Source organism: Rattus rattus, chromosome 16 (genome assembly GCF_011064425.1).
Source record: "Rattus rattus isolate New Zealand chromosome 16, Rrattus_CSIRO_v1, whole genome shotgun sequence".
Classification (NCBI taxonomy): domain Eukaryota; kingdom Metazoa; phylum Chordata; class Mammalia; order Rodentia; family Muridae; genus Rattus; species Rattus rattus.
This window is the reverse complement of record NC_046169.1, coordinates 18,136,956-18,382,542: the sequence shown is the minus strand read 5'-3', so window position 1 is coordinate 18,382,542 and position 245,587 is coordinate 18,136,956. Positions and strand designations below refer to the sequence as shown.

Genomic DNA, 245,587 nt, shown 5'->3' with positions numbered 1-245,587 from the left:
CACACAGGATGGAGACAGAGCTAAAGGTCGGGGTTTTCTTGTTCGGAGGCCAGGCCTCCTTCCTGTCTTAGGGTACCTACTGCACACTCAGATGGGCGGGATTGTCAGCCTAGCCAAAGTGGAGCAGCCCCAGAGTATCCTCAGAATCATGAGAGATTTCCAATTACAAAAAAAAAAAAAAAAAAGCCCTCATCCTAGACCACAAAAAAAGAATTGATTGAGCCAGTCTGGAGAGGAGTTGGAGATAATAAAAGAGCTGTCATTATGGGGACAGGATCCCATGAGGCCGACCGGCCTAGCCTGGAACTCGATATGTACACCAGGCTGGCCTCGAACTCAGAGATTCACCTGTCTCTGCTTCTTCAGTGCTAGGACTGATGGAATGCATTACCACACCCAACAAAAGATTTTAAAATAAAACATTTATATGTATGTGGGCTGTGGGTATGTGCAAATGCATTCGAGTGTCCAGAGAAGCCGGAGGGGGAGGTGGGGATGTTGAATTTCCTGAAATTGCAGCTACAGGCAACTGTGATTGACCAGTACTCAGGAACTCTGGATGTCTGCACCAACAACACTCAACTGCTGACTTATCTCTCTAGCCCCAAAGCCTTTCCTTCTCCCTACCCCCAACCCCCATTTTTCGAGACAGGTTGTCTCTCTAGGTAGCCCTGGCTGTCCTGGAACTTGCTCTGTAGACGAGGCTGGCCTTCAGGCCAACCCAGAGATCTCCCTGCCTTTGCCTCCTGAGTGCTGGGAATAGACATGCCCCATCACTGCCCAGCTCCCAAAGCCCTTTTATTAAACAGAGCAAACATAGATTTATTACAGAAAACTTAAAAAGCATTCCCCAGAGTAGGAGCACTCTGAGAAAGGAATAGACAGCTTTGTTGTTTCTTTGTTTATGGAGACATGTTCTCACTAGTTAGCTCACTGTGTAAACCAGGCTGTACTCAAACTCTTAGAGATCTGCCTGCCTCTGCCTCTCAACTGCTAGAATTAAAGGCATTGACCACCATGCCCAGCCCTGGCATTTTTAATCTCTTTTCCTTTTTTTCTTTTCTTTCCCTCCCTCCCTCCCTCTTTCTTTCTTCCTTCCTTCCTTCCTTCCTTCCTTCCTTTCTTCTTTCTTTTTTTAAAGGCAGGGTCTCTTGTATCCCAGGCTGGTCTTGAACTCACTGAGAATGACTTTGAACTTCTGATCCTCCTGTTTCTACCTTTTGAGTCCTGGTATCACTGGCTTATACCACTATGCCCAGTTGATACAGGTTGGGGATGGAAGCTAAGGCTTTGTGCATACTAGGTAAAGGCTACCCACTGAGCTGCAGACACCGCCCTTCCTATATAGATCTTAAGCACTGGGTTAATAGGAAGAATAGATGCTGAGGAAAGTATAAGGTACTCTGGATCAGTTGAGTATAGGCCTCTCAAAGGACAGTCACCCATAAATGTCCTTTTCCAGAGTTGAGATTATAGACTAGTTCCAGGGGAACCTTGGCTGAGAATACAATCTGATTAAGATAGAAATCAGCCATTATGTTGTATGCCCTTAATCCCAGCACTTGGGAGGCAAAGGCAGGCAGATCTCTATAAATTGGAGGCCAGCCTGGTCTACATAGTGAGATCCAGGCCTGCCAGAGCCACACAGTAAGACTTTATCTCAAAAAATACAGACATACAAAAACAGGCAGACAGGAAGGAGGGAAGGTAGGAAAGGAAAAGGCGAACCCGGGAGTGGGCTAGGAAATGCCCCTTTTGTGTGTTTTCTGTTTTTCAAGATGGGGTTTCTCTGTGTAGCCCTGGCTGTCCTGGAACTCACTCTGTAGATCAGGCTGGCCTCAAACTCATAGATCTGCCTGCTTCTGTCTCTCAAGTGCTGGGATTAAAGGCATGCGCAACAAACCCTGGCACACGTGTGACCAATTTTGACCTTACAAAATGCACAGAGAGGGCTAGAGATGTGGCTCAGTTTAGTAGAGTGCTAACCAGCATGCAGGAAGCCCTGAAGTCCTACATAATTTTAAAATGAAAAGTTTTTTTTAAATAAGCCATTCTAGGCTAAGGTGGCACACGTCCTTATTCCCAGCACTTGGGAGGCAGAAGTAGGTGGATCTCTGAGTTCAAGGCTAGCCTGGTCTACAGAGAGTTCCAGGACAGGCAGTGCTATGCAGAGAAACCCTGTCTAAGAAAACAAACTAACGAACAAGCCAGATGGGATGGTAAACACCTTTAATCTAAATAAACACATGCATACATAGATAAAATAAAAATATAAGGAAGGAACTCAATGTAGATTATTGAAAAAGTGTAAGCAGTATAGGGCAGCAAGTGTAAGTTAAGGTAGTCAAAGAAGGCCTTCCTGAAGCGGTGATCCTAGCTGCTGAGATCTGGAGGAATCCAAGGACCAGCTATGAAAGAGGCAGGACGTGGAGAAGAGGCTTGCAGGGGACAGAGTGACCCAGTCTGCAAGCCAGGTGGGGACAGGCTGGGCATGATCAACAAACTTATGAAGTGACCAGGAGACTGGCAGGGGAGGTACACAGCAGGTGCACAATAAGGGCTCGTTGTCCTGGTGACTTATTAGGACAGTCTGAGTTTGGGAAATCATGCACTTGCTTAGGGCTAGGTTCAGCCCCTAGGGGCTCTCCATTCTGCCCATGAGGGATGCAAAGTCAAGTAGCACAGTTCTCAGAAGCCTGAGGCCTGTCCAGATGACACTTGGTCTTTTAAACTCAACCGCCCCCCACCATTCATTCTTTCCCATACACTTGACACTCATTCAACCCTCACCATCTCATCGATTCATCCCCCACCTTTGAGATACTCAAACACCCCACATTGCACTCACCTTTGCCCTCATCATGCATCCTCTCTTTGATTCTCTCATCTGGTAAATACAGACACATACAGACACACACACACACACACACACACACACACACACACACACACACACACACACACACACCCTGTCACAGCCTGAACCCCCAGCTGACCAAGGTCTGGTTCCAATAAAGCTTGGCAAACCTCACTCTGGAAGAAGTCTCTTCCCAAGCCCTGTGGAGCACAGCAGAGGGAGCCGCCAGCTAGACCACCAAGGGTGGTGCTCCCTGGCTTCCAGCTTGGGCTCCCTCTAGGCCTCTCCTGAATGGACCTTGGAGAAGACAGAATGGAGGACGCATGCTAGAGCAGATACCCTCAGCCAGGCTTGACCTGAGATGGCTCCAGGAAGACGACACAGGGCCAGCATAGAGTGCTGGATAGGAAGAGCCCAGGATGGGAGCTAACCCAAGGGTTTATGTTGGATCCCTTGGGTGTCAGAGATCCTTGAGAGATTTTTTTTCATTTGTCCTGGGGAGCACCCTATGGGAGCACCCTATGGGCTCCAGGGAGTCTAATCCCAGCCTCCCCACAGCTGTCTAACCTTTGGGCCGCATGCTGCAGGCAGACCTAGGTTTTCACACACAGAAATATCTGCAAAGGGCTGAACCAGGTCTCCTGAGGTGAGCTGCCCTGTGACAAGCCACTCCTCTGCCTTGGTGAATGACCAGAGGCATTCCTGCGGCGGGCAAGGCTCTTGGGCCTCCAGTTTGTTCTTCCCTGTCCTCACCCGACCCCCACGGGTGTCCCATTAGCTTCCTCCCAAAGCTCCAGGTGCATATAAAAGGTAGCCCCTGGAAAGGCCTGAAAGGTGGACTTCAGGTGATGCACACCCCCGAACCCCATCAAGAAACAAAATCTGTCTCTACTCCCAGCTTCCTCCACTTCCCAACATTCCTGCTAAGAAAGACAGTGCTCGGGCTGGAGAGATGGCTCAGCGGTTTAGAGCACTGACTGCTCTTCCACAGGTCCTGAGTTCAAATCCCAGCAACCACATGGTGGCTCACAACCATCTGTAAAGAGATCCAATGCCCTCTTCTGGTGTGTCTGAAGACAGATACAGTGTACTTATATATAATAAATGAATAAATCTTTTAAAAAATTAAAAAAAAAGAAAGACAGTGCTCTTGTGACAGGGACATCTGAGCCTATGCTCTGTCCTTCCTGAGGGGAAGGCAGTCAGTCTCCTACCGCAGGGATGCATGTGCCACCCGTCCGTGTGTACCCATCTCCTTCCTGGTAGCAGAGATGGAAGGAGGGAGAAGAGAAGGCTCTGGACCTTTCCAGGGGAGACTTGAGGAGAGGGAGCAAAACAAAGGCTTAGGAAGAGGCCCCAGTCAACCTTTCTGGAGACCCCAGGAATGCAAAGAAAAGAGTGTGGGTATAAACTATGCCATGCCAAGTGTGTTCAATGAGGGAACCAGCGGGACCGTCAGCCGTACAGTATGCATGACAAACACTCCTGTCCTGGGGTTGGAACCCAGGCCTCACATGTTTGTTGATCCACGGCCTGGCCTCACTGGCCATAAACTTGGGACTCTTGGGGCCAGAGACGTGGCTCGGCAGTTAAGACCTCTTCTTGAGGGGGCTGGAGAGATGGCTCAGCGGTTAAGAGCACCCAACTGCTCTTCCAGAGGTCCTGAGTTCAATTCCCAGCAACCACATGGTGGCTCACAACCATCTGTAAGGAGATCCAATGCCCTCTTCTGATGTGTCTGAAGACAGCTACAGTGTACTTATATATAATAAATGAATAAATATTTAAAAAAAAAAAAAAAAAAAAAGACCTCTTCTTGAGGTCCTGAATTCAATTCCCAGCAACCACATGGTGGTTCACAACCATCTGTAATGGGATCCGATGCCCTCTTCTGGCAGCCGGGTGTACATGCAGATAGAGCACTCATACACATTAATATTTTTTAAAGATTTATTTATTTATTTATTTATTTATTTATTTAATGTATGTGAGCACACTGTCACTCTCTTCAGACGTACCAGAAGAGGGCATCAGATCCCGTTACAGTTGGTTATAAGCCCACCATGTCGTTGCTGGGAATTAAACTCAGGACCTCTGGAAGAGCAGTGAGTGCTCTAACCACTGAGCCATCCCTCCAGCCTCGTCTGTTTTGTTTTGTTTTTTTAAAGAAACTTGTGATCCTCTTGACTTAGCCTCCCAAGTAGCTGGGATGACAAGCATGAGTGCATGTACACAAACACACACACATATCCATTCTCTCTTTCTCTCTCTCCTTCCCTCCCTCCCTCCCTCCCTCGCACGCACTGTTATTCAGCTCTGCAATAGGGTGCCTTCCAAGGCAGGTTTAGCCAGGGACACACATGCTGTGTAAAGGCCACAGGAGCCTCTGGTGGGGTCCCAAGGGAGGAGAGTGTGTTGTCCGTCCTCCTCCAACAGTGAAAACTAGCACAGCTTTAACCCTGGTCCTGCCCGGACCTCTGCCCAGTATGGCCCACCCTATTGGGTCCTGGTTGTTAGGGACAACCCGTCTCCCAGCAGTTCAGGTCATAATAAAAGCCCAGGTTCTTGGCCCTGCCCTCCCCAAGAGGTCTGCACCTGGGACAGGCTCAGGTTTCCTGAGAACCAGGGACTTGAGAGTCAGGTTGCAATGTCCCCATGGGAGAATGTGGCCTGGAGCTCAAGTGGCACCTCACCCTGGGAAGCTCTGGATTTGAGCTTGAAAAACAAACAGCTCAGCCTTTCCAGAACCAGACATTGTCTATTCCCCCAGCTCCCAGCCCCAGAAAAGGGAGTCCAAGGCTGGGCTGCAGCTCAAGGGGAGTCTGACTGACTAGCACCCCTGAGAATGCACATTCAATATCCAGTCCTGGCAAAAGGAAAGGGGAGGGCTTTGTTTGTTTTGAATTTTTCAACTCCATTAATTTATGGAGTGCATGCTACAGGTTGCAGTGTGGAGGGCAGAGGACTACTCCTGAGAGTTGGGTCTCTCCTGTGGTGTGGGCCGTAGGAATCAAACGCCACATTGCCAGGGTTGGCAGCAAGCACCTTTACCCACTAAGCCATCTCACCAGCCCTTGAGGAAACAAGGTTAGACGAGGTCTGAAAAATCTGGCTTCATTTTACTCAAGGAGGGGTCCCTGGGCCAGTGTTCCAGACCTGAAAGGCAGAGGCATTGTCTGTATACGTGGCCCTAATGAGGTTCAGAGATGGAAGGAACTTGGTCCATCAAGGCAGGGTCAGTGTATTTTTGATACATGGTTTCTATAGGTGGCCCAAGCTGGCTAGGAACTTTCAGTAGGAACACACACAGACACACAGACACACAGACACATAGACACATAGACACACAGGCACGTGCGCGCACACACACACACACACACACAGACACACACACAGACACACAGACACACACACACACACACACACACAAATTATAATCCCTGGAAGCTCACCTTGGCTCTCTCTGTTTTACCTCTGTCCTTGCCACCCTAGTCTAGGTGAACTAAAAATTCCAGAAAAAGAAAGAAGCAGATGAGGGTGAGGAAGAAGGAAGAAAGAAAGAGAGGGACGAAGATAAGGGGAGAAGGGATTGCTAAAGATTCTACAAGGTAAAGTGACTCCAAGACTATATGCATAGTCAAAATGTTACAGACCAGGGCCTGAGAGTCAGCACAGTGATTAAGAGCAGTCTTTTGGGGTTGGGATTTAGCTCAGTGGTAGAGCGCTTGCCTAGCAAGTGCAAGGCCCTGGGTTCGGTCCCCAGCTCCAAAAAAAAAAAAAAACAAAAAAAAAAAAAAAAAAAAAAAAAAACAAAGCAGTCTTTGCTCTTGCAGAGAATCAGAGTTCGGTTCCCAGCACCCATGTAAAAACAAAAAAGGGTGACTCACAGCTGCCTGTAACTCTAGGCCCAAGGGATCCGATGCCTTCTTTTGGCCTCTTTGGACACTAGGCTCAAAAAAAAAAAAATACAAAAAAAGTTAAAAAAAAAAAAAAAAAAAAAAAAAAAAAAAAGGAAATCTAAAACGATGTTGCAAACCAAAGCCAAATAAATCCTGGGCTGTTTTCAGTTTGAAGGCCATTCATATTCACATTTGTGTCTGATCTAATGTCCTTGTGACTACATAGTCTTTGGTGTCCTTAGCAGACCGCTGGGTTTCACCAATCTAAAAGCTAAGGATGCCATCAGATTGTATCTGAAGCCTACAGCAGTTGCCCTCATCTACTGCAAGCAGCCTGTGATCCCCCACCTGTGTATTTGGTTGCTACAATGACTTATTTCTTCGTTGTGTAACTAATAGCAATCACATGTAACTATAGTGACCAATTTTGGAGTTTTGGTGTCTTTGAAAAAAACACAGAAATATTATAAGAATACGTTTTTGTTTTAATCACAGGCTGGGAGATGGCGCTGCTTTAGATTGTCCACAGCAGCTGACTATGATTTGCCTCGTGCTCCAGCAGGGGCGTGATTTTGCCAGCTGCAGCTGCAGATTGTTTCTGAAATGGTGTGACATTTGGAATTCTGGGGACTTTTCAGAGGGCATATGTGATGGTTTTTATATGCTCCGCCCAGGGAGTGGCACTGTTAGAAGGTGTGGCCCTGGTGGAGGAGGTGTGTCACTGTGGGTGTGAGCTTTAAGACCCTCATCCTAGCTACCTGGAAGTCAGTATTCTGCTAGCAGCCTTCAGATGAAGATGTAGAACACTCTGTTCCTCCTTCACCATGCCTGCCTGGATGCTGCCATGCTCCTGCCTTGATGATAATGGACTGAACCTCTGAACCTGTAAGCCAGCCCCAATTAAATGTTGTCCTTTTAAGAGTTGCTTTGGTCATGGTGTCTGTTCACAGCAGTAAAATCCTAAGACAGTATATAAATGCTAGCTGCCCCCCTCCAGGGGTATGCTATTGGTGGATTGTTGATCATGGCTTCTTAAATATGTGTGCAAACAAGAAATCAGATATCCTGATGGTAAAGATCAAGCTCATCCCAAGGAACTCCATACCCTTAATTAGCAGGAAGTAGTCTAATGATAGTTCACGACCCCCAGACTTTATTCAGGGATCTCTTTCCTCTCCCCTCTATCCTTTTTTCTCTTATCTAGTGTTAGGAGGCTGAAAGGGTGAAAGGAAAGTGGTGGAGAAGGGTAGAAGAAAGAAGAACCCACAAAGTACCAAAAAGACTGGCTACATGTGACCCTTCTATTGGAGCATGGAATTTGAGTAATCAAAATCTCTTCCTAGGATAATCACATTTGCCTCTGAAATACATGATCTTGATGGAACATTGAGTCTGGCCTTCCAGTCCCTCACTGAGTGCCAGACATCTGGAGACAGCTAGCCAAAGTCATTCACAAGGACACAAGGGGAAGGTGAGCTGTCACATCCAGACAAATGAAATGAGGTACCTTCTCCCATATGTCATGTGATCTTTGCTTAGATGATGAGGAAACAGTGACAGGGACCAGACTCTTAGCTGCAGAGAGACCTGGATCCTCCCTGGTATCCAGATCTCAGGGCTCAGGTGAAGCCCAAGTGGCTTCTATCCCCAGGGCCTCTTCCCAGAGACTCCCCCAGTGTCTACAGGGCTCACACATTGGGCTCACTCTGCTCTTAGCTTCACTGCACCTTCAACAGAGATAGCATCTATGATCATCTTGGCTGTCAATCTATGGGCTTTAGATTCGCCATGAAAACAAACCTCTGGGCACCGCCAGATTCAACTAGACTGATTGAGGTGGGAAGACCCATCCTAACTGGCTGGTACCATTCCATCCATCTAAGCGTGGGTGGTGCCACCTTGTGGGTGGGGTCTCTGACAGAATTCAAAGGCAAAAGCTAGATGAATATTGACCTCCAGCTCTCTGTATCCGGACTGTAAACGTGAGTGCGTGCATATGTGCGTGCGTGTGTGCTTGTGACAAAGACAGAGACTGAGAGAGACAGACTGAGAGACTGAGACACAGAGATAGAGAGAGACACCAAGAGACAGATGGGTGGACAGATGGACAGAGGGAGGGAGGGAAGACAGTTGCAGGTATTGACTCTCCTCCTTCCACCCTGTGGATTCCTGGAACTGCCTTTCACCTGCTCAGCCACCCCGGCGCTCCTCTGTTGCCTCAGACTTGCGATCCTCCTGCCTCAGCCTTCCAAGTGCTGGGATTACAGGTGTGTCACCACCCCCAGCATTCTTTTATTTCCCACAGGACCTGCTTCCACCTAACAGCTTCACTAATTCCTCCTAACTCCTTCACTAATTCCTCCTAACACCTTCACTAATTCCTCCTAACACCTTCACTAATTCCTCCTAACTCCTTCACTAATTCCTCCTAACTCCTTCACTAATTCCTCCTAACACCTTCACTAATTCCTCCTAACACCTTCACTAATTCCTCCTAACACCTTCACTAATTCCTCCTAACACCTTCTTCCTCCTAACAGCTAATTCCTCCTAACACTTCACTAATTCCTCCTAACACCTTCACTAATTCCTCCTAACACCTTCACTAATTCCTCCTAACACCTTCACTAATTCCTCCTAACACCTTCACTAATTCCTCCTAACACCTTCACTAATTCCTCCTAACACCTTCACTAATTCCTCCTAACACCTTCACTAATTCCTCCTAACACCTTCACTAATTCCTCCTAACACCTTCACTAATTCCTCCTAACACCTTCACTAATTCCTCCTAACACCTTCACTAATTCCTCCTAACACCTTCACTAATTCCTCCTAACACCTTCACTAATTCCTCCTAACACCATCAATTCTTCCCACACAGGAAGGGGCCACATTTGTAACCACCAGAGCCTTTGATTCATCTGTCAGTGAATTCCCAGCGTCTAACCTGCTCTGGTTCTTTCTCATCTGACAGACTGGCTGGATAAGTGAAGTAACTGAGCACCTGCCCTGTCAGATGGTGTTGCTCTTGACCCCAGAGAGGAAGACTGTTGAGGTGTGGGCTGTCTTGTAAATGCTAAGTTCTAGACCTGGAGGTCTAGGCCTATGAGCGACTTCTCCTGTTTACAAGCTTTTGTTGTACAAACCTTTCTTCTCGAATTCAATACCATTTTATTGGTCGAATAAAATGGGCGACAGCCAATTTTACTGGAGGGATTGGAGGAAGGTGGGTTTGGAGTGACCTGGTTGGAGTGAGGAGAGATTGGGGTTGGGGGGAGATGGGGACATGGCCAAGAGAAACAGCAAGTATCTGAGGTTCACCGCTGGGGAGGTAGCCAGGCCAGCAGTTAGAAAAATAGATTAGGAGTTACCCTCCAATAATTGTCTCATTGACTTGTAAACTAGTCAGGAATAAGCTTAAATTGCTTGTCCTACATTTTGGCAGACCTTACATGGGGCAGAAAACCAAACTATCTGAGACAAGTCACCAGGCAGAGAGACACAGCCCCAACCCTCACTGAAAACATGCCTTTCAAGCCACTGCTGCTTGGGACCGTGACTAGAGTGCCCTCCAAGACTTTGCACTTGCTGGGCCACTGATTAAAACACAGGCTGTGCTTTCCCCAAGAGCGCACGCGTCACCGAAAAGCCAGCACTCTGCTCTGCAGAATGGCAGCTTATGCTGAGGCTCATGGAAAAGAATGGTAGCCTGGTCTGGGTCCACTGAGTCCCCAGCTCACTGTCCAGTGAGAGGTGCAGGCACAGCCAAGCATGGCAGGGCACATGGGTCAGAGGCTACTGTCGGATGCTCCAGGCAAAGGCTTGAAGCTGCACAGAAGCAGGGCAAGTTGGAGAGGCCTAGCCAGAGCTGGCAAAAGGTTGAACAAGGAGTCCTGAGCACTAGGTACTCAAGGTCCCAAGAGTCTAACCTGCTAAGTATTGAATTTAAAGAACAATAAGAGGGGATGGGCTGGAGAGATGGCTCAACAGTTAAGAGCACCAACTGCTCTTCCAGAGGACCTGAGTTCAAATCCCAGCAACCACATGGTGGCTCACAGCCATCTATAATGAGATCTGATGCCCTCTTCTGGTGCACTCACATACATAAAATAAATAAATAAATATTTAAAAAAAAAAAAAAAAGAGGGGTTGGGGATTTAGTACAGTGGTAGTGGTAGAGCGCTTGCCTAAAAGCGCAAGGCCCTGAGTTCGGTCCCCAGCTCCGGGGGGAAAAAAAAAAAAAAAGAACAACAAGAAGCTAAATATATATATATATATATATATATATATATGTGTGTGTGTGTGTGTGTGTGTGTGTAAAAAGGGTGTGTGTGTGTGTATTTAAAACATAGGGAAAAGATTTAATTTAAATTTAGGAAAATAAAGTCCTAAAGTCCTCCGGGAAAAATTTTAAAATAAAAAGGAAAAATGTTTTTCTATTTGGAATGGAAGAGAAGCCACCATGGATGAGGTGAGTCCATGAAAATGTGGTCCCCAAGGATTGGCCAATCAGAATAGAGAATGGCCCAGACAAAACCTAGTAATCACTCAGAGTTGTCGATAGGAAAGTAGATTCTAATAGCACAGAGGGTAGATATCTGCCAAGCTCTTATGCTGATTAAAGCTTATTATGAATATAAAAAATTATGTCTTTTATCCATCCACTTGAACTGAATGATCAAGGCCAGGTAAAAACCCCTGATTGGGACTAAATTTTTCTCCAACATAAGCAAATCCTCTAAGATCCCATAATTAGAAACTCAGGATGAGGGACTAGAGAGATTGCTTGGTGGGTGGGAGCTCCTGCTGTGCAGGCATGGGGACCTGAGTTCAAATCCCTAGCACCTGCAGAAAATGCTAGGTACAGTTGTGCGTGCGTATATGAACCCAGAATTAGAACTGAGGGGTGGAGACAGGCAGGGCTCTGGGGCTCATGGCTATCAACGTAGCCTGAGGCTCAGAGAGAGACCCTGTCTCACGGGAACGTGGTGGAGAGCGGTGGAGTAGAACAAGTGATATCCTCCTTTGGCCCCCACGCATGTGCATAGGTAAGCCCTTGCATGGACACACGCACATACATCAGGAAAACATGCAAAACACACATACGCACGTGAAGTGAAGATTAAAGTGGGCATAGTGGCTCACCCTTGTCATCTCAGCACTAAGGAGACTGAGGCAGGGAGGATCAGAAGTTTAAAGCAGGCTTGAAAAACATAGTGAGGCTCTTTCTCAAAATATAAAGTGGAAAAAAAATGTGTGTGATATGCTCGGCTATAGAGCCCCTGCCTAGAATCCCCCAGTGAGGGGCTGGGGGCGTGGCTCAGTGGTAGAGCACCTGCCTAGAATCCCCAGTGAGGGGCTGGGGTCGTGGCTCAGTGGTAGAGCACCTGCCTAGAATCCCCCAGTGAGGGGCTGGGGGCGTGGCTCAGTGGTAGAGCCCCTGCCCAGAATCCCCCAGTGAGGGGCTGGGGCGTGGCTCAGTGGTAGAGCCCCTGCCCAGAATCCCCCAGTGAGGGGCTGGGGGCGTGGCTCAGTGGTAGAGCCCCTGCCCAGAATCCCCCAGTGAGGGGCTGGGGGCGTGTGGCTCAGTGGTAGAGCCCCTGCTTAGAATCCCCCAGTGAGGGGCTGGGGGCATGGCTCAGTGGTAGAGCCCCTGCCTAGAATCCCCCAGTGAGGGGCTGGGGGCGTGGCTCAGTGGTAGAAGGGACCAACCTAGCACGCTTAAGGTCCTAGATAAAATGTTCAATATTTGGGCGTCTGTGGGGGTATGATAAAGTGGGATGTTGTGACCCAAGCCTGTATCTCAGCATTTGAGGGCCCGAGGTAACGGGATCACATATTGAAGTCCAGTACATAGTGAGAAAAGCTGTCTCATCTCACACTAGCAAAACAAGAGGAAACACAAGCCTGCTATAAGGATGGAATCCAGAAGGCAGAGTGCTAGCTCCAGAGCTCTGGCGGGCTGCTGGGGTCCAAGAGGATGTCATCATCAATACAAGCAGTTCCCAGGGCCCAGGCAGGGCCAGACTACCTAAACCTGAGCTTCCCAAGTCGCCTGATCATCCATCCGCTGTAGTGACCAGCAGTACTGACTCTTCAGTGGACAGTGGCTGGATCCAGGGAGTCGAATGTGCAGAGCCAGTTCGTCCGTCAGAATAATCTGTTTATAAGGCAGCGCCTGAGAGAGAGAGAGAGAGAGAGAGAGAGAGAGAGAGAGAGAGGAGAGGAGGGAGAGGGAGGAGGTGGGAGGGAGGTGGGGGAGAGAGAGAGAGAGGAAGGTGGGGGAGAGAGAATTGTGGGAGAATTCTAGGCAAGTAACAGTTACTGAGCCTTCCTCCCTCCGGTCTCTTTGGGGATTCTAGGCAAGTGTACATGTCTGGGGCTTTGTGTAACCAATCCCAGGACGTAAACAAAGAGTTCCTTGCTGTGATCCCAGGTCCTCTCAGAGCCAAGGGAAGTTCATGTCCAAAACCTAATTTCTCCCCGTCTAGACCACACACTGGCCACCTCAGTCCAAAAGACTCTCAGGACGGCTGCGGACTGTGACCTTGTTCCTGAGAATGGATTGTGCCAAGGTGTCTGCTGAAGGGCAGCTAATGTCAGAATGGGAACACAGGGTGTTAATATGGAACCGGGACAAGAACACAAGCGCGTCAGGGGCCATCGAGGTGAAGGCTGGACAGAGTTTGGAATGAGAAGTGAGCCAGTGGCCCGTGGGGTTGGACAGTGGGAATTGGCAAGAGCACGCTCCAGCCTGGAATTCTGGGAACTCTGAATGGGAAGTCGGCCATCCGATTTGTAAAGAAGGCATAGTCATCAGTAATGTGTTAAAATGTGTTGACCTGGCCTGACCTCCCCCTGCACCAACACCCCCGTGTGTGTGTGTGTGTGTGTGTGTGTGTGTGTGTGTGTGTGTGTGTGTGTGTCTCGCTGTGTCCATGTCGGTCTCTGTCTCTGTCTCTGTCTCTGTCTCTGTCTCTGTCTCTGTCTCTTCTCCAGCTCTAGCTCTCTGGTGCTCTCTGGCTCCCTCTGGCTCTCATGTAGCCCAGGCTCCCCCTCCCCTCATCCTCCCTTTATAGCTGAGGATAACCTCCAAACATCTGATCCCCCTGCCTCCCCAGAGTGGAGTACTTGAATACCGGGGTCACAGGAGACACCACCATGGGAATTTGTTTTTAACTTTGGGAGACAGTCTCACTATGCAACTCAGGCTGTCCTAACTCGCTGTGGAATCCAGCCTCGCCTTGAAGTCAAGATCCTCCTGGCTTCTGCCTATTGAGCATTTGCACCTTTTAAATGTTTAGTTTTAAACTCCTTTAAAAATAGTTTCTCTTTAATTAGGTGTACAAGGGCTAGTGTCTGAGAGTGCAGGGGGCTTGAGGGGCCAGAAGTATTGGAGCCCCTAGAGCTGGAGTTACAGGTAGTTGTGAGCCACCCTAAGTGGGTGCTGGGAACTGAACTCGGGATCCTTTGGAAGGGTAGCAAGTGCTCAAAACTGCTGAGTCATCTATTGTTTTTGTTTTTTTTTGTTTGTTTTTGTTTTTTTCTTTTTTTTTTTTTTCAGAGCTGGGGACCGAACCCAGGGCCTTGCGCTTGCTAGGCAAGCGCTCTACCACTGAGCTAAATCCCCAACCCCCTTTTTTTTGTTGTTGTTGGCTTTTTTTTTTTTTTTTTTTTTTTGGCTTGGAGACAGAATCTCACATAGCCCAGGCGAGCATGGAATTTGCTTTGCAGCCAAGGATGACCCAGAACTTCTGACTCCTCTCTTCTCTGAGTGGTAGCATTACAGACGTGCATCACTGCATTCTGCCCCTGTTAGAACCCTTGCCTAGCTATGCAGGACTCAAATAGTGTGCAAAAGCCAAGAGTGTTTTATTCTGTAGAAGTCTAGCTTGCTGGAGTCTCCAATAACCAAGATGGAGAAGCCCAAATGAGCCCACAGGCCCGATTTCAAGCACATTAGGGGAATTTGGAGTAGGGGAGTGACCTCTATCTTAGTCTGTTGTCTTTATCTCTAGGGACATTCCAGAACCATTCCTGGACATGGAGGTTTGGAAACTGCTGCTGGGGAAGTCTGGAAACCGTTGCAAGGCACCTTCTGATGGGAGGGTAGTTTCTGACTAGCTGCCTGAACCTGGGGTTTTTTCAGTAACTGACTTGGGGCTGCCCTGGACTTGCCCCGTTCTTGGAAACCGAGATTTAGGCCTAATCTCCTGAACTGCCAATTTAATAGAAAGAGAGGTGCTCTGGGAAGGGAGCGCACCCAAGAACGTGGATGTAACACCTCAAGAAAGGGTGCCCACTCAGCAGTAGCCATAAACACCACTTTCCTGTTATAATTCAAAGGATAGCTTATGAACTTTTTATTTCCTTTTTGATAAATGAGGTTACAGGATGACTCCAGGGGTACCATGGGTAGTTAAGGGGAAACCAACTGCTTTTTTTCCTCTTCTTTCCTTTTTTTTCTTTCTTTCTTCCTTTCTTTTTTTTTTTGTTTTTGTTTTTTTGTTTTGTTTTTTTTGTTTTGTTTTGGTTTGGTTTGGTTTTGATTCTTTGAGACAAGCTTTTTCTGGGTAGCCCTGGCTGTCCTAGAACTTGCTCTGTAGACTGGGCTGGCCTCGAACTCAGAGATCTACCTGCCTCTGCCTTCCAAGTGCCAAGATTAAAGGTGCCTGCCACCACTGCCTGGTTTCAATATTTTATTTTATTATTTATATATATATGTGTGTGTGTTTTGTCTGCATGTGTTTTTGTGTACTGTGTACATGCAGTCCCCATGGGGGCCAGAAGAGGGGATCCGACACCTTGGAACTAGAGTTATAGACAATGTGAGCCACCATGTGGATGCTGAGAACCGAATTCAGGGCCTTTGGAAGAACAGCCAGTCCTCTTAACCACTGAGCAGTTTTCCAGCCCCCCAACTACTTTCTTTTTCTTTTTGTTTTAAAAAGATTTATTTGTTTGTTTGTTTTATGTAAGCATGCCGTCATTGTCTTCAGACACACCAGAAGAGGGCATCGGGTCCCATTACAGATGGTTGTGAGCCACCATTTGGGTGCTGGGATTTGAACTCAGGACTCTGGAAGAGCAGTCAGTGCTATTAACCGCTGAGCCATCTCTCCAGCCCCTCCAACTACTTTCTGATTGAACTTGAGGCCTGCTCCACAGAAGGGACCTTGTGCCTAGTACAGATAAACCTGGTCAAAAGCCAGGGCTGGAGAGGTCATAGGTCCCGGCAGGGAATCTACTATGGTTGCATTGCCAAATGGACATGCTGTCGCACTGCCTTCCAAATGTTTATGCAACCCACCTCCACCCCCACCCCCAGGGTTTCTCTGTGTAGCCTTAGCTGTCCTAGAACCCCCTTTGTAGACCAGGCTTGCCTCTCCTCCGGAGTGCTGGGGTTAAAGGCGAGGGCCACCACCTGGCTCTGGCTCTAAATGCACCTGAGCTTGGCCAGCAAAGCCCTTTCTGCAGTGGGCAGTGGTCAAGGCAGAGAATTGTCACTGATAAAAGTGCTAAGTACAGCTGACTGTTGAGTGCGCAGCCCTTGGTAGGACTGCGTCTCTATCAGCGGCCCCTCCCTCAAGCTTAAGGAACATCTCAGGAGAGAAAGTGGGAAGGATTTTAGAGCCAGAGACTAAGGAAGTGAGTACTGTCGTCAAAGGCTGACTTTTGGATAAGACCCAGCCATTGCTCTCACGGACTCAACCCAGTTCCCATTCCAGCATGGACAGGGGAGGGGCTGACAAGGCTCTGCCCCTAGTCAGGGAGCTCCTGGCAACTGACAGTTGCTGGGGAAGGGCACGTCAATCTTCTCTGGAGTTGGGGACGCTGGTAGTTCACTCATGTTTCAGTGAATTAGGTTGGCCATGCTTCGGTAGATGGCTCCGCATAAATGCCAAGTGGGCAACCCTTAGTAGAATCAGTGAATTATCCTTAAAATAATAAAAGGACTTGAACTTGGGAGGGAACACATTGGGAGGAGTCTGTAGGAAAGGAGGTTGAGGAGGCGGGAGATGGATATCATCCAGTTGTGTCGAATACGTGAAGAGGTGGTCTGGACTGGAGAGATGGGTCAGTAGTTAGAGAAGCCTCTGCTCTTGCGGAGGACTGGAGTTTAGTTCCCAGCGCCCATGCTGGGTGACCTACTGCCTATAACTTCAGTTTCAGAGGATCTGACACCCTGTTCTGGCCTCCAAGGGCCTGTGCACACATTTGTATGCCTGTGCAAGCACATTCACGATTTAAAAATTAAAAATACATTTTTAGTAAAAAAAAAAAAGCGACCAAATGAAAACAGAAGCCACTGAGGTTGTGCAATGGGGTTAGGACATCTCTTGTATTATAAAGTGTATTTCTAGCAAAATTTAGAGACAGTTACAGTTTGGGGGACAAGGCACCTGCAAACAAGCCTGACCACCTGAGGTTGATCCCCAGAAACCATATGGTAGAACGAAAGAATCCAGGCAAACAAACGAACACCTTTTTATGGGCTGCACAAACATGCATACATGTGGCATACATGTACACAGACACATACATAAACGTTGTAAATTTTTTTTGTTTTGTCCTCTGGCCTCCATTCATGCACCTAGGCATCAGATTCCCTGATACTGGAGTTACATGTGAGCCATTGCTATGTGGGTTCTGAGAACCAAGCCCCAGTCCTCTGGAATAAAGGGCTCTTAACCACTGAGTCATCCCCCCCCCCCGCCCCCATCCGCTCGCCAAGCTTGGAGAGAGCTTTCAGAGCAAGGACTGTCTGGGAGTGGTGAAAGAAATTACTAAGCCGAATCATGGGTACAAACTGATGGCCTGTATTCTGTTCAAGACAGCCATCTAGATAGCTCTCTCTTGCAATTTTAAAAACTCAGGAAAGTTCATTTCTTACAGACCAAAAGTCCAGTCTTTTATTTACATATCAATTCAGTCCTTACCACAGGTTCCCTTTTGATTAGCCCATGAATAAGCATCCCATGACCCCAACACCTTGATTCTTAGAAAGAGACAGCAAACACTTTTTAAAAAAAAAAAACATTATAAGTGAATTCAGAGACCTGCCTATCTTTGTAAGCACAGACAATAAGCTAGCTGGGTGGGATCTTGCCCTGTGATCACCACTCCCTAAATCTCTCTATTGCATTCCTTAGTATCTTTCTGACAAGCTGGCTCATAGTGCAGCTGCCTCTGTTCTTTTAGGTCAGTGAAGCCCCTCATATAATAATTCATGTTGCATTCTTATTTTTTTCATAGTTGAGAAATGATATATTTTTGAACTCATGTTTTCAGAGTTCTTTCTCTGAAGGTCTTAAGGGCTGTCCTGTAGGTATTCCTGGATTTGTGCTAATCTAATTATCATGGACTCATTAATCTTCTCAGGGAGAACATTCCCTGATAATCTTGGCAAGGAGAATATTTCCTGAAGAGCAGGAAATAAATTATAATTTTTTTAAACCAGCAAGGCTCATACCTGTCAACTGTCTACAGCTTGTAGAGACCCGCTTCCTGCTGGCTCTGCTATAAGGTTGGGAAATCACGCCACACTGTCTCTTCCAAGGCCATGCCAGATTCAGCATTCCCTCCCCTCCTCAATATTTTAACATCCTTGTTTGAAAAAATCTCTCTGTAGAAGAAATGTTGTAAGTCAGCAAGTACAGCTGATTGAGAATTCTTGATTCTCAGAGGCTTCAACCAGAACCCAACATGAGGGGTCCTTTCCTTCCCGTGTCCCCAGAGTCTTCTGTTGGTCTATCCCACCTTTGGGATCAAGTCATTCCCACTTGTCTGAGTGTTTGTGTGTGTTTGTGTGCTTGGTGTGTGTTGTGTGTGTGTGTGTGTGTGTGAGAGAGAGAGAGAGAGAGAGAGAGAGAGAGAGAGAGAGGTGGGGGATCATAGGCATGCATCACTATGGTCAGGTAGCATTTTTATTTAGAATATGAAAGAACTAAGGCTTAGAGATAACATGAGCCCTTTGGAACCCCCCCCCCCAATAAGCAGGCACTGGGAGCAGGGGATCCAGTTGGCTCCAGAAGTCTTGGCTTCTCAGTCAGGTGAGGTAGCTCACATCTCTGATTACAGTGCCTCAGAGGCAGGAGCAGGGGTTCAAGGATCAGCCTGGGCTACAGAACAAGACACTGGCGGTGGGGGGGGGGAGTGTTCCTGTCTTGCTTAAGGCTACAATTATGAGTGCTGACTCTCCCATTTTCATCGTGTAGACACCTCTACTGCAAAGACGGTCAGTGTGCCTAATACCCAAAGAAACTTTGGTATGAAGTATGGCAAATGTCAGGCTCACAGAGAAAGCCAGCATAGTAAGAGCTGTGATGAGGGACTGGAGAGATGGCTCAGTGGTTAGGAACATGTGCTGCTCTTGTAGATGACCCAAGGCTGGCTCTCAGGACCCTTGTTGGGAGATTCACAACCACTTGTAACTTCGGTTCCAGGGAAACCAACACCTTCTTCCAGGCTCCACAAATATGCACACATATGGCATACATGCACACACACACACACACACACACACACACACACACACACGCATGCACGCACATATATAAAAATAGTAAAAGTAAATACTTTTTAAAAAGCGAGGGGGGGATGTGGGGAGGGGAGTGGCTGTGATAGGATGCAAGGTGCAGGTGATGGGCAGGCAAAACCAATCTCATGAAAGAAGCCCCCAACCGAATGAAACCTGTGCTCAGACTTGAGTGTGTTGAGCCGGAAGCAGAGCCAACAGGACGCTGGCCGTTAAGAGGTGCAAGCATTTTGAGCTGGGAGGAGAGAAAGAAAAAAAGGGCCATGCGATCCAGTTCTTTTTTTTATTATTATTTATTTATTATATAAATACTCTTGTAGCTGTTTTCAGACACACCAGAGCCATCTCTCCAGCCCTTTTTTAAAATCTTTTTTTAAAGATTTATTTATTTATTATATATAAGTACACTGTAGCTGTCCTCAGACACACCAGAAGAGGGCATCAGATCTCATTACAGATGGTTGTGAGCCACCATGTGGTTGCTGGGATTTGAACTCAGGAACTCTGGAAGAGCAGTCAGTGCTCTTAACCGCTGAGCCATCTCTCCAGCCCTGGGATCCAGTTCTTAAACATCTGTATTATATGAGAAGAAAATACCAAGGCAGCAGAAATAAAATTACCAGTAGGAGAGAGAGAGAGAGAGAGAGAGAGAGAGAGAGAGAGAGAGAGAGAGAGAGAGAACAAACCAGGTATGCCTTTAATCTCAGTATTAGGAAGGCAGAGGCAGGAGGATCCCTGTGAAGTTCGAGGCCAGCCTGGTCTACATAATGAATTCCAAGCCAGCCAGGTCTACATAGTGATGAAAGACTCCTCAGGAGGGAGATCTTCAAGCCCAATGACCAGTCTGAGTCCACAGGCTGTAATCTGTAAGAGGGTTTATTGATCAGGATACACAGGTATCTGTGGGCGTCTCAGTCAATTCGGAAGACTGGCGCGCCTAGCATAGCTAGGGACAGGTTTTTATAGGATTCTGAAGAGCAGAAGCAAGCTTACAGAAGCAAATGTATGGTTACAGATACTTGATTGGTGGATTAAATGAGGCATAAGTGTATGTTACCTAATTTGGCTATAATCATAACAATGAGTTGGCAAAAGAGTTCATGTTGGTCAGGGTGTCCAGGAAGTCAGGGGCTTATCTTCTCTTGTCAGGTGGCCCATGAAGCAATACCAATAATTTAAACTGGTTTCTGCATTTTGTTTTCTTTTTATGGTCTGTTTTGTCTGAATGATGGGTCAGCTTGTCCCACAAAGCTTGGACACATCTGGACTTTCCCAGGCTTGTTTTAGTTCTGAGTCTGTGTATCTAAAAGCTTACTTTTTACTTCTCTAGTTGTGGGCCTTAGGCTTGTACAATTCCCTCTCTGGAAGGGGGTCTTTCATTCCCCCATTTTCTTTTATCATTGAGTGGAATCTTTCACTCAACCTGGTTAAGGTACCTCTGTTTCTTGTTGTCTCACCATCTGATATTGCTGTGTCAGCACAAAGGTTTGAATGACTGAGAGTCTGTCCTTTATAAACTGTACCAATCTATTTAAGATGCAGGGGCCAAGAAGGAGGATTAAGAGAAGAATAATTAGGGGTCCCATTAAGGTGACTGCAGAGTAGCAAACCAAGGGAATCGATTAAACCACCCTTCGAACCACCCCTGTTGGGACTCAAACAGCTTTTGTCTCTGGGCTAAGCGTTCTTGAAGCTTAGCCATGTTGTCTTTTACTATTCCTGTATGATCTGTATAGAAACAACATTTTTCCTTTAAGGCGGCACACTGTCCTCCTTCACGGAGAAACATCATATCTAGCCCCCTTTTGTTTTGGAGGACCACCTCTGACAGAGATGTCAAGGACTTTTCTAATATACTTATAGATTCTTTAATGGCTTTTAAATCTGTATTCATAGCTGCCTGCAGCTGGCGGAAATGGTCTGTCTCTATAAGGGCGGTAGTTCCTGTCCCTATACCTGTAGCCATCCCTCCCAAGGTGATTCCTCCAATTAGTAAAGCCAGAGTCAGAGTTAGGGGTTCCCGTCTAAATCGAGTCTGTCCCTCAAAATAGGAGTATACATACCCAGGCTCCTGGTAGATAACTTTGGGCCAGATCTCTGTCAATATACAATAATCAGAAGTCTGATTGAGGACGATGGCCGAAATACACGAGGTTAAACCAGTATTACAGGTCCAATAAGTACCAGGCGGGGCGGCCAAGTAATATTTTTTAGTGGGGGCTCTCTTAGTGACATTGTAGAGTGTCCGGTGAGTGAGGGGCACATTTCCTATGTAGAGTCCCTGTCCTGTAACCTCGGGGAGAGTCAATTTATGGCCAAGGCTGGCAGAACAGCTGTCTGGGGCCGTAGTCTGATTGGTGTAATTTCCCAAAACCGCCACTCCTTCATAATAAGGCGGGCTAGAAACAAGGGACAACCAGCATTCTTGGGTTCTAAATGGATCTGAATAATTGAGAGTTAGATATGCGCCAGTCACCAAATTGAGTAGCCGGTCTCCTGTGCCTGGTGGTTGAGGGGTCGGAGCGGCGGAACCCCGACTTGTGAAGGAAGGGGTCCTAGAGACATCGTCAGGGGCTTGGGTGAGGCTAGGCAATCGGGCTGGTGTAAGGACCAAGTTGGGTCCCACTGCTGGGGCAATCCGCTCTCGAACTAACTGGAGAGAAAAGAACAGGCCGGGATGGGTTTGCCCAGGGGTATAGAGGCGAAGACGCTACCGCACCCCAGATTTCCAATCATGTCTCTTTCTTGTTTTAGTGAATCTTATTTGGATGTTAGATTCCCCAGTTGGGCCGGTAAAGGTCACGAGATCTCCCCCCTTGGCTTTTTAATGCCCATTAGTATAGGTCTCGCATCCCCACTTAGCACAGTAAAAGGTTTCTGGCCCCCGACACTGGGCAGTCCTATTCCCTCCAGGGCAGATATACCAGCTGGAATGTCGGCAGGGGGAGGGGTAGAAATTGCGGGGAGACCTTTCGGTGCGCCCCCACGAATCTTTAGCCAGCTGACATAAATCAAAAGTTAGAGTAGGCCACCAAGTGCCGGGAGAGCGAACGCCGTTGGCCAGCACCTGCGTCCACCCGGTCTCTAGGTTGCCTATGACCCAAGAGAGGTTGACAACCTGATGAGGACTTGGTTGTCCGTCAGCCCCCTCCCAACACAGGCCCACAGTGATCAGCATCAGGAGCGTGTAAATCGTAGCTTTAAAGGGTTTTGGGTGCGTTGAACCTTCCATGTCTGGGGTGCGATGCCTTGGTCAGCTTTTTCCTCTGGTCGGGCTGCCTTGACGTGAGACGCGTGGATCCAAGCAGCGATCCCGTCTACCTTTAGGGCTGTTGGCGTGGTCAGGAGGACGGTGTAGGGTCCTTTCCACCGTGGCTTGAGATTCTTGGTCTGGTGTCTGTGTACCCACACGAGGTCCCCAATCTGGAACGGGTGAGGTACTGCCGGTTGATCAAGTCTGTCCTGATAGGCAGCAGCTAGGGGTCTCCAGATGTCTCTGTACGATTTGCCAAGCTTGCAGATGAGCTTCTAGGGAAGGGCTATTAGCAAAATCAACAATGTTTGAATCAAAGAAGTCAATAAATGGGGGTGGTGTCCCATATATTATTTCAAAAGGAGCCAAACCATGGGGGCCCGGTGTGTTCCGGGCCGATATAGAACCAGGGGAAGGAGGGAAACCTAATCCTTTGAGCCAGTTGTAAGCGTAAGTTTGGATAAAGTCTCCTTAATTGTTCTATTCATACGTTCTACCTGTCCTGAACTCTGGGGTCTATATGCACAATGTAATTTCCAATCAATCCCCAGTAACTTGGCCACCAACTGACTTACCCAGGAGACGAAAGCGGGCCCGTTGTCCGACCCCAGTACTTGGGGCATGTCATACCTGGGAAAGATTTTTTCAAGAAGTTGTTGTTGTTGTTGTTGTTGTTGTTGTTGTTGTTTTCTGAGACAGGGTTTCTTTGTGTGACCCCGGCTGTCCTGGCACTCACTCTCTAGACCAGGTTGGTTTGCACTCACAGAGATCCACCTGCCTCTACCTCCTGAGTGCTGGGATTAAAGGCGTGTGCCACCACTACCTGGCCTCTGGTTTTCAGGAAAGGCCTTGGTCGTTTTAGAGGCAGCTCCAGTAACAAGTCCAGTCTCATCAGGGTGCCAGGCAGGGCTGGGAAGGGGCGTGCCTCAGGTGCAGAAGTCTTAAGCCACACCCCAAGCTCCTCCCTCACACCTCTCTGGTTCATAAAGGGCCACGGAGAAGCTTAAGTCCTGGTAAGCTGAGAAAACCCTAAGTAACGGACCTGTCTGTGCTGCTTGGCCCTGCCCGCTGTACTCACACCCCTAGATACACAGGTGAGTACCACCTCAGCTCGGGAACAGGGGTATGGATGGGTGGTGAATCCGAGCCCCCAGGAGCTCCTGCGGTTACGCCCTTCTAATGAAAGAAAGCCTGCTTCAGGGGACCAAAGCTAAGCTGGGATGACAGTAGTTGTGTGCCAACCCCCCAAATCCTGCCATATTGGAATAAGGCAAAAACTGATGAGGGTTCAGGTCTGGGTTTGGAGGGGACAAACCTTAGCTGGAGATGGTGTATGATCTGGGGAAGATGCTGCCACTTCTCATTGGCAAAACAGGAAGTTAGGGGATAATCTCTTTCTTCCTGATAATCTCCACGGTAAGTTTATGGTGGGTCTGGATGGGGGTTCCCCAGCCTCTTCTACTTTTTGTCCCCCTTACCCTATCTATATTCAACCCTCCATGCACTTGCTCCGATTTCCAGCCACAACCGCCCCCAAAACTGGAGGGCTCACAGCTTTCAGTCAGGACTTTGTGGGTCACAGAACCTTTACAGGATATTGACTCTTTTCTGGGGGGGCAGCCAGGTGGGCACGAACATTGAAGGAACAGGCTTAGGCAGTGGCTCTCAGCCTGTGGGTCCCAACCCTCACAGGGTTTCATATCAGATATTTACATTGTTAATTCATAACAGTAGCAAAATTACAGTTACAAAGTAGCAGTGAAATAATTTTATGGTTTTGGGTTACTACAACGTGAGGAACTGGGGTTGGGGATTTAGCTCAGTGGTAGAGCGCTTGCCTAGCAAGCGCAAGGCCCTGGGTTCGGTCCCCAGCTCCGAAAAAAAGAAAAAAGAAAAAAGAAAAAAAAAAAAAAAACAAAACAAAAAAAAAAAAACAAAAAACGTGAGGAACTGTGTTAAAGGATCACAGCATTAGGAAGGTCGGGAGCTACTGTCTTGAAACACACAACTGGCCTGTATAGGCCTGTACTTACTATTCAATCCCCACCAGCCTGGTGGACAGAGAGAGCCTAAATATTATTTGGCTTCAGGGAGAAATTTAGGCGTGGGAGAGTCACTTTTATTTCTTTAGCTCTATACTCCAGGACCATATATATTTATGGTAAATGTATATAAAATCCATGTAGAGACCATAGCTCAGTGGTAAAGCCCCTGCCTAGAATCCCCCAGTGATAGGCTGGGGGCATGGCTCAGTGGTAGAGCCCCTGCCTAGAATCCCCCAGTGAGGGGTTGGAGGTGTGGCTCAGTGATAGAGCCCCTGCCTAGAATCCCCCAGTGAGGGGCTGGGGGCGTGGCTCAGTGGTAGAGCCCCTGCCTAGAATCCCCCAGGGAGGGGCTGGGGGCGTGGCTCAGTGGTAGAGCCCCTGCCTAGAATCCCCCAGTGAGGGGCTGGGAGTGTTGTTGCTCAGTGGTAGAGCCCCTGCCTAGAATCCCCCAGTGAGGGGCTGGGAGTGTTGTTGCTCAGTGGTAGAGCATCTGTCTGGCATCCCCCAGTGAAGGACTGGGGACTTAACCACAGAACACTTGCCTAACAGGAAGTAGGGCCTAGGTTCCATTCTCCCAGTACAGGGAGCAGGAGCTCAGTAAAATGACACCCTGTCTTCAAACCTAGGATGTGCTCAGCACGTGTACACTGGGGGGTTCAACTGTGAAGAAGGAATTTACAGAAGTCTCTATACTAATCCTTTAGAAAAACATGATCCGAGGAGATAAGGCCAGACCTGCTTTTTTTCCTTAAGCTTCAATCTCATCTTCTCTCTCTCTCCCCGTTTGGTTGAGTCCGCCCTGTCAAAACAACTAAAATAATCCTGTAATTGTCCCCGGATTGGATGGGAGGGACCGGCCGGTCAGGTTTCTTTCCTTATTGAACAATGACCCTATCGCCACCCTTAACTTTAGAAGCAGAACTTTGGAGGCCCTGAGATCTGCCTCAGGGATGAGAAGTCTCCCTAAGACCAAATGTGCGTACTGATCCCCAACACTGAACTGCAGGGATGTCTTAGGGGAAATCTCAAAACAGCTGAGCACAACACACGAGGCTGAGGCAGGAGGATCAGGAATTCAGGGCCATCCCATGATACAGAACAAGATCTTGTTTCCAAAAGACAAGGTGACAAGGTGACAAGGTGACCCACCATGTAATGGCACTTGCATTCAAGCCTCAGTTGATCCCTGGGACCCACACGGTGGTGAGAAGTGGCTCCCGTGGGTGGGTCCCTGACACCCCTATGTATGCCACATCACGCATGTGCACACCTGCACACACAACAAGTAAATGAACAATAATTTTTTTTAAAGGGCTGGAGCTGTAGGCTGATGGTATGCAGCAGGAGGCCCTGGTAGAAACTCTTAGCACACACACAAAGAATTCTGAAAGTCGAAAGCAGTGACTGGTGACAAGGGGTATTTTTCTCTCTATTCTGTCAATTATCAATGAGCCAATTATCTATCATAATGTCAGTTATGTCATCTATCATTTATGTATGTTATCTATCTGTTCTCTGTCATCTCTTCTATCTATATATTTATTTATCCACTTATCTGTCCATCTGTCCGTCCGTCTGTCCATCCATCCCTCTAAGCTAGGGTCCCATATAGTCCAGGCTGGCCACAAACTTAAGCAGTCAAGGGTAATCTTGAACTCGGTAGTGGCATGTACCACTGTACCTGGTTTTATGATGCTGCTACCAGTGCTTCATGCATGCCAGGCAAACGCTCACAATGGTATCGTGAGATAGGAAGACTGCTAGAAGTTAAAGGCTAGCCTGGGCTACATGTGAGTTCTGGGCCAGGCTGGATAACACCCTGAGACTACGATCAGCAGAGTGAGACCTTATTTTTAAAGGAGTCAGGAAAGAGGAGCGAGAGAAAAAAGAAAAAGGAACCTCAATGTTATTATATGTGCTTTGGTGTGTGTGTTACTGAAGATTGACCCTCGGGCATGCGGGTGCTCTACCACTGAGCCACACCCCCAAACCCTCACTAGGAGGATTCTAGGCAGGGGCTCTCCCACTGAGCCATGCCCCCAGCCTCTCCCTGGGGGATTCTAGGCAGGGGCTCTACCACTGAGCTACACCCACAGCTCCTCACTAGGAGGATTCTAGGCAGGTGCTCTACACTGAGCCACACCCCAGCCCCTCACTGGGGGATTCTAGGCAGGGGCTCTACCACTGAGCCACGCCCCCAGCCCCTCACTGGGGGATTCTAGGCAGGGGCTCTACCACTGAGCTATAGTCCCAGACTCTCATTAACAGACATTGCTCAGCCTTGTTCTTATTGTCTGTCTTGAGACAGGGTCTCACTAAGTCACCCATACTGGCCTTGATTTTTTCTTTTTTTCTTTTTTTTTTTTTTTTTTTTCGACTGGGGACCGAACCAGGGCCTTGGCGCTTGTTAGGCAAGCTCTACCACTGAGCTAAATCCCCAACCCCCATACTGGCCTTGAAATCACTCTGTAGCCCATGCATACCCTGAATGTGTCCATCCAGGTGTATGGGATGACAGGCTTGCGCCACCAGGCCCAACTCCCTGAAGGAAGGGTGTTGAATGCTTGGCCTATAGTTTTATAGGCAGGGAGAAGTAGAGTTTTGTGACTGTCACACCCCAGTGCACACCCCAGTGGGGGCTGCTCCTTCACTCTGCTTCTGCATTGAACCCCAGAGATTAGCTTCCTGGACACCAGAGTGACCCGCCCACCTGGAGTGAGCTGGTGATGTGCCATCTGTAGATAGTGCTGGGGTTCCTAGGGAACAGCTAAGAGAAGAAGGGAAGGCATGGAGAAAACAGACCCCGGATATCTCCAAGGGCCAACAACAGGTCACCTACACCTCAATTATCATGTCTCTTTAAAAATGCCACTGTCTCAGCAGAGTGTTGGTGGCGCATGCCTCTAAATCCCAGTGCTAGGGAGGCAGAGGCAGATGGATCTCTTGAGTTCGAGGCCAGCCTGGTCTACAGAGTGAGTTCTAATACAACCAGGGCTAAACAGATAAAAACCTATCTAAAAAAAAAAAGCCGGGGTTGGGGATTTAGCTCAGTGGTAGAGCGCTTGCCTAGCAAGCACAAGGCCCTGGGTTCGGTCACCAGCTCCGAAAAAAAAAGAAGCCACTGTTAAACTAGAGAGATAGTTCAGTGAGCAAAGTGCTTGCCTGCCTTGGAAGGTAGACAGCCTGAGTTTGATTCCCAGAGCCAAGGTAATAAAGCCAGATGTGGGCAATGTTGGGGCTGAGGTAGTCCATGTTTTGCTGGCCAGCCAGCCTCGCCTAGCCTAATCTAATCATTGAGTACCAGGTCCCAGTCAGAGATACTGTATCAACAAGGTTGCCAGCTCCTGAGGAATGACACCCAAGAATGACCTCTGGTCTGCACACGCATATGAACAAGAAGGCCCACCCACCAATTTGAGTCTGTCTGCCTGGGCTGTGTTTGTGAGTTCAAGGCTGGTCTAGATGAAAAGCAAGAAGACTGGGGAAATAGCTCAGCAGTAGAGTACTTGCCCAACAAGTGTGAGACCTCAGGCTCAATCACCAGTATGAACAAAGGAAACACCTGCCAGTCTTTAGGGTGTGCCACCAGCCACTAAATTAAGTCTCCGGATGCCAAGTAGAAACGGAAATGATGATGGTGTATGTATACATTGTATGTGTGGATATGTGTGTATGTATTATATGTGTGGATATGTGTATGTATTATATGTGTGGATATGGGTGTATATATTGAATGTGTGGACATGTGTGAATGCATTGTATGTATGGATATGTGTATATGTATTATATGTGTGGATATGTGTGTATGTATTATATGTGTGGATATGCGTGTATGTATTGTATGTGTGGATATATATGAATGTATTATATGTGTGGATATGCGTGTATGTATTGTATGTGTGGATATATATGAATGCATTGTACGTGTGGATATGTGGATGTATTGTATGTGTGGATGTGGGTGTATATATTGAATGTGTGGCTATGTGTGAATGCATTGTATGTGTGGATATGTGTGTATGTATGGTATGTGTGAATATGTGTGTACGTATTGTATTGTGATATGTGTGTGCATGTGTTCTATGTGTATATATGTGCATATATTGTATGTGTGAATGTGTGTATGTATTGTATATGTGGATATATGTGAATGCATTGTACGTGTGGATATGTGGATGTATTGTATGTGTGGATGTGGGTGTATATATTGAATGTGTGGGTATGTGTGAATGCATTGTATGTGTGGATATGTGTGTATGTATGGTATGTGTGGATATGTGTGTATGTATAGTATGTGTGGATATGTGTGTACGTATTGTATTGTGATATGCGTGTGCATGTGTTCTATGTGTATATATGTGCATATATTGTATGTGTGGATGTGTATATGCATTGTATGTGTGGATATGTGTTATGCATTGTCTGTGTGGACATTTGTGCATGCACTGTGTGTGTGGATGTGTGTGCATGCATTGTATGTGGATGTGTATATGCATTGTATGTGTGGATATGTGTTATGCATTGTCTGTGTGGACATTTGTGCATGCACTGTATGTGTGGATGTGTGTGCATGCATTGTATGTGGATGTGTGTGTGTGTACACATTGTATGTGTGGATGTAGACACAGATCTGGACAACCTTGGCCATCAGGCATTGGTGACAGTCCCAAACCTGAGCACAGTTGAAGAGGAGGCAGCTGTGACTGTCCAGTACAAAGCTCAATGCTTGAACCTAGCCAACCTCCCTAAAGTGTTGAAATTCCCCTTCCCATCCCCATCAGAGCTTCAGTCCCTGCCTTCCTCCCTCCACCACAAGCCTAATTCCTCAGAACCGTGTCTAAAGTTCAACAATCAAAAGAGGCAGGACTCAGAGGAGAGAACAAACAGCCTTTTGCTACGGTTGATCCTATTTCCAAGACCAGCCTGACTGGGTGAGATTGGATAGATCCAGATGTGGGGTCTGGGCTGGGTAGGTGGGGTTTCGGAACAGAGCCCCAGGAGGGTGAGAGAACGAATGGATAGTTTTTAATGAGCGTCAGATGACCTCCTGTTTAGTGGTTCTCTGAGCATAGAATTCTTTCCCCACCCCCACCTCCACTTTGTTTCTGGATCCGTTATGCAACCCAATTGGGAGGGTGTCCTGGGCCTTGAGGGGAGAGGGACTTTGATAGCCACGCCTTTCCTCCAGCCTCACCCTTCACGTTTGTGGTCCACGTGCGGTTAGGCCAAGAAACGCCACTGCCCTCTCTCCTCAGTGTAGCAAACAAACCCGTGATTGATTCTCTGTCCCGCGATCTCCCGGGCTACAGCTGAATGTTGCTATGACAACGGTAACCTGCTGTGAAAGGGCTTCTAAGGAAGCTGGGCTTCTGCAGTGAGCTTCTCCTGTGGTTCTTAGCCTCAGCTCTAAGCCTCTGAGCAGGCACTCTGGCCGAAATGAGAGTATATGGGGGAGTTGGTTGGGGGCCCGCAGGAGCTGGGGTCTCCGATAGACTCAAATCTCAGAACTTACAGATGTAGTTAAACAAAGTGTGGTCTGTAAGCCACGAGTATCCTCCAACCAGGAAAAGGTTCGGAGGCATTAACCCCAGCATTCTGGAGGCAGAGGCAAGAAAACTGAAGGCCAGCAAAACAGCCCAGTGGGTAAAGGTCCTTGCTGCTAAGGCTGAAGACTTAAGTTTGATCCATGGATCCCACAAGATGGAAGGAAAGAACAGACCCCTACATGTCTTCCGACCTCCGCATGCGCATCATAGCCTGCTCGGAAGTGCGCGCGCACACTCAGAAAGCTGAGGCTAGGAGTCGCAGAGAAGGCTCAGTGGGAAAAGTGCTTGCTGCACAAACACGCGGACCTGAGTTTTCATCTCGGGATCCAGAGCTGGGGAGGCTGACACAGGCGGATCCTTGGGGCTCACCGACCAAATCTAGCCAAATCAATGAACAGTAGGCAGTGAGAGACCCTATCTCAAGGTGGAGAGGAAACTTTTAAGTTTGCCCTATGTCCTCTACAGGCATGTCACACAGACACAGGAAAGTTGAAGATCAGCAGAGGCGACAGAATGAGTTCATAACTCCGTCCAAAATTATCCCCAGGTTTCCAAGCCCCTAACTCCAATGCTGAGACTTTCTTGTCCCAGGATGTGCGTACAAAGTGGGGTGCTCACTCCCTTTCAGATGGGCCGTCCACCTGGGAAACCTTTGGCTTGGTTTACGCTTACTTTGGAGGGTGCTGAATTACATGCGGGTAAATAGCCACCTTTAGACATAAGCACCTGATCCTGCCCCCACCCTCAACAGAGATTAGGGGATCATTTTTAAAGTGCGATACCAAGTACACCTACCCATGCTATCCATTTCTTGTGAACCTACCACCTAATGATGCAGGTTAGAGAAGATAAACAAAGCAGGTGGGCGAGCTGACCGATTACCTCTAGTTCAGTAGGAACGGCCGCCAGAGGGCGGAAGGGGAGGGACCGGGGCGTGGACTCATTTCCCAGGGGACCCTGGGAGGACCACAGCAGGCTTTGCGTATTGGATGTTTTAAGGAAAAGAATATGGATGGTGGGGAGGTCACTCAGTTGGTTAGGGGTTTATTGTTCTTGTTTTTCTTTTCTGTTGCTCTGATAATAATACCATGACCAAGCAGGGCAGTGGTGGCACACACCTTTAATCCCAGCGTTTGAGAGGCAGAGGCAGGTGGACCTCTGTGAGTTCAAGGCCAGCCTGGTCTGCAGAATGAGTTCCAGGACCGCCAGGATTCCACAGGGAAGCTCTGTCTCAAAGAGCCAAACCAACCAACAAACAAATCATAACTTAAGGCAACTTGGGGAGGGAAAGATTTATTTCATTTTATAATTCAAGGACAAAATTCATCACTGAGGAATATCCGGGAAGAAGCTGGTGGTGGCAGCTTGAAGCAGAAACCATTAAGGAATTCCACGTATTGGCTCGCTCTCTAGCTTCTGCTTAGCTTTCTTTCTTTAATTCTTAAAGTATATGTATGGGTATTTTTGCATGCATATATGTCTGCGTATACTAAGCATGCCTGGTCCCCACATAGGCCAGAAGAGGGTGCCAGTTCCCTGAGACTGGGTTATAGTAATTAAATCTGGGTCCTCTGGAAGAGCAACCAGTGCTCTTTTTTTTTTTTTCCGGAGCTGGGGACCGAACCCAGGGCCTTGCACTTGCTAGGCAAGTGCTCTACCGCTGAGCTAAATCCCCAACCCCGCAACCAGTGCTCTTAACCACCAAGCCATCTCTCCAGCTTCCCTGAGAGCTTTCTTATACATCCCTGGACCAGGTTCCTTTGCCTAGGGATGGTACCGCCCACAGTGGTCTGGACCCTCCCTCACCAACTGAGGGGGGGGGTTCACACCTCTACTCCCAGTATTCAGGAAGTAAAGGTAGGCAGATCTCCGTGAGTTTGAGGTGAAATCCTGCCTAAGGAAATGGTTCCATACACATAACCACAGGGCTGTCTGATCCCCAGCCCGGACTTCCTCAAATAACTTTGTGCTATGTCAAGTTGACAGCTGAAATCAACTAGAAACTACCTAGGAGGCATTACTTGGCTCCTAAGAACAGAAGTAACAATTGAGAGTGATTAAACACATCAGTAGGGGCTGGAGAGATGGCTCAGTGGTTAAGAAGACTGCCTGCTCTTTCAGAGGTCCTGAGTTTGATTCCCAGCAACCACATGGTGGCTCATAACCATCTGTAATGGGATCCGATGCCCTCTTCTGTTATGTCTCAAGACAGTGACAGTGTGTGTGTGTGTATGATAATATATTTTAATATATTAATATATATGATAAATCTTTAAAAATGTCTGTAACCCCGGAGCTGGGAAAGGAGACAGGTGGGACAGGTGGTAGATCACAGGGGCTCACAGCACACAGTTTAGCAGTAATGGGGATCTCTGGTTTCAGTGCCTTAAAAACTAAGGTAGTGACATCAACCTTTGGCCTCCAGCTACACCCAGCTGTGGACAGAGCACATGAGGCAGATGGGTAGGTGGCTTGAACTTAGGAAGAGAGAGAGGGTTGGAGAGAGAACTCCATCAGAAAGGTGCTTGCTATACCCATATAAAAAAAGCAGAACGTGGACTGGAGAGATGGCTCAGTGGTTAAGAGCACTGACTGCTCTTCCAGAGGTCTTGAGTTCAAATCCCAGCAACCACATGGTGGCTTACAACCATCTGTAATGGAATCCGATGCCTTCTGGAGTGTCTGAAAACAGCTACAGTGTACTCATATAAATTAAATAAAATAAATCTTAAAAAAAAAAAAAGCAGAACGTGCTGTTTGCTTGTAATCTTAGCACTAGGGAGATCGGGTAGGGTGGGGGCCCCCTGAGCTCAGTAGCCAGTCAGCCTAGCCAAACATGAGCACCCCAGGTCCCAGTGAACTTCCCCATCTCAAAAAACAAAAACAAAACGAACAAACAAAAAAACAAGGTCCAGGGTGATCTCTGACTCCACGTATGTGCAAACCTGTACACTTGAGTGTAGCCTCTCAGACCTAGAACAAAGCCAGAAATTATTCATGGATTTTCTGAGGTCAAATTAGAGCAAGAGTGAGGCCTTTCTGTTACTGTCGGTCAGGAAAGGGAGTTCTCTCCCCACCCCTCCCACTTCTTTCAGCTGCCTTCCACCTCAGAACTCTGAGCCCGCGTTGAAGCTAGACCCCAACACTGCAGAAGTAGGCAAGGGGGACAGAAAAGATGACTCAGCGGTTAAGAGCACTTCCTACTCTTCCAGAGGACCTGAGTTCAATTCTAGCACCCACATGGCAGCTCACATCTCTGTGTAAGTCTAGTTACAATCTGTCGCCCTCTTCTGGCCTCCCTCGGTACCAGGAGTTCACATGGTGCACAGACATACACAGGCTAAACCCTATACATACAACCATAATTTGTTTTTTAAGAAAAGAAAGGATCAGAAAACTGTTGAAAAAAACAGCAGAGCTTGGCCAAGGCCAGACCTGTGATTAGGCTTGTGAGTCGATTTTGGCCCTGGATCTCTGAGCTTTGTTGACTCTGGCTGCCTGGCCATCAAGTGTCCTCCCAGCCTCATGGGGCTAGCGACTCTACAGGTTCATTTACCTTGAATTCTGGGTAATCAGAGGTAACATTTGGAACTGTACTTATTTATCTAGTGCTTTTATTTCCTAGGGGGCTCCTGTGTGCTCTGCACATAAAACTCAGTTCTTTCCTCTCATTGTGTGGGTTCTGTGATAAAACACAGGGCACCGGGCTTGGCGGCAAACACCCTTGTTTGCAGAGCCATCTTGCTGGACCCACCAGTAAAAGTGGTGTTAGAGGGCTGATGGCCATGTGTCTGCCATTTGGGCTTTTATGTCCTTGGAGGGGATTGAGCTTGGATCTCATACATGCTAAAAGCTCTACCAGTCTGTCCATAAATGCGTGGTGTGTGTGTGTGTGTGTGTGTGTGTGTGTGTGTGTGTGTTTTGTGTGATCCTACAGCTCAGGCTACCCTGGGACTCATGCAGACTAAGCTACTCTCAAATGTGCAGCTATCCCACTGATTCAGCCTCACAACTGCTGGGATTAGAGGCTTTAACTACCATTGCCTAGCTTGTACAGTGTGTGTGTGTGTGTGTGTGTGTGTGTGTGTATGCTCACACACATGTGTATGTGTAGAGGCCAGAGATAAATATCAGGTATCATTTCTCAGGAACCTTTCACCTTTTAAAATGCTTATTCTTATGTTGCATGTTGAGTGTTTTGCCTAAAGGTGTATTAAATATACCCCATGCACACAGTACCCACGGAGAGCCCAGAAGATAGCATTGAATCCTTTAGAAGTAGAGTTATAATGTTGTGAGCGGTCACGCGAGCGCTGGGGACCAAACGGTGGTCCTCTGGGAGAGTTGTCAGTGTTCATAACCACTGAGCCACCTCTCCCGCTCCTCTAACTTGTTTTCGGAGGCAGGGTGTCATCAAACTTCCTTCGGGGGGGGGGACACATATACAATATCTACCCTGTCCCTGAAAAGTCCTAACAAGGAACTAAGGCACGACTCTACCAAAGGTCAGTCTGGGGAGCCAACTTCTTATGCTTCCTTATAGAGCATAAATGAGGGGTTACTTACAGGAGTGTGGGTGCCCCTCCTCCACAGGCCACACTGGAATGGCTTTATCCAGCAGGGATGGGGGCTTCTTCATAGCCACCCAGATGGTGCTGCCTTCCTCAGTCTTCCTCAGTCTATACACAGTAGTCTCCATCAGGTCATGCTATGAAGGCAGAGTTGTATCCATCAGGTGTACGGCGTGGGAAGATACTCCGGGGAGGGTCTCGTGATTCCCCACCCCCTCCATGAAGTGATATAAACAGACAATAAGCCCAACAGGGAATGGTCTTTTTGTAAAGAGGAGCAGCTGGATTCCCAAGATGGCGGTAGCCTGGCTCAAAGGACACTCATGCCCAACAACAGACCTGGAGTTTGACAAGAGGCTAGGTTTGTGAGCCAACAAGCTCAGCCTAGAGGCAGAGGCAGAGGCAGTCAGATCTCTGAGTTTGAGGCCAGCCTGGTCTACAGAGTTTCTGGACAGCCAGGGCTACACAGAGAAATCCTATCTTTAAAAAAAAAAAAAAAAAAAAAAAAAAAAAAAAAAAGTTCATGGAGCCCTTTGAACTCAGAGATCTTCCTGCCATTAAAGGTATACCACTCTACCTCCTGATTTATACTTTTGGAAACCCTTTGGCATCTGTGAGGGACATTAATACAATCATGCTCACCTAGAGCACTCGTTTTCTTCTTCTTCTTCTTCTTCTTCTTTTTTTTTTTTCTTGGTTCTTTTTTTCGGAGCTGGGGACCGAACTCAGGGCCTTGCGCTTCCTAGGCAAGCGCTCTACCACTGAGCTAAATCCCCAACCCCACTCGTTTTCTTCTTGTACAAGGACCAGTCACTCCCTCTCAGCCAAATATAGGGCCATTTCCTTGCTTGGGGAAGAGGTCTGTGTAACATAACCTTAGAGATGTATCGTGACCTTGGAACACCTGAAGCGTCTATGTGCCTGTGAAGGAAAAAGAGGCCAGAATGTGAAAGATACAGAGAAGTCTGGGGCCAGACACAGGGCTCCTATGAATCAGAGCTGGAGAGGGTTTCCTGGTTGGGAGCATAGACGCTGTTCCAGTGTGAGAAATAGTGTCACTCTAAAGCAAGAGTGGAACGGACACTTGCAGGAGGCTGAGGTGGGCACCATAGAGAGCAGACCCTAGATGGGACGCTGGGGAAAGGCAGGTTCTGTAGGGAGAGCTAAGCCGGAACTGATAGGATACACTGCGTCAGACTATGGTGAGTAATCACACCGGGTCACAGTATGTCTAGCTGGGGATCTTGAAACACCTATGCCCCAGTTTCTTTTTTTCCTGTTGCTGTAATAAAAATACTCTGATAAGAGTATTTTTAAGAGAGAAAAGGGCTGTCCTGGTTCACAGTTCTAGGGCACAGTCCATTGCACCCACAGTCAGATGAATGTATGCTGCTACTCAGTTCCTTCCCCCAACTTATACACCCCAGGATTCCTGCCACTACCCGCAATGCTCAGACTTCTTCCCACCTCAATTAACCAGATCAAGACAATCCTGCACAAGCGTACCCAGGGGGCCATCTTGCAGTTCGTTCTTGATTCTGCCAAGTTGACAAGTGACACAAACCGTGACAACCTATTAGAGGCCTTGAAATATCTACTAGATGAGATGCTGTCACCTGGGGGAACTTAAGACACTTCCTAGCTGGGAAGTTTGAGATAACTATCAGACTAGAGACCTTAAAACACTTACTAGGCTGGAAACCTTAGGGTAAAATCTTTCTCTCCTACTCTTCTGTCAAGTGTATATTTCAGGGAGATTCGCTATAATATGTAGAACACATTATATCTCAACAATATAGCACCTGCCTAGAATCCCCCAGTGAGGAGCTGGGGGCGTGGCTCAGTGGTAGAGCCCCTGCCTAGAATCCCCCAGTGAGGGCTGGGGGCGTGGCTCAGTGGTAGAGCCCCTGCCTAGAATCCCCCAGTGAGGGGCTGGGGCGTGGCTCAGTGGTAGAGCCCCTGCCTAGAATCCCCCAATGAGGGGCTGGGGGCGTGGTTCAGTGGTAGAGCACCTGCCTAGAATCCCCCAGGGAGGGACTGGGGGCGTGGCTAGTGGTAGAGCCCCTGCCTAGAATCCCCCAATGAGGGCCTGGGGGCGTGGCTCAGTGGTAGAGCCCCTGCCTAGAATCCCCAGCGAGGGGTGGGGGCGTGGCTCAGTGGCATGGCCTTTGTAGGTATGAGGCCCTGGGTTCACTCCCTAGCACTGAAAACTAAGTTAAGTTATAAAAGAAAGACAGACTTTCCTTGAAGTTACTGCTGTGAAACTTTCCAAGGACGGACTTCCTGCTTCCATTGCTGACAGTTCTGTGTCCAACCTTGATTGGCTAATGCTATCGTTATCACACATTCATGGTCTTTTTCGGTTAATGAATGTGTCTGTCAAGCCTGGGTTACAAACGCATTGGAAACCTGGCCTCGATCTCTCTTTCCATGTGGATCTCTATAACTTTCCTCTGGGAGGCATTATGAGGCCAGAAGGGAAGCCAGACCTGATGGCAAGTGTGTATAAAGTTGAGGAAGGAGGATCAGCCTGGGCTACATAGTGCGTTCCAAATCAGCACATACAGAGACCTTGTCTAAAAAGGGGGCGGGGATAGAGGTGGAAAAAGAACAAGTACTGAAAGAGCCAAGAGCAAGAAGTAAAAGTTGTCCAAAGGGTTGTGACTCCCTACCCCTGCCAACATAGCTAGAGGTACAGAGCCCAGGCTTGGTGACAACCTAGCTAAGGGACTGGACTGTTGGCATGCTGGAACAGTTTACCGCTCTAGGATAAGAACATTGGATCCCACCCAAGACTCTCACGATTCTTGTGTCTTCTAGACCTTCACCATCAAGCACAAGGGGAGAAGGGGTTTGTCTTCGTGTAGGTGTGGCGGTCAGAAAGGCTGCTCCAGAAGTGGCATGGGGAACCATAAGTAGAACAACTGTTCCTGCTACAGTTGGTCCAGTTCCATACTGCACCAACCCCAGTTTACAGTGGGGCTGTACCTCTTGCAGCTCAGGTTAATTTCCTCAGATCTCTTTTTTTTTTTTTTTCTCCCCGGAGCTGGGGACCGAACCCAGGACCTTGCGCTTGCTAGGCAAGCGCTCTACCACTGAGCTAAATCCCCAACCCCTCCTCGGATCTTCTTTAGACAGTGCCAGTGAGCCTTCGGGCAGAGAAGGGAGGTACAGAAAGCACTCCGTGACTCTCCTTTCTCGGATGATTGGAAATGTGTACACAGGTCCAATGTCAACATTGTTTGTTGACTCGACCCCCAGGTTCCAGCTACAGACCGTGAATAGAAAATCTGTTTAGAACACAGATGCCATGAAGCCTAAGAACCCAGACAGAGGTCCTGAGAGTAGAAGCTGGAGGCAGAGATGGGGACAGAGGTGGGGTCGAGGGCTGCATTGCATAATGTTAAGAGATAGTGTCCCTCTGATTAACTGCTCATGGCTCAGAAACGAAAGGTCCAAGGCTGCTCCCCAATCAGTCATCATGACTCAGAAGGACTAAGATACTTGGATGATTATGTTGGGAAGATATGGAAGCGAGGGCGAGCTATGCTTTCAAGGACCTTAATCATGACCAAGGCAGTTCTGGTCTACATAGTGAGCTCTAGGCCAGCTGGGCTTATATAGCAAGACCTTGGCTCAAACAAATAAACGAACAAAAGCCCCAAAGATTTGACAGCTTAAGAGACAACATCTAAGAGATGGCTTAGCAAAAAAAAAAAAAAAAAAAGGAGATGGCTTAGCAGTTAAGAGCAATGACTGCTCTCCCAGAGGTCCTGAGTTCAAATCCCAGCAACCACAGAGTGGCTCATAACCCTCTATCATGAGATCTGATGCCCTCTTCTGGTGTGTCTGAAGACAGCGATAGTGTATTCATATACATAAAATAAATAAATTAATTTTAAAATTAAAAAAAAAAAAGCAGTCGTAGAAGGAGGTGAGGTGGTTCAGTGGATTAGGGTGCTGGCCACCAAGCCTGACAACCTGAGTTCCCTGGGATCCATGGAAGCGATTGTCTTCTCATCTTCACACTCACGCTGTAGTACCAATTCTCATACACACACACACACACACACACACACACACACACACGTATAAATAGTAAACACACAACAACAATAACAACAACAACATAAAGGTATTGAGCTAGCCCTGGTGACACAAACCTGTCATTCCAGCTACTCAGGAGACTGAGGTAGGAGGGACAGAGATCTGTCTGGGTTACTGTGGGTTCAAGTCCAGCCTGAGTAACTTAAGGAGAACCTATCGCAGAAGAAAAGTTTCCAAAAAGAGAGCTGGAGATACAGCTCAGGGTCACCTGGTAAGAGTCAGTTTGTTCTCTTTCCCTTGTAGGTGCTGGGGATCAAACCTGCCTAGCAACTGGAAGGTTTTAGGTTCAATGCTAACCAAAATGAACTGGATAGGGCAAAGCCAGTCACAAAAACCCCAATCCTAATCCTAATTTAAAGTTGTTTCTGTAGATGTCCACACACACACACACACACACACACACACACACACACACACACACAAACTGATTGATTAACTTGGAAATGAAAACCAGAGGAAAGCAGGAAAGCAGGGTAGAACTGTCCCATCCAGACGATAAAGTAAGGAAATTCGGGAGTGGACCACCTCCAAAGGCGTATTTTTTTTATTGAGAAATATGAAATACGATCTAATTTTAAACTGTTTAGTTATGTCTTTGTATAGGGAGACACGTGCTAGGACACGTATGTCACGGCGTATGCTGTGGAAGTCAGAAAACCTCCTGTTAAGAGTCAGTTTGTTCTCTTTCCCTTGTAGGTGCTGGGGATCAAACTCAGGTAGGTCATCTGGCTTGGCTGCAAGTGCCTTCCCTGGGGACCCATCTCACCAGCCTCCCTAATAAAGAAGGCCAATTATGCCATGCCGGTAATGAGTTCCCTTCCCTACCCTATCCTTTTGTTTTTCAAATAACTAGATGGTTTTTTTTTTTTTTTTTTTTTTTTTTTTTTCCGGAGCTGGGGACCGAACAGGGCCTTGCGCTTGCATAGGCAAGCGCTCTACCACTGAGCTAAATCCCAACCCCATAACTAGATGGTTTTACAGAGTCAGCAATAATAAACCCGGAAGACCTCTACCGACCATGTCTCCTTAAACATCTGCATTTGGTTACAGGGCAGCGGAAACCAACAGCTTAGCCAACTTGTAGTGGCAATGTGGGGAAACTTCACACAGTGCTAGGTTTCAAACCTGGGACAAAGGGCTGAGGAGGCATCTGCTTAACGTATCGAAGCGGACCTGGCCACCAGGTTTTTCCAGCTTTCCTCAGTCCCTACCTGTCACAGGATCCTCCTGATTGGCATGCTCCACCCACAACCCGGAACTCTCCCTTTTTGTATCTTTCGGCCTCCTGGTTCCTGGACCTGGTTCCTCTCTCCCTACATGGCCCAGTTCATGGTCATGTCTACTCTGGACTCACCCAGATGTGCCTGCCTCTGGTTATGTTCTCCAGAAGTATGCTAGCTCACTTTTCACACACATCAATTCTTTTTTTTTTTTTTTAAGATTTATTTATTTATTTAATGTACATAAGTCTCTGTCTTCAGACACACCAGAAGAGGTCATCAGATCCCACTACAGATGGTTGTGAGCCACCATGTGGTTGCTGGGATTTGAACTCGGGACCCCTGGAAGAGCAGTCAGTGCCCTTAACCACTGAGCCATCTCTCCAGCCCCATATCAAGCCTTTATTTGTTGGTTCCTTTTGCATCCGTTTTATTTGTTTTGGGTATTGGGGGAGGGTGGACAGTGCCATGGGAAGCACGTGGAGGTCAGAGGGCAACCTCTGGCATTTGGTTCTTTCTTTCTACTGCGTGAGTCCTGGGGATCAAACCCAGGTTGTTAGGCTTAGCAAAAAGTGCCTTTACCTGCCAAGCCATGTTTATGAGTCATATTTATTTTTCTTCTAGATTAGATTAGATCTCATTATGTAATTTAGACTGGCCCAAACCACCATGCCCAGCTTCCTTTTTTTTTTTTTTTTTTTTTTTTTTTTTTTGAGAAATAACCCAGAGTGGCCTCCAATTCCTCTTGTAGCTCAGGACATACTTGAACCCCTGACATTCCTGCCTCTAACTCTCAAGTACTGAGATTACAGGTCTGAACCGTCGCACTCAGTTCTTGTTTGATTTTTATGGGCTTTCTTTTCTCCTTCTCCTCTCCCTCCTCTTCCTCCTCTTCCTTCCCCTCCTCCTCTGTCCTCAGACAAGGTTTTTCTATATAGTCCTGGCTAGCTTGGAACTTAGCGCATCAACCAGGCTGGACTTGAACTGCTAATCCTCCTGCCTCTGTCTCAGGAGGGGGCTGGAATTATAACTATTCACCACCATGCCTGGCTTTTATGTCATCTTAAAAAATGTCATTTTGTCCATATAGTATCTGAGTGTGGATTAGGGTGAGGTATGTATCCCATCCACGGGTTGTCCCCCCTCACCCCCAGCCTATAGATAGCATATTTTTGGAAGGCAAGGCAGTGATCAGGACAGTAAATGACGAAAAGAAATGTCATTGGTTGGGAAGCACAGGAAACATGGGAGGCAGCATACAGTCGGGAAGCTTCTGGAGTTACTCGGGTGAAATGTGAACGGAGGTGTCCTGGAAGCAGATGAAAGTCAGTCAAGGGCCTGACTCAGAGGTAGATCACTTGCCTAGAATTCCCCAGTGAGAGGCTGGAGATGTTACTGGGAGACAATACTTATCAAGCATTCAGAGGCCCTGGGTTCAGTGGCCAGCCTGATAGAAAGAAAGAAAGAAAGAAAGAAAGAAAGAAAGAAAGAAAGAAAGAAAGAAAGAAAGAAAGAAAGGAAGGAAGGAAGGAAGAAAACACACATGCACACAGAGAGAGAGAGAGAGAGAGAGAGAGAGAGAGAGAGAGAGAGAGAGAGAGAGAGATGTATTTCTACTCTAAAAGCAGAAGCAGGAAGTAGGAAGTCTGAGACCTAGTGGAACATATGGGGAAATGTCCAATGGGTGTTGAAATGTTGACACAGAGCATCAGATATGGATTTCTTCTGAAGCAACCCCCCTGAGCTGCTATAAGACTCCTCTATTGCTCATTCTGCTGGTTGGGCTGGGCCAGCCCTACCCTGTGGTCTGTAGAATTTTCCAAACCTGTTTCTGGGATAGATTTAACTTCTGTGTCAGACTGGTTCTTTCCCAGCCATAGGAAGTGTAACACGATATCACAATAGTCTCTTTATGAAGGGCTTTACTATTACACCATTTTGTTGTTGGTTGCCTATGTTAAATTTTTCTTGCTGGACATGGTGGAGCAAGCTTTTCATCCCTGCACTAGGGAGGCAGAGGCAGGTGGATTTCTGAGTTGGAGGCCAGCCTGGACTCCAGGACAGAGAAACCCTGTCTTGAAAAACCAAGACAAGGGGTTAGGGATTTAGCTCAGTGGTAGAGCACTTGCCTAGAAAGCACAAGGCCCTGGGTTCAGACCCCAGCTCTGAAAAAAAAAAAAAAAAAAAAGAATAAAAAAAAAAAAAAAAAAGAAAAGAAAAACCAAGACAAAAAGAATTGTGTGTGTGTGTGTGTGTGTGTGTGTGTGTGTGTGTGTGTGCAGAGCAAGTTCCAGGACAGAGAAACCCTGTCTTGAAAAACCAAGACAAAAAGAATTGTATGTGAATGTGTATGTGAATGTGTATGTGAGTGTGTGTGAGTGTGTATGTATGAGTGTATGTGTGGTGTGTGTGTGTGTGTGTGGTGTATGTGTGTGTGTGTGTGTGTGGTGTGTATGTATGGGGTATGTTTGTGTGTGTATGTATGTGTGTGTGAGTGTGTATGTATGAGTGTGTGTGTGGTGTGTGTGTGTGGTGTGTGTGTGTGTGTGTGTGTGTGTGTGAGTGTGTGTGTGTGTGTGTGTGTGTGGTGTGTGTGTGTGTGGTGTGTGTGTGAGTGTGTGTGTGTGTGAGTGTGTGTGTGTGTGTGTGGTGTGTGTGTGGTGTGTGTGTATGAGTGTGTGTGTGGTGTGTGTGTGTATGTATGAGTGTATGTGTGTATGTATGAGTGTATATGAGTGTGTGTGTGGTGTGAGTGGTGTGTGTGTGTGTATACGAAAGTTGTGCATGTATTCGTTTGTAGGGGTATGTGTGTGTGTGTGAGGGGTGTGTGTGAGGGGTATGTGTGAGGGGTGTATGTGAGTGTGTGTGTGTGAGTGGGGGGGGTGGGTGTGGGGGGTGTATGTGTGTGTGTGTGGTGTGAGGGGTGGGTGTGTGTGTGTGTGTGTATGTGTGTGTGTGAGTGTGTGTGTGTGTGTGTATGTGTGTGTGTATGGGTGTGTGTGTGTGTGAGTGTGGTGTGTGTGTGTGTGTGTGTGTGTGAGTGTATGTGTAGTGTGTGAGAGTGTGTGTGTGTGTGAGTGTGTATGTATGAGTGTATGTGTGTGTGTATGTATGAGTGTATGTGAGTGTGTGTGTGTATGTATGAGTGTGTGTGTGTGTGAGAGTGTGTGTGTGTGTGTGTGAGTGTGTGTGTGTGTGTGTGTGTATGTCAAATCACAACTTAGCAAGAGCCTTTACTTGCTGAGGCACCTCACAGGCTAGTCCCTGCTTTTAAACATGGGGAAAAGGCCAGATATGGTAGAGCATGTTTCTAAGGAGTTCAAGGCCTGTCTTTTGTGCTACAAAAGGCTTGGTCTTGAATAGGAAAATAAAGCTATAATATATGAATGAATGATTATGTATTAATTAATAAATATAGAGAATGGTTTCTGAGAGAACTTGCTCACTGGTCCAAGAGGAATCTGTAGCAGAATTGCCTTCTTTTCTTCCTCCTCTCCCTCCTCCTCTTCTTCCTCCTACCCTTCCTTTTTCTCTTCTTCCTTTTTCTCCTCTTCCTCATTCTCTTCCTCCTCCTCCTCTTCCTCCTCCTCTTTCTTCTCCTGCTCTTCTTCAGAGACAGAGTCTCACTATGTATGCAGCCTTGATTGGCCAAGAGTGCTCTATGTAGACCAGGCTGGCCCTGAACACATAGAGATCTACCTGGTTCTGCCTCCCCAAGGCTGGGCCATGGCAGAATGTTAACAACTTATTTTAAATGCATTTATTTATTTGTGCATGTGCAAGGGGCACGCATGTGGCAGAAGACATCAGAGGGAATCAGTTCTCTTCTTCCTTGTTTGTCCTGGGCATAGACCGAGTCAGGCTGAACGGCAAGCCCCTTTACTCAGAGAGCCATCTTGATGACTCAAGAACGTTTACTAATAATAGTAATAGCCATAAAGATAAAGCTGTTTAGAACAAAGGTTCTGCCCCCCAGACCTTATGCTCCTGTTACCCCAAACCTCCCGGGGGTTAGAGGTGGGATTATAACTCCAATACAGCCGACTCTTTTGTTCTTTTGATTTTTTTTTTTTTTTTGAGAGTTACACGTAAGTAGCTAAGGCTGGCCTCAGACTCAGTACTTGAGGCTTATTCTCCTGTTTCAATCTTCCGAGCGTTGGGATGGAGAGGCATCAAGCATGACTGCTGGTAGCCAGATTTCCAAATACTATTGCCTTCGCCTTTCCCCTAGCCACTTCTCTCCCTTAAACAGGTTAGTTTTCAAATCTCAGTGGGTACCCCCGGGACCAGCGGTGCCTCTATGGGCCTCACCATTTTCAGCTGACAAAAGACATGAGATCACAGGTGAGCTGAGGCCAGCAGCAGGTCGAAACACGAGGTGGCGCACAGCCACGACCCAGCATTGACCCAAGAGACCAAGCTCGGCTGCCAAGGGGCAAAGGCAGGGTCACGCAAGCACAAAGGGCGGTCAGAGCTGTGCAGGCGGGTAGCCAAACCTAGGATCCAAGCCCAGGAATGGGCGGAGCTTCTTTGAGAGGAGAGGGGGGCGTGGCCCAGAATCGGTGCTAGGCTTGGGGGCGGGGCTTCTCTGAGGAGAGAAGAGGGGCGTGGCCTAGAAACTGAGCATCTGAACTGGGCGCCGCCGGGCTGCGAGGCGTGCCTTTTCCGAGGAGCGGATGAGGGGCGTGACCTAGGAACTGAGAGCTGGGCTTAGGGGCGGGGCCCACCAGGGCTGTACCAACAGCAGGAATTTAGAAGGGGAGCAAAAGAAAGAGGGCCTGCCTCAAGAGCGCGCGCGCGGCTTTTGTGGGCGGGGCCTCGGCGGTGTTAGCCACGTCTCACCCCCGCAGCCTTCCGATCGGTGGTAGCGCCTCAGTGGTGCGGGCTTGCGTCCGGCCCCACTGCCTCAGAGACCTACAGGACCGCGCGCCGTGGGTGATTTAGTCGGTACCGGAGAGCGCAGGGTAAGTGAGGAATGGGGGACCTTATGGGAGCTCCGCGATACCGGGTCACCTCTTGTCGCTAAGACTGTCCGGTTTGTGACTCCCGGGAGGGTTTTTGGGCCGATCTCCGCGCGACTCACCCTTGCGGAAGGCGAGACTTCCCACCTCGGCCCTTCTCCCGGGGTGGCGTTTTCCACCACGACCTAACCTGTCGTGGGACGTATTGAGGGTCGTTCTCCCCATAACTGCCTTCACCTGAGGGTCGGATCTTTGCATCTGCGGCTGGAGATTCGGTCCTCAGGACTCCTCTCAGGCAAAGCAACATTCCCTCTTCAAGCCTCAGTTTCCCCACCTGTGCGACGGGACTTTTGGGCAGCAGATTACGAAGACCACTCACTTTAGAATGAGCTCCATGAGGGCGAATAGGACCCGGAACAATCAGGTGGGCTCAGTGGAGGTGTCACCCTGCGTGCATCCCTGAGGCAGTCCCCCTCCTGGGACAGTGCCTGCGACACACCTTTGTCCGGTTCGCTTGAGCAGCAGTGACAAGCTGAGCTCTTGGGAGCAACTGGGTGAGAGGTTGTGGTCTGCTGAGCAGCAGGAGCAGGGCATCTTCCAGGGAACTTAACCTGGATTGGCTTTTCCCTTCTATCTCATTTTCTTTTCTCAAGACGATTCAGCATTGTGTAAGCTAGTGACCGGACCGGGACAGAGGATTTCAGGGACATTTCAGTGAAAGTGATGTGTGTTTGCTATAGACCCATCCAACTTAAGTGGTTCGCTCTGAACCTGACCATGCTGCCGGAATAATGAAAACACAAAGGGAGACTCAACTGGTGGGGGTGGCCCTGAGTTCGAGTTTTACCACCTTGGCAGAACACATAAGTTCTTTGAGCCTCTGGTCTGTCAGCTTCCCGACCCTTAGGTAGGGGTGTGTGTGTGTGTGTGTGTGTGTGTGTGTGTGTGTGTGTGTGTGACAAGGTTTTGTTATGGAGCCTAGGCTGGCCTGCACTTTTTTTTTTTTTTTTTTTTTTTTTTTGTAGCCCTTGAACAGATTGATTCTGTCTCAGCCTCCTGAGTAACGAAATTATAAGTGTGTGCCACCTGGCCTGACTAGGGTTGTGACATTTTGAGGACAAGAGATAATCCTGGAGCTGTCCCAATACTTAGGAGGTTGAAGCAGGAGGATTGCTTGAGTTCAAGGTCAGCAAGTGCCAAGTCAGTATTGAGACTACTGTATCAGTAAAACTGAGGAGAGGAAAGAGGCTGCGATCCTGGCTAGTGGTATTGAGAACTGGGCTGGTCTTTGTAAGCCAAGTGGTTATCTAACCCTGGAGATTTGTTCTTATTACACAGGGCAGTAATTCCTGAAGCTGTCTGGAACTTTGGTTCATTAACCACACATAAACTCTTCCCTCACAGATCCCCCCTGAATGTTGATCTCTGACTTGGCTGCTAGTGGAAAAAACAGCTCAGAAAAGCCAAATACTAAAACCAGTGAACACAGAATGGTCCACCTTGCTTTTGTTGTTATTCCAGTGGCTCCTTTAAGAAGTTCACATTTTCTTTGGAAAGTGAGTGGCTCTTAACTTTCATACCTTCTGATACTGGAATTGGTTTCATTGAACACATTGCTCAATCATTATCAAAAAGTGGCCAGAAAACAGGCCCACACTGGAGAGGATGGAATATTATCTTATTGCCCTCACATCTGGCATTTGAGAAAGGAAGAGGTAGGTGTAGACTATAGAAGATTCCAGAGATGGACTTTGGTACCTGGAAGTCACAGGCTTGTGGTAGCCAGGTCGCCTCAAGTGAAGACATCCTGATAGTAGGAGTTTATAAATGAACATCCCCGGGAGATGTCTGTGGTCTGATAAACCTGAAATTGTAGGCCTGTTCATTCTGGGTGGTTAACTCCTTGAAAGTCAGGATCTTCATTCATTAGGAAAGTCTCTGTGTACTTAGCAGAGAGTCTGTTTGAGAAGAACTTCCTCCCTGCCAGGAGCCAAACATTTACTTACTAAGTCCATGAGGCATTTCAACACTGCAATATTAACTCTGGTTGTTCTGAAACGAGGGTCTCAGGTGTCGCCAGCTGACCTTGAATTCCCAATCCTCCTGCCTCTGCCTCCGAAGTGCTAGGACTAGAGCCACCTGCATACAGAATCTAGTTCTTAGGGATGCCCCCTCTTTGTGAGAGCTAACCCAGTTGTCATCCTCTTTGTCATTGGAGAGGCCTGCTGTGTAAGCACTTGCCACACCAGGCCAGGCCTGTGGGCCTCATCTCAGTGAGATGTAACTTTCCTTAGTTTATTTCTTCATTGATTTTCATACGGGTACCTATTGTCTGTTGAGTACTTTCCCTCATAGGCACACCCTCGGGGCTCTGTTCTTTCTTTTCCCCTTTACCTTATAAACTTTGCTAGACATGTTTAACAACCCACTCAAGAGCTCTCTCAAAAGAAGAAAACCAAAAAGATACAATCTCACAAAGCACCACAGAGTACACATACCATCTTGTATGTCTTACTACATATTTAATAATGTTTGTTTCTTTGTAAAAGAAACAGATAATTTGTATCTTAGAGACAGAAAATATCTTTTCATTGGGTTTTTTTGTTTGTTTGTTTTGTTTTTAATTTGTTTTTGTGACAAGGTCTTGCCAAGTAGACCCTGGCTGGCCCAGAACTGCTTGTAGAACCTAGGCTGGCCTCAAACTTGTAGCAATCCTCCTGCCTCAGCCATGTGTTGGGTGTACAGGGGTAGGCACCAGCTTGCCAGATCCTCACTCTCCTTTCTTAGACGTGCGCTATAGCATAGAACTTGTCTTTCCGTACACTTCTGTTATTTGGCACCTGATAGACATCTGGATTTGAGGCAGCTGGTTTAGAAGCATTGGGTCAAAGGTGGCTTATCTGCTAAGACAAACCATAGGTACAGGGCCAGGCTCTGATTTCTTCATCAGTAAGGTTGGAGAAAGAAACCCTGTTCCATCGATCTTCTAGATTAGCTCGGAAGCTTACTTACTTTTTATTTTAATTAAGAATTTTTTATTTTTGTTCATTTTTGTTTTTGTTTTGTTTTGTTTTATTTTATTTTATTTATTTTTTGTCATTTGTCTCATGCAGCTCAAAGTGACAGTGAACTCAGTATGTAGCTGCAGATGGCCTTGAACTCCTGGACTTTCTGCTTTCATCTCCCATAAGTTAGGGCCGGCCTGCCTGCCTGCCTGCCTGCCTGCCTTCCTTCCTTCCTTCCTTCCTTCCTTCCTTCCTTCCTTCCTTCCTTCCTTCCTTCCTGTCTTCCTTTCTCTCTCTCTCCCTTTTAACTAAGGTCTTGCCTCTAAGTAGCAGTCCTCCTGCCCCAGTTACCTCAAGAGTGATGGGCTCCCAGATGCACACCACCGAGCCCAGGTAGAAGGTTGCTGTTGATTCTTGCTGTTCTTGGCAGGCTTAGGTCCCTGTGGAATGACACTTCAGAGGCCCTCAGGGTGGGTCTGTGTGGGGTTTGGTTCAGCCCCTTGAGAGAACCTTGCTGGGGAGGAAAGCAAACAGAAAACTAAATATATATGTGGCGGAGTAAGCCACGTTTCTCTCCCTGAGGTGTGAGCTACCGTGTGGTGCTGGGTATTCAGTGGCCCTGGAACCGAGCGTGAGCAATGGAGCATGCAAGAGGAGGTGTCTTGGGAGGAGGGCACTGTGCCAGGCTCTTGGTAGCCTTTGAGTCTGGGTGAGTCGGGAGGAATCCCAAGCCCGTCAAAGAATCCTGGTGTACACCACCTCTGGGATGCCTAAGATATGGGTGGTGGGATGCCAGGGTTGCGTGGTGGGCTTACCTGTACAGATTTTGTGAGTGAGTGTGTGTGCGTGCGTGTGTGTGAATGTGCGTGCGCGTGTGTGAATGTCAGCCTTGGGTGACATCACTCTTTTTTTTCCAAGACAGAGTTTCTCATTGACCTGGAGCTGTCTGATTTGGCAGGGATGGCTGGTCTGCAAGCCTCAGGGATCCACCCGTCTCTGCCTCCCTGGCACTGGGATGTTTTAAGTGCATGCTAACAGGCTGGAATTCTTTCTTTTTTCTCTCTTTCTTTTGTTCTTTCTTCCTTCCTTCTTTTTAATGCTCGGTTTTAGACATTGAAACATTTTCTCAACCAAACTCTCTCCCTACCCCTTGTTTCTTTGATTACATTTTTTTAAAAATTACACCTATTTATGGGGTGGGTACCTTTGACATGGTACATCCGTGGAAGTCAGGGGACAACTTGGAGAGTCTCCTGCTACCGCGTGGGACCCAGGGATCCAACTCAGGCCATCAGTTATGGCGGCAAGTGCCTTTACCCACTGAGCCTTCTCACTTCTCTCTTTGGTGTTTTTGTTACAGAGTCTTATGTGGTGTGATCCAGGATGGCTTTGAACTCAGCACAGTCCCCTGACTCTAGCCTATCAGATGCTAGGAGGCCAGAGGGCGGCATTAGTTCTAGAGCTAGGATTCAGGTGGTCCTGAGCTGTCTGCCAGGGGTTCTGGCAACCAAGCTTGGGCGTCTAGAAGAACATCAGGTTCCCTTCATTGTTGAGCCATCTCTCCAGTCCTCGTCAGCCCCACCATTTCAGATTTAAGTTTCATTCATTCTGAATGTGAAAACCCAAACATTATGCAAATTTCTAGATAACCCGGTGTTTTATTTTCTGATTTACTATCATTATATATTATTGACAGTGACATTATTCACTGAACCATCTTCCTTGCTGTTCATTTTATGGATGAGTACACTGTCGCTGTCTCAGACACACCAGAAGAGGGCATCAGATCCCATTACAGATGGTTGTGAGCCGCCATGTGGTTGCTGGGAATTGAACTCAGGACCTGTGGAAGAGCAGTCGGGTGCTCTTAACCACTGAGCCATCTCCCCAGCCTACTTATTTCAGTTTTAAGATATGTCTCAGAATTACCTTTTGATTGGCATGCTGGGGGCTGAGACTTTCTGAACTCCTTTGTATGACGAAGCTGAGAGAACTCTCCGTGCTTTCCAGACGCCGAGCAGTTTCTGACTGGGAGCATGGCTCAGTAGGTAGAGCATTTACCTGGCACCAGGGAGCCCTGGGTACTCTACAAACTAGGTGTAGTGGAGCATGTCTGTACTCCAAGATTCGGGAGGTGGAGGTAGGCAGATCAGGAAATCAAGACTATCCTGGGAGACACAGTAAGTTGGAAGCTAGCCTGGGTTACATAAGAGCCTGTCTCATAAAAGGAGGGAAGGAAGGAAGGAAAAAGAAGAAAGGAAGGCTTTTAAAATATAAAGGATAATTAGATATTACTCCAGTATATGGTGCCTTAGCAATGGCCTGTTCTGAGAGTGGACAGGGGATAGCCTGTAGTAGAGCACTAATCTGGGAGAGTTTGGCTTTTGTTTGCCTGTTTGTATAACAGGAGGAATAATAGATAAGGTGTGCCTTCCAAGGTGGAGCTTACGTCATTTTGCTTGTAAGTGAAAGTCACAGGTATTGAGTCATTTGACTTTATGTACCCTGGTCATAGCTTCAGAGCCTGTGGCCCTCCCCTGCCTAACCCCTTCTCAGAGTTCAGTCTCCACATCACCTCTCCCTGGGACGGTTCATGTCCACAGCACCACGAACTGGTATGACTTTGATCCTCACAGTGTGTATTGTGTACTGGATCTGGATAGAGGTTCACAGGACCGGGTAGATACATAGAAACTCTTGGTAACCTTCCCAGCACACAGATGGCAATGATCGAGGGTCACCCAGGGTCGGTTTTCAACACAGCAAACAGACGAAGGCCCTGGGATACACAGATTGCATTAGTCAATTGTGCCAGGCTCCTCTGGGGTGGGGCTGAGGGAGGCACACATTCCAAGCATCACAGAGGTTTCTGACCTGGGTTTGTGGTCTGGTGAAGAAGGTGGTGTGTTGGCGTTGTTTAAGGGTTCAGTGACTGTTTATAAAACCACAAGCTCACATAGGTCACTGTGGGTCCCTTAGATAGTGTGATCTGAGGTCTGGCCTTGTGGCTTAATGGAAGACAGTGCCTGTTATGGGTTTGTTCACTGGCATTTTATTAATTAATTAATTGAGAGAGAGAGAGAGAGAGAGAGAGAGAGAGAGAGTCTGTTTTCATCTGCCATGGCATTTGTGTGGAAGTCCAAGGACAACTTTGTGAAGTTGGTTCTCCATTACGTAGGTCTTGGGGATTGAACTCAGGTCTTCAGACTTGGCAGCAAGCACCTTTTCCCACTGAGCTGTCTCACGGGTCTATAAAAAATATTTTTGGGGACTGGGGATATACGTCGGTACTGGAGCACTTGCGTACTGTGTGAAAGGTCCTGGGGTTCCATCCCCAGTACCATAAAGATAAATAAAATTATGCAATATGATCTGGAGGTCATACAGTACAACAGCCGTAAACTGTCACCAACATGACGTCTCCTCCTAACAGTGGTCCTACCATTTTTCTGTTTCTGGTCCTCAGAGCTCTCGAGGACAAATGCTACCTTCCCTTTTCCCTTTTATTCTGGGTCCGCAGCTGCCATTAAATCTAGTCTGGTTTTGGTCTTCAAAGTTCTTTCTGTAATTCCATGGCCTTACAGTAGCTGTTGTGCTGTTCCCTGAATTGGCCTTTTCTTAAAAGTATTTTTATTTGTTGTGTGTGTGTGTGTGTGTGTGTGTGTGTGTGTGTTTATGATGATGTATGTGTCCGAGTGTGTGCCGTAGCCCAGGTATGGAGGTAAGAGGACAGCTTTGTGGCATCAGGTCTCTCCTTCCACCTTTCCATGGAGCCCAGGGATCGAACTCACATTGCCAGGCCTACACAAGCAAGCGCTTTACTCACTGGGCTGTCCCGATGCTCACTTTTCTTTCTTTGACACAGGTTCTTGCCTTGTTCTAGGCTGGCCAGGAATTCCCAATTCTCTGCTTCTGCTAGCCTGTGTCTCAAGATCTGTCCATGGTACTATTGCTAGATTGATCCCCTCCACCTCCAATAGTTTTAAAGATTTCTTTTTATTTTTATGTGGATCAGTGTTTTGCCTGCATGTATGTATGTGTGCCACAGTGTGTGCCTGCTTCTGGTGGAGCCAGAAGATGGTGTCCGATCCCTTGGAACCAGAGGTATAGATGGTTGCAAGCTAGCACGTGGGTGCTGTAAACTAAACCCTGCCGTCTGCAGGAGCAGTCAGACCTCCTAACCACTGAGCCATCTTGCCAGCCCCTGCCAGATTAGTCTTGACGACTTGTTTTTTTGTTTTTTTTTTTCTAATTTTCTTCATTTTTTTATTTTGCTTATTTATTTATTGAGATAGACTCAGGCTCGGGTTAGTCTTAAATTTGCTCTGTAGCCCAGGCTGTTCTTGAACTCCCGATCCTCCTGCCTTTACCTTCCGAGTGCTGGGATTACAGGTGTACACCACACCATCACACCTCGCTTGGATGCTGCTTTTTCCCACCCCTTGACCCCTTTAAGAATTTTTGTGTAGCTAAAGACAGAAGCCGGCAATCTCTGTGAGTTTGAAACCATTCTTGTCTACAAATCCAGTTCCAGGACGGCTAGGGCTATTACACAGAGAAACCCTGTCTCCAAAACAAAAAACAAAACGGAATTTGTGTGTGTGTGTTTGCGGGAGATAGTGGGGTGGGTATGAAACCAAGGATTCATGTGTGCCGGAACATTCTCTACTTTTGAGCTCTAGCCCCAGCCTTGTTCAAGAGTTTAAACCTATCCTCTTATCTGTTGAGTAAATGTTTTTCTTCTCTGTTTACGTTCTATGAAGTAGCTTGTAACAAAAGGAGTCTAGCCAGGCAATGCGGCTCATGTCTGAAATCCTAGCCCTTGGCTGGGGTAGGAGGACTCAAGTCTGAGGCTAGCCTGGGCTACATTGGGAAGACAGTGTCTCAGAAAATGAAACGAAGAACTTCCTACCCCCGTGACAGTGTAGTTGGAATGGAAGGTGAGTCAAGTTATTTCTGTGAGGAAAAGCCAGTTCCTGGAAGAAAGCCAGAAGATGCTAAGCACTCAGCTGATGGAAACTAAACGATGAGTAAGTGAATGAATGAACCTTGAACCATTCTCCCAAGAATATGGCTGATCTTTGTCCTGCGTGTTAGCTGACCCCAGATGTCCAGTTAAGACTGTTATTCTAAGGTACAGTAGCTATGGATTTTCTTTTTAATTTTTGTTTGTTTTTCAAGACGGGATTTTCTCTGGATAGCCCTGGCTGTCCTGGAACTCGTTCAGTAGACCAGTCTGGATTCGAACTTAGGAATTGACTGGCCTCAGCCTCTGCCTCTGCCTCCCAAGTGCTGGGATTAAAGTCATGTACCACCACCACCCAGTTATTTTTACTTTTTTGTCTTAAAAATTTGTGTGTGTGCATGTGCATGTGTGTATGTGTACATGTACACGTGAAGGCATCAGATTCCCTGCAGCTGGAGGTACGGGTGTTTATGAGCTACGGGAGGTGGGCGCAGGAAACTGAACTCAGGTCCTCTACAGAGCAGCAAGTTCTCTTAACCACTGAGCCGTCTCTCTAGCCCAGCAGTTCCTTTTGTCACATCATTTTATAACAATTAGAAAGTAACAAATACACACAAGGTCCACGTTCTCCTGTGCCTCAACCGGTTTGTAAGTGTATCCAATCCCACATGCTCTTCCTAGCAAAAGGGAGAGTCTAGCAGGACCTGGGGGCAAGTGGTTGTATCAGATGAGAATCAGGAGAGGTGGTTGGGCTGGAGGGATGGCTCAGTGGTTAAGAGCGCTGGCTGCTCTTCCAGAAGACCCAGGTTCAACTCTCAGCACCTCCATGGCATCTCACACATGCCTGTAACTTAGTTCCAGAGGATCGGACACCCTCACATGGATATGCATGAAGGCAAAACACCCATGACACATGCAGGGAGAGAGAGACAGAGAGAGAGAGAGAGAGAGAGAGAGAGAGAGAGAGAGAGAGAGAAAGAAACTAGAACCATTCACCCAGGGCAGGAAGGCAAGCCAGGCTACATGTGGGAGGGACTAAGTAGTTAACGCCTTCACAGGGGACCGGTCCCCTCCAACTCGGGCAAAGCATCTCTTCCCACTCACTGCCCTAGATTCCCGAACTGGAATCCTGCTTGTCACAAGGCACCATTCTGGCTCTGCTCTTTCTCCCGTGCCCAGAGTTCTACCCTTACAGAGTTTCAACGGAGCCTGAAACCCCCATGCCTTTAGCTACACAGGTCTAGGTAGAGTACCCTGTGGGTACCAATCCTCCATTTCTAACTCTGAGGGGTGGGAGGAGGATGTACACCTGAGTACACGATCATGGAGGCCAGGAGAGAACAACGGCTCCCTGGAGTTGGACTTACAGGAAGCTGTGAGCTGCAGGACGTGGATCCTCGGAACTGAGCTTGAGTCGTCTTAAAAGAGGAGCACGTGCTCTTAAACTGCTGGCCTGCTCTCTAACTCCTTACTCCTCTGTCCTTTGGAATGTTCTGTCTACTACTCTGGCCCTACTATTCTCACATAAGCATAATCCCTGCATCTCAGAGACAGCCTAGCAGATACTAAGCGCTCTGCGAATACTGAGCATGAGGCTGTCGCTGGCTTCCTTTGCTAACGATCCTTCTATAAAGGAAGGTCCAGGAAAGAAAAGTTAGACCTGGTGATAGACCTACTCGCCTTGTGGCTTCAGTAATGTCAGCTGTGGGCCCTACACTCCTCAGCCCTGACTTCTAGACAGCGTGCTACAGAGTTTTCTGTTCAATCACAATAGCCCCTCCACCCTTCTTTTTTTTTTTTTTTTTTTTTTTTGGTCTTTTGAGACAGTGTTTCTCTCTGTAGCCCTGGCTGTCCTGGAAGTCACTCTGTAGACCAGACTGGTCTGGAACTCAGAGATCCAACTACCTTTGCCTCTTGAGTACTGTGCGACCACCCCCAGGCTGCTGCTGCTGCTGCTGCTCCTCCTCCTCCTCCTCCTCCTCAATTTACTTATTCTTGTGAGGGTGGGGTGCATGTTGGAGGTCAGGACAACTTGCAGGAGTCAGCATGTGGGTCCCAGGGATGGAACTCATGTCAGACTTGACAGCAAGCACTTTTACCTACTGAGCTAGCTCTCTGGCCCCTGATGGGCCACCTTGTAAGTGGTTTAGTAATTATAGATGGTTTAGTAGACATCACAAGAAAGTCTTCTGTCCTGTGGTTGGAGGAGGCTCCACTCACTGCTGACGTGTTCCTGCTGTAGACTTAATACACACGGTAGGACTCTAGACACCAGTACTCAGTGATGCACATCTCCTTGAGTCGATGCTTACAGAGATTGGGTCTGGTGTAACCCAAGCTGGCCCTGACCTTTCTGCTTCCACCCTGGCAGTAGTCAAATGACAGGCGTGCACCCCACACCTGGTGCATCCCGATGGACAGCAGCTTTGAATGCTTAGCTGTGGTCTAATGTTAATGTGAAATGCAAACAGACCCTGGGATGGGTGGGCCTCAGAACAGCACTGTCAGAGACCTCAGTGCACTGACAGTCTTTGGCCTGACGCCTTGATAAAAGTCTGGCCTCTGTTTTTTAAGTCTCATTCTGACTTGTAACAGAGATGGCTAGAAGCCATTTTTGGGTAGAAGAGAGGCTCCAGAGGCTCCAGAGGCTCTGTTTCTCTCCGAGTCACCGGAGAAGCACAGCTGTTGGTGGTGGCATAGTCTGAAGGTAGTCAGCACTGGAACCCCTGGCACTGCCATGAGACAACCATAAGCACACCTTGTCTGTCATAGCCAATGGTCGTTGGGATGCCAGCAGAAGTATCAGCCCCACAGGGTCCTTGTATCTCGCCCTGGAAGTTGCTGGCTAGGGGACCATGGGTAACTGCTTGGCTAAGTGTTGGTCTGCAAAATGCAAGACAATATTTCTCTAAACAGGGTTGTCAAACAAAATAAAGGGCTGAGGGGTTGAGGATTTAGCTCAGTGGTAGAGCGCTTGGCTAGCAAGTGCAAGGCCCTGGGTTCGGTCCCCAGCTTCGAAAAAAAGAAAAAAAAAAAAGAGTACAAAATAAAGGGCTGAGAGAGAACTTGCTTGGCATGGCGGTTGATGCACAGTAAGTATAAACGAACATTGGTGAAGTGAGCTGCCAGTAACACTGCGTCTCTGCTCTAGGTGGATTTTTCTTCTGCAGTTCTGACCGTCGTTTGTCTATTCGCAGTGCTAGGGTTTGAACCCAGGGACTCATGCCTGCCAGGCCAGCACTATACCTTTGAGCCACTCCTCCAGCCCCTCACTGGGTGACTCCAGGCAAGTGTTCTACCACTGATTGCACTCCCAGCCTCTTGCTTATCTGAACTGTGTAAAGCACACTGGTTTTGAAACTCTCAGCCATCCTCCTGCATCTGCCTCCCAAGTGCTGAGATTTGAGGTGTGTTTATCACTACACCCCTGCCCCTTAATTCTGCATGTATATGTGTGGGTGTGTGTGTTTGTGCGCAAGTTGTGTGTGTGTGTGTGTGTGTGTGTGTGTGTGTGTGTATGAGAGTGTGTGTGCGTGAATGAGTGTGTATGTGCACATGTAGAGATCAGAGGAAACCTTAGTAATTGTTCCTCAGGAGCTGCATATCTTGAATTTCATGTAGTATTTTGCCTGCATAGTCGTCTGTATATGACTTGTGTGCAGTGCCTGTTGGTTACAGACAGTTGTAAGCCGCCACAAACCTAGGAATGGAACCTGTGTCATCTTCAAGGGCAGCAGGTTCTCTTAACCACCTAGCCATATTTCTGGCTTCGCATCTTGTTGTTTTGTGACACACGGTCTCTCACGGCCTGGTGTACCGTTTGAGTTGGACTGGCTGACTAATGAACTCAGGCATCCTCCAGCCTGTGTCCCCTTCTCCAAGTGAGCTGACGACCTTTTTTGGCCTCGAACACCTAAACTCATATGCATGAAAGCATATACACACAATTGAACATGAAACACATATTTTTTAAAGATCTATTTATTTATTATCTATAAGTACCCTGTAGCTGTCAGACACACCAGAAGAGGGCGTCAGATCCCATTACAGATGGTTGTGAGCTACCATGTGGTTGCTGGGAATTGAACTCAGGACCTCTGGAAGAGCAGTCAGTGCTCTTAACCTCTGAGCCATCTCTCCAGCCTGAGATGCATAGTTTTAAGAATAACTACTTTAAAGTGCAGTGCACAAGCTGAACCCTCTTGACATGGGTCCTGGGGATGGGGCTCGAGTCCTCGGGCTGTCTGCATAAGCAGTCTACTGACTGAGTCATTTCCTCAGCCCTAACTCTTTAATCTTAGTCAGTGTTGCCCTCACAGGAACTTGCAAAATATCACAGCACTTCTTTCTATTTCTCACCAAGCTTTCCCGATGTTCATGTCTTACATAACCACACTAAAATGATCAAGAGCCGGAAGTAGCATCGGTACAGAGTGATTAATTAAGTCAGACACACTGGCAGCCTTCCTTTGTGACGGGCCAGATAGGACATTCTCGAATCTTGTGAGCTGTAAGATCTGACAGCTGAGCAACTGCTGTTTGATTTAGCAAAAAAGGCAGCCATAGGTGGCATATGAGTGAGTGGGCACGGCTGTGCTCACAATAAAAGTCTTTGAGAAAGTTGGCTTTGAGTACAGGCCAGATCTTGCTAATGCAAGAAGACGCCTTGTTAGAATGGCGCTCCGCTCCCCTGCAGCTCTAGACTGCAGCTGTGACAGTTGGGCTTCACTGTCAGCTTGACAGAATACCTGGGGGACCTCTAGACACGGCTCCAGGGTTTATCTTGATTACGTCATCGGTGTGGGAAGCATCGTGACAGTGGGTGAGCCTAGCCCATCATGAACTGTATAAAACGGAGAAAGGGGGTTGGAGAGATGGTTCAGTGGTTAGGGGTGTTGACTGCTCTTATAGAGGACCTGAGGTCAGTTCCCAGCTCCCAGATCCCTCAGCTCACAGCAGCTTGTAACTCGAGCCCCAAGTGATCTCACAGCCTTTTCTGGTCTCGAACACCTGAACTCACGTGCACATAGCCACACACATATACACATAAAATATAAAATAAAATCAATATGTGAGCTTTTTGCTTTTATTGGATATTTTTTTATTTACATTTCAAATGTTATCCCCTTTCCCGGTTTGCCCTCGGTTTCCCCTCTGGAAACCTGCTATCCCAAACCCCCTCTCCCTGCTTCTATGAGGGTGCTCCCCCACTCACCCAATATATAAGTTTTTAAATGCTACTTTAAGATGGAGAACGTGAGCTGAACACTAGCCCACATTCATTATTGTTCTGATTATGGGCATTGTGACCAGCTGCTTCCCAGTGTAGCCCAGGCTGGCCTTGAACCCATGCTGATTCCTCCTGCCTCAATCTCCCGAGTACTTGGATTGCAGGCCTGAACCACCACACTGAGCTAGTTTACCTGATTGCCACCTGGCCTTTGTGCCTGCCATCCTACCTCTTGGTCACCTGCCATATTGTATTTCTTCAGTCAAGAAATCTGCCATGACATCTAGGGCTTCTTTTAGACTCACCCAATCAGCTGTACCTCGATATCTGGCCTGTGTATTTTGGGCAGGGAGTATCTGCCCCCCAAAAAGGCAGAAGTCCACTCTGGCTTGGTTTGTTTGTTCTTCTGGGACACAAGTGTCCTGGCCTCTTTTGACTATTCCCAGCAACCACATGGTGGCCCACAACCATCTATAATGAGATCTGAAGCCCTCTTCTGGTGTGTCTGAAGGATGTATTCACATAAAAAAAAAAAATCCTTTGATTCAGATTTGTGTTTGTGTGAGTGTGGTATGTTTATATACAGTGTGTTTGTATTTTTGTGTCTCACTATGTTTGTGTATGTGTGTACAGTGTGTATAAAAATGAGTTTGTATACTTGTATATGCATGTGTGTCTGGGAGTACTGTTTGAGGTCTATGTGTGTCTCAGTATGTGTGTATGGGTGTGTGTCTTTTAATATATTTGTTAGTGTGTGTCAGCACATATATGTGTGTGTGCCTCTGTGTATATGTGTATCTATGTGTATCAGTGTGTCTCTATGCATGTGTCTGACTGCATGTGTGTATGTGTGTCTCTGTGTTTGTATATGTCTGTCTGCACATATGTGTGTGCCTATGTATGTATGTCTATGTGTATCGATGTGTCTCTATGTATGTGTCTGACTGTGTGTGTCTATGTCTCTGTGTGTGTGTGCATATGTATGTCTGTCTATCTGTCTGTGCCTCTGTGCATGTGTATGTATGTGTGAGAGAGACAGAGTAGGTTGATGCTGGGGATGGATCCCAGGGCCTCAGACAGCATTCAATCACTGTGTTCATTTTCTATGTAAATTTCAAACCATTTTCTCCCGTGAGCACTGTGCTGCAGAGAAGGCCACTGTGGGGAGTTATCAGTCGCAGCCCTTCACATTTCCCTGGCCTTTCTTTTCTAGCTGAAGTCTGCCCTCCAGTCTAAGATCACGTGGCAGGCCCAGTTCACTACTCCTGCCCTTTGATCTGGACTTCTTTTGTCTTCCACAACATGGACATTTTTCAGAGAGTGAGGAAGTTTCTCTGTGGTCAGTCAGTTTCGATTTGTTTTCTCATGGTGAGATTCTGGTTAGTTGTGGTTAGATGTCAGTCCCAGATGCATTCATTAGTTTAGCCACATTCTTTGCTGTGAAATCCAGGTTTCCCCATTGTGTTTGCTTTTTTTTTTTTTTTTTCCCCAATGTGGAGAGGTTTAAATGAGAGAAGAATAGAAGAAGGGGGAGAAGTAAAGGCCGGCCATGAGCATGTGGAGGGAAGCGGGGAGGGGAATGGGGAGAGAAGGGACAAAGGGGAAGAGGGGAAGAGAGCTGAGAAGAGAAGAGAGAGGCAAGAGAATCTGTGTTTGCTTTTTGAGACAAGGTCTCACTCTAGCTGCCGCTGTCCTGGAACTCAGTATGTAGACCAGGCTGGCCTCGAACTCACAGAGATCTGCCTTCTTAGTGCTGACATGAAAGCCATTCACCACCATGCCTGTCTTCAGGTTTTCCCTTTTTAATCAGGATTTTTCTTATTAATCATCAAAGTTCTGTCGGGGGAGGGGCAGAGGCCGATGTCTGCTGTCTGCCTTGATAGCGAGTGCTCTGCCTTATTTTTTTTTTTTTTTTTTTTTCGGGGCTGGGGACCGAACCCAGGGCCTTGGGCTTGTTTGGCAAGCCTGCCTTATTTTTTGAGGCAGGGTCTCTCACTGAACCTGGCTCATCCTCTGGCCAGTCACCCCCAGCATCCTCTTCCTCCATCCCCTAGTGCTGAGGTTGCAGACACACTTGGCCACAGTCAGCTTTTCACATGTCACAGTCAGCACTTTATTCTCTGAGTCATCTCCTTATTACAAGTTCTAATGCTTCCGGTTGGTCACGACAGTCACAGCTTGTGATTTGGATCTGGCTTGTGTCCCCCAGTGACTCACGTGTTGGAAGCTGGGCCACCGGTGTCCTGATGTTGGCTTTTTAAGAGGTGGGGCCAGTTGCAAGTCCCTGAGTCACTGAAGGTGCTGCCTTCAGAAATACTTTAATAGATTAATTTTATTTTTAAATTATGTATGTGAGTACATGCAGTTGTCCCAGAACCCACGGGCGGGTGTTCGATCCCCTGGAGCTGCAGTTACTGGGATTATAGGCATGAACACTCCAGAGACAGTCTGATTTTTCTGTGATTCCTTATGGAATATTTGATGAACATACTGTTTTCCTGTGTTCGGACAGTCTTTCTAAGAGAGGCTGTAGTTTATAATCTTTTTTTTTTTTTTTCGGAGCTGGGGACCAAACCCAGGGCCTTGCGCTCTACCACTGAGCTAAATCCCCAACCTCTATAATCTTTTTAAAATGCTGCATAATGTTCCATTGTTTTTTATTGAAAGTATAGGTGTCCAGGGTAAGCCAGGCTCCCAGGCTGAGCAGGCTACTCCCTTGAAGCAGAGGGTTACCTCATCCAAGGGACCAGGAATCCCCACGCCCTTTTTCCTCCCCAGGAAAATAACTTTAGAGCTGGGTAAGATGGCCCACAAGTCCCAGCACTTGAGAGGTACAGGCCAAAAGATCAGGTGTGGCTCCGACAAAGAGCATTTGCCTAGAATTCTTCAGTGAAGGGCTGGGCTCATGGCTCCACTGTAAGAGAACTCGCCTACTTCCCCACACGCACCAAGTATTTATTTATTTATATCTCACATTTATTTATTTATCTCCTTTATCTCTGTGTATACAAATTATTGGGGTATGCTTGTGCCACAGCCTGCATGTGCACACAACTAGAAGTCTGTTCTCTCCCTCCACCCTGTGTGGTCCAGGGATGGAACTTAGAGCATCGGCCTTGGTGGGAAGTGTCTTCACCCACTGAGAATCTCACCAGCCAAAGTGTTTCTGAGCGCAAGAATATGTAGCTAGGCACCGTGGTGCCCACCCTTAGTCCCAGCACTAAAGATGCAGGTAGGTGGATCTCTGTGAGTTTAAGGCCAGTCTATCCAGCAAGTTCCAAGGCTACAAAGACAGGCCCTGTCTCAAAAATCCAAAACACAAAACAATAAAACGAGCCACAGTATGACTAAGCCTTTGGTCAGGGTATGTATTTACATGTATATATATATATATATTATGTGCTGTTTATATATAATGGAAGAGGTAAATTCTGTAGAGAAAACCCACATAAGGTGAGATGCTGGCTGGAGATATCATCCTTGAACATGTAACCTTGTCTTGATTTTTTTTTTCTTTTTTTTGGAGCTGGGGACTGGACCCAGGGCCTTGCGCTTCCTAGGCAAGCGCTCTACCACTGAGCTAAATCCCCAACCCCAACTTTTTTTTCCATCTAAGTATTTTATGTGAGGTTAGAGAATGGCTTGTGGGAATGGATTTTTTCCTTCCAGCATGTGGAACCCTGAGAGTCTTAACTCATCAGACTTGCGGGAGAGTGCCTTTATCCACTGAGTGCAGGCTGCAATTGTAACTCTTGACCAGAGGGAGGGGGACTTAACTTCAAGGGGGGGGTGATCCTTTTGTGGAGGCTGGAATGCCACTGGGCAGAAAGAGTGGGTGTTGGGGCAGGAAGGCCTGCAGGCCGGGATTCCTTCCTCTTTGCCAGGAGCAGGTCTTTTGTCCACGGAGACGTGGTGGGACTTGAGTCCTAATTTGAGCACTTCGGAGGCAGGCAGCTCGGGTAGGACGTGCTGTTCATTTACCTCTCCTCCACGGTCTGTTAGAGCAGCATGCCTGCTTCTGAGCACAGCACAGCATGTTCTTGGGGCTGCTGTTTGGTTATTTAGTGTGTGTGTATGTGTGTGTGTGTGTGTGTGTGTGTGTGTGTGTGTGTGTGTGTGTGTGTGTGTACATGTGTGTGTGTGTGTGTGTGTGTGTGTGTGTGTGTGTGTGTGTGTGTGTGTTTGTACATGCTCAAATGCCCAAGGAAGCCAAAAGAGGGAATCAGATCTGGAACTGGAATTACAGGCATTTGAGAACTGCTTGACATGGGTGCTAGGAACTAACCTGAGTCCTCTGGAAGAGCAGGAAATGTTCTTAATCCCTGAGCCATCTCTCCAGCCCCCTAACTTTGCTGTTTGAAACAGAATCTCACAGGCCTGGAACTTGCTGGGCAGGCTGGCCGGCCAGAGAGCCCCAGTAACTTGCCTGCCTTTGTTCCCCAGTGTATAAGACCACACTTGTTGTGTTTTGTTTTGTTTTGTTTTGAGACAGGGTCTCTCTTTGTAGCCCTGGCTGGCCTGGGATTCATGTAGACCAGGCTGGCCTCAAACTCCCAGATATCCTCCTGTCTCCCCCAACCCTGGGTTCTGGAATTTCAGGCATGCACCACGGGTAGGGCTTATGCAGTGGGGATGGAATCAAGAGCTCCTGTGTTCTGGGCAAGTGCTCTCCTTAGCCACACCGCCAGCCCTAGCCCTAGCCCTAGCCCATCATGAACTTGTTAACTGCATCTGTGCAGGGAGAGGACTTCCTGCTAAGTCATGTTTTCACTGGTGCCTCTTGCAGTTACCTTCCTCTTTAGCGGCGTGGCCTCAGCCACGTGTCAAGTCAGATGTTTCCAAATTAAGCCCTGTTATGTAGGGAAAAGGCCATCACCCAGGGGCATTGTACACTTGGCTAGAAAAGGTTCTCTAGGAAGCTAAAGTCAAGGCCAGGCTGGATTGGCACAGGAGCTATGCACATTGACCTTCCTGGTGACTTCTCAGGCCACTGCTCATCCCGTTCACCTGTTTCCTCAGGACTCTATGGTCTGGCCTTGGTCCGTTGTTAAAGCTTAAGTCTTAATGCACTACCTGTCCATCCCTCCCCAAAACACTGCCTTTTGCTCCTTACTGAATTCTCACTGAATGCAGAGAACCCGACGAGTTTGTGCTTCCAGTTCTGTCAAGAGAAAAAATCCAATAGCCCTGGCTAGCCTGGAACTTGCTATGTAGTCTAGGTTGACCTCGAACTCAAATCTGCCTGTTTGGTATGTGCCACCACACAACCTAGACTGTAGTCTTGGGATTTGCCCATTATGTATTTCTGGAGATCAGTCAGTTCCAAAGAGACATTAAACGGAAGTCATCGATTGGATGGATAGTCAAGTGGATTCTCAAATGTGGGACCCAGACTCTCCCAGTGAGTGACTAGAGCATGGCTGATCAAGGCTTGGGTTCCTGGCCTAGCAGAACCACGGAATTTTCTGTGTGCTAGTGTCTAGGTCTGAGGAATTTTGCTGGAACTATGGTTTGAGCTCAGAAAATGTAGGAATTGTTTTTTGTTTGTTGTTTATTGGTTTTTATTTTTATTTTAAATGGAAGGGAGATCTCATTTTGTGGTTTACTCTTGATCATCTAGAGACTATAGTAAAACAGTTTGGCATTACCCCCAAGTTATACCATGTTGTCTGTTCTGGTTGGTTGACTCTAATGCAGTGCAATCCTCACAGGTAATTTTAGATTAGTCGTGTTAAAAAAAAAAATCAAAGCCAGGTATGGTAGTGTACATTTTTAATCTCAGCACTGGGGAGGCAGAGGCAGAGGGATCTTGGTGAGTTCAAGGTCAGCGTGGTCTATAGAGCACGTTCCAGGACAGCCAGGGCTATACAGAGAAACCCTGTCTTAGAAAATAAATAAGTAAGTAAAATATAAAAAGGAAGAAAAGAAAATCCAGTTCACAGCACAAACTGCCTTCCTGTGCCATGTGGGTTTAATAGAGTTGTTAAAGTTAGCCTTTGTTCACAGACTTTGCTGTCTAGACGCACAGTACGAAATAGTTGTACCAGTGCTGGCACATGGTTGACAGAGTGCTTGCCAGCATGCAGGAGCTCTGGGCTCACTACCCAGCACCACATAAGCCAGACAGCTCGTGCCTATCATCCCAGCACCCAAAAATTGGAGGCAAGAAGAGTAGAAGTTCAAGGCCAGCCTGGGCTACATGGCTTATCTTTTAAAAAGAAAAAGAAGAAGCCAAGGTAAACTTTATCTCTGCCATTCTTTTAAGTCACTGCTGAGAAGGACAGGCTGGATATTCAGCTCCTGGCTCTGAAAATCTACAGAACCCAGAGCCATGACATATTGAGAGTCCGTAAAGTGCAAGGTTGACATTCATGACTGTGACATCCTAGATTAAATACTCGCAGTGCACAGTGCATGCACACAGTAAGATAGTGACAGTCACAGCCTTTGAAATTTTGTCTAAGGCAGTGGTTCTTAACCTTTCTAATGATGTGACCCTTTAATACAGTTCCTCATTGTTATGGTGACCCCCAGCCATAACATCATTTTCATTGCTACTTCATGGCTGTAGTTTTGCTACTGCTATGAACTGTAATGTAAATATCAATTATGCAGAATATCTGATATGCAACCCCTATGAATGGGTCGTTCAAACTCCCCACACCCCCAGCCAAGGTGTCTCGACTCACAGGTTAAGAAACAAGAGTCTAAGGCTTTTCCTGCTCCAACTTCCCACTCTATGGTTGGCTTTTTAAACTATGGTATAGGAGCTGGAGAAATGGCTCAGTGGTTAAGAGCATTGACTGCTCTTCCAGAGGTCCTGGATTCAATTCCCAGCAACCACAGGGTGGCTCACAACCATCTGTCATGGGATCTGATGCCCTTTTCTGCTGTGTCTGAAGACAGAGACAGTGTACTCATTTAACTAAAATAAATAAATCTTAAAATAAAAACTATGGTATAAAACTCTTAGCAGAACTCACCTTAGCTAGTATTAAGCTATTTGTAGGTAGCTGTACTAGTCAGTTTTTTGTCAACTACATGCAAACTAGAGTCACCTGGGAAGAGGGAAGGACCCTCAATTGAGGGATTATTTCTATCAGATTGCCTGTGGGCAAATCTGTGGAGATTTTTTTTTTTTTGATAAACAATTGATGTTGATATAAGAAATCAGGCTGAGCTGTTGGGCGGTGGTGGTGCGTACCTTTAATCCAAGTATTCAGGCAATCTCTGAGTTTCGAGTGTCTTGAAAAACAAAACCAAATCAGGCTGATCAAGTCAGTAGGCAGCATTCCTCCATGATTTCTGCCTCTGCTTCTGCCTGGCAATACCAGTAGGCCAGGAGATGTCTGTGGAGAGACCAGCCAAGGAGCCATAATCCTCCGAGCTAGGCTTTCCTGCCTGTAGGGAGACTGAACTCTCTACAAGAGCAACAAGTTGACATCTTCCTTCCTTTAAGTCCCAGCAGGTGACAGAAGAGTCCTGCTGAAAGAGAAGAATCAAATAAAATCCAGAGTCTTACAACATAATATTCATAACAGTCAGGACCCATCCATGATGTCAGTACCATCACCCCAGCGCTTGAGATGTGGAGGCCAGGGGATGGAAGGTCAAGGTTGTCATTGGCTACAGAGTGATTTTGAGGCCAGCCTGGGCTACATAAGACCTGTATTTCCTTGTTTATTTATTTTTATTTTTTTTTTGTTTGGTGTTTTGAGACAGGGTCTCTGTGTAGCCCTGGCTGTCTGTCTTGGAGCTTACTGAATAGGCCACACCAACCTCGAAATCAGAGATCTCTCTAGCTTTGTCTCTCCCAAGTTCTGGGATTAATGATTGCACTACCGTGCCTGACTTGAGACCTCGTTTGTTTGGAGAATCCAGGATATAATTTTTAAAAAATCCAAGAACCAGGAAAAGCTCAGCTTGCATGAGAAAAGGTGATAGGCAAGTGCAAACAGGAAGATACTAGCAACATAGAAAAAGAGCCAGGCAGAGGGTGGAGAACTGATGGACGTGACAGAGGGAGCCAGCTGTGTTGGGGCACACTTGTGATCCCAGGCCAGCCTGGGCACACGAAACCTTCAAAAAAAAAACAAAGTGGAAAAAAAAAAAAAAAAAAAAAAAAAAAAAAAAAAGGACTAGGGATGACAGTTGCCTAGCATGCACAAGACCTTTGACTCTGCTCCATATTCCCTTCTGTTGCTGTGTTAAAGTACTCTGAACAAAACCAGAAAAACCCTTAGCCAGACTAACCAGAGGAAACAAAGAGAGTGTCCAAATAAGAAAAGAAAAAAGAAACAAAAAAAAAAAAACAGAGAAAAAAAAAAAAAAAAAAAAAAAACCAGATCAGGGAGGAGAGTGTTCATTTCACCTTACACCTCATAGCCCATCATTGACAAGTCAGGGCAAGAGCTCAGGCAGGAGGTTGAAGCAGAAACTGTGGAAGAACACTGCTTTCCGGCTTGATTCTTTGTTCATGCTTAGCTAGCTTTATCATATACTCTAGTACTGACTGCCAAGGGAATGGTGCTGCCCACAGTGGGCTGGGCTGGGCTCTTCTACATCAATTAGCAATCAAGATTGTTTCCCACAGATGTGCCCACAGGCCAACCTGATCTAAGCAGTTCCTCAATGAAGACTTTTTTCTCAGATGAATGTGGACTAGGTTAGGATGACAATTAAAGCTAGCTAGGACTGTTTTTTTCCATCCCAACACTGGGGCACGGAGAGAAGGCTGAATATACCATCAATGGGCTTGAAGATAGAACTATATAGACTCTCTAGTCTGAACTAAAAAAAAAAAAAAAACTTTATTTATGTTGAGAGCGGGAGCATCTGAGGCATGTGCGAGAGTAAGTCATGAAGGGGACAGGAGAGAGGGCTTATTGGTGAAGAGTGCTTGTACCCACATGAGCCTATAACATCAGCTCTAGGGGAGTCCTACACTAGCTTCTGGCCTCACATGTATCCCATTGAAGGCACATATGCATATACATAAATTTAACAAAAGAAAAAAAAGACTTAATCCAGAAACAGAAAAGAGAGGTTAGGGCTGAAAAAAAAAAAGTCCAGTAAGTCATGGCTAAAACGATCCTCAAAATGGCAAAAGACAAAACTGACAGATTCAAAAAGCCTCAAGAATAGATTCAAAAAACCCGCCCTCCAAGGAAAACCCAGGGAAATCCACATCAACAGCACATCAAGGACCCTCTTCCCCAAAGGAAAACTCGATACCATACCAACAGCACATGTGTGCAGACACCAGACTTTCTGGAGAGCCTGGCCACCGCTGGCTCCCAGTCACCCTTGCGGGCAGGTTGCCTTAGGGAACAGTTTCCCTGAGCATCTTTGGCAGGGGAGCAGTTTATTACACAATGGTTTGATTTGTTCCCTTGAAGGTTTCAGTCCTCTGGAAGCCTCCAGACCTAGGCAGAGTTTTGTGAGCCTTCGCAGATCCTCTTTCCTCCTTAAGGTTCAAGGTGAACACCAGCTCCCCTTGTCTAGGCATCTGTGAGTTGAACTGCTACTACGCCATTTAATAGTGACCTCTACTCTGCACCCTGTGGAGCCAGGAGGAACTGCTAGCCTCTTCCGGACTTCGCTGTGTTTGTGCAAGTGACTGACGGATGAGTTTTGAATTGGGGTCCCTCCTCAGTTTAGTATACTGACCAGATGTTGCAAAGATGCTCTCTGGAGGATGACCTTGCTAACAGCCTTACTTCAGTGTTGAAAGCAATCTCCTGGAGAAAGAGAGGGCCTTTCAGTTACTTAAAAAACAAATAAATAAACAACAACAACAAAAGAAACTAAGCAAACAAACAAAAACCCCAGCTTTTAATCCCAGCTCTTCGGAACCAGAAGCTGGTGGATCTCTGTGAGTTTGAGGCCAGCCTGGTCTACATGCTAAGTTCCAAACCGGCCAGAGAGGCCTAAAGGAAAATTCTGACTCAAAACAACAACAAAAACTGTATTTTTGTGTGTACCAGTATGTTTGTGTGAGGGTGCAGATGTGGAGGTCAGAGGATAGCCTGCAGGAACCAAGTGTCTTCTGTCATCTGGGTCTGGGGATCAAACTCAGGTCTCTAAAGACTGGCAGCAATCGGAGAGATGACTCAGTGGTTAAGAGCACTGACTGCTCTTCCGGAGATCCTGAGTTCCAATCCCAGCAACCACATGGTGGCTCACAACCATCTGTAATGAGATCTGATGCCCTCTTCTGGTAGGTCTGAAGACAGCTACAGTGTATTTATAGATAATAAATAAATAAATCTTTTAGAAAAGTCTTAAAAAAAAAAGATTGGCAGCAATCGTCTTTACCTACTGAGCTGTATCAGTAGCCTCAGCCCTAGCGCACCCAATAATAAGGCTGCCTACCTCGCACTCAGAGGTCTCTTGCCTCTTCCTTGCTAGAATAGGTGTGAAGTCAGCACACCTGGACCTCTCAGTGTTTTCTGAGGTTGGCTGAATCACAGACGTGGAACCTACAGCTTCAGGGTCAAGCACACACTGGGGCTTGATCATTAATCTTCCTTCTTCACCAGCTGGCCAGGCTCCACCACCCTACGAGGGCAGAGGGGCAGCAGCTCAGCCCCAGGACAAGGTAGAGCAAGGTAGACAGTGTAATTGTCTGTTTCTGCTAGTGGGCCCCGCTTGAAACAGCTCGGTGGGTCTGCAGGCCTGCTCAGCCTGCCTATTTCTTTTGAGTTCAGAGTCAAGACCACAGATTCCTGCCCAGTTGAGGAAAGGAGGAGGGACAGAGATAAAGAGTTAAATAAGAAGATGAGCGTTTTGAGTTAGGGGCTCATGTAGCCCAGGCTGGCCCTGAACTCATTATGTATCGGAGGAGGACTTGAACAACAGGTCCTTCAGCAGCCACCTGCTGGGGTCACAGGTGCACCTCTCTGCATGACCACTAATGCTTCTCCTCTCTAGGGTGGGATCTTAATGTGTAGCCATGTTGGCCAGGTGTGTTAAGCATGTTATGCACTGCTGTGAGGAATACCTGACAAGAGCAATGGAAAGAACAGTTCATTTTGGTTCACAGGTCAAGGGGACATCATGACAGGAGGGCATGATGGGAGCTTGGGGCAGATGGTCACATTTTATCTATTGTCAGGAAGGGAGAGAGGTGCATGCTGGGACTCTGCTTCTTTCTCCCATTTTACTCAACCCAGACCCCAGCCTACAAAATAGTATTGCCCATAATTGGGGTGCCGTCCCACTCAGCTAACCTTATCTAGAAGCTTCTTCAGAGCCATGCGCAGAGGTCTGTTTCCATGGTGATTCTGAAGGATGCCAGGTTGGCACTTGGTCTTTGGTTACTCCGGATGTGGTGGCATACATCTGTAACCCCCAGCACTTGGGAGACTAAGGTAGAGTATCTCATCTTTGAAGTTGGCCTGGACTACATTGTTAAAAAGTAAAAATGAAAAAAAAAGTAAAAAGACCCATGTATCAGAAGTCCCTGGCAGTGGCCTGAATGTGACTTGGGGGATAACAGTACATCGGTGTTGTAAAAATAGAAAAAAAAATTTTAAAAGTAGGGTTGTCTTTTATCCCTGCTAGGTCCGGCACCGTGGTGCCCCAAGATATCTGTTGGATATCTTAATTCTCAGTCAGCAAAGCGTCTCACCCGCTCTGCTCCATCCCCTATCACACTGCCGAAGGCCTCTGTCTGAGCCTGGCAGCAATCTCTCTACCTTTCTAGTTCCCAAGAGGTTTCCATGCCAGAAACACATCCCAACTCCATGGTGGCCCAAACCAGCCACCCCACACTCCAGAGAGGGAGAGAAGCCATGGCAGGTGACGTTAAGATTCCGCTCTGTGTATTTACAGGTTATTAATGTTCTTAAGGGACGGATGGTACTGGGCTTTGTATGTTTAGGTGGGCAATTATATCTTACCAATTGGGTCAAAGGTTATTGTGTTGTGTGGTCTTTCATGTGTAGATTTAAGTGTAATGGAGTGTGGGGATATCTGATGGATATCTTAAGGCACCACAGTGCCAGACCTAGTGGGGATAAAAGACAACCCTACTTTTTTAAAAAAATTTTTTATTTTTAAAACAACACATCAGTACCCCCGTGTCCCAATATTCTGCTGCCTTAGGAACTGCACACAAGGAAGGGCAGTTTGAGTTGTGCAGTCAGGCTTGGGACTTGGCTTTGCGAGCATCTTGAAAGCCAGGGCCTGGCAGGCTACCTGGTGAGGAGACAAGGAGTCAGTACCGCCTGCTGGCTCTCAGAGGGATACAAGTACAGGCTTTTCTGTGTTAGCATATCAGTCCCCAGCAGACCCCAGCTGGCTGCAGTTGATTCTGAATGTCTGTTTCATCCCACTTCTATGAGACAGACTCTTCTAGAAGCAGGTCCTAAACGCCTCCTGGTCTCATTTTGTGAATGTTTGACAGAAGGTGCGTGGGCTTATCAAAGACTAAGATAAGGTTGGACAGACACAGTCAGCACTGAATACATAGTGTGGTTGAAATAGTTAATACAGTGTTCTTGAGGACAGAAGTTAAATTTGTTCTTTAGTGTCAGATATCAAAAAGGATAAAGGCCGGGCATCTGGGCCAGAAGTACAGTAGAACCCTCTTCTTGAGGCTGGGAGCTTTGCTCAATGGTGGAGGGCCTACCTAGAACTCCCAGTGACTGGCTGGGGGTGTGGCTCAGTGGTAGAGCCCCTGCCTAGAATCCCCCAGTGAGGGGCTGGGGGTGTGGCTCAGTGGTAGAGCCCCTGCCTAGAATCCCCCAGTGAGGGGCTGGGGGCATGGCTCAGTGGTAGAGCCCCTGCCTAGAATCCCCCAGTGAGGGGCTGGGGCGTGGCTCAGTGGTAGAGCCCCTGCCTAGAATCCCCCAGTGAGGGGCTGGGGCGTGGCTCAGTGGTAGAGCCCCTGCCTGGAATCCCCCAGTGAGGGGCTGGGGCGTGGCTCAGTGGTAGAGCCCCTGCCTAGATCCCCCAGTGAGGGGCTGGGGGTGTGGCTCAGTGGTAGAGCCCCTGCCTAGAATCCCCCAGTGAGGAGCTGGGGGGCGTGGCTTAGTAGTAGAGCACCTGCCTAGAATCCTCCAGGGAGGGGCTGGGGGCGTGGCTTAGTAGTAGAGCACCTGCCTAGAATCCCCCAGGGAGGGGCTGGGGGGCGTGGCTTAGTAGTAGAGTACCTATCTGCTCATGGGAAGCCCTGGATTTTATTTCCAGCAGCACTCCATAAGGACAAGTAAGGAAAAGTTGGGATGAGGGCCAGCTCTTAGAAAAGCATTTGTCTAAAGTTGGAGAAGGAAGCTGACTCTCAAGTGGGCTGTAGACTAGAAGGACAGATAGCCCAGATTGAGGCTGGCTCAGTGCTTGAGGCTGTGACAGCAAACGGAAGCTGACAGGAAGCCACCTCAATTGGCCTGAATTGCTGAGATATGACTCAGGCATTTCTGACTGAACTGTGACTGGAGCAGCATGCTCTGTCACAGGATTATGGGGAAATAGAAGGAACAGCCTGCTCGGGTTCTGGACCTCATGCTGTTGTGACCCTGATCAGATCTATCTACCTGCCAGGCTTCCGTGCCGAGTAGGCTGGCTGACACCCCCATTACCATGTCAGACTCATGAGGTGGGAGCTGAAGCCTGGAGGGTGTGGTGGTGTGGGAAAGGCTGGGGCAGCATTTCCAGTTGGCCTCTCCTTGCCAGGGGAGGGGAAGGTTATGAGGACATTTCATTCTCTCAGCAATGATGAATGACTTCCTGTATGAAGCACTCCCTGCGTTAACAATGACATGAAAAGTCAGTGAGTTAGTATCTTGTAGGCTTTGCGGGGGATGATTTTGTCCAACAGACCTTGGAAATATTTTGAGCACCTCTCACGAAGCCAAGTATTTGCTGGGCTAGTTGTATTAAATACTGTGTGTGGGCCTGTGCACGCTCGAGCATGTTGTATACACTTATATGCATGCACGAGTGTGTACACACCAGAGAACAACCTTAAGCAGTGTTCCACAGGAAAGCCAAATACCTGATTTTGAAACATGGCCCCTCATTAGCCAGGAGCTCACTGATTAGACCAGGCTGACCATTCAGCAAGCCCCAGGAGTCCTCTTGCCTTCTACATCCCCAGCACTGGGATTAATGCCATACCCGGCCTTAGAGCTTTTTGTTTTTATTTGTGTGTGTGTGTGTGTGTGTGTGTGCGCGTGTGTGTGCTGAAGCATGTGTGGGGGTCAGAGGACAACTTTGAGGAGTCCATTCTCCTTCCACTGTGGGTCCCGGGCATGGATTTCAGGTCATTGTGCCTAGACCTGCTGACCCACCTCCCCAACCATAGCTACTTTGGGTTTTTTTAATATGGATTCATGGGTTTGAACCCATTCCTTAGACTCGCAAGGCAAGCAGTCCCACCAACCCCTAAAATATACTTTTAAGTCAACGACATTTTCAACTTACGTTGGAAGTCTCAGGACCTGACCCCAGCATCATTTGAGAATCACTTGTGACCAACGATAAATGTCCCTAGAGCCTTGGCAAGCAGGCCTTCAGGTCCAGAAGCCTAGACTGTTCGCTAGGACACATGGATGTCAGACCAGCTCAGGGGTTCCAGGTGCCAGGGTGTGTGTTCACTGTAAGGCTCAGTGCTATGTTAGTTTTACTTGGTCTTGAGGCCCAGGGTCTCCAGTTAATGTATTCTAATCAGCTAGGATTTCTGGGGACCCTTCCAGGGCCAGTCAAAAAGATTTGGGACCATGTCCCATTCAGACAACTCAAGAGCCCAGCCTTTGGGACAAAGCAGCTATCTCTCCACTAGGGTCTTAACTGTGACTTGTCTTGGTGGGCTTGTGTCTTGGCAAACATCACAGCCATCAGAATGTTGATCCAGGGGAAGCAAGAGGGAGATTCTGTTCAATACCACTCAGTAGGCAGGGTCAGTTCAAATTTTAGGCAGTTTATTTTAGGCATATTTAATTAAGCACAGTAGATTTTGGGAAGAAGTTTCTTAATGATAATTAATTCAATCCCGTGTATACAACAAAGTTAAGCCATAATTACCTCAGAACTCTTGTAAAGTACAAGTGACATCTTCCATAAAGATAGGTTCTAGGGGCTGGGGATTTAGCTCAGTGGTAGAGCGCTTACCTATGAAGCGCAAGGCCCTGGGTTCGGTCCCCAGCTCGAAAAAAAAAAAAAAAAAAAAAAAAAAAAAAAAAAAAAAAGATAGGTTCTGTAGACTGACTCAGAAAGCAGGCTCAAGGTAAACGGTGCTCATGATAAAGGTCTCCAGAAGGCCAGCCTGGAGATTGACGGAGATAAACAGAGGAGTCTGGGGAGCTGTTGTGACCCATTTATACACATAGTACAGAGGTCACCAGGCTTACCACATCCAGTTCCTAGCCTTCTGGCAGAAAACAGGATATATATATCTCCCTTTGAACCATGTGTGCTTAACCTTCCTGGTTTCCCTGGTGCTTAACGGTGAGCATGAGGAGGATCTACGTGTATCTTACAGGATTGGAGATGCTCAGGGACACCGGGAGCCCATGGTTTCTGTTCTCACAGTTGGCTAAGGGGCTACCCTTGACAGAACCGCCTCCATCGGAGGGGTAGTTGGCAGTGTCGGCTCTTCCCTCGGCTGGAGCTGCCTGTGCTGAGCCTTGCTGAGGCAACTTCCCTTGCTCAGTCCAGGCGGCCCTCACACGGATGCCGGCCCCAAGGGCACTCTCCTCCTCACTGACACCTGCTGCTTCTCTCTTGACAGTTGTATCACCAACATGGGGGACTCTCACGAAGACACCAGTGCCACCATGCCTGAAGCCGTGGCTGAAGAAGTGTCTCTATTCAGCACGACGGACATGGTTCTGTTTTCTCTCATCGTGGGGGTCCTGACCTACTGGTTCATCTTTAGAAAGAAGAAAGAAGAGGTACCGGAGTTCAGCAAGATCCAAACAACGTGAGTGGCACCCCTCAGAGTCCCCTTTCACTGGGCATCCTTGTCACCTCTTCCTCCCATGCTGTTCCTCAAGGTGGGGCTGTAGCCTCTAAGGAGCCAGCTTCCTGGGAATTGGGGGCTTAAGTTTGGGGTGTAACCCTATGCTTTTAAGTCTTCTTTAATAATCAGACACACACTGCCCACATACATATGGAAAACAAAACAGAACTGGATTCGGTCTTACCTTCTCTGTCAGTGATTTACTGAGCCAGTGTCTCCTAAGGTCTTTGCCCACCATGTCCCAGACCTTTGAGGATCTCTGGCTGTGATTCAAGTGGACTCTGGCTTCCTTGAGTTTATGGTCTCCTGCCGGGCCAACCTGGAGCTAATTCTCATTCATATTCTCTCTTTCTCTGTCTCTCTCTCTCTCTCTCTCTCTCTCTCTCTCTCTCTCTCTCTCTCTCTCTCTCTCGTAATTTTAACATAAAGAGCAAAAAGACTGGAGCACACGTGTAATCCCAGATCTTGGGCGCAGAAGGATCAGGAGTTGAGGGTCACTCTCAGCTCTCTAGCAAGTTTCAGGCTAGCCTGGACTACAAAAGCAAAAGCAGCTGAGAAGCGAGGGCGATGGAATCAGATGATGAGAACCTTGAGTGTGCCTTGTCTAAGCAGGGCCTCTGTGCCACAGTGCTGATCTGGGCTGGACAGGCACCCTTCTCTCTCCTCTCTGAGGCTGTGACAGAAACCTTTCAGGTGAGAGGAGGAAACAGCCCTGAGGGTAGGGGCACACCTAGGCTGCTGGGAATGAAGGAGGACGGGGAGCTGGAATCTCGCCTCTCCGGCTGGGGCTGGCCCTTAAGTTCGTTCCTGGGGTGGGGACGCTTATTTGTGGTGACACGTGCCCACCTGGAGATAAAGGGACCAGTGGCCAAGTCCCACCCTCCAAGCCAGCCTTGTTCCACTGACTATAAAATGGAGGTCCCCCTGTTCCCCCCAAAAGCATATGTGGTGCAGAACCACCCAGCCTTTTCCAGCTGTTAGTGTCAGTTACAGAGCAAGCTCCAGGCCAACCTAGGCAACTTCAGCAAGACCCCTGTCTCAGAAAAGTTGGCCAGCCTTGATGGCACATATCTGTAGCCCCAGCTACAGATGGAGATAGGAAGAGCAAGAGTTCAAGGTTGCTGGGCACGGTGGCACTTGCTTCTAATCCCATGTACATGGTGTACATGGTGAAGTTGGAGGCCAGTGAGCAGGAGGAGCCAGTTCCCTTCCTACACATCCAGGTGGAAGGGATCTAGCAAAGGCCATTAGGCTTACTGGCAGCCGTTTCTACTCACTTGAGTCATCGCTCTGATCTATTTATCTTTTGAGAGCAAGTCCCCCGTAGGCAGGCCAACCTCTGACTCGCTCTATTGGATTCCAATCCTCTTGCCCCGCCCACCTGCTGGCATTGCAGGTGTGCACCGCCTCATGCCTCACCATGTATGTGGCGCTCAACAACACTAGGGGAGCGGGAGGGCTTTGTGCACACAGGCAAACGCTCTCAGACTGATTTCCATCCCCAGCCCCAAGGGGATGGATTTATGCAAGCCAAAATAACAAGCCAGCAAGCGCTCTGAGTCCTGAGAGATACAAAACAAGTCAAGAGGTAGCCCTGGGTACCCAGATGACCCTCCTAGGGAGTGCAAGCCTCTGCGGCCCTCCCACGGATCTAAATGTAGCTTTGGGAGCATCTGATCCTGAACACTGTCCCTGCTGCCACCGACCATGTGTGGCTAGTAAAGACACCAGCTGGGGACCTTCTGCAGGCCGCACCCAGAGCCTGGAATACCTATCTCCTGGGCCAGGTCAGCATGACTGTGGCAGGAAGCCCTCCTGGGCCTCCAAGAGGACATATTGCCCTGAACTCTCCTGGAACTCTCTTGGGCAGAATTCCTGCTGAGAGCGGTACCCTACAAGCGAACGGAGTGTGTAGCATGTCCTAGGCCTGTCTGGTACAAGAGAGCATGGAGATGGTGGGTGCTTTGAAAATCTTGGCGCACACTCACAAACACCTATGCCAAAGCCTCGGAACAGAGCAAGCCCAGTCCTGTACACAGACTCTCTGGGGTACACTGTGTGGGGTCAAAGGTGTACAGAGTTAGGGAACCTACGGGGTGGGGATCCATTCAGACTGGGGATGAGGGAAGGTTCTAGAAAGGGTTGCAACATGGCTGCACTTTGGATGCAGAGCAGGAGCTGGACAGCTGTGAATGATGCTGTCCATAGTCACAGCGGGAGGAGACGCTGGGGTGACAGGCTTATTTGGGGAGTGGCAGGGGAGTGTGGGAAGGGCAGGGAAGGGACAAGTTGGGGCCTGACACCAGAGGGCTGCGGGAACAGCAAAATGACCAACTCTGATTTCACGATGGTGGCATCCAGGTAATTCAGGAAGGTGGAGGGAGGGCCAGGGCAGGGAGGAGGCTAGAGAAGCCATTCCAGGGCATGGTCCCCTGAAAGGAGACACTGTCCCAGGAGAGGGCCCCTGAGGTTGGACTCGGGATACGTGGAGTAGATGGAAGGGACTTGACTTTGATGTACAGGCTTGAGTAGGTTTGAGGAGGGTCTGAGAGGGTTTGGAGATCCCCAGAACTCTGGGTATGGCTTGTTACTGCTGTGGATTGAGGGAAACCCAGATTTCGGGGGATGCTGCATGGCTGCAGTGCATGACTGTGGTGCGTGACTCTAGCGTGTGGTTGTGGCTCCTGGCTAGAGAAAAGAGAACCGTGGGGTTTTTTGTTGTGATTTTTTTTTTTTTAAGGGAAAGTGTAAGCACTTTTTCCAGGTGAAAGAAAGCAAATTAAGCAAGTGTGGCTGACTGAGCCAAAGTGAGAATTTGAGGAGATGGCTGGGTGGGCTAAAGTGCTTGATGTGCAGTCATGGGACCTGAGTTAGAGTCCTGGGAAAGCAAGCCAGGCATGGCCATGCAGCTCTCTGTCCTGATGGCCAAGAGCTCAGAGGACAGCTCCCTTTCACCGCGTGGGTTCCAGGGATTGAACTTGAGTCTTGATGGCAAGCGCCTTCACCCACAGACAGCTCACTAGCCTGGGGAGGGATCTGCTGGCTCACTCTGCTCTTAGATACCACACAATACTTCTACCCTCCCAATCCCCAGGCTAACAGTAGCCCTTCCCAGCAGCATTTGTTCTTGTCTTTGATTGGCTGATCGGAGCTCTGTCTTTAGCTTTTTTTTTTTTTTTTTAAAGATTTATTTATTTTATTTACACGAGTGCTCTGTCTCAGACACACCAGAAGAGGGCATCAGATCCCATTACAGATGGTTGTGAGCCACCATGTGGTTGCTGGGATTTGAACTCAGGTCCTCTGGAAGAGCAGCCAGTGTTCTTAATCACTGAGCCCTCTCTCCAGCCCATCTTTATATTTTTTTAAGTTGGATTTTTAAGAATCAGTATTCGAAACTCATTTCTTGTAATTGATTAATTTATCATTTGCCTCTCTCTGCAGAGGGGAGTAGGGTGTATTTAAGTAGAATTTGCATATAATAAAATCCCTCTCCTCGGTTTTTCTTTTAGTGCTGGGGATGGAACCCAGAGTTATGCGTGCTCTACCTTGGGGGTCAACCCCTCCCGTTCTAAAACCTCCCCCTTTTTAGCTGGGTCTTAGGGATTGAACTCAGATCATCAGACTTGGCAGCTGCACGGCTGAGTGGTGACATACAGTTATGTAGTCAGTATCCCAGCCAGCAGTGTCCCGTCACCCCACAATGCCCCACTGCCAGCCTCGCAGCCGTAGGTAGGTCTCAGTGCTGCCGTCTGAGAACGGCACCTTTTCCTAAACGCAGGACTGGCTCCATGTCAGCTCTTGGCTTCTGTCCATTCCTGACTCACCCATGAAACGCTTGTGAAAGAGACTCCAGCCTGTTGTTTCATAGTTTCCTACGATGGATTTGGCCAATTGTGCCCCTCTGGGGCTTGTTTAGAAAAGCCGCAAAGACTCTTATTTCCTCAAGTGACCTTTATTTTGGGATCTGCTCTCCCTTTACAATCCCAGCACTGCCGGGAGTCAAGGCTGCAGGCAGCTCTTACGTCCCTCCTTATCTTGGTGCGTAAGCAGATGGGGGGAGCATCCGGGGGTCTTGGTTCTTCCAGTCAGGGACACCCTTTTTATACAGATGGCCTTGCACCTGTGATCACTAAGACAGACGCACTGTTGTGTTTCTCAAAGAAAAGGGCATGGCTGGGGGATTGCTCAACAGTTAAGAGCACTGGCTGCTCTTACAGAGGATCTGAGTTCCATTCCCAGCACCCACATGGTAGCTCACAGTCCCAAGGGACCTGATGCCATCTTCTGATCTCAGAGGACACCTCGTACACACATGGTGCACACAGGCATATGCAAGCAAGACACCCGTACATATAAAATACTAAAATAGATAAATCTAAAGATTTGTTTTTCTAAAAAAAAAAAAAAAAAAAAAAAAAGATTTGTTTTTCTAAGAGAGAGAGAAAAAGCTAGGTGTGGTGGTCCATGTGTTTAATCCCAGCATTTGGGAGGCAGAGGCAAGCAGATATCTGGGAGTTCAAGGCCAGCCTGGTCTACAGAGAAAGTTCTAGGACAGCCAGAGACATTGATTGATTGATTGATTGATTGATTGATTGATTGATTGAAGAGGCAGCTATCAATGTGAAGGGTGAGCAGGGAACAGGGTGTCTGACCCAGAAGTGGCGAGAAGAGGCCCCTCTGTAAGCGCTGGTCTGGGACCTCTGCTGTCACCTGTTGAGTGCACCTGTATTTTTCCGCTCTCTGGTCAAGTGGGCTCTCCCGTCCTGTTGACACTCCAGATGTGGCTTGCTCAGGATAACTTCAATAGCAGCACTTCAGCCCACAAAGTATTTCATCGCTGTCTTAGTTAGGGTTTCTACTGCTGGGATGAAACGCCGTGGCCAAAGGAGCTCGTCAGGGAAAAGGCTTTTTTAGCTCACAGATCCCGAATCACAGTCCCTCGAAGAAGCCAAGGCAGGAACTCAAACGGGAGGAATCTGTAGGTAGGAGCTGAAGCAGCAGCCACAGGGGACTGCACAGGTCCAGGACCGCCACCGCCAGCAGCGTGATTATCTACAAGGCAGGAAACGTAGTTCACAACTAAGTAGCCAGTGGTTTGCACTTTGGGAGTCTGACCCTGAATAGTTTATTGTAGGCATATTTAAGCAGAGCAGGAAACAGTGAAAACCCTCCTGGTGATAATGAACTCAATCCCATCCACACCATAAAGCTTAAGACACAACTACATCGGAACTCTTTGTAAAGTACATGTGATATTTTCCATAAAGATAGGTTCTGTAGATTTGACTACATGTGATAAAGTCCCATAAAAATAGGTTCTATAGGGCTGGAGAGATGGCTCAGAGGTTAAGAGCACTGACTGCTCTTCCAGAGGTCCTGAGTTCGATTCCCAGCAACCACATGGTGGCTCACAACCATCTGTAATGGGATCTGATGCCCTCTTCTGGTGTGTCTGAAGACAGGGACAGTGTATATTAGTAAATAAATAAACCTTTTTAAAAAATAAGTTCTATAGATTGACAAGCTCACGATAAGGGTCTAGGGAGGGCCTGGTGTGGTCTCTGTCACACAGACAGCCCAAAAGGTCACCAGGCTATGAACCAGCCTTCTGGATGGGTGAGAAGTGCCACTCGCTGGCTCACTCAGCCTGAGCTCTTATAGAACCCAGGACCACCAGCCCAGGGATGGCCCCACCCACAGTGGGCGGGGTCCTCCCACATCAATCACTAAGAAAACACCCTACCAGTTTGCCTACAGCCAGATCTTATGGAGGCATTTTCTTAGCTGGGGTTCCTGCCTCTCAGATGAATGACATTAGCTTGTGGCAACTAGCCAGCATGGCGGCCCTGTTTTTTTGTTTTCCTTTCCTTTTGTTGTCTCATTAGCTCAGGCTAGCCTTTGCTGTGTACCTGTGTAGTGGATGACATTGAACTCTGATTCTTCCTGTCTCCAGGAAGCATTAGTATATACATCCCATTCATCTGCGGTAGAAAACTACCCTGCCCACTGAGCTATACCTCCAACTTTCTTTGGTGTTTTGAGACAGACTTGCTCTATAATCTAGGCTGGCCTTGAACTCTGTCCTCATGGTTCAGCCTCCAAAGTGCTGGGGTCAGAGATATGTATCACCGCCTGGCCTGGCCCTTTTTAAAAATTCACTTCCCATCTCAATCGCTGCCCTTCCCTTCCTGGCCACCCTCTCTCACAATCCCCGCCTCTCCTCTTCTGAGAGGGTAGGAGCCCCCCTCCCCCCACCATATCAAGTCTGAAGCGTTGGCAAGGATTGGCCTGAAGCCTCTGGCTGCCCTCCACCCTTAGCTAGCTCCTAGCTCCCTCTGAAGTGGCTCCCCCAGGAGCGTGGCCCTGTGGAACAGTACCTCCCATTTTTCTCTTAGCTCCACACGGACATTCTGGTAGCAGAAGCTGGTCATCTATCCTGCGGGAAACTGCTGTCCCCTTCTGCCACCATTCTCATGGGCCTTTCTGCCTGTTAACCCTGTGGCCTGGAGACATTAGTCACCAGACAGCCAGACTCTGCAAGTTCAAAAGCAGCTTCCCAGGTTCCTCCCAGGCAGCGGGCTTCCCAGGAAGGATTAGTTCTACCACACAGAAAATTCGATTTGAGCTGCCTCAGCTTTCAGAATTACTTCTCCTCCTTGCCTGGGATTAGGGGGGTGGGGAAGCAACCCCCCCCCTTGAGGCATCTGGGTTCTCCCAGTGACTCAGAGCTTTCCCTGCCCCCCCCCTTCTTGCCCACTCTGGTGGCCTGCAGCTGACTTCAGAGGCGCCTGCTCCCAGTGGAGGGCTTGGGTGGGGGGCTAATTGGAACCTTCCAGGCTTTGCTGTGGAGCCATGTGGTGTCTGGCTTCCACAACTTGGGCCAGCTGCCACCTGCACAGTGCTCTGGGGTCTCTGCCTGGGTACTAAGAAAGGGGTTTCCTAAGACACGCAACCTTGTGCTTGCTGTCACCGCTGCATGGGGCAGGAGGGAAAGCATTATCTCCCTGTAGTGGCCATGTGTGCCTGAGTGACAGTGCCCAGTGTCGTTGACTCCCCAGGTCTCTTTAGGGGCTCTTGCAGCAGCGGAGGCTGGCTTATTGTTACAACCTGCACAAGTCTCTGTCAGGGCTGGGACAGCTTTGTTCTCAACCCTTTTTTCTCCTAATGGGAAAAGGGGAGGGTGTGGGGAGCGGGCTCTGATATAAACAGTTACCAAGGAGACTGAGTGGGGGTGTGTGTGTGTGGAAAGGTTCTCGCCTTCCCTCAGTCCATGGTGTGTGTATGGGGGGGGGGGGTTACCCCCGCCGCAGGGGATCATGGGAGGCTGCAGTCTCAGTCCCGAGTCCCGCTGGAGCTGCCAGATGTTGCAGAGTTCACAGGCTCATGGGGACAGAGGCAGGCAGAGGTGCCGAGGGATCCTGAGAGGACTTCTGGGCTGTCTGGTGGCACTTTCAGAGCCTCTGCGCCAAGCTGCCTTCCCCATCACACTGAGAATGGACAGAACTGAACTTCCTTTCTGTCGGCTCCCAGCCAGCAGCAGCAGCAGCAGCAGCAGCGCTCAGGGTGGGACTCTTCTTTTTCTTTAATCCCTGTTGGGAACAGGGCATCATGGGGTGTGCCTACTCTTCTCCACCGGAGGAGCCCGTCCTTCGAAGGTCAGTTCCAGCCCTAGTTCAGATGTGGGGTAGAACTGTGGGCAGTTCACATGGCTGCCATTCATTGCCCAAGGGAGAGGCAGCCCCTGGGCCAGCGTCAAATGGTCTGCTGGTGACCCCCTGGGTGGGTGCTATCAGTCCACTTCCTAGAACTGGCTAGGAGATGCTCTCAGGCAAGAAGGGCTGCCCAGGAGAGGCATTGCATGAATGTCCAGCACAGGGCCCTCTGACTCTATTCGCCCAGAGGCCACTGTCCCAACTGGATTGGAATGAGAGAGGGGAGCAAATAGAGTCCTTCCTGTCCCCAGGGCCAAAGCAGAGCTCATTAAAGGACAGGGTGGGCCTCAGAGGTGTTCAGGTGTCAGAGTTTGATCCCCAGAACCCGTATTAAAAAGCTTGTAATTCCCGGTGCTGGGAAGGCAGCTGCCTGGGGCTTGGTGTCCAGCCAGCCTAAGCAGCGTGGTGCGCTCCAGGCAAGTGAGAAGAGAGACCTTGTCTGAACAAAGGTGGACAGCACCTGAGGAACACCCCCCCCCCCGCATTCACATGCATGCCACATGCACGCACGCATGCACTCGAAATGCACAGTGTCATGGTCTTTTCTCCCAGGGTCAAGGGTGAGTATCTCCAGGTAAACCTGTCTAGGACCCTCACCTAGCCATGGCCAAAGCCAGCTGGCCTGGAGTTGGGCCCCTTTCACCTACGGCAGGACACTAGCCTCAGGCCCTGGCAGCTCGGCCTTAGCCGTGTGGTTTGGAGCCCCGGCCCTTGGGAGCCTGCTGCTCGCTCTCTCTTGAGAATGGAGCCCACCCAACCTTTCCTATCTCTCTGGCTCTGGGCTCTAACACCTCTGTGGCACTGTGCCACCTTAGGCTGCTGGGTGATTTCAGATGAGATCACAGACTGGCCCAGACAGCCATTCACTTTCCAAGGAGACCTTTGTCCCCTTGAGTGTCACCTAAGTTCCAGGTGCCTGGCAGGACTCAGGAGGTACTGCCGAGTCAAGTTCTGTATGTAGCTGAGGCCTTCAGAGACTAGGGCCGGGATGTCTGTCACATGCCTGTGTGGTGACAGGGCCTAGATTTGCAGCCAGCTCTGCCTCTGACGTGGCTCCTCTTCTCCTGCTGCGATTCCCCTGGGCTCCAGCTCAGGGACAGAACAGGCCCTTGGAAGACAGAGATGGCCATGTTCTAGTCCCCACCCTCAGCACCTGGCATGGTGCCCTTCCCTGCCCTGTGTGCCAGGCCTGGAGATGTGATTCCTATGGAAACATCTGTCTTTTGAGAAAAGCCAGGCGCTGGCTTCTCAACCCAGAGGGGCGAGGGAGTGGGAAATGTCCCCAGAGGCTGCTGTCCACCTCTGCCTGCCAGATGCTGGGTGGGAGACCTGGGCCAGCCGTGCAGGAAAGCCATGGATTGTGTGCGCGGTGCCACAGGAGTGGCCTCCCCTAAATTATTACAGCAAGTCCTCACGGGGAGCAAACTGCGTATGTGGAGGGAGGTCCTGTGTGGATGTATGTGCCCTGTTATGACGGTGACCTTGATGTTTAGGGGAGGCAAGGAAAGGTTGTTCTGAGGAAGCTCAAATGTGTTGAAGGACAGTAGGGTTGGTGGGAAGGTTCAGAGAGGCCAGGCCACGTCCAGGGGGCATCAAGCCTCTCCACTCATAAGGGTGTAGTGATCAGTGAGTGAGATGTGTGTCAGGGTGTGTGTGTGTGAGTGTGAGATGTGTGTCAGGATGTGTGTGTGTGAGTGTGAGATGTCTGTCAGGGTGTGTGTGTGTGAGTGTGAGATGTGTGTCAGGGTGTGTGTGTGTGAGTGTGAGATGTGTGTCAGGGTGTGTGTGTGTGAGTGTGAGATGTGTGTCAGGGTGTGTGTGTGTGAGTGTGAGATGTCTGTCAGGGTGTGTGTGTGTGAGTGTGAGATGTGTGTCAGGGTGTGTGTGTGTGTGTGTGTGTGTCAGGGTGTGTGTGTTTGTGTGTGTGTGATTGTGTGTGTGTATGTGTGTGTGTTGGGGGGGGGGAGGCTGTGCATGTGCAGAGATAGCCCAGCAATTAATCAGAGAAGTAAGATCTGGGTTTCCTTCTAGAACACCTTCGCTTACACCAGTCTCTACTCGGGGCTTCCCACTTTCTATTTTCTGAAACGGTTTCTCTGTGTAGCCCTGGCTACCCTGGAACTCTCTGTAGCCCAGGCTGGCCTTGAACTCAGGGATCCACCTGCTTCTGTCTCCCAAGTGCTGGGATTAAAGGTCTGAGCCACCACCACAGGGTGGCTTCCCACTTTGAATTGTCCTTATTTTCTCACGAGTGTGTATTTGTGTCTGTATGAAGATGGGTGTTCACGCTTATGCGCAGATCAGCAGTCACCTCAAGCGCTATAAGCCTTACTAAACTCTGTGTATAAATGTGGCCTAGGTATATGCAGCCGTGTCACATCCAAGCTGGAGGGTGTGCTGGACGGGTGTCTAGCTTGGCATGTGGTGCTGGGTGCAAACACTCATCCTCGTAATCAAACCCTCTTAACTGCTGGGCTATCTCTGCACATGCACATCCCCCCCAACACACACACACACACACACACACACACACACACACACACACACACACCCTGAGCACACACACAGGCACACATACTCACACGGAAAAACAAGCACATACAGGTACACACACAGGTACACACACACACACACACACACCCTGGCATACATCACACTCACACACACACACCCTGACACACATCTCACACACACACACCCTCTCTCTCTCTCTCTCTCTCTCTCTCTCTCTCTCTCTCTCTCTCACACACACACACACACACACACACACACTTTGACATAGTCTCCCATTGGCTCACTGTCTCCGGCTGGAGCCTCCTTCAGCTTCTGCCCTGTTTGCCTGAGATAAAGACAAGGGAAGACGGGGCCAGAGGCTGGGGAGGGACGAGCCAGGCACTGGGAAGGAGAACATGGGCAGATAACCAGGCCAGACCCGCGCTGTCCTGAGGCTGGGGAGTGACTTATACCATTCCCAGCTGTGGGCTTCCCCACTGGGGCCTAGCACAGGTGGACTGTCCCCTGACAAACCGCCACAGGGAGCACAGCCTGGCCCGCCCATCCTGCAACAGCTGCATCTGTCCCCATCAGACTGTCTTGTTTTTCAGGGCCCCACCCGTCAAAGAGAGCAGCTTCGTGGAAAAGATGAAGAAAACGGTGAGCTCCTGCTTCTGCTTTTGGTAGAGCATGCTTCGCTGGGCACCAAGGGGGCCCAGGAGAGAGCCTGGGGGCTATGGGAACTGAGCAGGTCAGAGTGCTAAGGGCACCCTCACCTTGCCGCAGCACACGGGCTCTGCTCTTGCTTTTCTGGATAAACCAAAATGGAAGACCACTCGCTCCCTTATGATCACAGTTCGCAATTTCAAGTTCATTTTCCAGAACCAACGTAAGAAGCCAGCCCTGGCAGCACAGTGCTGGGTTCCTGGGGCTCCCCGTCAGCAAGCATAGCCTAACCTGGGAGCTCCAGACCAGTGAGCACTGAGGGAGACCCCAGCGTAGTCCTCGGGCCTCCAGGTTCATGCGTCACACACCACACACAGAGTGGGTCTATTGGAAGCCAGGCATGGTGATAAATATCTGTAATCCCAGCACTGAGAAGGCTGATGCCGGGAAATCAAAAGTTGAGGCCAACCTGGGCTCCCATAGTAACACCCTACCTAAAAATTTAAAAGCCCTGGAGCTGGCTCCATTCCCAACATCCACGTGGTGGCTCACAACCATCTCTAATGGCATTCAACGCCCTCTTCTGGTGTGTCTGAAGACAGCGACAGTGTACTCGTTTACATAAATAAATCTAAAAAATGTATAAAGGATGTATATAATAGCTTCTGTGCAAATACCTGTTTTAAGAGCTATTATTATTTCGCAGGTTGGGGGAGGTGGTTCAGACAGCATTTCCCGGTAGCCTTAGCTGTTCCGGAAATCGCTCTATAGACCAGGTTGACCTCGAACTCAGAGATCTGCCTGTCTCTGCTTCCTGAGTGCTGAGATTAAAGACATGTGCCACCACTGCCCGGCTTAATTTTATTAATTTTAATTATGTCTACTGGGGGTTGTGCACAGGAATGCAGGTGTCCACTGTGGCCAGAGGCCATTGGATCCCAGAGCTGTAGTCACAGGCGGTTGTGAGCACCCGACATGGGTGCAGGGAGCTGCACTTGGGTCCTCCTCGAGAGCGGCAAGTGCTTTAACCACTGAGCCATTCCTCTGGCCTCTACTTCACCTCACTGTGTTATTCAAGAGACTTTAGATTTTGGTAGCTTGTAAATGGGGATCATAGACCCCCACAGATGCCAAAGGATCACATCCACTGTCAGATGGAGGTCTGCTTCTCAGACTTCCCCAGTCACTTTCCATGTTTGTTTTTTGTTTTTAAGATTTATTTTATGTCTGTGAGTACACTGTCTCTGTTTTCAGACACACCAGAAGAGGGCACCAGATCCCATCACAGATGGTTGTGAGCCACCATGTCGTTGCTGGGAATTGAACTCAGGACCTCTGGAAAAGCAGTTGGTGTTCTTAACCACTGAGCCATCTCTCCAGCCTCCCCTTCCCTTCTCATACTCAATGTTAGGTTGTGTTTTTCCTTGGGTCAGAGTATGATCTTGGATAATGAGCGTGAGATCACTTTGACCCTAGCTGGAGTTTTTCAGGTGACGTCCCTCTTCCATCATAGCATCTGTGACAGCCAGGAGAGAGAGGACCCATAAGAGGGCTCCACTTGCCAAGCCTGCCCTGTGTCTCCAGGCCCCCTTACAGACCCTGTGTGTCTGCCTTTTCCCCCAGGGAAGGAACATTATCGTATTCTACGGCTCCCAGACGGGAACTGCTGAGGAGTTTGCCAACCGGCTGTCCAAGGATGCCCACCGCTACGGGATGCGGGGCATGTCCGCAGACCCTGAAGAGTATGACTTGGTGAGTGAGCCCACCCTGCTGCTCACGTGAGAGGGACCCCAGGATGCCCCTCCCCTGTCTGTGGAGGTGTTGGATGGGTTCGCCTCAAAGAGCTCTAAGCTCGCCTTACGTTGAGGCTCTCAGTAACTTGTCCATTAAAGCTGAGGGAAGAGTGGGGACAGTCATGGCAGGGGCCGGAGAAGCTATAGGTAGGAGCAGTGGAGTCCCTCCTCGTCCATATGCCATCCTGCCTGTGCCGTTCCTCGTAAGTCAGTATAGGATATGACGGACCTCATTCATGTCCCTAAGGGCTAGGACCAGGCGCATCATCGCCCTTGACTTTGCCGCTCAGACTTACTCCTCTGCTACTGCCTGCCCCATTCCCTTACTCAGGGTCACTCTGTGGAGCTCACACAACTGCCATGAGCCAGGGGTAGAAGGGAAGGAGCAGGTGGCTTTGGGGTCGTCTCTTTGGCTTCCATATAAGGTCATTGGCGCACGCACTCACCCTGTGCCCAACTGAAGAGATAGCGCTGTAGAGCGCACCTTGTCTGCGAGCCGCCCCACCCCCACCCCAATGCTCGTTCCACAGGGTCTCCCCCATCTCCACACTTTGTTTTAAACTGATGGGAGGTACATGAAGGGCTTCCTGGCTAGCCTTCCACCTGCCGCTCTGTCCCTCCACTGTGGGCTCAGGCTGTGGTAGTGGTGACACCGCTGTCTCTCTAGGCCGACCTGAGCAGCCTGCCTGAGATCGACAAGTCCCTGGTAGTCTTCTGCATGGCCACATACGGAGAGGGCGACCCCACGGACAACGCACAGGACTTCTATGACTGGCTGCAGGAGACTGACGTGGACCTCACTGGGGTCAAGTTTGCTGTGAGTCTCCACAGAATCCTGTGGCAGCTCCCCCGAGCACTAGGCCTCCCTGTGCAAACTGTGCCCCCTCTGTTCCTCCACAATGTGACAGGGCAGGTAGCTTCGAGCTTAGCCTGATCCTCACTCTGGTGGAGCCTCACCCAGAGCGGCTCCTCCCATGCTACTATCTGATCCCCAGGAACATTGGCTACTGGATGCAAAGCCAAAAGGACCGGAGCCTCCAGCTAAGCTGGGCTGAGACATAGCCTGGTTGTAAAAGGCGCTACCTGGGCTGCAGGTCTCCTAAATAAAGCTATCAGCTGTTCCTCTCAGGGCGCATACAGCCAGACTGTGGGTGAAGGTTACAGTCTACCCCAAGGACATCAGATCCCACCAGATGGCGTGAAGTCCCATCCTCAGAGCCTCCCCTGTTGTCCACAGGTATTTGGTCTTGGGAACAAGACCTACGAGCACTTCAATGCCATGGGCAAGTATGTGGACCAGCGGCTGGAGCAGCTCGGCGCCCAGCGCATCTTTGAGTTGGGCCTTGGTGATGACGACGGGAAGTGAGTGCCACACCCCAGTCACGGGTCTAGCCTGGCATGTGGGCCTCCCTCTTACCCCTAGCCTCGCTAACCCTCTCCTCCCTCTCTCCAGCTTGGAAGAGGATTTCATCACGTGGAGGGAGCAGTTCTGGCCAGCTGTGTGCGAGTTCTTTGGGGTAGAAGCCACTGGGGAGGAGTCGAGGTAAGTGGAAGGCCACAGCTAGGGCCCCGGCTGTGTGGCCCTGGGGACACAGTGAGGTGTGGGGGTGGCAAGAGCTCAAGCATAGATGAAGAGGCCCCCTGAAGGTGAGGAGGATGAGGTGGGGTCTCCCTTTCTGTCCTGTGGCTTCGCTAGGACACTGGCTTTCCTTCCACCCGTGCTTCCTGGCCAGCTAGTCCTCTCAGGCTCTCGGGGTCAGCCTCAGCCCTTCTCCTGCCTTTGCTTCTCTGTGTGTCTGCTACAGGGTCCCCTGTGTCCTAGTGTCACTTGTCTTCTGTCCATATCCCCTTTAGCTCAAGCCCTTTCTCTCTCTGGCTGACCCTGAAGCTTCCCCTTTCCCAGCCCTGACCACAGCCTTGGTTTTTCCATTCCCAGCATTCGCCAGTATGAGCTCGTGGTCCACGAAGACATGGACGCAGCCAAGGTGTACACGGGTGAGATGGGCCGTCTGAAGAGCTACGAGAACCAGAAACCGTGAGTGGAGGAAGGGGGGTGGGACTGACAGCCCAGGGAGATGTGCGATCCTCCGGAGTCCTCTGAATGAGCACAGTGGGGTCCCCACACTTTCATGCCCTCTATCGGGAAGGGTACAAGCTGCCCGAGGGACAGGTGCTATTCCCCACTCAGGCCTTAGGAGCCAAGCCCTGCCATATTAAACTTGGGCAAAAAGTCCCATTCTGTCCTTAGAATCCACTGCCACTGGGCATGTAGCTCAGCTGGCGAGTGCTTCCATAACCCGTGAGGCCCCGGGGTCCGTCCCCAGGACCGCATAGACTGGGTGTGGTACACACACCTTTGAGCTCAGCACACTCGGGGAAGGAAGTCCAGTTCTCTTATCCTCAGCTGCACAGCGGGTCCAAGGCAAGCCAGGATGCACGAAAAGTCCAAACCATTCCGTTTGCTTTGACCCCTCCATCCCTCTGGGTGCTGCCCAGATTCACGCTGGAACCCTCCTTAGTCATCCTGGTCACCTGGGGTCAAGCCAGCCATCCTGCTGAGTCAGACTCCTCCACTTGTCACTCCTAGCCACACTGTGGTCCCTGAACGTGAGTGTGAAAACCAAATGGCATGCAGCGGTCTCAGGACCTTGGCAGCTCCACTCCCGCCCAAGCCCCCCATAGGCAGAGGGTCTCAAGTTTCATAGGAACCAGCCTGTGTGTCCCTTCGCTTTGCCCATCTTATTACATTCATGGGGCGGGGACAGCCCTTGCCATATTGTTTGGATCCTTCGGGTCCCTGGAAAGCTTCAGAGGCCTCCCAGCCAGTTCTCGCTCTCAGTGATTAGTATAAGCTGGGTCCAAGCAAATCACTGGCCTCCTCTTTTCCCATCAGCCCCTTCGATGCCAAGAATCCATTCCTGGCTGCTGTCACCACCAACCGGAAGCTGAACCAAGGCACTGAGCGGCATCTAATGCACCTGGAATTGGACATCTCAGACTCCAAGATCAGGTACCTGCCGCCTCCCATCTCCCTGTGGTAAGCCTGGCCCTGAGTCATCTGGTGGCTTCCTCCTGAGCCTTGCACTTCCTTCCTCTAGGTATGAATCTGGAGATCACGTGGCTGTGTACCCAGCCAATGACTCAGCCCTGGTCAACCAGATTGGGGAGATCCTGGGAGCTGACCTGGATGTCATCATGTCTCTAAACAATCTCGATGGTAAGTTCCAGAATTGCCTGGAAGTTGAGCCTTCAGGTGCTAAAGGCCGATGCCCCAAGACACCATCTCTATATGTTGAGGTCTGGCTTGCTCTCCATCCCGTCATAGTTAGAGAGGACACCTATGGCCAGGAGGCAGAGCCAGTCTATTTCCCAGGTAGCCAGGAAAGCCACCAGCCACCACTCCTCCCAGACCAGGGCTGCTAAACCAGGTCTTACGTCTTAGGCCTGGGCTCCACAGCTCCCTCAGTGGCTGTGGGCTGCCAGGTCCCTGCTCCTGGGCCTTCATCCTCAGCGGTAAATACAAGAACTGGGCTCAGCAGCCCTCCGTGCCCACGAGGTAGGGTCCTTCATGGTGCACAGATGCTGGAGGATGCTGTCACCCAGGGCCTTTCACTGTGGACACAGGCATCTAGTCCCCACCCAAGTCCTGCCTGTTCAAGCTAGCCACTCCCCTCCCCCACAACACACACACACACACACACACACACACACACACACAGTGCTTCCTCTAAGACCTGGCAGCCTATAACTGGCACTTCTGCCTGGCCTCAAGTTCCCGCCTGGCGGAAAGCTTGAGCCTTGTCACGGAGTCAAGGCTAATGAGAGCAGGCTGGGATGCCAGCCTCCTGCCAACAACGGCCTGCAGCATCTAAGGGGTGACCCTCCGACTCCATCCTGTCTCTTTCCTGCCGCAGAGGAGTCAAACAAGAAGCATCCGTTCCCCTGCCCCACCACCTACCGCACGGCCCTCACCTACTACCTGGACATCACTAACCCGCCACGCACCAATGTGCTTTACGAACTGGCACAGTACGCCTCAGAGCCCTCGGAGCAGGAGCACCTGCACAAGATGGCGTCATCCTCAGGCGAGGGCAAGGTGGGCCTGGGCATCCGTCTCTCCATCCCGCCCACTGCGCGCAGGCAGGCTGGCCATACCTTCCTTCCGTGTCTCCTCAGGAGCTGTACCTGAGCTGGGTGGTGGAGGCCCGGAGGCACATCCTAGCCATCCTCCAAGACTACCCATCACTGCGACCACCCATCGACCACCTGTGTGAGCTGCTGCCGCGCCTGCAGGCCCGATACTACTCCATTGCCTCATCCTCCAAGGTGAAGGGCACCACCTCTGCCAGGGAAGGCAGTGGACGCGGGATACCCGCGGAGGAGGGGCCTCTAGGGGGTTGGAGCCCGGCTCACACCAGTCCTTCCTCCAGGTCCACCCCAACTCCGTGCACATCTGTGCCGTGGCCGTGGAGTACGAAGCGAAGTCTGGCCGAGTGAACAAGGGGGTGGCCACCAGCTGGCTTCGGGCCAAGGAACCAGCAGGCGAGAATGGCCGCCGCGCCCTGGTACCCATGTTCGTGCGCAAATCTCAGTTCCGCTTGCCTTTCAAGTCCACCACACCTGTCATCATGGTGGGCCCCGGCACTGGGATCGCCCCTTTCATGGGCTTCATCCAGGAACGAGCTTGGCTTCGAGAGCAAGGTAAGCCGTGGGGCTCTGGTTTTGTGGCCAGCCAGGGCCAGGCCAGAGCTCCCGTTCACCATACCACACCCCTGCCCAGGCAAGGAGGTCGGAGAGACGCTGCTATACTATGGCTGCCGGCGCTCGGATGAGGACTATCTGTACCGTGAAGAGCTAGCCCGCTTCCACAAGGACGGTGCCCTCACGCAGCTTAATGTGGCCTTTTCCCGGGAGCAGGCCCACAAGGTGAGGCAGGCAGCTGCGCCACGGGCTGGGCGCCCCTTGAAGGTGGTGCGGTGGGGTCTGGGTCCCGCTCACAGCCGCCCCTCCCCCAGGTCTATGTCCAGCACCTTCTGAAGAGAGACAGGGAACACCTGTGGAAGCTGATCCACGAGGGCGGTGCCCACATCTATGTGTGCGGGTGAGTAAAAGAGACTGGGGAGGCAGGGGGTGCTGGGGGGTTCCACCTACGGGGTGGCCTCACCCACAGGGTGGCTCCACTCTCAATGTTCCACCGCTCTTTCTTGACCCCTCTCCTCCACTTAGGGATGCTCGAAATATGGCCAAAGATGTGCAAAACACATTCTATGACATTGTGGCTGAGTTCGGGCCCATGGAGCACACCCAGGCTGTGGACTATGTTAAGAAGCTGATGACCAAGGGCCGCTACTCACTAGATGTGTGGAGCTAGGAGCTACCGCCCTCCCACCCCTCGCTCCCTGTAATCACCTAACTTCTGCCGACCTCCACCTCTGGTGGTTCCTGCCTGGCCTGGACACAGGGAGGCCCAGGGACTGACTCCTCCTGGCCTGAGTGGTGCCCTCCTGGGCCCCTAGGCAGAGCCCGGTCCATTGTACCAGGCAGCCCAGCCCCAGGGCACGTGGCAAGAGGGACTGGACCCACCTTTGGGTGATGGGTGCCTTAGGTCCTCTGCAGCTGTACAGAAGGGGCTCTTCTCTCCACAGAGCTGGGGTGCAGCCCCCACACGTGATTTTGAATGAGTGTAAATAATTTTAAATAACCTGGCCCTTGGAATAAAGTTGTTTTCTGTATTTGCCTGGTTTGCTTGTGTTTATATGGGGTCAATCTTAGGATCTGCTTCAATTAGACAAGACACCCCGCCCCAGACCGGGTGCCAAGAGTCAGTGCCTTGCTGGGGCCCCGAGCCTTGCCTCCCCAGGGAGAACACATCCACAGTCCATCGGTATCTCCACGCCTCTCTTCCTTTATTGAGGCCTAGAGCCCAAATCCTGCAAGCTGGGCTCCAGGCCCAGGCCTTCCTCAGGGCCCACAGAGCCCACGAAGCCCAGGGGGCACAGAAGGGAACCCCCTACACACAAGGGGATCCCCAACCTGCTGCCCCTCCTGGCACACAGGTCAGAAGCCCCTTTGGGGCTGGTATCAGATCTAGCTTAATCCTTCTTGCTCCCGCGTTGCTGGCTGTGGAACTTCTGATGCACCACTCGGAGGGTGGTGAAAAAATTGCCGAGGAAGAGGAGGAGGAAGGGGAGGCCGCACATGAGCACCTGCAGGGGTAGGGAAGGCAAGGTCAGGTCGGTCCAGGCCGAGCTGGGACCTCCCATGCACCCCTTCCAGACCTGGGGCTCACCTGCCACTCCTTGCACTCAGGGTCCCGGGCCAAGTTAAACAATGTCAGCGCATTAAAAAGCTGCCAGAACTGTAACGGAAGGAGTCTGCTCAGTAAGCGCGGTGCCCAATGGGGCTCGGAGCCAGAAGGGGACATCCAAGGGTGGATGGGGACACCCGGGTGTGACTTACATGTCCAAAGAAGAGGAACGGAAGCAGGAAGGTGAGGCCTCTCCACATCCAAGACTGAAAGCCCTCTGTGGGGGATAGAAAAAAGCTGAGTAGCAGCCAGGGTGGAAGGGACAGGAGACCTTCCTCAGGAAAGTCACCCCATTTTCCCCCCTCCCGGGCTGCTGGGCAGGGCCGGCTGACTCACCCACAGTGAGGTCCATGGTGTGTCGTTCGCCCAGGGCTCGCAGGCGGTAAAGGCACCCGCTCTGGTAGTAATACTGCAGAAACTGCACAAAACCTAGGTGATCGCGGCAGGCGGAGCATGTCAGACCCGCTCTAGGTCACAGGTTCTCTGCCCCCTCGTCCCCTCCCTAGCAAGGAAACTCACTCTGGTACATGGAGAAAGACAGGAACTGGTTCCGGAATTTCTGGTACATGAGTCCATCTGGCCTAAATTTAGGGAGAAATCAGAGGAAGGGAGGCATGAGAGCCCGGGTCCTCCGCCTCACCCTATTCCCCTGCCAGTTGAGGTCTTGATCACTCACCAGGTCAGCATGACTCCTGACAAGAATGTGGACACATAATGATGGAAAACCCACCAGCCTTTGATCCTGTAAGAGGGCATCAGTTACTCCCGCGATGCAGAGCTGATCCCACAGATAGCACATGTGTGGCGCCACCCACCCCACTGCGCATGCGCACCTGGAACCATTATTGATGAGGATGCTCTCCCGGATGGTCAGCGTGCAGTAATACCAGACCAGCAGGAAGTTGAAGGCAGCGTCTGTCACCCTGAGGAGTGGGGTACAAAGAACTGATACCAGAGCCTTGCCCCCGACACTGTCTCAACCCAGACCGAGTCCAAGACACTCACTCACCTGGAGTTGAGCAGGAAGCGGCAGGTGAAGGAGATGACGATGAGGATGATGGTGAGGTAGAGCTTGAATTTCTCATACTCATCTTTGTAAGCAAACCTGGTGGGGAGAGGAGCGCTCATTTGTGGGCAGGTCACCTGGGGCGGGGGGCGGGGGCCGGGGGTCCCGTCTCCACCATCCCCAGAGGTCACAGATCAGCCGGGAGAAGTTGACCCAGAAACTAAGACCACACCAACCAAAGTCAGGGTAGAGGTGGATGGAGAAGCCTGGGTGAGACCCGACCCTTGGCGACAGCCTCCACATACTTAGCCTGCTTGCTCAAAAGTGTCACGTTGACATTCCCCAGAACCAGACTCAGGTACAACCTAAGGAACAGAAGGAGGCCTCAGTGACAGAGAAACAGCGCAGTCCAGAGCTTGCTGCACTCCCTATGGCCTTAGTATACTGCTCTAAACTTTAGGGGGTGCCACTGACCCTACTCCACACGGTACCCGACACCCTGCCCGCTTCTGAATCCCGCCCTCTGGGTAAACAGTGTCTCTGGCCGATGCTGTTTTGCCCGGGCCCTCCCTCTGTTGGCACCGTGAGAGCCTGGCTGTCCTCTGCGACACCATCCTCATCCCCAGACCACTCCTCGCTCGGGTCTGGGCGTGAGGAGTCGGCATCTTAGCAGATGGTATCCATTGCTGCTCTTCTTCTTTCTTTTTTTGTTTTTTGTTTGTTTTATCTTGTTCTGATTTTTTTTGAGACAGGGTTTCTCTGTGTAACCTTGGCTGTTCTAGAATTCCCCTGTAGACCTGGCCGGCCTCTGCTGGATTAACAGTGTGCTCCCGCACCACCTAGCTTCCCTTTCTTAGTGTGTCCGTGTCTGTGCTGGGATTAAAGGTGTGCACCACCACTCCACGACTTATTCTTTTGCTTTTTCAACCTCAAGAAACTCAGACCTCAGTCCCCTTCAGTGCGTCCCATACATAGCCACACACTGGACCCCGTTCCCACCTCAATGGCCTCTCCAGTCTCCAGGTGGAGGATGGCTCAGCTGGTAGCAGTGCTGCCTAGCACCACATAAAGACTCAGACCTGTAAGCCCAGGACTTGGGAAGTGGAGGCAGGAGGACCAGCGTTGGGGCTAGCCTGGGGTACAACAGACCCTGGCTAAGAAATAGACTTACAACAAACAAAACCAAGCTACTTGTAAGTCTAACCCTCTCACTGATGAAGCCCATCTGTCCTCAGTCAGACGCTCCAGGTGTGACTGCAACACTGCGTCCTTTACTAAGCAGCGGCACCAGCCAGAAGGGTTTCTATCCCCATTCAGGCCTCAGAGCATAGGAAAGAGATGTCTGAGGCTGCAGCGGAGGCTGGAAGCTTGAACTCCACATGAGGGAGTGAGCGGGCTTCTTCCCAGCTGTCTCTGACTTGTCATCGCTGTGATCAAGAGCAACTTGGGGAGCAGACAGACAGTCTATTTGGTTCACCTATCCTGGATTTCAGTTCATCAAAGAAAGCCGGGGGAGGAGGGGTTGGATGGCTCAGTGATTAAGAGCACTGATTGCTCTTCCAGAGGTCCTGAGTTCAAATCCCAGCAACCACATGGTGGCTCACAACCATCTGTAATAGAATCCGATGCCTTCTTCTGCTGTGTCTGAAGACAGCTACAGTGTACTCATATACATGAAACAAATATATCCTAGGAAGAAAGAAAGAAAAAGAAAGAAAGAGAGAAAGCAAGCAAGCAAGCCAAGACAGGAACTAGAACAGGGCAGGAACCTGGCTGAAGGCAGGAGCTGATCCAGAGACCACGGAGAGGTGTGGCTTATGGCTTGCTCCTGATCTCCTACTCAGCTTGCTTTCTTACAGAACCAGGACCACCAGCCTAGGGCTGGCCCCACCCACAGTGGGCGGGGCCCTCCACCATCAATCACTAAAATTAAGAAAATGCTTTACAGGTTTGCCCCACAGCCTGGTCTTACTGAGGCATTCTTCTCAGTGGAGGTTCTCTCCTTTCAGATGACTCTGTGTCAAGTTGACTAAAATCTAGCCAGGACTACTGACCCGTGTTAGCTTGACATTCAATACAATGTAGCAATAACCTTTCATTTCTTGTTCATCCCCAAGGTCTTGTATTAATAAATATCACAACATAAAACAAATCACCAAACTTGGAATTAGTACAAACTTTACAAATTCAAACATTTTAAAAGTTCAGTCTCTAAAAAATTACCAAGTCCTGCTGGGTGGTGGTGGCCCACGACTTTAATCCCAGCACTGAGGGTTAGGGTTAGGTTTAGGAAGGCAGAGGCAAGCAAGAGATTTCTGAGTTCGAGGCCAGCCTGATCTACAGAGGGAGTTCCAGAACAACGAGAGCTACACAGAGAAAAACAAAAGACAAACAAACAAAAATTACAACATTCCTTTTAAAAACTAAAGTCTCTGTAAAACTCCAAAATATTCTTTCAAAGTCTCTCTACTGTGTGCTCCTATAAAATCAAAATAAATACTTAAGAGGGAAGTGAGAGGAACATTGTAAAAATCTGAACAAAACCAAACCAAACTCCAGCTGTGAAAATAACTCCGTATCCAGTGTCTAGGACTCACTTTTCTGAGCCCCGCCAACGGGCCTGGCTTACTTCTCTGGCCCCACCCCTTCAGCCCACATGGTCGGTCGCCTAGGCTCAGGCCGGGAACCTGGGAGATCATCCCACGGACATTCCCAAAGTGCTGGGGTCTCCTGAAGCAAATGGGCTGCACTCTCATCAATGGCCTCTCCCAGGCTCTCTTTAGGATGCCAAGCTTCTCTCCAGGTCCCCTTCAACCCTGGGGCTTCACCTACTGAAACCGCACCTTTGCTAATAGACTCCACTGGCTTCTCACCATGCCCAGCCTCCATGAGCCTTTACACCTTCAAAACCAGTGCCACCCAGGAAGCTCTTATGCTAAGTCCAGCTGCCAGCACAAGGTGCAACGCTGGTCACCTCTGGAACAGTCTCTATGGAAACACTTCCCAAAGACTTCGCCTCAATACTGAGTAATGGTGCTCTCTTCTTTTTGTTTTGTTTTGCTTTTGAGACAGGGTTTCTCTGTGTAGTCCTGACTGTCTCAGAACTCACTCTTTAGACCAGGCTGGCCTTGGACTCAGAGATCCACCTGCCCGTGCCTCCCGAGTACTGGGACTAAAGGCGTGGGCCCAGGTTCTGGTTTCTTCTTAATCATTGCTACTTCTTCAGCCCCAGCTGACCAGAACCACAGAACCTTAATTCTAAATAGCCAACACGCACAGCAGAATCTTTAAACGTCCCAAGCCAGGCCTCCATCGCCTGCACTGCTCTCGATAGAATCTTCCAGTCTCCAGCAGAACAGCCCTCTGGGCTCGCAGCAACCAGTGACTCTCTAGCCCAAAGTTCTGAAGTCCTTACACTTCTCCCCAAAACAACACACTCAAGTCTGCCACATCAATACCTGACTATCCTGGTACTAAATTCAGTCTTAGCCAGGGTTACATGCGGGGATGAAACACCAGCTATAACTCGAGGAGGAGATGATTTATTTGGCTTACATAACCTGAATCACAGTCCATTGAGGGAAGTTGAGGCAACAGCTCAAACTGTACGGGAACCTGGAGGCAGGAGCTGAGGCAGAGGCCATGGAGGGTGCTGCTTACTGGTTTGCTCATGGCTTGCTCAGCCTGCTTTCATAGAGAACCCAAGACTACCAACCAAGGGACGGTCCACCCACAATGGGCTGTGCCCTCCACCAATCACTAGTTAACAGACAGCCTGGTCTTCGGAGGCATTTCCTCATCCGAGGCCCCTCCTCAGATGGCACTAGCTTTCTTCAAGTTGACATAAAAACGAGCCAGGACACAAACTCTTTTCCCCACACAGACCCAGCCCTACCACCCGTCATGGTTTGCAAGCACCAGGTCAGCTACATCCCCAGCGCTGGGTTTAGTTCTGGTTTTTATTTTTCTCTATCTGGGTGTTTTGCCTGCAAGTGTGTCTGTGTGCCTGGTGCCCATGGAGGACAGAAGGTGGCGTCAGATCCTCTGGAAATGAAGTAACAGACTTGTAAACTACTATGTAAGTGCTGGGAATTGAACCCTGGTCCCTTGGGGGAGCAGTTAGTGCTCTTAACCATTAAGCCCTCTCTCCAGCCTCTTTGTTTTTTGTTGTCGTTGGTGGTGGTGGTGTGTTTCTGTACTTGAGGGAGCATCTTACTGCAGAGCCGTGGCTGGCCTGAAACGCACTCTGCTGACCAGGCTCATTTTGACCTCACAATGTAGGCAGGAGGACTTGGACTCTGTCCTCCTGCCTAAGCCCCAGGGTGTCAGGTCCACAGACATGAGCTTGCTCATTCTTGACCTCTGAGGATGACTCAGGTTGTACTGGGAAGCTGTGTGTAACCCCAGCGTGGGGTTAGATGTCCATCACTGAACACTTCCCTCGGAGTTCCCACTACAGTGAGCTGTCAGACAGCCGGGCCATCACTATGGCCTGCTGAAGGACTGAAGGAATGAGAGACAGGCTGGAGTCTCTCATCCCTGGAGCTGGGAGGACAGAGGGCTCACCCGTTCTTCTTAGGCAGATAGGCTTCCATGTCAAAGAAGAGGCCTTGGCGCTCTTTTATCTGGCTTTCCAGCTCCTGGGCAGCCTCCAGGGACTCGGATGGGAGAGAGGGTCTGCATCTGGGAGTACGGCAGGAGTCAGGCAGGGAGCTGGGAGAGCCCGAACCCCTGTGAGAACCCTTTGAGACAGAGAGAGGAACAAAGCCCAGGGCGGAAGGGTAGAAGAGCCATGCTAGGGGAAGCCCAGTGGCACCCCCGCTCCTGGTCAAACCACCCACCCCCATCGAGATGTCACCCCCCTCACTTTTTCAGCACCAAGGCCAGCTCCTGGAGCCGCTTCTTCTGGCGTGTGATAGAGTTTGTACAGTTGTCCTGGAGTTTGGTCAGCTCCTCTAGCTTGACACGGTACAGGCGATGTGTTTCCTAGCATGAGGAGAAGGCACTGGCTTGACTGGGGAGCTGCCTGGGCAGGGAACCAGCTCTCTCTGAGGTGGAACTTTCTGTGCTTGCCCAAGGACCTCCCAGAGATTGCTCTCCTCCTGAGGCAAGCCAGGAGCTAGGCTTCTTCCTGTAAACTCAGATCCTCCTTGCACATGTCCTCAACAGGTCAGTTGTCCCCAACTCTGGCATCTGGATTCTAAGTGTGCTCTCGAGCCCAGTGGTTTTCAACCAACCTTTAATACAGGTCCTCATGCTGTGGTGACCCTCTCACTCCCCCACCCCCAACCACAAAATTGTTTTCATTGCTATTTCCTATTTGTCATTTTGCTAGTCATGAATCGTAAAGTAAGTATCTATGTTTTCTGATGGTCTTAGGCGACCCCTGGGAAAGGGTAATCCAATCCCCCTAAAGGGGTCGTGAGCTACAGGTTGAGAACTGCTGCTCTCAAAGGGGCTGCCTGAACCCACCCCTTACCTTCTCAGATCCTCCTACATACCTAGCCAGAAAGACTGGAAAACTGGGATATCCATGATGCCTTCTACCCAGGCATTCCTGATATTTCCTCTCAGGTTAAAGGTCATCAGGCTTCCCTCCCTAAGGCCAGTCCCTCCCATCCACTCCCCTCCTGCAAGCACCTTTGGCCCAAGCACTTTGCCCTGGTAGGTGAACCTTGCAAGTTGCAACCTAAAGACAGGGCAAAGGGCAGTGTGGGGAAATCAAGGCAGGGGCTGAGGTCATCGTAGTAATGACAAAACTGGGAGACATGGAACTGTCTAAGCCCCTAGGGAGAGTTCTAGTGCCAGCAGGCTGGGGAAACCTGGACACAAGAGGCTGGGCACAGTCCAGTAGAAGCAAAGGTCTAACCTAGTCTCCAGTTGGCCAGGCTCCACTATTTAGGTCTGTTTCTCATGCCAAAATGGGCTGCCACATCCTCAAGCTCTAGCATGTGCCACTTTTGCCAGTGACATTCTTCCAGGAAGCATCGGCTTCCTTCTCTCTGGTATGAAGACAGAAGGGCCACAAACAACCCCATCCTGGGATGGGAGGTTTTCCAATGGCCTCTCTACCAATCCCGGAGGTCCTGGTACAGTCTGCCCCGCCCACCTCTCCCTACAAGAAAGAGCCACATGTACAGGGTCAAGCCTCCTCCTGTCCCTAGGTAGGCGCTGTCCCTCCATCTCAGATGGCTGAGAGCCCCCAATCAGGCCTGAATTTTTAACTAAACTTGCTTCCCTGTGGCGTTCAGCACAGAGTTAGTCAAGGGCGAGGAAGGCGTTGTCCGGCTGCAGGTTTGCAGGGTGACTGACCCAAAACGCTGGGCCCAGCTGGGTTCTGCCTCGGGTGACTGCTCCTTAGGAAGGGGACGGGGTCCCAGATCGGGCAGTGATGCAGAGGGAGGGGCAACAGAGAGGTCCTGACCAGTTTTCAAGGCCTTTGCACAAAGTCGCTATATCCCGTTAGAGAGAGATCCCGCCCAGGCACGCCGGGGACGCGCGGGCAATCGGGGCTGCCATCGGACATTTAAGAAGAAAAGTAGGGGAGAGCCTCGACCCCTGACCCCTCCGAGCTACCCTATGTGTGACCTAGTGCTGCCCGACCCTTGTCCCCGAGACAGAGACGTGGCTCGGGGCTTGGATGGCCCCAGGGACACTCACCTGGATACCTTGGAAGTCCTGCTGCAGATCCTCCCAGTTGCGCAGGCAGTCGCCCAGCGGGTCCGGGGGCGGGGACTGCATGTCTTTGTCCACGCCACAGGCCGCGGGGAGCCGCGAGTGTGGAGGACGGAGCTGCAACCCCGGCCGGCCGGAGGAGCCTCCGCCACCGCCCCCGTCCGCTTCCGGGCTCGCGCCGCCGCGACTGCCAACGGGAAAAGGCCCGGCGTAATCTGCGCGCGAGCCCCGCCCCTCGGGGCAGCCAATCGGAGCCAGGGACAGGAGCTGGGCGGGGCCATGGGCCTGCAGGGCGTCTCCTGGAACCGAGAACAGACTTAGGCGTCCAGCATTTTACCAGCAAAGTCGGCTTCCTCGGACCATTCACAAACTAAGGCGACACGTGCTTCTAACACTTTGATTTTTTTTTTTTTAGAAAGCGTCTTATTATGTATCCCTGGCTGGTCTGGAACCGAGAAATCCCCCTGCCTCTGCCTCCCCGCGTGCGGAGATTAGAAGCGTGAGCCAACTTGCCTGGCGCTTCATACACTTTTGTCCTTGAGAAGCTGCGCCTTTCTAGGGACAACTCTCATCTCACAGCTTTTACAGACACTCCTTTCCTGGCCCTGAGTTCTCCGTACTCTCGTCCGTCCTTAGCTTTTAGGCTGCCTCTCCTAAAATACACAACTTCCCACGTTTCTTCTGAAGCCTTACCAGTGCGGCTCTCCAGCTGCTGCGTCGCTAGTGAGCTTGCCTAGCATGGGGAAAGCTCGGAGTTCAATTTTCATCCAAGCACGATAGACAGCACGACATAATAAACCAGACGCAGAGGCGCAGGCCAGTGATCCCAGCATTTGGAAGGTGCAGGCAGAAGGATAAGAAGTTCCTGGTCATCCTCAAGGACACTCACCCTACCACCCATATCACTATGGAAAGTTCTAGGAGGCAGATGATAGCTGACAATATTTTCTAAATGATTGACACCCTACGTTCTTCACCAGGCCCCCCGCCCCCCATAAACACGTCCACCCCGAGCTGTTGGGAGTCTGAGGAAGTGCTTTTGGACAATTCCCTCTGGGACTTGTAGAATTTGAGCCCATAGGGTGGGTGGCTCGGCAGATAAGAATGCCTGCGGCCAAGTCTGTGACCTCAATTTGATCCCAGGACCCACATTGTGGAAATAGAGAATCGTCTCAGCAACTTGTTCTCTGACCTGCACACATGTACCATGGCATGCCTAGACATACAAAACAAAGTGTAGGGGCTGGAGCGAAAGCTCAGCAGTTAAGAGTACTGGCTGCTCTTACAGAGGACCTGGGTCCAATGCCTAGATCTACATGGTGGTTCCCAACCATCTGTAACTTCAGTCCCAGGGGATTCAATCCCCATTTCTGGCCTTTGTTGATATCAGGTCCACATATGTGGTGCATAGACATACATGCAGGCAAAAAAATAAATGCATGCAAGGTACGATACAAAATTTTAAATACAGCATAGTAAAAATGTGGAAGATGTTGTGGACTCTGGGGGTTTGGGGATGTGGCTCAGTCAGCAGAATGCCTACACGCTGAAGGCCTGGGCTTGCTTCCTAGTACCACAAAGTTGGTGCTGTGGTACAGGCCTGTATTCCTAGCAATTGGAAGAAGAGGCAAGAGAATCAAAAGTTCAATGCCATCCTCAGCTACATAGTGACTTCCACTCTATCCTGGGCTACATGAGACTCTGTCTCAAAAGAAAAGAAAAGAAAAAACGGGCATAGAATTTCTAGAAACCTGGGAGTGTGTGATGGGAGGGCCAGAGTATCTCCTTCACAATGAGCTGGGAACAGAGTCTATACCCAGGGACCCAGAGGCAGTGGTCAGAGCTCTGGCCCAGAATGTGGCCTCTGAAGTCTGGAGCATCCCTAAGGCTGGTGGGAGGATCTGCACCCTGTGATAGACACCCACTGTGACGGCTGGTCACAACACAACGGCTAGATGGGTGACACAAGTGTCGCTGAGCACCCCACGGCTGTGCCAGGAGCACAGTGGGATTGGTGCAGCTTGCCTCTAGGTATGGAGGTGTCTGAGGAGCCAGAGGGAAAAGGGCTTCTGCTCTGCTGAATGGACCAGGGCCTCAGGCCAGGCATGGTGGAAAACACCCGGAAACCCAGCACTTAGGTAAGAGGCAAGAAAATGTCAGGGCTAAGGATGGCCAGGGGTACATAACAAGTCGAGAGATGGCCCAGTGGTTAAGAGCACTGGCTGCGGGTTGGGGATTTAGCTCAGGGGTAGAGCGCTTGCCTAGGAAGCGAAAGGCCCTGGGTTCGGTCCCCAGCTCTGAAAAAAAAAAAAAAAAAAAAAAAAAGAGCACTGGCTGCTTTTCCAGAGGATCCAGGTTTGGTTCCCAGCACCATCTGTAACTCCAATTCCAAGGGGTGCATTGCCCCCTTTTGACATCTGTAGGTGCAAGGCATACACGTGATCCATAAACATACATGCAGGCAGGACACCTACACATAAAACAAGCATATCCAAGACAAACTCTAAAGATGTACAAAATGGATTAGAAGAACCAGTGCAGGGTTAGGTGTGTGCTTCAGCTGGGAGAGTGCCTGGCTAGCACAAGCCCTGGGTCCATGCTCAGCACTGAGTAAACCGGAGTAGTGGTGTTCACTGTGGTCTCAGAAGAGTAGGGGTTTAAAGTCCTCTTCAGCTGCACAGAGCTCAAGGCCACCCCAGTCTACATGAAACCTTGTCTCAAGAAAGAAAAGGCTAAGGATGTAACTCAATGACAGAGGGAGGGCTTGCCCAGTGCACAGGAGGCTCTAAGTCAATGGTTCTCAACCTGTGGAGCCAGACCCCTTTAAGGGTCAAGTGATCTTTCCACAGGGGTGAAAACACAGATATTTACATTACAATGCATAATGGTAGCAAAATTGCAGTTATGGAGTAGCAATGGTATAACGTTATGGTTAGGGTCACCATGGCATGAGGAACTGTATTAAAGAACCACAGCATTAGGAAGGTTGAGAAGCACTGCTCTAGGTCCAATCCTCAGTATTGGGGGAAACAACAACCACAACCACAACAGAACAGTCTTGAGATGCAGATATGAACCTCCAGACAGCAAAGGTCTTCTCCAGGACCACTCCAAGTGCAAACCCAGACTCCCAGCCCCCAAAAGTCCCAACCCAGACTCCTCAGTGACCATGGCTGGGTCACGGGCGAAGGTTAGTAGATAGGCTCAGAGATGTCCGTGAGATATTCCCCGTGGAGGGCTTTCTCCCACTCCAGCAGCTGAGCCACCAAGGCCCTATTCGGACGCATGTTGGTTTTGCATTTCTTCACATGGGCCCAGGACCTCTGTGAATGAAGAGATAAGGAAGGCTTCAGGACTGGTGTTGGGATGCTTCCAGACTAGATCACAGCCAGCTCCGGGGGGACAGGAGACACCTACCCAGAAGCCCACATGATTGCTTAAGACTAGATGCAGATGCAGGGGCTGGGGTGCGGGTTCATTTGGTAGTGTGCTTTTGGAGCAAGCACGAGGAGCCGAGTTCAGTCCCCAGGACCCATGTTAAAAAGCTGGTTGTGATCCCAGTGCTGGGGAGAGGAAGGGGGATTCTCACGGCTCACTGGCCTAACCGCCTGCCTTAATTGTGGAGTTCTAGACCATGTCTCAGAGAAGTGGAGGGAGAGAGGGGGAAGAGAGGGGGAGGGGGGAGAAGAGACAGAGAAGAGATGGGAAGGGGGAAGGAAGGGAAGGAAGGGGAAGGGAAGGGAAGGAAGGGAAGGAAGGGAAGAGAAGGGAAGGAGGGAAGAAGGGAAGAGAAGGTGAGCCCAAGCCTGATGATCCAAATTTAAGCCTAGTGACCTATATGGTGCAAGAAGAGGATTGACTTCTGCACATGTGCCACACACACTCTCTCTCTCTCTCTCTCTCTCTCTCTCTCTCTCTCTCAGGAACAGAGGGGAAAATAATTTAAGCATAGACAAGATAGCAGCTGGGGTGAAATCACCAGGGCAAGGAGCCCTAGGCACAGGCTGCGCCCTGGCAAACTCCTCGGCTTCTGACTCTGTTTCCCATGGCTCCTATGAGACAGTGCATGCAAGCTCCCATGGGCAGGTCGACGCAAGGCTGAGCCTGGGACACATTGCAGCCTCAACAAAGGTTTGCATTGAGACTGGATGAATCACTGGAGAGGTGACAAGAACCATGGGCCAGTTTTCCGAAGAAGGAAATGCAAAGTAGCCTTCCTGCAGGTGCTGCATGCACAACAAGGTGCAGATCGGTCAATATGTGACTGAGGGTGCATGGCGAGCCTTCATCTGGGCTATAGACGGAGAGAGGAGAAAGGCTTTGGGGCTAGAGTGCTGCCTTGGAGATCAAGAACACGCACTGCTCTTGCAGAGGACTTAAGTTTGGTTCCCAGCACCCACACCAGGCAACTCACAACCTCCTTTACCTCTAGCTCCAGAAGATAGAATTACTTCTTCTGGCTTCTGAGGGCAACTCATGTGCACACAACTTCCCTCACCCCTACACACACACACACACACACACACACACACATACACACACACACACACATACACACATACTCACACATGCATACACACATACACACACACATACACACACTTACACACATACACAGACATACACACACACAGACACACATACACACAGACACACACACACACACACACACACACACACACACACACACACTCACACACACATACACACAGACACACACACAGACATACACACACTCACACACACATACACACACACAGACACACACACACACACACACACACACACACACACACACACAGACACACACACACTCACACACACACACACACAGACACAGACACACATACACACACACACTCACACTCACAGACACACACACATACACATTCACACACAGACACACACAGAGACACACATATACACACACACACACACGCTAGATCTAATAAACACAGCAAAACTGTAGAATAATAAATTCAACACATAACTGTCTGTTGTGCTTCTGTGTGCTAATAATAAACAGTAGAAAGGAGGAGGAAAAGGAAGAGAAGGAGGAGAAAGAAGACGAGAAATCAAGGGCCTGGAGAGATGGCTCAGTAATTCCCAGCACTTGCTGCTCTTCCAGAGGACTCAGGATCACTTCCCAGCACCCACACAGTCCAACCACTTGTGATGACAACTCCTTCGTGTCTGATGCTTTTGGCATGTGCACACACAAATAATAAAATATCTTAAAACAAAACTGGACATCCTGGCGCAGGTCTGCCTCCCCAGTGCAGGAGGTGGATGCAGAAGCTCAAGGTCTTCCTGGGCTATATACTGAGGCCTGGGCTACAGGGATCCCAGTGTGAATAAAAACACACTGAGATGATAGGGAAGGAATAGCCAGTCAGCCCAGCGTAAAGGAAGCTGACAAGACGAGAGGCTAGAGTCTGAGGCCAACCTAAACTACATAGTGAGAACCTGTCTCAAAAGACAAACGAAGGCAGTAAACAGTGCGATGTGTCTGGTGCAGGGAGCAGAGCCATCCTGCTCTAAGTTTTACTAGACACTGGCTGTGTCAGGACAGGCCAAGGTCCCCCCACCCTGCACCCGCTACACACCTCAGCTCATAACACATCTGCTGGGACTCTCACAGGCTTGTGAGACTCATCCTGCTTAACCTGGGACAGAAATGTGATGCACCTGCCAGGGTGAGGGTCAGCAGGCTCTGGTGTTAAGGCCACAAGGCCGTGCTCTTCCTGCTACCTCGGGGCCAATAGGCTTTGGATCCCAGCCATACTATCTGTAACTGTGCAGCTCAGGGACAGTACCCACACTGAGCACGTCTGGGAAAAGCTGGGGAACAGAACAGTATCTAAGCTGCAAGGTCGTTGTGAGTGTGTCATCATATATAAAGAACTAAAAGGGCCAGGGACGGTGGGACAAGGCTACAACCCTAACACTCAGGAGGCTGGGACGGGAAGAAGGATTGTGACTTCCAGCCTGCGGTTACCTCATGAGTTCCCTGTAAGCCTGAATTGTATAGCCAACTGCAGATGGGCCCAGTTATATAGTGAGTTCCAGGCCACCATGAACTACATGGGAAAATGTATGCAACATAGGAAGCCTATCTTAAAAGGAGGTGGCACCAAATGGGAGCTAGAGAGATGGCTGTGAGGTTTAGAGCAATGGCTGCTCTTCCAGAGGTACCAGGTTCAATTCCTGGCACCTACATGGTGGCTCACAAGTGGATGTAACTCCCTTTTTTCTCCTCTGGGGACACTGCATGAATGTTGTGCACAAAACACAGGTAGAGAAATACCAGTACACATAAAATAAAAATAAGCAGTTGGGTGGTGAGCAGAGGCAGGTGGATCTCTGAGTTCAAAGCCAGCCTGGTCTACAAAGTAAGTTTCAGGACAATCAAGGTTACAGAGAGAAACCCTGTCTTGAGTGAATAAATAAATTATTTATCATGTTGTATATAGGGTGTACATGTTGTATATATGGTGTACATGTTGAATATAGGGTATACATGGTGTATATAGGGTGTACATGTTATATAGGGTGTTCATGTTGTATACAGGGTGTACATGTTGTACATAGGGTGTTCATCTTGTATATAGGGTATACATGTTGTATAAAGGGTATACATGTTATATATAGGGTGTACATGTTGTACGTAGGGTACACATGGTGTATATCGGGTGTTCATGTTGTATATAGGGTATACATGTTATATATAGGGTGTGCATGTTGTATACAGGGTGTACATGTTGTATATAGGGTGGGGTGCACATGCCAGTGTACACTTGTGGAGGCCAAATGTGGAGTCAAGTCTCTCTTTCCAGCTTTACCTAAGTTCCAGGTACTGAACCCAGCCAGCCAGGCTTACAGACAAGGACTTTAACTGCTCAGTCACCTTGCCAGCTGCTTCTCACAGATCCTTAACGAGCACAGATACCAGAGGGTTCAGCATGCCCACTGCACAGACAGAGTCTGCCTCAGCACAACAGCTCCATGTCAGCCTCCTGCGGGCAAGCCCCGGCTAAGTTACGTCAGTGAGCCACCAGCCATGGCAAGTGAGCAGCAAGCGTTCCTGCTGACAGCAAAGGGAGCTGAACATCTCTTTGGCAGAGTTACCCAGAAGGCATCTCTGGGAAGAGTGCCAGTGTTGGGACTTCCTAAAGAGGACAAAGATGGCTACTCCAAAGACAAGTGCCAGGGTTCCTCCAGAATCCAGGCTCACCTGGGCCTGGGGGGCTCCAGCACCTGCCACTGGCAGGGACAAGCAAAGCAGACAGCGAGGGCTGAGCACAGTCTTTGGGCCCTGGCTTAGCTAGGGAAGGAGCCAAGCCAGAGTGGCTTGTTTTCCCTGTCCCAACCCACCCTGGCTAGGAGCCTCAGACTACTTAGATGTGGCCAGAAGGACTAATACTGTCCCAGCTGGATGGCTCAAACGCTTTTTTTTGGGGGGGGGGGATGATTTCCCAGTGCTAGGTGCAGATCAAACTCAGGACCTTATGGATTCCAGGCAAGAGCACTATGGCCACTCACTGGAGTACTCCAGCAAAGAGTACCCAGCAGCCCCTGCAGGCTCTCTTTGGGGATATCGTAGTACTTTTGCACAGAGCCACACAGCTCAGGTGGAATCTGGAGGTTCTTTAGAGTCTGTTCATGCCCCTGAAGCCTACAAGCAGGCTGTGACGAGCACAACCAGGACATGCCAGGACATGCTCCAGCCTGATATCTGCCATGGCTCCCTCTGGTGTGGCTATACATGCTCCTGCTTTTCTGTCTCTCTGCTTTCAAGGAGGACTGGAGGGAGGGGAGGAGGGGAGGAGGGGAGGGAGGGAGGAAGGATAGGTTAACTGGCTGAAGTGCAGCCAACCCAGTCATTCTGTGGCTCCATGAAATTCTTAGGACAAACCCAAACTCCCTTGGGGACTGTGGCCTGTGGCCATTAATTTCAGTTCCAAGCTTGGCAGGGTCTGGAATCACGCAGACGGGAGTCTCCATGAGGGTCTGTCTAGAATAGGTGGGACTGTGGGGCTGTCTGCAGGAAGTTGTCTTGATTGTGTCCACTGATGAGGAAGACTCCTATTTTATGGTGGGCAGGACGATTCTCTGGCTGGGACCCTAGACTGGAGAGCGTGGAGAAAGTGAGCAGAGCTGCAGCAGGCTTCCCTCTCTGTGCTTCCTCACACGGATATAAGGTGGCCAGCTGCTGCAGGCTCCGGCTGCCTCGACTTCCCCACCACTGTGGATTATAACCTGGAAATGTGAGCTAGAATAAGCCCTTTCTCCCCTCAGCTGCCTTTGTAGAGTATTTTATCACAACAGAAAAGGAAGCTAAGGCTGGAGCGACTGCTCAGGCCAAGAGCAGTTTACGCTGCTATAGCAGAGGGCCAGTTCCCAGATGCATGTAACTCAAGCTCGAGGGGATCTGATAAACACACACATAGACACGCACATACACACACACACCCACACACACGCCCGCGCGCGCGCAGGCAGACAGAGACAAGAGAGAATTAAAAAGTAAAACAAATCGCTTTAGCTTTAGAAGTGGAAGTATAATAAATCTCTATAGTTGTTTGTTTGTTAGAAAAATAAACACCTAAGACAATGGCCGTACAGGAGAACTGCACCCAGAGACTGGCCTGGCTGGGAAGCTGCTCTGAAGCTCCTGGTCTAAGCAGAGGGACCTTACTCTTGAGTACTGTGGATTGGGTAACATCTAAACTCCGGACTTCTCCTCCCTGACTCTTTTCCATTTACCCTAAAGGTAAGACCCTATGGCAGGACTATAGTCTAAAATATGCCCAGATCCAGCTCAGACTGCAGGGTGCTTGTGATTCAGTTCTTTGTTTTGTTAATTTTTCTTTTAAAGATTTGTTTGTTTTATGTAAGTGCACTGTCATTGTCTTCAGACACACCAGAAGAGGGCAAAGATCCCCATTACAGATGTTTTTGAGCCACCGTGTGGTTGCCGGGAATTGAACTCAGGACTCTGGAAGAGCAGTCAGTGCTCTAACCACTGAACCATCTCTCCAGCCCCGTGATTCAGTTCTTGCCCAGGGAAGAATACTTTTTATATACAGATGGGATTTTTCTGTGTAGCCCGTGGAACTCTGTAGAGCAGGCTGTACTCAAATTCACAGAGCTCTACCTGCCCCTGCCTCTTGAGTGCTGAGATTAAAGGTATAAACAGACCACCCTGCCCAGCTTGGACCCAGAGCCTTTTGCAAGCCAGGTAACCAATGTCCCAGTGAACCGCCAGCCCCAGCTCCGTGACACACACATACCTTCAGGGTCTCCTCATTATAATGCATGAGGAAGGCCACCACAGCAGCAACACTGCGGCTGATGCCCCGTGTAGAAAAGACCAGAATCACAGATCGGAGCTTGAGGTGAAGTTCTGCAAAAGGAAGAGAGAGAGAGAGAAGGGCTGTGCATGGCACTACCTTGTGGGCCACTACTCAGTGGCCATCAGGAGACCGTCCTTGTAGGCCTAGTAGCACAGGCTGGAATCCTAGGTATTCGGAGGCTAAGAGGAAAAAAGACTGAAAGTTCAAGGTCAGTCTAAGCAACCCAGGGAGACACTGTCAAAAGTAAAAAGAAAAAGAGGACTGTACGTCCTAGAATCCCCCAGTGACAGGCTGGGGGCGTGGCTCAGTGGTAGAGCCCCTGCCTAGAATCCCCCAGTGAGGGGCTGGGGATGTGGCTCAGTGGTAGAGCCCCTGCCTAGAATCCCCCAGTGAGGGGCTGGGGGCGCGGCTCAGTGGTAGAGCCCCTGCCTAGAATCCCCAGAGAGGCTGGGGGGGCTGGGAGCCCCTGCAGAATCCCCCCAGTGAGGGGCTGGGGCGTGGCTCAGTGGTAAAGCACCTGCCTAGAATCCCCCAGTGAGGGGCTGGGGGCGTGGCTCAGTGGTAGAGCCCCTGCCTAGAATCCCCAGTGAGGGGCTGGGGGTGTGGCTCAGTGGTAGAGCCCCTGCCTAGAATCCCCCAGTGAGGGGCTGGGAGCGTGGCTCAGTGGTAGAGCACCTCCCTAGGATCCCCGAGTGAGCGGCTGCAGCATGGCTTAGAGGTACAACACTTACCTAGCGTGTGTTCCACCCTGGTTGTAGACCTCAAGTAGAAAAAAAAAAATTAAAAAGTGGAAGTGGTGAATTGCTGGGCAAATGAGGGATGGTGGAGGCTACTGTCCCACTCCTAGCCACTGGGGCCATATTGGTACCATGTTGGCAGTCAAGACCCCTGACTTGACTCAGCTTAGCTCTGCCCAGGAATCTTGCTTCTTCTAGTCAACTCTAATCTAACCTTGGGAATGGCAGAAAGATCGATCTGCCTTTGTTGCACAAAGCAGCTGATGGGCATTGCTATGCCAAGTTGGAGACCAGAGCAGAGCCAAGTAGACACATGAAGCATGATGGGAATCAGAGCTGGATGGGGGAAGAGGGACCCTTCCTTACTTTACTCCACTCTCCAACTAGCACTGAGCACAGAAGTAGAAAGAGAAGCATTTCTGAGGCCCCAGACCCCACAGAGGAGCAGGTACCCTAAACATGGCACCATGACCAGCGTCTTCGCTGTATGACTAGCTCCCAAGGATTGGCTATCTAGCTGAAGGACAATCAGGTATAGTGTGGTTCTGTTATGGCGGAGGGCGGGGGCACTCTTAAGCTGCTAATGTACGTATGACTGAGGGCTTCTGAGAAGCTGAATGTGTTAGAGTTTATATTCTTTCCAAGTCCTGGCGGTCTCAAGCAGAGAGACAGAGACTTGTAAACACACAGAGAAGGTTCCCTGATCTGGAAATTCTCCTTACCTATAAAATGACTGATGTGGCGGAAAGAGGGAAAAAGTATGGAGTCTGCAGTATCCTCAATCTTGATATGCAGGAGCTTGTCCACATTGCCTACAAAACTGAAGGAATGCAGCACAGGTGAGTATCTGTTTCTGCCTTACTAGAGCATACTTTCCAGGAGGGAGGCTTCTTAACATTCAGGAAGTAAAGGAAACTTACAAAGCTCAGGAATAAGCAACATGTAAGCTCCAGGAATTTCCTGAAACTTAAAAGATTCACAAGGCCCCTCCCCAAGCTATGCAGGCAGTAACAACTACAGGTGAGAGGAGACTCTGGCCTGAGGAGCTGAATGTGAGTCATGCAGGTAGCTCCAGGGTCCCAGCTATCATGAATCCTGACTCAGCTGCTTGTGAGTCATCCATGTTCCTGTAAGTCACCTCCCTACATGCGAACCTGTTAAGTAACTGCAGTAAACTCACTGGTTCTCTATGTTGGACTTTGGTGGTGTCCTTACTTTTAGTCTGTCACCAGTGTCCTATCCAGGGTGAGTAGATGTTTCTCCACATCTCCCCAGGAAAAGTCACATGACACATGGGGGATCAGCCAGCCCCACTGTAGTGTAGCGTGTAATTTCCACAACACCAGATGGGAATGATTGGGGGCTGACATCAGGATGACAGGATCTAGTAGAAATAGTACCTGGAGGCTGGGGATGGCTCCATTGATAAAGTGTTTACCAGGCAAGCATCAGGATCTGACTTTGATTCCCAGCCCCTACAAAAAAGCCAGGCTTGGTGGTCTGCAATTGGAATTCCAGCACTGGGCAAGTCCATCCCTGGCCTCACTGACCAACCAGCCTGGCCTATTTGGTGAGTTCTAGGCCAGTGAGAGGTCCTGTCTTTTAAAAGCTGTGGATAGCTCCCACAGAATGACACTGGAGACAGTCATCTGGCCTGCACAGATAGCTACACACATGCACATGCACACAGAGAATGTCTGACTTAAGAATTTGCCAGTGAGGGGCTGGTGGTGTGGTCTAAGCACTCTGCTAGACCCCTCCACTGAAGGAAGGAATGGGGCATGCTCACCAGGTGAGCATTTGGCCAGTGTGGGAGAGACCTGTACTTAATCTTTAGTACTATTGTGGCAAAAACAGTCACAACAAACTGGCAGAAAGAAACAGATAAACAAGTGACTCTTAACCAAAAACAAAAGCATGGGCACAGGGAATGTCCAGGCAACAAAACGTCTACTGTACAGCATAAGGACCTGTGCCACAATCTCTAGCATCCACACAAAAAAAAAAAAAAAAAAAAAAAAAAAAAAAAAAAAAGCTGGGTTAATGGGGGCACACATCTGGAAACTTAGGGCTGGGGCCACAGAGACAAATCTCCAAACTTGCTGGCCAGCCAGAGTATCCAGTCCATGAACACCAGGTACAGTAAGAGACCTATTCTTACAAAATAAAGTGAAGAATGACAGGGGAAGGTGGGCAACATTAACACATGGCCTCTGTCTGCTCAGACATCTGCACACACATACACACACACACACACACACACACACACACACACACACACCAACAGTACCACCTTTACTTACTAGGGTGTTGTCTCCAAGGAGATATTGACATGTGCTTTAATTTTCAAGTCCTTGTGCATCTTAGCATTACAGGCCTGACTGAGTTTGCCCAGGAAGACTTTGCCAGGAACTATCTCAATTGGGTATGGCAGGAAGGCATCCAGTTCCTGGACAGGGAAGAAAGAAGGCTGCCTGGGAATACACCCACCAAAGGTAACTGGAACGTGAGGCCCGACAGGTAAGCTCAGAAGAGCAATCTAAGACAGCGAAGGAGACACTGGCAACGAATACTTCCCAAGAAGGCAGAGGTATCAGTACGTAAACGGGTCTCCACCATGACATCCCCTCCCTCATGGCCATACACACAAAGGTCAGAATTGACAGTCTGTGACCCAGACCTGTCCAGCTGAGGTTACTGCTTGCTGCCAAGCAACTTGAATTCAATCCCTAGGCCCCACATGGTGAAAGAAGAGAATCTGACATACATATATGTACCATGGTGTGTGTGTGTGTCTGTGTGTGTATGTGTGTGTATATGTGTGTGAACACACACAGACACACACACACAGAGGCACACATGCACTTGCATCACAAAATAAATCATTATTATCAGAAAAAAGAAATCTAGCAACATCTTTGGTACAAAATACTGCAAACGAAAGGTTTACTTTGGCTCTCAGTTTTAGGGAGACTTTAATCCACCATGGTAGGAAGGCCTGGTGGTGTGGTCCTTCCGTGGCAGTGAGGAAAGGTGCCACAGAGCAGGAAGCAGGGTTAGTGGCCAGGACCAGAGCTGAGTGTAATGTTTAAGGTCCACCCCCAGGACCTTCTTCCAGCAGACAGGCCCCTGCCTCCTGAAGGCTCTGCAGCCATCCGAGGAGGGCCTCTGGCTGGAGAACAAGTGCTCAAAGCACACGCCTATGGGGGAACATTTCAAAGTCAAATTGTACACTGACTTAGCACACCGCCTTCACAGAAACCATGCCCCATTCTAGGCTCCATTCCGATGCTTGACCAAAACCACACTCTTCACAATCAAAATAGCAGCATCCCCAGTAAGTCTTTAATCTTCCCTCCAACATTTCACAAGCCATCATTTGCACTGTTCTCAGCATTATCTTCCAAGCTCCTACAGAACATCCCACAGAGCTCTTAACACCCCAATGGCTCTTCCAGCCCAAAGTTCCAAAGTCCTTTCACAGTCCCTCCCCAAAACATGGTCAGGCTGTCACAGGAATACCCCACTCCCAGTATCAGTTGGTCTTAGTCAGAGTTTCTATTCCTGCACAAACATCAGGACCAAGAAGCAAGCTGGAGAGGAAAGGGTTTATTCAGCTTACACCTCCACATTGCTGTTCATCCCCAAAGGAAGTCAGGACAGGAACTCACACAGGGCAGGAACTTGGAGGCAGGAGCTGATGCAGAGGCCATGAAGGGATGTTACTTACTGGCTTGCTTCCCCTGGCTTGCTAAACTTGCTTTCTTTTAGAACCCAAGACCGACAGCCCAGGGATGGCACCACCCACCATGGGCTGGGTCCTCCCCACTTGATCACTAGTTGAGAAAATGCCTTACAGCTGGGTCTCATGGAGGCATTTCCTCAAAGGAGGCTCCTTTCTTTGTGATAACTCCAGCTTGTGTCAAGTTGACACACAAAACCAGCCAGCACAATGTGTTAGCCCAGTCTGTCATTATGGACTACACCCCACCAGTCGCCCTAGGCTTGTTTCTCCAATCTGATTTCCCATGCCCTCTATTCCCATCTTCTCTTCCTCCGTCTCCATTTACCTGTCAGTCTCCAGCCTCACTTCCTAGTAGCCTATGTGTAGCTCCTGCCTCACCTGGGGCATCCAGATGACCTTCTGGGTCCGGAAGAAGTGGTACAAGCCAGAGAAGCATTCATAGCCCCCTCTGAGGATATAGACAGGTTGGCGGGTAAAGTGGACGAGGATTTGTCCAAATTCCACAGCAGGTCCAGGTAAGAGTTCTACAGGCAGAAACCAAAGAGGTGCAAAGTGTTATTTACCATTTGTCTGGTGTGAGAATGGATGGCCACCTCCACTGAAAACAATTACTCAGAAACCAACGTTAAGGGCCACATAAAATAAAATCAGAAAAAAATCCGAGTCAAGGATAGAGAGGAATGTCACAAGTGGAACTTTGTTTCAAAGTTTTAGAAATATTTATGGTTGTTTTGCCTGCATGTGTGTCTGGCACCACATGTGTGTAGTGGCTGCGGAGGCCAGGAGGAGGCAACTGGAGCTACGGACTACTTGTGCCCTGGGGATCAAGCCCAGGTCCTCTGGAAGAGCAACCAGTGCTCTTAATCACTGAGCCATCTCTCCAGGGTCAAACTGTTATTATTGGTAATTATGTGTGTGTGCGGGTTTGTGCACAGGGTACAGGTGCCCATAGGAGCCAGTCCAGGGCTCCCAGCTCAGTAAGATCACCAGAGCCGGAGACACAGATGGTTGTGAGCCACCTGACAAAGGTTCTGGGAGCTGAACTTGGGTCCTCTGCAAGAGCAAAGGTGCTCAGCTGCTGACCAGCCCCACATGAAACCTTGTATGGCTGAATCATTCCATTCTGTGGATGTACTCTGTTCAGTTTGACCCAGTCACAGGCTTTTTAAGACCTCTGTACTGAGTGAAGCACGTGTTTTTGTGTGATGTTTTCCTTCTCCTGGAGGACATTTCTCAACACCTCTGACAGTCACCACTGCTTTCTTTACACTCTCTTCTTACAGTTGTACTTCGCTTGAGTTAGGTTTGGTTTTGTTTTGTTTTGGCTGGCTGGTTGGTTTTTTTTTGTTTTGTTTTGTTTTGTTTGTTTGTTTGTTTTTTTGAGACAGTTTCTCTCTGTAGCTCTGGCTGTCCTGGAACTTGCTCTATAGACCAGGCTGGCCTTGATATCAAAGATCTGCCTATGTCTGCCTTCCAAGTGCTCAGATTAAGATTAAATGTGTGCCAATAATGCCTGGCTTTGGGTTAGTTTAATTTTGTAAGATTTCATTTTTAATGGTGTGTGTGTGTGCATGTATATGTGTGCCCACATGATGTGTGTGTGTGTGCCCACATGGTGTGTGTGTGTGTGTGCCCACATGATGTGTGTGTGTGTGCCCACATGATGTGTGTTTGTGTGCCCTCATGGTGTGTGTGTGTGTGTGCCCACATGATGTGTGTGTGTGTGCCCACGTGATGTGTGTGTGTGACCACATGATGTGTGTGTGTGCCCACATGATGTGTGTGTGCCCACATGATGTGTGTGTGTGTGCATGTATATGTGTGTCCACATGATGTGTGTGTATGTGTGTGTGTGTGTGTGTGTGTGTGTGTGCGCACATGTGGAAACAGTCATGTTGCAGGAGTCCATTCTCTTCCTCCATCATGTGGGTCCCTCACTGGGACTCTTTTTTATGGTTTGCTATAAATTTAAACCTCAAACCCTTTAGAATTATGCTATAATATGAATAATATTCATTACCCATTTGTCTAAACCTAAAATCACCCAGGACACTGGGGGATATATCTCTGAGTACAAATGAGGGTGTTTCTGGGGAGAATTAACTGAGGAGGGAAGATCTACCCTCAATGTGGGGCACCGTTTCATGGCCTGGGGTTGGGACAAAATAAAGAGGAAATGGAGGACCAGTGACTGCAGACCAAACCTTCTGAAACTGTGAACCAAAATCACTCTGTTCTTATAAACTGTTAGGTCTTCTGTCACAGCAGCATGAAAATAACTAATACAGACCTCATGCCACTTCTACGGAAAATCTGCATAACGCTGCCTCCATGAAGACACCCTGGCCCAGGAGCATTGGGTGGCAGACCAGAGCCATCAGGAGAAGGGCATGGGCTCTGTCCTCCAAACTGACTTCTGGGGCTGGGGAGATGGCTCAGACAGCAGAGTCAGGAAAGTCTGAGGACCTGAGTTCTGTCTCCAGAGCCCACACAAGAACACTGGGTTCTGTGGTGTATGCTGTAATCTCATCAACCGTCTCATCAATGAAGATATGCAGATCCCTGGGGCTCCACGGCAGGCTAGCCCAGCTGAACCGGTGACTTATACATAGGGAGAGGGTCTCAAAAAGTAAGGTAGGGCCAGGAAGACAATTCAGTGCGGAAAGGTGCCTGTCACCAAGTCAGATGGTCAGGCCCTGATCTCAGGACTTCTAAACAAGCTCTGTAACACATCTGCCCTCAATAAATTATATCTATATACATAGATAGATAGATAGATAGATAGATAGATAGATAGATATAAAATTTTTAAAACGTTTAGAAGGAGAACAGCATCTGAGGATCAACACCTAAGGTTTCCATGTGTATACGCACTCATGTGCACCCACACATACACACAATAAAATCAACTAGGGAAGAAAAATTAATTAGTTTGATTAAATAAACTGAACTTTTGTTCCTGAAGACAAGGACACTTCCAGAAGGTACTTCTGAGAACATAAGTGTCAGGGAGCTGTCCAGGGGATAAACCTGTGTCTATAAACCATGATGGAAGAAAACTTGTGGGCATCGGGTAGAATTCATCCCCCTCCCCATGAGGCCTGGCTCAGAAGTCCCAGATCCAGACCGTAGGTTACAGGGCACCAGCCATGTTTCTCTTGAGCAAGAGACAACTGGGTCAGAAGCCACAGGGGAGTTGGAATGGCAGTCCCAGGCCACATCAATGCTGTTACCTTTAGCCTAGATGTCTGCCTCTCCACTGCTAGAGACTTACAGTGCACAACTATAAGGTCAACATTAGAGACAGCTGGGGACTTCCAGAGTCTGGTCAACCTGCCAAACAGTTTCAGGAGCTATCACACTTACTATTTCTGAAAAGGCTGCTTGTGAGAAACAGTAGCTGGGCACATTGGTGCATACTTGAAATCCCAACATGCACGAGACTGAGGCAGGAGGATGACAGATTTGGGATCCCTTGTCCTCAGCCTTACCAATGGTGGACTGCAGATGTGCACTACCACACCTGGCTGAAATATACCATTTTAGCACTCCCAGTTTCACAAAGGCATCTGTTTGCTTTGTTTTGTTTTTTGTTGTTGTTTTTTGGAGACAAGAGTCTCACTACATAGCCTTGGCTGGCCTACATACTACTCCCTATGTAGATCAGGCTGTCCTTGAACTCACAGAGATCTGCCTAATACTATTTCTTGAATGCTGGGATTAAAGGTGATGCCACCAGTCCCTCTCCCCCAAATCATCACTTTAATTGAGGAAAGTTACCTACAGTGGAAATGTTACATTTGGCTGTGTTTGCTTTCTGAGTGTGAAACTCAATAGCACAATGCCACCCCTTATAGAGTAAAAGTGTTTTTAATCATACTTACTTACATGTGTGGGGGAACATGCATCTGCCAGAGCATGTATATGGAAGTCAGAGGACAACTTGTGGAAGATGGTTCTTTCCCTCCATGCCGGTCCCAGGGATGAAACTCAGGTTGTCAGGCTTGGCAGCCAGCATCTTTATTGCTGAATCACCTAAGCAGCCCGTTCTTCGGGCTCCAGGGTCCAGTTTGTAGTCCTGAAACTGTGAACAGGCTGAGTAGATGGTGCCCACACCTGCAGTTCCAGCACTGGGCAGGTGGTACACACCTGCAGTTCCAGCACTGGGCAGATGGTACACACCTGCAGTTCCTTCCAGCACTGGGCAGGTAGAGGCAAGGGGCTCAGAAGTACAAGCAACAGTGATGTTGAGGCCAGCCTGGGCTACATGAGACCCTGTCTCAAAAAAGTTGGGGCCAGAGAGATGGCTCAAAAAGTAAAAAGACACTTGCTGCCAAGTCTGGTCACCTGAGTTTGATTCCTAGGACTTAAATGGCGGAATCCACATGTATTATGGCATATGTCATACCATACATACAATGCCATACCATCCATCCATCCATCCATCCATCCATACATACATACATACATACATACATACATACAGCATAATTTTCAAAGAGTTTTAATTGTGTATCTGGGCTTGGAAGTGCACGGCCCCTCACACCGGATGGGTCAGATGTCCTGCAGCTGTAGTTACAGATATTGTGAGGCACCCTACACAAATGCTGGGACTCCAAGTCAGGTCCGATGAAGACCAGAGCTCTTAACTGCTGAGCCATCTCTCCAGTCCAACATAAACATATGGACAAACAAAAAAGGTTAAGGATATAGCTCAGTTGGTAGAGAGCTGGCCTAGCATCCCCAAGGCACTGGGTCATCCCCAGCACTGCATGTGACATGGTGTCATGGCCTATGCCTGTAAAACTGGCACTCAAAAGGAGGAGAAAGGAGGACCAGAAGTTCGAGGTCATCCTCAGCTATATAGTGAGTTTGAGGCTAGCTGGGCTACAAGAGACTCTGATTTAAAACTAGCAAATATAAACTGTAGCAAAAAGGAAAAGATATTTCCAAGCCAAAGAAAGACCACTTAGAAATCTAGACCGCAGGTGTTGTTAAAGGTGGGGCCTCAGCGCCACCTAGTGGCACAGAGTGTCAGTGGCCACCCTCACCTGTCAGCATGGGCCATCATCCCAAAACTATGGGCTGAAAAAGAGAATAAACCAGCTTCAAAACTTTAATTAAGGGGTTGGGGATTTAGCTCAGTGGTAGAGTGCTTGCCTAGCAAGCGCAAGGCCCTGGGTTCAGTCCCCAGCTCCAAAAAGAACCCAAAAAAAAACTTTAATTAAATGTCCTGTAACTGACTACATGTTTTTAGGGAATCTTCTGATTTGTACTACTTTATTCATTTATGTGTGTGTATGCATGTGTATGTGTACCTGACATACACATGTGGATATCGGAGGACTACTCTTAGGAGTAAATTCTCTCCTTCCACTGGGTCCTGGGGATCACACTCAGGTTGTTAAACCTGGTGGCAAGTGCGCTTGCCTGCTGAGCCACCCTGCTGCACCCCACACACACGCATAGCAGTGAGGATTGGACCTCAGGCCTTGAGCATGGGTGCATGGGAGGCAAGTGTTCTACCACTGAGCTACACCCTGGACAAATTGTATGTATTTGCTGCCTGAGATAAAGTTTCACTATGTAGCCCTGACTGTCCTGGAACCTGTTCTGTAGAACAGGCTGGCCTCACACTCACAGACACACACCTGCCTCTGCTCCTGAGTGTTGAGACTAATGGTGTGCTAGCTGTCTGTCTGTTTGTTTATTTGACTCTGGGACCCCAGCCTACCTTGAACTTGCTGTGTGTAGCTGGCAGCAGCTTGGAGTGTCTGCTCCTTCTGCCTCCACATCCAAGTGTGTCCCATCGCACCCCGTTTATGTGCTGGAGTGGACGGGGCTTCCTGCATGCTAGGCGAGCACTCTCCGACTAAGCTACAGTCCGCCCAGTCTTTTGTTTGTTTGTTTTCATTTGAAACACGGTCTCACTCTGCTGTCCTCAAGACAAGGTAATCCTCCTCGTGCTTCGACTCCCAGTGCGGGGACTGCACTCACCACCCACCACACCTGACCCCAGCTGACACTGGGGTTATAACCTCTAGGGAAACACTGGGTCTCCTGGAGGAGTGGCCCTGAATTCTGAACCCAAAGATGTGGTGATAATAAACATTTTGTCATTTAGGGCCACTGGGTTTCAGATCATTTGTTGTGTGCAGCCATAGAGGGCTCACTGCTAGGCATGTGAGCGATTTCACCTTCTCCTCCTGTCTTTCGTGTGTGTGTGTGTGTGTGTGTGTGTGTGTGTGAGAGAGAGAGAGAGAGAGAGAGAGAGAGAGAGAGAGATATGCAGGTGTGTATGTCATATGCAGGTGTGTGTGCATGTTTTTGCATGTGTAGATGTGCACATGTTGCAGAGATGGCTTAATTAGTAAGTTGAGGGCCTGAGCTCCACCCCTAGAGCCTGTGGAAGAGCCAGGTACAGTGGCACACTTTTGCAATGCTAGCACCAGAAAGGTAGGGACAGGTGGCTTCCTGGGACTCACTGGCCAGCCAGCCTAGCCTTCTTGACAGTCTCCAGGCCAGCAGAGACAGTCCTAAAGAGCAAGGCACTTGAGAACTGACGCCTGAGACTGACCCTCTCTCCACAGGCCTGGGCACACAGACACACACACACAGAAGTAAAACAGAGAAATCTTTCTTTCCTCCGTTGCTTTCCTCAGGTAATGTGGTTACAGCCACACAAAAGTGAGGAATACAGTACTGTCCACTATTACTCCTGTAGTTCTAAGTACCTCCCTGGGAAGGCTGGGGTGTGGCTCAGTTGGCAGAGTGCACTCAGGAAGCAGAGGGAGGCCTTCCAGAAAGCCGGGGCTACACACTCTTTCTTCCTCGGTTTCTCTGTGCTGTCCTGGAACTCTTGCTCTGTAGACCAGGCTGGCCTCAAACTCAGAGATCCACCTACCTTTGCCTCCTGAGTGCTGGGATTAAAGGTGTCCATCATCACAACCCAGCTTGAGAAACTCTTTCTCAAACAACAACACCAAAAAGACAAAAATTACCAGAGTCCTCCTCCTTGCCCTCTTTTTCTTCTTCCTCTTGCTCCTCTTCCTCCTCATACCGAGGCCGTATGCTCAGCTCCAGGGAACTGGTGTTGCTGTCGTACACGATGCAGTACCTCACACATTCCAGATCTACAGACTCTGGGATGAGGTACTGATGATCTCTCTGAGGAAACCACAAATATATGTTGCCAAAGAGTTCAGCTGGCTATTCTGTCCCTGTACAACACCCAGAAGACAAGACTGAGGCAGAGGTTGGGGGTCCTGATGGATCCATGAGCTGGAAACACCATTAACAGATGGGAGAGTCTCTTGACTCCCCAAGGGGTCTCCCCTACCCACCACTAGGAAGGACAAAAGCAGGTGATTACGCTGGAGATGGCAGGTGCATCGCTGGGGGCACAGCCCATCAGAGTTGCTGTGACTGGATGAATGTTGGCAGGAGACCCAAACCCAAAACCATGCATGAAGATGATAAGGAGAAGGCTTGGGTGCTGAGGCACAAGTCCCAAGTGAGCGAGTGTCACCAGAACTGTGAGATCAAATGCAGGCTGTGGGACAGCAGGACTTGGGTCTCTTGTTTAGGCTCTAATTGTATTACTATCTCACTGCTGTGACAGAGTACCTGACAAGAGCAGCTTACGGAAGGAGGATCCATTTTGGTTCACAGTTTAAGGGTAGAGTCAGTTGTGGTAGATGAGGTGTGGCTGCCAGAGCGTGGGGTGGCTGCTCACCCTGCTCACAGTGAGGCAGAGAGGTGAGTGTGCCGCTCAGCTGGCTTCCTTTTGGGGGGTGGGTAGAGGTGGAGACAAGGTTTCTCTGTGTAGCCTTGAATGTCTCAAAACTCACTCTAGACCAGGCTGGCCTGGAACTCACAGGAACCACCTGCCCCTGCCTCCTGAGTGCTGGGATAAAAAGCATGTGCCGCCATCACTCAGTCTGGATTGAACCCAGGGGATGGTGCTGACCACACTCAAGGCGGGTGCCCCCACCTCATTTAACCCACTCTAGAAACCTGCCTCAGATATGCCTGGAGTTTTGTCTCCAAGACAATACCAGATTCTACCATACAGCCACTGTTATTAACCATTACACCGATGTACCTTGTGAGCCTCTAGAACGATCTCTGGCATGTGACCAACCTTAAATGTATGTTTCATATAGATGGATGCATGGGGAGCAGAAGCCATGAGGTAGAATGTATTGGTGAGTGACAGAGTCATGAGTGGCTGGGCCCCAAGAGTAAAAATAAAAGATATTGTGCTTTCAGTGTGAAATGTCTCCCACAGGCACAAGTGTTACCCAGATGATGACAATATTTGGGACAATTATGGAACCTTTAGCAGGTGAAGCCTTGCCAGACAAAGTGGGTCACAAGGTTAAGCCTTGAGGCTTTTTAGTCCAGTCTCATCTCTGATCTACTCTGCTTCCTGACTATAGACAAAATGTGACCTGTTGGCTCACATGCCTGCTGCCATCCATGCCTTCTCCAGTAAAACATGACTATATCCCTCACACTGGGAGCTAAAATACGCTCTCCCTTCCTCTCTTTCTGCTGCAGTTGCTTTTGTTGATGCAACAAATAAACAATAAAGGTGTTAAGGTCACCTGGGGAAGGGGTGAAGTCGCCTGGGGAGAAAGTGAAGTCACCTGGGGAGGGGGTGAGGTCACCTGGGGAGGGGGTGAGGTCACCTGCAGAGAGGGTGAGGTCACCTGGGGAGGGGGTGAGGTCACCTGCAGAGAGGATGAGGTCACCTGGGGAGGGGGTGAGGTCACATGGGGAGGAGGTGAGGTCACCTAGAGAGGGGATGTATAGTCTAGACACATATATGCACTAACACATACAAGAACCTAACAGATATTGTAGAACTCAAAGATTCCTGACTAGTTGACACTTGTTCTTAGTGTCCCTTATGAGACCCCATCACTAAAGGAATCTAAGCACAATGCTACCTGTTGCAACCTGTCTTATCTGATGCAGAAGTCCCATCATAGGACAGGCAGGGGCCATGACAAGTGCCTGTGCATTCTGCTTTATGGACTAGTGTCAAGGCAAGAAGTTAAGGGCACAGAAGTGCAGACTAACAAGGACCTCTGGGACATGAAAGGGAGAACACTCAGGAAGGTGTCTGTTGCAGGGTGCTGGTTCACACATGCCATGTCAGCTTGAGGTGGCTGAGGCAGGAGGATCTTGAGATCCAGGACAGCCTAGACTACATACCAAGACTCTGGTTAAGAACAAATTAGAATAAGAACCTGTGAAATGGCTCAGCAGGTAAAGGTGCTTGCTGATAAGCCTGAGAACAATTCCTGGCACCTCCATATAGAGGTTATCTTCTGATCTCCACAAGTGTGACATGGTCTGGCCATGCCCAGATACATACGCACTTCCACCTCCACACAGAGAGAAGTGAGAGAGAGGGAGGAGGGGGTAATGAAGCGAGCGGGAGAGCTAAGAGCTCAGCAGTTAAGAGCATGTGCTACACTGAAGACAAGTTGACACCCGCTCACACCTTCTTTGGGTGCTCACACCTGCCTGTAACTCTAGCTCCAGGGGATCCAGTGGATCCAGTTTGCTCTTCTGGACTTTGCAGGCACCTACACTCATGTGCACACATGCACACACACATATAATTTAAAAAATAATAACGCAATAAAAATTTTTAAGAAACATAAGTTAGAAAGAGAGAAGATAGAATAATGTAATAATTTTAAGAATCATAAGGTGGGTGATAAAAGAAAACTACCATCATTTGGTTTACATACACACGATCAAATACACACACACACACACACACACACACAATCAAGTACATTCATGCACACACACACACGCACAATCAAATACACACACATGATCAAATACACACATGCATACACACACACAAAAGGTAAACAAAGGTTGGGACATGTTCTGTGCAGAGGGAAGGCCTGTCTCTAGTCACCAGTATTTGCCTACAACCCGTGCTGACCGCCAGAGAACAGATGGCAGAGACCAGACAAAGTAGAGGCAGCACTAAGCCGTCCTGGAGAACCCAGAGAGCAGATGTATAGAGGCTATAGGACCTCCTTTCCCAGATCAGACACCAATGACTAGGACAAGTGGCCCACTTAATAACAGCAGGCACAGGGAGTATCCACCAGGGGGAGCTCTAGGGAATGTGCCCTGGCACACTCATGGGACAAGCACTATTCCCACCACCCTGTCCCTCACAGTCAATGCTACCCTCTGGACCCAAGGCAAAACATCCCCTCCCTCTCCTTCCACCCTCCTCAGCCTGATACCTTCTTCACTCTACGGGCAGTGATCACATGGCTCTCATCATACTGCCTTTTGGATCGAACATCTGGGAAAGAAAAGGGTTAACTCAGAACTGGACTTATAAAGGACCCAGAACCCGGTGGGTAGGTGAGCAACTGTCCCTCAAATAGCATCTGTGAAGGAAGGGCTGGAGGCCTGAGGACTGTAAGCAAGGGCTACATAGTAGGCCTCTTATCTTCAAATAAATGTCTGTATTTCTGTGTGTGTGTGTGTGTGTGTGTGTGTGTGTGTGTGTGTGGCGGGGGTGTACATGCCACACAGTGGAGGTCAGAGGATAACCTGTGAGAGTCAGTTCTCTCTCCACCATGTAGTCTCTAGGGACTAGACTCAGGTCATCAGCCTTGACAGCAAACACCTTTATCCACAAAGCCATCTCTTTAGCCCCTAAACTCTGTCTTAAAACAAAACAAAACAAAATAAAAACAAAAACAAAACAAAACAAAACAAAAAACCTCCTCATCCCTTCTACCTCTTCTTTTTTGGGGGGTGTTTTATTTTGTCTTTTTTTTTTTTCGACTGAGGACCAAACCCAGGGCCTTGCGCACTAGGCAAGTGCTCTACCACTGAGCTAAATCCCCAACCCCAGGGGTGTGTGTGTGTGTGTGTGTGTGTGTGTGTGTGTGTGTGTGTGTGTGTGTTTGTTTTTAAATAGGGTTGTTTCTCTGTGTGGCCCTGGCTGTCCTACAACATGTTGTATAAGCCAAACTGGCCTTAAACTCAGAGACCCACCTGCCTCTACTTCCCAAGTGCTAGGATTAAAGGTCTAACACCACCACGCCTAGCTGACTTCTTCATTTCTTTGAGATGGAGTCTCACCATGTAACCAAGGCAGCCTGAAACTCTCGATTGCGCTGCCTTGGCGTTGGGCCCACAGGCCTGAGCCACCATGTGGTGCAGAACTTTCCTTGATCTAATCTTGAACTGTCTTTCAGTGCTATAACACTCAGCTGTTTGCATGTGTGGTATGTATAGAAGCAGAGAGTGTGTGCAGAGGTAATGTACAAGCGTGTGCACATGCCTGTGTGTCTTCCTCAACCACTCTCCACCTTCTTTTCTGAAGTTAGGTCTCACTAAACCCAAAGCTCACCTTTTCAGAGTCTAGTTAGCCAGCCTTCCCGTGTATCCCATCCTCCTGTCCTGAGTTCTGGGATTACAGGCAGGCTGCCTCTTGAGTTTTATATGGGTGCTGGATATCGAGCTCTGTTGTTCACAATTGTACAAGTACCTTACTCACTGAGCCTAACCTCTCAGTCTAATCGTAGGCAGCATTTTGAACTGACCACTCATTTCTCCCTCCTGAAACTTTGCTAACCTTCAAAAGGAAGGTGTGCAGGCCACTCTTCTCAACATACTTGTGGGTTAATAGTGTGCTGATGTTTGTGTGTGTGGTGTTTGTATTGCTGTGTTTGTGTGTGTCAGTATGTTGTTGGTATGTGTGTTTAAGTTGGTATGTTTGTGTGTGTTGGTGTGTGTGTTGTATGTCTGTATGTTGTTTTTGGTATGTGTGGTGTTTTGATGTGTGTCATGTGTCTGCATTTTGTTATTGGTATGTGTTTGGGTTGGTGTGTGTTGTGTGTCTACATGTTGGTATTAGTATGTGTGGTGTTTGGTGTATGTGTTATACATATGTATGTTGGTATTGGTATGTGTGCTTGGATTGGTGTGTTTGTGTGTATTGGCATGTGTGCCATGTGTCTCTATGTTGGTGTTGGTATGTGTTTAGGTTGGTGTGTTAGTGTGTGTTAATGTGTGCTGTGTCTGCATGTTGATATTTATATGTGTTTGGGTTAATATGTTGGTATGTATTGGTGTATGTCGTGTAGTTTGTATGTTGGTATGTGTGTTTGGGCTGGTGTATGTCCAGCATCTGTATGTTGGTGTGTTTGAGTTGGTGTATTGTTGTTGTTGTTTTCTACTTACCCAGTAAACAGAGGTAGTTGGGCTCAGCTAATCTGGACAGCTTGGAGACCTGATTCAAGATGTTATAGAGTTCTGTTGGCTCACAGAAAAGCAAGTCGGCCATCCTACTGGGAAGAATCAACAATGTGCACGTTTAGCAGACATCTTCCTATTTAGACAAATGACCAGAAAATGAGATACTGAATTAAACACTTCAAAATATTAAAGTCAAGGACTGGGTTCAATTCACAGTTCTTGCCTAGCATTTGTAAACCACAACATATGAATATGCAAATTAACACAAATATGTAAATATGTTGCAACATATGAAGCCACACATTACCAAGGAAGCTGTAAACGTTACTATTTCAACTGTTCTACCTGGGGTGTGTGTGTGTGTGTGTGTGTGTGTGTGTGTGTGTGTGTGTGTGTGTGTGTGTGTGTGCGCGCGCGTGTGCACAAGTCCTGGGAATGGAGCCTAGGGTCCCTGAATGTTAGGCAATTACCCTTGAGCTGCTTCACCAGCAAGCAATTAATGAGCACCTGTTAAAAACACCTTAGAAGCAACCACAGAAGGCAAGGCAACCTGGTCAAGGTTGCCACGCAGCAGGGAATGCAGCTATAACCATACAATAATATAACTAGGAAGTGCACTATAAAAATACTGCTAGGGGTGGGCAAGATTGTTCAGTGTAAGAAAGCATGCCGCATGCCATGGGAGCCTGATGACTTGAGTTTGATCCCATCGTAGGAGAGAACATACTCCTAAGAGTTGTCCTGTGATAGCCATGTGCATGCCATTACACACACGCATGCACATACACACATACACACACTTAAATCTTTTAGATTTCTGGGTGTTTTGCCTGTGTGTGTGGTGTGCATGCCTGTGTTCATGAGTCCTGAAGAGGCTGTAAGCTCCCCTGGACCTGGAGTTATGGACAGTTGTGAGCCATCCATCATGTGGGTGTTTGGAACCTCTGCGGGAGTAATAAATACTTGTAGCCACTGAGTCACATTTCCAGCACCTAATAATTAATTTTTTTTTTTTTTTTTTTTTTTTTTTTTTTTTTTTTTTTTTGGAGCTGGGGACCGAACCCAGGGCCTTGCGCTCGCTAAAGGCAAGCGCTCTACCGCTGAGCTAAATCCCCCAACCCCTAATAATTAATTTTAAAATTAGGTGCTGGAGAGATGACTTTGTGGTCAAGAGTGTGTAATGCTTTTGCAGAAGATCCTAATTCCCACATCATGCATTCCCACAACTGCCTGTGAATTTAGTTTGAGGGAACCCAGCACCCTCTATGGCCTCTTATATGTGTATATACCCACACACAGACACACGAGAATACAGTTTAAAATAAGTCTTTCAATTTTTTTTAATTTATTTATTTATTATGTTTACAGTGTTCCACCTGCATGTACACTTGCAGACCAGAAGAGGATACTAGATCTCATTACAAATGGTTGTGAGCCACCACGTGGTTGCTGGGAATTGAACTCAGGACCTCTGGAAGAGCAGACAGTGCTCTTAACAGCTGAGTCATCTCTCCAGCCCTCAAATGTTTTTTGTTGTTTTTTTTTAAATTTATTTATTTATTATATATAAGTACACTGTAGCTGTCTTCAGATACACCAGAAGAGGGCATCAGATCTCTTTACAGATGGTTGTGAGCCACCATGTGGTTGCTGGGAATTGAACTCATGACCTCTGGAAGAGCAGTCAGGTGCTCTTAACCGCTGAGCCATCTCTCCAGCCCACTCAAATGTTTTAATATTACAGTTTGAGTATGAGATGTCTGCCACATGCCCATAGTTGAATCCTCCTCCCCAGCTGGGGACTGGTCGGAGGCCATCTACAGCGGCTGCTCAACTGAGATGCCAGGGAGCTGGAAGAGGAGGAAGAGGGAGGAGAAAAAGAACTCTATACTCATGGGAGAGAGTGACTGACGTGAGGCATAGGAAGGTCAGGAAGGTCTGGAAGGTCTGGTGCAGCTGCAGCTGGAGACATGAGGCTACTGAACAGCAATGTAGGCTGTGCTAAGGATCTGACATCATGGCTGATGTGTTCCTGTCACATCAGCTGGCTCTGGTTCCTGTCAGGAGAGCTCCTTTTGGGACACTTAGTCCCTAGCATACTGTTTCCTGAGGGCTGGACAACACAGTAGCTTCCTCTAGGAAAGCTACCTTCTAGAAGGGTCCATCATGGAGACCAGCAGGGAAATGTGGGAGAGAAGTTGAATCCAAGGGAGTAACCTTACTAAAAACAGACTCCACTTGAGTTGTTGATACAATGTTCTGAGACAACCCAATATTTGCTGCAGGAAAGATGGCTCAGCAATTAAGAGAATTTGTTGCTCTTACAGATAACTCATCTTCAGTTCCCAGCATCCACACAGTGGCTCACAACCATCTGTGATTCCAGCTCCAGGGGATCCAATGGCTCCCAACTTCCATTGGCACCAGGCACACATAAGATGCACACACACACACACACACACACACACACACACACACACACACACACACACACACACACACACAGGTTTAGCCCAAAGAAACTACTTAAAGGGACAATGGACCAGTCATCACTGGTAGAAGATTCAAGAAACCATGGGCTGTAGCTTTGAAAACAGGAAGACTGGGACGTAGCCATGCTTAGCCAGGAGAGCTACCGGCAGTAAATACTCCTAAGAGCACTGCTGTGTGGGGAAATGCATCAACCAAGAACTTTCTTGCACCATCTCAACTTTTAACCCCAGTCCACCAACAATGGGTGGTCAGAAGGCACAGTTCACCTGAAATGGGGAACAGAAATAAGGAAGAGAGATAAAGAAATGTGAAGCCAGGTCCTCTAGTTCCCAAAATGCAGCTGCTAAAAAAAACCAGGAAACCTGAGGGACTTGGTGAGGGGAAACCTGGTATCCAGAAGCTACAAGGATTTAAAGAATGGTGAGGCTGAGGTGACTCTGTGGATAAAGGTGCCTGCCCCTAATTCTGATGACTTGAGTTTGATTCCCAGGATCCTATAATGGAAGGAGAGCATGTATTCCCCCGAAGTTATGCTAATGAAGGGAAAACCACTAACGGTGTTGCTCGCATGCTCTATTCAGAATGGTGTTGGTCTTCCTGCTCCAATCTATGCCTAAGAGAGTGGTCCTGAACAAAGCCACCCTCTTTATATAATTTACAACACAGAGATATGGTAATGAAAAAGAATGAGCCTCTTTTACAGGAGCTCTTGTAAGAGAAGTCTTTCTTCTGGCCTTACTAACACAGAACAGCACACAAAGGCACAGGCAGAAGTGACTGCTATATCTACATGTTCCAGCATAGTGCAGTGAGGCTTTCCAATGCACTAGCCTCAAGCCCGTGGTCATAGACCTGGTCATCATAGCTCATAACATAGACACATTATTCTGAGTCAGAGACATGAAAGAATCACAAGGGAGAAATAGGAAATGTGGTACAACCAAGGCTGTGCATCCAGCTGAGCTTGCATGAAGGAAGTCCAAAGTGATGGATTGCAATGTCTCTCTTAAGAGTTAGTTGGTTTTGATCAGGTTCAGTACACAGTGTGCAAGCAGAATGAGTAGTTACAAATGACCACAAAGCACACTACTAACTAGGTTACACACTGGGTCAAAGTTCGATTTGTAAAGGCGATTTTTAAACATACTTCTCAGAAAAAAATTTCTCATATTCCCAGACTTCTCTGACTTTCACGCATGCACCATGACATGCTGATGCCCACATCCATATGCACACAACATAAATAAAAATGTACTTTAAATTTTTTTGGTAAAGATTCAAGTTGATGGGCTGGAAGGATGGTTCAGTAGTTAAGAGTACTGACTGTTTATCCAGAGGACCTAAGTTCAAATTCCAGCACCCACATGGCAGCTCACAAGTGTCTGTAACTCCAAGGTCTGACATTCTCCCCCAGACATACATGCAGACAAAACACCAGTGAATGTAAAATGAAAAAAAAACAAAAAAAAAAACAAAAAGAAAAACAAAAAGATCCAAGTTGACTTCAGAGATGCACTGTCCTTTGTTTCATTCTGTTTATTTGCTTTTTTTTTTTTTTTTTTTTTTCTTTTTCGGAGCTGGGGGCCGAACCCAGGACCTTGCGCTTCCTAGGCAAGCGCTCTACCACTGAGCTAAATTCCCAACCCTGTTTATTTGCTTTAAAAGCAGGGACCTGCCTTGACTTCCTGAGCACAGGGACGGCCTGAGTTATGCTTAGGGGCAAAGCATTGAGAGCTATAGCTTGACACAAAATCAAAACAATAACCTTGGTGTTTAGAGAGGCAGACAGAATCAGAATATAGAAGTGTTTTCCAACAATCAAATCATTTCAGATGGGCTGAGTGGAAAAGCCACTAGATAGTAAGTTACTCCTTCCTAGACACAAAGTATAGCAGGGTTACAGTGGGGAGGGAGCCCAGGGAGGTACAGGAGTAGAAAATTGATGACTACAGTTTCTCATGCCCACAGTGACTCCCTTGTGCAAGCAGAGAATGATCCTGAACTTCTGGTGCTCCTGAAGTCATCTCGGACCTGAGTGCTGGGACTACAAGCATGCAAGCACTAACTACCATGCCCTGTTCGCGGGGCTGTGCTGGCTGTTTTAGGTCAGCTTGAAACACTCAAGTGTCATTTTGGAAGAGGGAATCTCAACTGAGGAAATGCCCCCACCAGACTGGTCTGTGCTAAGTCTGTAGAGCATTTTCTTGATTGATATGAGAGGTCCAAGCTCACTGTGAGCAGTACCACCCCTGGGTTGGTGGTCCTGGATGCTATAAGAACACAGACTGAGCAAGTCATGAGGCGCAAGCCAGTAAGCACTGCTCTTCCATTGCCACCACATCAACAACTCCCTCCAGAATCCCACCCTGACTTCCCTGAAGATGGACTACACACTGTAAGATGGGATAAACTCTTCCTTCCCCAAGACGCTTTTGGTTCTTTTTTTTTTTTTTTTTTTTTTGGAGCTGGGGACCCGAACCCAGGGCCTTAAGCTTCCTAGGCAAGCGCTCTACCACTGAGCTAAATCCCCAACCCCCCAAGACACTTTTGGTTTAGTGTTTTATCACAGCAATGGAAACCCTAGGACAGTGGTTCTGGGGATGAAATCCATGGCTTTATGCGCACTGGGCAAGCATTCTACCACTGAACACATTCCTAGACACAACTCTCCTCTCTTAGGGATGGCTTCAGCTCTGTTGTCTGTCTGTCTTACTGACATTTCTTCTTGCAGCATGTCCCCCTCTTGGAAATAACTCAACAGTAAACTCAATTCAGCCTCAAATGTAGCTCTTTTCCCAGTCTTCCTTCCACATAACCCAACTTCCCTTTTGACCTACATATACTTTCCCCAGCCTGATTCAACACATTCATTCGTTTGTCAAGACAGGCTCTCACTATGCATCTCTGGTTGGCCTGGAACTCAAAGAGATCTACCTGCCTCTGGCCTCCTAGTACTGGGATCAAAGGTATATACCACCATGCCTGACTCATTAAGAAACGACTTAACTTTGTTTTTGTTTAAGTGTATGTGTGCATGGCTATGTGCAATGTCAAAGCAGGAGCTGACGGAGGTCAGGAAAGGGAGCTGGATCCCCCAGAGTTAGAGCTATTAGGCAGTTGTGAGTTATCTCAAGTAGGTGCTGAGAACTGCTCAGGTCCTCTGTAAGAGTAGTACAAACTCTTAACTACTGAGCCATCTTTCTAGCAACACATCCCTTTTTATTATCGTTAGTTTTGAGACAGGGTTTCATGTAACCCAGGCTGACCTTAAAAGTCTCTATAGAGTCAAGGATGATCTTAAATTTCTGGTCCTCCTACCTTTCTTCATGTACCTTTTAAGTGCTGGGAATAAAGGCTGGCACCACCATGCACATGCAACTTTATGAGGTGCTGTGGAGCCTGTACTTGTCCCACCTCTATCCTTCTCTGGCTCCCCCCTTCCTTCACATTCCAGCCATCTCATTGTGTAGTCTCCCCCCAAAATCCCAGCCACTCATCCCTTGTATCCTCAGGCCCTGAGATCCTTTGTGTTGAAATCAAGTCCCGTTTCCCCCTGACATGCTTGTGATGATCCCAAAAGTGTTGCTAGACACACTCCAAGAATCAGATCCAAGGTTCCTGGCTAGTTTTCAGGGGCTCTGAACACCTGATGTTTCCAACCTCCTCTAAACTCATTCAACTCTATCAGAATTCAGTAGGGCCCACTCTCAGAATGGTCTCAAGTTGAACAAACAGAATGAGATGAGCTCAGTGTGTACAGTGCTTGCCCACCTTTCACAAGGGCCTGGATTGCATCACCAACACTGCATAAATTGGGTATATTGATGCAAGCCTGCAATAGCATCACTCTGGAATTAGAGGCAGGAAGATCAGGAGTTCAAGACCATCCTTGGCTACACAGAAAGTCTGAGGGCAACCTGGGGTACATTATACCCTGCCTTAAAAAAATTATAGGTGGTGGTGGCAGCGGCATGCTTTTAATCCCAGCATTTGGGAGGTAGAGTTTGTCAGTCCGATTTACAATTTCAGGAGAGCCAGAGGACTACACAGAGAAACGTTGTCTCAGAAGAGCAAAATTAATTAACTAATGATTAATACATACATACCTCCTGATCCCTAGATGACGTCAGAAAGTTAAACAATTACCAGAACATATAGTCCAGAGATAAGATCCAATATATCTTATCCAAATATCCCCACCCAACAGAAATAAAGTGTCTCCCTGAATACAAGTCTACATTTCCGTGCCTCTTCCGTTCACTTGCCTACACACTTCCCACTTCTGAAGAATCAACAGCATGGTTTTTTTTTTTTTTTTTCCTTCCACTGCATGGGTCCTGGAACTCAGGTATCAAGTTTGGTGGCAAGCTTCTTTACCCACTGAACCATATTATCAGCTCACCAATTATAGGCAAGTTTCCAGACAAGAGACACTTCTCTCCTCCAGGGGTCCCATTGAGACCCACCCATTCATCTGGCAGGTCTCAGTTTAGATGGCTCATCTTCTGGAAGGTTCTTTTGTCTTTTTTTTTTTTTTTTCTGGAGCTGGGGACTGAACCCAGGGCCTTGCACTTGCTAGGCAAGCGCTCTACCACTGAGCTAAATCCCCAACCCCTTCTGGAAGGTTCTTTAACATGACCTCCATTCCAAACCCATTTTTCCCAGGTTCACACAGCACTATATCACTTCTCCAAATGATAGTCAGATGCCCAGTAGATTCCACTCCCCAAGGAAAAAAGGCAGGAAAGAACCAGGGGAGGCATATCCAATTCCAGACTGGGCTGGTAGTGCACTTTATCAATCCAGCAAAGAGGTAGAGGCCACAGAAGACAGAGTCAGTCAACCACTGTGAACTCTCATGTGTTGCTATGTTTTTTAGCTCTCGTGTTGTTACCACCAGCCTTGCTTTCTCTGTCACTGTCCCCAGCCAGAATGAGTCATTGAACTTACTACCATCCTGCTTCAGCCTCCAAGTACCTCGGATTATAGGACTTCTTAAGCGGAGCTGGGACACTGAACTTACATTTTATTGCTGGAGAATTTCACATTCATGTAAAGTGTTTTGATCAAACCCAACCCATGCCCCCTCTTCCAGTTCCTTTTCTAACCCCAGATCTTCCACTTTTTTTGTGTGTGGTTGTTATTTTGTTTTGTTTTGTTTTTTAACAGTTTTATGTTGGCCTCAAACTCACATGAATCCTCCTGTTGCAGCCTCCTGAATATTTTCTATGTGTGTAGCATGCATTCGAATGTATGTAGGTGTATATGTGTGCATGTGTATATGTGTATGAATCCTTAGTTTTGCATTTTTATCATTTTAAATTCCGTTTATTTCTGTGTGTCTCCGTAGGTTTGTACACATGAGTGCCTGCGGAAGCCAGAGGCAATGGCTATCCCTGAAGCTAGAGTTACAGGGGGTTATGAGCCACATGCTAGAGTCCTAGGATCCAAACTCTGAAAGAGTGGCAAGGGCTCTTAACCACCGAGTCATCCCTCCAGCCCTGATCGTGAACTTTGGAATTTTTTTTTTTTTTCGAATCCATGCGTTGTGCGCTCACACATACCCCCGACTAGTAAGAAGGAAAAGGAGGGAAAAAGAGAAGAAAAAGCAAGAGGAAGAGCTGCAGAAACGTGCTCCCTGCACTGCTGGAAAGTTTGAGGGGTAGAGATAAGCCGAAAGCCCGAGTCACGATCTCCAAACGTTTCTTCGCACAGGACCGTGGTCCTGCACATCGCCTGTTGCCAAGTAACGCGAGTACTCGCTACTACGAGCAGGGGGTGTGTGCAACGCCTGGAAACTCAACAAGCTTGGCTCCGTGTAACTGTGGAAAGGTCGGCTCTGACGGATACAGAGGTGGGGGAGTTGCTGCCCACCCTGCCCCGGGACTCGTCTTTCCTTTGCTCCCCAGGACCCCAGCCAGTCTCCCCGCGGGCAGGAAAACTGGGCCTGGCTGAGGTCAGGAGCTCCGGGGCCGCCTGACCTGCTGCGCGACTTCGGCAGGACGTCTGTCTGGAGTCCCACCTGGGTTAACGGTTCCTGTAAGGTACTTCTAACCTAGAGCCTGTCCTCTGACGAGCGCTTCACAAGTCCTCCTAGCACCAGGTTGCTAGGGGCGGCCTCAAGACTCCGCCAAAGGCCTGTGACCGTCCTGGCAGCAGACCCCGGAAGTGGGCAAAGCGTAACGGCGGGGAAGGAACGACCTGACAAAGCGAAGTCGAGACTCTCTCGCGAGATATCGGAAGTGGGCGGAGCCCAGACCCGCATTCCTTTGGACCATAGGGAGGCGTGACGTCAGGCTTTTCTCGCGAGAACTCGAAAAGTGGGCCGGGTCTTGGTCGCGCTAGATCAAGAACAGCACAGCCGAGCCTGTCTCGCGAGATTTGGTGCCGCAGAACCAAGCCTCTATCGCGAGATCAGGTGGCTCTGGACAGGACCGGCACTGCGCAGAGTGGAGGTCGTTGGAGTCACTTGTCACCTTTCAGCTGCTGTGCCTGTAGGTCCGTGCCCCGCCCGTCCCAGTCATGCTGTCCGCTCTCGCCCGTCCTGCCGGTGCCGCTCTCCGCCGCAGCTTCAGCACTTCGGCCCAGGTACAAGGAGCTGCCTGCTCAGAAAGGAACTCCGGGGGTAGCACATGCATCCCGGGAGCTCGGGAGGGTTTTAACCCGCCAAGGCTCACTCTGGACGGCTGGGCCGCCCGGCTCATATTCCATCAGCATCCTGTGTAGAAAACCTGGAAGAGGGGCAAAGTCAGTCCAGGTTCTCCCCAGAGTCTGCGTTCCCTGTAGATGCAGAAGACAAGGCCCTCGGTCCGGAAGCAGATTGCATTAATATGCAACTTTGCATTGCTTCGACATAACGGATTTTCTCCTCAGCCTCCATGCGAGTTATACATGAGGAGGAGAAATGACGTGTAACATTAACTTTGTAGTGCCGGCAGCCCGAGGTTCTGAGGGTAGAGAACTGAGTCAAGGTTACAGCAGTTTTGACAGACTTGATTGAAATTAGCACTGTCAGTAGTCTTCTCCGCTAAAGGATTGCTTTCTTTATGTTCACTTATGTAGACCAGGCTGGCCTGGAACTCACACAGATTCGTCTCTGCCTCAGTACTGGGATTAAAGACATGCACCAAGCATTATTATTTGTGTGTGTTTTGTATGTGCACATGATTGTACAGAGGCTAGAGAAGGACATCAGTGTCTTGGCCATCACTGTAGACCAGCGGTTGTCAACCACCTTGGCATCGAATGACCCTTTCACAGGGGCCCCATATCAAATATTTATATTGTAATTCATAACAGTAATAAAATTAAGGTTACAAAGTAGCAATGAAAGTGATTTTATGCTTGAGGGTCACAACGTAAGGAACTGTATTAAAAGGTTGCAGCATTAGGAAGCTTAAGAACCACAGTTTTAGACCTTACTTGTTTTAGAGAAGGCCTTTAACTGAATCTGCCAGGCTGGGGAATTGGGCTTTGAACTCAAGTCCTTATGCACTTAACAACTGAACCACCTCCTCTACTGGAGCCTTCTTTCTCTTATGAATTATTCTTGGAGGATCATCCCTGCTTTGGGTAGACTTGGCCTAGGACAGTTACAGCTAAGCTATTTATAGTCACCTTCTTCTGGGCCGGTGCTTCTTTAACTAGTGCATGTCAGAATCAATAAAGGCGTCCCAGGATCTTGTCAATAGGGCAGGGTCTGTATTTTTACATATCTCTAGCAAAATCGATACAACCAAGGCCACACCCCAAATAATTTGAGGGGACTCTATATTTATTTATGTCATGTCTTCCTGTTCCCCATCCAATCAATTCATTGAAAAATAAAGATAACAGGGTCTGGAGATGTACTCAGCAGTTAAAAGTGTTTGCTGATTTTGCAGAGAACGGATTTTGGTTCCCAGGACCCAAGGCAGTTGGCTCCTAACCACCTGTGACTCCAGCTCCAGAGGATCTGAAGCCACTTCTGGCCGCCATGGGCACTGCACCTAAACACACACACCAGATAATAAAACAGAAAGCCAACCTAAGTGGTCTGGTGAGGCACGCTTGTAATCCCAGCCACTCAAGAGTTCCAGACAGGAAGATGAAGTTTAAGGACCTGCCTGGGTAGTTTAGGAGGACTCTGTCTGACAGGAAAACAGTGCTGGGGACATAGTTCAGTGGTAATCACTTGCTAGGTATGTCCAAGGCCCTGGGTGCTCAGAGATGACAAGGATGAATAAGAAGTGGCCTGGGGTGGTCCACAGAGGAGTTAACTGTGGTAGATGGACATGGAGATGGATGTAGAGTGGCAGAGTAGGGTTAGGTCAGCAGAGCATGAATGGTGTGGCTTGGTTTCGGTGTGTGTTTGTGGAGCTGAGGATCGAACTCTGGGCCGTATGCATGCTAAATGAATGCTGTGCCGCTGGGCTGCACACCCAAGTTCAGCCTCGTTGGGTTTGTTTGCTTGTTTTCGTTTTTTAGAAAGAATGTCACTATGCACCTTAGGCTAGCCTGGACCTGGACCTCTCTATGTAGACCTAGCTGGCCTCAGACTAGAGATCCACCTGACTCTACCTGAGATTAAAGGGTGCATCGTGTGCCAACTTGAATTTGAATTTCGATAGTGGGCAAAGCACAGAATGCTATATTTTGATTTAAAATTTTAATTGTGTGTGTGGATATAGCATATATCACAGGTGTAGGACAGGACATAATGCAAGAGTCCTTGTGTGTGCGTGTCACAGCACAGGAGAGTGCACAGGGCAAGTTGCTGGAGTCTTTTCTCTTTTCACCGTATGGGGAAGATTAGAGATTGAACTCATGGCTTCGGAAGCAAGTCATTTCACAGGCACAGGCCCAGAATCAGAATGTGACATTTCAGTGAAGACCAGCAGAAAGCATAGATTACATGTAGAAGGAATTGGAGGCAGGAGGACAGTGACTGAGTTCAGCATGTGGGGCAGGGAGGTGTGGAATAATCAAGACTATCAAGGGAGGAATGGAGAGAACCCAGCAAGCCTTGTAAAACGTGGACATTGTCTCAAAAGTGAGGTACCATTTTGAACAGAACAGGTAGTTGGTAGTAGGTAGGGGGAGGCGGGTAAAGAGTCTCTGTGATGTGGGTGGCACTGTGGGTGTGGTGGGAATCGGTGGAGCTAACCGAATTTGATCAGATAAGGGAGAGTGGAGTCGTGGACGGTGCCAGGGTTTGGGCCTATGTGATAGTATTTCCTGAGATGGTAAGAGTTCTGGAAGAGCTTGCTAGACTAGCACTCAGTGGTAGTGTGCCTGTCTGGAGTGACCCAGCGAAGGGCTGAGGGCGTGGTTAAAACTCCCCCAGTGAAGGGCTCTGGATGTGGTTGGTGGTACAGTATAAAGACTTTGCAGAGAGAGCAAGTGTGGAGTATTAAACAAAATTCAGTGGCTCAGCTTTCAGTAGATTGAGAAAACAAAAAGAAAATATTAGTTGGGCATCCAAGTAGCTCTTGAAAAAACAGTGGAGTAAATCCAGAGGCACCTGGCATCCTGCAGCACTAAGCATGTTTGGGCTCCGGCGATCTCAATGGTGAAGTGCAGTCAAGGGCTTCAATGTATCCCTCCCCCACCCCCATGTGTTTAATCTGTCTGTGCATTTGAGTATCAGAAACACAAATCTGGAACACAGACTGAAAAAGCAGAAAGCAGAAGTTGTGAACGAAATCTCAGTTCTATCCATCCTCAATATAGTTGCTAGGCCATGGGCTGTTAATAGTGACTGGGCTCTCAGCAAAGGTCAGTGGGGTTGGAAGGAAGCACCGTGATAGTGCCTTGGAGAAATCCCACTGGGTTGATGACTCAGGATAAAGACATGTGCCCCCAATCTTGTCAACCTAAAGTTTTCACTACTCACATAGCCCGATAGTGAAGAATAGAGCCAGCTCCTGCAAGTTATCCACTGACTATATAGAAAGTCAAACATAATTTAAAAAAAAAAATGTTTACGATCTCAGGACCAGATTTTTGTGTGTGTTAGCACAGTTGCTGGTGCCTGTACAAACAAGACTACCTCAGTACACTACATAGAACCAAGTGAGAAAAGCCTCTTCCTCATCCTGCCCCAGCAATATTGTATTGAAGAGGTTCACCTAAGGACCCTAGAGTGGGCACTAACCCTTTTTGTTTCTTGGTAGCATTTCAGGTTTTTAGTTGTTAAGACTTACTTGTTAGATAAAAGCAACAGATTGTTTTTAAGCTGAATGTCATGGTGCAGACCTATGAGCCCAGGCCAGTTCCTCTGAGTTCCAGGTCAGCCTGGGCTACATAGCAGGCCCTGCCTCAAAGCAACAGAACAAACAGAAGCCATGCAACTGGTTTTCTTCCATTCCCTACTTGGGATCACCTTGTACTTTCCTTAATGGGACCACCACTGCCTGCTCTGTCAGCTTTAAGACACCAGGAGCTTCCAGAGATTTCTGGTGAAGTGAAATGATGGAGGAGTGCCTAAAGAGGGCAACTTGGAGATGCCTGAGCGGAGGGTGGGAGACAGGAGCTGATTGGGCAGGCGGGGTAGAGTGGCCAGGTTCTTCATGCATTGATTCCGTGTTAGGGTTGTTTGGAGACAGGGCCTCCCTGTCCAGTCCAGGCTGTGCTCTAACTCAGGACTCTCCTGCCTTTGCCTCCTGTTGGGCTTAGGTGTGTATCCACTCCCCCCTGGTTTTTCTTCCAGTCCTTGGGATGGTGCCCACGTCCTCTGCTGTGTGCTTGGCAAGCACTCTATCACTGAGCCACACCCCAACCTTGGGCTTTGGTTTTTGATAACTGAAGCCCATTATTACTTATTACAGCATTAATTACTGTCCAATTGCACTTCCTGCTGTGTATCCATGTGGCCTCCACCCACAGGTCCAGCCAGCCTTGGAAACGTTCAAAAAAGGAAAAACTAGGAACTGGAGAGATGGCTCAGAGGTTAAGAACAATTGCTGCTCTTACAGAGGACCTAAGTTCAGTTCCCAGCACCCACACTGGATGACTCACAACTGTCTGTAACTCTAGTTCCAGAGGATCTGATACCTCTTCTGTAATGGACACGCACATACATGGCATGCATTCATGCAGATACATATGTAACATACAGGTATAAGTAGGAATATAAACGTTTTTCAAAAATACATTACTTGCATACTGAACATGTACAAACTTTTCTTGTCCTCATTCCCTAAACAATACTGTCTTGGGCTGGAGAGATGGCTCAGTGGTTAAGAGCACTGGCTGCTCTTCCAGAGGTCCTGAATTCAATTCCCAGCAACCACATGGTGGCTCACAACCATCTGTAATGGGATTTGATGTCCTTTTTTCTTCTGGTGTGTCTGAAGACAGCAACAGTGTACTTACATACATAAAATGAATAAATCTTTTAAAAAAAATACTGTCTTCACAGCCCTTTATATATTTACATTGTGTTAAGTGTTATAAGTAATCTTTTATTTTTAAATTTTATTGCATGTGGATGTGCGTGAAGGTCAGAAAACTTTTCTGGAGTTGGTTCTCCTGCTCCGTGTGTGGGCCCTGAGGATCAAAGTCAGGTCCTCACCTTTCCAACAAGCACCTCTACTTGCCGGGTCATCTTGCCAGCCCACAAGTAATCTTGAGATGGTTTAGAGTACAGTGCAGAGGGGCGTAGGGTGAGTTCAGTAGCAGAGCGCTTGCCTAACCAGAGCAGAGCTCTTGACTCAGTTCCCAGTACCTCAAAAGTGCAGGAGAGGGGAATGGAAGAGCAGACAGGAGGACGTGTGTCAGTCAGTGATGCACAGTGCTACTGCTCACTGTGGGAGGCTGTTCCTGTGGGGTGAGGATTCTGGTGCTCCCACCTCGCTCTTAGAGCAGTAAGGAGCTGCTGCTTTCCAGTAATGTATGGTTCTTAAACTGCAGATCAAAGGTAAGGCTGCTGATAGGGTCCAGCTGGCGGCCTGGGCGGAGCTGCCTCTTTATCTTGTAGAAAAGGCATTTGGAGTATGACCCCTGGATCTAGGCTTGTGTTCTCTCCACTTGAACTTGGACTTTGGGATGGAGGTCCAGAGTTCTTCCACAGTGAAGCTGGTTGATGTGGCTGCCGGGTCTCACTTTGGTGTTGCATCATCTCAAACCCTATGCTGTGGTTTTTGGAATGCTTCTGGTTCTGTCTAAAGTATGCATCTCTCTACCTTTTTCTAGAACAATGCTAAAGTAGCTGTCCTCGGAGCTTCTGGGGGCATTGGGCAACCCCTTTCACTCCTCCTGAAGAACAGTCCCCTCGTGAGCCGCCTGACCCTCTATGACATCGCTCACACACCTGGTGTGGCAGCAGATCTGAGTCACATTGAGACCAGAGCAAATGTGAAAGGTACTGGGCGCGGCTGCCATGGAGACTCCACCATGTTCCCTGCAGTAGCCATGGGCTGGGTTGTAAAGTAGGGGCTGCAGGTTCATTTTAGAGTGAAACTTCACAAATGCCCAAATGACAGCATTGTTTTGGATATGAGCCTACACATATTTAAGCTGTGATGCCGTTTAGAAAGCAACTGGTGGGTGGGGTGGGTACTTGCTGTGTAAGCCTGGTGGCCCGGGTTCATTGCCCAGAACCCACAAGAAGGTAGAAGGAGAGAATCAATTCAAAGAGTTGTCCCCCACACACGCACTGTGATTGCACACGCATGTGTGCATGCACCCATAATAATAAATACTTTAGAAGTATGAAGCAGGCCGTGGTGATACACACCTGTCACCCCAGCACTTGGCAGGGTTATGGCAGAAGGGTCATCGGTTCCAGGTCACCCTGGGCTATATATTGAGATCTTGTAAAAAGGTGGGGGGTGGGGGTAGATCTTGACATGCACAAAGCCCTGGGTTCAATTTCCACCACTCCGGAGGTGGAGACAGGAGGGTCCTTGCTAGTTTCTGTAGAACTAGTTTGATCCAGAGGGAGCTCTTCCCCGAGGACAGTGGCTGTCACTTCACAGATGGAACCCATAGATTGTGTGCTCTCCCCTCAGATGTAGTGGCTCCCTGGGCTCAGAAAGGTGACACTGCTCTAATGGTTATTTCTTCCCAGGCTACCTCGGGCCGGAGCAGCTGCCAGACTGCCTAAAAGGTTGTGATGTGGTGGTCATCCCAGCTGGAGTGCCCAGGAAGCCAGGTATGTGATGTGGGGAGGGGGCTGGGGTAGATAGAGGACTCTGCTGTCACAGACGCTCACTCACTGCAGTGCAAGAACTGACTGCAGATCCCAGCGTCCACACTGGGCAGCTCACAAATTCCTCTAACTCCAGCTCCAAGGGACCCAGCACCCTCTTCCAGCTCTGCAGGCCACCACATACAAACACACACACAAGTAAAATTTTTTATTAATAAATATTTCAAAGCCTCGCCTGCAATGTCCTTACACGGGTGAGAAGGATGTTCTGCTGATAGCTGTGGATTTGCCCTGTCCCATTGCCAGGGTCTCCAGAGGCTTCCTCTTTGTCTAGGGTAAAAGCCACATGTCCGCCTGGCAGATTAAGCCTGCAGGTATCTGCTGGCTCTGGTGCTGTGGGCAGAACCAGCTCCACCTTAGGACTCCTGCTAACCCTTGAGTCCTTCAAGATGGCTGCCACCAAGCCCGATATCTCAGGTCCATCCTGGTTCACACTGACTGGGACGTCCTTGTCCTCCTTGTCTTGGGCTCTCTCCTGAGCTCCTGTGCACACAGTGATGCAGAGCTATCGCGCTGGGTGGTTTGGGGTTTTTTGGATCTTAGCAAATATTTCACTAATTGTGCAGAATGCTTTGTCTCGTGGGACTAGGAAGAGCCCATAGGTACTTTCCCTCACATTAAGGTCAAGACCCCTTTTCAGTGAGTTTCTCTAACCTCTGATTTCTAGACTAAAAACAAAACTTTGCTTACCTTCTCTGAGGATCTTGTGCCCCACATTAGGCACCAGTTGAGGGGTTCCTGCAGGTGTCAGACAGAAGTGAAGCACTTAAAGAGATGAGAATGAAAACCAGATTGACTTCATCAGCCTGGAGTAGATTTCAGGGAGTCTAAGCCAGGCAGTTCATTGTCAGTGTATTGAGAACACAGTAGAAGCCGAGCCTTATGGCGCACGCCTTTAATCCCAGCACTCAGAGAGGCAGAGGCAGGCAGGTCTCTGTGTATGAGTCCAGTCTGGTCTACACAGAGTGCAGTAACTGAAAGGCCTAGAGTCTAGTGTGGTCTCTGACTGAGCGTAGAGGTCAGCAGGCCATAAAGTACATGTGGCGTCTCCTCTAAGGATGGGTAAAGGTCTAGGGAGGGAAAGTCTGAGATAATCATTCTTGGTAATTTGGGTGAGGTCTGCCTCCACAGATAGCAGAAAGGTCACCAGGGCAATAACCAAATCTATCATAGTGCCGTAGTGCCGTAGATGGAATGCAGGTATTTGATTTCTAGCTCCTCCATTGAGGAGACACTCCTGCACGATTCCTGGTTCTCTTAGTGCTTGAGTATGAAGACCTCTGCCCCCAACAGCGGGAGGTGAGGGCCAACTCCTACAAGTTGTCCTTTGATTCCCTCACACACTCACACTCACCGTGACATGTGTGCACACAGAAGAACAAAATAAACATGTAATCTTTTTTTTTTTTTTTTTTTTTTTTGAAATTTCATAATGTTCTATGTGACTCTCCTGGGTCATCGCAGGAATGACACGAGATGACCTGTTCAACACCAATGCTACCATTGTGGCCACATTGACGGCTGCCTGTGCCCAGCACTGTCCTGAAGCCATGATTTGCATCATTTCCAACCCAGTGAGTAGTACAGGGGCAGGGCTGGGTGAGCACATGTGAGATGGCCGGAGGGCTACCGAGCGGCAGGTGTCCTTGTTTATGTGGGATGGACGGCCGCCTTGTTTATGTGGGGTGGACGGCAGCCTTGCCTAGCAGTTGGCTCACCGTTATTGGTAGGGTCTGTTGCTGGGCTTCACTCTAAGCTGACATCTGTCTCGTGATTTTCTAGGTTAACTCCACCATCCCCATCACAGCCGAAGTTTTCAAGAAGCATGGCGTATACAACCCCAACAAGATATTCGGTGTGACAACCCTTGACATCGTCAGAGCAAACACATTTGTGGCAGAGCTAAAGGTGAGGGCCCTGTGGGTGACTCTTGGTTACCTGTTGTCTGAGCTGCTCAGCTGTCCTTGCTCATGGGAAGGTGGACATGAGAGTTTGTAGCCGGCTTCAGTGGTTTTCGTAGGAATCCAGCCACTGGATCCCACAGGTTCAGACTCCTGGCTTAGCACGCTCTCTGCCCTGACCTCTTCCCACGGCATCAGGGTTCAGACTCTAATCTACTCTTGGCTGGTAACCACCTGTCCCATTTACCATGCGAAAAGCTAGGTTTATCTGCTAGTCCTTATACATGGTGATAAGGATTTAGGAAAGTTCCAGAAATCCTAAAATAACTGTCGTCAGAGCCTCTGGTTCTACCTCCTTTCTTAGGGTGCCAATAGTAGCCACCCTGAAGCACTCACACCCTGCCTGCTTCCTGACTCTTGGCCTGTGCCCAGGTCCTTTCCTTTTTAATATACATATGTAGATACAAATTTATCCTATTTTTAATTATATGTGAGTCTGTGTGTGGAAATCGCAGCTGTGAGTATCCAGAGGAGGGTCTCATCCTTCTGAAACTGGAGTTACAGGCAGTTCTGAGCCATGCCGTGTGGTAGTAGGAACCAAATCTGGTCCCCTGCGAGAGCAGCAAGCACTCTCAACCACTGAGGCGGATCAGCCAGTGTCTGCTGGTGCCTTTCACACCCTGCTTGGCAGCCATTCCTCTTGCAGTGTGCATCTCACTAGCAGCCCTGCTGCCTTGAGCCTGTGCTTCGGCTATCCAGTCACAGTATGCCGGACAGGGTTAGGGAAAGAACTCTTTATCTGGGGCAGGATGGGAGGACACGTGTTGGGGCTTTTGCATGAAGAGTGACCTTAGCATAGGGAGGAGTGTGGCTATCCTCTGGCTGTATGAGGCTGTCATCAGGTGGCTAGCGAGGTCATCAGGGGCAATACAGTCTAGTTTGTAACAGAGAAGCCTGGGGTGACCCCTACACAAACTGTCTGTCTTAGTGTTTCCATTGCTGTGACAAGACAGCATGACCAAGACAACTTTTTTTCTTTTCTTTTCTTTTTTCTTTTTTTTTTTTTTCGGAGCTGGGGACCGAACCCAGGGCCTTGCACTTGCTAGGCAAGCGCTCTACCACTGAGCTAAATCCCCAACCCCGACCAACACAACTCTTATAAGGACATTTAATTGGGGTTGGCTTACAGGTTCTGAGGTTTAGTCCATTATCATCATGGCAGAAAGTGTGGCAGTGTCCAGGAAGCCAGGGTGCAGAAGGAGCTGAGAGTTGAATGTCTTTATCTAAAGGCCACCAGAAGAAGACTGTCTTCCAGGCAGCTAGGAGAAGGGTCTCAAGGCTTATCTGCACAGTGACACACATCGTCCAACAAAGCCACACTTCCTAATAGTGCCACTCCCTGGGCCACTCTCTGCCCCTGCTCACAGAGACTGATCATATAGGGCCAGACTCTGGGTCCTCCTGGTTTATTTCCGAGCATTCTGGGTTTCCAGTCTTTGTGCTTTGGGGGACTGTGACTTGTTTTCTACTCAGAAAATTTATTAACAGTTAATCAAGCTTCCTACTTTGGTGAATAGGGTTTGGACCCAGCTCGAGTCAATGTGCCTGTCATTGGTGGCCACGCCGGGAAGACGATCATCCCCCTGATCTCTCAGGTACATGGGTGTGTTAGAGAGGAGGAGGGGTGTCACAAATACCTTCTTAAAGCTGTTTAAAGCCCTCAGAACAGTCTGGGACAAGTGGAGCTTCCTCTGGACTGCAGAGGGGTTCCTGCTGGCTAAAACCCATCTGTCTAGGGTTTTCCTGGCTGTCCGCTGTGGGGCTGGGTGTTGTCAGAAGCAGCAGGTTCCAGCACGCTGTGGGAAACAGTCCGTAGGATCAACACAGGCAATGTAGGAAGCCAGGTGTGGTGGTGGACAGCTGTAATTCCCACTTTCAGGAGGAGGTGGCAAGAGGATCAGGAGTTCAAGGTTACCATCAGCTATGTAATGAGTTGGTTGCCATCCTGGGTTACATCAAGCCCTGGAGTAAATAAAAAATGGTTGGTTTGAATTGAATGGTGATAGAGTTAGCATCGCTGAATGAGATCTATAGTCCGTAACCCCTGAATATGATGTGTTAAGGACTCATATCTGTGGTGCATAGATACTGTATAAGTGAACCAAGAGGAAACATGGCATGCATCCTGATTATTAAGACTCTAGAAGCCCAGGGATGGAGAGATGGGTCAGTGGATATAAATCTAAAACAAAGGTTCTCCAAGTTTGTTGGTGGCTGCAAGTCACAGAAGGGAGAGCTGGTTGCAAGTGGGGGTGATAGAGACAAGATGGGAGAAACCTGGGTGAGGTCCAAAGGTGAGGTGATCCTCTGGTGGACCCACTGTGCAGAGTCATGGACTATGCTGCTCAGTGTAAAGCTTCTGGCAAAGTAAGTGGTGGGAAGACGGCTCAGTCGCTAAGGTGCCTGCCGTCGAAACATGAGGACCTGAGTCGGACGCCTAGCATCTGTGTGAAGACGAGTCAGGTGCAGGGCTGTCGTGTCAGTGCTCGGGAGGAGATGGGAGGGTCTCCAGGCTTGCTAGGTCAGCCTAGCCTTGTTGGAGCTCTGAGTTCAGTGAGAGACCCTGTCTCAAAACACACACATAAGCTGGATAGTGGTTGAAGACAGCTGACATCAACCTCAGGCCTCGCAATGTATACATGTATGGACACACAAGTAATTAGGGTGGCTATGCATGGTGGCTGCACAGGGAGGTGGAAGCAGGAATCAGAGGTATTCTTGGCTGCATTGTGAATTCTGGGCTACATAAGCACTGTCTCAACCAAAAAACAAAAAAGTGGAGAGGGTTCATCAAGCCTCCTCAAAAAATTGATTTTGCCTTTGTCTATAAGAAAGGACTTTGGAGGGGTTGGGGATTTAGCTCAGTGGTACAGCGCTTGCCTAGCAAGCTCAAGGCCCTGGGTTCGGTCCCCAGCTCTGAAAAAAAAGAAAAAAAAAAGAAAAGAAAAAAAAAGAAAGGACTTTGGAATCTTTGGGGTTGAGTGGTAGGACCTCTGTCTGGCATGAGGGAGGCCCTAGGTTACATCCCCAAGAAGAAATGAAGCCCAGTTTCTGTTTGCAGTGGTGCTGGGATTGGGCCAGGCCTGGGTGTCTGGAGGGGCTTGCACCAGGAAATTGCTCACACAATCCTTGGCTTGCCCTGCAGTGTACCCCCAAGGTTGACTTTCCCCAAGACCAGCTGGCCACACTCACCGGGAGGATCCAGGAGGCTGGCACTGAAGTCGTGAAGGCCAAGGCTGGAGCAGGTGGAGTCCCCAGGCATCCCTAGGGGTGGGAACACTGATACTGAGGGCCAGGAATATTAGGGTGACAGAGAAAGACTGATTGTCCCTGGGTAGCAAACAGGTGCTGCTCTCTATGGTGCATCTGCCTTTGCCTGAAGAGAAGCTTCTAGAAGGTAGGACAGTCTTCTGCGGGGTGAAGGTGATTTTGGAGTTGGACACAGTGAAGTGCAGAAGTGCAGGCCCAGATTCTCACCATGAGTGTGGGTGCAGGTGCTTTCCTGGCGCCTGGTACTGGCAGTACTGACCCACTGTTCTCTCCTAGGCTCTGCCACTCTGTCCATGGCTTATGCTGGAGCCCGCTTTGTCTTCTCCCTGGTGGACGCCATGAATGGGAAGGAAGGAGTCATCGAGTGCTCTTTTGTTCAGTCCAAAGAGGCAGAGTGCACTTATTTCTCTACACCCTTGCTGTTGGGGGTGCGTATCCAGGGCAAGCACAGCCGAGTTGTGATTCTTGGGGTTCCACCACACACCTTTCCTCCGAGCATCAGCCACACGTCACTGCCTGGCACCTGCTTGGCTTTGGGGGAGGGAGAGCAGTGTTCTTAGGGCAGCACAGAGCTGTGCCAGTATAGTTTGGGGAATGTGGCAGCTGTGAATGGCGGTCAAGGCCAGGTCACAGTGGTGCAGCCCTTCTGCTTAGAACCCCCAGTGAGGGACTGGTGGTGTGGCTTGGTGGTAGAGCCCTGTGCTGCTGAACAAGCTGGAATGTGGTTTCACATGTCACCATTTTCCCTCTTCCAGAAAAAAGGCCTGGAGAAGAACCTAGGCATTGGCAAAATCACTCCTTTTGAGGAGAAAATGATTGCCGAGGCCATCCCTGAGCTGAAAGCCTCCATCAAGAAAGGCGAGGACTTTGTGAAGAACATGAAGTGAGTGTGACCTCGAGCCTCACACAGCAGCAGCATCCTAACTTATTCAGCATCATGTCACTGAACTACTTGAGAGTCTAATTTGTTTGTTGGAGGGTGTTGTATCAGCATCAGCATCCCTTCCAAACTATGGGCTGTTGATAATGACAATAAAACAGTCTCTGATTTTCTTTTTCAAGGTCTCTGCAAATTCCCATCAGCTCACCTAATCAGGGATAGAGTCTGTGGTTGGGGGTGGTGGGTCATGCTTTGAATCCCAGCACTTGAGGCAAGATGATCTCGGAAGTCCAGGCTGGTCTATGTATTATACAACTAGCCAACGAGACTACATAGGGAAACCTTATCTCACTAATCATCATCATCATCCTTCTCTCACAATAACAAGAGCTACAGGCTATTCCCACGTTAGGCAGAGACCTTCAAGGAAGTCTAAGCCAAGCCTAGCAGTGCATGCCTGTCTCCCCAGCTACTCCATGGGGGAGGAGGGTCTAAAGGCCAAGGCCTGCCTGCACTACAGAGTTGAGAGTCCCGGGCAGCTGAGGGAGAGACCCTGTCAGCATTAGAGCAGTGAGTAAAGCTCAGCTGCCTCGTCTCAGTAGCCTCAGATGGCAGCATGGCTGAGCTAGAGGGCTTCCTAGCATGTCCCTTAGGTTCCATCCTGCTTAGCTCAGCCTGCTTTGACACGGCCTAGAGTCACCTGAAGGGGGAGTTTCAGTTGAGGATTGCCCTGTTGCGTATAATTTAAGAAAACACTAGTTCATTTGCCCAGGGCCTAGCTCTCAGCTGAGCTCCACCTACTGCCAATTGGCTGTCTCCCATGCCCAAAATGCCAGAAGCTGCTGTTCTAGCTCCATTGGCTAACTGCCCAGCTGCCCCCTTTCTCCTGGCCACTTTTGCTCCATGGATGGAAAACACTATATACAGTTTTAATATTTTAAAACTAGGCAGACAGCATAATTGCTGAGCTCTGATCAGCTAACTTATTGTAGCCAACCGCCAGTGCTGGGGGCTGCCATGTCCAGTCCCCCGAGATCTTACATGGCTGTTTGATCTTTCCAAAACCTGGTCTAAACCCTTTTTCTTTCTGTTCCTTCTCCTGGGACCCAGAAGTCCCAACTCTTTCCCTTTGTCCAGCAATTGACTTCTGCCTCCTTTATTGACACAATCAAGAACCAATTAGGGAATGGACACCTCCCTCTACATTGCCCAGATGTACCTACAGGCAAGTCTGCCTTGATAATTGGTGTAGGGAGGCCCAGCCCACTGTGGGCAGCAGCATTCCCTAGACAGGTGGTCCTACGGTGAACGAGAAAGCTCACCGGGACTAGAGAGAGCAGGTTAGGGCCTGTACTATTCTAGAACCTCCTAGTTTGGTTCCCAGCATACATACCAGACAGTTCACGACTGTCTAACTCGTTTGACTTCCTCTGGCTTCTGTGAGCAGAGGTGCAGGTGTAGCCTTACAGACAGTAAACAGCTGGGCATGTCAGCACGCCTTTAATCCCAGCACTCAGGTACGGCAGGTGGATCACTGTGAGCTCCAGGCTAACCTGGTCTACAGAGTGAGACCCTGTACAACAAAATAAAAAAAGAAATCTTAGAAATCTAACGGAGTGTAAGCCAGTGAGCTTTCTGCCCTTGTTTGCCTGTGAAGTAAGTTCCTTGGTCTGAAGTAATATGTGGAGTGACAAGCAGGCCCTCTATCGGGTCCCTGCCTTGACTTCCCTCAAATGATGGCTTATGACCTCGAAGTGTAAGCCACATAAACCCTCCTTCCCCGTGATGTTTTTGGCCGTGGTGTTTGTCACAGCAACAGAGAACAGACTGAATCAGGTTCAATTCCTAATGCCCCCCCCCCAAAATAAAAGGTTTGTCTGAGGTGTGCCATGAGTTCATGGTCAGCCTGCGCCTACATAGTGCAGTCCTGCTCTAGGAGGGAAAAAAACACAAAACTCGTCCTTTCTGACTCACAATTCGCATCCTCTCATTCACCTGACAGGCTGAAGCTAAGGTCTAGAGACTTCTTGGTTGTGGATGGTCGCTGCTCATATTTCAGGGCTGCCCCAGGAATGCTGGCAAAGGCTGAGATAGCTCCAGGCCCTATATTTTTTTTATTTTTTAAAGATTGTTACTGGAGATCAAGCTGAGGCTCTCATGCTCGCATTACTAGCCAGTGCTCTAGACTGAGCCATCTGCCAGGTCTGGTTAGCCTTTTGTTTGTACAGGCTTTATTATTAAAAAAAAAAATCGTTTAAGTAAATAACAACATCACACAACTAGACCCAAAGTCCATACAACTTAGTGAATTTGTGTACAGTTAGAATGGCATTAGAAACAGATGTTGTAGTGAGGCTATGAGTACAAGCCTTTAATCCCAGCACTGGTAGGCAGAGGCAGGCAGATCTCTGAGGTGGAAGCCAGCCTGGTCTCCATAGTTCCAGGACAGCCAGAGCTACATATAGAGACATTGTCTCAACCTAAACAGGAAGAGAAAAGAAACCAGCTATGAAGCATCACGACATATACACTTACCTGCCACCAAGAAAAAAGCCATGGCAAGGGGCTGGAGAGATGGCTCAGTGGTTAAGAGCACTGACTGCTCTTCCAGAGGTCCTGAGTTCAATTCCCAGCAACCACATGGTGGCTCACAACCATCTGTAATGAGATCTGATATCTTCTGGTGTGTCTGACAGCTACAGTGTACTTATATATAATAAATAAATAAATATTTTTTTTAAAAAAAGCCATGGCAAAATTAAAAGTAGGAAAAGAATTACCTTTATATCCTCTTGTTACATACTTTTTTGACAGTCTCACTATGTTGTCCAAATTGATGTCAAAATCCTGCTGCTCTTACCTGAGTACTGGAAGCACAGGTATACACCGCCATGTTGGTGTTGGCTCCTGCCTGTCAGGACTTGCCTGACAGCTCTGGTCTAAGAACTAGCAGGAGAAATGAAGGCAAAGGCCTGGTACGCCAGGGCTCCGGAGAAGACATCTCTGGATACCTAGGCAGAGCAAGAATCTTAAGTCTTCCTTGGCAGTCTACTCACAGGGGAGAGGGCTGGGCTAACTCTGCACGGGGTAGCATTTCAAGCAGCAAAGGAGCAAGTGTGTTCAAACTTCTGACCCTGAGACAGGACCTTGCCAACTACAAAGTTCACGATCAAAAGTCTCACAGTCTAGTAACAAAAAAAAAAAAAAGTCATAAGGGCAACAGTTCAATGGGTAGAGAGTACATGTTCTACATACGCACAAGGTCTTGAGTTTGAATCCCCAAAAACCAAGGCCAGGCAGCCTGGCCAAATCCGTAAGTGGCAGGCCCATAAGAGAAACTGTCTCGAAACCAACTAGATGTTCTGAGGAACATCTGAAGTTGACCTCTGGCCTCCACATACAAGTGCACACACGGACATACACACCTGTTCACACATGCACACAAATATAAACCTAGCAAAAGGGGGAGATGACTCAATGTTTTAAATAACTTCACAATTTTGTGTTAGGCCACAGACCAAAGGTTCAATGAGGAAGGTCATCTTTGCATGGTAGCTATGACTTGGGTGGTCTCTAGATTGCATTCCCGGAAAGCCAGCTCCAGATGACTCCCTGCCAAAGGCCAGCACCGCACGTTGCTGTGCTAGAGCACAGCAGAAGGGCTGAGAGTCAACGATGGGGCCGCTGTGAGCGGTTTGGGAAGAGTGAGTCCATTTCCAAACCCCATTTCCACTCCCTTAGGAACCTATCGGCTCCATTGGGAAGATGCTCGGTGGGTGAAGCACGGAGGACCTGAGTTTGAAGGGCATGCGTAAAAAGCCAGATGTGGCCATATCCACATGTAACCACAGCACTGAGGAGATTGAGGATGGGACAGAGACAGGAAGATTCCTGGCACTTGCTAGCCAGCCAGGCTAGCCAATCAGGGAACTCTGAGGTCAGTGGAAAACCAGGAAGGGCTAAGGGAATGGCTCAGCAGCTAGAAGCTAAAACTGCTCTTGTAGAACGTCCAGTGAACTCCACCCTTAACCATCTCCTGTTTCCGGCTACGAAAGCAAGGCAGCGGTGGCAATTAGTGTCCGTGAGCACATGCAAGCCGGTCCTTAGCAGCTCCCGAGATAGCGGGGGACCTGGATGAGGACAAATGGATTGTAGAAGCTTGCTGAGGTTAGGGGAAAGGAGCCACGGTTACATCGGAAAATTACAAGGAAAGCGGTGTAGTGAGTTCTCTGTGGGAAAACGGAATGGCTAACCCAGGCTTCCAGGCCCAGACTCTGCAGTTCCCTCTGTGGCCAGAAGAGGGGGCGAGAGGCCGATGTTGTGCTCAGTTTCCAGGCGAGACTAGGTCACTCGGGAGTGAGATTAGCATTCCAGAGCCAGATCAGGCAAGTCGTGCTGTCTGGTCTTGTCTCATCCTGGCATAAGGGAGGGAACAGTCGCCAGCCGACAGTAAGAGCAAACAATAAAGGGAGGGCCACAGAAACACGCTCCTGGGTTGGAAAGCAAAGCTCTGAGTCTCTGTAGGTTTGAGGAAGTGGCCAGACTGTCCTTGTCTTCTTGTCTCCAATGCCGGGGACACCGGACAAGGACAATGCTAATATCCAAAGAGAAAGGGGGCTGATATTCAAACCCAGGGTAGGGGAAAGCTACCTACCTGAGGGACAGGAGAGGGAACAGGCTCAGGCTTGCCCTGCCGCTTCTGCAGACATCTGAGGCAGATTTTATATACTGAACCAGGGTCTGGTGCCTGTATTCTGGGCTCAAGATAGATCACCGGAACCGACTTTAAATAGCTGCCATCGGGTTATCAATAAGACAGTTTGCTGCTCTTCCAGAGGACCTGAGTTCAGTTTCTAGAACTCATGCATGGCAGCTTGGCACTGATTGTTAATTTCGGTTCCGGAGGACCCAACGCCCTCTACAGCCTGCGTTCAGTCGGTGCACGTAAACCTGTGCAGGTAGGGGCTGGAGAGATGGCTCAGTGGTTAAAAGAACTGGCTGCGGGGTTGGGGATTTGGCTCAGTGGTAGAGCGCTTGCCTAGCAAGTGCAATGCCCTGGGTTCGGTCCCCAGCTCCGAAAAAAAGAAAAGGGGAAAAAAAAAAGAACTGGCTGCTCTTCCAGAGGTCCTGAGTTCAACTCCGAACCAGAGGGTGGCTCACAACCATCTGTAATGGAACCTGATTCCCTCTTCCAGTGTGCATGAAAACAGCACTCATATACATATAAATAAATAAATTAATTAATAAATAAACAAACCTTTTTTTAACTTTTTTTTTAGATCTATTTATTTATTACATACACAGTGTTCTGCATATATATGACAGACGAGGGCACCAGATCTTACTATAGATGGCTGTGAGCCACCATGTGGTTGCTGGGAATCGAACTCAGGACCTCTGGAAGAGCAGCCAGTGCTCTTAACCGCTGAGCCATCTCTCCGGCCCATAAATCTTTTTTAAAAGCCCTATACTGGTACACATATACATAAAAATAAGTAAATCTTAAGAGAGAGGGAGAGAGAGAGAGAGAGAGAGAGAGAGAGAGAGAGAGAGAGGCTGTTGTCTCCTTCCTCTGCCTGTGTTCTAACACAAGGGGACCCTATAGACACCCTAACCAAAGCCAGCTGCCTAGGTCACATTCTCTCTTCACCCTCTCCATTCTGTTATGCCATCTAACGGGGGTCACTATGGGGCAGACACGGATCCTTCCAGCTCAGTCTCCTGGGTGCCGAGGCGTAACACCACACCCAGCTTTATTAAATCTTCTAAAGGACTTCGTTTCTTTTTAATTTATATGTATGAGTGCTTGGCCTGCATGTGTGTATGTGCACCGTGAGTGTGTGGGTGCCCACAGAGGCAGAAGAGGACACTAATTCCCCTGGAATGTTATGGGCGGCCATATCAGTGCTGGGAGCCGAACCTACATCCTCTGGAAGAGCAGCCAGTGCTCTTAACTGCCGAGCCATCTCTCCAGTCCTTTAGTCAAGTATCTTAATGGCACCATGGACTCCTCCTTAAAACAAGCTGAAGTTTGGGGGTCCAGAGAGCAACTACTATCCCATTCCAGGGCACCCACGCAGCTCTTCACCTCACTGAGCTACAGTTTGGTTCCTGTAGGGGGTTCAAATCCAGGACTTGGAAGTGGTTTTGATTTCATTCACCCCCATCTTCCCATCGCCTATGATGGGTAAACTCCTCCATTGGCAACTTGGTGGAATCTGGTTTCCAGCCGTGCCCACCAGGGCATCTCTAGGGCAGGTTTAACTGAGGAGAGAAAATCCACCCTGACAGCGCCCCTCAGTCTTAGGTCCTGGAAGGGATACAGCGAAGCAAGCTGAACACGAGTGTCGTCTCTCGCTGCTTCCTGACTGGATGCTGTGTGAGCAGCTGCCTTAGGTCCCTGCTGCCTCTCGCCCCTGCTGTCATGCCTTCCCCGACGGATAAACTCACACTGTGGGACAAAGCCATCACTTCCTCCTCCAAGCTGCTTTTGTCATAGCAAATAAGGAAAGTAATTAACACACCCCAAGGTCAAAATCTCACAATTAAAGATATCTCTTTCCCAAAGTAACCCCCTGGACAATTGCATTTGTAAATGCCCGGAAAGACACAACAGAACAGAACCTCGTCGAAGTAGAGAATCTAGAAGGTTAACAATTCCAGAGGCAGCTCATGTCAGGCTAGCTTTAACCCTTTCATTACCCACCTCTGTGCGTGACCTAATATGTTCTAGCCAATTAGGAAAGTGCCTTGGAATACACAAGCAGACCCTTAGCTTCCACCAACTCAAAGCTAAGAATTCCTCCAGACAACATCTGATGCCTACAGTGCAGTTTCCCTTCCTGTCTGTGACCGCCTACCTGATGTCTCCACCCATGTATGGGAGAAGTGTCTAGATTTATAACTTTCTTTATCCCTTTGCTAAAATCTTCCCTCAGTCTGTTTCCACACTGGAACCTGGGACTCGAAGTAACCTGGATCTGTGTCACTAGGCCTTGTCGGCTCCCATTTGGCTTCAGAATAATTTTCCTTTTGAGGATTTATTTATTCATTATATATAAGTACAATGTAGCTGTCATCAGACACATCAGAAGAGGGCATCAGATCCCACCACGTGGTTGCTGGGATTTGAACTCAGGATCTCAGGATCTCCGGAAGAGCAGTCAGTGCTCTTTACCGCTTTCTATTTTTTGACAAAGCTTTTTTTTTTTTTTTTAATTTGCTTGCGTGCACCTGAATGTGTGCAGTACCCACAGAGGCCAGAAGAGGGAGTCAGATCCTTTGGAGGCGGAGTTACAGGCAGTTGGGAATCCTACAGTTTGGGTGCTCAGGGAGAAACTCTAATCCTCAGAAGAGTGCTTTTTTTTTTTTTTTCCGGAGCTGGGGTCCTTTCTTTTTTTCTTTTTTTTTTTTTTAGGGCTGGGGGCCGAACCCAGGGCTTTTCCCTTCTTAGGTAAGCTCTCTACCACTGAGCTAAGTCCCCAGCCCCCCCCCTTTTTTTTTAAAGATTTATTTATTTATTATATATAAGTACACTGTAGCTGTCTTCAGATACACCAGAAGAGGGCATCGGATCCCATTACAGATGGTTGTGAGTCACCATGTGGTTGCTGGGAATTGAACTCAGGACCTCTGGAAGAGTAATCGGGTGCTCTTAACCGCTGAGCCATCTCTCCAGCCCCAGAAGAGTGCTCTTAATGGCTGAGCCATTTCTCCAGCCCTAGATGGGCTTCTTTTAACCCTCATCAACTGTCCAAGGTAGGTACAGTTACCAGCTCCACTCTTCAGGCAAGGGATAGTATGTACGTCTTGTCGAGTGTGTATGTCTGCCTGTCTGTGAGTCTGCAGAGCTCTCAGTGTTAGGTGGTGGGCAATCAAATCACACTCAGGTCTTCCGCACATTTTGGAGTCATTTCCGCTCCTCCTTGCTCTAGACACTCTTGCGGGTGGTTTGCCTTGGTGCCCAAGATCTCAGAACCAACCAAGTCCCTTTCTCTCCTACTCTCGGCTCCTCCCCACTTCCCTGGGGAGGTCCCCATTTAGTTTCCACAGATCTTCTTCAGATTACCCTGTGCCCTGACCTCAGCCCGGTCGTCGCACTGTCCAGCCCCTCCCCTCTCAACCGCCAGCCCTGCTACAAACCCACCTGCTACCTAAAAATAGCTTTTTTCCTCTGGCTTCCTCCCTCCCCGACTCCTGCTGGTTTTAATAAGCTCCCAGCCGGGCTGGGAGCCGAGCTGTGCACCAAGCAGCCCCAGGATGGTAATTAGGTTAACTCTGCTCCAGTTCCAGCCAGAGGGAGGCCGCCTGGCTAGGGCCAGGCAGGGGGTTCTCCAATGCTCTTTTCACAGGCTTGGGGGTAGGGGGGGAGAGTGTGATGAGTGATACTTGTGTGTGTGATCTATGTGTGTATGATATGTAATGTGTGTGTGTGGTATGAAGTATACATATGATATCTGTGTGTATATATGTGTTATGTTCCAGGGTGTTGGGGCAGATTTCTAGCACTATAACAAAATATCTGAGGTAATTGACTTACAAAGAAAAAAAGCTCGGTGGGTAGTGCTTGCTGAGAATTCACAAAGCCCTGGCTTACATCCCCAGCAGAGGGTTAAAAGCAGGCATGGTGGTCCGAAGCTGTAACTCTTGTACTGGTGAAGCGGAAGCGGGGGCATCAGGGTCTCTCCACACCAGGACTGCTGTCCATTTAGAATAAACTCTAGAAAGGGCACCGTGCAAAGTCCTTGTCTGGCTTTTCCTCCCAGTGTTGAGGGAGGCCTCTGAGGAGTGTCACTCACCCTGAGAAAGAAACAAGAGGGTTGTCAGCATCAAAATGGGCGGGAGCTCAGGGGACAGCTCCATTGGGGAAATGCTTGCCACACAAGCTTGGTGACTGAATTCAGATCCCAGAACCTGCATAAAGGCCAGGCATGGTGACACTCACCTAATCTTAGCACCAAGGAAGGGGACACAGGATGATCCCTGTGTGATCTCCGAGTTCAGCATTAGATCTTGCCTTGTAAACAAAGTAAAAGACTGAGGACACACAGCAGCTTGCTCCTCTGGAGGACCACAGTTTGGTTTGTGGCACCCACACTGGGCAGTGCACAACTGCCTGTGACTGTGGCTTCAGAGGATCCAGTGCCATATTCTGGTCTCCCCAGCCATCTGTGTTCGCATGCACCCACGCACACATGCGTGCATTGTGTGTGTGTGTGTGTGTGTGTGTGTATGTGTGTGTGTGTGTGTGTGTGTGTGTAGAAAGAGAGACAGAGAGAGACAGAGAGACAGAGACAGACAGACAGACACAGAGAGAATATAGCCCAGGTTGGCCTCTAATTCATGCAGATCTTCCAGCCTCCTCTCCTGAGTGCTGGGCTTACAGGTGTGAATGGCCATACTCCGACTTACAGTGAAGATTTAATAACATTGCTTCCCCTCTCTGAGCTTCGGTTCTGCACCAGCAACACGGGATGCATCCCTGCAAGGATGAACGAAGAGCACAACGTTCAATAGAAACTTATTAGGAGGAGCTGGGCTGGCAAGCTAGCTCATGGCGGTGGGGCGGGGGTAGGGTGAGGGGATGGTTGCCACTGAGCCTGGTGACTTGACAAGCTGGAAGGAGAGAACTCAATTCTACAGGTGGCCCTCTGGCTTCCACACGCATACAGCCAACAAATAAATAAGTAAATGTAATAAAAGAAAACAATAAAAAGAGACTGTCTTTAGGATATTCCTCACTTGGTGGTAAGGTGTATCGGCAGTCGGCTGTGAGGATGAGCACTGCGCATGCGTGTGGTTGCCCGTTGCACGTAGACCTGGGTTATCATGTATGAAGGGTACAAGGATGTGGTACAGTGCTGAGCCTTGAGTTTTTGGACTCGAGGAGATGGTCTAAACAATTCATGGACATGATACAGGAAAGCGGAATTGGGAGGCTGGGAGAGAATACACCAGCAGCGCGGTTGGAACGTGTGTGTGACATCCACATATGTGCTGTGTAGGGAAGACACGTGTCTGATGCTTGTGAGTTTGTCACGTGTGTGGTAGAGTCGGGTGCGGGAGTGTGCAGTGAGCTCAGGTGACTAAAATCTGTTCTGCCAGCAGACAGATGCTGGAGATGAAACTGGGTCACATACTCCCAGGCAGCCCCAGCTGCTAGCCCCACCGCCCCTCCCCTGCCTGCTCTGTCCCCAAGGGAACACATGGATCCAGGTGTCACTGCATATTCCCTGGAGGGGGTGTCCCCACGCTAGGTGCCTGTATGGGTACACAGAAGGTGCATGGTGTGGGGCGGAGGGAGATCGGGTGTAGGCCATGGTTTATAAGGGCTTGTCAAGGATTGACGGAAGTGGTCCCAGGTTACAGCAATGAATAAAGCAGCTGGCTAACCTCTATTTACTCCTCTTTGCCCCACACTGCCCTCTCGTTCCCATCTTCCTCTCTTCTTAAAAAAGATTTACGTGTAGGTACATGTGTTTCTGGGTCTCCGTGCGTATAGGTACACGTGGGTGCACTGCTCAAAGAGGCCAGAAGAGGGCATCAGATTCCCTAGAGCTGTGGGCCACCCAGGACGTGTGCTGGGAACCAGAGCAATAAAAGCTTTTAACAGCTGAGCCATCTGCAGCCGATCCTACCTCTGTGTGTGTGTGTGTGTGTGTGTGTGTGTGTGTGTGTGTGTGTGTGTGTGTGTGTGTGTGTGTGTGTGGTGGGGGTGGGGTGGTGGGGGTGCATATTTGCACCCGAGGTGCACGTGGACCCCAGAGATAGACATCGTTTAGTTTCTGAGACATGGCCTCTCACTGAACCCTGAACTCATTTGGCTGACAGGGAGCCCTCGGGAGCCTCTTGCCTCCCCCCTCTAAGCACTGGTGTTACAGGTGTGAACTGCCACACCTCAATATATATATGGGTGCTGGGGTCCGAACTCAGGTCCTTGAGCTTGTCAGCGAGTCATCTCTCCAGACCCTGTGTTTTACTTTACTTTTACTTCGGGGTGGAGGGCATTAGGGTACAGACCTGCCATTGCACTCATGTGGCACTCAAAGGACAATCTGTGGAAGTGAGTTTTCTCTTTCTACCGTATAGGTCCTGGAGCTCAAATTCAGGTTGGCAGGCTTGGTCGCCAGTGCCTTTATCCTCTGATCCACCACCCTGGCCCCACCCTGAATCCCGTTTTATTTTCTCTCAATCAGGACCTTGTTACAGCCCAGACTTCCTCAGAAGTCACTGTAGCTCAAGATGGCCTTGCACTCGTCAGCCTGTCTCTGCTTCTCAGCCTCCTGAGTGCTGCGATTGTGAGCGTGCACAACCACGCCCAGCTCAACTTTGACCCTTTTGTTCTCTGCTGCCTAATTTTCCCTCCCTGGGATATATTTTGAGAATTTTAAAACAAAAAAATAATTAATTTGATAGTATAATATATATACATATATACACATATATACATACATATACACACATACATATGCATACATATATATACATTGTGTGTGTGTGTGTGTGTGTGTGTGTGAATGGTGTGCACGAAGATGTCAGAGGACAACTCGTGGGGGTCAGTTTTTCCTTCTCCAGGAGTCTTTAGGATTGGAGGGCATTTACCTTTGATGCTTTCTCTCTAAATCCTCAGATTCCACAACCTTCTAGAACAGCAGCAGCAGTAGGGGAACAATCTTTCAAAGTCTAAGTCTAAGGAGAGTAGCATTTCAGATCCAGACCACAACACAGAGAAAGAGACTGCCAAGGAGGGGACCATCTGAGACAGGGAGCTCACCAGGGCTTCCCCATCCTTCATAGGATGAGGACTCTGAGGTAGCTGGGGAAGGCTGTGTATTCATCCAAGTCTGCCATTCCCCTAAAGCACTGTACCCCCTCCCTGCGCCCCATCAAAGCCAAGGCAGCAGTTGCTGCACAGATAGACAAAGAAGGGAAGGTGGATGGATACTCAGCCAGGGCAGCGTTCCCAGTCTTAAGTTTCAAAAAAAGACTCGAAGCCAGGGCTGCTAAGGGACTGACATTCAGTGGCAAGCTTCATTTAAGGAGTGATCTCTGCGCTGAGAGGGGGGAGGACACCTCATCCCTGCACCTCCCTGGCCTTCCTCCTGTCCTCCTCACACCCCCAGCTATGGCTCCTCAAACCAGTAGAGACTGCGGGTCCTCTGAAGGTGCTCTGACTTGCCCTCGGACCCCCTTGCTCTCTGCCTTAGAAAGTCCAGACAGACAGAAGGGCAGACTCTCCCTGGAAGGAGGGAGCAGTCCGACTGGTGCTTGGCCAACCCCAAACCCCAGCCGATGCAATATTAATTCAGCAGGAAGGTGGAAGACCGGCTGAGGACTCGCCCTTGGGGCCCTGGGGTGGCAGAGTTGGCAGTAACAGCTGCAGCCTGCTGTCTTACCCGCTCCCAACCTTTGTTCTATAAGGTTCTCATACACACAGAGACACACCAAAGACACAGGCAAGGAAACCTTAGGGAAGGAGGAGGGATGGGGAGGAGGATGCAGACAGGCTCTAGTAAGACAGGCAGCTACAGATGGCCGCATATACTCACAGACCTGCATGCCAGACTCCCAGGCTCACGAGAAAATACAGGCAGATGCAGATCTCTCTCTCTCTCTCTCTCTCTCTCTCTCTCTCTCTCTCTCTCTCTCTCTCTCTCTCCTCTCTCTCCTCTCTCTCTCCTCTCTCTCTCCTCTCTCTCTCTCTCTCCTCTCTCTCTCTCTCTCTCTCCTCTCCTCTCTCTCTCTCTCTCTCCTCTCTCTCTCTCTCCTCTCTCTCCTCTCTCTCTCTCTCTCTCTCTCTCTCTCTCATTTGTGTGTCTAGTGTCTCATTTGTATGTATGTGCATGTGTGTATGGTACCTACCTGGGGAGGTTAAAACAGGGTTATGGGAGCCAGGCTTGGTAAGGTATACCTTTAATCCCACCACTTGAGAGGAAGAGGCAGGCAGATCTTTAGGGTTTAAGGCCAGCCTACATAGTGAGTTCCAGGCCAGCGAGAGCTACTCAGTGAGACCCCTTTTCAAAAACAAATTAAAAAAAGAAAGGAAGGGGCTGGAGCGATGGCTCAGAGGTTAAGAGCACTGACTGCTCTCCCAGAGGTCCTGAGTTCAAATCCCAGCAGCCACATGGTGGCTCTCGACCATCTGTAATGTGGTCCGAAGTCCTCTTCTGGTGTGTCTGAAGACAGCTACAGTGTACTCACTCACATACATTAAATAAATAAATCTTTTTTTTTAAAAAAAGAAAGAACGAAAGGAAAGAAGGAAGGAAGGATAATACAGAGAAGTCAACAGATCTCGGAACTGGAGTTACAGATGGTTCTGAAGTACCTTGGAGATGCTGTAAATAGAACTTGGTTCACTGCAAAGGGAACCAGTGCTCTTTACTGATGAGCCATCTATCCCAACCTCTAAAATGTTTCTTAAATTCTACACTCTGACTCTCGGCATGCACCCCAGCCCTGCCCCTTCTAGACTGTTCTGGCATGTCTAACACTCCCTTTGGAGAGAGCTATGGGGAGCCTCTTGCTGGGGACTGAAGCAGGAGCAGTCAATACTCCTGGGTTACACTAGGGAATAATCTCTGGGATCCCTTCATGGCTGCTGCTAACCTTCTTCCATTCCGCATGCTCAGGAACAGGGCTATTTTGGGACAGTTGCTGGTGCAGGCAGGCAGCTCAAGGCCACATACGAAGTGACTAAATAGTGACTGGATCTGAGGATCCCAGGGCTTCCAGCCTAGAAAAACAAACACCCAACTGTCTCATTCACGGGTTCCTTTATCCAGCGAAGCCTGGTGACTCTGGAGCCTGAGGCAGAGGCAAGAAGATTGCGTGAGTTAGAGGCCAGCCTGGGACACATGGCAACATCCTATCTAGGAGGACCACAGCTGTGATGAAGCGTGGTTGGTAGAGTGCTTGCCTATCATTCACTGAACCAGGGGTTCCACCCCCAGCATTGTATAAATCAGGGAGAGTCCTCCGTGCATGCCCCAAATCCTAGGAATCTGGAGGTGGAGGATTCAAGGTCATCCTTAGTTACGTAGTGAATTTGATAGCCAGGAGTACATGAGACCCTACCAAAAAAGAAGAAATGGAAAGAAGAGAAGAAGTGGGCAGGATTTAAAAAAAATAAAAATGGATTTCTCTCCCCGGTGGGTTCTAGTTTTACACCCCTACCCAGCCTGCCTAGTCCAGCCACAAGGACAATGTCAAGGACATCTTTGGGAGGTTTCCCCTTGCTCTCTAGCTACACCGAGGCTTCAAGGAAAGTGCTAGTAAGGACTCTAAATACCGTGGACCATGCACAATCCTACATTAATGACTGCCTTCGCTCTTAGACAGCGCTGGGAATAGACACAACCCGCCCCCTGCTGGTCCTGTATCCGCAGCATCAGGTACTCCACGCCTGCAGAGAGCGCTGTGAGCAACTGTCTCTGAGGCGCTCTAGCCACCAGGCGGGCCGGGAGGCCGCCTCTATGATGGTGCGCTGTCCAGCATTTCAGCAATCGGCAGCGGCGCTTGCGGGAAGACGGGGGCGCGGGGCCGTGGGGAGGCCACAGAGGAGCCTTGCCAAGCAAAAGACCCGGGACAAACGGGACCTTGAGGCCCGGCTCCAGCATCCTGAAGACTGCAGAGGTCAGGGAGGAGGTAAGAGCCTCTGATGGGGCGGGGGGGGGTTCCCAGAGGGGCTGGGCTGGGTTGGACCTCAGGCCTCCCCAGCTGGGGGCCCAGATGTGCAGAGGACCTGTGTTGAGGGGTTGATTGCTGGAGTTATTTGTCCGTGGGGTCAGGCGAGGTAGAATTAGAGATAGAGAATGCTTGTCTTTTCACCTAGAGTGACGGAGAAAGTGTGAATTCAAGGGTCAAGGGGAATACTCTCCTGGACATAAATTGACCATGGTCCAGACCATGAGCATGCCAAGCAGGCCACCATCCAGTCGCCCTTCCCCCAACTTAGGAGGAGCACCTGCTCCCCAGGGAAAGGATATCCAGATTCCAGGGACACTGTAGACACCCATCACTTGCAGAGGTGGAGAGAGCAGCCATCCACCCCCCCCAACCTGGATGCTGGGCCCCTGTCCAGCAGGGGGGTGCCTGCATAAGGGACAGTCTGGCCTTTTTCCCAGCTACCCAATTCCCCGGGGGAGGTAGGAGCTGGCGGTGAGAATTGGGTCTCTCACAAGCTGGCATTTATTCTCACACTGGGAAGAGGGGTGGAGGGTGCAGATGTGAAAATAGCCACTGGGAGTTTGGAAGGACATTCTGCAGGAATTTTTAAGGCCCAGGGTAGGTCTAGCCTTGTGGTAGATTTCTGGTAAAGCGCTGTGGAAAAAAAGACGCAGCCACTGGCTTGCCAGCTTCTCCCACTTTCTTTCAAGGGCTCCTGCCTGGACACTGAGGCCTCTTGCAGTTCTTGTCTCTGACAGCTGGTTCCCATAAGGACAGATCAGGGAGATCCAGAAAAAGGCCACTCATGTCAGCCGTGGCACTCCAGTGTCTGTGCTCTATCCTAGCCATAACTTCTCAGTCTCCCAACACCTCTCACTCACCTGCTCCTGGCATGATCATACCTGGACTGGCTTTGTATCCTGGATCCCTTGATGGGTAGCAAGGGTTCCTGAACCCATAGGGTCATCTTAAGGTCACGACCTGGGCTCACACCAAATTCTTCACCCCAAACCAGAAATAGAACTATGCTGACTAGGAAATTACTCCCGCAGAATACTAGTTTTGGGGTTCCTAAACTTGATATCCTATCCCACACTCCTGTGTGGGGTGGAGGAGAAATTCTGGAAGAATGACTAAAAAAAAAAGTGGATCGGGTTTTCAGAGGTGAGTGGTGGGTGGTTTGAGAGGCACAGCCTCTTGAGTCAAAAAACAGGAAATCAGATGTAGGTTATCTGACTTCAGGTAACCTTTCTGAGCCTGCCTCCTGCTGTGTAAACAGGTGGAATGTTAACAATCTCTTTTGTTGTGGAGGGCGACTTGGGGCACTTGCTGAGAGAGTGGGCAGAACCTTTTGTGGTTGAACCACTGGGATAATCTATATAATGAGTGGGAAGCTATTGAAACAGTAAGGTGTGAGGCCAGCGAGAAGGCTCCGTGTGTAAAAGCACTTGCCACCAAGCCTGACAGTCTACATTTGGCCCCTGGAGAAGAGAACCAAACCCCACAAGATGTCCTCTGACCTCCATGTGTTCAGGGTCACTCACATCTGTCCCCCCCCCTGCAAATAAATAAATGTGAACTAGCTGGGTGATGGTGGCGCACGCTTTTAATCCCAGCACTCGAGAGAGGCAGAGGCAGGTGGATCTCTGAGTTCAAGACCAGCCTAGTCTACAGAGTGAGTTTCAGGACACCCAAGGATACACAGAGAAACCTTGATATATATATATATATATGTTATATATACATATTGCTTTATATAGATATATAATATATATTATACTATCATACTAAGGACACTAGATGAATGTTAGTAAACAGATTACAAGTAACATTCCCTGCAGAAATACCCAGAGGTGTTTGAAGTATGTCTTTTGATTCCCAAAGGACATCTCTGAGAACCAAGCTAGCTGAGGCTGTCACACCAGGCACCATGATTGGCTTATAGCTGCAATGGACACAGCTAGTCCTCATCCATGCTTCCCAGGAAAGCTCTCATTGTTCCTCTTTTAGAGCTGAGAAGGGAGGATAGACTGACTTCCCCAAGGTCACGAAGCCACCTAGCTCTCTTCCTTGGACTGGAAGTATACTGCTGATGACCTGTCCTAAATCTTGCTGTCTAGGTCCAGATGAGGGTGGGGATCTTGACTGGTGATGTCAGCTTACAGGTGTGGAGTTCGAGGTATACACAGTGAGGGAGGGAGCTGACTGGGCCAAGGTCACTAGGACATTTGATGGTAGACTGTGATCTGAACTGGCGTCTGTACAACCCTGCTACAACCTGCCCCCCCATCATTATCCTGCTTCCAGGAGAAGTCCCATCTGGTCACTATCATACCTTCACCCCACCTCTTCCCAGCGGGCTCTTGCTGACCTCAGTAAGCCGGTGGCTGCCCATTCCCTTCTGAGTGCTTAACTCTCAACCCCTCACACAGCCCAGGGTCACAGCAACTGTCAGCCCTGTTGGAGTCAGCCTCCCTGTCGACCCCCATCATCTCCTCCGCCCACATATTCTTCCCTCCAAAGCCAACACCACGGCTTCCTCACTCGTAGGGTGCTCACGAGGGAGGAGACGGCAGATTCGCTTTGGTTTTCTTACAAGGCTAGAGGTGGAACCCAAGTCCTGCACATGCTAAGAAAGCACTTTCCCACTGAACTACATTCCCCAGCTTCAATCTCTTCCTTTAACCTACATTTTGATGAACTATTCACATGACCGTGACCGTACACACACACACACACACACACACACATGCACACACACATACACACGCACATCTCATCTTCATATGATCTGGTCAAGAGGTACTACTGTTAGCTAGGACTGAAGGGGTGGGAATGGAGGTGACATATACCTGTAATCCCAGCATTCAGGAGGCAGATGCAGGTGGACCTCTGAGTTCGAGGCCAGCCCGAGTTCCAGGACAGTCAGGGCTACACAGAGAAACCCTGTCTTGAAAATAGCAAACACCATCCTCCCTTTGCAGAGGATCCAAACAAAACTTAGAAGTGTGATGTGGTTTTGCCAAGGTCTCGGTTTGATCTAAGCCCACTCTCTCTGGGGGCCCAGAGTGGATTCCAGAACACTCTGCTGTCCTCAGCTCTCTGTGCTGCCCCTTGGCTACCTTCTCCCAGAGCTCTGTGGACTAGCAAAAGTCAGGGGTAACAGGACAGAACAAAACAAAACAAAGCAAAGCAAAACAAAACAAAACAAAAACCCTAAAGATGTGAGCCCAAGGGCATTTCTGAGCCCAGCTCCAATCTGGACTTCTCGTATGACCTTCAACAAGTCCCCAGTGTCCCTGTGTATAATACAGCCTCACAAGATGACCACTCAAAGTTCCCATCAACATCAGGATTTCTAAGAGCTGTGCACTCTATAAATCTGTATGTCAAGCCAGGCCTGATGGTAAAGGTCTGTGATCCCAGTGCTTGGGAGGCTGCTGTAGGTAGATTTTGAGGTCAAGGTGAGCCTGGGCAACCAAATGAGTTCAACACCATCTTGGACAACTTCGCAAGAGCCTGTGTCACAATAAAAAGCAACCAGGCATACAGTTCAGTGGTAGATGATTTCCTTACTAAATGAACCAGGTTCAATCCCTCCTACACACACACACACACACACACACACACACACACACACGCGCGCGCGCGCGCGCGCGCGCCATGTCAGGAAGTCTGTGATCCTATCAGCAGAAGTGGAAATCACCTGCAATGTTTCAAGGTTTGATTTATCGTCTGCTTGCAGATGAGATTTCAAAATCCACCAAAAGGGAAAATAATACCAGGATCCAAGATACCACAGTGAGCCAAGATTAGACATGCTTCTAGCCTGGATTTGGAGGGACCTGCTAGGATACCAAAATGTCCTCCTTATACCTACCAGAATGGTTTATCAGAGCCAGGATGGCCCCCAGCATCAGGGACACAGGACAGAGGCAACAGGAGATGCTGGCTGAGAATGGTGTGGGGAATTGGGGAGAAAAAAAAAAAGAGTTTTGCAGCTGAATTCTGCTGAGGGAAGTCTGTCTTGTTAGGGCAAGCAAGGGCATGCAGGGGGGAGGCAGGGGGAGACCTGCTTGATTTCGAAACCTCAGCCCAAAGAAGGGTCAGGAAGCTGGGGAGGGGGTGTTAATGAAGAGAAAGGGTGACAGGGTCATGCTGAGGAGCAAAAGGCTCATGGAGGTGACCCTGAAGGATGGATGTAACCTGTAAATGAGAAGTTAGATGTGAGAAGGAGTTTGGCCCTCACGTGGAGAAGAAGAAGAGGTCAGGGGCTAGTGGTTCTCGATGTTTCTAATGCTGTGACCCCTTAATACAGTTCCTCATAGTATGGTGACCCCCCACCATAAAATTATTTTTGTTGCTACTTCATAATTATGTAATTTTGTTACTGTTATGAATCACGTGAATGTCTGATACGCAGATGATCTTAGGTGACCCCTGCAAAAAGGTCATTTGACACGCTACAAGGGTTGTGACTGGCAGGTTGAGAACCACTGGGTGGGGAGATGGCTCAGTGGTAACAGTGCCAAGCAAGGCGGTGCTCACTTGTAATCCCAGCACTAGGGAGGAAGAGACGGACAGATCTCTAGGACCCTCTGCCCAGCCTAGAACAACTGGAAGCCCCAAGAAAGGAGGTGAAGGGGGCTGGCTAGATAGTTTAGTGGATCAAGGCACTTGCCACCAAATCACCTGAGTTTGATGCCAGAGATTCCCATGGTGGAAGGAGAGAACCAAGTCCCACAAGTTGTTCTCTGCCTGCCATAAATGTATTATGGTGCGCATGCGTGCGCATGCACGCGCGTGGTAGGGAGGTTAGAGAGAAAGTAAGAGGTCTAGGGTCCTTTGATAGGGAGAAATGCATTGCCAGCCATCACAGCTACAGTCTGGCCCAGCCTTGTTCATCGTGTGGTGACACCTGTGTTCCTGGCTCCTCCCTCTCTTCTTGGTCATGGGCATGGGAAGGCGACAGTTCCACATGCAGCCCAGCTCTCTTAGCCTTGTATCATCCATAGTGCGGTTCTCTTGGGGACAGGCGATACCCACTGGACTTGCAGAAAGGCCCTTCAATGGCTATATAGACCTTGCCTCCAGAGCAGCCCACCGACCCCCGAGGGGTCCCACCATCTTAAAAGCTGCCAGCCTGCAGCGCAGTCTCCTCAGCAGGCAGCCCAGCCCCAGCCTCTGCCACCCTCCCCCTGGCCTCCTGCCCACTGCAGAGGTTGCCGTGCCAGCCGAAGCTAGCGGACAGAGCCTGGATCCCTCAGCGTCTTGCTGGGGCCTCCGAAAGCTGTAAGAAGCTCCCTGATCCTGGAATGCAGACAGCTTCTTCATTTGGGGTGGGGGCGGGAGTCCCTTCCTCCCCACTATTTCCCAGAATTACCCAGGGCAGAGACAGGCAGGCAAAACCAAATTGTGTGGAATTCTTTCTTAGGCAGGGTCTCAATATGTGTCACAGGCTAGCCTAGGCTGAACTTTTGGCTATCCTCTGACAGGTATATAACATCGCACCTAGCGTGTGTTGAATCTTTTGACTTTAAAAATGGCCTGTTTTCAAACTGGCAAAGGTGACGTGAGTCACCAGGGAAGATAGCTCGGGAAGAACACTTGTCTAGCGTGCTCAAGGCCCTGGCTTCTATAGTCAATGCCCCTTTCTTAAAAAGAAAAAAAAAAGAGGGAGGAGGGGGAGGAAGGAGTCAAGTGTGGTGGGGCCTCCCTTTAATCTCAGCATTTGGGAGGCAGAGGCGGGCTGGATCTCTGAGGCCAGCCTGATCTACAGAGCAAGTTCCAGGATAGCCAGGACTACACAGTAAGAACCTGACTCACAGAAACATAAACAGATAATTAAATAAGAACACTGATACGGGGGGGGGTTGGGATTTAGCTCAGTGGTAGAGCGCTTGCCTCAGCAAGCGCAGGGCCCTGGGTTCAGTCCTCAGCTGGGAGGAGGGGGGGGAGAGAACACTGATACGCATGTCCATGTCGGCTCCTGCTTGAAATCCCCGCCCTTGAAAGGCTGAGCCAGAAGGGTTGTCGGGAGATTGAGACCAGTCTGGGCTGCATTGTGAGTTTCTGGACCATCTAAGCTACAGACTAAGACCGTGTAGGAAAGAGAGAGACACAGACACACACAGAGGGAGGAACAGAGGGCCTGGGAGAGAGGGGGATTTCATTATACAATGTACCAAGACCAACCATGAAACCCGGGGCCAGTGAGAAGGCTCCGTGAAGAAGGGCACTTGCCACCAAGCCTGACGACTTGTTTGATCTCCAGAACCCCTGAAGGTAGAAAGAGAGAACTGGCTCCTAAAAGAACTACTGATTCTTCTGTCCTACACTGTGGCGTGCATATGTGTACACGCATGTGCATACCCGTGAGCATGCGTACACAGGGACACATGGGGTGATAATGAAATTAATTTAATTTGTTTTTGAGACAGGATTTCTTTGCGTAGCCCTGGCTGACCTGGATCACTCTGTAGACCAGGCAGGCTTTCCAGCTCAAGAGATCCCCTGCTTCTGCTTTCTGAGTGCTGGGATTAAAGCTGTGTGCTGCTACCACCACCTGGTAGCAATTTAAAAAAAATTTTTTACAAGGTCAGATGTACAACATAATGGTAAAGCCCCTGCCTAGAATCCCCCAGTGAGGGGCTGGGGCATGGCTCAGTGGTAGAGCCCCTGACTAGAATCCCCCAGGGTGGGGCTGGGGGCATGGCTCAGTGGTAGAGCCCCTGCCTGGAATCCCCCAGGGAGGGGCTGGGGGCGTGGCTCAGTGGTAGAGCCCCTACCTAGAATCCCCAGTGAAGGACTGGGGGCGTGGCTCAGTGGTAGAGCCCCTGCCTGGAATCCCCCAGGGAGGGGCTGGGGGCGTGGCTCAGTGGTAGAGCCCCTACCTAGAATCCCCCAGTGAAGGGCTGGGGGTGTGGCTCAGTGGTAGAGCCCCTGCCTAGAATCCCACAGTGAGGGGCTGGGGGCGTGGCTCAGTGGTAGAGCCCCTGCCTAGAATCCCCCAGTGAGGGGCTGGGGAGTTAGTCAAATATTTGCTAGCATGTACAAAGTCCTGAGTTCCATTCATTCCTAACACACACACACACACACACACACACACACACACACACACACACACACACACGGAAAGAAAGCATTCTTATCACCCAAAGACAAGTACTAAGACTGTGTCACCTTGCAGGCTTCTTCCTGCTCGCTCGTAGGTACATGAAACTAAATCACTGAAAATGGGCTGTGGGGAGAAGTCTGCATCCATTTTTTTTTTTTTAAAACTCCAGCTTGAGCATCCTAAGATGTCTTCAGAGATTGTTCATAGCATACTATTTCCCCTATGCTGGAGTTTGAGCACCGGTGAGACCGTATAAAGACTGGCTGTGGGTGAGGCTGCTTTCCCAGTAAGCTAACTGAAGCAGAGAAGAAAGCCTCGCCCATGACCCACATGGGCACATCGGGGTCTGGGGGCTCTGTGTTTTCCTTGAAAGAGATGACTATGGCGCAGATGAGCCTGTGAGTGAGGTAGCTTTGTCAGTCAGCGCCCTGAACCAGGGGCTGCTGGCAGAGATAGCCTGAGTAGGTCACACATCCCCAGGGGAGATCACGGATCCTGCAGGACTTGAGTGGAAAGAGCTCAGAGCTACAATCAGGAGATAATCATCTCCTAGCTGGGCTCTCTTTCAGCTGGGCTCACCCTTCATCCTCAGGACCGGCTGCTAAAGTGTGGATCTGCCTCCTGGCGCACAAGGAGGAGTGAGAGAGGTGGGTTTGACAGAATTCCATAAGAATAGTATCCCGGCTGGGTGGTGACACAGGCCTTCAATCCCAGCACTCAGGAGGCAGAGGCAGGAGGAGCTCTCAGAGTTCGCGGACAGCCCGGTCTGATCTCTCTGAGCTTGAGGCCAGCCTGGTCTACTACAGACTACAGAGCTAGTTCTAGGACAGCCAGGGCTACACAGAGAGATCTTGTCTCAAAAAATATAATAATATAATAATAATGTTGATAATATTATTAATATTATAAAATAGAATATATACCTGAGACAATAGTCACCAACTGGATTAATATAATTCAGACTCAGTGGGCGTCTCTTTGTTTCTGGGCATTGTGTGAGCTGTGAGGACTTGGCTGTCAATCTACCCTGACCTTCACCTTCAAGGTTCCCCAGAGCAGTCGTGGGAACAGTTAGTTACAGCTTTCTGAGGTTTGGCTAGATGGAGGATAACTACAGAGATGTGGGCTACGGGAGGCTGCCCCGGGAAAGCTGGTGCTCCCCATGGGCCCTGGGATTGATAAAGAGGAGGAGTGATACCCAGCACAGCACGGGTAATGACATGGAGGCGTGGAACGTTCTTGTGAACCAGGGCCAGTGGAGGAGGCAGGAGGATCTAGAGCAACGTTTCTCAATCTGCGGTGTCACAATTACATCTGGGGGCAGAGCTGAAAGACCCCTTTCACTGGGGTCACCTATGACTATTGGAAAACACAGATATTTACATTACGATTCTTTTTTATAAAGACTTATTTATTTATCATATATAAGTACACTGTAGCTGTCTTCAGACACACCAGAAGATCTCATTACAGATGGTTGTGAGCCACCACGCGGTTGCTGGGATTTGAACTCAGGACCTCTGCAAGAGCAGTCAGTGCTCTTAACCACTGAGCCACCTCTCCAGCCCTACATTACGATTCTTAACAGTAGCAAAATGACAGATACAAAGTAACAACAAAAACCATTTTTATAGTTTCCTCACCACAGCATGAGGAAGTATTAGGAAGGTTGAGAACCCCTGACCTCGAGTGTCAGACCAGCTTTGGGATACATAATCTAGGATAGAGAGCAGGATGGAGGGATGGAGGGAGAGAGGGAGAGACGGAGGGAGAGAGGAAAAAAGAAATATACCAGACGCCAAAGGGCTGTGGCTAAGAAGAAATTACTGTCCATTGAAGGAGAAGCCACTGTTCACCAAGTGCCAGACTAGTTGAAGAGAGACAGGTCCTGAGACCCCAGGAGACTTGACAGGGATGGTTATGCATGTGCCCAAACTAGAATCTTCTAGAGAAAATGGAAGACCAGTGGGGGGGAGAAAGCCAAGGAATAGAGTCTTCAGCCTATCCCCAGCTGGGAACATACCCCTTGGCACCCAACAAAGACTCCTGGTTAGCAGAGTGGGCTTCAGGACCAGTAGAGTAGCGGAGCCACCCCGGAAGGGGTAGAAGCTGGGACACTCAGCTGACCCTGCTGATGGTCAGTCCTACCCCCTCCCACCCTGTCGCCACACTCCCAGTATCCTCTGCAGAACGCCTCTCTTTGTTCTTTCGGAGGATGCATGTGGGGGTGGAGGTGCACGTGTGTGTGTGTGTGTGTGTGTGTGTGTGTGTTCGAGTGCTTACGAGGGTGCACGCATGTGTGTGTGTGTGAATGTGTGTATCTGTGTGTGCATGCGGACACGGCAGGCCTTGGCATATTTATCTGACTGTTTACTTATTAATGGACAGGGTCTCTCGATGCCTTGCAGCTCACCAAGTACACGGGGCTGGCTGGTTAGGAAGCCCTAGGGATCTGCTTCCTAGCACTGGAATTAGAAACACGTTTTCTTGCAGGAGCTGGGGAGTTAGGGGGAGATCAAGGGGTCTGGGGCTTGAACTCATCCTCCAGCTTACCCGGTAAGCGCTTTGCTGACTGAGTCACCCCCTCCATTCCTGTTGTCTGGTTTTGCTTTGTTTTAGGTTTTTTTTGTTTGTTTGGGTTTTTTTTTTTTTTTTTTTTTTAGATTTTATTTTCATTTTTATTGTGTCCAGGTACACATGCCCCAGGGGAGAACAGAGGACAACAACTCTCAGGAGTTGGATCCCGAGGATAGGACTCAGGTTACCAAGTCTGGCAGTAAGTGCCTTTACCCTATAAGCTGATTGCCAACCCTGTTTTGTTGGGGGTTTTTTTGTTTGCTTGTTTGTTTGTTTTTACGCTTTTGTTTGTTTGTGATTTTGAAGAAAAGGTCCCCTGTATCCTACACTGGTCTTGAATTTGATACATAGCGAAGGCTGGCCTTCAATTCCCGCTCGCTCTGCCTCCCACGTGCAGGTGCGAGCAAACACACTTTGCTCTCTACTACCCTTCAAGTCCTTCCTTCCTCCATTTCTCTGGAGTATCTGACAGCAGATACAGTCACTCACCGTGCCTTCGCTTAGTGCCTTTCTTTTTTTGTTTTAAATAAACCTTTTTTTTTAATTTATTTATGTATGAGTGTTCTGTGTGTCTGTATGGTTCATGCCAGAAGGGGACATCAGATTCCATTATAGGTGGTTGTGAGCCATCTTGTAGTTGCTGGGAATTGAACTCAGGACCTCTGGAAGAACATCCAGTGCTCTTAACCGCTAAGCCATCTCCCCAGCCCAGCTTGGGAGCCTTTCTTGACTTAGAAGCTTCATAATTGTTGTCATCCTCAGTCCCATGTTGGATATTGGATAAAGGAAGTTGCAGATCCATGTGAGCAGTGAAGCCCTCCTCAGCAGAAAACTTGCCTAGAATCTCCCCCCGCCCCCGAACCCCACCTCCCTTGAGAGGCCAGGCATAGCTAGGTGGAAGGATGCTTGCTGGTTCAGTCTGCACCGGGGCGGGAGGCTCCAGCACCGGCACCGGAAAAATAAAGTATCCTTTTTGCCTGGAGTCGGTAGTGTTTCTGCAGGTCACGTGGCTTAGATGGGCGTGTCTGAGTGTGGGCCAGGGCTCGGGTCCAAGATTGGGAGGCCTGGCTGGATGACTTTAGAGACAGGATCGCAGATGGACCTCACAGAATCCATGCAGGTCTGCCAGAACGAAGGGCACCCCTGAAGGAGGAAGAAAACTGAAGAAAAACCAGGGCCAAAGAACTTGGGACTCAGCAGGAGACACAGGCAGCTTGTGGGGACTTTTGCCAGATGAGGATGTAAGGCTCCTCCGGAAGCATAGCACGCCAAGGGACGCTCCCAGTGGGACCCACCAGACAGAACTGTCTGAAGACAGGCAAGCGGGATTCAGACAGATGGAGACAGGGAGGGCGATGATATGTTTTCAAGACAAGGGTCACGTGACCGGGGCCCAATCCGGGACATCCAGATTTACCGCAGCGTGATCTGATGGTGCAGCGTACCTCTATGTTTCTAGAAGAATCCGTGATAAGACAATTCCCAGGACCCAATCTGAATGGAGGGTTCAGAGTCTGAGTGTCAGGCGCGAGGGTCAAATAGTAAGAGACCCGGATGCCAGGACACATCCGGGTTGGGAAGCAGAGGAGCTGGAAGGGTAGCTCAGTGGTGGAGCCTCGTCCACCATAGCCAGGCTCTGGGTTTCCAGAACCAGAAAACTAAGAGAAAATAAAAATGTAAAGGAATGGGGTTGGGGATTTAGCTCAGTGGTAGAGCACTTGCCTAGCAAGCGCAAGGCCCTGGGTTCGGTCCCCAGCTCCGAAAAAAAAGAAGAAGAAAAAAAAATGTAAAGGAATGACTCCAACGCTTAGGCAAGTGAGGTGGTAGGATGGAGAGTTCAAGACCAGCCTGCGCCTTGTAGAAATAAAAATTAAAAAGCCAGGACTGTGGTTCAGCAGTAGAGCTAAGTGTGGACCGGGCCTTGGGTTTCATCCTTAGCATTGTAAAAACAAGTTCTCTTCTGCATGGAGTTGAGGACCAGTGTCTCATTCTTGCATATGTGAATCACTGCTCGAAATGCTTTTTCTCTTCCTCCTCCTCCTGCTCTTCCTCCTCCTCCTTCATCACTGAACTCTGCTCAGGCAGCTTCTGTGAGTTGCGGCAAGTCAAACTGTCCCCTGTGGGTCCATCTTGCTCGGCCCCTAACACACTCTCTCTCTCCTCTTGGCTCCCTCTTCAGCATCTCCCGGGTAACAGGCTCCGCTGTTGCCTTCACCCATCTTTCTTATCCTCACAGCATCCTGTGGAGTGGGTATTACCGCAGCTCAGAAGTAATACAACCCCAGTGGTGGGGCTGCCCGGTCCCTGGGTTCTCAGACTTGTTGCTATTTAAGGGCAAGCCCCAGTGCCCTGTGTTGTCAGAGGTCCCCACGCTGCAGAGGGTGGCATAGGGACGTTCATTCCCTCGTCCTCAGAGTGGCCTGACAGTTGGTTGTTCCCATCCAGGACTGCTGTGAGGAGTCCCCATGGCCTTGGTGAAGGTGACAAGCGGTGAGGCACGTGGTCTGGGAAGGACGAGGCAGCAGATGCAGAAGAGCTCTAGAACCTTAGAGCAGTCTCTCAGTCACAATCCCCCTTCCTGTCATGGCCTCTCTCCTACAGAAGTCTCCTCTACTAGAGATTGACCCCAGGACCTTGTGCATGCAAAGCACGTGATATACCTCCAGTAACATCCGGATTCTCACTAAGGGATTCTGAGCAAAAGCTCTATTACTGAGCTATATCCCCCCCCACCTTATTTTTGCTTTTTATTTGGAAACAGTCTCACTAAGGTGCCCAGGCAGGCCTGAAGTAATTGGTCTCTGGGGATGACAGACCTATGCTAATAACCCCAGCTATACCATCCTTCCTTTCCACCCTGGCCAGGGTCTGGGCAGAGCTCATGGCTGGAACGGAGTCTGTGCTGAGAGCAAACCAAGAAAACCACATGGAGAGGCATGCACGGGAAGGCAAGAGTAGCCATCTCTCCTGGTGTAACACCGAGAGACTCACCCCTTCCTTCCCAGAGAACAGAGAGCTCCTTCTTATCTCCTCTTGCCATCCCGGAGGGATCGGGAGGGTTATTGTCAATGACGTTGCTAATTTACTGCTTAATTAACAATTTAGGATAATCAGATTAATTGACATTAACTGGTTACCATTTGTCAAGGACCCTGGAAAGCCATGCCTCTCAGAGTTGAAGTGAGTGCATCGGGTACTGGGCAGAGGTCTCAGAAGGGCCCCGTACTGTAGAGCTGGGGCTGGGCAAGCGGCAGACAGGGCCAGCAGTAAGGGCTTCCAGGAACCAGCCTGGGTCAGAGCCTTTCTATCTACTGTGCTGAGCTTTAAAGTGCTTTAGTTCCTTAGTGCTTTAGTGGAAAGGCAGAACTAAGTCCTTCAGGTTGTCGCTTGGCAGTCACGTGTCTGCCATAGCAACTTGCTTTCCTGAATCCTAACTCAAAATAGCATGGCCTTTCTTCCTCCTCTCCAGCCCCAGCCCCAGCCCAGCCCAGCAGTTGCTGAGCTGTGAGCAAGCCTGCCCTGTTGTGGTTTTTATTTCCCCTCAAAATCATATTAAAATTGTTGTCCAGCTTCAGATGAAAGAGAACAAAAAAGATCTGACAACTGAACACAGTGGTTAGGAGGCCGAGGCAGGAGAGTCACAAGTTTGATGTGCTCCTGGGTTACCTGGTTGGAGGATAGCCTGGGCTTCAGGGGGAGGCAATGTCTCAAAGAAAGAAAAGGTTTGGAAGGAATCAAGGGGGAAGGAGGGTTTGGAGGAATGGGGAACAGATCTGTTGTAACGTGCTTGCTACACCCACGTGAACCTAAATTTGATGCCCAAAGCTGGGCGTGGTAATGCACAATTGTAATCCCAGCACTAGAGGGATGGAGGCGCTCGGGGGAGGGGGGGATCCCTGGGGCTCACTGGCCAGCCAGCCTAGCTGAATTGATGAGCTGCCGGTCTCAAAAGCCAGGATGGACGATGGCTCCTGATGCCTGGACTTAATCGCTGGCCTTCACTCCAAACCTTCACCTGAACACACACACACCAAAGAAAAATAAAAAAGGGACTAGCAGGAAGAGGAACTCTCTCCTTCCGCCACCTACAGGGGAAGTCCTCCTGAAGAGAGAACTAATTCTAAATACGCTGTAGTATAAGTAGGTCGTCCTCTAACAACTGCTAGGGTGTGGCACACACAGTCAACTTTTCTAAAACCCAGAACAGTAAATAAAACAAAAACAAAAACAAAATTGCTGGGCAGCGGTGGTGCACACCTTTAATCCCAACACTCAAGAGGCAGAGGCAGGTGGGTCTCTGAGTTCGAGGCCAGCCTGGTCTACAGAGCGAGTTCCAGGGCAGTCAGGGCTACACAGAGAAACCCTGTCTCGAAAAAACTAAAAGATAAAAACCCAGGGAAGATCAGCAGGACGGGGCTGATGAGACACGCAGAAGAGTAAACCCGAGAGGAGAGGGACTGGTTCAAATTATTTAGTCAATTCCAGCCCCTCGAGCCCGCAGCACATTTCAATGTGTGTTGAAGAAACAACGACTTACTGTTTTAGATTACAGCACTTGAAACAACAACAGGAAAAATTACTATGAAATGCATCCTACGTTTTAAGAGAGAAAGAAAAAAAAAAAGCCAACCCACTCAAAAATGTGAGTGTGAATTTGTCTTTAGAGACACTTCCCCCTAAATCAAATGGCTCCCGCATGAGAGCAGCAGAAACTGGGACTCAGGAGCCAATGCCCTTACGTCCGTGAGTTTTCTTTGAGTTTCGCCTTAATGACAACGCAGGCTTGACACTCCCCCCTCCATGTCACAAGGGCGAGGACTGCAGATGTGTTCGCTAGCCCTTGCCTGAGCCTTGAGTCTCACCTTGAGTTTCCCACTGACCCCTAAGTGGGTCCCCCCTCCCCTCTTCTGGACCTTCCTGGGGAGTCTCTGGTCTTTCTTCCTAAGAGACGACGCTCCTCTTCGGTGCAGTGGGTGTGTGGACTTAGTACACCAAAGAGGCATGTAAATGTGTGGCAAGATAGAGAGGGATCCACTTGCTGAGAGGGCGGAGTTCCCAATACAGGAGTCGCTTCCTCCTCCCCAACCCCCACAGAAAAAGAGACTCCAAGCTTGATAACAGAGATTTTAGTGGGGAAAGGAAAAACAAGAGAGCGAATGTGGTATCTCTTTCTGTCTCTCACTCCCTTTACTGCCCAATCTTGCAGCCCCCAGGGGAGGAAGGACCAGGAGAGACTGGAGGCTGTTGCCTAGCAACGACAGGCACATCTGGATCGATGGGAAAGGCTGGCGGAGGGCGATGTTCCAGCCCCCAGCCCGACTCTCTTTGACTCTCTCTTTGATCTCAGCTGGCCCAGCGGGAACCTGAGGGGGATGCCCAGGGCAGACTGCCTGATTAGAGTCAAGTCAATAAAGGGAATTTTCCATAATGAGGTTGTGTGGGCAGAGGAGGCATCTGCCTCAGACCCCACCAACACGCCCACCAGTGGGAGAGTGGGAGAACTCAGTTGACTGGCCAGTACTCACCTCTCCTACCATAGCTTCCAAGTCGATGCGTTACCTGCCAACTTTTACTTATTCATTTGTTCTGTGTGTGTGTGTGTGTGTGTGTGTGTGTGTGTGTGTGTGTACGCTATCTTCAAATATATGTGTATGGTCTATGCAGGTGTGTGTGCTATGTGCAGATGTGTATGTGTGGTCTGTGCAGGTATGCTTGTAGTGTGTGCAGGTGTGCGTGCGTGGTATGTACAGGTGTGTGTGTTGTGTAGTATGTGCAGGTGTGTGTGTGGTTGTGTGGCGTGTGCAGGTGTGTGTATGTGTAGGGGTGTGTGCAGTGTGTGTGTGTGTGTGTGTGTGAAGATGTACATGTGTTCAAATATTGGTGCTTAGAGGTCACTCTTTCCTTTTTATTCAGTCCGAGGCCACAGCCCACAGAATAGTGCCACACATATTTAGGGTGAATTGTCCCACCTCAATTAACTTCATCTAGAAAAATCTCTCACAGATGTGTCCAGAGGTATGTCTTCATCATGTCAAGTTGACAATAAAAACCACCCCAGTAGCCAAGGCTGGCCCCTGACGAATGATCTTTCTGCCTCAGCCTCCATGTGCTGATATCATACACAGGTACCACCATGTTCAGCTTCCTCTTGGGTGTGACTTTTCTCCAGGGTTAAAGAGACCAATCCCACATAGATCCATGAAGGAGACTGATGATCTCAAGGAGAAGGATCTTGGCAGCCAGTTTCTGACTCATCTTCCATTCTTCAACCCAGTTTTCAGGGATAGCCTGGGATTTTCTTATCCTAGGGTTGAGGGATGCTGGGATGGACATGCAGGCTCCTCTGATTGTCAGTCAGTGTTAGCCCCGGAGGCCAGTGTGGGTTGATCCTCACAGAGGTGACCTGGTACTGCCTGCCCATAGCCCAGCTCTTGTGATAGTTTAGCCACGAACCCTTCTCCAATTAGGTTGAAGCTGCTCTTTGGCCCCTAGCAGATTGCCCCCAAGTCTTCCTTATGTGCCATCAGCCATAGGAAAGATCCCCATCTAAAAGGTGACAGACTCCATGAAGGCCACAGAGAGCTCCAAGGAGAAAGAAGTTGGTCACTCAAGAGAGCCTTTTGTTTCCTATGAGTGCAAAGCAGGAGCAATGACTGGCCACTAGCTCATTGGTTTGGGTTTTGGGATGTGTGTGTGTGTGTGTGTGTGTGTGTGTGTGTGTGTGTGTGTATACATATTTGTGCACTAGCATATCGTATCCACTTTATTTTTAAAGACAGTGCCTCACTGACCCCAGTAAGCTGGGCAGAAATTACCAGGGATTACAAATGCACACTGCCTTGCCCAGTGTTTTTGTTTGTTTTGTTTTGTTTTGTTTTGTTTTGTTTTGTTTCTCAAGACGGGGTTTCTCTGTGTAGCCCTGAATGTCCTGGAACTCACTCTGTATACTAGGCTGGCCTCAAACTCAGAGCCCCACCTCCCTCTGCCTCCTGAATGCTGGAACTAAAGGTGTGCATGACCACTGCCCAGCAGCTCCATCCAGCTTTTCTTTTTAAGATTTTTAAAGAAATGTATTTGTGTGTGTGTGTGTGTGTGTGTGTGTGTGTGTTCACGTGCGTGTGTGTTTACTTATATGTAGATGCCCTTGGAGCCCAGAAGGCACTGGATACTCTGGTACTGTGGTTTCAGGTACAGGTGCCGGGACCAGAACTCTGGCCCTTGGGAAGAACAGGAAGTGCTATTAACTTCTGAGCCACTACTTCAGCTCCACACCTTACCCCCAACCCCAACCCCCAACTCCCTGAGACAGAGTTTCTCTGTGTAGCCTTGGCTGTCCTTGAACTCACTCTGTAGACCAGGCTGGCCTTGAACTCACAGAGATCCACCTGCATCTGCCTCCCAAATGCTGGGATTAAAGCTTGTGCCACCACTGCCTGGCTCCCACACCTGACTTTTTTTTTTTTTTTTTTTTTTCGGAGCTGGGGACCGAAGACAGGGCCTTGCGCTTGCTAGGCAAGCACTCTACCACTGAGCTAAATCCCCAACCCCCCACCTGACTTTTTAAAGAGCATATTGAGGCTTGAACCCAGGTCCTACTGCTTGCCATGAACTTCACCAACTAAGCCCATTCCCCCAGCCTTTATTTACTTTAAGATAGGCTCTCGCTTCTCCATGCTGGCCTTCCACTGGCTACATAGCTGAGGATGACGTTTTGTTGGTAAAAGATTATTTTACATGTATTATGTTGCATGCATGTGTACATATATGAACATGTGCACAAACACACATGTGGACATGAACAGCACAGCCTACATGTGGAGGTCAGAGGAAGAGAGTTATTTCTCTCCTTTGTACCGTGTGAGCATTCTGGGGACCAAACTCAGGTCATCAGGCTTGGCAGCAAATGCCTTTGCCTGCTAAGTCTTCTTGACTGCCGGCTGAGGAGGACCTTGAACTTCTGATCCTCCTGCCTGCACTTCCCACGGGCTGGGATTACAAGTGTACGTTATCACTCTGAACTTATGCAGCCTTGGGGGCAGAATCCAGGACTTTGCGTACTCTGGGCAAGCGCCGACCACCCGAGCCATATCCTACGCCTCAGTTCTGGTTTCAATCGCTGCCTACTGATTGGCTTTTATGGCGTTCGAGAGCCAGTACTGCCTGTTCTGGTCTATCCCAGAGTCTGTAAGCTGGGGGTTGGGTGCCTGCCATCCTCGGTTGCCATAGCTAGTCTGAACTTGTGGAGTTTGTCCCATACAAAGCTCTGCAGAGCCAGCTCTGGACCTCAGGCGTCTACACTGAAGTCATGTGGGCTGTGTGGCCCAAACTGCAATTCCTCCCTAACAAGCCCATGGCAGAGGCCCCTTGGCTCCTGGAACCTGCCAACCAGGCTTCCCATCTGGGAATTCAAGTTGGAAAGCCTAGGATGGGAGAGGAGCTTGGCTGGAAGACAAGTCATTCCTATCTCATTCAGAGACTGGGCTGGACATCGGGGATAGGGAAGAGATGATGATGTCGTCTATGTAAATGTCAAAAGCACGCAGACTGGATGTTGGGAGCAAGGACAGCTTCCACTGAAGTCCCTGAAGATGACAGGGTGACAGTGGTGACAGACAGAGGAAGTGAGCTCCCCGCCATTACAAACGCAGGTTAGCTGCACATTATGGTTGTTTGTTTGCTTATTGGGTGTGTACCATGACACAAACATGTGAAAGTCAGAGGTCAATGTGCGGGGGGGGTCAGCTCTCTCCCCCAACCATGTCAGTCAGGGTCTGAACTTAGGTCTTCCGGCTCGGCGGTAAGCAGCTTTACCCGCTGAGCCATTGGCCCGCCCCAGGTTAGGTTTTTGCCCCCGTTGTTCACTTTGACACGAGGTCTCATGCAGGTCTTGAACTCACTGTGTAGCCAAAGCTGACATTGAACTATTGATCCTCCAGCTCCACCTCCGAGTGCTGAGCTGGTCACAGATGGCTGCCCAATGTGACAGCCCACACCAGACACTGAGGACAGGAAGACAAATGAACGCAACTGCTCTCCTTAGAGAGAACATTGACAGGCTGGGTTTTGTGGTATGTCTGTAATCCTAGCACACCAAAGGCTGAGACAGAAAGAAGAATCACAAGTGAATTCCAGTATGGGCATGGCGGCACACACGTCTAGTGCACTTGAGAGGCAGAGGCTGGGGGTTGGGATTTAGCTGGTGGAAGGTCAGGGAGACTAGGCCTGGGTTCATCCCCAGCTCGAAAAAAAAAAAAAAAAAAAAAAAAAAAAAAAAAAAAAAAAAGAGGCAGAGGCTGGTGGAGCCTGTAAGGGGCAGCCTGGTCTACATAGTGAGTTCTAGGGCAGCCAGGGCTACCTTGTGAGGCACTATCTCAAAAATAGGACTGGAAGTAGAACTTAGCTGGTTGAGTGCATAAAGCCCTGGGTTTGATCTTGAGTACTGAAGACACTGGGTATGTTGACTAGTGCTTGTAACCCCAGTACTCAGGAGCTAAAGTCAGAAGGATCAGGAGTTCAAAGTCATCCTTGGCTACAGGAGTTCAAGGCCAGCCTGGGCTATATGAGACAACAGATAAACAAATAAACCTGTGGCTCAGCCAGACAGAACATATCGGAACAAGGAGAGGAGTGATAAGGTGACCCCAGAGGCACAACCCCCAGGAGGACATACTTAAGGACACCGCTGGAGGGGGCACCCGTCCATTCTGGCCGAATGAATGGGGGAGTCAGGCATTCCAGATTCAAGGAAAGTAAAGGCCAGTGTGTTCTGAGTACAGCGGGATATAGCAGGAAAGATGGGAGCTAGCTTGAGGCTGGACAGGTTGTCTGTCCAAACCCACAGGCTACCAAAACAGCCTGTGCTTTCCTTCCGGCTGTGCATGTTTGCCTTCTCCGCCTGCCTGCCTTGGGTCAGCACCTCACCCCTGTCCAATAGCATAGCCTGAAGCTTCAGCGAAGGGGTCAGGCCAAGCCCTGGCCCAGGCTCTGGTGGCTGGACAAGGACTCTGGACTGAACAGGAGAGGACAGGAGGAGGGACCATGAAGCATGTTGCCAAGGCACAGAACCGAGGTACCAGCGCTGCACAAGCCAAGCCGCCCATCTCTCCCCCAGTCTCCCACCTTGGCTCCAGCCCAGGTCGTCCTATTGCAAGATGCTTCCGCCAAGATTTTCCTCTGGCTCCAGCCCGGGCCCCAGGAAGCTCCAGCCACTGAATAATTGAAAGGAAGCTGTTTGGTCTCTTTTCCTCCCAGCTGCAGCAGCATCTTTTGGAGTGTTGGGTAACACACAGCAGCTCTGGCTGTTCCCCAGAGACTCCAAGGAGGCCAGGAGGAAGCTGCTGTAACCCTCTCACTGCCAGAAAACACCAGCTCCTCCCAGCTTCTAGCTCCCCCCACCCCCAAAGCCGAGGACCGAACCCAGGACCTTGTGCTTGCTAGGCAAGCGCTCTACCACTGAGCTAAATCCTCAACCCCCCCGGCTTCTAGCTCTTGCAGCTTACTGTAGGGTCTCCTCTACCTCCCCCCAACCCCTCTGCTATCTCTTTCTCTTCTTTCTCTTCTCCTTGTCAGGACCTCATGTAGCCCAGAGTGACCCCAAACTCCCTATGTAGCTGAGGATGGCATTGAATAGTTGATCCTCCTGAGTGCAGGAATTACAGGTCTGTGACAGACAGCACAATCCATTTATGTAGTACTGGGTTTTATATGTGTTGACCTACATAGACAGCAGTACATGTGTGTGTGTGTGTGTGTGTGTGTGTGTTTGTGTGTGTATCTGTGTGTCTGTGTGTGTTTGTGTGTGTGTCTGTGTGTGTGTCTGTGTCTGTGTCTGTGTGTGTATCTGTGTTTGTGTGTGTGTGTGTGTGTGTGTGTGTGTGTGTGTGTGTGTGTGTGTGTGTGTGTGTGTGTGTGTGTGTGTGTGTGTGTGTGTGTGTGTGTGTGTGTGTGTGTGTGTGTGTGTCTGTGTCTGTGTGTCTGTGTGTGTGTCTGTGTGTCTGTGTCTGTGTGTGTCTGTGTGCATGTGTGTTTGCATGCTTGCTTGTTTTAAGACAGAAGCAGACAATAGCAGACTACTCTACTGTAGTCCAGGCTATCCTAGAACTCACTATATAGCACAGGCTGGACTTGAACTCATGATCTTACTGCCTCAACCTCCCAGGTGCTGGGACTGTCTATCCTCTGGCAAGAACAGAAATTGTACATACATCCGTTCCCTCACTCTTCCTAACCTCCTCGAGAGGAAGGATTTATATTAAGCCCTGTCTTACAGATGAAGAGGCAGGGTGATGGAGTCTCTGTGCTCTGGACTCTGAAGCAGAAAGATCACACATCCAAGCTCAGACCAACCCCATAAATACCCGTGAAGACAACTGGGGATCTCAAGGACAACCTGGGCACAGGAGATTCTGTCTCAAAGATTTTACCTTAAAAGAGAGTTTTTGGCCATGCCTGGCTACATAGTGAGGCTCTGGAGTCAGAGAGACAGAGACAGACAGACACACAGACACACAGACACACACAGACAGACACACAGACACAGATACAGACAGACAGACACACAGACACGGAAAGACAGATACAGACAGACAGACACAGACACAGAAAGACAGATACAGACAGACAGACACAGACACAGAAAGACAGATATAGACAGACACAGATACAAAGAGACAGAGACAGAAAGACAGACAGAGACAGACAGACAAACACACAGACACACAGACACAGAAAGACAGAGACAGACAGACAGACACACAGAAAGAGACAGAGACAGACACACAGAGAGAGACAGAGACAGAAAGAGACAGACACAGAGAGAAAAAGAGAGACAGATACAGAGAAAACAAAACTGAGTCACCCTGGGAACAATAACGACCCCACCTCCAGAGATGTGACTCTGAGGATACATCATAGGTTGATTGACATACAAAATATAGGACACCCAATTAGATCTGAACTTCAGAGAAACCTCGAATAATTTTTAGAAGCCTGTCCCAAATACGAACTTCATGAAATTCAAATTTCACTTAAGTAGGGAGCCCATGTTTTTATTTGCCAAGTCTGACAACATTTCACAGCTCTTAGCAGGAGTCTCAGCCAGGTGTGACCTGAATCCTCTTCGATCCCTCAAGTGCGTGGAGACAGGGAGTCTAGCCACCTGTATCTTCCCATCTCCCTCCTTCCCAGGATCGCATTTTCGTCGATGTAGCTGAAGATAGCTCGCACTTCTGGCAGCCTCTTCGTCATATCGACTTAAATCGGGCGCGTGGTCATTGAAAAGCCCTCAATACTTCCTAAAGATATTCTTTCTAAACGCGGTAGCCCATCCCAACTTTAGACAGTTAGTTTGGGGACCCAGATTCAACATGCGCTGTTTCTGTTTCTCAAAAATCCCCTTTTTTACCTTTATACAATCATTCCTTTGTTTCCATCTGTTCAGCAACTTGGGGCTGTGACTATGTTCGTGAGCTCACTGTGTGTTCCGTGAATCTGATCTTCAGGGCACTAGTGGTCCATCCACTCACTAAGCAAGCACGTGGGGAACAACGGAGCAGTGTGGTCCTCCACCAGATACACACGTCTAATCTGAGTACAGGTGACTCCACCAGTTATAATAGATCAAAAGACAGGGTACAGATCCCTTATCAAAAATGCTAGGGACCAGGAGCTGGAGAGATGGCTCAGTGGTTAAGAGCACTGACTGCTCTTCCTAAAGGTCCTGAGTTCAATTCCCAGGAACCACGTGGTGGCTCACAATCATCTGTAATGGACTCCGATGCCCTCTTCTGGTGTGTCTGAAGAGAGCAACTGTGTACTTACATGCATAAAATAAATCTTTTTTTAAAAAATAAAATATGCTAGGGGCCAGAAGTGTTTCCAATTTCAACTGTATTTTTGCAGATTTTCGAATTTTGTGTGCATGAGCTCAGGTCTTTATGCAGACTACGTAGGCACTCTACCACCGAGCTATATCGCAACCTATCAATTTTTTAAAAGAATGCATCAGACCCCAATCACAGATGGTTGTGAGCCACCATGTCATTGCTGGGATTTGAACTCAGGACCTCTGGAAGAGCAGTCGGTGCTCTTAACCACTGAGCCATCTCTCCAGCTCCGGTTGTCTTGTTGTTGTTGTTGTTGTTGTTGCTGCTGCTGCTGCTGCTGCTGCTGCTGCTGCTGATGCTGATGATGATGATGATGATGATGATGATGATGATGATTTCTGAGAAAGAATCTCTAGCAGACCTGGAGCTCATCAAGTAGGCCAGTGAACTCCAGATAGCCACCTGACTTCACCTCCCCCAGGACTAGAGTACACACCAATACATCTACCTTGTGTGATTTCTGGGGATCTAACTCAGGTCGTCATGTCTGCAAAGCAAGCACTCTACCCGTCGGGTTATTGCCAAGCTCAGTTAATAGAATGTTTTTTTGTTTGTTTGTTTGTTTCTTTGCAAACCACGTAGTCTTATATACTTAGTCTAAACTGGCCTCGAACTCACAACCTTCCTGCCTTACCACCTCCCGCCGCCTTGCTGGGATTAGATATGCACCACCAAGCCCAGATGTTGATGTTTTATGTACGCCTTATACACATAGTCCTTAGATTCGTCTCCATTTTAAATTAATTGATGCCTGTGTCTATGCACAGTGCGCCTATGGAGGTCAGAGAGCAAGTTGAGAGCGTTGGAGCCTCTCTCCTTCCACTGCGTGCTTTCCAAGGCTCAATGTCAAGAGCATCTGCCTTGGCAGCAACACCTTTCCCTGCTGAGTCATCTGGCCAGCCTCTAGGTGATTCCAAACAGTGTTGTTACTGTCCCTGTGTTTATTCTGCGGTATATCACATGGTTCTAGGTTAGAAAGGTCGAGTCCACACAACCCCGCCAAAAAGGTTACATGTTTTAGATTTTAGGTTTGGAGCTGTTGGAAAGGTTTGGCGCAGTGCGCCCTTCTTGAGTCTCACGTGACTTTGGAAGATATGATGCTGATTGGGCGTGGTGGTTCATACCTCTAACCCCAGCACTCGATGTGAGGAAGGAGAATGAAAAGTTCAAAGTCACCCTCAGCTACACATGATTGTAAGAGCAAGGCTGGGTACTTGGGACTCTGTGGGTTAAGCAAGGGGTGATAAATATGTCTGTCAGTCAGGTGTAAATGACCCATGTCTGCAATCCCAGCACGTGGGAGGCTGAGGCAGGCAGGATTGATCAGTGAAAGTTAGCCAACCTGGATTACATATAGAATCTCAGACCCATTAGGACCACAGAGCAAGGTTATTTCAAGCATCTCAAAAAGAGACAACACAAAGATAGGTTCCAGGGGCTGAAGTCTCAAAAGTTTCTACAGACCCCTAGTGCACTGTGAGTATGGGATCCCCTCTGAGAAGCTAGGGCAGTGCTCCCCCAATTACAAGGGCTCACAGCCAGGCATGGTGGCCAGACACAAGCATACCGAACCACAGTGTCGCAATGCCATATCAGGCGTGTGGGTCAAACTGCAGGGGGCTGATGCAAACTTCCTACCTAGATCAACACTTCTACATAACATTTGGGCTGGACTCCAAAGGATAAATAGAAGCTCCTTGGGTGGAAAAGAACAGAAATTTTAACCCAGTTGAACTACCTGAGCAATGACCAAATAGGGGAGTTAGAGGTTGGGGGCTGGTTTAGAACACAGTGTGGAAAGAGATGAAATTTCAAGATGGCAGTGTAGCTCAGTGGTAGAGTGTTTTCCTATAATCTGCCTGTGTCTGGGGGCCTGACTCTGCAGTAGGGCCTCTGCCTAAAATCCTCCAGTGAGGGGCTGGGGGCGTGGCTCAGTGGTAGAGCCCCTGCCTAGAATCCCCCAGTGAGGGGCTGGGGGCGTGGCTCAGTGGTAGAGCCCCTGCCTAGAATCCCCCAGTGAGGGCCGGAGTGTGGCTCAGTGGTAGAGCCCCTGCCTAGAATCCCACAGTGAGGAGCGGGGGCGTGGCTCAGTGGTAGAGCCCCTGCCTAGAATCCCCCAGTGAGGGACTGGGGCGTGGCTCAGTGGTAGAGCCCCTGCCTAGAATCCCCCAGTGAGGGGCTGGGGGCGTGGCTCAGTGGTAGAGCCCCTGCCTAGAATCCCCCAGTGAGGGGCTGGGGGCGTGGCTCAGAGGTAGACAGCTTTCGAAGCATGGGAAGCACCCTGAATTCCATTCCCAGCACAAGGAAAACTAAGGAGAAGACGGAACAAGGAGAGTGTACAGACAGCAGGACTGACTGTACCATGTGTTCCCATTTTTTGTAATGGTCTTTGATTCGTTCCAGTACCATTCATTGAGCTCCATTTATGTAGACACTTGACTGATAGCAAAATTCAGAAGTTCCAAGGTTACCCTAGGCTTGTAAATCCGCAGTGACAACAGCAAGTGACAAGAGATTGGAGAGGGTGGCACCAGCCATCAGGATAAGGAAAGGCTTCTTAAGAGTGTTGACCAGGCGTCTGTAGAGAGAGCATTCTGGAAGCCAGGCATGGCGGCTAAAACCTGAAACTGTAGCACCCAGGAGGCTGAGGGTAGGGGAAAGTGAATTGGTGATCAACCTGGGAGATGTGGTAGGTCAAGATCAGTGTGGACTATCAAGGAAGACTCCATTTCAAAAGACACAGAGCATTATGGGAAAGTGAGCTGCAAGTTGGCAGGCCTGGTGGTAACAGAGAGGGAAGATAAATGTGGCTAGACCGTGACAGCAAGGTTGTGCCACAATGCTATGCAGCATAACAGGCTATTTGAGTCTAACCCAAGACATGAGTTGGCCTATGTGGCCTGGGCTGATCTTCCAGGTTGCTCATGGAAGATGGGGGTCTGAGGGCAAGGGGGGTCTGGCAAGAGGTGAGACAGGGGATGAAGATGATGTCACAGGAGGAGAATACGTGGATGAATGGAAACCATAGTGAGGAGAGAGCTGAGGGATCAAAATTGTGTATGTGTGTGTGTGTGTGTGTGTGTAGATGTGTGTATGGTGTATATATGTGTGTATTGTTGTGGTGTGGGTGTATGTGTGTAGATGTGTATGTGTATGTGGGGGGGGTGTACATGTGTATATGTGTGGTGTGTGTATGTATATGTGTGTGTGATATGTGTATGTGTGGTGTATGTGTATGTATATGTGTGTGTGGTATTTGTATGTGTGTGTGCATGTGTGGTGTGCGTGTGTGGTGTGTGTATATGTGTGGTGTGGATGTATGTGTGTATGTGGTATATGTGGTGTGTGTGTGTGTGTTTGGGTGTTTTCATTGTATGTATATGTATATGTGTTTGTGGGTATACTATGGCATGTGTACGTGTGTGTGTGTGTGTGTGTGTGTGTGTGTGTGTGTGTGTATGTATCTGAGGAGAACTGAGTTTGAGGTTCAGGGCTGTTCCATGGGCAGAGGTGGGAGATTTTCTAGGTTGGAGATGAAAAGGGATGAGTTAGGATAGTGTCTTAACTTCTTGTTGCTGTATTAAGATACTCTGACAAGGGCCAGAAGTTGTGGCCTTTAATCCCAGCGCTCAGGAGCCACAGGCGGGCAGATCTCTGTCCTTTTGAAGCCAGCCTGGTCTACATAGTCAGGTTTAGCTCAGAGCTTTATAGTGAGACGCTATAAAAAAAAAAAAAAAAAAAAAAAAAAAAAAAAAAAAAAAAAAAAGCAACTTAAGGGGTCAAAGATTCTTTTGGCTGGCTCACAAAAGTCGATGTTACAAAATCCATCATTGCAGGGAAATTGTGATGTTAGGGACTTGAAGCAACTGGTCATATCGTATTCACCACCAAGAGCAGAGAGCAATGAAAGCACACATGCCAGTGCTCAGCTCACACTGTCCACCCTTAAACAGTTTGGGATTCCTTTCGTAGGAAATGATGCCACCCACAGTGGACAGGCCTTTCCCACTTCAATTAATGTAATTAAGATAATTCCCAACACACGTGCCTACGGGCCAACTCAAATCAAACCAGGCTGTCCTCTACTGAGATTCCTTTCCAGGTGATTCTAGATTATGTCAAATTGACAATTAAACCTAACCATTACAAGCAACTTCCTTCTGTAAGTCCCCAGGAACTCACCTATCATAAGGAATGTGGATGGTGTTCCTAGCCACAGTTGGAAATCAGAGGCTCAGAGATGGGCAGTAATATCCTCAGGATCACACAGCAAAGAGTAGAGAGCCTGGTCTAGAACCCTGTTGGTGAGGATTATCTGTCCAGGCCATTTTGAAAAGAGCCCATTGGGGTTGAGTTTATAGCTCTGTTGGTACTATGCTTGCCTGGCACGTGCAAAGCCCTGGATTCCATCCCCAAAAGGATGAGAGGGAAGAGTGTGGCTGAGATGGCACCAATCTATACATGCCCAACCCTTCCCTCTATCCTTTGCATCCCACACCCTGAGAATGAGACCTTCGGTTGCTTAGCAACTAGCAGAGCCTTGGAGAAAGGACCCGGAAATAGCTTATGAGGCGGTTCCCTCTGTTAAGATAGAGGTCGTGTGTGTGTGTGTGTGTGTGTGTGTGTGTGTGTGTGTGTGTGTGTGTACACGTGCATGATACTTTTGGCCTCCCACAATGTCAAGGCTTTTTACCTCCAAACCATGCTTCCCCTTACCCCTAGCACACAAGAGGACAGGGTTTCTGGAAAGCTAATTTTCCATGTCACCTTGAGCAGTCCTTGGGAGCAGTATTTCCAGAACAAAGGAGAGAGGCTCCTATTGAGACTCCCCCCTGCAGTGTTAGCTTTTGAAGAGTTAGCCAGATTTCAGTAAAGACTGAAACTATACCAGGAGTAGGAAGAGGAGGAGACCAGAGAAACCCCCATTCCTGCAGGGTAGCTGTGGATGAAGACTGGAAGTTAGAGGTACACTGAGCAAAGCCCCAACACTGCCCTGGGCTATGGCTGGTTTCAACTGAGCCTGGTGGTGGCTGGAGTTGCTGTCAAGATGTTAAGCACTGGGGGTTGGGGATTTAGCTCAGTGGTAGAGCGCTTGCCTAGCAAGCGCAAGGCCCTGGGTTGGTCCCCAGCTCCGGAAAAAAAAAAAAAAAAAAAAAGATGTTAAGCACTGGGCTGGAGAGATGGCTCAGTGGTTAAGAGCACTGACTGCTCTTCCAGAGGTCCTGAGTTCAAATCCCAGTCAACCACTTGGTGGCTCACAACCATCTGTAATGAGATCTGATGCCCTCTTCTGGTGTGTCTGAAGACAGCTACAGTGTAGATAATTAAAATAATAAAAAGATTTTAAGCACTTCCCTGGCAGATGCCAGGTCCTGGGTTTGAATGACAGCATTGCAAGCAAACAAAACAGCTAAGGTTGGACTGGAGAGATGGTTCAGTGTTCAAGAGAACTTGTCTGTTGCTCTTGCAGAGGACCCAGGTTCGATTCCCAGATGGTGGTTCACAGCTACCCATAAACCTAGTTCCAGGGGATCTGATACCCTCTTCTGACCAACTCAGGCACCAAGCACACATGTGATGCACACAAACTTGCAGGCAAAACTTTCACACACAAAAGAAAATAAGTTCTTAATATCTTTTTATTTTAGTTGTCTTTGTTTTTCTGACACAGTTTCTTTTTGTAGCCCTGGGCTATCCTGGAACTCTCTCCGTGAGCTCAGTTGGCCTCCAAGTCATAGATCTGCCTGCCTCTGCCTCTCAAGTGCTGGGACCAAAGTCATGTGTCACCCTACCCAGGAGTATTTTTTTTTTCTTTTCTTAAGGCTAAAGCTGTAACTCAGTGGTAGACTGCCTGTCATTTGTGAAGTCCTGGGTTCCATCCCAGCACCAGAAAATACGATTTTTGAAATTTTATATCCATAGGCTTTATAGGATAGGCATGGTGGTGCACGCCAATAATCCCAGCACTCGGGAGGGAGAGGCAGGCAGATCTCTGAGTTGGAGGCCAGCCTGGTCTACACAGAGAGAGCTGCAGGACAGCCAGGGCTACACAGAGAAATCCTGACTGGAAACAAACCAAGCAATCAAAAGAAGAAAAAACAAACAAACAAACAAACAAAAAACCTTTTATGCTCATTTATTTACTGGGTTGTATGTGCATATGCCACAGTTCGGGTATGTAAAGGTCAGAGGACAAGTTACAAGAGTTGTTTCTCTCCTGTCACACGTGTGTGTGTGTGTGTGTGTGTGTGTGTGTGTGTGTGTGTGTGTGTTCTGAGCTTTGAACTCTATCTAGCCATCAGGCTTGGTGGCAAGTGTCTTTACCCTCTGAGCCATGTCACTAGCCAAATCAGTTAGGACTGGAGAGGCTGGAGCATTAGCGGGTAGAGTGTTTGCCTAGCATGCACAAAGCCTGGGGTTCTATCCACAGCACTGCATAAACCGGGAGTGATGTTGCATACCTGTAAGCCCCAACACTTTGGAGACTGAGGCAGGAGGATCAGAAGTTTAAGGTCACACTTGACTACATAGCGAGTTGAAGGCCAGGCTGGGCTATAGGAAATCTTGTCTAAGGGGAAAAAAAAGTGAAGGAAAAACGAAATACAAAGATCAGGACTGCACCCACCCACTGTACAGATGGGGGAAAACTAGCGCGGAATATATTCTTGTCCTGAAGTGACAGTATCGGCCCCTCCCTCTACAGCGTGAGAACAAGCGGATTAGAGCGGCCAGTGGGCCCTAAACCTCCAGGATTAAGTCATAGAGAGCTTAGCCAATGGAGGAGAGGTGAGTGACCACCCCACCTTGTGATTTATCTGTCCCTCAGGGCTGGCCGCCGAGGACCTGTGTCATGTCCTCCACCGTGAACAACGGGGCTACCAGTATGCCAGCTCCTCCCGACGCTGCCAACGGCTTCCCGCAGCCCGGAGGCTCGTCCGGGTCCTGGCCGCGCGCAGAGGAGGAGCTGCGCGCAGCCGAGCCAGGTTTGGTGAAACGCGCGCACCGGGAGATCCTGGACCACGAGCGCAAGCGGCGCGTGGAGCTCAAGTGCATGGAGTTGCAGGAGATGATGGAGGAGCAGGGGTGAGTAGGGCGTGGCGGGAGGGGCGGGACCAGAGGAGATCTGGGTGGGGCAAGATCAGACTGTTCAGGACTTGGCGCTGGAGCTGTCAGAGGCGGGGCTGGGGCGTGGTGGGGCGTGGCTAGGGCAGGGAGTGGCAGGACCTTGGTTATGCTTTGATGGGGGGCTTGATGCAGCAAGGCTGGGCAAAGACAGACAGGGGGCGTGGTAGGATATAGTAGGTGGAATCAGAGCAGAATGGGACTGGGCGGACGGGAGGCTGAGTACCTGGTGAGGAGGAGTCAGAGAAGGGGCGTGGTTGGGATGTGCTTTGTGCTTAGAGAAGGAGTGGGCAAGGGCGGGGCCCAACAAGGAGAATGGTCGTATGTGGGCACAGCCAGCCTATGCTGCGGTCCGGCATGCACAGACCCTGGGTGCAGAGGGAGGGGCGGGGCTAGGTATAGTGTCTGGCAGGAGTAAGGTAGGTGAAAGCCAGAGCAAGAGTGTGGACGTAAGTATAGAGGCATGGGGAGGAATGGCAGAGTAGGGGTGTAGCTAAATTCTCCAGACAGGCGCCTAGACATGGAATAGTCTAGCTTTATTCCTGGAATGCGAGGCTATTTGTCCGAGGACTGTGGCTGGAGTGTGACGTGGGTCCAGGGCAGAGGTTTGATTGTGAACTTGGTAGTGGTAGAGTTGTGCCCAAGGACTTAATGTGGCAGAGCAACGTAGGGTGAGGACGGGGTGGGGTGGAACCAGGACTAAGATGGGCATGAGTTTGCACTCTGGAGTTTGGTCCACTAACGGCGGTGGGGGGCTGCGGGACGCGGTTGTTCTAATTGAGGGGACCTGACCTGGATGTGGTGGAGCTGTGCCCAGGATATTGGTGCAACAGGGTGGGGCACGGCCGAGACCAGAACTAAGCAGAGGGCTTGGTCTGGCATGATGAGCAGATCTAGAAGCAAAATTGGGATGTGGCCGGGCCCTTTGGCAGGTCCCATGTCTGATGAGGCTGATTGAACTTTGGTCCTAGTCTGAAATGCTGGCCTTGGCGGGGTCAAAAGGTTGGGCAGATTAAGGGCAGGGCTGCAATAGGGTTGAAGTGTTCAGGGAGAGCTGGGTGCCTGTGTTGGAGCCCGGTGCTGAATCTAAAAGACACCGGGGGACCAGGCTTCAACTCACAGAAGCCACAGGGCGCATTCCCCCTGCCCTGGATACACCCAGCGCCGAAAGCATAAAGACATAGATAAACATAAATGTCAACTTAAGGCCTCAGTTTCTACAATCTATAAAATGGGTAGAGATGCCAAGCTAGTCAGGCAAGAAAACACAGGGGTTTTTCTAAGTAACCAGGCTTCCTGCAGGTTCTGCAAAGTCGTCATGACCTTTAAACCATGTTTCCCCCTTACTCATAGACATGTGCATGCACAAACAGGCATGCACACACATTAAATAAATAATAATTTACAGACTATGCAGCCCTGGCTAACCTGGAACTTCGCAATGTAGATAAGACTAGCCTCAAACTATGAGATCTTCCTGGCTCTTCCTTTTGAGTGCTGGGATTAAAGGCAACCATGCCTGGCCAGAAATAAATGAATAAATTAAATAAAAAAACTTTTAAAATTGTTTAGTGCCAAGTTGGTTTAGTGAGACGTTCCCACTCCCAGTGGACACAGGTCTGAATGTGGGAACCTGCCTAGGATCTACAGGCTCCAGAGAAAGCCCTTGGCCCACTTCAATAAGACCCAGACCCTGGGCTGGAATGAGGTTTAGGATTACCTAGCATGTTAGACATGTTAGACATGTTAGACATGTTAGCCCTGGAGTCCATCCCCAGTACTGCATAAGACCGTGTGATGAGGTGCATTGTCTGGCATCCCAGCACCACAGAGGGAGAAGCACAGGGACCGGGAATGTGAGGCCATTCCTGACTACATGGCCAGTTTGAGGTCAGCCCGGACTAAGTGAGAACCTGTCTCAAAAACAAAGACCCAGGGAATGAGAGGGTACGCCTGTGATCTCAGCCCTCAGGTGGCAGAGGCAGGTGGATCTCTGTGAGTTCATGGCCAGCCTGGTCTACGGAGTGAGTGCCAGTGCTAAGACCCTGTCAAAAAAAAAAAAATAATAATCGGGGTTGAGGATTTAGCTCAGTGGTAGAGCGTTTGCCTAGCAAGCGCAAGGCCCTGGGTTCGGTCCCCAGCTCCAGAAAAAAAAAAAAATCCCTTGCTGCTCCAGCCCTGAAAAGAGAGTTGGGGACCCCACTTCAGAGGACTCCAAAAACTCCAGTTCCAAGGGGGTCTAATGGCTTCCTCTTCTGGACTCCATGGGCACCTGCACATATACATTAAAACACACATACATTTTTTTAAAAATAAAAAAAATAAGCATTTTAATTTTTTAAGGTTTATTTACTTATTTTATGTATCCGGGTGCTCTTTCTTCACACACACCCAGAAGAGGGCATCGGATCCCATCACAGATGGCTGTGAGCCACCATGTGGTTGCTGGGATTTGAACTCAGGACCTTTGGAAGAACAGCCAGTGCTCTTAACCACTGAGCCATCTCTCCAGCCCTCTAAACATTTTTAAAGAAAATGTTGGGGGGGATGCCAATTAATTTATTAATTAATTAGTTCTGGGAACTAAAGCAGGGGGAGAGAGAGGGGGGAGAGAAAGAGAGAGAGAGAGAGAGAGAGAGGGAGAGGGAGAGAGAGAGAGGACTTCAGCTCTAAGTAACTCTGAGGTGGTGCAGAGCACAGACAAGCTAACAGAATTACTAGATCAAGGACCACTGCCAAGATCCAGGGGGTACAGGTTATTATGAAAACACAGTTGGTGACACACTCCCTGGTAGGGTGACCTCCCTTCTGTCAATACACACTGTGTCCAGTCTTTGTGTTGCACCCCTGGATCACTACAAGGTGATCCTGGAAGCTTATGGGTCAAAAGATGCACTGAGGGGCTTGGCCGTAGACAGCCTGTGAGAACCACCCAGGGAGAGGCTGGGTCTTGGCTCAGTGGTAATTCATGTTCCCCTAACATGTATGAGGCCCTGTATTCTACCCCAGCAACCTTAAAAAAAAAAAAAAAAAAACCTGCATAAAGAACGGACATGTTTGTTTGGATTTTTGCTTTAAAAACAAAACACTTTTGAATGCTGTATGGAGGTGGCACGCATTTTTGATTCCAGCACATGGGAGGCAGAGGTGGGTGGCTCTCTGAGTTCGAGGCCAGCCTGCCCTGCAGAGCGCATTCCAAGACACCCAGGGCTACAAAGAGAAACCCTGTCTTGAAAAACAAGCAAGCAAACAAAAACGTTTGAAAGCTAAATTAATCTTCTATAAAATGTTCGTTGAGGAAAAGACAAACAAGAAACAAGAGAGGCAAGGCACGGCATTTCCATGGACAGGTGCCTGAGGGCTGTGCCTGCTGTAGGTACAGGAAGTGAATCCTGAGCCAAGGGCAAAGCAAGAGAAGACCCTCTCCTCACCCTCCCCTGTTTCTATCCTGTCACCTTGTCTTCCACTCTAAAGAATGAAGCCCCTGGAGGTCATGACCCAAGACTCTCACTAACAGCAGACAACTGTCAGTACTACATCAGGCATGAAGTGTGTGTGCACAGCCTGAGGGGCAGCCGGTGACTCCAGCACTGAGACACAGAGGCAGGGGTATTAAAAGGTAGAGAGACTAACTTGCATTATAAGTTACAGGCTAGCCTTGGCTACGTAGCAAGACTCTGTTTAAAAAAGGAGTTGGGGACTGGAGAGATGGCTCAGTGGCTAAGAGCACTAAATGTTCTTCCAAAGGTCCTGAGTTCAATTCCCAGCAACCACATGGTGGCTCACAACCATCTGTAATGAGATCTGATACCCTTTTCTGGTGTGTCTCCCAAGACAGCTACAGTGTACATGAATATATAAAATAAATAAATAAATTCTTTTTAAAAAAAAAAGGAGTTGGAGAGATGACTCAGTTAAGAACACCAGCTGTAATTCCAGAGGACCCAGGTTTGATTCTCAGCACCCACACGGTGGTTCACAACCATCTGTCACTCCAGTTACCAGAGATCTCTTGACTTGTTCTGGTTTCCTTGGGCACCAGGCACACATGTGGTCCACAGATAGACATACAGACGAAACACGCATGCATCAAGTAAGAATTAAAACTTTTCACAGTTTGTACAATGAGCTTAATAATACACAGTATTAAGAAAAGAAGGAGGGGGGGTTGGGGATTTGGCTCAGTGGTAGAGTGCTTGCCTAGGAAGCGCAAGGCCCTGGGTTCGGTCCCCAGCTCCGAAAAAAAGAATTAAAAAAAAAAAAAAAAAAAGAAAAAAGAAAAGAAGGAGGGGGCTGGAGAGATGGCTCAGTGGTTAAGAGCACGGACTGCTCTTCCAGAGGTCCTGAGTTCAAATCCCAGCAACCACATGGTGGCTCACAGCCATCTGTAATGGGATCTGGTGCCCTCTTCTGGTGTGTTGGGGGCAGTGACAATGTACTCATAAATAAAAGAAAGAAAAGAAGGAGGGAGGGAAAGAGAGGGGAGGGAGAGGGAGGAAAGAAATATAAAATACAGAGAGAGAGATGGAAATGGGGTAGGGAGAGAGAGAAGGAAGAACAGGTGTGAAGGAGGAAGGGAAGGAAAGAGAAAAGAAGGGTAAGGGTGGAAGGGAGAGGAAGGGAAAAGAAAGCGGAAGGTAGGTAGGGAGGTGTGGGGAGGGGAGGAGATGGGGAGAAAGAATGTACACTGAGGTAAAATAACAAAAGTACAGAAAAGTAGATGCCACTGGAGTGTGTGCAGTGAGCAAGGGCCGGAGAGCAGGTGGGAGTGCGACGAAGGAGTGACCTAGCGTTAGAAGCGAAGCCCCCATGTTCTCTGTTCCCCACAGGTACTCAGAGGAGGAGATCCGGCAGAAGGTCGGGACCTTCCGGCAGATGCTGATGGAGAAGGAGGGAGTACTGACAAAGGAGGACCGGCCTGGGGCCCACATGTGAGTATTTGCCTGAGTGACAGCAAGGGCGGGTCCATCTCACACTGCGACTGGATGTGTATGGGGGTTGGGGGAGGGGCGCTTCTCCAGATGCGCCATTAGGGGATGAGGTGAGTGAAAGAGAGATCATAGACCCTGCCCACTGGAAGCTCTGGCCTGGCCCAGAGTACCAGGTACAGACAACTGACGATCCCTGAGGGCCATTTGCTGCCCACCTGGGTCCTGTCTATGGTATACAAGACAGGGGACTTCAGAAATGTTCAGACCCCAATCTGACACTATGACCACAGGCAAGCTATGAGTCAGTGAGTCTGTGATTCCTACCTGTAAAATGAACTCCAGAATAAGCTCGTGATGTACCCTAGATTATAGAAAGTCCAATGTCAATGGGCTGGGGGCGTGGCTCAGAGGTAGAGCCCCTGCCTAGAATCCCCCAGTGAGGGGCTGGGGCGTGGCTCAGTGGTAGAGCCCCTGCCTAGGATCCCCAGTGAGGGGCTGGGGGTGTGGCTCAGTGGTAGAGCCCCTGCCTAGAATCCCCCAGTGAGGGCCTGGGGGCGTGGCTCAGTGGTAGAGCCCCTGCCTAGAATCCCCCAGTGAGGGGCTGGGGCGTGGCTCAGTGGTAGAGCACCTGCCTAGAATCCCCCAGTGAGGGGCTGGGGGCGTGGCTCAGTGGTAGACCCCCTGCCTAGCATGCTGGAGGTCCTAAATGCAAGCCCCAGCAAGGAAGAAAAAACTGTAGAAAATGGAGTGGGCTGAATTGGAGAAATGGCAAAGGGCAGCCCAGTGCTGTGCCTGACACAGAGTACAGAACACATTCAGAGGGTGTCCCCTTGCTAATGGTCCTTTCCGTACCTAGCACTGAGAATGTGCAGGAAGCTGGAGAAAGGTTCCTGGTCTTTCTCTCAGCAGTGGGCCCAGCTCAGCAGCAGATGCCTTCCTGAGTCCCCAGAGTTCTGTCTGCTTTTGTTCCACTAAAACCTAATCAAAGATTCTAGGTTCTGAGACAGGACGATTGTCATGCTACACAGCAAGTTCAAGACCAGCCTGGGATGTATAAAGAATCTTGTCTCCCAGTTTCCAAGGCTCTATGAACAGTTAATGGTTGCTAGGAAAGAAACATTTTGGCTTTAGCATTTGTTTACTTGTTGTGTGTGCATGTGTGTGACCATGAGTTAGTGTACATGCATGCCTTAATTTTCTCCTTCTACCGAGTGGATGTTACAGATTGAACTCAAGTCATCAGACTTGGCAGTAAGTGCCTTTACCCACTGATTCATCTTGCTGGCCCATGGAGCGGGGCGGGTGGGCGGGCATTTTCTTTAGCGGCGTAGCCACTGTTAAGTTATTCTGCAAATAACTCTTCACTCATGGTCCTAAGTGCAACCTTAATGCAACACATTGGGTCCAAAGGAAAAAAAAAAAAAGGCATCGGAGGCTGGAGAGATGGCTCCTCAGTTAAGAGCCATGGCTGCTCTTGCAGATCAGAGTTCAGTTGCCAGTTTCCTTGATGCGCTGCCCACAACTGTCTGGAGCTTCAACTCTAGGAGATCCAAAGTCCTCTTCTGGTCTCAGGCACCTGCACACATGTGGCACACATTCACAGACCTGCGCGCACATGCGCGCGCATGCGCACACGCATATGCACACACAAATATAAATAACATATTTTTTATTTCTGATACAGAGCAGTGGTGACAGCAGGGCACACCTTTAATCCCAGCACGGGAAGCAGAAGCAGGTGGATCTTTGTGAGTTTGAGGCCAGCCTGGTCTACAGAGTGAGTTCAGGACAACCAAGGTTGTTAATCTTTGTGAGTTTGTGTCTGCAGAGCAAGTTTCAGAACAGCCAAGGTCATTACACAGAGAAACCCTGCAAAAAAAAAAAAAAAAAAAAAAAACAAAAAACAAAAAAAAAAAAAAAAAAACAAAAAAAACAAAAAAAAAAAATGAAAGAAAAGAAAAAGATAACAGAGAGTGGGGTGTGTGTGTGTGTGTGTGTGTGTGTGTGTGTGTGTGTGTGTGTGACATGTATCCCAATATGGCCTGGAATTTGCTATATAGTTGAGAATAACCTTGAGCTTCTTTTATTTGGTTTTGGTTTTGTTTTTTTTAACAGTTGGGCACAGTAGCACAGGCCTTTAATCCCGGCACTCAGGAGGTGGATGAGGCAAGACCAGTGTGGTCTACATAGGGAGTTCCAGGATGACTGAAGCTACATAGTGAGACCCTGCCTCAAAACAAAGCAAAAAGACAGACAGACAACATGAACATGTGTAGATACCCACAGAAACCAGAAGGGGGCATCAGATCCCCTGAAACTGGAATTGCAGGTGATGGTAAGACATTTGCCATGAGTGCTAGGAACCAGACTAGGTCCTCTGCAGGAACAGCAAGGGCCCTTAACCACGGAGCCATCTTCCCAGCCTGACTTTGAACTTGTGATCCTCCTGCCTCCGCCTTCAGACTGTTGGGATTGCACAACCACACTCAGTTTACTTCAGGCTGGGAACGGAATGGGAGGGCCTCATACATGCTAGGCAAACCTGTATTTGGTCCACTTGACATCATCCCCAGCCTGAAGATGGGATCATTATTGGTTTTCCTTGTGATCCCTAATACAGTGTAGTGCTCCCAATTCTTGCTCAGAGCTCCAGTCCCATTCATGTAGGGAGGGGTTGAACCAAAAGCCTTCTAGCTAGGTGTATATAATGGCAGTAAAGACTGGGTGTGCTGGCACATGCTCGTAGGACCAGCACTGGGGAGGCAAGAAGTAGGAGTTCAGCACAGTGGGTGGCAGAGAGGTTCTCTGGGGCTTGCTGGCTGGCAGCTCAGTTCCAGGTTCAGTGAGAGACTCTGACTCAAGAAAATAACGCAGTGGTAGAGGGAGATGTTGTTGTCCTCCTCCTACCTCTGTGCCCACGCACTCTGGCACCAGCACCCTCCTATACACGTACACATACCCCATACGCATATACAGCACACATTCACACTGCAACAGCTACACCAAGGAGCGCTCAGCAGCCCAGAGGCTGGCAGCTCTCCGTGGTGCTGAAACCAAGCTTGTTCTTGAGCCTGAGGCATACGTAAGAGTGAGGAAGGGCTTGCCACGGCCTGGCCGCACACTTTCCTATGGACCTGGCATCTGAGCCAGTTTTCACGTCTTTATGTATAGGGGAGAGAGGCAGACGCTCCATCCACGTGTCAAAATCTCTAAGTCCAAGGTGAGCATCCTGGCCCCAGCCCCAGACCCTTGAGTTCCCTAGCTCTGCATAAAGGTATATTTAAAACGAAGGTAGGACACCCCTTCATAGGCTCAGTAGGTCTGGAGGCTAGCCCAATGGTAGAGCACTTGCCTAGAATCCTTCAGGAAGCACTGGGGTATGAATCAGCTGTGGAGTGTTTGCCAAGAATCCAACCCCCCAGGGTTGGGGATTTAGCTCAGTGGTACAGCTCTTGCCTAGCAAGCACAAGGCCCCGGGGTTCGGGTCCCCAGCTCTGAAAAAAAAAAAAAAAAAGGGGGGGGGGATTTAGCGGAGGGGAAGAGGCCGTGCGTAGGAAGGGAAACGCCCTGGGGTCAAGCCCCAGCTCAAAAAAAAAGAACAAAAAAAAAAAAAAGAAAAAAAAAAAAAGAATACACCTCCCAACCCCAGTTAAGACTCTGGGGATGTGGCTCAGCTGTAAGTCCCTTGCATAGCATGCAGGAACTCTGGTTTCTATCCCAAGCATGAGAAAAGCATAAATAAATGTGTGAGGATTGATCCCCGGCACACAGCAAACGCACGTCACTGCCGAGTGGCCACCGCCATCACCTAAGTGGCTCATGTGCTCAACTGTCTTTGACTTCAATTGACTTCAGTCGACAACTGCTCAATTCCCATTCACTTTTTTACTTTTCTTTTTCTTTTTTTTTTTTTTTTTTTTTCTTTTTTTTTTTTCGGAGCTGGGGACCAACCTGGGCCTTGCGCCTAGGCAAGCGCCTACCACTGAGCTAAATCCCCAACCCTCCCATTCACTTCTAACATGGTTTCTCTGCCACAATGAATTGAACCCCTGATACCACTAACAAAACAGCCCAAGTGGTCTGGGTCATGTACTTTGACCACAGGTCTGTTCCGTTCTGCCTGGCTGTCTCCGTGCTGCCTGCCAAGTCTAGGATTTCCTCCAGACTCTATAGAGCCCTGAGTCCCTGCAGTGCCTTGGCCTCCAATCTGGACATTCCTTGAATTATAAACCAGCGTTTAGGAGCATTTTAGGAACGTTCTCCACCACATAAGTCTACTCTTACCCCCAAGTTTGGACGCTCCTACAGTTAGCATGAGTTAACTGCAGGAGCGTTGGCTCAGTGATTGGGAGCATTTGTCATCTTCCAGAGGACCCAAGTTCAATTCCTGGCCCCTCCACACGGGGATTACAGCCATCCCCAATTCTAGTTCCAGGAGATCTGATGTCCTCTTCTGACCTCTGTAGACACCAAGCACATACATGCATGGTGCACATGTAAACAGGCAGACAGGACACACACATAAAATAAAATAAACCTAATTTGGAAAATTTTGTAATCAATGAAGACAGACCCAGACTGAAGGGGCCCCACCCTGTGAGTCTTTGGGGGTTATTATGAGTTCACGTTGGCTTCACAACAGACGTGGGATCACCCCAGGAAGCAGTCCCTCTTCGACACGGTGTTAACTGACTGACAAGAGTGGTCATTTCCTGGGACAATCGCACTCCAGAATATTACACTGCTGCCATGACTAGAAATGACCCAACAGAAGCCAGAAGCCAGGAAAAGGCTTTTGACAGAAAGCAGGGTGTTGTTTGGTGATGTTTCCCTTTGGATGATGGATCCCGGGGTGGAAAAATGGTGTGTTTGTTACCTTGGCAGACCTGTGGTCAAAGTACTTGACACAGATAACTCGGGCTGTTTTGTTAATGGTATCAGAGATTTAAGTCACCGTGGCAGAGCAAGCATGTTGGGATAGATGGCATACATCACTGTGGCCAGAGACTGTCAGAGACAAGAAGGGAGAAGTACATGATGTGTCCATCAAAGACATCCCCCAATGACCCACTTCCTCCAACTGGCCCTACCTCCCCAAATTCCACCACCTCCCAATAGCCTACCTATTCATATTTTGCTTTTTGTTTATTTACTCTCTCTCTCTCTCTCTCTCTCTCTCTCTCTCTCTCTCTCTCTCTCTCTCTCCCTCCCTCCCTCCCATGTGTGTGTGTGTGTGTGTGTGTGTAAATGTGCGTGTTCCATGCCATGCATGTGGAGGACAGCTTGCAGGAACGAGCTCTCTCTTCACCACATGGGCACCATGCGAACTCAGGTCATCAGGCTTGGCAACAAGTGCCTTTACCTTCTGAGCCATCTCACCAGCCAGCCGCTCTGTCTTTTAAAAAAAGAAGAAAAAGAGAGTTTCATGCTTATGTAATATACCAAAGTGTTTGGGAAGGCAGGCTTACAGAGGCAATATTTACAAGCTACTTCCTAACACAGTGTGAACAAAGTCTAGTCATTTTCTCAACACGTCTAATTTTAGACGTGGTGTGGCCTCTCTGAACCTTGTCATTTTATCTGTAAGATAAGAAGGTTAATGACAGTTCCCATGTCAAAGGCTTGTTCTGAATATTCAGTGATTAAATGAGATAAATACATGGAAAGCGCTCGAAACACTGTCTGGCACCCGCACTGGCAATTATCATAATAGACATAGGATCAATGTTTGCCCTGCACTGCGAGGCATGGGATAAAAGAATGCAGATCCAGTTCTTTCCTGTTCCTACCGCCAATCAAAGCCTGTGTGAGGCCAGGTGCATGATGGGTGAGTGGATGGACAGAAAGAGAAGACCCTTTGCCCAGAATCCCACCACCTTCCCGGCTCTCTCATCTGTTGATTGGACCAATAGGCTCCTGGTTAAAGGAAAGCAAAAACCAGATAAGTAACCAGAATGCTGGGGCTGGAGAGGTGGCTCAGTGGTTAAGAGCACTGACTGCTCTTCCAGAGGTCCTGAGTTCAATTCCCAGCAACCGCGTGGTGGCTCACAACCATCTGTAATGGGATCCAATGTCCTCTTCTGTGTGTCTGACAGTGTATTCGTATACATAAATTAATTTTTTTAAAAAAAGTAACCAGAGTGCTGGCATTCTAGCCAATGAGGTGACTTAGTCAGTGATGACCTGAGTTTGATCCCTGGGACTTGCAGAGTGGATAGAAAGATTAAATCTAGCAAGTCATTCTCTGACCTCTACAGGCACATTGTAGCACACATGCTCACACACCACACACACTTACACTTGTGCACACACTCACACACATGCGTACACACACCACACACACACACACACACACACCACATACACACGCATAGTCAATAGATAAATAGATGTAATTTTAAAATTACCCCCCAAAAGTCTCTTTTTGATTAAAAAAAGTATAAAGAACAGCCAGTGAGAGGCAATCTTTTGTGCGTGCATACATGCATGTATGTGTGTGTGCATGTAAAGTGTGTGTGTGTATTTGTGTGTGTGTATTTCTGCATGTGCTTGTGTGTGTTTGTGAGTGCGTGTGTGTATATTTGTGTGTGTATTTGTGTGTGTATTTGTGCGTGTGCGATTGTGTGTGCATGTGTGTATGTGTTTGTGTATTTGTGTGTGTATTTGTGTGTGTGTACATGTGTGTGTATTCGTGTGTGTGTGTTTGTGTGTGCGTGTGTGTATATTTCTGTGTGTATTTGTGCGTGTGTGTTTGTGTGTGTGTGTGTGTATGTGTTTGTGTATTTGTGTGTGTGTATTTTTGTGTGTGTGTGTATTTGTGTGTGTGTGTGTGTACATATATGTGGGGACTAGAGATCAACTTTGAATATCTTCTTCGATTTCCATCTACCTTATTTTCTGAGACAGACTCTCGCTGGCTGGGAGCTCACCGTTAAGCTGAACTGGCCAGCCAGCACATTCCAGAAACCCTGTCTCTCTGGGTGCTGGGATGGAATCCAGATCCTCCTGCTTGCACAGGAAGCACTTTACCAAATGAGCCCTCTCTCCATCCCCCTGCACTGTTAGTTTCAAGGAGCCTAGACTGGCCTCCAACTTGCTGACCTTCACCTCCTGATCCTCCTGCCTCCACCTCCCAAATGCTGGGGTCACAGGTGAGCGCCACTGCATCTGACCTGGAGACACCTTTTCATTTCATAGCCAGCTGTCTGTGCCTGAGCTGGTCACCTCTACGGTGGGACGACACTCGACCCTTCCATACCCATGGGCATACTGTAGATATGATGAACCATTAACTAGGTAACAAACTTGGATTTAGGAGCAAAAAATATGTTAAGTCTGTTAAGGGAGTCTGGTGTTAAGCAGATGAGGCCATAGCCACACAAAATGTAAAAGTTAAAACGTGCTGACGATCAATAGGGGCGGGGCTATGGCTCAGTGTGAAAATGCTTGCTTGGAAGGCAGGAGGCTGCATTTGGATTCTCAGCACTCACGTAAAGCCACGTGCACTAGTGTGCATTGCAAGCTGAGCACTGGAGAGGCAGAACCCTGTGGATGCTGGGGCCTTGCTGGCTAGCTAGTCTGGTTCCAACAGTGAGCTCCAGGTTCATCGAGAGACCCTGTCTCCACAACCTAAAGTGGAATCGGGGGGTGGGGGGCTGGCAAGATGTCTCTGAGCACTAGTTACTCTTGCACAGAACCAGAATGGACTCCAGCACTCACATGGTGGCTCACAAGCATCTGTAACTCCAGTTCCAGTGGATCCAGCGCCCTCTACAGTCTCTCTGCATGCACATGGTGCACATTCAAGCAATCATGCGTATAAAATCGATTTCTTCAGATAAAGTATAGAGGAAGGTACCCTGGAGATGGAGCCATCGGAGAAGGAATTTGCATGGAACGGGGAAGAAGCGGGGAGCAAGGCATGCATGAAGGATATCAGTGGCCAACCTGACTCGGCAGTTACAAAGTCTAGAAAGGTCCTCTATTGGGCGTTGCCCAAAGGGAGCGACTTGATTTTATATCTAAGCTTCATCATGCTCAACTCGGTATCAACTGAGGCTCCCTCTTCCCACCAGCTCACCCACAAGTCACACGTGATGTCCCTACATTTTACAGTGTCACTAAAGACTGTTTTTACACGTCAGGAATTTTGTGTGGTTGAGGAGCTGTGTGGGTGTGAGGAACCTGAAACTCCAGGGGGACCGGACATGTCCGTGGAGGGAGACAAGGACAGATGGGAGGAAGCCAGCAGCTTCAGGATGAGGAAGAGCAGAGAGATCTGAATTAAAGGAGGAGGGGATTCTAGGTTCTGTGCAAGCAATAAGGTCACATTAGTCTCTCTAACACCACCCAAAAAGCTTCCCCGGTATCCATGGTGTCGGCCCCAAGGCTGTCAGGGTTTTGTAAGTTGGATCATAAGTATTGTTTCTTAATGTTCTAGGGATTAATTTCAAAGCCTCGCACTAAAGAAGGGTTTTATCACTGAGCCATGTCCCATCACACATAACTTCTTTCTTTTGAAAATATAAAATCAGTCTTCCAATTACGAGTGAGTAGGTATCTTGCTGGAGATCTGTAAAACCTGACTGTGTGGCGCTGCAGATCAAGGCCTGGGCCTCACATGTGCTGGGAAAGTCTCTGACACTGACCTGCAGACCTGGTCCTTGGGCTTTTTTGACATATATATATATATATATATATATATATATATATATATATGATTTATTTATTTTATATGAGTACACTGTCACTGTCTTCAGACACACCAGATGAGGGCACCAGATCCCATTACAGATGGTTGTGAGCCACCATGTGGTTGCTGGGAATTGAACTCAGAACCTTTAGGAGAGCCTTCGGTGCTCTTAACCACTGAGCCATCTCTCCAGCCTGTCTTTTGTCTTTTAAACACAGAATTTTGTTAATAATTATGTGAAATAGGCTGGAGAGATGGCTCAGCGGTTAAGAGCACTGACCGCTCTTCCAGAGGTCCTGAGTTCAAATCCCAGCAACCACATGGTGGCTCACAACCATCTGTAATGAGATCTGATTGACCTCTTCTGGTGTGTCTGAAGATAACTGCAGTATACTCAGATAAATAAAAAATAAATCTAGGGGCTGGGATTTAGCTCAGTGGTAGAGCCTTACCTAGGGAAGCGCAAGGCCCTGGGTTCAGTCCCCAGCTCAAAAAAAAAAAAAAAAAAATCTAAAAAAAATTAAAAACAACAAAAAAACAAACAAACAAACAAAATAATTATGTGAAATTAACGACCCCACAGCTGATTGTAGTTTATTTATGTGGACACGCATGTGGAGATGTGGGTATGTGCAAGTACCTGCCAAGGTCAGAAGAGGGCAACAGGTTGCCCTGGAGTTGGAGTTAGAGGTAGTTTAGAGTCTCTTGAGATGGTTCTGGGTCCTGAACTGAACTCTGGTCCTCTGGAAGAACAGAAAACACTGTTAATCACTGAGCCAGCTCTCCAGCCCTGGGGTTTTGATTTTTGTCTTGTGTATATATGTGCATGGTTTGTGTGTGTGCATTCATGTATGCAAGTATATGCACTCACTCATGTGTAGATACATGTGTGTACATGTGTAAGTCAGAAGACAATGGTACGTTCTCCCCCCACCCTCCACCCCCGTTGATTTTTTGAGTCAAGGTTTCTCTGTGTAGCCCTGGTGGTTGTCCTGGAAGTCTCTCTGTAGATCAGGCTGGCCTCAAAGTCACAATGGTCCACCTGCCTCTGCCTCCCAAGTGCTAGGGATTAAAGACATACGGCACCACCATTGGGCTTACCTGATGTTTTTTGAACAGAGTTTCTCTGTACCTGGTACTCACCACTTTGGATTGATGGAGGCCCAGGGCTCTTCCTAACTCCACCTCCTACTTCTGGGATCGCAGGTGAATGCTACCATACCTGGCTTTTTGTGTGGGTGCTGAGATCTGAACTCCAGTCCTATGGTTATGCAGTAAGGTATCTGCCAAGCCATCTGTGGAGCCCCAGCCCTTTTATTTCTTTTTATTTATTTTGAGAGAGACGGAGAAAGAGAGGCAGCTAGAGAATGCATACATCTCAGTGCATGTGTGGAGGTCAGAGGTCAACTTCCAGGAGTCAGTTCCCTCCTTCCATCCTGTGGGTTCTGGGAATTGAACTCAGGTCGTTAGACTTAGAAGCAAATGCCTTTACCCGCCGAACCATTTCGTCAGCCTTTCCTTGTTTATTTATTTAGTTGCTGAGTCAGGGTTTCTATAAAAAGGTTCACCCTGAACTCACTATGTAGCGCAGCTGACCTCAAACCTGCGATCCTCCTGCCTCCTCCCCCTGAGTGCCACCATGCCTGCTAAAATGCCTTCCCTTAGCCGGATCACCACAGCCAGTCTCCCTTCCTTCCATCTTTTATGTGCTGCTCCCACATCGATTCCAGGAAGAGCATCTGTGATGTGTCCGCCAGCAGATGCCCCCCGCCAAGTAATCAGTACTGGGTTATGTTCCAGTCAACGGACCGGCTTCTATGTCGGGAGCTTCAGAGGGAGAATCTTACTTAATCCTCTGCTCAAAGCCAGGGGGTTCTCTTTTCTTGTATAGATAAGGTCCCCGAGGGTCAGCCAGCACATTCATTTCTGGATTCAAATCCATCTTGAGAATCCAAAGCTGCTACCCCTGTGCTGGCCTCCCTCCTCTGTACAGAAAAGGACCAACTGTGTGTGGGCAGCCCCCAAGCGTGTGAGTGTGTGCGTGTGGGGGGTGGGGGTGGGGGGGAGTCTTCTGAAGCCAGGGAATGGAAGGTGATGAGGTAGAGATGATGAGGAAGGGGCTGCCGCCCTGGAGCCCATTACTGTGGAAGATCATTTGTGGGCTTGTCCCGTTGAAAGAAAGAAAGAAAGAAATTCAAGCTGATGGCAGAGAGTGAAGGAGCTTGCCGCTAAGGCACACAATCAGAGTTTGATCCCCAGAGTCCGCATGGTGGAAGGAGAGAGGCGATGGTGGCAGGCTGTGTTCTGACCTCCACATTCACGGTGATATATGTGAGCCCCACTCCCACACACATGTAAGTCAATAAATATTTTTTTAAAAGAGAATGTTTTAACAATCCGGTTATCTTTTTAAAAGAATTCTTATGTTGAAGAGGCTTAGCCAGGGACCTAATCAGGTCCCGGGTCACACAGTGGCTCAGGGACAGAGCCCTCATAATAAAGATTCCTGTGAGTCGCCCCCCCCCGGGGCGGGGGGGGAGTGTAATACCCAGATAGCACAAACCAGGCATCTGCAGCAGAGGATGCCTCGGGGTGGGGAGGCAGGCAGAGGAGCTGGGAGTTAGGGACCGGGAGCCCGCTGGCTCCTGCTGGGTGAAGTGGAGTTCTGAGATGCCGAGACGGATGGGGAGTGGATACAGAGCTGGAGGTGGCTGCGAGCTGAGCCCCCACACACACACACCCTCCGGCGCTAGTGGTGATTGATGAAGACAGCCGGCGGCTGGAGCTTCGAAGTGCAGAAAGCCTCTGGAGGCTTCTGAGGAGAGGGAGGGTGAGGAGAGGCTATGAATATTTCAGAGGCTGAGGCCAAGGCTGAAGGAAAAGAGGAGGGAGGGGAGGGAGGTACAAGGAAATGGGGGGGGCGCTCAGGGACCTGGAAAGGCAGATGTCAGCAATGGGGGAGGGGCTCTTTGAAAGAATAGGGAAAGGGAGGCCAGGAGGGACACCAGGAGATGACGACAGGCTAACTAACAGTCACTGGGAGAAGACTTGTGGAGGGGTAAGGAGGAGTTCAATAAATGGGATGGACCTAATTGTTTTATCATTGTTTGAGGCAGGCTCTCGGGTAACCCAACTGGCCTCAAAGCCCCTAAGTATCAAAGGATGGCCTTGAACTCCTGAGGTGTGCCCTGCCACACCCAGCTTAGGTCTTGCAGATGAGCCAGGCAGGTACTTTGGAAACTCCACATTCTGGTTTTTGGTGGTGGTGGCGGCGGTGGCGGTGGCGGTGGTTGTGTGTGTGTGTGTGTGTGTGTGTGTGTATATGTGTGTGTTACTGTGACTGGAACCCAGGGTTTCCCTATAGGCCGGTACTATACAACTGAGATCAGGACCCCAAGCTCTTCCCTGGATAATTCTACACAAGTGCTCTACCTCAAAGTTGCATCCCCAAACCTTTATCCATCCATTCATCCATCCATCCATCCTTATTCAGGTTGATCAGGCAGGCCTTGAACTTGAAAACCTCCTGCTTCAGCATCCCTAATAGTTCGTATAACAGACCTGCTCTGCCTGGCTTGGCATTTCTCTCTCTTTTGCAAACCACTGCTCCGGAGTTTGGGTTGCTCAGATCTTCATCAGACCCTCCAGGGCTGGGGATGGCAAGCCCTCTGGTCTGCAAGCACAGCCCCCACTCCCCAGCCACTAATAACCAACCAGAGCGGGGCAGGCCAGACTGCAGCAGCCTGAAGGCCACTCTCAGAGGCAGATGGGCAGCGTCTCTGTCTTTCCGTAGCGTGGCAGAGACTCCGCGACGAATGGAGGGCTTGGAGCCAGGCCTGGAGTACCCACCCTTCGATGAGGACGATGGCCCGGTTGATTGCGACTGCCCCGTCGCCTGCTACCGCGGGCACCGGGGTTACAGGTGAGCCGCCGCCACGGTAGAGGGGAGGGCAATACGGGGTCTCCTCCCTCACCTCCCGCTGCCGCCCCTTCTCGCTCAGGACCAAGCACTGGTCCAGCAGCTCCGCATCGCCCCCTCCTAAGAAGAAGAAGAAAAAGAAAGGCAGTCATCGGAGGAGTCGGTGAGAGTGACGCATGGCCCTAGGGCAAGATGGGGAGGGCCTTGGGGTTCCCATCTTGGACACACACGGGACGGATGCTACACTTGGAATCTGCAAACTTAAACCTGCCCCTCTCCTTTCTTGAATTCCTGCACTGCAGCTTAACACCTCCACCTTAGTCCCGCCCATTCTCTAAGCTCCGCCCCACTTTAAGTCCCGCCCCGACTGGGTAGTACCATCTTCCAAGAGCTCAAACACCCAAGTGTGTCTGTCCCTGGGATGGAGTCATTACTGGACCCCCAACGACAACTCCTCCATCTCTGTGTCCTCCCCCACCCGACCCCCACCGCGTCCTGAGGTACAAACTGGGGCCACTAGCTAACCGGAAACATCTGTCTGTCCTTTCTCTCTGGCATCCACCATCAGCAAAAAGAGGAGACTAGAGTCAGAATGCAGGTCAGTGGTGAAGGGGACAGGAATGGGGGGGAGGGGGGTTCGAGCCCCCCGAGGGGGCACCTGTGGGTGGGAAAGAACCTAAGGCCACCTTCCAGAGACGGGAGGTCTGACACCTCAGGGGTTGGACACTGGGCTCTCTGGTGCCAGTGTTTACATACCCAGCCCAGAGATCCCAGGGATGGGGACCACTCAGAGCCAGTGTTTACATACCCAGCCCAGAGATCCCAGGGATGGGGACCACTCAGAGCCGGTGTTTACATACCCAGCCCAGAGATCCCAGGGATGGGGACCACTCAGAGCCGGTGAGTTTGTCTAGTGCAAGGCCCTGGGTTTTAATTTCGGCATTGTAAGAAAACCAGACCCTCCCCCCAAAAAAATCCCCAACCCCCCCTTCCTTCACGATATGGAGCACACTCTTGAGATCCCACCACTCAGGAAGGCAAGGTGGGAAGATCATGAGTGCAAGGCTAGCCTGGGCTACACAGCAAGACCCGTCTCCAAAACAAACAAGAATAACTAAGCAAACAACAACATAAAGGTTCTGAGGAGACAGCTCAGACAGAGCGTTTGCCGTGAATCATAAACATCTGAGTCACACACACACACACACACGCACCATACACCACACACATCTCTCTCACACACACACACACATACACACAAGCACACTCACACACACACACACACACACACACATCACACACACACACACACACACACACACCACCCACCCACACACACACACCCACACACCCCCACACCACACACCACACACACATCACACACACACACACACACACACACACACACACACACACACACACCACACATACACACCACACACACACATCACACACACACCCATGCCCCAAACCACATACAACAAACACACACACCAAACCCACACAAAACACACAACAATCACACACAACACAACCCACACACACACACACACACATCACACCACACACACACACATACACCACACACATACACATTCATGCACCACACACCACACACATCACACCACACACACACACACAACACACATACACACACACACACACACACACACACACCCCCAAACACACCCACCACACACACACATCCACACACACACACACACACACACACACACACACACACACACACACATTCATGCACCACACACCACACACATCACACCACACACACACATACACACATCCAAACACACACACACATACACACACACACATACACACGCCTGCATGCCCTCCCACAGGCATGCACAGGTTTCTAATCCCAGCTCTGAGGAGGCAGAAGCAGATGGATCCCCAAGGCTCACGGGCCAGCTAGCCTAGCCAAGCCAAGTCGGCGAGTCCCAGAAACCCGTGAAGGACCCTGACTCAGAAAACCCAGGGCTGGTGAGACGGCTGGGCGATCTTCAGTCCTCAGTCCTGAGTCCCCAGGAAGAGGACTTTGCAAAGGCTCTTTTGTCTTCTCTCTGCTCCATGTATGACCAGGTGCACAAAAAACACAGATGATAACATAAATATATGTGGGGACCTCATGAATGATGTCCGAGGCTGACCCCTGGGCTCTACATGCACGAATGCACACATTGTGCACACACGCGAAGGCAAGAGGGGGACTAAAGAGGCAGGCAGTAGCATCGACTTTAGGGGTCACCAGTCTCATTCTATACGAGGAGCTCTGGGCTTCGCTACTTCAGGGCCCCTTCCCAGCTTCCAGCCCTTGAGCCCCATCAGCTGCATACATCCTCCCCTGTCCACCCCAAGCTCACTGGTGCCCCCCGCCCCGTTTCCACAGCTGTGGGAGTGCTTCCCCCCTGCGCAAGAAGAAGAGAAGTGTGAAGAAACACCGTCGAGATAGGTACTTTGCCCTCTCCACCTCCCCTGCTGCCAGCCGTCTGTCTCACACCCTGGGCTCAGGACCTGGGCTGGCCATTCCCGGGCTGGGCTCCTCAGCAGCCATTCCCGTAGAGGCTCAGGAGGATCTATCCCCCTACAGGTCTGATTCTGGGTCGCGGAGAAAGAGACGATACAGGTGAGCTGTGCTTTCCTAAACGGAAATACAAAGGTTGCCGGTCTCCAAAGCCACAGAAGTGGGGGGCAGGGGTCTCAGAATCCACTCTGGCTCCCCCTCCAGGGCTCTCTCACTGATGCAATTGGGGCTGAAAGACAGGTGGGCCAAGAACTGCTTTTAGCCTTCCTCAGTTCAGCCCCAAGAATTTCCAGAATTGCAGCTCCTGTGTCCAGAGGGTGTATCAGGAGGTGCCCTCTTTGAAAATGGAAGCATCAGGGCCCCAGATTGCATAGAATGGGGCCTGCCAGGCCAGAGCATCTCTGTGAACTGGGTTGGCTCAGTGGGGAGAAGATGGGTTGCCTAGGCTATGGCTACAGGTGGTGTTTTGGCTCTCTATGGTCTCCTGACTGCTGGGCCATGGTGCTGGCTTCAGGGATGAATAGGGAGAAAAGAGGGACCCAGGCATAAGCTAGTAGAAAACTCAGTATCCGGGATCAAAAGGTATAGGCCAATTGTACCCTTACTCCAGGAGCCAGACTCTCTTCCCAGTCCTGAGCCTGAGTAGAGTCCCCAGGCCCTTCGGTTGGTGGGGTTTACAAAGGGCCATTTGTACTTGGTGGTGGACAGGCCTATACAGCTCCCCCCACCCTATCCTTTTTATTTTCCCAATCCCTCCCCAGCCCCACTCCCCCGTTTCTGCCCTACCCACTCCCTTCCAGAATGAATGGGTAGCATGGGCCTCTGCTGCCCTCTAGTGGCCATATGCTATGTACAGCCCCTCGGACCAGGACTGGACCCATAAGTGAGCTAGTAGTACTACTAAGTCAGCTTCTAGGTTGAGGCCCAAAGCAAGCAGGCGACTTCCCTTTCCCAAGTCCTTTCTTATTCCTTTCTCTCTTTTAGGAGGTACATTTCTGTGGGGTTTGTTTTCTATTTGTTTGGGATTTGAAAGGATTTGGTGGCATCAGAGAGGGTATGGGAGACAGAGTGAGATCATTAAATGTTATATGGAAAGCAGAATCTGACAGAAAGAGACAGGAGGAGAGTCCCACTGAAGTGTACCCGCCAGCACCACATGCATGCACACCCCTCTTCGTGAAGCCCGGCTGTCCCTATGGGGTGAGATGGGCAGAGCCCTCTCAGCTAGGGAAGTTCAGCAAATCTTGCTTCAAGCTTCCAAGCTTCTGTACCTGACTTGGTCTCTGCTCCCTGCAGATCGAGAAGCCTCAAGAGCAAACGAAAAGAAAAAATCAAAGAGCGAAAGAGGTAAACACATCCTCTGCTCCCCTCCCACCCCCTCAGAAAACTTGGCCTTTAAGCACCCCCAAACCAACCTCTTAAACACACCTCGGATCATACCTCTCAGGGCAACTTGAACTCCAAAGGATGGCTCTCTAATTGCGCCAAACGGAGAAGTCAAGATTTGCTGAGTTAGCCCTGGGAGCCAGGGGCCACTTAGGACGGATGAAGATTAGGTCCCTTGCCACCCATGCATTCTTTCTGTCCCTTGACCCTTTCAGCCACACACCTCCATTCCAAGACCAGGTGAGAGATGAGATGGTCTTTGGAAGTTGGAACTGTCTTCAGGAAAAGTGCTTCTCCCTAACTCTCAAAGATGATTTGGAGACCCTAGACCCAGACCCAGACCCAGACCCAGACCCATTCAGGTGAATTATATAAGAAACCATGGGGTTGGGGATTTGGCTCAGTGGAAGAGCGCTTGCTTAGCAAGTGCAAGGCCCTGGGTTCAGTCCCCAGCTCTGAAAAAAAGAAAAAAGAAAAAAAAGAAAGAAAGAAACAATGCTGGGGGTGGGGCTGATCCCACAGTGACCTTTCTGGGACCTAGCCCAAGTCCCTGAGGCCAGGCCAGGCTACAACATGGTCAAGGCAAGCAGCACTTCCATTAGACTGACTCTTCTTGCCCACCCCAGGCCTCATACTGAGTCTCCAGGCCGAAGGTCCCACCACCATAGCAGCGTCAGCTCCCACAGTCCCTCAGTGTCCTCACACTACAGCGATTCCGGATCACCCAACAGGTAGGCTGAACCTTCGCGGCGGGGTCAAAGGGGATGCTTCTGGGCAGCCTGGTCCAGTGCTTGCCTGGTGTGCACGAAGCTCTGGGTTTGACCCCAAGACCTGAATAAATCCAACTGTGGCAGTGCATGCCTGCAACCCGCAGCGATTCAGAGATGTAAGAGAATCAGAAGTTCAAGATCATCCTAGACTAGATGTGGAGTTGAAGGCCAGCCTAGGCTAGATGAGGTTGACTTTAACACACACGCACACACGCACATGCACACACACCATGCACGCATGCACGCACATGTGCACACACACACACACACACACACACACACACCATGCATGCACCCATGCACGCATGCACGCACACTCGGGATGGAGGGGATTGTTGTATCCCTAAGGGTTGGGGTGCTTGGGCATTGCCCAAAACTAAAGTTCATCCACCAGAAGCAAATTGGTGTCCACATGGAGGAAGAACTTAAATGGGAAATCAAGGTAGTGTGCAGGGCTGGCTCGCTCGGGGCGCTCTCACCGTGAAAGCGCGAGTTGGGAACCAGGTCACTAGCAGAGGGGGCGTCCCACGCCGGCTCCCCCCATCCCTCCGCTCCCCCAGGCTGAGCCCCAAGCACCGAGATGACGGACGGAAGACAGGCAGCCAGCGATCCAGCGGGAGCCGGTCGCCGTCCCCATCGGGCGGCAGCGGATGGGGGTCGCCCCAGCAGAACGGAGGCAGCAGGCAGCGAAGTGGAGCGCACGGGGGCCGCCCCGGCTCGGCGCACAGCCCGCCCGATGTACGTACGCTTGGCTTTGCGGAGGGTTCGCCACGTCTCTTGCCCCGACTGCGCCGTGCAGGGTGGGGCAGGGTAGCAGAAGGAGCGGACCCCGATGGGTCTTCAGGTGACCCGACAGACGCTCTCCCTGTTCCCATCCCTCCGACTTGTGCTCCGCAAGGGGTGTCCGGTGTTTTGCTCAGTTGGATGTCGGTTGGATGTTGTTCCCACCCGGGCCTGGTGGTCTGGTGAGGAATTGGGGGTGCGTGGGCACCTGCAGGCCTGGGCTGCTTTCGGCTTGGCAGAGTGAAGGTCAGAGAAGGCCTGAGCATAGAGATGGTTGGATATGCGGCTGGGGAATGATCCACCAAGGTTTCTTGCCTTCAGGGAGCAGGCACGGACTGTAAACACTTCTGTCAGGAACTAGAGAAAAGTGACTCAAACTCCAGCGGGTGTCATGTGACACCAAAGCTCTTACCCCTTCTCTGAGTCTTTTCCTCCCTTTAACCCCTTCCATTAACCCTTTCCACTTCTCTCCGGAGCCTGCAGTGAGGGTCTTTTGTACTTGGCCCCGCACTACCCACTTTGGACCAGTGTCTCCAACTTGTCAGCTTCTTTTCCCAAGCGTATCAGTACTGAGACAACTACAGCACCCCCACCATTACTACACCCACCAGAAACTGCGCCCACCCATCCTCGGGATGGGTCACCTCTAGATCTGCGAGCAGGGGAGGTGATCATAAGAGCCCAAACAAAACACTAGACCTTTTTTCCCCCAACATGAGCCACTCAAGGATCTATAGACCCCATCTGTCTGTCAATCAGAGCATGAAGCTGAGGCCTCTCAGGGAGAGGGTGCTGCAATGCTGGCAGGGCCTCTGGGTGTGCTCTGGAACTTGGGGTAGGATAGCAGGGTCTGTTCTACAGCAGCCATGCATTACCCAACATGCCTCATCCACGTGGCGAGCTGGCCCTCCCTCACATTCAGGTCTCTGCAGCCAACATGAACCTGTACATGTCAGTTTCATTTTGATTTTTTGGTTTTGGTTGTTTTCTTTCACCCCCTCCCCCTCTTTCTGAAATACTCTTCCTCCTGCGGCGTCAGAGAGGAATGTGAAGGGAAACAGGCACAAAACTTCCATTCTCGGGATCTCTATGGAGGAATCTGCCTCTAAGGCTGTCCTACCTGGAAAGAATGCCAGGTTCTTGGCCTAGCTCCTAAAGCTGTGGTTAGGTCACCAGTTGTGAAGACAGTTACATCCCTTGGATCTGTCTTGGGTATGAAAGAGGGAACAAGGGGGTATCTTAAAGCAGCCCAGCAGGGGCTGAAACTGATGGGCTAACCTGAAAAGTAGCATGGCCATTCCCCAACTTCCAAAGCACAAAAGACCTACGAGCACATCTCCCATCTGTGGCCTCCTGAGATACTCCAAAACACTGTTTTGTTTGTTTGTTTTCAAACCAGGTCCCATCCCATTTCTGATTCCTTTTGTTTGGTCTTGGAAACCTGAGCAATTTCCATGTCCAAGGTCCCTTGAGCTTGTACATGTATAAACAAAATGGCTACTGTAACCAGATGCCTGCAGCGTGGACAAAATGGCAACAGTACTTAGATGGCTTGTGCCAAATGGCTTAGGTCAGCATTCCGTCTAGGCAGTACTTTGTATCTCCTGCCCAAAACAGGACCCCATTTTCACATGGCCACAGGAGTTTCCCAAGAAAATTGTTTACTCTTATCACAAATCATAGTTCAGACTCTTCTCCTTCACTCTTGCCTCCTGCACAATCTGAAACCATCCTGGGTCTCCAGCCTATGTTTGGATCCTCTATTTTCAGAAAAAAAAGAAATACTGGAGGGTGGAGGGGTTAAAAAAAACTGGTTCTTCTGTACCCAGAAAGGTGAGGTAAGGGAGGGTGGGATGTCGATGGTGCCTTCACTGTTTAAAAAAAAATTAAATGTCTTTGAGCATAAATACTGGGGTATTAAGATACGATCTTTAAGAAAAAGAGAGAGGAAGAAAGATATGGAAAAAGGAGAAGCTCGACATTTTTAACCCCACCTATGTCTTTGTTTGTTTTTTAGCCTCCCATTTGAAACGTGGTAATACTATAATTCCATATCTTGTTTAGTTGAGGGTGGGGGAGTTTATGTCTTTTTTTTTTCTGTTATTTTGGTTTTTCGGTTTCTATTTACTTTTTCTTTATTTAAGAAAAAACAATTTTGTAATGTACGGAAATACGAGCTATCTTTCTGGGTTTGTTTGGGGTTTTGTTTTTCCTTTTCTCTCTCTTCTGTGTTCTAGAACTTTGCTTGTGTGTGTGTGTTACTGTAGAAGCCTTTCTTCTCATGCAGAGATGGTGTTTGAACTTCAAGTCTACATTAGTCATGCCCATATCTTTTCTCTCTTGTGATCAGAATTTAAAAGGGAACACAACTCCAGAGAAGAAATAGCAGCCGTGCCAATATTCCTTGCTAAGTGAGGAGGGGCAATTAGCCCTCTTGTTAATCCCAGGGTGCTGGAATTATTTCATGTTTTAAATTAACAAAACTGGTGTTTCTGAGTTCGCAGAGGACCTTGCAAGAAACTAGGGACCACACAGAGAGGAAGGAACCGGCTTTCCCTGTGTTACTTATTGGGTGTTGTTGGCAGGCAGGGGAAGCCAAGTGTCAGGCCTTTAATCCTAGGACTTGGTAGAAGCAGTCTAATCTCTGAGTTGAAGACCAGCCTGGTCTACAGAGAGAGTTCCAGGACAGTCAGGTTACACAGAGAAACCCTGTCTTGAAAGACAGAGAGAGAGAGACAGACAGAGAGAGAGACAGAGACAGAGACAGATGGGGGGGGCTGAAGACACTGGAAATTTAACTCAGGTAAAGTTTTCCAAGCTAGGCATTCTAGGCTCGAGAGAAATGCTGTTCTAGTCTGGGGACACGCCATTGGTATCTCTGAAAAGCACAGCCAGGCCTGGTGGTGTCCACCTATAAGCCAAAGAAAGAGGATCCCAAGATCAAGACCAACCAAGGCCACTCACAGTAACTTAGTCTGAGAAAGAAAATCAAAAGTGAAAAGATAGCTTAGAATGTAGCCCAGCAGCAGAACACGGGCCTACTGTGTGCAAGAGGAGAAGGAAGAGAGTTGTGAATGGGGCTTAGTCGGCAGTGTTTGTCTGGTACACACATGCGTACTAAGACTGGAACCCTCGCACCACATGAAATCTGGTCTAGTGGTGCACACTTGGAATCCCTGCACTTGAGAGGTAGATGCAGGAGAATCAGGTATTCAAGGCCAGCCACAGCTGTGTAGCAAGTTCAAGGCCAGCCACAGCTATGTGAGGCTCTGTTTCAAAAAAAAAAAAAAAAAAAAAAGCATATAAATAAGATAAAATATTAGGGAAACCATGGGGCTGATCCGAGAGGTGAGATCCGTCTTCCAAATGGAACCTGTGGTTGTTTTTCCTTTTAAATATGCAGTCCTCATCCTGCCCTCTGCATTCTTGCCACTGACCTCCTTTAACCAGCCTCCCTCTCCTTGTCTGGCCTTTCTGTTTCCTTTCTCTCTCTCTGTGCCCCATCTCTCTGTGCCTATTTCCTCTTTCCATCTCTCTCCTCCAGATTGAGGCCTCTCTCCCAAGCTGCCTGCCCCTTCTCTACCCACCCTGTGGTCTTCTGCATTCATTAGCCTGCATGCATGCCCTCTGGGGAGTTTGTTATGTAAAGAATTAAGGAAAGCTTGGCTATTGGAGCCTGTGGTTAAAGGTTTTTAAATAAGTAAATAAATAATGAATCTAACAGAGGTGGCTCACAAGTGGCCCTTTCCATCCCAGAGGTGACACCCAGAAGCCACTGGGCAGGCTGTTCCCCGCCTCCGCTGGCTCAGAGCAGGGGCCATTTAGAGTCATAGGTGTTCTGCATTCCCTATGTACAGACTTTTTTTTTTTTTTAACTGTTGCACCCCCGTCCCTGACCACTGAGAAGGTAGGTACCCTGGCACAGCTGTCCACTTGCTCTCTGGCTCTCAGCTCAGAGAAGTGTGGCCACTCTCTCTCTCTCTCTCTCTCTCTCTCTCTCTCTCTCTCTCTTCTCTCTCTCTCCCTCCCCTCTCTTCTCTCTCCCTCCCTCTCTCTCCTCCCCCCTCTCTTTGTGTCTGTCTGTCTGTCTCTTTCTCCCTCCCTCCCTCCCTCCCTCTACTTTGTTCTAAGTTGATCTTTTTCTCTTTTCTCTCTTTCTTTAACTAATCTTTCACTTACCCTTTCTCCAAACTGAGCCACCTGAACTGTCCCCTGGACTGTGGTTTGGCCCCCTTCACTCTCTATCCCTAACCCCCGATGACCTTGCAGTCCCATCCTTTTTCCTCATCTCCGTTGTCTCTGCTTCTTCCTCTCCACCTCTTGTTCCTCTTCCCAGTCCCCCCTTCACGCTCCCTCATTCTCATCGTTGGCTGAATGCACTTGTGTGTGGTCTAACATTCCATCTTCATGTCTCTTCCTGTACTGTGTGCTTGCATTGGGGCCGATTTGATTGCTACTGACCGGAGTGGTTGCAGAACCCCTAACCTTCATCTTTGCCAGCTTCTAGCTAGGAGCCTTGACCACACATGCTCCAGTCCTCCAGGGCTCACCTAGGCAGTAAGCAATAGAAGAATGGGATGTGAGAACCTTGAGGGTCAAGTTCAAAGTTAAGTCCCATTGCACCCTTTGGGGTTTACTATACCAGAATGAATGAACTCTAGACTTAGACCAAGTCCTTTTATGGTGGCACAGTGAGGCTTGGAGGTACAAGCTTTAGCGTTCTGGAATAGTGACAGGCATTAGTACCACGGAGATCCATAGCTCTGTAACTTAGATGTGATAATAGTCCCTTCAGAGGGTTTGGAGCCGGCCTGGGGCAGGCTCTAGACCTTAAGAACCTACTTGGCCAAGATTACGGGGTGATTTTCAGAATGGTATAAAATCTTAGTTTATCTACTCCCAGAACAGGGACTCCTCCAAGTCCCCAGCGTCCTTTCTTTTGCTGAATTTCTGAATTTGAGGATTCAATGGTATCCCTTGTTGCAGAATCATCCAGAAGAGACTATTAATAATAGCCAAAGTGACTCGAGGTAGAATGAGTATTATTATATCACATGACACTTGTGATGGCCACTCCAGTGCTCAACTAGCTGTGTGGAAAATGGCGGTCAGAAGGGGGTCCTTAGGGTGCCACCCTCCCCTCCTTCTCCCATCGGCTTCCAGTCCTGCCTGAAAATAACCACAGAGGTTTGAGCTCCCGGTAGCCATCGTGAGGTCTTGGTAACTCTCCATTTTCGACTTTGGAACAGGAAGGTTTAGATACTTCTCTTGTGTTTATTCCAGGAAGGGTCAGGCCAGCTCGCTTCTTGGAACTCTGTCTTGAATGGGGCTTGCTGAGAGGGACATGGCAATGTTGTTCTTCACAAGGGGGAGAAGGGCCTGGAGTCTGAAAGGTGGAGGTGCCTCAGCCTGAGGAGGACTTGGAGGCTCCGCCCTTTAAGACTTCCTGATTCTCAACAAGGGGAGCTAGTGGGGTAGAGGCAGGCAGGCAGCAGTCCTGGGGTGCAGAGAGCACAAGGACAAATCACTCCAGGCGTTTCCTTGCCTCTGTCCCCTGTCCCCTTTGCTTCCACCGTCTCCTTCCTCCATCCTGGTTTATTGCCCTTGACCCTCAAATTCTTCTTGTACAAGGGGAAAAACATGTCGCTAGCAGAGCTGAAAATAACTTAGTGTAGTCGGTGTTTGCTTTGCGAGCAGGAGGACCTGAGTTCAAACCTCAGAACCCACATTAGAAAGCCAAAGATGGCGGCTTGTGCTTCTAATCCTAGTTTCTGGGAAGACAAAGGAGAAAGATGCCTGGGGCCTGCTGCTTAGCCAACCTCGCTTAATTGACTAACCCCGGGTCCTCAAAATAGCTCAGGGAGTAAAGGTGCTTGCCACCAGGACCGGGGGCCTCAGTCCAATCCCTGGGACTCACAAAGTCAAAAGAGAAAAATAGTCTCCTCAAGATGTCCTCTACACACACACACACACACATACACACACACACACACACACACACACACACACACACACGAATAAATAAATAAGTGTAATTTAAGATATATAGCTGCTAAAAAAAAAATACAATTTAAAAAGAATGACCAGCTCCTGGAGAATGACACCCGAGATTGAAAACTGGCCTCCACATGCACACACATACAAATACATCTGCACACACACGGGAACACAAAAGAGAGCGAGAGAAGGAAGGAAGGAAGGAAGGAAGGAAGGAAGGAAGGAAGGAAGGAAGGAAGGAAAGAAGGAAGGAAAAAATAAATTCTACAAACCCTGGATTTCACTCAACCCCTAGGAAGAAGGAGGCCCAGTCAAGCCGAGGATGAGGTGCAGCCTCCGACAGCATCATGGTGACTTTTTCTTAGCGGCCTCTGGAGAGAGGAGTGTCTGACAGCACCTTCTTTGTATCGTCTGCCATCCTGGGCTGCAGGGGACTCTTCCCATCTGACCCCAGGCCTTCATCCCCTGCCCTGATTCTTTTAGACTGGGGGGTGAGCATATAGGCCAATCCATCCATGGACCAAGCCAACCAAGATTCTACAGATCCCCATCTTATCAATGGGGAAGCAGGGCCCACCTAGTGCGAAACTTAGCATAAGTTCTTATAAGGGGAGGTCAGTAAGCTCAAAAGGAATCAGAAAAGTGATGAGGAGGGAGGGAGACATAGGGAGGAAGGGAGAAAGTCACCTTTCTTGGCTTGGACCTCAATGACTAGGGACAGAAACATATTGGTGTTCAGCCATCCAATCCAAATCCTTTCTACTCCTAATACTCTACCCCACCTCCAAGTCAATATGGACCTGCGTGGGACTGGCTCTGTTGCCAGCGTTTGCCTAGCATGCATAAAGCATTGGTTATAAGTCAAACAATTCATCCATCAGGCCTGATGGTTCATGTCTGTAACCCTGGTGCTCGTGGGAGTGAGACAGGGAGAATAGAAGTCCAAATTCTGGCAAGATGTGCCCATTGATGCAATGGTGGTACGACTGTTACGGGGGTAAGCAACCACCCTTTTAGTTTTAAAAAAAAATTAAACATTCAAGGTCAACTTTGGCTATATATTGAGTCCTAACATGGAACCCTGTGACAAGTGTCAAGGAGGGAGCTGGGACTGTAGATCGCTGGTAGGACAACTTGCCTAGCATCCATGAGGCCCTGAGTTCAGTCTGTAGTACTGACAGGGGAAAAGGTGAGAGGGGATTCCTGCTTGTCTATAGCAAAGGACATCATGGACTTCATCTTCCTCCTTGACCCTGTTCCTTGCCTCGAGTCAGGTCTCTAGCTCTGATTCCAATCTGGTCCCAATCCCAGTAACCAGTCCTTCACCACTGGTCTGGCTGCCTCCCCTGACCAGAGTAGCCTTAAAACAGGGGACCATGGTGACTCTGGGTTCTGAGTTGCCATGCCTTTGTTCCTAAGGCTCCCTTACCTGGTATCTCTGTTTAGTTGACAAGCTGACCACCCTGGACACAGGATGCATTTGAAGATCCTAGAGACACCATTTTCATTTGCCTCCTAGAAGGAAATTCAATGAGAGAACCCTGGTACAGACCAGAGACTGTGAGATGTTATTTGCCTGTTGGGGTTGGGGAGGAAGCTGAAGGTTCTTCTGAAGATGCCTTTTGAGAATGAAAGTTTCTTTACAACAACCAGCCTCCAAGCTGGGCGTGGCGTAATCCGGGCACATAATGCAGAGGTAGAAGTTTTCAGGAGTCCAAGGTCATCTTTGGTTGCACAGAGAATTTGAGGCCGGCCTGGGCTATGGGAGTCCCTGTCTGAATTTTTTTAAATGGGGTCAGGGATGTAGCTTAGTCAGTAGACTGCTTGCCTAGCATGCATGCATGAAGCCCTGGGTTTGATCCACAGCACCGCATAAAAACGCCTGTAATCCCAGCACTCGGATAGTGGAGGCAGAAGAATCAGAAGTTCAACTAGATCAAGAGTTCGGAGTTCCAGGCCAGCCTCAGCTACAAGAGACCTGGTCTAGAATAAAACAAAAATCAGCCTCTTGTTCACCTAGCCTAAGCTGACCAGGAAGTGACGATTACTTAGTGAGTGGGTCAGGTTGACTAGCAGAGCATACCCACTCTGGCTACCTAGGCCTGCCACTGCTTTGGGAGGAAGACCAGCTCTCCTGGGAGAAGTCTTCATGGCTCCTTAACTCCCACAGCGTATTCATTTCCAGCAATGGCTAGTGTTCAATGATGGCCTCAGTCAACTACAACCAATCCCAAGTCAGCTCTACTGTCCATCAGTGAGCCCCACTTCCTGGCTGTAGCTCTATGTGGGGCTCTATGGAGCCCTGAAGAGAGGTCTGGGCCCCTCATCCCCTCTGTGAGGAACGTCGAAGGCCAGGCCAAGGAAATCATGCTTCCTCATCAGTGATAGCCAGATACCCTGAACAGACTCCGCTCAGACCCCCTGATTGGCCCTTAACGAAGCCACGTCTTCCTTCCTCAGCATCAAGGATGTAGTGTCCTGTTTTATGCTAAAATTTGGGGTTATGCCCAACAGTGGTGGCACACACCTATAATCCCAGCATTCAGGAGACTAGACTGAGTGAGGCGAGAGGATTTCAGGTTCAAGGCTATATAGTAAGACCGAGTCTAAAACCAAAACAAGCTGGGCACAGTGATGTGCTTTTGTAAGCTCAGCCTTTAAGAGGTGATTTCTGTAGGCTCCTGAGTCCAAGGTCATCTTGGTTATGTATTGAATTCTAGATTCCAGGCCAGCCTGTAGTTCGTGAGATCCTATCTAAAAAAAAAAAAGAAAAAAAAAAAAGAAAGAAAGAAAGAAAGAAAGAAAGAAAGAAAAGAAAAGAAAAGGGGAAAGAGCTGGGTGGTGGCGGCACACATCTCAGCAGTCAGGAAGCAGAAGCAGGTGGATCTCTTGAGTTTGAGGGCAGCCTGGTCTACAGATTAAATTCCTGGACAGCCAAGGCTACACAGAGAAACCCTGTGTCAGAAAGAAAGAAAGAAAGAAAGAAAGAAAGAAAGAAAGAAAGAAAGAAAGAAAGAAAGAAAGAGAGAGAGAAAGAGAGAAAGAGAGAGAGAGAGATAGAAGGGAAGGAAGAAAGAAAAGAAAGAAAGAGAAAAAAGAAAAGAAAGAATAAAAGGAGAGTGTTGGCATGATTGTACATGCCTTTAATCCCAGCCCTGGGAAGCAGAAACAAAAAGACCTCAAACCCAGCCATAGCTACCTAGCAAAACTCTGCCTCAAACAAGCAAACCTGAGCTTACAGACGGCAGATCTGGCTGGGTGACGAGTATGCAAGTGTCAGGGACAGACCTGTAACCCGAATAGTGGTGAGAATAGTGAGAAGCATCTGCTCTTGCACGGTTGGGGCCCAAAGTCAGGAGGGTCCTTCTGCGAAGGGGGAGTGGGGAGGCCGGGGAGGACCCAGGCAGAGAATCCTGAACCATTTACCCTGGAAGAGACATTGGGAAGCAAAAGCCAAACCCTCTTGGCGTGGTCGTCGGGGGAAACGGAAGCCTAGAGTGGGGCTATTCACTTGGCCAGAGCTCCATGGCGCTGAGGTAGTAGCAGTCTCCATTTCTAGTTCCCAGCCAGGACGTCGGATGGCGTCAGGTTCCCTTTCTGGTCCTAACTCACTCTTGGAAAAGAAATAAATTAACAGCCCTATTCAGATGTCAGCCAAGGGCACAGGCTGACGCCCAAGAAGCTGGACATTTGCTGGTCCGCTAGAGGTGAATCGGCCTCCTCTCGGGCCTAGAGGGGGTGGTTGCGTTTTTCTCTCTCTCTCTCTATCTCTCTTGCATTTTTGTGACTCTAATGATGAACTTATGCTACCACACTTTTCCCTTTTCTTACACAACTTACCTACTAAAGGAGGAAGTGCCACTTTATTGGTAAGTGGACGTTAACCAAGAGGGACTTAAAAAAAAAATCAGAACGTTAAAAAAAAAAAAGAAAGAAATGAAAGAAATGAAATGAAAAAAAAAAAGAAAAAGAAAAGAGAGAAACAGAAAGACAGTCGGTCAGCTACTGGACATCCCTGAGCTCTCGGCAGGGTCGCCAAAACAAAGCCAAATATTAACAGAGAGAAAATAATAATAATAAAGTCAGGTTCCCCAGCAGATCATTTTGATTTGGGTATATAATGATATTTGTGGTATTTTTGTTTCCGTTATTATATTATTTTGGTTTTCTTTTTTATTTCTGTTTTGACTCCTTTTCTTCGGTTGAATTTTAGTTCAGTTATCTTGCCCCCTCCCCCATCTGTGTGCCGTGTGACAACCCCCCCCCATGCCCTTTACCCTGGTGGGGGGAGCCTGGCCCTGGTGGGCTGGCCCTGGCTTGACCTACCAGTGTGGTACCTCTCTCTTCTCTCTACTGGGGGGAAATCGTCTGTCCCCCATGCGGGGACAATGCCAACCCCTCTGGTGCCCCATCCTGGAGCTCCCCCCTCCCCTGCAGCCTCCATTCCCACCGCTCCGTCCCTCTTGTGTTATGCATGCTGAGAACCTTGCATGGTCTGCTATGTTGAGGCCAGAAGGTGAACACTCAGGAGAGGTAGAGGCAGGGCAGGCGCGGGAACCGTGTGTGCGATGCTCCGGGGCTGCAGCCCGCGGCCTAGGCCCGGTGAAAGCCCTCTCTCCTTTTCTCCCCCCACCCCACTGCCCTCTCACACTCCCCCCTCCTCCATTCCTCCTCTTTTTCTCTCCAACCTCTCCATCCCGCTTGCACCCTCTCCGCCCCCTTTTCTGCTTCTTCCCCCGCCCTCCGGCGCCCGTCCGGTGCATCCGCCACCTTCTCTGCTCCGGTCCCCTCTGCATCCCTCCCCGCCCTCTCGCCCCTCTCCGCCCCTCCGTGCCCTTCTCTCCCTCTCTCCCCGTCAGAAGCCCAGCTCGCCCCGGGCCTGCGACAAGGCAGCCGCCGCGCCCACGCCGCCCACGCGTGGGAAGGACAGCCAGAGTCCCCGCTCCGCGCCGTCGTCGCAGGGCCGCGGGGGCCGCGCGGCGGGAGGGACGGCCAGGCGCCGGCGCCGGCGGAGGAGGAGGAGGCGATCGCGGTCCTCGGTCAACGCGCCCCGCCGCAGGGGGCGCCGGCGTGCAAAGCCCGCGCCGCCTCGGGGCTCGTCGCGCTCGCTCAGTGGGGCACACTCCAGCAGCGACTCCGGTGGCGGCGCCCCGGGACCCGGGCCCGAGCCGGGCTCCGAGCGAGGTCACGGCGGACACGGAAAACGGTGAGCCGACCTCCTGCCTGCACTGCACAGGAGCGTCCCTTCACTAATCACCCCCAAATCAGTGACCTCATTGGTCACCCCACATATAGCCCCTCGCTGATCGCCCCTGCTGGTGTCCCCCCCTCAACATTCCACATGCAGCCCCGTCACTCCATCACTTTCAGTGGAGTCTCCCTCTCTAGTTAATAACCCCACACGGAATCCCCAATTTGTCTCTTTGGTGCCCCATTTCCTCTGGGGTGGCCTCATGGATCTCTACCGCCACGACCTATGTCTCTCCTGCCCCGCAGCCCACACCACTGAGCCCTGCCCCGCTCTCCCTCCTCTAGGGCAAAGGAGCGACCCCCGCGAGCACGGCCCGCAAGCACCTCGCCATCACCAGGCGCGCATGGCCGACGGGGCGGCCCAGAGGGGAACAGTTCGTCGCGCAGCCCGGGCCCCCATCCCGGGTCGTGGAGCTCCAGCCGCTCGCCCTCCAAATCCCGCTCGCGCTCCCCAGACAAAAGGACCCGCAGCCCCAGCCTCTCACCGTCTCCCAAGAAACCTCTTGGCCGGTAAGTGTCCCAACGGGAATAGTGTGATGGGAGGGGGCGGATGGCGAAGATCCCGGACTTAGAGTTCAGATGGCGGGGATCCCTCACCATGCTGGATCCCACAGGGACAAGGACAGCGAAGGCCGTGCCAGGCATGCCGAGGCTGAGGCCGCCCGCACCCGGCGTCGCTCCCGCAGCTACTCGCCCATCCGAAAGCGGCGTCGGGACTCGCCCAGTTTCATGGAGCCGAGACGCATCACCAGGTACAAAGGAGACCTGGGGCGAGAAGAAACTAGGGCTACTGTCGCTAAATTGGTAGCCAGGAATGTCGGGAGTCAAAGTTTACAGGCCTGGGGGCCTTCTAGAATGGACTGATTCTAATACTGAGGAAAGAGGAGGGTTTTGTCAAGGCGGGAGGGAGGAAGAGCTAAAGTAGAGATGGGTTGGGTGCTGAGAAACTAGTGGATCGAAAGAGTTGGGTGCCAGAGCATCACAGACAAAAGTGACAACCTTGGGAGGGAAGAGGTGCCATGGATCCGAGCTGGTCTGTACATGGGGCGGGGCGGCCAGCCACAGGCGTGGAGTTCAGCTCTGGAAGATTCCATTCATCCATCTGGAGCCCCTCCTTCCCTCCCGGTGTCTATCACACCGTCAATGATACGTACTTTTCTTCTTCATCTCAAGGAAGCTCCTGCTGCGTGGCCTGTGGCCAGCCTGGGGGCCGTGTGGACCGGGCTCCACAGGCAGCCCAAGTGATACTCATGTGAGCTAGTCTGGTGGCGGTCGGCTTTCTGTCTGGGTCTCCTTTTCTCACTAACCTCCCAACACCCTGGGGGATTGGTGGAGGGGGCAGAGCGTACTCTCTGGGGCAGCTGTCTGAGGAACCCCATGCAGAATGAGGCTTGTGACTGAGGTGATGGAGGACTCGAAGGGTCTGAGTCTGCAGATGAAATCACCCAAAAGCTGGGACTGGTGGCTCAGGCCTCTCATCCCACCTACTTAGGTAGGATGGGGGTGGGGGAGGATTCAAGGAGAGCCTGAGAAACTTAGCAAGACCTTACCTCAAAATAAAAAGATTGAGAGAATGTTTGCCTAGAAACCCCCAGGGAGGGGCTGGGGGCGTGGCTTGGTGGTAGAGCCCCTGCCTAGAATCCCCCAGTGAGGGGCTGGGGGCGTGGCTCAGAGGTAGAGCATCTGCCTAGAATCCCCCAGTGAGGGGCTGGGGGCGTGGCTCAGAGGTAGAGCCCCTGCCTAGAATCCCCAGTGAGGGGCTGGGGGCGTGGCTCAGTGGTAGAGCATCTGCCTAGAATCCCCCAGTGAGGGGCTGGGGGTGCTCAATGAAAAGGCACCTGCCTAGAATCACATGGTCAGTAACGGGGAACCTAGCATCTGCCTAGTATCCAATCCCTAGTGCCAACAAATCAAAAATTACCCAGGATTACCCCAGTATAAATTGATTGTCATTGGCAGAGTTCTGAGCCCAGCTTTGCCCTGCTAAAGCACCTGAGGGAGACTGAATGTACCTCTCTAGCCCTCAGTGGCCAGATGGGTCTAATTAGCTGAAATCCGTAAGAATCTTTTCAGCTCCTACACAGTCTTCTCAAATTAATTCTCCTTAGTCCGGTGGTTCTCAACTCTCCTAATGCTGCATGGCTTTAATATAGTTCCTCGTGTTGCGGTGACCTCTCCCTCACCATGAAAATGATGTCGTGGATCATAATGTAAATATCTGATATGAGGTCCCGAAGGGGTCACAACCCACACAGGCAGAGAACCATTAGTTCTTGATCGGCTGAGTCGCCAAGAAAGCAATATGGCTGCCTCCTTTACTCAGAAGTAAAGGCTAGACCACCACACTAGAGATAGCATCCCAGATACATTCAGTTCTACACTGAGGCTCTTAAGATGGCCAGAATTTCACATCCTCCAGCTGGGCGCCCACCTCAGCCTCTCTGTCCCAGGCTGCCTCCCCCTACTAATGCACAGCTGTTTTTCTTCCTCAGAATTAACCCTTGTGGCGGGGCATTAGAGCCCCCTTAACCACTTTTCTTTACTTTTCTCTAGATCATAGCCTCCTGCCTTCAAACTAACTCTGGGCCAGCGGGAGGTAGCTGAGCGAAGGGTTGGGATGGAGGTGGGAGGTGGGGAACAGAGACAGCAGTGGCCAGGGCTCTCATCCTGTTCCCTGTGAGTGACCGTAAAAGTCTAAATTTTCCCAGTCTGAATTGCAGAATTCCAAGACAGACACAGAGAAACCTTGTCTGGGAAAAAGAATATCTAGCCAGGCGTTGGCGACACAAGCCTTTAAGCCTAGCACTTGGGAGACAGAGGCAGGTGGATGTCCAAAGTTCAAGGCCAGCCTGGTCTACAAAATAAGTTCCAGGATAGCCAAGGCTACACAGAAAAACTCTCTCTCTTTTAAAAAACAGACAAACGGGGGTTGGGATTTAGCTCAGTGGTAGAGCGCTTGCCTAGCAAGCGCAAGGCCCTGGGTTCGGTCCTCAGCTCCGGAAAAAAAAAAAAGAAAAAGAAAAACAAACAAACAGACAAACAAAATAAATAAAATTCTATTCAGAGAAGGGATGGGGAGGCAAAAAAAAAAAAAAAAGGACTTGGCCATATGCAGTAATACTTGCAAGCCAAGGAGCCATTATTAAGTTTATTGAAGAGTCATCCCTATTTAAAAGCTCGTTCAAAGGTCTATGGATGTCTCAGTTACGAGAATGCTCGAAACATGCATAGAACCCAGTATTCCACAAGCATGCTGCCCCAGAGTCCTTGTGCACAAACAGATGACAGAAACCTGCAGTCCCAACACTTAGGAAGTTAAAGGCAGAAGGATCAGAAGTTCAAGGGCATCCTCTGCTACAGAGTAGGTTCGAGGCTAGCCTGGGCTACATGAAATTCTGTCTCAGGAAAAAAAAAAGAAATTAGTTTCACTTCATGCTGGTCATAATGGCATACTTCTGTGACCCCAGAACTCAGAAGCTGAGGCAAGAAGACTGAAAAATTACAAGCTAGTCTGAGCTTCATAGTGATGCTGTCTAAAATAAAAGGAGGAAGGAACGAAGGAGAGAAGAAAGGAGGAGGAAAAGAAGTCTAGTGGCACATGCCTGTGATTATAGGGAGATTGAGAATCAGGAGTTCAGGACCAGCCCAAGCTATATAAAACCCAAACTACACAGTGAGTTTGAAGCCAGCCCGAGCTATATAAAACCCCTCCTTAGACAATAAAAATAAAATGAAATTTTGGGTTAGAGAGATGACTCCAAGCTTAAGAGTATTTACTACCCTTCCAGAGGACCCGAGTTCAAGTCCCAGGACACACACATGGAAGTTCCATGGCGATTAGCTCCAGGGCACCCAACAACCTCCAGCCTCCGTGGCCCCTGCACATGTACACATCCCCCACCCCCACAGACACATAATTAAAAATAAAAAAAAATAAAGAGAAAGTTTCATTCATGAAGTTCAGGGTGTACCTCAACTGTTCTAGAACATTCCTCGCATTTGTGAGGAACGTTCCTATATCCCCAAAAGAAACACACATACACAGTAAACTTTCATCTATTCAGAAAATACTTCTAAGCACATACTCGGATTAATAAAGAATTTGGGCTTTTTGCCCTGCAGGCAGACAAGGAAAACCAAAACAATATGAATCTGGCAAAGGACACAGAAGTTTGGAATTGGGGTTGTCCCTGAGGCCAAGACTCAGGGGAATCTTAGGCAGGAAGCCCTTGCCACTGCTGGATGGGGACTGAGGCCCGAGTGACCACCACGGATGGGCAGAGTTTGGGGCTCTGGGTGGGCTAGGATCTACTTTTTCTCTCCTACAGTGCCCGAAAGCGTCCCATCCCCTACTACCGGCCCAGCCCCTCCTCTTCCTCCAGCTGCTTGAGCAGCGACTACTCCAGCCGGAGCCGCAGCAGGAGCCCAAGCCCTGGCCACAGCCACGGAAGCTACAGCAGCCGCAGTCACGGGACTCGCAGCCGTTCCTGCAGCGCCTCCAGGAGCCGCAGTCCCAGCTACCACAGCCGGAGCAGCTCTGAGAGTGGGGGCTTCTAAGCCCAGACGGACCCATCTAGGGCTGGAAGGCCCTGGAACAAAGAGAGGCTGGGGCCCTGAGACCTGGGAAAGAGGGGTCTGTACCCCCATACTGCTACGGAGGTCCCGGGGTGGGGGTGGGGCAGCAAGTGGGCAAGTGGGACTAGAGAAGAGCTTCTTCTAGAGTGGGTGACCCACCCACGAGGAGGAATCACATTGTCCTGTCCCTAAAGTGTGCCCATCCCCACTCCCTGCCCACCCACCATGCCCAGGGACAAAGAGCCTTTGCGAACACAGGGATCAGATCACCATACCCCTCTTCTGCTTGAGGCCAGCTTACCAGCCTGGGGCCCATTGCCTGAGTATGGCACAAGAGTCCACTGTTGGCTGTCACCTCACCTGAGCTCAGTGGACCCCTGCACAGCTTGGAAGGTGCCAAGCCTGGGACCTTCCCCTCCTCTTCCTCTATCTCCCACGGGGTGGATCGGAACAGAGCAAAGCGAGCCAGATCTAAGAGAGAAGGAAGGACCGCCTAGCTCCTAGTGTGTTGCCAGGCAGAATGAGAAGCTCGCACTTGGTCCCGTCTCTCTCCCTTGCCTTCATATCAAGGCCACACTCTCTGGGCCTTCATCAGCACAAGAGGTGGCGTAAATCTGTATCTAACCCTGAAGTCAAAGGTAGGAGAGTTCAGGGGCTGAGGACGTAGCTCAGTTGATAGAGTGCTTGCCTAGCATGCATGAAGTCCTGGGTTCCATCCCAAACAAAGCATAAAACCGAGCATGCTAGTGCATGCCTGTAATTCCAGCACTCTGGAGGTAGAGGCAGGAGGACCGGAAGTTCAAGGTCATCTTAGGCCACGTAGTGAGTTCGAATCCAACCTGGGGTACAGGAGAACCTGTCTCAAAAGTGAGAGACTGGGAATTCAGGTCAGAAGATAAGAAAGAACACGGGTAGAAAGCAGCAGCGGAATTTTTTTTTTTTTTTTTTAAAGCATGGGCCCAAACAATGCAGTCAGATGACCGAACAGGTCAAGGGCTACTGGGAGACAGGTCCAGGCTGCTGTCTGGGTTATGGGCCAAACGATAGCTCACGGTCACAAGCTAACTAACACGCGGTGCACTTCGGAGCCTGCCCAAGGGATGCCTCCTTCCCAGGCTTTGACGGGGCAGGTTTGGTGGAGGCTTTCAGAACTGGGGTGGTAGGTTCCAGCCACAGGCCTCAGCCTGGAACATGATGGGGATGAGGTGGTCCCCCCCTCCAGCCCTCTTCTGCGGCACCCAGCCCCGCCCACCCCCCTGCTGGGGCCCTCAGGGATCTCGAAGTCTTCCTTGGCCCAACAGGACAGATGCCCTGGGCTCTGGTGGGGGGAGGAGTCTGGGGTCTGATCCGGGGTCCCACCTTCTCTCAGTTTCCCCTTCCCTCTTTCTCCGCAGTGCGGGAAAACATTTGGACTGTAATAAATACACTAGGTGCCCGGGTGACAGGCTGCGACTGGGTCTCTGTGACTGCGACCATCAGGGAGGAGGACTGGGGACTCTCCCTATAAGGACTGAGTAGGCTCTCATTTCTCCTGAGGGGCCTTGTGAGGAGAGGTGGGTGGCATCAAGGAACCAAGTCCCATCATGTCGGGTCACCTATCTCTGAGCAAGAGACTGCATAGCCTTCTGAAGTTCAAGTATGAAGATGGAGTCAAGAAAACGTCCTTCCGGTTTGGAGGGTTTGTGGGTTATTTGTTAAATTCGATTGTGTGTGATGCTGGGCGGTGGTGACACAACACACGCCTTTCGCCCCAGCACTCTGGCAGCAGATGCAAACAGATCTCTGTGAGTTCAAAGCCAGCCTGGTCCACAGAACAAATTCCAGAACAGACGAGGCTACACAGAGGAACCCTGTCTCACCACTCCCACACACACATTATTGTGTGTACGTGTGCAAGGTGTGTGAGGGTGCCTGTGCCACCGCATGTGTGTGGAGGTCAGAGGACAACTGTGTGGCGTGAGCTCACTCCTGCCACATTTATATGAGATCCAACCCTGAGCACCAGGCTTGTGAGGTAAGAACCGTTCCCAGCTGATCATCTCAGTAGCCCATGTCTGTTTTGTTTATTTAAGGCAGGGTCTCACTTGTAACCCTAACGAGCCTGATAGACCAGGCTAGACTAGAACTCTCGGTAATCCTCCTGCCTCAGTCTCCTGATTACTGGGATTTCAGTCACAGGTCACCATGCCCTCGCTGAGATTTGTCCTCCTGTTTCTCTTCCTCCTGTCCACCCCCCTTTTGTTTCAAAGCGGTGGGGTTTAACCTCTGTGTGTGTGTGTGTGTGTGTGTGTGTGTGTGTGTGTGTGTGTGTAGTGGGGGGTGTAGTGTGTAGTGTAGGGTATGGTGTATAGTCTGTGTGCTTGGTGTAGTGTGTAATGTAGTGTGTGTGTGTGTGTGTAGTGTGTAATGTAGTGTGTGTGTGTAGTGTGTAATGTAGTGTGTATGTGTGTGTGTATGTGTATGGTACATGTAGTGTGTGTGTAGTATGGGGTATGGTGTATAGTGTGTAGGTGGGTGGGTGTGATGTGTAGTGGGGAGATAGCGTGTGTGATGTGTAGTGTGTATGTACATTGTATTGCCGTGTGTGTGTGTGTGTGTGTGTGTGTGTGTGTGTGTGTGTAGGACAAAGACCAATATTAAATTCCTCCATTTAAGCTTTTTCACCCTAATCTGAATCAGGGTCTCTCCCACTGACTCGAGCTCACCAATTGACTGGACTGATGGACTGACTGCCATGGAGTTCTTAGGCTCCTCCTGCCACACACACACACACACACACACACACACACACACACACACACCCCACTACCGTTATGTCTGCCACTATACGTGGCTTTTACGTGGGTGCTGGAGATCCGAACTCAGGTCCTCATGCTTTCTCAGCAGGCTCTTAACCAACAGAGCTGACTCCCCCAGACTGTAACCAGGGGTTGAGTCAAGCATTTCCCAGAACTGCGGAGGGAAGTAAAGAGCCGGCCTCTCAGCAGAGCAGGCCCCGTGCACACACTCTGAAGGGCTTCAAGGCCCCCTAATCATAAGCGTTGATCCAGATGGTGCAAACCAAATCGCCAGCTCTCCGAAGGCCAAAACAAGAGGCGTTGGAAGCCGATTTGAGGTTTACATAGCAAGGCTATCTTTTAACATGAATTACAGCTGGGTGGTGGTGGCACATGCCTTTAATCCCAGCACTTAAGTGGAAGAAGCAAACAGATCTTTGTGAGTTCGAGACCAGCCAGGGAGTTGCAGACAGCTAGGGCTACACAGAGAGGCTCTGTCTCAAAACAAAAAGAATCACACACACACACACACACACACACACACACACACACACACAGAGAGAGAGAGAGAGAGACAGAGAGAGAGAGAGAGCTTCTCTCTATTTTCCTTTTCTCTCATTCATTCATTCACTCATTCATTCATTCATTTTCTTTTTATTGTATGCCCTGTGTGTGGGTGCTTGGACTGCATTTATGTATATGGACCACATGCCTTCTGCCCACGGAGGTCACATCTCCTGAAACTGGAGTTATGGTGGTTGTGAGTCAACATATGGGTCCCAGGAATTGAATCCCAGTCCTCTATAAAAGCTGACCACTGAGCCATCTCTCCAACCACTATTTTCTGTTTTTAAAGTTTACTTGTATGTACATAGTGTGGGACATGCCACAATGTACACGTGGAGGCCAGAGGGCAAACTCTGTGGAGTTAATTCTCTCCTTCCTCTCCTATGCCGGTTTCCAGCATCAAACTCGGGCTATCAAACTTATGTTGACAAATGCCTTTACCTACTGAGACACATCAGCCTGCCACTATTTTTATGAAAGCACGGAGACCTTCCTCCTGTCAGATTCCCAGGCCAGACAGCCATAGGAAAAAGGAAATGCCTCCCTAGGACGGTACACTGTTATTTCCAAAACGCACCCTCGGTTACTCATTAGTTTGTTGATTCCATAAATTCACCCACCCCACCCCCATAGGGTTTCTTTGTGTAGCCCTCACTCTATAGAGTCATTCTATAGACAAAGCTGGCTTCGAACTCACAGAGATCCCCCTGCCTCTGCCTCCGGAGTGCTGGGGTAAAAAGGCGTGCGCCACCCACCGCCACAGTTACGAATGCGTAAACCAATGAAAGGCAAAACAAACAACACCCCCACCCCCACCCCACCCCCAGCAATTCGAGAAACCATGAATTAAAGATACGGTTGTTGGCAGCGAGCAGGCACTAGAGGGAGACAGAGAGTGGTGGAAAGGTGGTTTAGGGGGATACCTCCCCGCGGGAGGCTCCCAGCCCTCTGAGCCTTCCTTGGCTATTTGCAAGATAAGGAATCTCGCGCCCAGTGCCTCGGTGACTCAGGCTCAGCCTGCCCTATGCTCTATTCCTTGCGGGACCGAGAAAACACGACCCGAATCATCCAGCGAAAACAGGAAATCTGGATCCCTGCCCCGGTTGCCTGGAGAATGGGCGGGGCCGTCCTTCCCCAGGATGTCGGGCGTTTGGCACTCCAGGCTCTGGAGCCTGGAACTAGCTCTTCCGGATTGGGGCTGTAGCTACTCACTCCAATATCGGTCAACCTTTATCAGATGGGACTCACACGAAGCACCACATGGTTTCTATGCCAACACACAACCGCAAGAGACCAGACCCTCCCCCACCCCGTGTGTGTGTGTGTGTGTGTGTGTGTGTGTGTGTGTGTGTGTGTGTGTTGGAGGGGTTGTAAATTATGTGTATGTGGAAGTGCACATCTGTGTGCTTGTGGAGACTACAGGACAATCGTGGGTGTGGTTCCTCGGGTGGCATCCTCTTTGTTTTCTGAGAGACAGTCTCTCACTGGCCCAGAGCCTAGGGTGGCTGGCCTACAAAGCCCAGGAATTCTTCTGCCTTCATCTTCTAATCGCCGGCATTGCAAGTCATGCCTGGCTTCTTTTCCAATGGGAACTAGGTATCGAACTCGGGTCTTCATATTTGCAGGACTAGCATTTTACCAGTGAAGCTATCTCCCTAGGTCCCTGAGTCTTTAATCAGTTCCCTACAGTGAAAGCCCCCAAGCCAATGTAACAGGTAAATCTGGTTGAGTCCACTGCTATCCCTAATCCTTGCCTCTCTCAGGTACTTCCAGAAGTGGACCCCACCCCTCCCAAGCCTGCGTCTGTCATCAAAAAGTGTATTCAGCTGGGCGATCGATCGTGGCTTTAGTCCCAGTACTCAGGAGGCAGAGACAGGACAGCCAGGGCTACACAGAAAGACCCTGTCTGAAAACCAAAACAAAACAAAAACAAAAAGTGTATTCATTTAATAAATAAAGCCACCACATACCCAGCCAGCCCCCAAAATGAGATGCTCCTGGCTCAAAGCTCCCACTTCTTTCTAGCTACATTTTAGGGCTGTCTTGGGGGACACCCAAGCCCATTTCAAGACTGGACTGCTGGTCTCATGGTCTGGGGAGTATCTACCATACGCACCTTCTCTTTACTTACAGTCATTTATAGTGATTGGTTTTGTTTTTTTTTTTTTTTCCCCGTAGACCAAGTCTTGATTTTTTTTTTTTTCTTTTCTTTGTTTTCGGAGCTGGGGACCGAACCCAGGGCCTTGCACTTGGCCAGCGCTCTACCACTGAGCTAAATCCCCAACCCGTTGGTTTGGTTTTTAAACACTGTCTCACTAGATAGCCCTGGCTGGCCTGGAACTGGCAATGTAGACCAGGCTAGCCTAGAACTCACAGAGATCTGCCTCTGCCTCCAGAGTGCTGGGATTAAAGACGTGCGCCGCCACCACCACCAATACCAGGATAGACTTGTTTTTTTTTTTTTTTTAATTACTTTATCTTTATTTCATATGTTTTGCCTGCAAGTATGTCTATGTGAAAGTGAAATCTTGGAGTTACAGTTATGAGCTGCCATGTGGGTGCTGGGATTTGAACCCTGGTCCTTTAGAAGAGCAGTCAGTGCCCTTAAGTGATGAGCCATCTCTCTGGCTCCCTTGTTTTATTATTTGAAAAGATGTTTTTATTTTATTTCATGTATGCGTCCTTTGCCAGAGGAGGTCAGGAGCAGCCTCAGATCATGCTGTGTGTGGATAACATGCTGTCATGTGGACACACATAGGATCATGGTGGGGGCAGGGCGGGGATAAACTCAACTGTTCGGGCCAAGGAGCAGGGTTAGGACTAAATGTTGGTAAAGGTTTCAGAAGAAACCTGAGGGCAAAAGGGCAGGAGCTACAGCTGAGTGGGTGCAGGACTTGCCTAGCAAGCATGATGCCCTGGGTTTGATCGCCAGCACCCCGTAAAACTGGGTGTGGGACTCACCTGTAATCCCAGGTTTAGTCAGGACTGAAAATTCAAGGTCACCAGGTATAGTGTAGTCACGTTCCAGGCTAGGCTAGCCTGGACTACAAGAGACTCTGTTTCAAAGGAGGTGGGGTGGGGAGTAAAGAGGTCACTCAAAGATTAAGAGTACTTGCTCTTGCGGAGAACCAGGATTCAGTTCCCAGTACCCATATGGTGGCACACGTGTCTGTAGTTCCAATTTTAGAGGCACCAATCCCCTCCTCCCGCATGAAATGAACACAGAGCACTTACATATGCCCAGGCAAAGCACTCATACAAATAAAATACAACATTAACAAAAGAAGTGTTCCAGGGGTGGTGGCGCATGCCTTTAATCCCAGCACTTGGGAGGCAGAAGCAGGCGGATCTCTGTGAGTTGAGGACAGCCTGGTCTACAGAGCAAGTCCCAGGACAGCCAGGGTTATATAGAGAAACTACATCTTGAAAAAACAGAAGAGGAGGTTGGGGAGGAAGAAGAGGGGGAGGAGGAGGAAGAGGAAGAGGGGGAAGAGGAGGAAGAGGAAGAGGAAGAAGAGGAGGAAGAGGAAGAGGAGGAGGAGGAGGAAGAGGAAGAGGAGGAGGAGGGAATAGGTTGAGCCTGCAATTGATCTGGCACTCAGGAGGTAGAGGCAGGAGATCCAGAAATTCAAACTCATCCTTAGCTACATAAGAAGCTCAAGGCTGGGGGTTGGGGATTTAGCTCAGTGGTAGAGCGCTTGCCTAGGAAGCGCAAGGCCCTGGGTTCGGTCCCCAGCTCCGAAAAAAAGGACCAAAAAAAAGAAGCTCAAGGCTGGGCTGGAATGAACAGAGGAACAGAAAGAAACACCAGGATGGTGACGGGGATTTGAGCTAAACCAACCTAGAAGGATTCTAGATTCTTTTTTTTTTTTTAAAGATTTATTCATTTATTATATATAAGTACACTGTAGCTGTCTTCAGACACACCAGAAGAGGGCATCGGATCTCCTTACAGATGGTTGTGAGCCACTACGTGGTTGCTGGGAATTGAACTCATGACCTCTGGAAGAGCAGTCAGTGCTCTTAATCACTGAGCCATCTCTCCAGCCCGCCTCTAGATTCTTTTTACTAGATATATTTATTTGTGTGCACATGTGCTAGTGCGTGGGTATACCACACATACTATGTCACACGTACAAAAGTCAGAGAACAACTTCTCTGTTCTCTCCTTTCACTATGTGAGGCCCCAGGACTCGAACCCAGATCTTCAGGCTTAGCGGCAAGCGCCTTTACCTACTAAGCCATCTTAACAGCCCCCACAAAACTCACATAGCATGGCTTTGCTAAAACTGAATTTGAATTTGACAGGGGAGAGTAAAGAAAGGCCACGGAAAAGTCTAAGTTTGGTCAAGCGGTCTCTTCAGCGCTGCCTGCATACATACCCCAGCCCTTTAGCCTTTACAGAGCAGGGAAGAAGCTGACAGCACAGGGGGCGGGGAGAAACTTGATTCACAGCCCTGGAGACTTCCAGAACATCCAGTCCAATGGTCTCATTGTGCGGATGAAGAAAATGAGTCACATTTGCTGGCCTCTGGCCAAGGTCAAACGCATTCAGGTCCCCAGACTCCTTAGCTAGACAGCTTCTCTCTGGTCCATAGCCAAGAACAGTTGGGGATGGAGAATGGCTCCCCAGTCCTGTTACCTGGCCCCTTGTTGATTCCTTTTCAGTAGTGATGGGGGTAGACGACCTTCAGGCCAGCGGGAAATCGGACTCCCAGGGAGACACATTGAGATGTTCTGGGAAGGACCCCAGACACCCCCCAAATCAAGGGTGCTCTACGGATGACTGTGCTTATTTCTGGTACCCAGTAAAGCCTGTGACTGGTGAGATCTGTCAGCTGTCGGGCCTCTCCACCTGGCAGCTCCGGGAAGACTCCAGAGTGTTCTCTGAGGCTGAGCCAGAAAGGGAGGGGCTGGCTGGGGTGCAGCTGGCAGAGGCCTTCAAGGGTGTGGCTGGCATGGCCAAAGACTCAGGCACTTTCAAAAAGGGAGGAGGTATTCACTTCTCAGAGCACTCCAGACACTGAGGTTACAGACAAGAGGAGGGGGCCCTTCCATGCAGGAAACCCCAGACTCTGCAGAGGGCAATGAAAGGCATGGGGCTATGGCCTGTTAGCCACGGCGTTCAGGGAAATCTCTAGAGGTTAACGTTGCTCCTTTTTCTTCCCCCTTCCCCTTCCCCTTCCCCTCCCCTCATGCCCACCCCCCTCTCCATTTGTCTGTGGTTGGCCTTGAACTCACGTAGAGCAGACTCTCTGACTCAGAGAGATCTGCCTGTTTCTGGCTCCCAGGCTTGGACCACACTCCCCTTCCTTTTTCTCTCTCTTCTACCCTCCCTTTCTTCCCTCTGTATCTTCCATCCTTTTATTTTTTTTTTTCCAGTGCTGGGGATTGAACCCAGGACTCCATGATAGCAGAGAGGTGTTCTACCACTGAGCCATACCGGCTGCCGTCTTTTGACTCCTTTTCTCATTTTTATTTTATGTGTATAGGTGTTTTGCCTGCACGCATGTCTGTGCACACATGCACGTAAATCCAGAAGAGGACTTGAATCTCTTAGAGCTAGAGAGTCAGGGGCTGGGATTCGAACCCGGGTCCTCTGGAAGAGCAGCAAGTGCTCATAGCTGCAGAGATAACCACTGAGCTGCCTCCTCAGCCCCCTTTCCTTGCTTTATTATTTTGGGATATGATCTCCTTCTGTAGCCCAGGCAGACCTTTGTTTTCCGCCCATCTGCCCCAGCCTCGATGTCCAAAATGAAAGAATACAGACTGGGTATGGTAGCATACCAGGCATACCCAGGCAGGGAGACGACGTCACGAGTTCGAGACCAATCTAGTCTACATAGTGAATTCCAGGTTAGCTAGGAGTGAGACCCTTTCTCAAAACAACAAACATAACAAAATGAAAATAAAAACCCGAAGACCACCAAGAGAGATGTCAACTCACCGGACACACTGGCTTTCAGGACCCAGCGCAGCTATGCAAATAAGAACTAATGGGTAAGAGAGAAGCCTGGGCAGGACAATGGAGGCTGACGTAAAGAGTCCGCTCTGTGTATTTACAGGTTGTTATTAATGTTCTCAAAGGGGCCGGATGGTACCGGGCTTTGTATGTTTAGGTGGGCAATTATATCTTATCGATTGGGTCAAAAAAAAAAAAAAAAAAGAACTAATGGGTAAAGGCTGAGCTGCCAAGCCGGATGACCTGAGTTCAATCCCAGGGATGCACATGATGAGGGAGAGACTGACTCTGGCAAGTTGTGCCCTGGCATCCAAACATGGGCCATGGCTTGTGTGCCCCTCACCACAGACACAAATAAATGTGCTTAAGAGGATTTTTTAATAGGCAGATGAATTAGCCCTGGTTTTCAGATCATGAAATGTAGGTTTAAGAGGCTATCAGACCAGTACCAGGTTTCAAGCCCAGTCCCACCTGTCTGACCCTAAAACCTAGTTTCTCCCCCACCTGCTTCTCATCTCAGACTTCAGAGAAGCTACCAGGGCCCCGCCCTTGTGATGGGGCAGGTCGGTCATAAAGCTAGTCTCCTGAAGATGAGCTGGAGGTCAGGCACTTTGGATGAACCCCACTGGGGAGGCTGAGGCAGAGAGGTTACCACACTAGACACCAGCCTACATAGCACAGTGAAGTCCAGGCTAGCTGGCTACGTAAGGAGATGCTGTCTCAAAAAAGAAAACAGAGGAGCGGGGAGATCGTCAGCTGTTAAGAGCATTGGCTGCTCTTCCAAAGGACCCGGGTTCAATTCCCAGTATCCAACACCCTCTGGCATCCAAGGGCACATGTACTTACATGCATGGTGCATATAAACTCACACAGGAATACATTTAATTTTTTATTTTTTAAATTAGGGGCTGGAGAGACAGCTCAGTGGTTAAGAGCACTGGCTGCTCTTCCAGAGGATCCAGGTTCAATTCCCAGCAACCACATGGTGGCTCACAACTGTCTGTAACTCCAGTTCCAGGGGCTCCAATGCCCTCAGACAGACACTTATGGAGACAAAACATCAATCCATATAAAATAATATTTTTAAAGCCAGATGTATGTTGTACTAAAGCATAGGCAGACAAAGGAGTCGAGGAAGATGAAACCCTGCCTCAAAATCAAGGTGGGAAAGCCCAGCGTGGGGAGCACATTCCTTTAATCCCAGCACTCTGGAGGCAGAGACCAACCAGTCTCTGTGAGTTCAAGACCAGCCTGTTCTACATAACAAATTCCTGGCCATACATGGCTACATAGGGAGATACTGTCTCCAAAACAAGCAATAAACAAAATTCCAAACTCTACAAGCCCTCCCCACACCTACATACACATACAAAACAAAACAAAATGTGGATGGAGAGGCCGGATTCATGATCTCCACACCAGGCTGTTATAAACCAATCACACACACCCAATAAATAGTTAGAGGTTGGCTTTTGCTTTGGCGTTTTCTTGTGTGTGTTTGTGTGTGTCATGGCGCCTGTGTGAAGGTCAGGGGACAACTGGTGGGAACCACTTCTCTCCTGAAAAACAGAAACCTGGCTGTGGCGTCTCATGCCTGTAATCCCAGCGCATGGGAAGGGACAGTAGGAAGATTAAGAATAGTCTCTGATACTCGGTATGAGCCAGCCTGGGCTAAATGAGACCTGGACTCAAATTTTACAAAGAACAGAGGGGCCGGGTGGGTTTCAGATTCTGAGTGAGCGAGCAGAGTATCTGGGATGCTGGCCCCACATTGCACAACCCCTCGTGGCTATGACATCAATCATAATAACTTCTTGCCCTGGTTTCAAGCAAGATGAAGGAAGCTGTGTCTACAAAGAGCTGGCAGCCCCCACCTCCCAAGCGAGGCTGGGCCCAGCAGGGTCACATTTAAAAGCGTCCATGATCATATTTGCCAGCACCGGCTGGGGTGGGGCACCTTGGACTCTAGTCTGGGCTAAGGTGGGCAGGCAGAGGCTGGTGAGCATCCTCCCAGGCTTCTGACCTCATCACAGATTTATGGAGCTGGGCATGGGTGGGGCTGGGAACAAAGGCCTGGGCTTCCTAAAACACACGTCTTGCGGAGATGGGTTAGAAAGGAGTTCCCAGTTCTAAAGTGACCCAGCAAGGGAGAGAGCAGAGGCCCTGAGTGCTTCTCTTGATTCTTAAGAGATCTCTGGTAACTCGAAAGGCTTTCTGAGGTGACCCCAGACCAGTAACCCAGCCATACCACAAGAGATATATAGGGAACTCAGGTCTCTTTCAAAAGGAAACTGGAGGGCTGGCTCAGCAGGTGAGGGCCCATCTGTTTAATCCTCTGGGTTCACCAGAGTGGTTTCCACGGAGAAAAGGGACTCCCACCAGCTAGTCTCTGATCCCTACAATGCTTGTGCGAGTGCATGTGGCCACAAAGCACGCGCATGCGCACGCACACACACACGTAGTAAAACTAAAACAACAAAAAAGGAAACTGGGGGCTGGAGAGATGGCTCAGTGGTTAAGAGCACTGACTGATCTTCCAGAGATCCTGAGTTCAAATCCCAGCAACCACATGGCGGCTCACAACCATCGAAAGAGGAATCTGATGCCCTCTTCTGGTGTGTCTGAAGACATGATAGTGTACTTGTCTTAAACAAATAAATTTTTTTTAAAAAGGAAGAAAGAGAAAAGGAAACAACTCAGAACTGTTGGAACTGACCTCTAATCCACACTTCATGGAGGCTGAGTGAGAGAGACCATGAGTTCAAGGCTGGCATGTACTGCAGAGTGAATTTAACGCTGGCCTGAACGATTTAGTGAGACCCCTGTCTCCAAAACTACAACGGAAGCTGGTGAGATGATTCAGTGGAAAATAATCACTTGCTGCAGGGGCTGGAGAGATGGCTGACAGTTAAGAGGTCCAAGGTTTGGTTTCCACCAACCTAACCATCTGAAACCCAGTTCCGGGGGACCTGGAGCCTTCTTCTGGCCTCCTCAGTACACTTACACGCATACATACACGCAGGCAAAACATTCACACACATAATGCCTGACAACCTACATTCCATTTCCCAGAGCCATAAAGAAGGAAGGAGAGAGAACCAGATCCACAAAATGATCACCTTGGCCTCCACATATGTGCGATGGCGCCCATACCTCCCCCAAGCCCATCCCCCACACTCATAAACAATAACAATTAATAATAATAATAAATTAAAGAACTTCTTTAAAAAGTAAAATGACCAGGGCTGGAGAGGTAACTCAGTGGCTAAGAGCACTGGCTGCTCTTCCAGAGGTCCTGAGTTCAAATCCCAGCAACCACATAGTGGCTCACAACCATCTGTAATGGGATCCGATGCTCTCTTCTGGTGTGTCTGAAGACAGCTACAGTGTACTCATATACATAAAATAAATAAATCTCTTTTTTAAAAAAGTAAAATGACCAATGATGATAGAGCTCAGCAGTATAATGCTGGTCTAGAATCCCATGGTAAGGGGCTGGGGGAGTAGCTCAGCGGTAGAGCCCCTGCCTAGAATCCCCCAGTGAGGGGCTGGGGGCGTGGCTCAGTGTAGAGCACCTGCCTAGAATCCCCAGGGGGGGCTGGGGGTGGCTCAGTGGTAGAGCCCCTGCCTAGAATCCCCCAGTGAGGGGCTGGGGGCGTGGCTCAGTGGTAGAGCCCGTCCCTAAAATCCCCGAGGGAGGGTGTGGGGGCATGGCTGTGTGATAGAGGCGTGGCATAGAATCCCCAGTGAGGGGCTGGGGGAGTAGCTCAGTGGTAGAGCCCCTGTCTAGAATCCCCCAGTGAGGGGCTGGGGGCGTGGCTCAGTGTAGAGCACCTGCCTAGGATCCCCAGTGAGGGGCTGGGGGCGTGGTTCAGTGGTAGAGCCCCTGCCTTGAATCCCCCAGTGAGGGGCTGGAACGTGGCCTATTTCCCAGTCCTGAGAAACACAGGCAGCAGGGTTGCTACAACTTTGAAAGCAGCCTGGTTTGTCAGGTCCACCCCCTGAGGGATAGGGATGACTGAACCCTACTGATGGTTGAGCCACGGTGGATAACAAATAACCAATAATTAACTATGACTCACAGGCCCTGGGCTACATCTTCACTTATATGATGTCACTGACTCTCATGTCTGCCCGATGACATCAGCATTCGCGTCCTTGTCATCCCCATCTTGCAAGAGAGAGTAAAGAACGGAGAATGTAGCTTTTACAGACTCCCCTGCCCCTCCACAGAACCAGTGGAAACTCAAGCCGTCTGGTGGTCTGGGAGCTGACCTGACCCTCTCAGTGAGGCCACCAGGCTGTTTAATGTCACATTCCTGCTGTATGTGGTGGCAGACACTATGATCCCAGC

The 245,587-nt window shown here is 49.4% G+C and overlaps 5 protein-coding genes across 6 annotated transcripts; 3 read left to right on the top strand and 2 right to left on the bottom strand.

Annotated features, from left to right (window-relative positions):
* Positions 1-44,886: 44,886 nt before the first annotated feature.
* LOC116885210 (NADPH--cytochrome P450 reductase) lies at positions 44,887-92,564 on the top strand. Its single transcript, XM_032886441.1, has 16 exons — positions 44,887-45,003; positions 73,935-74,126; positions 84,985-85,033; positions 86,663-86,791; positions 87,500-87,649; positions 88,070-88,194; positions 88,286-88,375; positions 88,769-88,867; positions 89,726-89,842; positions 89,931-90,049; positions 90,747-90,928; positions 91,009-91,158; positions 91,263-91,533; positions 91,613-91,758; positions 91,848-91,933; positions 92,059-92,564. Exons 2-16 carry the CDS (start codon positions 73,948-73,950, stop codon positions 92,201-92,203), a joined length of 2,037 nt encoding a protein of 678 aa, XP_032742332.1. The 5' UTR covers positions 44,887-45,003; positions 73,935-73,947; the 3' UTR covers positions 92,204-92,564.
* Positions 92,565-92,713: 149 nt separating this feature from the next.
* Positions 92,714-101,201, bottom strand: Tmem120a (transmembrane protein 120A). The gene is made up of 12 exons (XM_032886442.1): positions 100,806-101,201; positions 99,013-99,131; positions 98,712-98,828; positions 94,451-94,510; positions 94,149-94,244; positions 93,973-94,062; positions 93,816-93,881; positions 93,659-93,720; positions 93,476-93,568; positions 93,292-93,356; positions 93,122-93,190; positions 92,714-93,038 (listed from the first exon to the last, which is right to left on the bottom strand). The coding sequence occupies exons 1-12, from the start codon at positions 100,884-100,886 to the stop codon at positions 92,925-92,927; spliced, it is 1,032 nt and encodes a 343-aa protein (XP_032742333.1). The 5' UTR covers positions 100,887-101,201; the 3' UTR covers positions 92,714-92,924.
* A 2,524-nt stretch (positions 101,202-103,725) lies between these two features.
* Styxl1 (serine/threonine/tyrosine interacting like 1) lies at positions 103,726-130,370 on the bottom strand. The gene is made up of 9 exons (XM_032886510.1): positions 130,351-130,370; positions 126,902-127,008; positions 124,945-125,006; positions 121,660-121,825; positions 115,037-115,182; positions 113,217-113,362; positions 111,636-111,733; positions 110,114-110,226; positions 103,726-104,143 (listed from the first exon to the last, which is right to left on the bottom strand). The coding sequence occupies exons 2-9, from the start codon at positions 127,002-127,004 to the stop codon at positions 104,012-104,014; spliced, it is 966 nt and encodes a 321-aa protein (XP_032742401.1). The 5' UTR covers positions 127,005-127,008; positions 130,351-130,370; the 3' UTR covers positions 103,726-104,011.
* Positions 130,371-135,823: 5,453 nt separating this feature from the next.
* Positions 135,824-148,893, top strand: Mdh2 (malate dehydrogenase 2). Its single transcript, XM_032886508.1, has 9 exons — positions 135,824-135,997; positions 141,584-141,752; positions 142,461-142,544; positions 144,066-144,175; positions 144,384-144,509; positions 146,080-146,157; positions 147,708-147,807; positions 148,109-148,260; positions 148,588-148,893. The coding sequence occupies exons 1-9, from the start codon at positions 135,932-135,934 to the stop codon at positions 148,717-148,719; spliced, it is 1,017 nt and encodes a 338-aa protein (XP_032742399.1). The 5' UTR covers positions 135,824-135,931; the 3' UTR covers positions 148,720-148,893.
* A 43,808-nt stretch (positions 148,894-192,701) lies between these two features.
* Srrm3 (serine/arginine repetitive matrix 3) lies at positions 192,702-233,369 on the top strand. 2 transcript variants are annotated; one of them, XM_032886476.1, is made up of 15 exons: positions 192,702-193,040; positions 197,909-198,010; positions 210,496-210,624; positions 210,704-210,784; positions 211,190-211,219; positions 213,032-213,094; positions 213,233-213,268; positions 214,463-214,513; positions 215,179-215,283; positions 215,883-216,060; positions 225,952-225,971; positions 226,965-227,308; positions 227,638-227,862; positions 227,967-228,104; positions 231,681-233,369. In XM_032886476.1, the coding sequence occupies exons 1-15, from the start codon at positions 192,808-192,810 to the stop codon at positions 231,740-231,742; spliced, it is 1,797 nt and encodes a 598-aa protein (XP_032742367.1). In that variant the 5' UTR covers positions 192,702-192,807; the 3' UTR covers positions 231,743-233,369. The 2 variants fall into 2 exon arrangements, with proteins under 2 accessions (XP_032742367.1, XP_032742366.1); XM_032886475.1 differs by lacking the exon at positions 225,952-225,971 and having other exon boundaries at positions 192,715-193,040; positions 226,962-227,308.
* The last annotated feature ends 12,218 nt before the right edge of the window (positions 233,370-245,587 follow it).

Bases quoted from the DNA above. Each gene is read 5' to 3' on its own strand.
- LOC116885210 (XM_032886441.1), top strand. From the start codon at position 73,948: ATGGGGGACTCTCACGAAGACACCAGTGCCACCATGCCTGAAGCCGTG. The intron at 86,792-87,499 runs GTGAGTGAGCCC...CTGTCTCTCTAG, and splicing joins ACCCTGAAGAGTATGACTTG to GCCGACCTGAGCAGCCTGCC. The intron at 87,650-88,069 runs GTGAGTCTCCAC...TGTTGTCCACAG, and splicing joins TCACTGGGGTCAAGTTTGCT to GTATTTGGTCTTGGGAACAA.
- Tmem120a (XM_032886442.1), bottom strand. From the start codon at position 100,886: ATGCAGTCCCCGCCCCCGGACCCGCTGGGCGACTGCCTGCGCAACTGG. The intron at 94,245-94,450 runs GTATGTGGAGGC...TCTCCCCACCAG, and splicing joins CTTTTGAGCAAGCAGGCTAA to GTTTGCTTACAAAGATGAGT. The intron at 94,063-94,148 runs GTGAGTGAGTGT...CCCACTCCTCAG, and splicing joins CGCTTCCTGCTCAACTCCAG to GGTGACAGACGCTGCCTTCA.
- Styxl1 (XM_032886510.1), bottom strand. From the start codon at position 127,004: ATGGCCGACTTGCTTTTCTGTGAGCCAACAGAACTCTATAACATCTTG. The intron at 115,183-121,659 runs GTAATTTTTGTC...TTCTGCCTGTAG, and splicing joins GGGCAAGGAGGAGGACTCTG to AACTCTTACCTGGACCTGCT. The intron at 113,363-115,036 runs GTGAGGCAGGAG...TTCCCTGTCCAG, and splicing joins AGGTCATCTGGATGCCCCAG to GAACTGGATGCCTTCCTGCC.
- Mdh2 (XM_032886508.1), top strand. From the start codon at position 135,932: ATGCTGTCCGCTCTCGCCCGTCCTGCCGGTGCCGCTCTCCGCCGCAGC. The intron at 135,998-141,583 runs GTACAAGGAGCT...ACCTTTTTCTAG, and splicing joins GCTTCAGCACTTCGGCCCAG to AACAATGCTAAAGTAGCTGT. The intron at 144,176-144,383 runs GTGAGTAGTACA...GTGATTTTCTAG, and splicing joins TTTGCATCATTTCCAACCCA to GTTAACTCCACCATCCCCAT.
- Srrm3 (XM_032886475.1), top strand. From the start codon at position 192,808: ATGTCCTCCACCGTGAACAACGGGGCTACCAGTATGCCAGCTCCTCCC. The intron at 211,220-213,031 runs GTCAGTGGTGAA...CCGTTTCCACAG, and splicing joins AGACTAGAGTCAGAATGCAG to CTGTGGGAGTGCTTCCCCCC. The intron at 228,105-231,680 runs GTACAAAGGAGA...TCTCTCCTACAG, and splicing joins GAGCCGAGACGCATCACCAG to TGCCCGAAAGCGTCCCATCC.